At 42.5% G+C, this 237,324-nt stretch overlaps 2 protein-coding genes across 9 annotated transcripts; one reads left to right on the top strand and one right to left on the bottom strand.

The window, feature by feature from the left end:
* Positions 1-2,794: 2,794 nt before the first annotated feature.
* LOC131583622 (5-hydroxytryptamine receptor 2A-like) lies at positions 2,795-173,012 on the bottom strand. 8 transcript variants are annotated; one of them, XM_058847946.1, is made up of 8 exons: positions 120,934-121,198; positions 113,262-113,678; positions 78,371-79,013; positions 50,857-51,057; positions 38,525-39,330; positions 33,561-33,666; positions 32,403-32,574; positions 2,795-2,914 (listed from the first exon to the last, which is right to left on the bottom strand). In XM_058847946.1, exons 3-6 carry the CDS (start codon positions 78,753-78,755, stop codon positions 33,652-33,654), a joined length of 1,407 nt encoding a protein of 468 aa, XP_058703929.1. In that variant the 5' UTR covers positions 78,756-79,013; positions 113,262-113,678; positions 120,934-121,198; the 3' UTR covers positions 2,795-2,914; positions 32,403-32,574; positions 33,561-33,651. The 8 variants fall into 8 exon arrangements, with proteins under 8 accessions (XP_058703929.1, XP_058703928.1, XP_058703927.1 ...); XM_058847945.1 differs by lacking the exon at positions 2,795-2,914 and adding an exon at positions 26,736-28,581 and having other exon boundaries at positions 30,582-32,574; XM_058847944.1 differs by lacking the exon at positions 2,795-2,914 and having other exon boundaries at positions 29,041-32,574.
* IL13RA2 (interleukin 13 receptor subunit alpha 2) lies at positions 14,191-26,092 on the top strand. The gene is given in 10 exon segments (XM_058847949.1): positions 14,191-14,340; positions 17,090-17,244; positions 19,277-19,430; positions 19,951-20,071; positions 21,836-22,020; positions 22,956-23,113; positions 23,923-24,010; positions 24,013-24,066; positions 24,696-24,798; positions 25,722-26,092. Coding segments are annotated over 10 exon segments (1,140 nt in total). The 5' UTR covers positions 14,191-14,261; the 3' UTR covers positions 25,765-26,092.
* Positions 173,013-237,324: the final 64,312 nt, after the last annotated feature.

The following is a 237,324-nucleotide window of genomic DNA, read 5'->3' as shown; positions in this document are numbered from 1 at the left end:
ACTAGTACTGAATTCAGTTCCAAATAATGTTTATGTGAAAGCTCTTCTCCTCCACAAAGCACTGGGTGATGTGTCTAGCTTGCACTTTTCACTGTGCACTGAAATAGTAAGTGCATTCTGTTCCTTCTCCAGTAAGGACAGTGATCATTCTGTTCTTTCTCCAGTAAGGACAGTGATCATTTTGTAATTTTTGGCTCAAGCAATGTAAACTTCTATTTCCCAGGAATATTAGTTTAAATGACGGCTATTTTTTTTTTTTTTGTCTTGTGAAATGACAGGGAGTTCCCAAAGTTTTCTTCCTCCTGTATATGCAAACAGGATTACAAAAGAGAGGTAGCAGATAGACCCCCCCAGTGAATGAACCAGGATTTATTGCTCAGTGTACTGCCCTTCTGTGAGCAGTGCCATGCTGCTCTGATCACCAGGTTTTGTGTATTTCCTGTATATGGCATCATTGAGCCTTTTTTGAGTATTTGGGAACTTTGAAATTCCCATTCCCAATTTTTAATTTTGCTACTGGCTTAGAAACAGCTTTTAGACTGACATCAGAATGTGTGCTCTTTTTGATAACTTACGGAACATTTCATTCAAAGTGCTTTCATTGCAAATTCAGGAGTTGTGTTTGATGCATAAATTGAAGTGACACATTCTTCCAGGATTTATGTGCCCCCAAACTGGGGTACTTTTTTTTTTTTTTTTTTTTTGGCTAAATTATTTGGCTTTTCAGGTATCAACAAATTGCAAGAAGTTCTGTTTTGACTAAAAACAAACTCAGAATTGCTATAATGTGCTCAGAAAACAGAGCAGATCTTAGCACTTGTGTTCCCACAGGTACAGATGGGGAAAGAAACCTCACCACCATCTGGCTTTTCTCACTTGGACTTTCACATAAACCAAGAAAGCCTAATGCACAGAAGGGTAAATTTTGTTTCTGTAAATACAAATTTTTAAAACTATATTTATTACTGTCTTTTTAAAAAACCACAATAAATTCATGTCTAAATTGACGGTTTACTCAACAATGATAAAAACATGAGGTATTTTTCACTTTCTGACAGATTTCATCTGCTTGACAACGTTGCAACTTGAATTAATCCTGTGTTCCTTGTGAGTGCAGGTTGTGCTCTGCCTGCAGACAGTGAAGCCCCTTTATTTTGGCCAGAGAACTGCTCCTGAGAATACTCTGATCTCCGGCACTGCAGAGCATTCTGCTGTTTGCCACTTTTACAGCTTGTTTATACAAATAAAGACTCGATGCCACTGAAGCTGTTACCCATCCAAGCTCACAAACATGAAAAATCCATGTGGAGTTAAAAATGCACATCTGGCTGGTGCTCAGGGCTGCCTACAGGTGTTTCAGCTCTGTGTTAGCTTCCAGCAGTGTCAGAGCCTTGGCAGCCCTCCACCCCTCACCAAATCAGGTCAGCTCCACGCCTGCCTCCCCTCCAGGGCTAAAACCCGTTCTGCTTCCACTTGAAACCACTGCCCACCTGTTGGTGTGTTTGACCCAGCTCTGCCAGGAGGGTGGATTGGACAATCTCCTGCAGTCCCTTCCAGCCTCGGCTCTGACCTGCAGTGTCCTGCCCTGCTTGCAGGCTCTGGGCTCCCCAGGATGGTGCCTCGGGCAGTCCTTGTTGGCCAGCTGGCTTCAGACAGCTGAAGGTGCCCATTTGTGACAAATCCCACGATTTTTTTAGGAAATTGGCTGGGGAGCACACAGGTACTCATGTCAGCTGGCAGAACAGAGGGTGGGATATTTCTTCATAAGCAAGAGCATCACATGCTCTGATATGTTCAAAATGAACAGCTGGATTGACATGAAATGTATCTCAATTGCTGGTTAATTTGTCAGGCATGCTGTGATTCTGATGGATCAAAGGAGGAATCCAAAGGCAATTTTACCCTGCCCCACGCTATGCTCTTTAGTTGGGCTCAGTCTGGAGTTCATGCACTGTGATGCCATGAAAAGCACCCACAAGAAGTGCTGCTGCAGATCAGAAATGTTTTAGACAATGTAGGAGACAAACTGCAAGTCAAAATAAGGCATTTGAAATCAGGTTGTCAAAAGTGATTAAGGCTGGAGAGTTTATTTGCTTGCCTCCCACTCAGCAGGAAGGAGACAGAAGTGATTAACTTGTGTTCTGTTGACCAGTCCTTCTCACAGGGACAAATTTCTGACCTTTGATGAATATTTTCTGTTCCAGACATTCACAGAAATAAAACCTACAAGTATAGGAATATTTGTTTTATGCTTGATACCCCCAAACTGGGAAATAAGAAACCAGTGAGGGACAGATGCTGTGGGCTGGAAGACAAGCCGAGGCTGTGGCCCCTTAGCTTCAACTGGAGCAATGTCCCTTTTGTTCTGGGCAGTGCCCTCTCCCTTGTCCTCTCATCTCCACACTCTCACAGCCAGCACAGGATCCCCAGTGCTCACCCTGTGCCCAGGGCAGGGCAGGGTGGGCACCAGGCTGAGCTGGCAGCTCTTGCCCCACAGAGAGCAGGTCCAGCTCTCTTCTGCTTCCTGCAATCCCAGCCTTTGGAATTAAAGGTGGTGCCCTGGAGCAGCAAAGCTCTTACCACTTCAGTGGCTGAATGTCTGTGGAGACCTTTCCTCCTTATCCTTTTCCTGACATTATATGAGTTTATTTAAATATATTTTGGGTTGTAATGAGCCACATTATTTATTTTGGGCTGAGCCAATGCATGGAGCAAGGGAATTCAGACCTTCAGGAGCTTAGTGTGCAGTAGGACTTCTCAAAGAAAGCATCACAGGGTGCCTCTGTTCCCATGGCATCTTCCCAGGGGCTTTCAGCCCAGACAGGTGGTGTAGGACCTGGAGATGCTTCAGAAGAAGGCAACTCTTCAAGTTCCAAGGGTAGTCGCTGGATTTAAAAAGCCACTGCTCAGTCACCTTGTGGGGAATTAAGGAGAACACAATTTTAGAAGAGTGCAGATTGCTGCACCCACAGGGTTAAGGAATGTCTTTCACAAAGTAGGCAAACTACTGAGATCCTTTCATTAAAATAAATATTTTTCTTTTCCCTACTAAGACAAATCTTCCCCCATCAACTAAAATCCATCTTGTAAGTGGCAGTTGATGAATACATTGATGAAGGATTTATTGGTATATTTCTTAAAATCTGTGAAAATATTTTTTCCTTTTGTAAATCTTTTGAGTCATATTACTCAAATCCACAAAGTCACCTCTAATGCAATGCAAGCCCCAAGAACAGAGCATCCACCAGTGAAAGTCAGAAAAGGGAACAACTAGAAAATAACAGGATGATCTTTGGGCTTAATTCTGCACCCCCACAAGAGCCTGTGCCCATGGGGTCTCTGTATTTCTCAAGCATTACATTACATCACATTACATCAGATATGAAGTGTTAGCCAATATTTTTGTTTGCAAAAGCAGTCTTTAAACTGTTTGAGTCCTGCCTTCAAGCTGAAACTGGAGCTCTCATTCTTTCTTACCAGCAGCTGATCTGCAATTAAACCATCCCAGCTTGGGTTTGTTTTGTAAGTGCTGATTCACAGCAGAAATGTAAATCCTTAGATCCCTTTAACCCCAGATAAGGTGCAGTTGTTAGTGCAAATGCTGCTTGATGAATTTCTCCAAAAGGAAAACCCAACACAGCCTCTATTGAAATGGATCCTCAGGACACTTCCATGGGAATGGTCCTCTCAGGGCTCTGACTCTGGAAATTTGTAGAGGTTTGAACAGTGTTAACTTCAGGTCTGGCCACATTGACCCAAGCCTTTATCAGTACTATAAATCATTGGTAAATAATCTAGCAAAAACATCTGGCCCCAACATCCCAGGGACAGCTTTGGGCAGAGCTGGTGTCTCCCACTACCCCAGGGCAGGGACAGCTCATCTTTCCAAGCTGGGATTAGCCAGACCCCTCTGGAGGATCTGGGGGTCCCACCCTCGCCCCCCTGCAGAGCACAGGCCTGCAGCAGCTGCTGGACAGGGGCATCCTGCCTGCAGAGCCTTGCAGAGGGCAGAGCTGCACAGCAGCTCATCCATACCCCTGGATTGCAGCTCCTCTGCTCCCCTTTTCACTGCTGCCTGACGTGTGCATGCTCCTGGGCTGCACAGGGATTTCAGTGCTACCAGAACAGCCTGGTCTACCCTTTTCCCCTCATCGTATTTCCAGCTGCAGAACAAACCTATGGAAGAGCATCCACAAACCTGGTGAAATCAAACCTGTTCCCAATGTCACTGGCCAGTTGGTGCTGGGAAGACCCAGCTGTGCCTTGGAGAGCACAAGTCCTGTGAGCACATCCTTCAGCACAATGGTTTATAGCTGGAGAGCCAGCATCCTCCTCAGGATGGGAAGTCTGAGCTGTCAGTGAATCAGCTGGATCCCACCAGCATCACATCCTGCCTGAAAGTGCTCGAGGCAGCTTTTTCCATCTGCTGAGTTGCTGTCTGAAAGCTGCAGTCATCTGGTCGTGACCATGATCAAAGCATATCTCACGTGAAATAACAATGGAGCCAGGCTTTTCTTTTGGGAAGGAGCCCCATCCAATTTGAAAGAATCCAGTGAAAGCCATGAACAAAATTTCTGATTGGATAAAAAGTGTTTTGCTTTCTGACACTTGTACTTTTTTTGGGGGGGGTTTCCCCCATAAATGATGGGGAAATGTCCAGCTGCCATCTGCCTGCAGACACCTGTGCCCAGCTGAGCTGCTGCTGTGAGTCCAGGCAGAGCTGCAGCACCACATGGCAGGAGATGGGAGCTGGGAGAGCCGTGAGCTCTGAGACCAGCCAGGATTGCCAAGGTTTTCCCACCTGCAGGACACAGAGCCCCCAGCCAGAGCCCAGACCCCGACTGCAGGAGCCCCTCCCTGCTGGGGTCTCCTGTGGCACTGTCCCACAGCCAGGCAGGGCTCTCAGGCCACACCAGCCCAGGGTTCCCAATGAAATGCAGCCTGTGGTGATGGGAGGTCCCTCACACACGGTGGAGGGGCTGTGTGCTCCTGCCCACCCTCCCTGCCAGGGGATGTGCAGCTGGACAGCTGCAGCACTCCGTGCCTGCCCTATTTCTTCACGAGCATCCTACACACAGAACACTTCCAGGCTGCCTGCTCAGATTCAGCTGATCAAAGCTCACTCTCTAGAGTGAGAGGAGAGGTTTTTTTTCATTTCACTCTTCCAACTTCCTTTTTTTTTAAGACCTAATAAGTATTTTGTCTTAACACATTACCTGGCTTCAAGGAAAACCCCAAAGTGTGCTGGTAAGTTATAATTACTTTATATTATGATTTTATTTTGTGTCTGTGCATGTGTTTGTAACTCTCCATAGCTGTTCAGGTGTAGTGCAGAATATGGATTTATGCATACCATAATTTCTATATAAATTTGAAAGAGTTTTCCAGCACCTCTTTATTGTTAAGTGGCACTGAAAATGTTCTTATGTTCTTGAAATAACTTTGGTTGCATCTGCTCAAAGTGCAGGGTGATGTTAAAATTGCAGATTTTCAGATAGTTATGTATGTAAGTGTGTGTTTACACCATTGTTGCACCCATATGTGTTTCATCCCTTTCAAGCCACATTCTGGCTGCTCTGAAATTCTTCCGGTGATCATTCCTTAAGTACCTGCCCACATTTTTGATTTTATGGGAAGATTTAAACAGCTTTTCATATAATTAACAGCCTTTAGGCTTGTCCTAATCCAGCACCGGCTTGCTGATAAGATCTGTCAGCAGATACCATGGAAGGGCTGTCTGTCCCGGCCAAGCAGTTATTCTGGGCTAACTCTTCTCTCCTGGGGGAGGTGTCAAAGATCTGCCTCTGAAAAGAACAATCCATTCAACATTTTTGGACTGTCTTTTATTTTTTTTTAATAATTTCCTGTCAGTTTGTTCACTGTCAGGCCAATCTGTGCTTGTAGCATTTCACGAAGCAGCTTTCAACACCAGTAAGTTGCTGATGTGAGCAATAAAGGCTTGGGCTGCTGTTTGCCTTGGTGATCCCTGGATCAGGGACAGAGAAGGCACAGGAGAGCAGCCCAGCCCTGCTGCCCCCTCAGACTCCAGAAAAACCTCCTGCCCCCAAGGAAAAAGCTGTTTTATATGCCCAGGGTTGTAGCTCAGGGCTCTAGGACCAGTCTGTGAGGATGACCTGGACCTTGCCCTTTCTCCTGCATGTGCCTGCTCAGGCACTGACCCTGTGCCCATCCCTCTGGGGGCTGCCACATCCTGCTCTTGGCAGGATTAGACTCTGGCTGCAAGGTGCTCCCGGGTTCCCTGGCTGACCACCTCTCCCAGCCATCCTCCCCGGGGTGCCTGGCTGTCCTGGCAGCCCTGTGGATGTCCTTTTTCAGCAGTGACTGTGGGGTGACGGCTGCTCCACCCTGGCAGATCCTGCCCTGCCCAGCAGCGCTCCAGCCCCACTGGAGACAAAGGCAGGAAACAAAACTGAAGAGATTGGGCATTGCCAGTTCCCCTGGCAGCCCAGGGCAGGGCATTCAACTGTACAGAATATCTGTATTTTTCACTTATTAGTCTCATTGCACAGTGTTTGCACCAGAACACCTCTGCTAACATCTCTGTAAACTCTCTGGTGCAAGGAGTTTAAAGGAGAAGGAAAGGGATATTTATTTTTCTTATCCCAAGGGCTTGGAGGCTTGTGGAGGACAAATCAGTTTTAAAAGACAAGGCAGAGAAGAAGAAACCAGGAGATAATTCTCACTTTAAGGTGGCCTGGATGGAGCATTGGCTCTCTTTGCTGCCTGTGCCAGAGCCACCAGAGGCAGCTGATCCCTGCCTGTCAGGGTCCCTGCTTTGCCCATCATGTTGCCTTCCCCATCCACACTCCCAGGACCAGCCTGCAGAGTGCTGCCAGCCTTCTTTTCATAGTTACCGGGACAGCATTTCATGTGAAATGTTTCTGCCTTAATAACTACTCTCAACCTGTTTTTTTGTATGTCTGTTTAATTCTGGAGCAACCTGAAAATCAGATTGGAAGTTCTTACCACTGGGGATAATTACTTTTACCACAAAAGTAATTACTTTTGGAGGCAAATGCTGCTGGGATCAAATTGGTACAAGGGAGGGCAGATGGCCAGTGGAGATGGTGGCTGCCTGGCAGCAGGATGTGCTGGAAGGAGGCTGGGCTGAGACCTGGGTGTTCATCACAGGAAAAAGGCTGAGCGTGGCCCTGGCAGGACAGAGGTGTCAGCACCTCCAGGATTTAGCACTGAAGGAGATGGAACACCTGGCTGCCATCGGTCCCCTCACTCTGGTGACAAAACTGCTCTCATGGAAAGGCTCCTGGCACGGTGCCACTCTGGTTTCCAGCAGCAGGAGGGCAGCCAGCCTGGGAGCTCGCTCTGCCCATGGCTGTGGCTGCACCTCAGACTGCTTCAGGAGTGCACCACCATTAACACTTTTGCCTTTCCAGGTAAACTCAGTCTTGAGGCTGGGCTCAAAGCCATGTGGTGGGAAGATTTTAGTCTTTCCTAAGGCAGCCTTGGGCCAGGTGAGGGACCACTGTATTCACCTGCCCCCTCAGCAGGCTGGTGGATTTGGTGGGAGGAAGAGAATGGAGAGTGTTTTCTAGCTCTTAATGAACACCCACAAGGTCAGAGCCTGGTGCCCAGGAGGCTGTGGCTGGCTCCTGCCCAGCCTGCAGGACAGGGAGGGGGAGATGGTGTGGGTGAGAATGATTTATCTTTGGATCTCTTCAATTTATGTGCTCCAGAGTGCCTCAGTCCATTGGATACAAGGTGTTATCTCTTGCCTGAAGGGCAGAAAGTGCTCCTGGAGCAGCTTTGGGCTTTCCTGCGTGGGGTCAGCAGCCACCCCACACTGGGCAGCTCAGATCTGAGTCTGCAGGTAGGGTGGAACAGGAGCAACAGGGAAATGGTCTCTTTCTCAGGACAGGGACACACAGATCTTCCCTGTACACTCCATTTCCCCTGGCAGGACCCATTGCAGCCAGTGCTGATGGTGCTGGGACCAGCCAGGTCTGCCAAGAGCAGCCACGTGGCAGAGCTCTGTCTGCAGGAATAGAACAGTGGCTCTTTCCCCCCACTCCTTCTGGGAGCTGTGGCAGAGCATTCCTGTTCTGGAGATAATTTATACCTTCTTTTACATCTCCCTCTGGGTGTATCCATGGCCTGTTGCAGTTGTTGCTCTGCCAGCTTTGTGTCTTCAGTTCTTTCTGTAATGCCTTGCTGCATTTAATGGCAGAATTTGGGCCCTGGAATTCCGGGCTGTGCTCCTATTCCCCTTCCAGCATCTCCCCAGCCTGCCCTGCACAGCCCCAGCTCCTGGAGCCCTTTTTTTCCAGCAGGCTGATTCCCAGGCACTGCTGTGCACTTTGGTCAGTGCTGTCTAATTCCTCAGCCTGCTTTGTAATTATTTTCTACAAAAGTTTTACATGTTCTGCTGTTCCAGGGCAGAGTCACTGAGTTCTTTATTAAACCTGACACTGTGCCATGACAAGAACTACATTATTCTCATGGTCTCTGCTAAACCTAAGCCCAGCTGCATCAGAGGGAGAGGCAGAGCAAGTCCTTGTGTGGGCAAAGGGTAGGTGCAGGCTGCAGAAGAAATTGCCCCAGGAGCCAAAGATGACTCAGTGTGAAGACAGGAGCCAGCAGGTTGTGGATACTTGGGTCAGGGTGTGCTCCCAAGGCAGCAGACACAGCACATAGAAGCCATTTCATCAGGAATTGCAGGAAAGTGATGATGGATTTGTGTAAGGGGTGCCTCATAGGCAGTGGAGAGGCTGCCACAGAGTCATCTGAAAGGCAGAGGGGGTCTGTGACATTTGACTTTGGGCTGGATGGGTCTTTCTGGAACTGAAAGCACTGATTACAGAAAGCAAAGATTTCAGAGGAGCCAGCTCCATGCCCCTGCCTCTGCTCAGGTGATCCAGGCACATTCAAACAGCTGCTGTCCCTTCACAAGATGTCATCTAAGTCAGGATAGTAGCCATCAGCAAAGAAATATGGAAAACTGAGCTCTCCACTCACCAGAAAAATAAATATTGACACAGGGCATTGCTAGAGAGTCTGGATTCCTTCCATCATTTCCTGAAATCCCATAACAGCCATAAGTGTTTAATTTATGAATGCAAAGAAGGGATTTCTTTTCTTGCAACATTCTGTCTTGCCAATGCCCTGTGCTCCTTTTGCTAGCACTTGTCCTTGTGGTGATGTCCCCTCTCCAGTGCAATCCATAACCCTGTGCTGGAGGCCACGGGTCTGCTTGGAATTACCGAGTCCTTCATCCCGGCGCCTCGGAAAGAGCTTGTTTAATGCAAGTTCTGTAAAAGAGACTGATTTCCCTGAAACATGAGGCAGTTAAGAGGCTTTTATAAATCATCCATTTTCCATGCCACTGGCAATTTCAAAACTATCCTTCTGGATTAAATGAAACATGCTATTTTATACCAAATGGTCTGTTCATAGCTGGAGCCTTTCAGTTCTTATTTTGGTGATTAGGAAGCTGCTTCTAAACACAGAGGTTGCAAAGTTGAAAGCTTTTATTTTTGTTGGAAGATATCGCATCCCAATATTTTAACCAAGGTTTACAATGGATTGCTTGACAGAACCAATTTAGCACAAATGGCATGAATATATCAAATATATTTCAACCCAAAAGGATTTGGCCCATTTTTTATATTTAGCTCCATTAATGATCTTTGCCAACTGCTTTGCCATTTGCAGTGAAGTATTTCAGCAATGATGCTGCTGTTCCTTTATTTCCTCAGAAGCAGATTTTTACAGAAGGGCTTTTTAATTTCTGCATGCAGCTGCATATCTGTCATAGTCCAGGAACCCAGCTCAGGGGATTCTCATCTCTTTGAAATCTCTTATTCAGCATGGTGGCCCCTTTACAAGCTTGCATTCCCTCAGCTTTAGTGCTTTCATTGATCTTGCCCCCACAGAGCCGCTGTGGGGCTCGGGGAGCTGAGCAGGCCGTGGGAGGAGGAGGAAGTTCCTGAGCACACAGTGACTCCAGGAGTGACAAATCCCAAAAAATCTCATTCATCAGCAAACCCCACGAGTCAACTTCCAAATGCTGTTGCAGCAGGGAAGGCAGACAATGAAAGGGGGAACAATCCTGTGGCTTTTCTCGCTGCTGGGCTCAGGGGAGCTTTGCTGCTGACACCAGGGGCCTCCAAGGAGGGGTGGGCACAGGGACACAGGAGGGGCTGAGCCCAGCCAGCAGTGATGCAACTGGGCTTGACTCACTGCACAGAGCTTTGGCAGGGCTTGCTGGTGAGCCAGAGCTGGTCTGCTTTTGTTGATGTCTCCTGCCATGAGCTTGTCGTCACCTTATGATGGATTTTTTTATTTATTTTTTTTTTTTTTTGCAACTTAATCCCATTTACAGAACAGTTAATAATATGCAAATCACCTGCCTGTCCCTGCCCTGACCTCGGGGCCCTGAGGCTCTGTTCCAGCACACATGGCAGGGATTGTCCCTGCCTGTCCCACAGCTTGCTGGGACACTGCTCACAGCCACAGTCAGTGAGGTTGGGACCAGCCAAGCTCTGAGCCTGTGCAGAGCTCTGCTCTGGACCTCTGATGTCTCTCCCACCCATGGGCAGTTCCTCCCCTCAGCTTTGCTGGAATGGGCATGGATCCTCTCCAGCGTGCCCTCAGCTGGAGGATGCACCAGCACTGGCAGGAACAGAGCAGGGAGAGCAGGTGCCAGCACAGTGACACAAGGAGAGGAAGGGAAAAGCACCTGGAGTTCCTAGAGAGGACATGGCCAGAGCAGCTGGACCAGGGCACTGCTCAGCACAGAGCTGCACTCTCTGCTCCTTCCCGGGTGCTCCAGTGCTGCTGGATGTGTGCAGGATGTGCATTGTTGCAAATCCCAGCTATGCATATTTTCCAACCTAATTTTCTCAGGAATTGACCCAGTTCTAGAATTTGGAAACTGGCATTCTTCACTGTACTGGCAAATGTTTCTTATTTGTTTCAAACAATGTGTTCAGTGTGACCTTTTCTGCTTAAATAGCTTACACAATGGGAATATGTGAATGCTAAATTCTAATCTTGCATAACTCTGAAAGTAGGGCCATACATACCAGCAGTAAGGGACTTTTTTCCCCATCCTTTGCAGGAAGTAGGAAGGAAAAGTCAGCAGTGTGTAATTTCAGTGAAGGGACAGCCCACCCATGAGCCCCTTACCCCCAGAATTCACAGGGCTCTCAAGGTGACAGCGTTAGCACCACACATTTCTGCATGTCTGCCCACACGCACATGGAGAAACAGAGAAGACTCCTGGCAGCTGGGAAGGGGCCTGATTCTGCCTTTGCTGCTCCAAAGCATTCCCATTGGCAACAACTGAGAAGTGGTAACACATTCCTTCAGGCCTTAAATCATAGAGTGACACCCTAAGTCTCGTACAGGTGCTTGGAGGACACTTCCTAACAAGAAACCCTCCTTCAGTTCCTGGTGCCATTTCTCATGCCCTTTGTATGCCTGAACTCTTTCTCAATATGCCTAAATTTGGCCATGGGAAGAGTCAGCCTGAGCCACAGCCCGATGCTTGTCAGGGCATGAGCAGCACAGCCCTGCTCTTCCCGAAACATCCCCTTGTCCCTCCTGGAGGGGCTCTCTGCAGCCAGGCTCCTTCAGCTCACATGAGGCATCACGGCCATCAGTGACTCCTGCAGGACTGGCTGTGACCTTGGATGATCCTCAGCAGATCAGCAGGAGCCATCAGATGCTTTTTCAGCACGGTGTATTTGGGGACAGATTTCTCACCTGGGGTAAGCCAGGTGTGGTTGAAGCACCAGCCCCTTGCAGAATTCTCCAGGCTGGGGCAAGGGTTAGGGTTTGCAGGAAAAGAGGGATGAAGTGAAAGGTGAAGTTTTTACTCTTGAAAGCAAGGCTGTACAGAGTTCGTGGCTGAATGCCTGGCCACAGCAGAGGGGCAAGGAGAGGAATAATTCACTGTATTTCCTGCAGAGCCCCATGAGCCAGGACAGGCTGGACTTGTCCCAGAGGCAGCAGCGTGGGGGAAGGCTGTGCAGTGGGTCACACTGGGGGTGTGACACACACACACTGGGACACCCCACTGGAGCCACATGGGCTGAGACCCTGCGTGGAGCTGTGGGGCTGTGGGGCTGCCAGCTGCTGGGGACAGCTGAGCATCACCACCTCCAGCACACAACCTGCACTAATTTTGCCATTTAGTTTTCATCTTAATGAATCACTTCAATATTTCAAACACGCCTTTGACTCACTTGAACACATAACAGCAACAATTAACACCAGCACCTCATAAATCCCAGCAATGTTCCCTCTGGTGCTTAGTAAAGCCACTGACTGTGTGGCCAATGCAATGCAACATCTGATCCCTGGGGAGAACAGAGAGGAGTCTTCAAAAACACCACAAGATTTCTGTGAAATGCAAAGCTTTGAGCAATGAAGCTGCTGCCCCACACTCCAGAGATAGATGGGCTCCCACGCATTTAGAGCTCCAGGTAAGAGCACTTTGATGGTTTTAAACCTCTCTATGGAAGCATTTGTTTATTTTTACTTGCCTTGTGAAATCATATGACTATATTCAAATAACTGTACTGGAAATGGAAAGAAGCTTTCTGCACTAACATGCACACGCAGTCCTTGAATGCTGCTGCTCACCAGCTCTGAGTTAGAGCTGCTGCTTCTCCCACTCTGTAAAGCAGCTCTTCTTGTCACTGCATCCTCAGAACTTTCTGAAACAGACTCACTGCCTACAGCCAGGTTTGTACTGACACTAGTTTTATCCTGGTTTTGATAAGTTAAAGAAGTAATTCCCATGATTTCTTCTGCCTACACATTCTCGCTTCACAATGAAACAGAAAGATTACTGCTAGTGCTGTAATAATAATACTTATATAATAACTATACTTATGCGATGGATTTATGTGATGTAATAGTTACAATTATGGGATGGGCTGGGGGGATTTGTTATTAATTTAAATTGAAGATTTGCTGTTAAAATCATTGTGTATTTTTAGTTGCTGCTATGTGTGGCCAGCTCGAATTTCTGGTTTATTTTAAACACATACAGATACCCTGGCCAGCAGCACCTGCCTCCTCCTCTGGCTCCCCTGAGCCACTTCTTGCAGTGATGGAGGGTTTTTGTTGGCTCCAGTCCTCAGATTCCTAAAGATCCCTCTGATTTCAAGTTCTGTCGCTTAGCAGAGCCCCAGTTTCACATTGCTGCATGGTAGCTGTGGATGCTGAGGAGGAAGCAGCTGTGCCAGGGTCTGACCTGGGATTTCACCTGCTTGAGCCAGGCTTGTGTGGGTTGAGTGTGGGTTAAGTGTGTGGGTATAAAGTGAGTTCATTTTCTGAGTAGATCTCAGTGATAAATTGCATGCTCACATTGAGGTTGCCAAGTTCTCACTCAAGTGGAGCTCAAGCTCAAGCCTCAAGGTTTCAGGAAAATTAATGTCTATATCTATACCTACTTATATAGCTTGATCTGTATCTATATCTAATCTATATCTCTCTCTTAATCCTCCAGCTCTATCTAATCTATACCCACACCTGTATCTATATGAAGAGAATTAAAACCCTGTCAGAATCCACGTGCTTGCTGGCATAGGGAAGCTTGCCGAGCTGGGCTGTCTGTAGGCAGTAATTTGTACCCACCTTTAGCATGAAATCTGAAGGAAGGAGCAGCACCCTCCCTGGAAACTGCTTCTCTCCCTCTCAGTCCCCATCTTCCCTCCAGCAGATTTGCACAGGAATAGAAATTTGTCCCCTTCAAATATTGCCATGACAACTAAGAAGGATTCTCACAAGCATTCCTGCCATTCCTACCAAGGCCTGAAACAGCAAAGGCAAAAGGTGGGGATAGTTGTATAAGATGTGTCTCTTTATTGGATAAGGCAAGGCTCAGGCATTCTGTTTTCATTCTTTTTAAATGAAAAATATCATTGGTCCAAGGCACTTCCTGTGGCAGGGCTTGAATCACTTCCACAGAAGACGTGAGACAGCGGGCTGGTGATTGGAGTACTGACACACTTCTGGAGAGTGTACTCAGCTGGCCAGAAACTATTTCAAATGAAGTTGCACTTGGCCATCACCAAAAGTCTGAAAGAGAAGTCCTCTGGGAAATGATTAATCAGCCCTGGTAAACAAGTAAAGCCAGGCTTATTGTCAGTGCTGAGGCTGCCGAGGGAATAGCAGGGCCCCAGGGCCGTGCTGAGCTTTGGACTGTGCTGTGTCTCCTCAGCCCCTCACACCCGTGCCGCAGGACCGCTCTCCTCACCAGCCCTGACCTCATGGCTCCCTGGAGGCTGCCCCTGCTCGCCATGGCTCTGCTGTGGGGCTGGCTCCTGGCCCCCTGCTCCCACACCACAGGTAAAGCCCAGCGTGCTCTCGTGTCGCTGCTTCGTGTTCACTTGGGCCCTTTGGGGGTTTGTCCTTCAGCCAGAGCTTTTCTTCTCTGTGTGTGCATTGCTGTGTGAGTGGCTGGTTTATAAACCTGCAAACCATTGTCTAAAGATGTGATGTGTTTAGTGGCTGTTTTTCTGAGTGAATTTGAAAGGAGAGGAGACTGCCTTTGGTGCACAGCAAATATATTTGTTTGATAGAGAGTTATCAAATATAAACACTGCTCATAAATGCTTCTGAGCATGGTCCCAGACAGACAGACTGTGCTAGGGGTAAGAAACACAAGGCTTATTTGTACTTGGAGAGTAATGCTTCTAAGAGAATACTGCTGTGCAAGCTATCATTCATGGCAGTGGCACTTCAAGCACCCTTTGCTTCAAGCCCTCGAGCACCTCTTTGCTGCACTGCACCTGCTCCTTTGGCACCTGGCACTTTGCACCCAGAGAGATGGTGAGCAGCTCTGGCCCGCCCTGATGGAAGCAGAGCATGGTGCAGAGGTGAGAACCTGCCCAGGGTTCTCAGCTGAGGTGAGACTGCCTGTCCTGCCAGCCAGCACACACAGAAAGCTGCTGGCAAAGCCCCTGCTGGTGCTGCTGCCTTTGAAACGGGCTCCGAAAAACCAAAAGTGCCACCTCCACCCCTCTGAGCAGCACAGGGGAGTGCAGACATAGAGGGGGGACATAAGGGGGGACACCTGGCTGCCTGCTGGTTTTCCACTGGCAAAGTGGAAAGTTGCAAAGCCCACCTGCTGCAGAGGGCATGGGGTGGACAGAGGGGGTGGTGGCAGCTGGGGACAAGCAGGGTTTGTCACCAAAGCAGTGATGGTGGTGGCAGCGTGCCTGGGAGCCAGGAGGGGTGGCTGTGAGGGCTGTGGCTGTCTCACAGCCAGCTCAGCATTACCTGACTCACCACCACAAACATCAGGGGCAGAAGCTGTTAGTTTGGCTTTTTCCAAGAAACATCCAGGAGCAGCTTCCTTCAAGGCTGCATGATGAAATAAAGTGAAATTTCCAGTCCTGTATGTTCTGTTTCTAGTTCTGTGTGAGTGATGTGAGTGAGACTGGGAATGTATTATTCTGAAAATCAGAAACTGCAAGAGGCAGTGCTGGCATTTCAAAAACAATCAAATCCTAGAATGAAAGCGACATCCCAAAGAGAAGTTTTTCTCTTCCCTCTGAAATCCAGTCAAAATTTATTTTGCAAGAATTGCTGTTTACAATTACAACTGTTTTAAAAAATATTGCTGTTTTGCTCAAGCTCACAATGTAAATAAATTTCAGAGCATTCTCCTATCCAGTCAGAAATTCCAGTTCTGACCAATCTAATCCTCTCTTGACAGCTGATCATGACAAAGGCTAGCAACTTTTTCTTCCTTGTTTGCACTTCTGTGAGGCTCAGCATTTATACACTGAGGAGGAGCCTCCCAAGCACTTGGTTCAGTATCATCCTAAATACATGTCCTAGTTCACCATCTACTGCAGTAAAAAATCTCCCATGGAGCTTCATGTATTGGCAAAAGTGGGATTTTCAAACTGATGCCTGGAGTGTGTTTTATTTGGGAAAATTTCTGTAGAAAAAACAAATCCCCCAGCAATGTACCCTGCAAACTTTCCAGGGAGCACATTAAATCTGTATTTATGTCACCATCTTCCACTGAAAAATATCCTATGGTTTGCTTTCACAATGGATTTATTAAAAGAATAAAAGAAAAAAATGCTGTAAATCATGATGAAGACATGAAAAAAGTGTTAGAGAAGCCAGTGATCTGGAGGCCAGATTCAAAGGGAGAATGGTGGTAATTCTGGACTGACACTGCCAGGACATGGGCTCCAAATTCCTGTGAAATAAAGTATATCGTGCAATGAGTATGTAGAAACCAAATGGATAATCTCACTTCTAGACAGTGTAAAAAAATAACCTTAGATGTTGGCAAAAACTGGCTTTGTTTCAGCTAATAAAACTGAGCAGCCAAACAGTTTTTTCATGTGAATGACAAATCCATATAGAGCTGGACCTTTAGGACATGTCTTAGTATGGAATTCATCCATACTTTCTTATTTATTGACATATATCAGCACCTTAAAATACCTTTATAAAAGCCAGATCAACTGTAAAGGCACATTTTTGTATAGCTGATGGATGTCTAAAATAAGAATTATTCTGATTCTCTGCTTTTTGCCTTTTTGTTTTGCCCTGTTTTGTTTTATTTTTTTTTCCTAAATACTTCTAACATGAAAGGAATATTTAAAGCAATATTTGTGATGTGTGTCTGTTATGGTAAAGGAATATAAATCCTCCTGACAGCTTTGATCTGTCATCCTGTGTAGGTGTTTGTGCTGAACACAATGTTTGCAGAGGTAAGCGTCCTGAAAGTTGGTAAATATCAGGGGGTGAAGGTGAGCAAACATAGGACATGAAAGGTCATTCCAAGATAGCAGTTTTGCTTAAAACATCTTGGAAAAGAGTGTCAGAAAGTGGCATTCTGTGTGCCTTTTCAATGATCCTTGAGTGCTTTCTCTGAGCACCAGCAAAAGCTGTTTTTGGGGGTGGGCAGGAGCAGAGCTCGTGTGTGTTTGTTGAGAGCAAGGCATTAAAGCATGAAACACTTCACATCCAGCAGCTGCATTTCAACAAATCATATGGACAAGTTTCATCGCTGCTTTGGTTTGTTTCCTTCACTCTGACACTGTTTTACCCTCTGCTTTGTTTTTTAAAGTGGTCGCTCCCCCACGAGACCTGCGGATCTCTGACCCCGGACTCCTGGGCTCTCTCGATGTCGAGTGGAAGCCTCCGCCCCACGAGCAAACCTTCAACGAGTGCACAGTAAAATACAAGTTTGAATATCGCAACACTGGAGATAGAGACTGGAAGGTAGGGCAAAGCATGAATTAATCCTCCCAAACCAGAGCTATTGCTCTGCCTTTACTTCCTGCACAGATTTATGTTTGCAGTTCAAGGAGGAGTGGAACCGAAGCCATTCCAGTTTTCCATTAAAAACCAGACTGTTTCAGTGGTTTGAACTGGAATGTGTTCTGAAATGTAACAGCAGCAGCAGCCAGGGAAGGGGTTCATTCTGTCACAGGGCTTTTGCTTTTGGGTGTTTGCTGCCCAAAATAATTCAACAACATTCCTCATTGTAAAAGAAAAAAAAATTACATTTTTCTAAAGCATCTTTAAGGGGCCTGAACTGAAACAAGAGATCCTTAGGGATGCAGAGTGGTAAACAAATAAAAGTTAAATTTCATTAATTATCCTAACACTCTAAAATTCCCTCTGTCCAGAATTGTGTTCCTGATTACCATTTGCTTCTCTCTTTTAGATATGGTTGACTCTAACTTGGGTCTTTGATAAAATTGTCAGTCATCTCTCACTGATGTGTAGCAGGGTGGTAGCAGGCACAGCACAGGAAGGGTTGTTGGAATGTATTTTGTGCATGCTTAGAAGATGAAAGCTGCTGCAGGGTTAGGAAGGTAAATGGAGTGGGGAGAGGAGAAACACAGCAGTGGGAGCTGTTTGGTTGGCACAAAGTACTGAGGAACACATGAAAAATATGCTGAGGATGTCCCTCAACAACCAAAAATACAGATTAAAATCCTGAAAGAAAAAGGGATTTTTTTGCACATTCCTAAGGCAGGAGAGCTAGAGGGATTGCCAGCTCAAGAGAGCAGGAGCAGAGAGGAGCAATCAGTCAGGCTGGCAGTGCTGTGCAGCCCAGCTCACCTGCTGCACATACAAAGCTGGGGCTGCCAGGCTGTGCTCAGCCCCCACAGAAATGAGGTTCAGCCCAGCCATCCCATAGGAGCCTGCAGAGGGGGAAAACCCAGTTTCAGCTACAGATTGTGATTGCAAGGGCAAAGGGAACATCTTGGACCTGATGTTGGTCATGACACACCTCACAATCTCAGTTGTGCAGATTCCTCCAGGATGATTTTAACTGCAATTTCAAAGAAAAACATAAGCAGTTTCAAAAACCACACCAGAATTCCTGAAATCACGAGTAACAAAAGTTTTTCATATGAGGCAGATGTACAGACTAGAGCAAAATCACCTCTGACATCTTGCCAAAATCCTGACCTCAGTTAAGGTCATGAAGAACAGTCAGGCTGAGGAGAATCCTTTGGACATCAGCAGAAGCAAACATCATTGATATCTGTTAGAAATAGCTGGCTCAACACAGCTCTGTCACCTGGGGAGTGCTGAGGCCAGCCTGACTGTGGGCTGTGCCATTGCTGCTCCCACTGCACCACACGGATGCATTTTATGGCACAGATGCATTTTATGGCACATTACCTCTGTCCTACATGGGCTAACACAGCACTGTCTCATCATTTGTTGTAAACTTTGTCAACTTCATTTTCCTTGCATAAAGTGAAGGGGAGTAAGTCTGAGGAAAAAAAAAATAAATAAAAACCTTTGAAGGGGGTGCTCAGAAAGTCCCCCCAAAGGCCAAGGTGCACAGCAGTGGGTGAGACCACGCTGCAGTGCCTGGATGCTGGTCCACCCTTTCAGGGGGTGCTTGTGCTTCCCACAGCAACCAGCCTTACAAGACTCATTGTTCCATTTCTGATTATTTAAAAAAATGCCTTTTATGTGGATTTGTGGTGGAATCCTCCTCAGGTCATCCTCAGAGCTCCTTGCTGCTGGGGCTCCCGTTAATCAGCCTGCTGTGCCTTGTCCTTGCTGTGTCCTGTGGGGTGAAGGGACTCACAGCCAGCAAGGCTGGGCACAGAAGGTGTAAATTAATGCTGGAGGAGCACTGGGCAAGTGAAGCAGGACAGAAATATAAAGAGACAATAGAGCACACCAACGAGACTATTTGCAGCTGGAGCGAGAGCAAGGGTAACTAATTCTGCAGCCCACTTAGTGACAGAAGAGGTGCTTAAAAAGTCTGTCTTTCAACCAGGTTATTTTTACTAGGAAGCTAAAATTCAGAGTTGGATTTGACCTCAGCAGGACTGCTGAAGTGAGGCTGCAGACACTGCTCAAAGGAGGGTGTACAGATGATGTGGAGGTGCAGAGTGACTGGATCTATGCAACCTTTCAGATCCCACCACAAGGTCAGGAGCAGTCTGGGGTACCTGGTGCAGTTCTGTGCTTTGCATGAGCCTGTTGCATGAAGCAGTGCTGGCTTGGGGGTTCCTGGTTGGATAAGTTATTGCAGGGCTTGCTGATGTTTAAGACACTGGAGCAGCTCTGCCATCAAAGGCTGTGGTTGGGGTTGCTGGATAACTGGGGCTTGTGTCCCTCTGCCCATGTCCAAGCTCTGCTCAGCTGCCCTGCCAAGAGCTCCACTGCTGAATGAAAAGGTCAGTTAAGCATCTTTCTGCTCTAGGATGGACTGGCTTTTATGAGAAAAAGAGCACTTGGCAGAAAAACTAATAATGCTGACTGGCTGTCTTTTCTTTTCTTTTCCTTTCTTTTTCATTTCTTTTTCCTTTCTTTTCCCTTTCTTTTCCTTTCTTTTCATTTTCTATCTTTCAATTGCAGCACATGGCTATTCAGAGGCATAAATCTGTATTTTTGCTGCGTCTTACTGGTGCACTGTTAAATAGTGGTTATTTCCTTCTCATTTGACAGGAAAACTTGAATCAGAGGTCCAGAATTTCCACTGCATCTATCATGACTGGGAATACCTGAAGTGCACCTGGGAGCCAGGTCTCCTCACACCTCATGGTGTACATTATGGGCTGTATTATTGGTATGTAACAGCAAAATAGGAAAACATCCAGGCAGCAATCAAGTGAACCAGTCAGAGTACAAAAATGCCACAGTAAATATGCTTTTATAGCTGGCAATGCTATTGTCCAATTCACCCAGAATGAGCCAAAATAATATCCCAAGCAACACATGGCTTCTAGCAAGAAAACACCTAATGCTTTCTTACTTTCTTAAAAATCAGGCCCATGCTGATCTTTGCCAGGAAATGTCTTCTCACTTCCTCCCTTCTCTTTACTCATCCCCAGGAGATGTTCTCTGCATGTTGTCTGCCATAAAGACGGGTTTGTTTTTATTTTCTTTCTGAACACATCTGGATAGTTCTGGCTGCACATTTCCTATGATCACAGTGCATATATCTCAACTGGACAGGATTTAGCATGAGGCTACCAAGCTCAGTGAACCCTAGACACAGAATGGAGCTTCTCAGCAACTCAGAGTTTTAGTGTTCAAATATATTTTCATAGCCTCAGCACATCTCATACAAGCAAACATTCTGCCACAAGGTAATAATAATACATATTTTTCACCTGTTTCTTTTAAACTGGTGCCTAAATTCTGTTTTTCAGGATAAACATAGCTAGAATTAGTGGTTTGGGACAAATTAAATAAAATATTTGTGCTTCAGCTGCCATGATGTTATGGAAAGGATGACTTAGACTGGGTTTTGTGCCACTGGGCTGTGTGGAGAAAAGCATAGCCACATTTTAAAGAGGTTCCATGTAGTTTTTGGAAATAGTCTTCAAAGAGAAACACCAGCTCAAAATCATTTTGCTAAGTGCAAAGATCTGCTTGAAGGAAACCATGGAAATGCATGATTCATGCCAAAATAGAAAACAAACACCAAAAAAAAAATCCAACCTTGATTTAATTGCCTGCAATAAAACCAGGCGTTTGGATCTGGGTCCCATTTTATCACAAGATTGGGTGGACACCACAGCATCCTTTGATCCCTGTGAGCAAATTTTTATAGTACTAGAACATGAAGTTTTTCCCCCAAACATAATGTGCTGTGTAGGGAGACTTTTATTAGGTCTGGAGCACAGGGGCCAAATTCAGCCGTGCCTTGAGGGCACAAAGCAGCAGAAGCCTTAAAAGGTAGCATGAAACACCAGTCAGTATTTCCCCCAAGCTCAGCTTTGGGGAGTGGCCCCCAAAGGCAGAAGGGACAGGGTTAGGGTTGCACATTAAGAGCAAACAGCAAACCCCTTCCTAGCTCCCATCCTGCGTTTCCATGTGCCCATGGAGAGCCATGGGAACTACCTGCAGTCAGCCAGAGCAGCTCAGCAGCACTCAGTACATCCATGGCACATGTCACCTGCCTAAAAACTGCCTAAAAACACTTTGTTTTGGTTTGGGAGGGGACCTTTCTGCAACTCCAGTCTCCATGGCTGATGGTGCAGGAAGGGCCCTGGGGAGCAGGACTGTCCCCATGAGTAGAGACCAGACCTTTCCCCAGCTCCAGTCACACAGTGGCACCTCTTGTGCTCCAGGAATGGGCTTGGGGAGAGCCTGGAATGGCCTTAAAACCAACCTGAGAAGCTGTCTGTACGTGTTAATTGTTTTTTTTTATCTTCTCCACACTTTTTCCATAGCAGGAGTCCAGGTGACTGATCCACAGCACTGTACTTTGGACAAAGGCTGGGATATGGGCGATACTTGAGCCTTCAGTCCAATCTTATAAAAAATGTCCTGCTGAGTAGTGATTTTCTTTGGTTACTTTTTCTGTTTCCCTTCCCACCGCTAGGTATGAGGGGCTGGAGCACGCGGTGCAGTGCGATCACTACATCCAGGAGCACGGCGTAAACGTGGGCTGCGTGCTGCAAAACCTCAGCCAGGCAGAATACCAGGATCTGAACGTTTGTGTCAATGGTTCAGCAGCAGCCACCCTGCTACGGCCACTCTACACCACCCTTCGTCTTCACAACCTCGGTAATGATGGCAGGGAAGCAACAGGGGACCCTGGTGGCCACCACACGCCCCAGGCCCACGTCCTGCACAGGGGTCTCAATTAAATGCCTTTCCCCTGGGAAGGGGCTGTGGAATGTGCCAAGCAGGATTTCAGTTTCCAGCAGTGTTTGCAGGCAAGCAACAGCACCCAGCACAACCCTGGAGGGTCAGGGGGTGCTGCTGGACAACCTGGGACATAAATGGCCTGCTGGGCATGTGGCAGAGCAGCTATGGGGTTTTTTGGCTCTAGCAGCATAGACCACAGAGATTTCTTCATTTACTCCTGCTGGAATTGAAACTGCTTGCACTCCTTGCAACTCAGGAGAGATCTCTGGGCTTTGCTGTTCAAACCAAGCCTGAGGTCTGGGGTGAGCTGAGTGCGAGGTGTGATGGGGTCTGTCAGAGCAGAGATGGAGTTCAAGCCCATTAGAGATGGGGAAAGGGAGTAAAAAGCATGGCATGATGTGTAAACATTACATGCACTCGGTGTTTATTACGGGCACTCACCGTGCTGGTGCATTTGCCTACGAGCCAGGACAAATAGCCCACTTGTCCAGCTAAGCCACTGGGCTAATGAGCAGGATTTCTGAATTCAATTAGTGCTGTCATGTGCTTCCTGTGCGGCTCTGAGCATCGGCCATGAAGCAGGGCCTTTTGTGGGCTGCAGGATTGTGGGTTAGCAGAGCTGGGGGTGTCACTGCAGCGCTCAACCCAGCCCAGGGCAAGGACCCGCCGTGGTGCCAGGGCAGAATGAACATCCCACCCTGCGGGCTCGCTGACATCTCGCTCCTCCATCGCGGCTGGACGCCAGGCTCGGGGGAAAAAGGGACGGGGCTGACCGAGAGCAGCTGAAGCCTTTCCACCAGGAGCTGTCCGAGCGCACCTCCTGAGCTTCTCTCTTTGTTCTCCCCTCGCAGCAAAGCCCTCAGCCCCGGAGCAGCTGGTGGTGTCCGTGTCGGCAGCCGAGGAGCTCCTGGTGGCCTGGAGCCCCCCGGGCGGGCGGATGCCGCCGCACTGCCTCGAGTACGAGGTGCAGGTGGCAGAAGATGCGGGGGAAGCCGCGGCCGCCTGGGCGGTAGGGACAGCACCCGGGGAGGGTCGGGGAGGGTCGGGAAGGGTCGGGAAGGGTCGGGAAGGGTCGGGGAAGGGTCGGGAAGGGTCGGGAGCCCTGGCCGGGGGCACAGGCTGCAGCAGGGCTGGGATCCCCGGGCACGGGCCCGCCGCTGGACGGCGCGGAGCGGCTGCGGCTCCTCCTTAACCCCCCTGACCTCCAGCCGCAGCTCCCTGCTCTGGCAGGACAGAGCCCAGCAGTAGCCTCCAGGAGAGCATTTCTTCAGATCTCCTGCCTGTTATGGCAGAAAACTGCCATCGAGGAAATTTAAGGGTCGCTGTGTTTGTTTCCCCTGAATAGGGTGGCATAACTTGAACCAATGGAACTATAATTCTAATCTTTCAAAGGAGTGGCCTGGGTCAAAACATATCTTTTATGTGTGGTGTTTTTTTCCTAGTATATTATCCAGGTGCAGTTTGGAGGCAAAAAAACCAAAAAGGACTAATTAATCATAGGGGACATCTCTTTTTTAATTGCCATGTTCCACTCATGAGTTTTCTTAGGTAATTAAAAGAAAGATTCCAGAAATTAACAGGCATAAACTGCAACATACATGATGACACCTCCAGAAGGTATTTTCAGTAGATTTGTCTTCATAGACATGTTATTTGCATTAGCTTGTACAAAACTATTGTGAAATCATTTAAAACTGCCAAAGATAATCCAAAGGTTTACAGAGCCTGGACAGTGGCAGCAACATCAGGCTACACCAAACAGATCCTGTTGGTGGCACGTAATTCCTTGATATTTCTTCTTTCTGTTCTGTTTCTCAGTTTGTGTCGACTCAAATGGAAACTGCTTTAACAATTTCCAGAGCAAATCAAAGCCACGTTTCATGTGTTCGTGTCAGGGGCAGAACAAACATTTTTGTGCTGACCAAGGCTTTTGGAGTGAATGGACGCAGGATTGTTTCTCTGGTATGGAACTCAAAGAAAATGGTGTTTCTTTTATAACCTTTCTAAAACCTGTTTGGGTGCAAGTGCTGCCCTGTGTTTGGCTGCCCTGGGGATCTGCTGGTGTCCAGCACTGGAGGTGGCTGCTGGCTTCATTCACCTTCAACCTGCTCCAGCACAGCTGTTCCTGCAGCTTTGCATCTCCAGTGCACTTAGCAGGCGAGCCCCAAAATATTCCTGCTTCTGCAGCAGCACCTTTCCCTGCTGCACGGGAACAGCTGGCACGGAGCAGTGACTGCTGAGCAAGAGAGGGCACGGGGTACTTGCAGTGTCTCCACAGGGCATCCTCCTGGCTCTCCTGCACCACAGATGAGCTCCTTTGAGCCCTGCAGGCTCTCCTGGGCTGTCCTGGTGTGCACTGGCTCTGCTGCAAGGTGCAGAAGGCAGGGGAGAGGCACATGCCTGTATGTGCTGGAGATGTAATACCCTGGAGGATGATGTGACCCCACCCAGTAACATATACCTGTAACAAATAAACAAATAAAAACATGTAGGGTAATGTGGACAAGATGAGTTTGCATCTGAGCCCAAGCTTTGTAGGTGGTAATTTAATCTGTCCTAACATTCTCGTTTCCTGCCATTTATCTTCGCAGTGTCCACAAAAGAGGACAAGAAGCTATTTATCCTCATTCCAGTCATCCTGACTTTGTCAGTTAGCCTCATAATATTTATGTTGATTGGCCAGTACAAGAAAAGGTAAGCACCAAGGTAGCCTGTCCAAGCAATGTGCTTTTTTGTTGATGTCTATAACTATTTATAACTACAGTTGTAACTGAAACATCTCATTAGATGTCCAAGGGCCAAATATTAATAGGTGCTTTAAGATTGGACACCAAACAATAGTTCATTTTCAGTAAACAACCTTCCTGAGTGTGTCTGTTTCTGATATGAAATACCCCTACAGCAACCCATGAACTCACTGCAGAGACTCAAATACTGCTCATAAGAGCTCAGACTGCTTCTGTTAAATGCAGCAGTTACTTGCATGCACAGCAGCATAAATAAAGCTATTACCATGCCCCAAACCACTTGAGAGCACAGATTTGTCCTAGCTGTGTTAAAGCAGCGCCATTTTAATGGGATAAATCCTCATTCCTTTGGCACTCACATCCCAGCTGTTTACATTCATGTCAGTGATGGCACGAGGGGAAAGCAGATGAGTGGATGAATTTGTCTGGTTTTAGTGATGATAATTTCTTCAGGTGTAAGGGGTCACTTGGAGAGAACTGATCCCCCACAACTGACACCTGCTTTCTTTTCCTGATGGCTACGTAGCATAAGCAAGCAGGAAGCTTTTCTAACATGCTTTTTAAGGCATCACTCATGAGGGAGAACTGGCTCTAGAAATACCCTGGTGTGGTCCCCAGAGATGAGCTGACACCTGTTTGGCAGTCGAATGCACGGAGTCCCAAACACACACTCCTTCATCTTTGCTTTTCACCCACCTTCCAAATGTTTTGATTTGTGAAATTCGAACAAAACATAGATGCTAGTAGAGAAATCTGTGGAAAGCAAATGCTTCCTGCATTGCTACTGAGATGTGGCAATGTCTGACAGGGATGCTGGAGCATGTCCTCAGCCCTCTCGTCGCTGGGAGTAACAGTCTGTGTCCCTTTCAGATCCCCAGCAGGAAAGCCATTGCATGCATCTGTGGGATGCTAACTCTGCCTGTGCCTGCTGCACTGCTTGTGTTTGGTGGCTGCTCATGGAACACCATCCCAAACACAGCCAAGGAGCCCTGAGCTTACTGCAGCCCAGATGGGCCTTCCCTGCCTGCTGCCACTTGTGGAGGCAGGTGCTGCAATCCCAGTCCTCAACGGGCTTAGGAAAACTGGAGGGGCTTAAACTGACTGCAGGAAAACCAGAAGAGATCCAAACTGACTCTGAAGCAAGGTGTTTCTGGTAACAGGACAAGGGAGAAAAAAGAGGCAGTGGAAACTTTCATGAATAAAGATAACCACGTTGTTCTGTGAGCTTGTTTGGTTTTTTTTCTTTTGTAAGGACTCCAGGAATCTGTCAGCAGGACACACACAGTGAAGGGCAGCACCTCACACACAGTGTGTGTGCATGCAAACACTTCTATCCAGCCCCTGTGCCCCACCTTGCTCTCACCAAATCCCCCCTGATCCCAAATGCTCAGCCTGCTGAGAGCATCTAAATGCTGAACAGGAGCTACCTGAGCTATCTATTTCATCAGCTGATATGTCTTACCTGTTGAAAAGCTCAGGTGGAGAAGCCTTGAGAGAAACTTTTGCTATAAAGAGGCCTGACCACAGCGACTGCAAAGGACAGATGATTCAGAGGGGAAGTGAGGGTCACTCCAGCAAATGTGACATGGGAATTTCTCTAGGAAGTAGACATTGGCACCAGAATTCAACCTGATGTTCCTCAACACCATGTGTAGTCAAGTGAGGAAATTGCTGACTAATTTTTTAGGAATCATTCTTTATGATGATGATAGAAAAAAAATTTAAAAGTGTCACTGGCTGAGTTATTCTTTGCCAAGCCCATTCTGGGTTCTTTAGCTTGAAGAACTAACCAAGGAAAACACAGGGGTTTAGTGTGGTTTCATTTCATCACAACAATCCTGAAAATGAGTTTTCTTGAAGGAGTATTTATTCAAAGTGGGAATTTCTAATGAACACTGGAAGCTCAGAGAGAAAATCTAGTTTGTGTCAATCAGCTATGTAAAGAGCCATACTAATCCAATCAGAAATAATGCAGCAAGTGCTGTCTCACACATCCAACTGCAAAATTGTTCAATCACTATCAGCTGCTTCCACTGCTAAATGGGCAACAGCCCAATGTCATTTGGGGAGGAACCTAAGAAAGAAAGAACCAGGAAAAAAATGGTCAATGCACAGAATGAAGCAGAAAAGAAGTTTCATGGTTGTTGTAATTCTGCTGAGATGCAGCCACTGCCTCTACTGTCTCCTGGGTAGCCACCATGGGATGGCTTTACTTTGAAAAATACCCGTGAGCATGCACTGGGCATGGATTTTCAGGCCTCTGATGTTCTGCCAGACTCTCCAACAGTTAAAATGTCTACTAAAAACACGGGAGTGCATTGTGAATGTCCCCAAGAGAAAAAGTAGGGCAGGCTGTTGTACCTCCACAGCTAGAACTCACCCCGAAAAAGATCAGAGCTATTTCAGTAACCACAAAATATAAAAGTTAGGCTGAAGCCTGCCTAGAAACCTGCCTAGTAACAGAGTGATAAATTAAGTACATCTACTTATGGTATCTGTACACTGCAGCTTTACAGGAGCATTTAGGTGAGGAAAGCTGGGCTTGGCCCCTGTGCAGGGCTCCCTGCTCCCCAAACTCCTCCCTGCACAGGGTCCTCAGTGCAGCAGCAGCAGAACACCTGCTTTCTCACAGTATCACATCTGAAGCATTTGCAAAATTCAGCCCTAATAGATGGCCACTCGCCTTCCTAACATCCTGAACCTCACTAGAATTTCCCTAGGTTTTTTTTTATCCCATGTTTTTAGAATTACATCAATGTATTTCTTTCACACAGTAGTCTCATTAGAGTGTTTTAATTCATTTTCTGTAGTCCATAATTAATATTTTTAGTAAAGCACTTTTAAAATCCCTCCTCTGCTCTTATTGTTCCCAGCTCATGTCTGGGTTCCACGTATTTTTACCAACTAAGCTCCACATGTTTGGTGAGACATGTCTTTGTCTTTGCATACCCATGAGTTTAGAGCCTTCTTTCTGTCTTTCACTGATAAAGTCTTAGAGCCATTTGTTGAAGAATAAATCAAACTTTTCCTACACAGCTTTTTTTCTCTCTAGAGAATGTCAATACTTGTCACACATACAAAAGCATGATCCAGTGCATGCTGCAGGGAAATGCAAAATCCATTTAGTCTGTCATATTCTAACTGCTTTTGGGAAGCAGCAAAACAGGGAAGATGAGAGCCAAGGTCCCTGAACTCAAAAATCACCCTTCTTCTCTCATTGAGGTATATTTTCAAGCTGCCAGCAAGAGAATAATTTGAAAAACATATCCATCCTCATATTTTTTAAATTTTTCTGAGTGGCCTCTCAGTACAAGTGCTTCAACCACTATAACTTGCCAGTGGCTGCAAGACACAAAGCAAGGCTGGCATCTTGGAACATAGGAATTTCCACCTGAATATGAGGAGGAACTTCACTGCGAGGGAGAGCGAGCACTGGAACAGGCTGTCCAGAGATGTTGTGGAGTCTCCTCTGGAGATATTCAAAGGCTGTCTGGACACAATCCTGACTAAAGCGCCCTTGGGGACCCTGCTTGAGAGGGGTTTGAACAGGATGAGCTCCAGTGCTCCCTTCCAGACTTAGCCACTCTGTGATCCCTCAGGAACTCTTTACTCCTCGTGCTCTTGAGGAAATGAAAAGGTGGGTGTTGTATCTCACCAGCTGAGGCATCTCTGCTGAAATTTTCCATCTTGTGCAGGCGCTAGAAATCCCACGGCCACTGGGTGTCAGCATCTGTGCTTGGATGCAGAGGACGTGGAAAGCAGGTGCAGCATCGGTGCCGCCAGAATTTGGTATTTAGTGTATGAAAATTAAATAGAGGGGATAATATCTCTGTCACATTAAGAAAGAGAAGTCTTGTTCTTTCTGTACTGTGAAGCAGAGACGTGTCACAGCTTTGCTCCATCATCATCTCTGGTGAGACTGAGGAGTAACATCACCTTGTGCCTCTTGGCACCATGACCACGGCCCAGTGCTGCTACACTGCCCAGAGCTGTCTCCCCCAGGGCATGTGCCAGCCAAAACCAGCCCCTGCCACTGCCCTCCCCCACGAGCAGCCACAGGAAGATCCCATCAGCCCTGACTGGAGGTTTGACTGTGCCCTGCTGTGTCCCTGCCTCGCTCTGGCACCAGATCCTGCACGCTGGGCCCCCGTGGATCTCAGCACCCATCCCCCAGGCAGTGCCCAGCTCTTGGAAGGACAGCACAGCCCTTCTGGCTGCAGCTTCTAGATGTCAAGGCTTTGGGTCTGCAGTAGCTAATGATATAATCCGAAATCCAAAGAGCTTCACAGGCCATGGCAGGTCTGCAGCTCACTGCCTTGTGTGGCACTTGCGCATTTGAGAGCATTGTCAAGCTCTTTATTTCTGTGTAGAAGCTAAATTTTCTCAGGAGGGTCTCTGGTTTTCACAGCTTCAAGGCAAGCAAATACAGCTGATGCATGTGCTTGACAGAACAATTTGAGGCAACATATTGTGGCTGAGCTGTCTGAACAGCTGAAATGGCTCTGCAAACTGTCTGTGTCAAGATACCCTTCCCAGAGTACAGAGAGATAAAACAACCAGCTGAAAAATGACAGACACCACAAGGCTTAGCCCAAAATCGAGGATTCATGTCCCTGCCATCCTGGGCTGCTTGCCTCCTATGTGGATCTGCATCCAGACACAACACAGGACTGCTACATTCAGGAAATTAAATGCCATTTCAGCAAGTCTCACAACATCAGACACATTAAAAAAAAAAAAAAAAAAAAAGGGAAAGTAATTTAAAAATACTAAACATGGCTTTAATATTTCCTTTCTCGATGGGTCTGCCCAGGAAACAATGTTAGTGTTTAAGTGGGTCTCAGTCCAGGGAGAACTGAGTGTGGGTGCTTCCTTGAGCTGGGAGGCTGGGTGAGCACCTGGCAGTGCTGCTGTGGTCCCCATGGTGCAGGCACTCATCTCAGACACCTGGACAGCCTGCACAGCACCTCTGACTTCTCTGAGATGTCAAATGAGGTTGCATTGCCCAGCCTTTGATGGGAAGTGCGAAAGGTTCCTGCAGCAGCAGTGAGGGGATTTGTGCCATGGCCATCAGCGATCATCCACAAGTGATGAGTTTTGTTTCCTGCCTGGGAAGCTGTGAATGGAGGTGACAAAGGCATGAACCTTTGGTGTGCTTGGATGTCCCACCTCGCCAAAGCACCAGCAACCCGCAGGAGTTATTTTCATTTGGGAAAAAAAAGTACTTAATATCATGGGGTTTTTTTACAAACCAAGGGACACCTTCCTTTGATGTTATCTAGATATCATAGTGAATTAAAAACAAAGGGTGGCAGAATACCCTTCACTGGAATTCATGCAGTAATGGAGAAAACATGCATAGCAAACAAGCATGCAGAGCCTGATCTTCCTGGGCATTAGAACCTCCCTGCAAGGCTGCTCCTGGCCATGCCACCCACCCGACATGGGTGGGTCACCCAGGCACGGGTACCTGTAACACAAGAAACAGCAAACAGATGCCAACAGTGTGTTAAACCACCCAGAGCAACAGCTGTCCTGAGGAGACACAAACTTCAGCAGCACACACAGATGTAAAGCTGCTCTAAATTTTAACAAATGCAGGCATTGGTCTAACATGTAGGTGAGAGTAACATGACATGGCTACAGAAAATTTACACAGAAGGAAACAGAGACAGAAGACACAGGATCCCATCCTGTCTCTAGGTACCCAAACATCCTTTGGATACTCACAGGTCTGACTACAGAGCCAGGGCTGCCCTGGGAGCTTGAGAGAATCACTGTTCCACCAAGAGGTCCCCACCTGATGCATGAGACCCAGAGGCTCTTGCCTTTTATCTGATGATGTTCCAGCTCTTAACTGTTGAAATGGAAATACATCCCAACCTTCAGGGCTCTCATATTGATCTTGGCTGGTAGCTGCCCAGAACTTTGTGCCCATGATGCCAATTTCTTTAGAAACCCTCACACTGAGAAGACAATAACCTTGTTGCCTGCAAGGTTCAGTAAAGTTCACTTTTAACAACAGAGAGCTTAAAAGGCCAACAGCACAATTTACTTAACTGAAGAAAAAGCATGAAGTTCCTGGCTGCAGCAATGAAGAGAAGTGTTTTTAAAAAAGTCAGGCAGTGCAAGCACAAAGCAGGCTCAGCCCTGAAAACTTCTCACCAGCGTTTGCTCAACCACACCAGCTGAAGGCAGCCCAAAAGGACATTACCTCAATGTTGTTGCTCTCCTGAGCAGACAATCTCCAGTAACAGTGAATGGCAGTGAAAATGCTGTTGTATAACACAAAGGACTCTTACGTGCCTGCATGCAGCCAGGCTTGTGCTAGCCAGGCTGGCTGATTCTGGATGCTCCTGAGAACGCAAGTGAAATATTGCTTCATAGAATTTGGGGCTGGCTCAGGGCTGGGAACACGCAGCCTTTGCCATGCCTTGACTTCATGTTATCCTGCGTGTGGGAGATGCACTGACTTGGCATGGCCTCTCCTGCCTTCCTCCAAAATTGTAGCATTTTTCATGGCTTTGCTAGGACTTGGAAGGACCGTAGCCCAAAAATAGTGTTCTCTCTTCGGGATGTTTGTTCCTCCCACACTTTGGGACGTGTCTCTGGGGTGGTGCTGCTGTACAGATGGCTGGCTTGGTGCCTGAGCTCTGCCAAACCAGAGGCTGAGGACAAATGGGCCGACCTGGGCCCTCCTGCTGCACCTATGGGATAGATTCCTGTGTGAAGGCAAGAGCTGAGCCCTCAATAAGCATTTCAGTTGCTGTTACCGCTGCCTCATCAGGAAGTGCAGTCCCAGACCTTGAAGACCCCAACTGTTAGAAACCTGCTTTAATTCCTACATTATTTCCACCTTTTCTGTATATCTGTTCCCTCCTCTAGCTTAAATAGCTCCTCTCTCTCCTTAGTCAGAACAAGCACTCCCTGATATACTGATGGGGAGTTTTGCCACCCATTTTTGTCTGCTAGGTGGAAAAAGCCAAGGTTTCTGCTCTCTTCTCATAAAGGGCCCTGCCTGGCCATGTGTCCCCACATCATGCTGCCACCAGGGCTGTTGCTCAGGCCAAACACACAGTCCCATCCATTCTCTAAAACAAAAGTGTCAGCTGCCTACATACCATCAGGGAATCATGTTCATTTACCCTCAGGGAGCAAAGATCTGCCAAAGGAAATCCCCCAGTTCTGAGCATGGTCTGCTGCATCCCTGTATGGCTGTGCTGCACAGGCAGTAATTCATCCCTGCACTTTGCTAAATGCTATCATGGGACAGCAGATCCGAGCACTTTCCTCTTCAGGTCACCTAGAGAAGGTACAAGAGAGAGCAAATGCTCACTTAAGGGTTATCCTGTCTGTGCTCCAGCCTTGTGGCTGTGCTGGAAAAAGAAAAGGTGGGGAGTCCCCTCTTAGCTGAGGGGCCAGACCTTGCCATGGGTGAGTCACTGTGACCTGTGGATCTTCTCTGGAGACATTGTGGGACATGAACTCCTGGTGCCTGTAGGAGAGGGGCCCCCAACAGAGCTGAGATCTCTGCTGGGCTGTTGCACTTACCTGTTGCTTTGAGCAGTGTCATGATCTTTGGGAAGCACAGGCTCCACAGGAGATGCACTGAAATCTTCCTCCCCAAATGTCACAGAAGATCTGTTCTAGCTGTCAGTCAGGAAAAAGATTAAAATCTTCAGTGTCTTTGATGAGCATCCATCACTGACACCCACCTGTCCTTCTGCAAGAGGAGACATCAACATCAGGAGCACACACAGATGGGAAGCTGCTCTAAATTTTAACAAATGTAACCAGGCAGTTACATTTGTAACAAGAACTAGTTTACAGATTTTTTTTGTGTGTGTATCAGAAATTTAAATCACTCAAAATGCCACAATTAGATCCTATTAAAAATATACATTAGATAATCCAACTGTATTTTAATTAAACATTAAATTATCCAATTCAAGCACAGGAAAATTCAGAACAGTGGATTTAACATGCCCCTGTGTGGTTCTGCATGATTCATTTTTCAAGTCACCTAAGTGTTGGTACCCACTGGAGTCACAAAGCAGCTACCATTGTCCCAGGAAACTGCTGGGAAAATTGCATTTATCTGCTAGGAGATCCTTTGGTTTTTGAGAAAGCAGAACATAAGACAACATTAATGAGATGTAATACAGAAGAAGGATTGCTCCAGAGTCTCAATTTTCCACAATAATGTCACCCATTGCCTGCTGTGAGCACTCGAAAATTCTCTTGTCACCACCCCAGAGCCACCAGAGTTATGTGGCCTTTGTCACCACTGGAACTTGCCAGGGCACTTGCCAGGCCCCTCCACAGACCCTTGGAGCTGTGGCCCAGCAGGACAGACTCGTGCAAACTTTTCTGGGGTTGGAAAGGGTGGAGTGAACCCCACTGGGCAGTGAGCTGGGACACACTGCTGGGTCCTGGGACAGGAATCCTCGTGGAGGGACCATGTGGGAGATCTGCCCGGAGCAGAAACCCTGCTGCTGCCACGCTCCCTCCACATGTACCCACACACCCTCCTGCTGACACCAAACCTGGGATTTAGGACAGTCTTATGCAAATTTTTACAGTGTGTAAAATGAGTGTATAGCTCATGCACTTGACTGTTCATTAAAGATGTTCTGGTGTGCTTCTTTAATCAGCAAGTGTGTCTTGTTGCATTGTTTGTCTGTCTTGTAGAGATCTAAAATCCCTCACCTGAAGCCTCTCCATCTCCATGTTTTGGGATTGAAGCATCCCTGCACAGCTGAGAGGGAATGGCACATCACATGGATGTTTTCTGACACCTTCAGAGCACAGGCTCCTGTGTGTGTAAAAGCAAACAAGCAGAAGACCTGAGACTTACAGAAAAATGGGGGAGAGACAAAACAGATAATAACAAGTTCACAGTTTAAACTGAAAAAAATAAAAGCTTTTTTTTTTCTTGCTATGCACCCCCACAAACTACATTATCACTGGAACAGCCCCCATCTAACAATCACACCAGCAGGTATATTTGATGTTCCCATCACAGGTTTCCTCCCCAGATTTTCAGCTACTCCCATTCTTTTGAGGGAAGAATAAAGTGTGATGACATCTGTGGCTCTCTGGGGTCTCTGGGATGTGTGTGTTCATGTGCACAGATGTGTGTACACATCTGTCTATCTCTGTCCTTCTGCTTTGCCTGCACAAGGCTTGGTGCTCTTTTGTGTGCCTTTTCCTAGGAAAAAGCCTCTGATGCCTTTTCTGCCCTGAAATGGAAAAAAAGCCAAGTGCAGTTCTTGGCACATAGCTCTCCTAATGATACTGTGACACAGGGAGGAAAGCCATCCAAGAGACATCTGCTCCTTTATCACATGATGGGCTCTGCTTTTGGAATGCACAATTTGTCTGCCACAGTATCAGACACCCTTCAGTAGCTCAAAGTTAAATGGTATTTCTGAAGGGCTGATTGCAGTTTGCTTTTCTTCCTTAAAAGACGTTTCTTCTTTGGAATTTGTGTCTCTCCAGGGCCCTCATGGCTCCAATGCCTTGGATGCTGACTGGGAAGGGCACCAGGCACCCTCCACACCAGTGATGAAACTTTTCACAGGGCTCTCCAGAAGAAAGGCTCTAAGGATTGACACGAGTGTCTCTGCAGAGAAAACAGCAAGAACCACACTGTTCACAGTGCTTACTCACACATCACCTAACATTTACATCTTTAAATTATCACTCAGATGAAAACTATTGCAGACTCGCAGTTACTCAGACATTAAAGAGCCGTGCTGAGGTGGGATGCCTTAAGACTCCTCAGCATTGGCTCTGAACCGTGTCACCTCCCAAATGCCACAGCCTCTGGGTAGCTGCTCTTATCTTCAGCAAGCACAGGATGGGAGGAGCTGACCTTCTCCTCAAGCACAGACTGTGAGGCACACACAGGTCCCCAAAGCCACCACAGCTGATCCCCAGACCTGGCTGTGTGGGGCAGCGTGGAACAGATGCTCAGGTCTAGAAACCAGGCTGCCCAGCCACAGGGGTTTGTGCCTGAACACCGGAGCCAGCCTTGCTGCTGACCCCGGGCAGGGAAGACTGCAAGCCCCTACAGCTCAGGAAGCCAATTCTGACCCGGGCTGCCCCCAGGAGCAGATTGCCCCGTTCCAGTCAAAGGGGGTGGTCTGTTTGCTGGGGCAGAGCCTCTGCGTGTGTGCTGTCCCATGGGCAGCCTGTCTGCACAGCTCCATCTGGTTTGGGAAACAAAGCAGCCAGCACATCTCAGCCTCCAACCATTTCCAAGGAATTCTCTTCTTCAGTCCAAATCAAAGCAAAACACTACCACAAACACTATTTGTAAGACAAAACCATACCTGAGCTGGGATTTGAGGACTCACACCAAGCTTCCAGCAGGTGTTCCCACAAGCCAGCCCCAGGCAGGGCTTCTGGAGGCACCACCACAGTTAATGGTTACATCTCAGGAGAAGCAAAGGAGCTGTGGGGACAACCTGACTTTGGTTAAGCTTCAGAGAACTAAATCAGTTCTTCAAACTCACATAGTTTAAAAAATGTAAATTTTAGCAGTTGTTCCTGGAGGGAGAGATTTGAAGAGGAAGAATAGTCTATCACTGCTTTCACATTTCACAGTCTTGGGGTTGGGAGTGCTGGGACATCTGCTGACACTGATTCCTGGGATTAAGCAGCTGTGGGCCATGCTTCAAGGATAGGTCCTTATCCTCGCTTTTTGCTATTGGTTTGGTTTTTTGGTCAGGACATATTTTAACTGGGGACAGATGAAAGAAAGAGAGGGCATGTTCACTTATTTATTTTTGGATAAACCATGAAAAAAAAATAATGAAGAATGACTAAATCAACAAACTTTCTTTAATAAATTAATAGCAGCATCACAAAACCCTGATGTGAATGACCCAAAGAAAGTTGGGTACGTGACAGTATTTAACCATTCAGAGAAATGTTCTCCCCTGCTGGCTGGGAGGAACACAGGTGCTGTAAGGCAGTCCCCTTGGCTCTTCATCCAAACAAGAGATGGACATCAGAACGGGTCCAGCTGAGGTTGGCATATTTACAGTTCTGGTGCTGAATTTTTTTAAAAATGCTTATAAAAATTCTGAAAATTCTCTGTTCAATTCTCATTATTTACATCCAAATATAGCAGGTTCCCTTTCTGCCCACACAACAGAACCGGCAAGGGTGAGACGTGAAGGCTCCTATGCGAAGACAATGCCTGTGTGAGCACTCACACTGAGCTCCAGGATGCTGTGGAAAATGAGCTGTTCACACAACTTACACATGTGCTAGAAGCTACTGTAACTCAACTTATTGCTAAATGCTTTCAAAGTCTGTGGTTGGTTCTTAAAGATATATATGTGTGTGTGTATATATATACACACACACATACACGTGTCTGGAAGAGATGTGCTATAAATTCACCCAAAGGGGAAAAAAAATTAAAACACATTGTGATTTTTCTGATTTTTCTGTACTGTTTGAAATAAAATCTGACTCAGGTTAAAGGGCAGTCACTGAAGGTGCAAGTTTGTGTCTCTGGACAGAGGTTTTCCTACAGATTACCTGACCTTTTTTGAGAGGCAAGTGGATTCCCAAGCATTCAGGCCTGTGGTGGTATCTGCAGGCTGGCACATGGAGCAGCTCTGCTGCCTTCTGCAAGCAGTGAGCTGCACTCTGCACTGGGATGCCTCATCTGCCTGCAGGAAAGGAGTATGGATTTATCCCAGGAGGGGATGAAGGAGAAAAGATCTTCAACTTCAGTGCACCAGTCTGGGATCAACCCAGCAGCAGATACAACCCAAATGTTGTGTTTTAGTATTGGCCTCAGCAAGGTTGTAGCTGCACACAGCCAGTGCAACCTCAAGCACTGGCAGAATTTTCCAGTTCTTCTACAAGTTAATTTTAATGGAATAAACACAACAAGCTGAGAGTACAAGCAATTCATGTAAATAAAATGCGATTTATCCATGCCCAGTGTAAGCTTCTCTGTTCTGACAATTATCTTAGCCAGAGGCTGTCAGTGATGCTAAATGCATCCATGTTAGATGGGCACTGCAGCATCTGTGTAGTAGTTAATGAAGATATAAAAACCTTATGGGTGATATCTGGCATCAGACAATACTCCACATAAGGAAATCTGCATGAGAGGCATCACCCCAGAGGCACAGTGCCAGAAAGACACAGTGCCTTGGAGGGTTTGTGTACACAGGAATGCAGAGGAAAATTAATTCAAATTATACATGGTGTGTATTAAAAGCAGATTACTTAAAATGCATTCAATCCCAATGTGGATGCTTTCATTAGAGATGTTAGTGGTGTTAATATGATATACTCTAATTTACTTTGGGAGTAAAATGGAATAAATCAAATTTAAAAGTTACTCCAGATTCATATTCCTCGCAGACTAGCTCCAGGCCTGCTTCCCTGCTGTCCTTGGTCACCATTTGCTTCAGAACCATGTCACCAGCAAATGATTCCAATGCTCTGTTCAGCTCTGCCCACCCCCTCCTGAGACAGGAGCAGGGCTTACACCTCTCTCCAGCGTTCTGCAGGGAGGCACATCCTGCTCCTCACAGCTCGACCCTGGCCAGCACCACACACACACAGAGAACCTTCTGCTCTGTGCCCACAGCAGTGCTCTACCACCAGCACCGTGCTGGAGAATAAAAGCAAATGCTAAACCAGCTAAAGAATAACAACATGTGAGGAGTGAGAAGAGCAGAGATTTGGGCTCTTCCATGGCCAGAGAGCTCTCCTTCAGGAGCCCAAGGCCCCTGATCCTCCAGCAATCTGTGGAGGCAGTGCTGGCCACACTGAGCACAGCCTGCTCCATCCCAGAGCTGATGGTTACCTGCAACACCAAGGGAGGGCTTTTAATAAATCCTAGGCCTTCCATTTATTGAATGTTTGAAATAGATAACTGGGGATCGCTCTGTTTCTCATGCTTCTCCAAGTCTGAAAGTGATCCCAGCCAGGACTGCACAACCACATTCCCTGCCTTTCTTAGGGGAGCCAGAGCCTCTTGAGGAATGGAAAGAAAACAGCAGGATTGGAGAGGGAGCCAGAACCTAACAAAGGTCCCTTGAAGTGCAAGATTGACCCAGAAACCACTACACATAACAGGACATGTCTGGCCAGGTGCCTGCACGGCCACTACGCTGTTTTGATATCTCTCTGCCAGGTTTCTGTAAAGTCTTTACACGGCACAAATAGGGGTGAGGATTTAAAGTATATATTTACTGTCAACTTGAAAAAGAAAGTTATACTGACCAAGTCTAATAGCATGTATTTGATATATAACTATTAACGTGCCATTCTGGACTCCAGCAAATTCCACCTGAGATAAATAATCAGCATTTTTGTTCATGCACTGGAAGAAGAATTCAAACATTTTGTCCATGACATATGCAAAGTAACTAATAGTTCTGATCTAGTATTAACAGTAAATATAGAACCTTAAACTTCACTGCAGTATATTAATATATATTATTTTAAGTACTGGACTGGAAAGACAACTCTTTTTTCTCTTTAAAAAAAAAACAAAGCTTTGTTCAGAATGCAATATTTACATTGTCCTTTGACCGACGCTTACATTTTTACACAATATATTTTGGCTACAGATACACCGTAGCAAAGGTCTGTGAGAGTCACTTTTACACACAGCTCACTCGTTCACTTACAACATTACAGCTGTTTATGGAGAGCTCTGAAGTCCCTGGTTGCATCTCAAGGCCCTCCTCAGCTTCGTCTAGTTCCATGCTATTGAAGTCATTGCCATTTCGATAACTAGTTAAAGTCAGGTCTTTCCCATATAAAGCTGTTGAAGCCACATTCAGACACTGATTCTGCTGCAGTGCTGATTTTTTACCGGGCTTGTATTGGCAGCGGATGTAATTGGAGAAAGCCCTGCGGTAGGTTTTGTTGAAGAGGGTGTACACCAGGGGATTGACGCCGGAGCACACGTACCCCACCCAAACAAACACGTCAAGGAGTTCACTCAGCAGGTCTTTATCGCAGGCTTCCTTGCAAAGGACAGACATGACATTCGTGATGAAAAACGGGCACCACATGATGAGGAACAAAAAGAAGACGATGCCCAGGACCTTGGAGGCTCTTCGCTCGTTGTTGATGGACTGCATCGTTCCTTTCCGGAAAAGCACGGCCTCCTTATTTACAGGGGAGTTCAAGTGGGATGCCCCCTCGTGATTGTGAAGCATTGAGATGTTCTCTGTGTTGTTTTCCTTCTTGAGGCAGTTCACGCTGCTCCTCCTCTGCTTGGGCACCTCTCCACACATGAACACCGTGGCCTGTCTCTGCAGCACCTGGACAGTCAGGCAGTACGTGATCACCATGATGATGAGAGGGATGAAGAAAGCCATGAAGGATCCAATGAGGATGAAGTTCTCGTCGTTAAGGACGCAGGTCCCATTTACAAACACCCGGGAGTCATCCTGCAAACCAATGACCGGAATAGGCATAGATATCCCTGGAAAAATGAAACCAGAAAGGAAACTGTTACCTGGACAGACGGGGCTCCAAAGAGGCAGCAGAGATGATGCAGGTCCTGCATGCATTCAGCCCGCTGCCTAAAGCTATTTGGAAGAGAAGTTGCTGCTTCCAGGTGAAAGGGAAAACATTCAACAACATTCCTGGGAGCACAGCTCCAGGGTATGACATCCTCCTCCAGGAACAGCACCAGCTTCACTGTACTCCACAGCTGACTCAGTGAATGCAGCCTAACTCCTATTTTTCTAGCATTAATTGGAATTTGTGGGTGTGGGAAAGGCAGCCACCACTCTGCTGTGTTCCAGCTGACCACTCCATTCCTGCCAGTTTGGGGTGAGGTTTGAAATCACTGACATAGGGTAGAAAGGAGCAAATCTAGAAGAGAATTTTTTTTTAATTATGAAAGCATTACAGCCACGAAGATTCAACAGCAAGATTCTTACAGTAATTAAAATAACCCTGACAGAAAAATAGCCACTTTTGCCACGGCATCAAAGACATGTGGAAGCAAAGTTCTGGATCTCAGGGCTGTTGTAGACAATCTCAGTGCAAACAGAAACTGGTGTCTGCAAGATGTCACTCAAATATTTTTCACATGTACCGAGATCCAAACTTCATCCCTTGATCTGTGAAGCTCAGTCCCACACCTGGACGGACCCAAAACCTTCCAGAAGCAATGACATATTGGAATTTTGGACATACTGGACATTTTGGAATACTACAACCTGTGTGTACAGGAAAACACGTGGTGGGCCAGATCTAGTTAGAGCATCATGGGTTCATCTTGTCCCATCTTGTGTCTTTGGCAACTACCACAAGTTAAGGGCCATGGTACAAAATGGGGCAGCTGTAAGTATTATACCTTAGAAAATTTGAAAGCAAGAATTTGCATCCAGATCTTGTTTTTAAAACAACCTTTGAGAGATTTATCTTCATGATAAATCTTACAAATCCTTGATCTCATTTCTAACTCCACAATATTCAGTGGCATTCAGTTCCTCAACCTATCTGTTTTCATCTGAATGAAGTGTTTCTTACTTATTTAAATCTGCTGCCTGATAATTTCCTTTGACTCCTCTCAGTTCATCTACTATGAGAAATAGTGAATAATCACTATCTGGTCACCTTTCCCACCTTCTTAGTGATTTTATAGACCAGTTATCATCTCTCCTGTCTGATATCTCTTTTGGAGCTATAGAATACCATTCTGTTCACTCTCATCACGCCAAACTCATTCTATGCCTTTGATTATCTTTTTTTATTTAAGTTCCTTTCCTGCCCTTTTAAATAAATAAAAAACCCCTGCACATCTGAGCAGCTAGAGAGCAACAGAATTAATTCTCTGGCTGTCACAGAGCACCACACCTCAGACACATCTGTGGCTGGCCATGCTCTCCTTGAGCTCCTCCACTCAAGAAATAACCAACACTGAGACCACTGTTGTGTCTGAATTGCTTTTTTGGAGTTGCTGTGAACATCACAGGTAATAAAGCTAATCCTGTGGGACTCTGAATTCCTAAAACAGGAAGAATTACATGTTAAAGAGATTAACCAGGGCATTTTTTCCACTCCAGCTAAGCGTTTTGTAGGATTCTGGGAAATTCATCTGCAATTTGTCATCACCAGAAAATTACCATTTGGCAGTAATCATGTGACAGAATTTCTTCTGAAAATTAATGATTATAAGTGCCTTCTGTGACTGTAGCATGTATTTTCTTAGCTCAAGTACTAGCTCCAGGATTTTCTTTTCTTTCCCTCTACATGCCAATGCTCATCAGTTCACCTTTGGCAAGGCAGCTGCCTCCTTTCTGATATGTTACCTTTTATCTTGCTGTGCCAATTTCCTGCCACCACAATAACCTTCACCCCGTAAATCCATCATTAAAGACATCATCCTAATGCCTTGGCTCCATTAAACCACAGACATTTGGGAAATGGTGCAAGTTAGACTGAGCACTCTTTACATGAAGAAATCTGAATTAGGTCAATGGCATTACACTGGGATTATATTTGCATGTATAATTTTATGCTTTAGTGCCCTCTATAGCACCTGCCCTTTGAAATAAAACTCCAAAATGAATGAAAGTTCATTCATGAAGTAGTCGTCATTTAAGTTGGTGTTACTGCTTTAGCCAGGGGAAATGAGATGAGGTTTCAGGATATCTTCACATATAAACTGACATTTATGTGACACACATAAAGTACATTTGGGAAGAATAACCTAGTTCTGGGATATGATGGATATACAAATCAAGAGCACTGATGGCAGCCTAAAACTCTGCATGAGCATGAGATAGCTCAGCATTAATGACAGGGAATGAGCATTACAGCATTACAGCTGCTGTAATGGAAAAGTGTCCTCACCTCTCACATAACAAAGTGAGATTTCAAACTGAGAATGCACAGAAGAAAGAGACCACTAAGTTTTTATTTGCACTTTCTTCCAGTCTGGGAAAAGCCCATCATTAACAGCAGTAGAAAGAAAGATGCCCTCAGATAAGCTGGCAACAGGCTTTGATTCAGCTGTCAGCTGGCTTCAGCACTGCTCAGGGGGCGGCACTCCCCTCATCTCAAATGCCTTCTTTCACCTCACACCTCTCCTTTGAAACTCCTTCTTTAATATATGATTTATCACCAATCCACTGCACAATTGAGTCTGGAAGGGAACTAACTCTGTGCATATCTTGGGCAACAGGGACTGACTCGCAGTGAGAAGTGTGAAAGGTCTCAGACACCTCAGAGGGGCTTCCTTCATGGGGGATTCCTGCAAAATCGCTGCTGCCACAATCCCAAATGCACTAATACCTGCTTGCAGACACAGCTCACAGCCTGGCCCTTGTTTCAGCAGGGGTGCCTTGATCACCCCTAGGCATTCCCAAGGCTCCTGGATATGGATTCTTACAGATACATATATTATTGGCTTTTCGCAAATATTAAAATGAATATTATATGTATAAGGTTAGAAAAATTTTCTGTATTAATGTAGTTTCTTCTATTTCTGTTATTGATGAAACTTAGAAATAGTAGTATAATATATATATATATATGTTAGGCTGTAACATGGTATTAAAATAAAAACTATTTCAGTTTATATAACCCAGAGACTGAAAAGATAGTCAGAAACCCCCTGCATTCTTAGATTATTTTATCCAGATGCAGTCAGTGGTGACCAGTGCTCCAAGGGAAGAATTTATTGAACCTCTGTTATCAGGGAGTGTGAGACTCAATGGAGCCAAGAAGATTGATCTATTGGGGAGGGGGCGAGTTGAAGCTAAACAAAGGAACATCTAAAACTTAAGAGGAATGTTTGAATCAAGTATGAGAATTTATGGATATGTGATAGGGTTCTGTTTTTAAGGGACAATCCTTTGTTAGTAAGGTGTGCTCTCTTGGCTGAATGCTGAGGCACCCGGCCATATTTGTACATTTTGCTTTATTTCTATCTCCTAATTGTCTTTCTATTAAACCTTTTAAATTTTATATAAAAAAATGTGAACCTCGTTTCTCACAGGATGAACATGGATGCCTGCCTGACGAGTTCTGCTGTTTGAACAAGTACAGAGAAGGCATTCAGCTCCACTTGACTCAAGCAATCCACAGCACTAAGAATGCAGTTTTAACTGTCCATAATTTAAAGAACTGAGGTCAGTTGGTCAGAGAATACCAAACTCCCCACAGCAGTGCAAGGAGGGTGAGTGTCAGATCAGGCAAGAGGCTCTGAAGCTGACTGCTGTCCACAGCCTTTTGTCAGGGCAGCTCCCTGAGCCCCAGAGCAGAGCATTTCCTGAGCTTCTCCCTGACATACTCTTCATCAATAAACATCAGGCTGACTTAGTGAGCTGAAGTCTCCAGCCCCAGAGACATTTTCCAGTTGTGTCAAACAACCCTTTCTTACTAAGGTGGCAGCAAATTCCCCAAAAGAGGCCATGCCGCTCCAAGAACCTGCCAGGTTAAAGTGTTGCATATCAGGTTAAAGTGTTGCATATCACAGTGCTCTTCAGTCTTCTTGTCTGAAGTCCTCTTGGTTGAGGTCTGAGCAGTCCCTGGCACAGCTGGTTTTGCCCCAGCAAGAAAAGACAACCAGCCACTACCAGCAGTAAGCCATGAACCAGGTCCCTGCGAGACTCAACACTGGGAGCTCTGTGCACCCCTCTGCCAGGCAGCAGCTTGAGCAGGACATCCCTTTACACCACAGCAGAGTAGGTGAATGTGATTTTTTTCCTCCTCTACCCTCCTTTAGCTTCTGTTTGACAGAGCAGCAGGAAGCCACAGAGAGACAGATGCTCTGGATTACAAGTCCAAATACAAGTGTTGTCCTAAGTGCTGCCTGTCAGCTTTAAAGATGTCCCTAAGTCAGTAGAAATGTTCACCAAATGGGGCTGAGATGATGCTGTGGACACAGAGTAACAGATGCTCTTCACAGATTCCAAATTAATAAAACAAAACTCAAATGACTACAAATACAGATTTATAAAATATTTACTAGAGAAAAAATTGGCTAAAAAGTCCAAAGTGACATTCACGGATACTTAGACTTAAATGAAAAATTTATTAAAAATATATATTTAAAATACATTGTAAAATATATTTTTTGTGTTTAATACCTTGCTTTCTTCAGTGAAAGCTCAGGAGACTGACAGAGATTACAGAGATTACTGAATAGCTGTGTCTTATGGTTATTTCCACTAAAAAAGGGAGTAATTTACACTCTTCTATGAGAGCACATTTTCTCCAAGGACAACTACCTAACTAAAGAAAACAGAGGCTTGTTTATGGGTTTACTCTGTCTTTCCATGTGTGGAATTCTCAGGGCTGAATACAAAAGGGGTCACATTTTGCTGTAGCTACATGAGCTTGGGAAGGCCAGGGACCACCTCTCCTGGTGTCAGCACTGAATTCAAAGTCTGCTGTGTCCATGGGAAGAGCTCTGCTGCTGCAGGTGGCTTTGGACCTCACTGCTGCTCTCCTGACATTTACAGACAATTGAAAAGAAAAAAGCAAAGAGGAAGCTGTGTGGCTGCCACAAATACACCACTGTAAAAACTGCTGAATACTACCTGTTCAAATCCATATATTTAACCCCATATTTAAACAAACATAAACAGAAATAAACCTCAAATTTAAACTAAAACAAATAATTTTGTTTCTTAACTGAAATGTCTTACAAAATTCCTGCACATTTCTCTAATTCAGACAGTGAGAAGCAAACCCCAACAGCTAGCAGTCTCCTGACTGGCAGTGTGCAAGAAAAGGCACTGGGTTCAGAAACCAAAGTTCTTCAGAGGAAAATTGAAGAATGTTGGCTTCTGAAGTGTTCAAAATGACTAAAATTCCATATTATCCCCATATTTCAGCAGACTAACTGCAGTGCCTTTTATGTACTAATATTGCAACAATGCCCCTTTGGGGCTGGATTAGGTCTAGTTTTATCTGACCATTCCAATAAAACAACTGTGCCAGCCTTGTATTGGTTTAAAGCCAAAGACAAAAGGGGGCTGAACTTTGAAGGATCTCCCTGCCCGCAGCAAGCACAACTGCAAACAGATGAAAGCCATTACTGAGTGTGCCTGGATGAGCTGCTGACCTTTACTCAAACCTTGGGAGAGCACTGAGCAACGTGAGCCCAGATGGAAAAATAGCAAACAACAGTATAAGACAGAAGAAATAAATTATTTTCCCACACACCCTTCTATTTTGCTGAATTACTTCTGTTGGTCTGCCCAGTGTTTCCAGCTGTGTGTTTGGAGGAGGGTGATGGGGCTCCTGCTCACACCATAGCTGCTGCAGGGCTGGGCTTCCCCAAGCTCCACTGACGCTCAGGAGCAGAACCTCAGACACAGCACCAGCATCTCCCTTGCCCATGGGAACAGATCTGGTGGGATGGTCAGTCTAATTTCTGTCCAAATTCTTCACAAACTGTCACCATCTGCTGCTGTCCCACGCAAAATCTTTCACTGACATCTAATGACAAGATCAAACAAACCCAAGCTCCCTGAAATCACCTGAAATCTCAAGGTTGTTTCCTTGCTCCAAATTCAGCTCGTTATCAGCCAATATGTTCTTCCTCACCTTGATAACTCTTGATACTGTGCTAGGGAGATCAATCACCCTCTTGGGAATCATGGAACAAACACTCAATCAAAAAAATGTCTTTAAATAAAATATTCTTGTAGACAACTCAAGTGGAAAACGGGCAGATGACACCTTAGTGTTTTGCTCTAGGTCATAAAGAAAATGTTTCTGTCTCACCCACGACCAGCAAGCAGGTCTGGAAAGGTTTTATGAGCAGAAGTCAGCTCTACTGCTCCACCAGAGGCAACCTGCAACCCAGCTTGCAATGCTAATGCCACCTCTGCACTCTGGTGAGGCAAACAAAAGTTATCAGATCACCACCACCACAGCACCTCTGCCCATAGGCCAATCAGCTAAAACTCCCATGCTCACAAGAGAAGAATTTTAGTCAAACAGACACTGTCAAACATTCAGTGTCAAATATAAAAAGGAAAAAAAAAAAAAAAAGATAATTAAAAAAATACATGAATATAGTAAATTTTAAATCTCCCAAATCTGGAGAGATATTACTTCCCTTGGGCTTAATTAGTATGCAACCATTTTTCTCAGCAATATATGTTGTTACTGTCCCTCTGCCAAGGCAGTGCTGGTAGTCAGCAATCTGTATGCTTTTCCAGGAGATGGAGGGTGCCTGTCTAACCTTTGCTTAGCCAGTAATAGTTGTTTTAGCACTGCTTCCTTGTGCCCAAGGGATGAGCCACAGAGCCAGCCTGCTTAGTGGGAAAGGCTTGAGCAAAATCCCAGGAACACATTTTGACCTTCAATGTGCTGTCTTCTTCATTAGCAGTGTTTTTGCCCTTTTTCCCATGAAACGTGCCCAGTTTTGTGTGCTAACCTGAAGCCTGCAAAGAAATTCCTGGGGTTTTGGTCTTACCCCAAAGCATAATCTCCCAGGAGCAGCTACAGCCCAGCACAGAACTAAGGGTGCCAGGAGAAAATGCATCTCACATGAGCCATGGGAATGCCTTGCTGAGAAAGGCCCTGACCCCAGAGACACATTGATGAGCAGAAGTGCAAACCAGAACCCTAAATGTGCTCTGAAACTGTGACCTGAGGGAAACTGGGAATGAGAGCTATTCCAGGCCCCCTTTGTCTCCATGCACAACCTGCCCTCAGCATATCCCCCTGCCCCAGGAGACCACAATTGTTTCTGTATCACTGGTGCCACTCCAGGCACGTTCCTCACACTGAGGATTATCTCCAGGCACAGAGGGGAAGACAGAGCTGGTACCTGGAGGCTCTTGAAGGACATTATGAGAACAGCTCACATGCATGAGGCTGCTCAGCCCCTGTGAGAGACAAACAGGGCAAAACCAAAAAGCTGTTGGATGTAAGCTCACTTAGTCTGAGATGAGTGTTTATGGATCCTCGCAGCACACATTTATACTTTTCATACTCTTTCATATTTCTATAAATAGATCTCCTCAACAAAACAATGAAGTACTATGAAAGTTAAATGGGGATTTAAATTTCATTTTAAAACTTGAATGGTTTATTGTATACACAAACCTCAGGTACCGATCTGAAATCAAAATGATAATATCATTAGTGAGTCAGAGAAAGAATGAAAATGTTTTCAAACACACACACACACACACACACAGAGCTTGTGGCATCTGCCTATGGCACTGACACACAGAGCAAAATTTAAAGGATGGCCTTATCTCAGTCACCTATGAACTAAATTTAATTTACACTGCTTCTAAGGATGTAAAACTGTGAGCTGGAAAATTGGTAGCATGTGTAATTTCAGCACTCTATAGCAAATGACCAAACCTTGAACACTCCAGGAAGCAGAGGAAAAGCCCTTCCAGGCATATATCTGGGTCACAAGGAACTTCAGAATCAAAAATGTTTCAGTTATTTCCACATCAGAAGCAATGTGTGTGTACCTCCACATCAATGAACTGCTTTCATTCCGATTTTCAAAGGGATATTTTGTTTATTTTAGTATCACCCAGTTAACACTTTCTCCTGTATGACCCAGTGTGCACCCAGGGTTTGACTGGTTCCTTAGCACTCACTGCCAGAGTGGCACAAGGCCACCTTCCTCACAGCAGGGCACAGGGAGCTGTCAGATGGTCAAGCCCCCAAACTGCTGGTGAAAACTTTGAAACAACACAAAGTAGGAAATCTTGAAACAATACCAAGATTCTGCCAGCAGGCTCACACCTAAAATTGATTTTCATTTTCAATTAAGAGGATATTTCTGTTGCCTGTGTTTTTATTTCCAGCCTCAGCACAGTGCTATCTATCACAAAACTAATCTTTACAAGCCCAGCCCTTCACAGCAGCCACTTTTTCTCTAGCTGAAGACAAAAGTCTTGCTCAAGTTGTGTTTGCTAAAGCAAAGGACAGATGTCTATGATGTACTTTAATTTGGAACAAAGAGGACTTTGGAAAAGACCTGTTCACAAAGAAATTGTCAAGACAGGAGGACTTTGTTTTATGTTCCCCTACTTTAAAATCTAATCATAAGTTTAGGCTTGTGCAACTTGACAAATTTGTAGCTCAATGAGCAAAGAACCTCTTTTATATTTTGCTATCAGCATTAACATTTCAGACAAATGCAATGCAAAAGCTATTGAATTAAGATAAATTACATGCTTTTTCTTCTTATTTTGAATTCTAATTCAGAAACTGAATTCAGGATTCTTTGCATGGAATGCATTTAGAAGTCTCTTCATCTGAAGCAAGATTTAGGAAATGCAAGCTGACTAGCCTGCACTTAAGTGCTGCTCTGAATTTGATACTTAGTCACAAACAGAAATACACAAATTCTTTCATGATAAACACCAAATTGAGGATGAACTCATTTAACCTATTTCATCCCTTTGAAATTAGCATAGGGTTTCACCAGGCCTTTCCAAGTGACAGGTAAGGTGGTTAAGAGCCAGAAAACAGCAACAATACACTTTGAGTGAGTTCTCTTTCATTCCATGCTCGGTTTATTCCGGTGTCTGCCACATTTCTTAATTCATTTATGAAGTACAAATAGTTATGCTAAAATGAGCTAGACACATATCAAGAGTACTTTTCTTTCTCCATTAATGCAGCCTACTGCAGAAAGCCTGAGTAAAAGGGTAAGCCCTATCACATGCACTGGGGAGGGTGGAAATCCAACAGCATTTCAGTGCCCTAAACAGCCTCTCTGGGGAGTATTGATCCTGCCTGTATCTTCAAAAAAAATATATGCAAGCAAAGACTCTTCTGGGCCATCAGTAGCTGCATCAAAGAGAACAAACAGAACATAAACAAAGCCCAGATGTGCTGCACACCATCCCAGCTGTGATCCTGACACAGGAGGGGACGCAGGTACAGCTGCACCCCGTGTCCCTTCCAGCCCAGGGAGGGAAGTGCTGCCCAGGACAGTCCCCCAAAGCGCTGTGCACTGCAGACATCCCACAGAGCAACTGCTCACAGCTTCTTCCTAAAGACTTTGGGATGCTGGGGAACAGCTGCAGCATCCACTGCTTTATGGAGGGCTGACAAACCACGTGCCTGGTGGAAATGTGCCATTACATCTCCTTTTAAGTCTGTCTTTCAAGGTTCATTATTTCAGCTGTTTCATATTGTAAGTGCAGAGTGGTTAAACATCTCCTGAGGCAGCTGGGTAGGGGTGAGGTGTTTGCACTGTACAGCAGCACAGAGTCATCTCACCTGTTCTGCCTTGGGTACCTCTCTCCTTGGGGAGAGAGGTCACAATGTGCTTATTTTCCGTCATCATGAGCCCAATCCTCACCAAACAGCTCCATGAAGAGACAGGCCTGTGTCTTTACATCTGTTTGGTCAGGTACCAGATATTCTCACCAGTCTGCTGAATCAGTGAACCATGCATGAAGTACTTACTTTATCCCTTGGACCCAGAGTCCAAACCACAGCTTGATCCTCAAGGCACTAGTGCAGGCAGCCACCTTCAGCACTAGCCAAAATTTCTAAGGATATGTCTGCAACATCTAAGGCAGCACAGGCAGAGATCTGCTAGTTAGCTCCAAAACTGGAAGCAGAACAGTTTTATTGCTCAGGTTTTGCAATGTGATTTATAGATCTCAGCTGGGGGGCGAGGAGGGTGCTGTCTGTCCATTCTCCATCCGCATTCCAGTACAATGTGGAGCACAAATTCTGTGCTGATTCTGAGCTGCCTCTGCAAATCGAGCCCACATGAACTTGTCCTCATGTGACTGCTTATGTACTGAATTCAGTAGCTTTCTTTCCCATGTCAAATAGAGACCATAGAGAGTTCAAAATAATAGTAATAATAATTTTTAAAAATCTTAAATTAATTGATTAAACCAAATCAAATTTCACTGTTTTATTCACTATTTTTCACTATTACCTAGGAGGAATGTAGCAGGCCTGTGACACATGAAAATTTGCTTTAATAGATATGCTTATTATGCTCACGAGGAGAGAAAGTATATTTCCCCTAATTTATCTTTTTTTTTTTTTTCCCATAGCCTTTTCCCAAGGCAAGCATTTTCAAAATCAGTCCCTGTAGCACCAAGACATCCAGAATCATATTCCACTTCTGAAGCAGGCAAAAACTCAAGAGAAATTCAAATACCTGGAACACGCTTTTCCTTGCAGTACAGCACTGAAAGCAAAAACCACTTCATAAAATATAAATTAAATGTTAAAGCCCTGTAAGACTGCATTTTAATCAAGCATAAAAGGCAATACAACAGATGGAAATGATCATACAATTCTGCCCCTGCCTCAAATGTCTCTTAAAAAAAAAAAAGCACATTTACAGAATTCTACAAAAGAAAATCTTTTTCTTCACATAATTCTCAGTATTACAGAGTCATCTTGCTATCATTTTGTGCTTTCTTTTTGTTTACTGCTGCTTTGTATATTGCGTTTTATCAAAGTAATACAAATGTGTTTTCTGCTATGCCTACTCCTCATTTACTATGACTTCAAACTTGCTAGCTCAGTACTAGCAGCAATCCAGCTGTGGCAGAGAGCGGTTCAGGCTATAAAACCTGAGCAGGAGCAGTAAATACCTGGCTGATAGCCTTCAACTCTGTGCTGCTGCACTTAACCCATTACCAGGACTCGAGAGAGTTTAACTGCAGTGCCCGCAGTGCAGCTTTGTGCTGGCCCAGCTCTGCTAATGCTGTTCTCTGCTTTGTTTGCACAGCAGTTTTACAGCACCACTTGTCCGTGTCACTGTTGTTATCGGCTATTGATAGGGACACGGCAGCAGTGCTCCGGTGTGGAGAGGGCTGGTGCTCTGAAAAATGACTGCTCACTCTGCTCTGCCACCAGCTGCAAGGAAAGGCTTCCATTTCCAGTTATTCTGCTCAGGCATGCAGGCCAGGTAAATTAATTTGAGTATCCTCTTAAAAAAAAAAAACCTATCCTAAATGAAAATTGGAGTAACACTATTATTCATTCAGACACAGTCAAGACCGTGAGCCACGTTGCTTACCTATGGATATGGTCCAAACTGCAGCAATTTTCATAATGGCCTTGGTGCGGGAATTGAAGCGGCTGTGCTCAATGGGATTGCGAATTGCTACGTACCGATCAAGAGAGATGGCACAGAGATGCATGATAGATGCAGTTGAAAAGAGTACATCTAGGGAAATCCATATAGGGCACAACTGTTTAGGCAAAGGCCAAGCATAATCTGAAACATAGAGAGAAAAGAAATGAAAGGAAAAAAAGGAAAGGAAATAATTTGGGAAGGTAGGCCATCATTTCTGAGAAACCATTGGGATATTTTAGCTCTGTGACACCAGTAAGGGCATATGCATGAGGAGCGGAGAAGAAACCTCTCATGGGACTTCTCTGCAGGCAGTTCCTGGCTCTGGACACTCCCTGAACCCCAGAGCCAGTTCCCACACTCCTGGATTCCGTGACCAGTAACTAAAGGGCAGTGCCCGCAAGTGACCATTTTAGCAGTTTCCCACTCTTAACCTTTCTTCCATATTTTTACAAAATCAAATATTACATTCCTTTATAACTTGCTCATAGCATTTTTTTCACAGATTGCAAAGCACTTTGTGGCATTAACTTCAGATCCTTTCTAAAACTCCCTTGACATGTCCGTCTCAGTTTCTGTCTGCTGAGGAGAAAGGCAGCAGACAGTTTTTGTGCACAGTCTAACACATAGCTAAATGACACTACCTCACCTTTTCTCCCCAGGCAGTGTGCCTTGATATCAAAGGAATACTTGCCTCCTTACAGAGCTGCTGGGACTGAGTGGCTGAAATTCAAAAACTGTTTTGAAGGTAGACAGAGTGGGATGTTATTCTTCGCAGGAACTATGTTAGCAAACAGAACAGACTCGATAGCCACATCTGACAGCAGCTGGCACGCAGCTCATTTGGGTGCCTGCACTTATTAAACTGTTTACTCAGTGGTGAAGCACAGCTTGAGAATAAAAGTGACCCCGAAAAATCCTCAAGGGTCTTTATTGATATTAAAATGATATTTAAATCAAAGCTCAGAGAAAATTGATTTGTGAATAATACCCCCACATCAGTGTTCAGAATGGATTGTGTGAGATCAGTAACACATCCTGCCAAGCTCTGGGCTTCTTATTAAAACAAGAGTATCTATAGCAGCTGAAAACATGAGAAACTTCATAATAGTTGAATAATGAGATATTCTTGTGTCTTTATTCAGAATATTTAGTGGATATCTAAAGCAATCTTGAAGTTTACCCCAAGGATCAGAATCATCACTGCAGAATCAATGTTATATTAAGAATTGTGCAGCTCCATCCCACTGATCTTAAATGGAAAGGATGAAACATTAGTCTCAGAAATCATAGTTTGAAACAAATTACCCAGACAAGAGAGACCCAGGATACCTTCATGCAGAAACCTGAGGTTAACTGAACCAGAGTAAATTATTATGAAATGTCCCAGAGAAGCCCAGGAACCTTTCACAAAGAGCACAGTGGAACGAAATGGACGCATTAGTTCATTTTACCAGTGTGAAACAAGCAGATGAAGTGCTAAGTACTCACCAAAACCCACACAGCCAGACCTCAGCTCTGGGGAGATAAGCCACTCATTTCAGGGAGTTTGCATCACGGCTATTAAATGGACTGTGAGTGGACTGAAATCCACAGCAGCAAGCATTTAAGAGATCCCTGTCAAAGGGAACTAAGTAAAGCACTTTGTGGCTGGAGCATCTTTACTTTAAAAGGCAGTTCTGCTGTACAAATGAATAGAACTTAATTAAATATGACTCAGCCCCTTTATAACACTACGATCAAATTCTCTGCCTCCTGCTCACCTTCACACTCTGCAGTAGCTGAGGACATCGTTGCCATCAACCTGCAACTGAGCTCAGGTTGGAGCTAAGCACACTTTGGATTTGCTGGGTGTTTAACGGTGCCTCAGTGAATGCTCTGGGGAAGACCAGGACAGAAATCCTACAAGTGGTAGCTGTGCTCCCTGTACAGCCCCAGGCTTTCACTGCCTGCCCACACTAAAACACATTCAGCACACTTTATGCCTCACTACTCTGAGTTGCCAGAGCCAGCTTTGTGCTGCTGAACCATGAGCACAAAGGCCCTGAGTGTGCCCTGATGGAGGAAGCGGTCCCTGGGAGCTTGTGCAGCTCCATCACCACTGTGCAGCAGCCTCTGTAGAGGGGAACAGTGACATTGACGGCTGCTCCCCACATCAGGCAGGTGGCCAGGAAACCTCCAGTGTCTCCAGAAAAAGACAGCTGGCCTCCAGGCTTCCTGTGCGTGGGAGCCTCTCCAGACTGATCATGGTGCTGCAGTGGGCACAGTCTGATGCCTGACATTTGCTAGACCTGGAAGAGGTTTCTACAGCAACCACCTTTTCAGCATTGTTGAATGACGAATAACCTCTCCCACTTCTTCCTTCAAACTATCCAAACACTTCCAGTGACTGATTCCCCCTGGAACAACTTCTGCCATTGGAGTGAACTAGTACAGCATCAGAACCAAAAACCTACCAGCAGAAAAACGTGTGAGGACAGGAGACATCACCTGCTGTCAGCCCTGGCACTGCAGGAACCACAGACACCAACACATCCGAGCCATGCTGCCCAGAACTACTGCCCAGACAAACTGGCAGGATGGTTTTGAAGATAAAGGTGGGATGAGAGTTCTCCTAATGCCAAATCCTGTTAGTCTCTCCTGTCCCAGGGCACTCCGTTACGCTTCTAGCTGAACAGCCAATTGTAAAAGTAGACATTTTACTTTCTCAGGAAGTTTCCTAAAATGATCTGCAATAACAAAATGTCACTCTGGAAATTTGTAGAATGGCAGCTTGTACACATCACTGTAGCTCAATAGGAAGGACATAATATATGTTCTATCTCAAAATGTAATTATTTTTAAGTAAGCATGGTGTGTGCCTTTGAAAAACACCTACACAGCCTACAGAGCCAGTAATTTGTAAAAAAAGAAAAACAGCTTTATTCTAATTCTGTTTTGAATAAATGTACAAAACATAGGAAATGTGCCCTGTGACTGTGCCAAGATGCAAACAAGAATTAAAAAAAAGAATCTGTTAACGATGTTATACCTTTAAAACAATTTTATCCTCAGAAACACTCTAATTACAGAGGGTAATATTTCTCTAACTTGTTCTTTTTTCTCTTATTTCATTTACAAAGAATAGCAATTACCCTATATTTAGAAGAACAGATGACTGAGTGAAATGAATTCTTGGACCCCAGCACCTCTAAGATGTAGTAATTGCATTTCCAATGGAAAACATTCATCTCAGTCCAAATTTGGCTCCAAGAATGAAACAGTGCTAAATACCTGCATAAGCAAAAGAACACATTTTTTGTACAAAACACTGATTTTTGTACCTTGGATTAATCTGAGCCCTTAGAATCATATATTTAATACACTGGCAGGTAGACCAGATAGGAGAGTGCTGAAGGGAATTAAATGAATGTAGCAGATCAGAACAAAAGTTGATATTTCTTTACCCAGCATGTATTCAAACCACAGATTTTTTCTGCCTCCAGATATTTTGTGGGTGGTAGAAGTTTACACTGGCCAAATTCACAGAGAAAAGTATTGCAGTGATATTACTCTGAGATCAAAGTTAGCTTCTGGCTCTGGTCAGAATAAAACCAGGATGTAAAAAATTCTTACAGGAAGGAAACTTCTGCAGAATATTGCTTCAGCCTCTAGGACTGAATAGCATCTCATGGCATCAGTGGTTGATGTGGTTCCTCACAGGACACATGGGACAAACACTCATATTTAACCAGGAGTCATGGTCCCCAGGTGGGATTTCATCTCCTGCCCCAGGAAGAAAAAGCAAACCACAATTCCTGTGTGTCACTGAAACAGCTGAGATGAGCACAAACTGTTGGCAGAAAAATAAAGAAACTCAAAGGCATTTTGGCAAAGTCACAGACCATCTCTGTGTGTAGTTACTTTGCTGTCAGATAAGAGCTCCTTACATTTTTTCTGTTTTCCATCAAGAAAGATGGTAGCTATGAAACTGAGTCACTTTTGTCAGAGGCTTTTATGCATATGGGTAAAAAAAAGTTTTGTTTAGCATGGTTATGGGCATTGTACTGTTCAGTGCATGAGAGTCAGGATTACCAGCTCCAGTAGAAGGAGGTGACTGAATAATCCAAACCACAGCAAATGGAAGCAAAATTAATTATGTCAAATGGTAAAAGAGAATTACTCCAGATCGGAGGAGAATGGTTGTACAGAAAAAAAAAATTAAAATGTCTGTTTCTTGTACGTATTCAGTACTTCTACAATGCAATCTGCTCAGGATATCTCCTGGGAAAATCTAGTATAACACCTAGGAAAAATCTGGAATAACAGCAACAAAATACCTGTTTCCACAACAATAAAGTGAAGAATTATGTAAAATTCATCTCTGTATCTTCAAGACTCTTTCATGAGAACTCTCAACAATCTGCATCAATAATTTCTTTTCCAGCCATGAATAGGAATTTGGAAAAAGTTTCAGCACACATTGTTGTGTTTAGCCAGTGCCTTGTATCTATTGGGTTGAATAAAAGGATAAAAACTATCCTTCAAAATGACACAGGAAGAAAAAAGGTATATTTTGTCTCATTATGACATTTGACATATATATATACATCTGTGCACACTATATATATTATTTATATAAAAGAAACAGCTAACAGGTGCAAAATAAGTACTAAAGATGCTTATGTGTTCAAAAGCCTCTTTTAACATTGTTCATTGGGTTGGCTAAAAACTAAAATACATGTAATATTTCTCATTTTAGGCTTCTGATATTTACAATTAACTTTTAAATACTTTAATGAATTGAATGGAAAAAAGGCAGGAGTTTTAATAAATCCCAGCACAAAGCACAATTTCCCAGCAGTTAAAAGGGCCACACCATGTGTGTTTGAAGCACCTTTTGATCACCCTGTAGCTGGCACAGATCTGGTTCTGGCCATACACTGACCCACTGCTCTGACTCTTGGAAAGGTCAGTGGAACAGATCCAGGAGACACCTCAGATAATTCCCTGGGAATTCCAAAATCAGCAGTGCCCTATGCCATGACAGTGCTCTCTTGGGTTTCCTTGCTGTGACCTTGCTGTGACAATAGAGACAGCAACCCAGAACATCCCCCAAACCTGTCACCTCCTGATGGGTTCTGCAGCTTTTGAACGTTCTTTCACACATTCCAGGGAAACCCACTGTTGTGGTTTGTAGAACAAAGCCTACACTTTCCCACTGCTTTTTACCCCCACTGCACCATTGATGCAACTGAAGAATTTTGTACAAACCAGACTTTCCAGTGTTCACTTTAAAGTTTCATAGCTGCCACAGGCTTTACAAAAATAGAAAGCAATTACATACAGTTTTAACATTATTGCATTGCATTATTCCCAAGGGAAGGAAAGAGTTTAAATTATTCTCTTCTCTCTCTCTTATCTAGGAAGTAAAGCATTTCTAAGTCTGAAATACCACATCAGGAAGTGTAAAGCTACGTTATCTCTTTTCTGCTAGTTTGTTTTCCTCAGATTTACATAGACAAATGACTCAGAGACATCCATATCATTCTGAGAGTCACACACCCGAGGGTGCTGAAAATCTCCATCGTGCCCAAGAAGCACAGAACATCTTGCTTGATTCCCCACAGTCATCAGTGTTTACCAGCATGTCCACAGAGGGGCTCAGGGACATGCAGCCTCCTGGCTAAAGAAACAGCTCAAGGGCTGCACTGCCAATCCTTTTGATTTTATCATCAATAGAGTGGAATTTAATGTTTTTCCAATATACTGAACTCCTGGGCACCAAGTTACATGAGAAATTATGTTTACCTTTAAGTTTCTAGTCTGCATTTTTCTAGAGGAAGAAAAGGCTATCTGGATCCCTTAAATAGCACACGTTCTACCACAGCCAAGCACACAATCTACACACAAAGGATGATGGTGACTTTCAGGAGAAGGACTGTGTTCTTCAGTGCTGCAAGTTCAAAAAGGCTTCAGTGTCCCAACAGGTGCTGAGCAGAGGATGGGCTCTCAGGTGATGTGATGGCCAAGGGAATGAAGGAGACCACCAAGCAAGAAAAGCAGGTGATCCTGTGTCCAGGCACAGCACTGGAGAGATCGCTGCTGGCACCCTACTCTTGACTTGAACATCTGTGAGTAGAAGGCACTGCTTTGCCATAGTGCAACACCACACAAAGGATTTATTTGGATCTGTGCCACTGATCACATCCAGCTGGGCTGTGACACTGTTCCTGAGCTTCAGTTTTCCTCTGAGCTGTTTGTTTTTCCACTCCTGGAGCTGTCAGCATGGCAGAAGCAGCCCCCAGGCAGGCAGCAGCAGGAAATGGGCACGGAGCAGAGTGGTCTCCTTTGGAAACCCCCCACCACTGAGGGAAACTCCAGAGGAGCTGAATGTGCCTCCAAAGATATTTTGTTTCTTGTCTGACAAGTTACAGTGATTAATTGATGTGACTGTATTCTATTGCAAATTAAACAATTGCACTCACTATGCTGTTATGAGAATTTTAACTGTTAGATTTTCCTTTCTATCCAGTACTGAAATGACTTGCAGTCTTGACAGGACATGTAAGAAAGAGGGAAAATTAAAGCTAGAACAGATATAATTATCTGAGCTAGGGAAAGGTTGCTTGAATACCATTTAAGTAATATTTTAAATGCAAGGAACCAGCTTTCCATATACTATACTTAAAACAACCCTGTTAATAAAATGAGATGTTTGCTAAGAAGCAAATCTAGTGAATGTTGTTTTCATCCCAATGCCAGCATCTCTTCTCTTTTGGAAATATAAAATTATTCTGGTATGATTTGTCATTCCATAAATCCATGTATTATATTGATTTTTTCATTTATTGGTGGAGACTAAAATTATGTTTGAAGCCAGAGGAAACATTTCTAGGCTCAATGTTGTTCTCTGTTTAGTTTAAGCATCTGTAGTGGCATCTGGAATTTTTGCATTGAGTGATACGGACAGTTAACAGACCAATGGTACAATAAATTGAATTGTTTCAGCAAGTTCATATAAAGGGTTCCTTCCAGCATTTTAACTCCAAGAGAGTTATGATCTCTTTGCACACTTCTGAGCTACATGATCTTCATAAAAATTTATCTAAATGAAACTACTGTTTAATAAAATATTCATAGGAGGAAACATTTTCTATTTGCTGATGTTCTGTATGTCAGCACAGCATCAGGACAGCGTCGTCTCCTTCAATTTCCTTCATGCAGGTCACACATCAGCCTTCACCTGTTATTTAAACACCTAAAAAAGCAACAGTTGAAAGAACACCACACTGGAAAGTAAGTCCACAAGCAAACAAGGACCTCACACAAATACCTTTTAAACATGAGAATAAAAGTATTTTCAAATAATCTGTCTCATAACAAAGTGCACAAACACATGTCAGTAACAGGTGTTTTTTCCCCAGTTTTGATGAAATTGAGAAAGATCCATTATCACAAGAAATAGCTGCCAAAGCCTGCAGATCATTTGAGGAAACTAAGGCTCAGAACTGAAAATGATGTGGCATTATTCAATTACAGCTGACTGCTGAGGAGTTACCTTAGCTGCAACAGAGAAGCCATCTGCTTGAGCTCAGAGTTCCTAATACTAAATCAAGTTTAGACTGCCTTGATCCTAGGACTGGCTCTAGGGCTAGTGAGAGGACACAAAACCATAAAGAGGATTTTTTTTCTGGGTATTTGGTTTTCCTTCAGCATAACTCAGTGGCAATTCAGATGTCTGTGCTATGCTGACAGCTGCCTGGGAGCCTACATGAGATTAATCCTCTTTCTCAGCTCGGGCTCCCTCCTGACAATGCAGCTGGACAAATTGGCCTCCAAATTGTGATAAAATACCTGATATCAGTAAGAGATAAAATATTCTTTGGATATAAAGGGTTCCTTATTCAGAGAACACAGATCTGTCATCTTTAACTAGCCAACATTTTTATTAAATCTTCCAGGAAGATGACAAATTTGATAATAATTTGCATACTCACTGTAAACTATGTTCTGCAAACCAGCAGCGTTGGCTTTGAGCACACAGATGAGATGTTTGGTCTGCTATGCCTGGCATGTCCACTCAGTATTTTTTCCCTGTCTTGGGATATGCTGTGAGCATGATGTGAGATCTGCTGTTTGAAAAGTGTCAGTGCTTTTGCCTCCCTCTTGCTGCATGCTGCTTGATGTGCCCAGGATGTGATCCTTGTTTTGGCCCCTATTTAGTGCAGCCCTGCACCTGTCCTGTGCCAAAGCAGAGTGTAACCCACACTCAAGAGCTTTGGGGAATTTAGGGATATTGAAGGAGTTCAGTGAATCAGCTTTCCCATTAGGGACAGTGGGTTAATGCTCTGGCTGCACTTCATGCCAGTGCAAGGCATGGTTTGTTGTCTGACAAGATCAAAAGCCAGTACAAGCAGTTGGTGATACTGATACTGGCAAGAAACCACTTCAACCAAAGGAAAGAAGCCATATTTTGGTCATGCTTAGAGATAACAATTTTCATTCTTGATATTTCTCAGGATCTGCAAAGTACATTCCCTGTTTATCTTCCTTCAAAGCGATGGGCACCTCTGATTCTACATGATTATACAGGTAGGAATGCCAGTCTGAGAGTGCTCCACAGCAGCCACTACCAACAGCAATTATTTGGGGGTTGCTAAGAAGTGTAGAAATTCTGGTGCTCATCCTTAGTGCCATGTACTGTCCTGCTGCCACTGCACACCTGAGGTGCACACCTCTCACTTGCAAAGCATTTCTGTGCCCAGACCTCTCCTGACTGGGAACAGACACTTTCCAGTACAGCAGAAACATCAGGCTGGAGCTCAGCACACTGGAAACAGCACCTTCAGGGACTCTCTCGAGGGAATAATTTGCTAATGAACACTGCTCCATGTGCAGGAATTCCAAGGAAGTGTGTGAGCACGTGAACAAGTGTCACTTCTCTAGGAGTTTGTTGATCACTGTGTACCAACTCAGCATATAAATCTGTGCATGTGCAACCTGCCCCAATTAAAAGGCAGCACAATGAAGGATCATGGTCATTCCCTGAAACAGGAGTGGAGGACAATTCATCCTGTATGTAAACAAGAGACAGGAACTCTAACAGCAATCTAGAAAATGCATGTATTTCTAATCAGTTCTGTACTCTATAATTTGCTGAGCCATGCAAGTATGCAAAACACTCCCAGTTTGCACCCAGAAATGCACAGTTATCCACTAGGATTGTTGATGTGTGGTGTGACCTAGACAAAAACTTAGGGATTTTGCTGATAAACTGTCTTTTAACTGGAGAATAAGACGTAGAAATGAGAGAAAGGAAACAAGTGCCGCTAAAATAGACCAAGTTACTTAACTACTTGATCTCTCCTCAAATCTTGAACAATATTTGAAAAATATTTCAGTAGCCTTTATCTTCCAGCACAATGTTTCAAAGTGTGAAGTTAACATCAGTTACCTAGCAGTCCTCCACTTCTCCATTTTCCCATAATTCTAAGATGTTTGCTCATTTTGCCCACCATGGAAACCCTGGAGGCTTCTTTCACAGGCCTGGAAAATAATTTTCCACAAGGAGACTAGGTCTGAAAGCTTTATTGGCTGATAAGCCTGCCAGGGAGCTCATTTCTCTCAGCAGCACAGGAGACTTTCCTAGACAACCCAGACACCCACAGGACATGGGTGTGTGAGCAGAGAGCCCCTGCTGCAACCCGCCCCACTTCTGTGCTAGCAAAGAAGTACCAACATTAAAGGCTCGTGTTTAATCCAACACCTTGGTGGGGAGTGTGGACAGAATCATGGTCTGGGGATGTCTCTGCATCAAGCCTTGGAGGGAAGAAGGCCTGAAGCCTTCACCTTGGCGTGCTGCAGTACTTCCCTTTGCACCTGTCAAGGTCTGCAGGGTAACTCTGTCTTCAGCCCAGGAGCAGCCGGTGCTACAGATGAGAGAGGGCTCAGCTCCTGGCCCTCCTGTAGGATTCTCCATTCAGACTAGATGGGAATCAACCTCCCACCTAGATATGATGCTCAGAGAAGGCTCAGGGGGCTGTCCCATGCCCCCTTCTGTGAACAGGACAGGTCAAAGCAACCCTGGGAAAGCAGGGCTCTGGGAAGGCTGTCTGTGAATGAAGCTGCAGTGTCTATTTTGACCAGAACAGGGCTCCTGCAACACTGCTCATCCTGTGCCCTCCCAGAAGAGCTGTTACAGCCCACCCAGCCTAATGAAACATGATTTCAAATCATCACTTTACTCCAAGCAATAGATTTGTCATTTAATGTCACAATCCAACTCATAAAACCACATAATATGATGTTAAGGATTTCCATTATTATAAGCATTTTGTGCACAACTTGTTACTAAATAAAAGTGCTGTCTTAGGTTGCAATGCAAGATGTAACCAAAAGTATGTATTCTATTACCATCTGTTCAAACCAGGTGGGGCAGTGTTCTTTATCTCTTCCACCACCCATCCTCCCTCCAGAGGAATATCCTCTGTTAATGGGCCATTGAGTCTCACTGCATGACTGATAAAATGACATCATCCCATTGGGAGATGCTCCACCCAGGGGGAGGAGCCAAGCATTCCTACCTGGATATAATCTGAGGTTTGGATCACCACAGTCAGGCATTCTCCACTGGATTTCCAAAGGAAAGCCTGGACCCAACTACACCACTGGACCTTCAGAAGAAAACTACCTTCTACAGGATCACTGCTTCAACAGAACCACGTCTGGCACTCCAAGAGGACTGCAGCCACCACTTAATCAGACTGCTGCCAGCACCCTGACCAACAGTGTCAGCTTATATTCCAATTCAGTGTTTTGGGGGTTTTTTTGTACTACTACATTTTTATTTTAATTTTCCTAACAAAGAACTGTTATTCCTATTCCCATATGCTTACCTAAGAGCCTCTTAATTTCAAAATTATTATAATTCAGAGCGGGGAGGTAGTTTACATTTTTCCATTTCAAGAAAAGTTTCCGCCTTCCTTAGCAAACACCTGTCTTTTCAAACCAAGACTGCTTGCTTCTCTGAGTCCACAATAAAAGATTTGAACCTGGAGTGTGATTTAACCTGAGGTTATGGTGTTTTCCTACTGCAGTGTTTACAGCCTATAAAATGCCCAATTGTTGTCAAACTGTTGGATGAGGACACACAAGAATCAACTCAGCACAGCTTTTCTTACAGATCCAGAGGTTTAGAAACACTTCAGACTAAGCTAACACATGTACCTCCATCCTCACATCCTGAAATTCAGGTGACATTCTTCAGCCAAAGAAAAAGCAGACGGACAGCAACGCTAGTCCTGACTTTCTGTCTCTCTCTGACAAATGATGCAAATACTCAGTTTTGAATCCTGAGAAGATCTGTGTTGAAAACTGCAGTTCAGGACAAGCAATCCCATTTCCCATAACAACGTTTTGGCATATGGATCCTATTCCTAGTGGGTAACCTCAGAGAAAGTGAAACTTAACATGTGACCACCCTCTAGGTACAGTTGTACTCCTTTGAGTTGTGCAGAAATCGTAGGCCTATTGTAAGTTCCATTAACATGAAGTAGAAGTTTAATTTAACACGGATAAATGAAGCGTGGGCGTACTGATATATTAGAAAGAATACTATTACCCAGAAAATTATAGTGGTCTCATGAGGTGGTAAAGGAAACTAAAGAAATTATATTTAGTTAAGTTATACCATTGGGGGTTTTGATAGGCTTGTTTTTGCTTTGTAATCAAGTGCAACATTATTTTATTATCATGGTTATACTATTATTACAGTGTAATCTTGCACTTGATTACAAATCAAACCCAGTGATAACTACAACAATAAAATAATGTGTTAACATAATAATCCAGCAAAACATAATAAAATAGGTACTGTTTATCAGGCACAGCATCTCCAGCCAGTCACGGGTGGAGATTGTCTGCTCTCACTGGCGTGGCCTCACCTCAGGTGCTGGGGAGAGTTTTGGGTGCCACAAGAAGAGGAGACAGAGGACAGACCTCACTGAGGTCTGCAGCTTCCTCATGAGGGGAGGAGGAGGGGCAGACACTGAGCTCTTCTCTGGTGACTGATGTTGGTCACTCCTTACACAGGAACGTTTGTCATCATTTGCCCCTAAAATGAGCACCAGTTTGATGGTGCTCACACAACTGACACCAGCATCAGTCCCTTGGTACCTAAAATCTTCCCCTGACTGATGGTGGGCTCAGAAGATTAACACCAAAGATGGCAGCAGGCATCAGCAGTTTACTAAAGCCTTCTGCCCTTTCTCTGTTGCAATCCCAGGAGCAGCACCAGGCAATAGACTCCTTCCTCTCACAGCACGACCTGCTAGCTCTAACAACAGCACCTCTCTCCTCCTAACTCTTTACACCTTTTCTCTCACATGCACAACACCTGCGTGCCCTTTTACTCTTTTGTGGTTGGTCAATACACATCAGCATTCCATGCTTCTGCCCCTTCAGTGCTGCTCACCTGCCTCGTACAGCTGCAACTTCTCAGGGACAAGACTGCCTGCAGCACTCTCTCTATTCTATTACAATCCATTCTCCCACAGGATCCAAGGAAATGGCCTGAAGCTGAGTCAGGGCAGGATTAGGTTGGATATCAGGAAAAAATTCTTCACCCAGGGGGTGGTTGGGCACTGGAAGGGGCTGCCCAGGGAAGTAAACACAGCCCCAAGCGTGAGAGAGCTCAAGGAGTGGTTGGACAATGCTCTCAGGGATGTGGAGGGATTTTTGGCCTTTCCCATGCAAAGCCAGGAGTTGGACTCAATCATCCTTGAGGGTCCTTTCCAACTCATGGGATATTCTATGGCTCTAAAATTCTAATTGTTTAAATTTTCACAAACGCGAATGAATAATATGAGTGGTGTAGTATTATTAGCTACTCCCAAGGTACAAGAGGCACCAATCCCAAGATTAACCAGAAAATCTTTGAAAAATCATTATGGAAAGTAGATAAAGTTAGGTGAAAAAAAGTATATTTAAAGGACTTCATCTTGAAAGTTGTTTTTCTTGTATTCATGCTTGTCAACATCAACTTGCTGTGTTCTGTCAATCAATTAACCTTGTTCTGCTGCTGTGTATCTTGAATGGACACAACAAGCTAGATCTGAACAAGAAAGTAGACTCACTGCTCTTGGCTTCTCCTGTGTTAAAATGCAATCTCCCTTTCTGTTAATTTCAGATTGACTGATCAGAAGAAATCAACGAAAGTCCAACCAGCAAATTCAAAATTTTACCCAACAAATCCAAAATTTAAATAGTGGAGCGAGAAGTAATTCCAATTCAGAACAAATGCACAGACAGAAGGGCAGAGCTGTGCTGCCTCCCAGAACCAGCCATCAATATTCATGGGTGTCAGACACGCATTTACAGTCTCCTGCATCCCAGTGGGTGCCAAATAGGTACGGTAAAAGCCTGTCATACAATTTCCATATCTCAGCAACACCAAGACCTTTCCATACAGCTGCTGCCTCTGATTGAGGATGGAAATAGACATTTATAAAAACAAGAAAAACACCCAAATCTTACCAAAAATAAACACGCTGCAAAACAAATTATACATCAGAAGATGGAGAGGAATTGGTCAGAATAACAACTGCTCTGTCCCGATAACTCCAGCCCTGCTGGAGAACTGAGGCTCCCACCAATATGTCAACAGGAATGGAAATCAAACCACCCAAAAAAACAACCATGAATCAACAGAGCCTTATCAACCATCCTGCCTTGCCCATCAAATCTAACACCTAAGAGCTGATAGAGGAACACTTCATGTTTGTATATTACTCATTGAACTTTCTAGTCCTGAACCTTTTTCATCTAGGAAGGAAGACAGCATCCTGGATGAGAGATTCACTCACTGCACCCACTGCTGTCACTGTGCTTATCAGACTGCCTGCAGGAATAGCAAACTTTTCCAACAAGAAAACTTGTTACAACCAGAAAACACAGAGACTGGAAAAATGGAATATATCTTTGAGACTAATGCATGAAAAACAAATTCTGATGTAGCATGTATTTTTAATCAGAGGCTAGGCTCCATGACAGGCTCATGCACAAATCCCCCTCATGCCCCTCATCTTTAATGACAATTTTGGCAGAATAACCAGTAAGGATCCATTTGGTTCCTCTTGTAAATCGTCCATTCAGGAAAAGATTGTATTTTGTCAATGAGGCAGTGTGCAAAATAGTGCAAGGCAGAACAATTGGCACGTGGCCCCTCTTCCATCTATGTAATTTTCATTTAATTTCCATGCTAGAAGATGAATCACAGAGAGCCTGTTTTCCAGCATGTGCTGATAAAACACAAAGTAGGAACTTATTGCTACTCTTACTGCTAGCTCTCAGGGAAGTGAACTAACTTATGAGGGTATTTTAATGAATAATAGACAACTCTAGAACCAGAATTTCAAGGAATATGTCATGTGAATTGGATAGAGACAGTAAAATCATAATTTGCCGAGTAGAATTTAATGATATCAATTCAACTGATGGATGGGAAAGGAAGTAGAATGAAAAAGTTGAGTTAATTCTGAGTTAATTGACCCAATCCTGGAAATATGCATAATTTAAACTAATGTATTACACTGGGATATTTGTCTTATAACATATTCAAGGGATTTTTAGAGATTTCACCTCACTTCTATATATTTCTTTTCATGTTGTGTAAGGCAGCTGTCTATAGATGTATTGGCCTGTCTAATGGCAGTGATTTTCCCCACATTTTTGAGCACAAAGGCTGAGCTGGCCCACCACATCCATCTCTTCTAAAAGTGCAGCAGTCTATTGATCAGGTCTTGGCATTTCACCAGCATTCAGATTGAGCCCTTAAGGAAAGAAATTATGATATTATTGTATTGATCACATAAAGTTACCATACACTAAAAAGAAATCATCTTTTCACACAGTGCTCCCCATAATATAATACAGTAAAAGCACCAGATATGTTAGGATGTACACAAATATATCAAACAGCAAAATGCTGATGAGGCATCCATCTACATCCAGCAACAAATTTCCTGAGTGATGAAACAGCCTCAAGTTGTGCCATGGGACATTTAGATTGGATATCACATAAAATTTTTTCACTGAAAGGGTGGTCAAGCATTGCAAAAGGCTGCTCAGGGAAGTGATGGAGTCACTGCCCCTGTCAGAGGTCAGAAGATATGAGGATGTGGTGCTCATGGTTTAGTGGTGCCCCTGATAGTATCAGGTTTATGGTTTGATTTGGTGATCCCAGAGGTCTTTCCCAACCTGAATGATTCTGTGAACATAGAACACAGACTGAACAAGGATGAAAGAGATTTTCAATGTTGAGTCCAGACAGAGAACAGAAATACAGCTGACCAGCCTTGGAGTTCTGGGCTTTCCCTTGAGTTCTCTGCTATCTGCAGCCAGGAAAATGAAGCCATGTGTTAATCTTTACAGCAGACTGCAAGAAGACCATTCCTGGAAATCGTGGCTGCTCCTTGACAAGTGCAGAGAAACACATTCTACTGACTATTTCCTCAGCCCAATTTCACTCTCCTGAGGTTAAAAAGAGAGAGCAAGTTCTCAGAATGAGATAATATGTCCCAGATATTTGGTGCATAGAAGTGTTGCTAGATTTAGCTGCAGGCACCTTCTAGGAAGGAAAACAAGGAGTTTGTGGGTAAGAGAAAAGAGAAGTAAAAGCAGTAACTGATATGGGGTGTTCAGGGTGGACAGAGTGGCTGAAGCCATTGAGATGCATACCTCTATCACAGCTCACCCACAATCACAGCAGTGTCTTAAAATACAGGTCACAAATATGATGCTTCTAAGTGGAGAATATTTTATTTCTCACTTAACTAAGGTTGGGGTAAAGATTAAGAGGAGTTGCTGCTGTTTCAGGTGCAGGCAGCTCCCTTGCTCACTGGGACACCAGGCTCTGGTGTGGCTGAGAGGCAGTGAACATTTTAACTGGGTCTTTCTCCAGATGAGGAACAGACAAGTGAATCTGTATGCACAATGATACAGACTAAAATTAACTCAGTCTTGGTAAAATGTTTGCAATTTTAGTTAAATCCTTTCTCTTGACTTTAAAATTTTAAGACTGGGGATGAAACACACGCAAGGAGGGCTCTGGGTGTGTCTCACACGGCTCCAGTTCTTGGAGCTGGTTCTGTTCTTCCTCTCAGATGAGGCTAAATTTGTCTGTGGGAAACACATAACCTGTCTTCATTTTTTTTGGTATCTCCATGATCTGCCTGGTGCCTTTATAAAGCACCAAATTTACTGCTTGAAGAGTTTATCATCATAGGGTCTTTCTTTTTATACATAACAATTCAGGTTTTCTCATTATCTTGTATCAATTTCTGGTTTGTTACAAAGCATGCGAGTTTATATTTCTTTTCAACTAAACTCATAAAAGTTAATTACAATGAGGCAATGCACTTACAAAACTACCACTGGATCTAACAGGCTATTGTCATAAAAAGTAAATAAAGATTCATGAATTTTAAAGCACATTTAGCTTCACTGATCTAGAAGCAAATTGTGCATGAGAAGACTGCACTGACGGCATTAAATCTGCTGCTGTATTTAAATTGACATCACTAAAACAGAGATCTATACAACAGAAATGTAACTATGTACACTCCAGATTTTGGGGGCTTTACCCTCCTGTGAGTTTTAAAACCTGTTGCATCCTCCAAAAATTTTGAGCAAAAGGATGAAATAAAAACTGTAATTGGATCTAAAACTTTATTTGCATTAAATAACATTTAAATGAGAGCCATTCAAAATTATTCTAATGAGTCATTCTTGCACATAAAAGATTTATTTTGGTTGGGCAATTCTCAATTTCACCAAGCAGGCAAGACAGACCCATCCAATTTAATGTCTAAAATATGAAAAATAGTTCCCTGATTGGATGCAACATACAAGCTGTGGGTAAACTGGAAAAATATAAGGCCATATGTTCAACTAGAATAATAGGATTTAGTCCACTGAAATCATCTAAAGTATTTTAACATTTCCCTTCACCTCTCACAAACGGGCAGGGTAAAAGTGGACTCTGCCAGTTTCTTCTCCACGTTTGTAGAAGCAGCATCCAAGGAAACATCCTGGTATGCCTGGGTGATAGTTTATGTGACTTGTGCTTACCTAGAACTGCTTCCATGGTGTGTTTTGGGGTGACACCACATGTCCAGTTGAGCTGTGGAGCTGGGAGTGCTGAAAAAATCTTGTCCCCACTTACCAAGAGTGGGGTTTTGTTACCTAAGCTGCTCTCATTGCCACTCAGCTTCTGGCTTTGCTTCAGACCCCAGCCTCTCACAGTGTAGAGATGACGGGTCCAGCTGACCCACTGATGACCTCTTGAGCCCTGGCAGAGCTGCAAGAGGGGAAATTCTGGTAACAGGTCTCACTGGATAAATGAGAAAAGGGAAAGCAGCCCAGTTCACCAGCTTTTGAAGGAAAGTTTCAGACTGCATTTATCTCTTAGAAAGCACAAAGGTCAATGGAGGCTCTGTTTTTTCACACTAGTGTTAGGATTTTCTATTTAAAAAATGATTCTTGCAGGGGAAGTTAAGGGTTTTGACTCTATAGTAAGTTGTTCAGAGATTCATCCTGCCTTTCTGTTGCTACATACTGAAACACACATATTTTGTCCTCATCATCCCAAAAGAAGGCAGCTGGAAGGAAAGAGAGTCTGGAAAATGGAAGATATGTTTGCAGCAGCTCAGTGTCTTAATGATACTTGGTAGCAAACAACAGGACACAAGAAGTCAGAAAGTTCTTCTGAATCCTGAATTCCTGTGGGATCAGGAAACTCCCCTTGTGATCTTTGTGATTTCACTTTGTTATTTGAATTATGTAGATCAGCACAATATTTTTCTAAGGCAAATTTGCTTCTTTTATCTTTTAAATATTTTTGGTTTTTAATCAAAACCAATGAAATGACCAAAGAACCCTCAACAGTCTCAGCCAACCCAGAAGAGAGGAGTTCACTCCTTTCACAGCAGGAAAAGCAAAACATGAGTGCCTTAGGGAGAGCCAGCCTCACCAAGCCAATGCAGAGGCAATCACAAGGAGCTTTTCATGCCAAACCACACTAAGCAAATGGATGCCCACAGAAACACACTTTAGAATCAGGCCCTGCACAGACCAGGAGCACATTTCAGCACTGAGCTGAATGTTCCACACTGTGCAACTCTGGGTCACCTTACCTAGACAAATGCCAGCTCATTTCTCTTACCTGTATGTTCCGTAAAGCTCTAACAGGAGACTGGCTCCTGCTTTGGATGATGGTGCTGAAACCTAATGAAACCTAATGAACACCAACAGCATGAAAGGAGCTGCATTGCAGTGGCAGAAGAGATTTCCTCAGACTTAGAGGAGAGCAGCAAAACATCTCAGATCCTTCTAGATGAAGGATGCTGCTGCAGTCATGCCAAGAGCTGCAGTCATGACCAGGCAGGAAGAGAGTAGAGGTTGGAGGAGACAGAAAATTGCTCTGGCATAAGTCCTAGCCTCTCTGCATGTCCTGTCAATGTTCCCACTGACTTTAGCATAGTCAGAATCTCCTCTCATGGATTTTGTAGGAAGCCATTCCCCAGGTCCCCTATGCTTACAGTTATTTACCTGTAGCGTACTGCGACTGACCAAAACAGGAGCAATCGTCTAGAAAATAAATTCTAAGGTGCTCTGTAGCATTCCCAGTTTTCATTTTTCCATATTTAGGGAGGGAAAAAATGGAAGTACTGGACGTGTCACTTTAAATCTCTGAAATAAGGTCTCATGCTTCCATGCAGGTTAGAATAACTGGTTTTGTTCAGGCCTCTCTGCAAGAACCTCTGTGTAAAAACCTGTCAGATCCCTGGGGCAATGAGTCTCTGCAGTATCCCTTGGCAAGCTGTGAAAATCTGGGCTACAAGCACATTTCCGTGGAAAATGCCAGGATTAGCTCCCAGCCTGGCAATGCTGCCACATGCCAAGGCTGTGGCTCTCACACACCTGACCTGCCCAGTGCCAGGCTGGACTGCTGGCACAGATCCCCCATTCCCTGCTCTGGAGGGCACACCAGGAGCTTTGGGATCCTCTGCACCTCTCTGGAGGGGTGTTATTTATCTAAATCTAACACAATCTGACTCAAAGGGTGTGCAATCTGTACATTTTGTTGCAGCCAACAGAGAGCAGCCATTCAGCTTTCTCCATGACCAGCCCTCACAATGGAAGCTACCAGAATCAGAGGCTGCTGGAAGAATTTGTGCTTTGCTCATCTGTGCTGGACTGAGCAGCCTGAGCTCCATGGGCAGCAGCCTCATTCCTGGCAGATCACAGGCTAAAAGCCCCATTAACCCACAGCAGGCAAAGGAGCTGGTTGCTTAACAGCAAGGGGTTTGGAGGAGTAAAAAAAGTGTGTTTACAAATGTGGAATGTTTATTGTTCTCTCATGTTCTCTCCTAATGCTGGCGGATTGACAAGATCCTCTTGTCAACAGGAACAAACACAGAGAGGACAGTAAAGAATATCTCTGCCTATTCCAAGAAGCCAGCCAAAGTCAGAGCTGGATGATATACAGGTGGCACAGGGTGAAGAAATAACAAGAAAGAGGCAGGTGGTAAAAAAATTAAATAGCAACTGTTCTGCCTTTTTATCTGACAGCAGAATTTGGTCTTCAGAGTCCTATAAACTAATGCTCCAAAATGTGGATAATAGCTGAGCTCAGATGAGTCACAAAGACCTGGCACAAAACTGCCAGGCCCTACCCACAGCAGTAAGCAAGGTGCCATTGAAACTCTCTCTGAAGCTGGCATTGATTTATTCTGGTGAAAATTATCTTTGCACCACAAACCCTCTGCTGTATCATCCAGAGCCCAGCAGCAGAGGAAGCAAGATCAGAGACCTAAGGCAAGGGGTCCTCTGCTTTCCTCCTGGAAATAAGAAAAGGTTTGCCATGTGCAAATGACCCTGAGCAATGGGCAAGAAGTTGCAGGGAACAGCTCCTGTGTGAGATGGGGCACCCTGGGGGCCCAGGCAGAGCTGCTGGCATCGCTGTCAGATGGACACACTGAACCCTTTCCTTGGAGGAAAAGGCTGTGCTGACCACAGAAAGCAGCTGCTGCTCCCCACAGGCTCCAGAGAGCTGCCCAGCTCATGGCACACACCAGCAAACTGAAGGCTGGATCTCGCAGCTTCATGGCCCTGGAGTGGATTCTGCTGTTTGGGCATGCTGGATAGAATTTGAGCTTCCCAGCAGTGTTACAGGGTTGGAAATTCATTTTCATTCAGCACTAGAATAAATGTGAAAGTTGCCAGATTTTTGCAAGAAGGCAGTTATATTAAAAAATACATATTTTCAACACAGAAATTCTAGTTTATGGCTTAAAATATAGTCAGATACACCCTGGTGATTATTGTGCTACTGGCTAAATTTTTATTTTTTTTGCAACAGATCACCATACAGCTGGCAGAATGGGGACTTGGGCTCCATATGCTGCAAAGTACTTCACCAGCAATGAGAATAACCCCATCCCTCTTCCAGCTTCCCAGGAGAAGTGCTGCAGACATGGAGACACTTCCACAGTCTCAATCGAAAGTGCAATTAGACAAAAGGACTCTGAACAGCTTCATTTGCCATGACATGCTCCTCGGGATGCCTCCAGAGCAGCAGCTAGAGACAGACCCTTATTGTCCCACAAGACATCAAGAGGTGCGTGGCAAAGCAGAGCCTGGGCTCCCACGAGCTGCAGCAGAGCAGCTACAGGGGAGAGGGGCTGCACTGAGGAAAGCAGCAGCTTCCAGAGCATCTAATGAAGAATAACAGCACCCATTTCCAGAAGGAAAGTGCAGAGCAGAGCTCCTTGTGGAACGTGACCTTCCTGTCCATGACTGGGCAGGACAGCACAAACCAAAGCTTTGCTGAGAGGCCAGGAGGGACTCGTGCACTTTTATGGCCAGCTCTTAACCCCAGGGCTGCCCCAGAAAACACACAGCAGTGCAGGGAAGGATTCCAAAATATCCAGAGGCCAGGGGGTAATTGCAGCTGGCTGCACCCAGGAATTGTAGCCCCAAACACTTGCTCTGACTTTGGCCCCTACACCCTGGTCTGGCTCAGGGTTTGGGGTGGCTGTGCTCTCACATGGGGAGAAGGAAAGACTCAAACCACACTGCCAGACAAACCTGGGGCCTTGCTGTCCCTTCTGGTGGGGCACAGGGCTCTGAGGATGCAGTTCAGGTGACACTTGGGGTGAACTGCCTGCTCCTCTCAGATATGTATGCTGGCTGTCACATCCTGCTTGCCATGATAATACTGCAAATTTACCAGCACAGAGGCCGGCTAAGGGAAAGACAGACTTGTCCTGAGGGAGAGAAAAGAGCATCCATACCATCCATACAGAAGACTTATGCCAGGTCCCCACAGAATTTCTTAGGAGGAATTTACAATGAAAGCCAAGGTTTTACTAAAATCTGAATTTTTGTGGGGCTGGTTCTTATTACATTAAAAGTGACAAGATTTTTAAATCTGTCTGTACAGGTACAGCATAAGGAGGAAAAAAAGCTCAGTTACCAATAAGTACATGGCCATATGCCCAAAGAAGTGATGGCAGGTCAAGTGCTGAACACTGTTATAATTTAATCTACCAGAAGACAGGCAGATCTAACACCTGCAGGTGTTAGAAATGAGGAAAAACTGCTTTCCAGAAGATCCAAGTACACTCTGTAGCTCTTCTTGCTCCACTCAAATTTAGGTTGAGACATTGTTCTAAAGACAAATACAAATCCATTTAATATTTTAACACTATTAAAATACACCTCCAAATTGACAATAGTCTGTTTGCAGACAGCAGAGACTTCCCTGACTTGCTTTCCTGAATTTATACAATTTATTTATGGACTGCCCCATTGCTTTCAAGTCTTGTAACCAAAATCCATTCCCAAAAGGAGGAATTCAGCAGAAAGCAAGACAAGATGTAAGCCTGACCAGAGGGATTTTTACTGTCCTCTTCCCAGAGCAGAACCTCACCATCAGTGCTTGTTTCACACAGCACAGCTGCAGCTCATCATGGAGGAGGTGGGGACAACCCTTCTCCTGTTTTATGGGCTGCTCAGTTTTGGATCTTTCTCTTAGTCAGTCTGGTGAGGACTAAAACTCCAGCAGGGATTAGAAAGGTGTGTATGAGGAAGCCACTTCAGTTAAATGAACATTCCCAGACAAGAGGAACAATCGGTGCAAGTGTTACTGGTGACGTTTTACTTCACTGAAAATAAAAACTGCTTTAAGCACCGTGGGGTACCTGTGCCGACATAAACAGCTTAACTGTACCCATGGTTTTACACCATTTCTGCTTCCTCTTCATTCCTGGTCAACCCTCAACTCACCATCAGGGCTAAGAATCTGGTTTTCGGGTTTTTCGCATAACTACTATAAAACCACAACATGCCTCTAGAAGAGTACCTAGCAGATTTTTCTACGAAATTAATTGAGATAAAAGGAAAGACATGGAAAGGAATAGAAAACATTCATGTTAATTAGCTAATTTCATAGGAAGCACTTATCTCAATGGAGAGTATTGCACTAGAGTCATAGACAGCCTGCCCCTTGAGAAAGTCCTGGGGATGGGGCAGCTGCATGGATGAACAAGTGAAATTTCATCAGTTAGGAAAACAAACAAACATATATAAAGTCCAATGACTGTATCTATCTCATATTGGTGCCATTCTGCAAACATCAAATTTTACTTCTCATCTTTTATAACAGAAGCATATAAAAATCTTGAGGAGATTTTCAGACAAGATGTCACTAAAAACACACATCAAAATAATGAGAAAGAAAAACAAAAGGCTACAATAAGTTAAATTGCTCTGACAATTTTTAAAAGCAATTCTGCCTTAATAAGACTAGTGAGAAGATGACTTTAAACTACCATGGAGAAACGTGGTCTTTCCTTCAAAGTGCTTTGTACTCCTCAGATAATGACACTTTCCTCACTCATCTGGCTTCCAGTCTTTGTTGTTCACCATTAAAAGTCTAACAAAAAAAATTAAAATAAACTAGATAAAAAAACCCCAGACATAAAGGATGGATAATCCCAGACAAAATCAAAAATGAAATCAAGAGGAAATTTGTGGAGCAAATCCAGCTTTCAATATGACAATTAAAAGCTCTGACTCAAATGTTTTTGAAGAGGGTGATGCAAATATAGGTTTAATAGATTTAATCACTGCTGAGAAAGGGTGTGGAGCATCAGTCCCTCCTCTTGACAGATATCATCACCCTCTCCAGTCCTGAGCTCTTGTGCTGATTCCAGCTCTTCAGCCTTTGACTCTCACTTGACCAGAAGCCATCAGTTTTCCAACACTGCAAGCCAAAGCTGTGTAGGTTCCTAATGCTGTTTCCAAACGTGATCCAGCAGAGAATCATCATAGGGTGGCACATTTTCAGCGGCTTTGAAAAATCCTGCAAGTGAACATTTAGCTGCCTCAAGCTATTTTACAACCAGGGACCTATATTCAATGAGATACAGAGTGTATATATTTAGTATTCCCCCCCTCCTCTCACTCTAAGCACAATTTAAACCTTGGGTAGCAGAAAAGCTGTTCTATGGATTTAGGCACATCATACAGAGCTTTCTTTCCCAACAGCAACACAGATATGCCACAACTTAATCCCGTTTGTCACATCAGGTAAAGAGGCAGTTGTTCATGTGGAGAAAATTCAGTAACAGGACACTCAATATCTCAACTAAAGTTTCCTATGTATCTAATAATCTGGAAAGAGGGTGAATAATGATGTAATAGGTTTTCAGATTTCACAGAATTATTTGGGTTAGCTGAGATTACAAGAAAGCTTAGGGACTTGGAAAGAAAAATGCTGCTGGGTGAGCATGCAGTATAGCAGCCCATGGATCCTACCAATGGCAAAAGATAAACTAACACTTCCTGTTGGATATAAATTTCACTGCACACACCCCAGGTACAAGGTGTCATTGGAGAGAAAAAAAATAATCCCATCTCTGAATTTATGACACAGTGGAAGCAGTGTAGGAGTTTTCATTCACTCACACGCTAGCAGAAGAATAGATTGTAGTGGTTACTTAGCACAAACAGAAACATTGCACATTTAAAACTAACAGGAATAAATAATAATTTCTGAAAGTAATGCAGCTGTCAGCTGGAACTTGGTGTAGTCAAGAGACATTTAAACCCATGACTTGATACAGTCTTTAAAATGCCTGATCATTTCTAGGTACCTGAATGTCACATCGACGTGCTGAACTGCACTGCTTCCCCCCTCTGCAGGGAAACCAGCACCAAAGTCTGCCCAAGTGCTCAGCACATCTCTGTCACCACACCATAATGATGGTAATTATCAATAGTAACAATAATGTGGGTGTAAATCTGCTCTGGCAGCTGGGGCTGATGAATGCTGTGTCCAACACCAGCCCCTGGAAGCTGCATCAGCCCCCAGCATCACAAAGGGAAGAGGGAGTCTGCGCTGGGAGTCACAGAGGGGTCTGCTGGCTGCTTCTGGGCCACACTCTGGCAACTTATTGGCAGCTGTGAACCTCCTGCAAGAACCAAAAAAGCTTAATATCCTCAGCAACATCCACTCAGATCAGCTGATGAGACTCTCTTGCATTCCTTCACCAGCCTCTCTTTCTTGCTCATAACACAGGACACGATGCAAACCCACTGCTGCTTGTCCTTAAAGTGCTCAGAGGTGAGGAGACAACCCCACCCAGTGTCTGAAGCTCCATCATGTGTAAGATACCTGGTGCCCTATCAGTATTTTTATAGAAATACCAGTATTCTTAATTAATCAGGCATGTCTCCATTGAGATGAAATGCTGTGTACATTTCCCATTTATTCTCCCCAATACATGCTTATTAATTAGCATACTAATTTGCTTAGTTCTTTAGGAACTGCATGCCAGGAAAAATGTTCGCAGTTGTCAAATGCAGCTCATCGATTACTGTAAGACACTTACAGACTAATTGATAAATATATCCAAGCCCTGATTAATTGGTGGAAAATCCATCATGCTGCATCTCGCTGTCCCTTCCCTTATAATAAGACTCTTGAATTAACTTACAACTTGATTTTTCCTTCTTTTAATTAAAAAACACACCGAAAACCAGAACTATTTGTGGAGGGTGTGTATTCAATTTTCTGGTTATGCTCAAAGTGAAATCTACTTAATTTACCTTATTAGCCCAAAAGTAAGGAAATGAGCCTGCTCTGAAATGAGTTACTCTGTCAACTAGAATTTATCTTTGGGGCTGAGAGAGCTGATGTGGAAACTTGAAAGTAATTTCTTTATTCTTCTATTTGTTATATGTATTTTTTAAGGTTCCTTTCTGATTACACAAATTAAAAGTGACTTGTACAAATCTGGAAGAGATGTGCTGCATACACTCCTCAGCACAGCACGTGGCAGCCTTTGAAACAGCCCAGTGGAAGATTATGTAGACTGTATGGCATGAACAAGGTAAAGTATACAGACTGTAAATGACTGAACATTCACAGTGATGTTTCCAAGCAGTAACACTCTCTCTGCTCAGTCCATGGCCACGCACCCTGGTTATCTCATAAGCATTCTGCTGATGTAAGAACATTTTCCCCCTCCTTACTTCCACAATTTCTATCTTAAATAATATTAAAAAATATATTTCACTGGGGTCCTACTCAGATCAAGCCACAAGTTCCTCTGGGGCTCATTTTTCCCCAAATGGAACTTTTCCTCCTTCCTCCCTCACAAAGACTGAAGGCAACATGCCTGCTTTGGTCCAGCACCCAGCACTGCCCCAGCAGCTTCATTTCTCAAAGTTTTTCAACAAATCTTCCATGCCTGTCCTGAAATTACAATTTTTGCCAAAAAATCTATGTAGTACTGTTTTTCTGTGGGGAAATGTTTCAACAGCCAGTACTGGTTTTCTGGCAAAAAAGGGGGATAATTACAATGCCTCTTCAAATCAGTGATATTTCCTTGCTGTGAAAAGGGTGGCATGCTTTACACCTTTAAACTACCTTAAGTAATCATTTTCTAGGCAGAACAGAAAATCCATTTCTATTAGTTTCCAAAGACCTTGAAAGTATGAATGTAGGAAGACCACTTCCATAAATTCACCTTTTTAGAGTCACTGGCTAACACAGAATTTATGCAAGTGGAGGTCTGTCACATAATTCAGTATTTATACGCTCCCTTTCAAGCTCCAGGGAGCTGGAGTAAAATGCTAAAAATAAAATACACATGTTGTAATACACACAAGATTTAGAGATGGAACTATTCTGACAGTTCAAAATAAAAGATTTTTTGTGCATAAGATCTCCATAGCTAGGCCTGTACCTAAATCACATATTGATTTAACTCACTGTGGACAAGTTATATAAGCTTTGGAATGATGTATGCTTGATCAATGTGCTTTAGAAATTAATCTCTGCCAGACTTACTTACTCATTTAGGCAGGTGAAGAAGTCAGATAAATATCCCTATGTTTTACTTTATAGGACAGTAAACCAATTTCTAATCAAATTTGTAAGTAAACAGCATTATTTGTTTCCAAGAAATATTGATATTAAAATACCATTCTAGGAAAATCTGAAAAGAGACTTCGAAATTAACAAGTTTTGTCTTTGAAATACACAGATTATAAAATTGATACCTGAGTATACAAACATGATGATCAGAGATACAGAGGAGAACAAAATACCCCTTTGAAATATCCAGGGATGGAGACTCCTAGTACCATACTGAACAAAGGGATTTGGAGTCTCAGCTAGATGAAAGTTAGATGTATTTGATATTTTACTTCTTTGAAGTGCTAACAGTGATTCCACACTTGAATACAGGAGAGATACCCCACTCCATTGCAAACACACTGACCCTAATACGGGGAGAAATAAATATTTACACCTGTACAGGCAGGCCTCTGGGTGCTTTAAAACAGAGCATATTCTCAGGTTAGAGGTAGGGAAACTGAGGGATAGAAAGGCAAAATAACCCCCTGGAAGGCACAAGCTGAGTTACAAATGCCAGGAGGGAAGGTTTTTATCTACTAGTGTAAACCTGCTTTCTGATCCTCATTTGTGCTCAAATCCCACTGATGGCAGCAGTGGCAGCTCCAGGACAGATCCCGACCTGGCTTAGAGCTGGGTAGGTCATGAGCAATGAACTCTCTCCTCAGCTTTTCTGGGAGCTTTTGTGTCCTAGCTCAGTTTTGGGGCAATCCAACCAAAAGGTAAAAAGCTGACTTGCTGTCTCAGATCCTCTTGGTGGCCTCAGCAATCAGAAGCCCCCAGCCTGACGTTATCCACAGGTCATTCCTGGCAGCAGGGACACAAGCTCTGCTCCCAGCAGAGAACAAACCTCAGCACAGACACATGACCAAGGACACACGGACACTCCCCAAGCTACCAGCACAGGGAAAATTGGACATAACAGGTTGCTGCAGCGTCGGGGGACTCCCTGAAAAAGCAAATATTCAAACTAGGAGGGAAGGCACTTACCGTACAGGATTGCAATGAGCGACACGGGCATGACCAGGATACCCACCAGCATGTCTGCTACTGCCAGCGACATCAGGAAGAAGTTTGTGGCATTCTGCAACTTCTTTTCCAAGGACACAGCCATAATTACCAGTATGTTCCCCCCAATGGTCAGCAGGATGACAACCAAGATCAGGAGGGCTGGCCAATTCTTCTCCCTCACGGACATCCGAGAGACTTCGCCCTTCTCAGAGGTGTTGAGAGGATCAGATGTAGGCAAACTCTGGTTCAGAGTCAAATTGCTGCTTAAGGACCAAGCCATCAGACCACCGTGCAAACTAAAATCCAGTGTAACAGACACTGTTGTTAAGCTGAGTAATATTCCAGTGCTACTTAAAGTGCTCATTGTCTGGGGCTGGTTTCTCTGTCTTTTAACCGTGCCTCAGAGACGATCCCTTTTCCAAATTCCAGGTCCAAGGCAGATGCCCAACATCACAAAACCTGAGCCAGAAAATCATTTGATCTTCCATAGTGAAGCAGACCTTACAGAAGTTAGCGTGGAGCTCTTCTAGTGTCCTTAGGTGTGGTAGATGACGACCATTGACCACCAACCTCAAGGGAAAGGAGACTTTGCAATCTCCAGCTGGTTTCCAAGCTCACCATTCTGAAAAGTAAAGGAGAAGAATATTCTTCACTGAAACCACAGTATACACAACACCTTCTTTACTCCCCATGCAACTGACATCCTTATTCTTCCCCTTCCTGCTGGCTAGGACATTCTCCAGACTGCAAGTAATTTATCTGAGGAGTACAGACTATGCCTACAATCATGGGGGAGAGAGGCATCGGCATGCTCTGCCTGGTTAAAAGCTGATTATCACTAATTAAATGTTTTGTGAAACCTGCAAAAGCAAGTCTGAAGAACAAAATATGTTTCAATTGATATCCACTTCACAGATACTCTGATGCTGTGTAAAATAGTAATTGCAAAAAATTCCAACCAATCCAGACAGCGCAGCCAAGCACAGGGTAATCCATCACCTTAAATGGAAGGGTTTGGATATATTTTACATATTCTGAGTTAAAGTGAAGGTGATGTAAAAACCCTCAGATCTTAATCATTAACTTTCCTACAATAATAAATGTTGTAGTTTGGTTTCTCTTGGGAAATGAATGGTGGCTAAGAAGCAGTATCTATTAGGCAATGTTGTATGATCCTCCTGGACAAGACAGACAACAAAGAGTTAAGAGGGAAAAAAAGGACAAACTTTCATCAAAGCTGAGCACTTATTTCTGCTTTTCATCTGTTTTTGTTCCACTGCTTCCTGCTGGCCATGAGCACACAGCCAGGTCAGTGAGCCCAATCCCAGCAGTCTGCTCAGTACCACTGTTCCAACACCCTCGTCCCACACACACTGGGGGGACAGATTTCCTCACAGCATCTCACATGATTTGTGCTACTTCATAAAGTAGCTGACAGTGAGGGCAAGAGTGATTACAACCCCTGAGTGTCCATGTAACACAGGCCAGAGAACATCATGCTGCTGCTTCTGAACTCCTTCAGCCTCATGCTTTCAGCTAATTTGGTACATTAAATGTACTCTTGACTTCAGGCACATGCCTGCACCCACTGAAGCTAAGGGCATGTATTCCCAGTCCTTGGGAACTCAATAATTTTGACTGCCAATCCTGTACAACTGGTGAAAACCAGCAGCTTTGCTTTGCACTTCCACTGAGCTGGAGTTAAGCTCCTAACAACCATCTCAGCACAGGGCTGAAAGCACAGGAGGAAAGCACCTGGTGGAGCAGTGGTATGGAAGTGGAACAGCATGTAGAATAAAATCAATAGCAGGTAACTTCTTTTAAGCATATCCTCAACTTTTTGTGCAGCCCACAGGAAAAGAGCTGTTCTATCATTGTTAAATAAACATCAAAATAAAAGCCAGATTTTAGCTGTTGAATGCACTGTGGCACACATCTGACACAGCAATTTGTTGTGGTCCAGGTATCAAAAGCTAGATGTAACTAATGAGATTACATTAGATTTCATTTAAATAGGAAGTGCTCAGAGTTCCTATAATAAAATGTTTAACATTAATGAAGGTTTTGGAACCTTGATAATGGGCTTTGTGCACAAAAATATTTCTTAAATGAACAGTTTCTACAATGAACCCAGATTTGCCTCTGCATTGTAGTTAATTACTCCCAGAGGGTCTGTAAACCTCATATTTAGGAAGAAGTTTTGTGCGATGGGCACAGAAAATAATTTTGCAGCTGCACATGCAGATGAATGAACAAGTGGTCACTGGACCATTTATTTTTTTCCAACTTAACTGGTCTCAATAATAAAAAAAAAAAGTCTCTAGAAAGTTTCTAAATACTTCAGAATATTTTTCCAAAACACAGCTTTTAAATCAAAGTAATGTTTCCAAATGACGATTTTCCCAAATCACCTTTCTACAGTGAAGGAGATGCTGGGCAGCCAAAGGATCACAGACAGGACACGACTTAACTCTAGGTCATAAAAACAAACAACCAACCCCCAAACAAAACCACACCACAAAAAAACAACTCCAAGATAAGACTTCTGAATTAAAAGTGTTTATTTTTATAACTGCTCAGGTCTGTATACTGAAATGGTGAGTAGAGTCATTCTCTCTTGCATTTCGCATATTCAGTTTGAAAAATCATGTGGGAATTTGACTAAAGGAATGCTCAAGACTGGGCTCCACCTTCAGAATTAACTGTTCTATTCCTTTGTTAATACTCTTATTATTTTACACAGATCCTGGCTTGAAGTCATCTATTTTCCTTTTTACTGCATCCCTCAGTCTCCTCAAGGTAAAACTTTATGACTAATTCCTTCAGCTACAGTCTTCTAAGCACACCACTGTACCAGAAAAATAATTCACAATTTATTCATGGATTCTGCATTTATTTAAGAACCATCTCCATAATTTTAAATTGAAACATGGGCCCATCACGTATTTTTTTTTTTTCCCAGTAGCTAACATCAAAGTGCATATACTGAATTTTGTGGTCAATCATCAATTCCAGTTCAATCTACTACTGACAGACCTTAAAATGATAATTTAAACATTCAGCAAAACCAAGTTCTTTTCTATGCCACTCCTACTTTTTAAAAAAGTAAAATAATTATTTCTTTTGGCACATTCTTTCCCTTCAGTCTTTAAGTCCAGTTTAAAATAAACTGAAGGTAGAAAAACATTTTTGTCTATCAAGAAACATATGAATTATTTAAAGCAGAGGTTGGCATGCTGGAGTTTTTGGATATTCCAGAAGGCTAAGTTGGAGGGATACAGAAGCTACAATGGTTAATAATAAGCCAGCACAGGGGGGGCTCACGTGTTTGGGACTATTTACCACCATTACATTTGCTAAAAGGAAAAAAAAAACCCAAACCTTTCTGGGAATAAACACAATTATTTTTTTCCTTTGAATTAAATGCATTCATCTTTAGTTGTTTTATCCTTCAAAGCTCAGAGCACTTTTTCCTGGAGAGAGACAGCTGCCTGCTGAGAACTTGAGATGCTCCCTGGCCCCCAGCCAGGATCGTGCCCCTCCTGGGCAGACTGCAGAGCTCCTGAGCTCTCCTGAATCTTTGAGTGAACCTCTGCGACTCACACCCTGCTTGTTAACAATGTGCATTAGAAATTGGGTAAGAAATCAAGGATTGTCAGTTTAGCCCAAAAAAAGAACCTGAGTTTCAGGCAGACTGAGGATAATACATTAATTCATGGTGAGTCGTGCTGTAAAAATCCCCAGAAGTACTTAATGATCAAAAGTGATGACTTTCAGCAATTCCCTCCCCACAAGAAAAACAAGAAACATCCAATGGCATCATGAGCACAGAGGCCACATGCAAGAGAGGTTTTTCTCCTCCCAAACTATTGGGAGTGTCCAGTTCCCCGAGTCACATTCACATCTCCCCAGTAACCAGATGAAAGCCAACAAGCTGCTAAAGAACAAACATTTTTAGATAAAAAGTTTTTCCTTCAGCCTTGATTTTGATGGTAGACCTACATCAGGGAAAAAATAAATCTGAAGTCAACTAAACTGAACTGCAATACTGCAATTTTTGACAGGAAAACAGTTGCAGATAGTTCACAACTATCTGAGCCAGATAGTCAGATGACATAAATTTTTATAGCTCCATGAAGGCCTTTACAAAATGGCAAATAATTTAAAATTATATAATAGAATACACAATTTATGCTCAAGAAGGCAGATTTAAGGCTTCATTCTTCACTCTAACCCTGCATTTCTTGCTATTTGCATATTTATTTTTTTTTTTAATCCATTGCCAATTTAATTTTCACTTTTTTTGGAACAGAAGGTTGCTTTAAAATACAGATTTTCATGGCAAACTTGCAAAGGCCACTTTCATTTTAGTGATTCAATAAAGTCATATTTTTATATTAAGAGAATTCTGTATTTTGGGCAGTTGGAACTCATTTTTTCCTTTTTGTAGCAGCACTAGGAAACATCCTTATTTCTGTACAGTTCTATTTTTAAACAGCGAGTGAGAATGCTGCAAGTCCAATGGAGATGACCAATGTGGGAGGAAGCACATTAAACACTGGGTTTGGTTCAACCCAGACAAAAAGCTTGGAACAGGGATGTATTTGCTGCCCACATCTACCTGCTGGCACTTAGAGAAGAAACAGGGAGACTCCTCCAAAAGCTGGGCAGCAAAACAAGAAACAATTGTGACAGTGACAGATCTAAGGAAATAACGTATGAAGTAAGAAAAAAAATAGATTCATCTCAGTGCATGCGGTCAGACAAGTGGGACACAGAGACTGTGGGATCTCCATCCTTGCAGAAGCTCAAAACACAGCTGAGATCTACCCCCAAACACCCCACCTAACCTGGAAGTTAGTTCTTCCTTGAGCACCTTGAGGTTAGACTAGAGACCTTCAAAAAGTCCCTTTCAGTTTAAATTATTCTATAATTGGATCAGAATTGCACTTCTGAGCAAAGCTGCCCAGTATGGGGATGCTTTTGAGGGATACAATCCTGTGCTTGTCCCTATTGCTCAAACTCAGGATTAGACCAGCACATCCTCTCCCCTTTGATTTTCCCAAGGACAGAAATAAAAGTGTGTGGCCAGGTGGGAACACAGAGCTGTGAGGACCCCAGTGTGCCTGCTGTGGGATCCAGGGCTCTATAGGAACACAGAGCTGTGTGGAGTGTGCCTGCTGTGGGATCCAGGGCTCTATAGGAACACAGAGCTGTGAGGAGTGTGTCTGCTGTGGGATCCAGGGCTCTATAGGAACACAGAGCTGTGAGGAGTGTGCCTGCTGTGGGATCCAGGGCTCTATAGGAACACAGAGCTGTGAGGAGTGTGCCTGCTGTGGGATCCAGGGCTCTATAGGAACACAGAGCTGTGGAGTGTGCCTGCTGTGGGATCCAGGGCTCTATAGGAACACAGAGCTGTGAGGAGTGTGCCTGCTGTGGGATCCAGGGCTCTATAGGAACACACAGAGCTGTGGAGTGTGCCTGCTGTGGGATCCAGGGCTCTATAGGAACACACAGAGCTGTGAGGAGTGTGTCTGCTGTGGGATCCATGGCCCTACAGGGAACACACAGCTGTGAGGAGTGTGCCTGCTGTGGGATCCAGGGCTCTATAGGAACACAGAGCTGTGAGGAGTGTGCCTGCTGTGGGATCCAGGGCTCTATAGGAACACAGAGCTGTGGAGTGTGCCTGCTGTGGGATCCAGGGCTCTATAGGAACACAGAGCTGTGAGGAGTGTGCCTGCTGTGGGATCCAGGGCTCTATAGGAACACAGAGCTGTGAGGAGTGTGCCTGCTGTGGGATCCAGGGTGCTATAGGAACACACAGCTGTGAGGAGTGTGCCTGCTGTGGGATCCAGGGCTCTATAGGAACACAGAGCTGTGAGGAGTGTGCCTGCTGTGGGATCCAGGGCTCTATAGGAACACAGAGCTGTGAGGAGTGTGCCTGCTGTGGGATCCAGGGCTCTATAGGAACACACACAGCTGTGGAGTGTGTCTGCTGTGGGATCCAGGGCTCTATAGGGAACACAGAGCTGTGAGGAGTGTGCCTGCTGTGGGATCCAGGGCTCTATAGGAACACACAGAGCTGTGAGGAGTGTGCCTGCTGTGGGATCCAGGGCTCTATAGGAACACACAGAGCTGTGGAGTGTGCCTGCTGTGGGATCCAGGGCTCTATAGGAACACACAGAGCTGTGGAGTGTGCCTGCTGTGGGATCCAGGGCTCTATAGGAACACAGAGCTGTGGAGTGTGCCTGCTGTGGGATCCAGGGCTCTATAGGAACACAGAGCTGTGGAGTGTGCCTGCTGTGGGATCCAGGGCTCTATAGGAACACAGAGCTGTGGAGTGTGCCTGCTGTGGGATCCAGGGCTCTATAGGAACACACAGCTGTGAGGAGTGTGCCTGCTGTGGGATCCAGGGCTCTATAGGAACACACAGCTGTGAGGAGTGTGCCTGCTGTGGGATCCAGGGCTCTATAGGAACACACAGAGCTGTGGAGTGTGCCTGCTGTGGGATCCAGGGCTCTATAGGAACACAGAGCCGTGGAGTGTGTCTGCTGTGGGATCCAGGGCTCTATAGGAACACACAGCTGTGAGGAGTGTGCCTGCTGTGGGATCCAGGGCTCTATAGGGAACACAGAGCTGTGAGGAGTGTGCCTGCTGTGGGATCCAGGGCTCTATAGGAACACACACAGCTGTGAGGAGTGTGTCTGCTGTGGGATCCAGGGCTCTATAGGAACACACACAGCTGTGAGGAGTGTGTCTGCTGTGGGATCCAGGGCTCTATAGGAACACACACAGCTGTGAGGAGTGTGCCTGCTGTGGGACCCAGGGCTCTATAGGAACACAGAGCTGTGAGGAGTGTGCCTGCTGTGGGATCCAGGGCTCTATAGGAACACAGAGCTGTGAGGAGTGTGCCTGCTGTGGGATCCAGGGCTCTATAGGAACACAGAGCTGTGTGGAGTGTGCCTGCTGTGGGATCCAGGGCTCTATAGGGACACAGAGCTGTGGAGTGTGCCTGCTGTGGGATCCAGGGCTCTATAGGAACACAGAGCTGTGAGGAGTGTGCCTGCTGTGGGATCCAGGGCTCTATAGGAACAGAGCTGTGAGGAGTGTGCCTGCTGTGGGATCCAGGGCTCTATAGGAACACACAGAGCTGTGAGGAGTGTGCCTGCTGTGGGATCCAGGGCCCTACAGCTGCACCAGCTCGTGCCCATCACACCCAGTGCCCGTCCCTCACCTTGGGACACCTGCTGAGCTCACACGTGTCTGAGGATCCTACAGTTCAAGCGCACTCCGAAATGTGGCAATTTTGGAAAGCCCCAGCTCGTTTCAGTCACTTGGCAGCATCAGGAAATCTTCTTGTCTTTCGAAAGCGGTGCCTCCACTGCCAACACAGAGACAGCGTTTCCACAGTCACTGCAGTGGGGAAAGGAGTGAAAACCCAATGGTCATTCTGTAGATACCCACTGCAAAGTTAACTGAAGTTGCAATCCAGAGAAGCAGTTATGCCTAATTTTCACTGTTTTCCTGAGCTACTCTTGAACTTGGGAATATATTATTAGCACTTTGTTTAGAGATTTTCTTTCCAAGGAAGAATTTGATATTTCGTCTTCTGTTTTGCAAGAAATTCTGGAATTTTTCCCAACAGGTATTGGAGATAAATCAGTGTAAAAAACACTTAATAAAACCTTAGGGAAACCTCCCCAAACACAGCTTTTCACCAGTATTTTTTAATTCTGACACAGAAAATACCTATTTAATTACTTGCAAACTAAAAAAAAGAGTATTTCATTTTTTCACAGCAAGGGGAAAATGGATTTTCTCAGATACGAGCTCAAGCCATGATATTTTGTAGGGTCATAATAATGAATCACTACCATTCTGTCCAAAAGCAAATAGCATCAATTTCCCTCTCTGTATCTTCCCTCATACTGAGTCAGAAAGGCATTAATTTCTTTTCCAGACATTTCAAGGCAATACAAACACACAGAAAGATCTTAATCTACCTTCTGGCAGTAAGACCAGCATTCTTTTTATTTCCCCTTTGTGGAAGAGCACCTGGGAACCTCACAAGAAGATGTAGATACTGTGCCACTCCCTGCAATGATAAACTTGCTCTCTTGGCTCAGACATGCAGAAATACTACAACAGAATAAATCTGAATCTCATCACACACTGTCCTAACTTCTTGGAATGATTATACCCTCGTTGTTCATATTTTCTATGAGTAGATATAATTCCACCCTGCCTCTCTGGTTTTTTGTTCCTTTTTTTTTTTAAATACTCATGTCCCCAGTGGCTGAAATGCAAAGCACATATTAAGTCTCTGCAGTTAGTGCATTTGTCATGGCAATCCTGACCCTGATTTCCTATTACTTCAATAAATCACATTATTAATGAATCTGGATCATGCAAAGTCCTATTAAATGCAATCAAACCTGTGTTCCTGGACTGGTAGCAGCACTACTTCTACAGCTGTGCTCCTGAAAGTTCTACCGAGCTTGACCAGCCCCATAGTCTAAATTGGCTATAACCTGAATTTATCTTTATTTATTTATTTATATAGGGACATTTATCTTGTGCCAAACTTTTATACCCTTAACACCACAGTACTGTGGGATTTTCTCCCTGGCACATGGAGGTTTGAGAGTCCACAGGATTCCCAAAGCAGCTCCTGTGGTTGTAAGGACCTGGCTTCTGCCTCTGGTGCAGTGATATTCCCAGTCCCTTTTTAATTCATCTGCACTATGTGGTAAACAGCAAGAGTGATACTGGTGGAAAAATCTTGTGTGGTAGCTTTTTTACACTCAGCTTTTCATGGTTCCTGTAGTAAGCTACTGTTAAATTTTTTATTACTCTTTCTAAACTTTCTTTCTCTTAACAAAACCAATTTTTCTTCTTCTCTCAAATGTTTTGTATGGCAGTTCTTTTTTTATATCAATAAAGTCTGCAAGTGAGCACTTACCCAAAATTAAACATTATGAACCAAAGCAACGAAAACACTTGCTTAGCTTTCTTTAACTAACTTCTGCAAGTTTTAAGGCCAGACCTATTTAAAAGCCAGAAGACTCCACAATTTTCAGCAGTTTTTGATGTACAATGCTCTATCTCACGTGTGGTTGAACAACTCTACAGCTGTAAGTGCAACCACAGCAAAACACACCTAAATACGTACACACCTCTAAATAAAAAATAAACATCAAGTGATTTATATTCAATTCATGTTTTAAGGGAAATATCACAGCCAGTGTCAATGAGGCTGGCACACTTTGATGGCTGTGCCCAGTTTGCAGCAGTAACAGAGCAGCAGTCAGCGTGGACAGGAGAAGGTGAGCACTGAGCAGCTGTGAGTCAGAGCCTGAGCGCACCCAGAGCACGCACAGCCCTGCTTGGGGGAGCGCTGGTGACTCACTCATTACTTAATAAGTCAAACTTCTTAATCAAGCAAGAAATCCCGTGATGTTTGTCTCAGAGCTTTCTCTTCATTCCAGCTCTCTGTGCCTTCTGAAATCACGCCATGGGATCCCTCATCTTGCAGAGAAGACACAGATTTCTGACGCAGTGACATGGTGCTCACCCTGCCCCTCATCCCATTTCCAGGGGAAAATCTCCCCTTTCCTGCCCGGGCAGTCTGAGCCCCGGTGCCCTTGCACAGCCCGGTACATCACCAGCACATGGCTGCTCAAACTGGGGCTCACACGGCTGAAACGGCTTCTCCCCTAAATCTGTTCTCCCTGTCAGCACCCCAGCCTGCAGAACTCTCTAATTCAAGGAGATATTATTCAGTAGAGGTCTCCTCCCTGCTGTGGTGGTGCACTCAATACAGGTTACAGAGCGCCTCTCCTGTTGTCATTGCTGTCTGAATGTCTTTAAAAAGAATAAATTGCAGCATCAAATAAACCAAGGAAAAGGAAAACAAAGCTCAAAGCAGAATAAAAAGTGTGCCTAATGAACTGACAAATTGCTCAGGGCTCTTACTGTAATAGCTTAATTAAATATATGTTTTCACATACCTGTGCAGTGTCAGAGAAAGTATTATTGAAAAATTCATAAGTTAATTGACTTTATCTTATGCATAGCAACAGTTGATATAATAATTACATAGAAAATGTAGCTACTCATAAGGGGGTTTTCCTTTTAATTTCCTTTTCTTTTATTTTTTCCTGTTGGAAAACTGACCCATATGGACCCAAAAGGGGATGGCTGACAGTATATATTAAAAAAGCCAAGACTTTTCTGATGCAAGTGTATTATAACTGGATATTTTGATAAATATGTACTAAGGGAAACTATAATGATAAAAGTAGGTGAAAAATAAAACTCTTAAAACTGGTATTAAAAAACAGGAAAAGGACAAAGAAGATAAGACTGAAACAGTTAAAGCAACTGGTCTGTGTGATGCCTTCATTTAAAGATAGAAAATGATCCACACAATTATAAACGTCTTAGTTTGACCTTAACCAGGCAAAAATTCAGAACAGATTTAAAAGGAAAATTTGAGACACAAAAATGCGTGGAAAGTGCTGTGAAAGGCAGCATGAGTTTCCCAGATGTACATTCTAAGTCTTGACTTTGTGTCTTGGGATTTTGTTCATCTGTTCTGTAACACCTCATACTTCAGGAAAATAAAAATAAAAACTAAAAAAAAAGGCAGTGTCTCTAACTCACACTTCATTAAACCATTTGATATGGTGTCACCAGGGAAGTTATTATGTAAACTCTAGAGAACAAGATGAATAGAGCAATTGTGAAGCTGCCACGGTATTGGCTGCAAAGGAGATGAAAATGGATTAGACTGAAAAAACAAACCCTGGTCTGGAAGTAAGGTGTCTGTAGAGGCTGGCAAGGTTTGATCTTGATAGTAAATTAGGGGGGTTTTGTTTTTTTGTTTGTTTTTAAATGTTGCCTAACCAAAACATTTACTTTGGGAATTAAATATATTGATAATTCAAGACCAAGACTCAGCACCCACATCAGTAAAGGCTGGAATGTAACACAGGAAAATCGGAACGACTGAGGACTGAACAAATCAAATAATAATGAATTATGATAGCACAAGGCATGAATAACTAAAAGAATTTGGCTGTAAACGATGAGTTTATCAGTCGGAAACAAAGATAATTACTTCAGCATCTGAGCCATATGTAGGCACAAGTGGGACATGAAAGAGACAAATATAATCTTAGCTATAGATATAGCAAACAAGGGATTTCTGTATGCTCCATCACTCCCAAAGCAAACAAATACCTGCCCCCACCCCCATCACACACTGACTGTTTCATGCCATAAGAGGCCACTTTAATCTGGATGCCTTATCCCAGATAAACTCTGCATTGTGATGCTGCTCCCAGACCAAGCTAGGGGACACATCTGAGCTCTTACACTATAGTAAGTCACAAGTATTTTCAATTAAATGACAACGCCCAGGGGGCCAGACAGAGCTCAGTATAGTCAGTCTTGATTTGCACTAGAAAACAGGCCAATTGTGGTGAAACATCTCTTCAATATGATTAGAAGCAGGCTCTTTATTTAGGGAAATAATTTAATTTTCAAAGCATTTGACAATTTTAATAGACATCATCTATGAATAAGTCAGGGTGCGTAATATGCCTGGAGCAGGAAGAAAAAGGCTCATTAACTTTGAGAGAATAGACAGATGGGCAATGTTGGGGTAGTGCTCTGACAGCTCCCACATTATGTAAGCAGAGGAGTGAGGAGTCGGACGCCGTGCGCATGTGTGCAGGAGTCATTTCCATGGGAGCAAATTGCACTGACACAAACTGTCATCTGACATCAATATATGAGTCAGGGAAAATGAAACGAAGGAGACAAAACATAATGGAAAATACTTCATTTTCCAGCACGACATGAAAGGCAAAGGAGGTCTGTAACAGCTGATGTAATTTGGATTAACCTGTTTCTCCTTCTGAGCGTACACAATGGAATAAGGATTTTGTACAATCCGGATTCTGTCCCAGTTGAGGTGTGCTGAACCTGCAGAAGAGGGAGAAGTCCTGAGGTGCTGAAGAGCAGGCAGGTGCTTGGTTGCATTTAACAAAATGGTTAGAACCACTGAGAAGAACATGGAAGTAGGAGAGAAGCTGTAGACAAAATCAGCAACATAACGGAGAAGGCTGAAGGCTAACAAAGAAATGTAAAAGACAACTTCTCATCTCAGTGACAGTCCAAGAAGAAAAACTTGCATTTAGAAATTCAAACAGGATCCAAAGCAGACACTTCCTTTTTAAAATGAGTATTCCTACATTTACCTAAAATGTGGGTGAAATCTCTCCGGTGTATCAGCAGTGCTTTCCAGACAGGCTGTGGGTGCTGCTGTGAGTGCTCACAGACCCAAAGGGAGCTGTGCCCATGTAAGCAGAGGTGTCAGGGGAGCAGGTTCTCCTTCCAGGGGTCACACCAGCATGGGTATATCAAAGGAAGGGCACCAAATGCACTTTTATTCAACCCTACTGAGGAAAAATAATGAAACTATCATAGCAATTTATGTATGAATCAGGTAGTGTCTGCATTTTAATGGCTGAAACAAAGACAGCTGAACTCTAATGGTGTCAATTTTTTCTTGCAAGTGATTACTAAATTGCTTCCACTTTGTCAGCAACGTAATATCTCCGTGAACAGCTCAGAGTTAAGGAAGTGACAAACCACCAATTGTCAAGAGGAGAAAAACAACACACATCCACATCCACTGAAAGTATGTTTGAAAGAGAAACACTTCTGTTCCTCTGGTAACTACAAGTCTTCACATGAGGGAAATACTCCATCAGAAACAGCAGGGCAAGTCCATCATTCCTGGCTTCTGATCTCCAACACCTTCAGTATCGCCACAATAATTTGGGTGCTGGCACCGTTGATTATAAGTGAATGAGAGTTTTGCTCTGTCCAGTGAGTCCAGAAAAAGTGTGTTTGGAGGCAACATTTGAAGTCTTTGAGGAAAGAGTGTGTCCCTTTCTTGACAAAGTTCAAACAGTGGAACAGTTTGAGACAGAAATTGCTTTAGTTCATAAGTGCAACAACAGCACACAGCAAGCACTGCACAGAGAGACATCAAATGAGATTGGGGAGCCAAGGAATCAGTAACAAAGAAATCTCTCTGGACACTGAGCCAACCAACCTCTGTGGTCAGTGTGGGGATGAGGATAGCACCACCACAGCCAGCCTGTGTCTGGGGGCCAGCTCGGTCAGCGCTGAGCTGCCTCAAGGGGAGTTTGGGATTCCAGATGCACACGCACCTTGTGACAAAAGGACACAACTTCTCTACAGGTTGGACTGATTAATTAATTATGCTGACCTAGTAGCAAACAGGAAAGCCAAGAAGCAAAATCCCAAAAAACTCTGCTTCCTCTATTGCTACCATGGTTTTTTTGCTCATTTCCTGCACATTAAAGGGAGGTCTTGTCCCCAGTATCAGCCAGCTTGGAACAGTTGCAGAAATAGGGCCTGGGTATATTTGTGCAACAACACAAACACCTCTCGACTTCTGTGACAGTAAATTGTAGCTTAAATTTGCATTTTCCAAAACTGCTACCAATATAAACAATACAAATGATCATGGGAATATCTAAAGATAAGTAACAATATTTTAAGCAACTTTACACCAGGCAGTATAACCATTACAAACATGCTTTGATAAATGGCAGTAGTCTAAAATTGAAATAATTATGTTACTTCCATTAATTAACAGGCAAGAAAATACTTACCTGTGCAGGTGACCTAACAAATATCATCATGTAATTTAAAAATTACACTGGCAGTGGTTTTCTCTCACACACATCTGACTCTCAGAGAAGATTTGGGTATAAAGAGCAAAAAAGTAGCCAGCACATTTTTCAGATCCCAGTTTTATCAAGCTAAAGCAGTCCAAATAGAAGTAGTAACTACTCGGTGAGGTTGGAACCAGCTTCATCCACATGGGTCAATAGGAGCATGTCCCAACTTGTTGATGTTGGGAATCAGTTTGTGGGGCTGAAATTGTGCCCTTCATTCAAGGGGACACGACACAACACCCTGCCACCACCTCTCCTTGCTGTCTCCTTTGCAACTTAGAGGAAGAATTACTGGACCATCATGTGGCTGATGTGTGAGGTTTTGAACTCATGCCTGTAGCTTACAGGGCCTTTAGTGAACTGTCTCAGGAACTCCCAGAAGAAAAAACAAGTTCACTTCTTTAACATGTGCCCCTTCCTTAAAGATTAAGAAGGTGGGACCATAGCACAGAGCTACATGAACATCTGACCCTTACTGCAGGAAAACTCCTGCGTGGAGTGTGACACAAGCCAGGTTTCCAGTTGCAGAACTAAAGTTTCCATGAGTTTGCCCTAGGCAGAATGCTCTGCTCCAAATTATAACAGACGTTCTTAATGTTCTTAAAAGTAGTATCTTACTCAAGCACTTTATTCTGCAAGTCTGAGCTGAGAGGAAACCAAGGAGGTCAGAACAGATACTGGCACAAAACAGGATGATGTTCTGTGATGGGAAACCGCTTTGGGCAAGAACATCAAGTGGTAGATAGCATAAACTGCTGGTGCTGATGTGCTACTGAACAACACTTCACAAGAGCTTCAAAGAAATCAAGATCTGGTAAAACAGACACCTGTACATTATCCCAGAGCACTACCAAAACCTGGGAACACCCATCATTGTAAAAGAAAGGAGGACTGGATGAGGGCACACATGGCGAGACTCAGAGGTGACCTTATCACCCTCTACAACTCCCTGAAAGGTGGTTGTGGTCAGGTGGGGTTTGGTCTCTTTATCCAGGCAGCAGCTGACAGAACCAGAGGACACAGCCTCAAGCTGCACCAAGGGAAATACAGGTTGGATATTAGGAAAATGTTTTACAGAAAGGGTGATGAAGTATTGGAATCATCTGCCCGGGGAGGTGGTGGAGTCACCATCCCTGGATGTGTTTAAAAACAGGCTGGATGTGGCACTCATTGCCATGGTTTAGTTGAGGTGTTAGGGCTGGGTTGGACTCGATCATCTTGAATGTCTCTTCCAACCCACTGGTTCTGTGATTCTATGTTCACCAAAGTAGGGAGCACCACCCAAGCTGTTAAAAACCTCAGGGATGGATCAGGCAGCCAGCAGTCATTAAACAAAGAGGGTGAAAATATCAGTTTGCAGCTTCTGAGCAAAACTGACATTTCAAACCTAGCTGCAGTCTCAGTGTTTTTCTGTGGCTGTGAGAGCTGCTACAATTGAAGATGTTAGAAACCAAACACCTCTGAAACACCGGAGAAGGTCACCTATGTACAGCTGAAGCAAACCAGTTTGTATCAATCAAAAATAAGCATGGGACACAAGAGGATCCTGTTTGAGCTGATGGCCAGCACAAATTAAGACACATTACCTTAAAACTCTTTCATTATTGCCAAATTGTGAGACTTTACATTTGCTGAAGACCAAGGTATGGTGCAAATATTATTACCCTTGCATACACTGACCTAAGGCACAGAAAATTCACCAAATTCAGGGACCTGAGCCCCACTAAACCTGCAAACAGCCCTGTCCTGGGCTGAGAAGATGTCTGAAAGTAAAGAAACATTAACTTAATCCTGCTTTCACTTCCCAAGCAAAGCTGTGTGGGAGGACAGACACTGTTCAAGCACAGAACCAAGGATGAAAGCCAAAAAAATCAACTACCAAAACCTAGAGATTGTAACTTCATTGAGGATTCATAAGGCATAACAATGCCAAACAAAAGTTTTTCTCTTTAATGCTTCTATAGCATTAAACTCATTTAGAAAACTGAAGTAGATTATACTTTGTGCTTTCCAGATAAAGCACTATTGTAGTCATTTGGATGCAGAAGGGCTTTATTCTGCCAAAAATATCATCCTCGTGTTGCAGAGCAGAAGCCCTGAAACACAAAAGCCAGCTCTGAATGAGAGCCCACGGTTCATTCAGAGCCTGGGGCTGCACTCCCCACCCAGAGCCTGCCCGGGCTCCAGCAGCAGCACAGAGAGATCTGATGTGGAGGACGGGACAAAGCGCCCTGCGACAGCTCGGGGACAGGGTCACTTCTCCCCCAGCTCCAGAAGAGCTGAGAGGCTTCACAGCAACACCTATCAGTGCAGCTGGGAGGGCAGGCTAGAAAAAGCTGGAAAAACAAGGCTTAGTTCTTGAGAACTAGAGCTATTTTGGTGGCCTGCTTGTTAAAATAATACACTTCTTTAAAAACATAGGAATAAAGACCAAGGAAAAGCAAGAGCTTACATCAAAGCCAAATGCTCCATTCTGCTTGCTCCCAGAAGAAAACCAGAGATTACCCCTCACAGATCTGAGTCTTAACATATAAGAGGAAAAACACAGAATAAGCTTTTTCTACAGGAATGACTAAAATACAGGACAAGGCTGAATTTCAATCATAAATTTATTTTTAAAAGATTATAAGGAATTCTTGTAAACAACTTAAAATACTTCTTGCTCCCACTTGCTACTATTTAATACCAAATGAATTCTTTTTACTTCCTTTCTTTTAAGCTGCAGAACAGCTATGAGAAGTAACAGCAGTGTGAGTTATTCCATCACTGCTTTCATATTACTTTGGGAAAAATGTAACTCTTCCAATACTGCAAACTGCCATAGGTTTTCCGTGCAAGTCTTTTAGTGTCTTGTCTTGTGTCTTGGGTTTTTAAATTCCAGTCCTTTGAGACAGAATGTCTCAGGGCTGCAGACAAAACAAGAAAAACATACCTCCTAAAGGCTTCAGAAACAGAAAGCAAAAGTATATATAAAAGCAGGGTGTGTTATCTTCAGAATTTTCTGATCTTGGGCACTTGACTCGTGTTTCTGAAAGTTATCTTAAGGCCAGTGACTTTGCACTCAACAACTTCAATGAGAGATTTTTTAAAAGCTCCACCTCCAGAACACTTTTTTTTATTATTTTTAATATTTACAGAGCATAACAGAAACCTTATATGAGCCGAAGTCCATAGAGCCTGAGTACAAGGCTCCTAAAAGGGGAATGTGTTTGACTTTCACCAGCCTTTTTCCCACAGATGTTGTGTCAGCAGTCAGCTGAACAGGTTTCCTTACTAGTGAGATCACCTCAGATTAGAAGCATTTTGGAGAATAAATTAATCTCTGCTATCAGCATCACAACAGAAATTAAAAAAGCTAAAATAAAAATTAGAAACACAATGAAAAAAAGGCAACCCCCCCAGTCCTAACCTGTACTTTAGGACCACCAGTGCTGCACTGACAAATAACAGAGCTGCCTTATTTTATCCCAACTGGGAACTCCCTGATCACACCTTACCAGAGGTGAATTAATTGCAGGATTGTTTTTCTGACATTCTTTGGGAATGAATTGAAAATAGGAAGCCCTCAATGATACAAATTGTACACAAAATGAGCAAAGCTATCATCCTATTCTGGACAAGACAAGACAACAACAAGGACTTGAAAGAATTTAAGAAATATTTTCTTAGATAAATATTATTTAGAAAATCTCTTTATCAATATAGGCAAAAAGAAGCACATTTGCTGTGGTACACCTCACACAGAGCCATCAAAAGCAAAGCCATACATACCCCTGTGTGCCTGGTGTGCTGATTTTTATTAGCTTTAGCGTGATTTTTGAGTAACAGCTGTGCACTTAACCATCTTCCTCTCCTCCTGCCATGGTTCAACATACCTCACTTCAGAGCTGATACAGTGAGAGCAACAAACCGTCAGGGAATTCCTGAATTCCTCCATTCCTACTGCCAGGATGTCCATTATTTCATGAGCTGTTTTGTTGGTTTGTGTTTTTGCCCTTTGGTGCTTTTGAGGTTTTTCACAGAATACCAAGCTCTGCACTGTTTTTTGTGATCTAAGAACAGAGCCTGCCTGCCCTACCAGAACACTTTGCCATGTCATACTAAGATTTCTTCCCAATTTATCACCATCCAGCTCAGGCTGGAAGGTAGTAAGTTTTCTGTACATATATGTAAATATATTTGCACCAATACATATATATAATCTATGCATGATTTTGATCTAAATACACTAGTCATTAATAAATAACTCAGTAAAAATTTATTTTTCTAAAAAATATCTAAAGGGCAAAAGGAAAGCAAACAAACAAAAGGAATGAGAATAAGAATAGACTTCTGGGTTTGGGGCATTTTTCTTATCACAATCTCTGCCTCAAATCCCTGCTATCTGTGTAAGGACCTTTCCACCTGGAAGAGGGTTTGGGAAGAATTCAATGCTGAGCACCATTTTCCTTTAAAAAACTAACTTCCACCCTTCCTTTTCCCAGTGACAGCTGTATCCCGGGGTAACACTAGGTTCTTTCCAAAACAAATGTGGCACAGATGCTATAATTTATCTTCACAGCTCATAGCTTAGAGTTACAGACAGAAAATACAGTTAACAAGGGAATATTTCCACTGTGTGTTCCTGCATGCTGGAAAAGTTTCCTCAGTTGCAGAGAGGATGCTGAAAATTGCCTGAAAAGGTTGGAGCAGCACTACCAAGTGACTAAACCCATATTATGTTTCTTTACACAGTTTGGAGGGCTATACCTAATTTTGGTGAGTTATCTAGCTTCTGCAGCCAGAAGAGTTTCTTTTTGCCCTAGGCAGAGGAAAAGGCTTCTGCAAGTGTGAATAAACCAACAGAGAGTTGCAGGAAGGTTTGGCTGGGCTTTTCTAAGAAATTACCTCATAAAATCCCTGCAGTATCTGTCCCAGGTTCAGAAGATTTCATAAAACAAGAGTCAGAAAAGGAGCAGCTCTTGCACATAACTTTCCTCTGGGCCCTGGCACAGGCTGTGTTTTAGGGGTGCCAGCACCACTCCAGCATCTCACTCACAGATTTGCTCACCACATTTGCTTGCAAATGCTAAGATGTAAGGAAGGAAATAATTATTACTGTGGCTGCTTGGGAATAGTTCCACAAATTTCTTTCCAGTTGAGATTTCTAGTTTACATAAGCCTTCAAACATTTTTACACATTCTGAGATTTAACTAAAGGAAAAAAAAAAAAGACGGACTCCTGAAAAACAGCTGTGGGCTAGAAGAGCTCTCTCCATCTAGCACTGGTTGAGTTATTAGGCAAGCAGTGAAAGAGAGAGACACCATGTTACTCCCAGGATCCAACAGCTTCTTCTAGCACACTAAGATAAAAATGTGTGAACATCAACCACATGGAACACAAATTCTTTGTTTTTCTTTCCCTAATGAACTCTGCAAAGAATGCAACATAATTATGCCTCCAAAAGAAACTACTATGCTATCAGAGATACTAAAAAAGCTCTGTTCTTTGGCTGGCACCCATTTCTGTAAATGCTGTCACAACAGACTCCAAACTGTCACTTCAGCAACTGCCCCTCACGGGAAAAACATATTTCTTCTAATTAGGCAAAATTCTAACTCCGCATCTGAAGAGTATAATTTGATATTTTCTCTAGAAACTCATTAACCACTTGAGTTCAATTATTAACATTTGCATTAATAACTCACTGAATTAAGTACCCATTGTGTGAGTGCAGCTCCTGCTTTGGCAGGATGATGCTCTGAGGACATTCCACTGTGGGGGTGGTGTGGGCCATGTCCACCTAGGAAACTCCTCTGCCTGTTGCAGAGAGGTATTTGCTGCCTCTGGGTCTGCCATCAGCTCACTGCATGGCTTTGGGCAGATTATCCTCTTTTCCTTTCCTTTCTATGTCTCTTTAAGACAGTCAAGCCATGAGCAGGGACTTCTCCCCGTTCTCTCCCTGCACTCTCTACAGGATTAATAAAGTGCCCAATACTAGGACACCAAGGTAATAATTGCAATAATAACTTCTGGCAAGGGTGGAAGGCATCAATACTTAGCTCCTGATGCTGGGTCTGGTAACATGAAGCTCCCAATATGAGAAAAAATAAATAAAAATTTCATGCCTAGGTAGTGTTTAATGCCATAGTTATTCATGCTGGGGCTCCCGCAGAGCCCAGAGCAGCAAGGAACCTGCTGAAAGCCCTAGGGGTTCTGAGATAAACCCAAACTACACTGATTCCTTGATGGAAACCTTTCATAGTAATAGGAACCCATGATTTATTCAGTAAGAAACAGGTTTTCAAGCAGTGTTGTAAACACTGAACATGCAGACACACATGCTTGCACCTGGCCTCAGTTATAAAATGAGATGACTTCCAAATCCAGGGCACAGTGGGGTGATGCACAGTACAGCCTTTCAAATGCAGAAATGTGCCTTCAGGAAGCTCTGTCCTCACAAAAGCTCCACAATCTGAATTTAAAAGGGGAAGGGAGGGGAAGGGGAAGGGGAAAGGGAAAGGGATGGGAAATACAATATGTACACACACACACACACACAAACAACTAACTTCTGCTTTTGGTTTAAATCAGGTGGGTATATACATTCAACACTTTCCTCAAAAGTAAAAGTTCCACAGGTCTTTGTTACTTCCCACAACATTTATGGGTGAGTACCTCCATGTTAAGGATTTTCTGAATCCTTTAAAATTTTCCAGCTGCTATTTGCTACAGTGTTTTGGATATGCAGTAATGTGTGAACCTCAAGAAGCTGAAAGGCTCCGTTACGAGCTCTCTGCTATTTGGATACTAACTTGGACATTTTTTCATCACAGCAAAGGAATATAACAAGTCACTTTTTGCTATGAGATTTGACACACTTAAGTAGCCTTAAAAAAAAGCAACAATCAGTGCTATAAAGGAGCTAGCTGAAAAAATAAACCTTTCCAAATTCCCAGTGCTATAAGGTATTTTCAGATGAATAAAGGCATAAACTTACGCAAGAGCTTCTACATAAACGGTAATTTCAGTCTGCATGAGACTCTGGTACTTTTGTTATTTCTGCAGTTGGTAAATTCAGGCGTAACAATTTCTGAAGTCCTTTGGCTTTTACAAACAGGTATGATTGACAGCCTCTAAATGCTCTGCTTTTCATAACAACCATGATTGACAGCTCTTTGGTGCATAGCCCAATCAGTCTAACAATGTTATTGTTCTCTAATAATTACCTGATAATTTTTTTTCCTCAATGTGTTGCTGTTAGTTATGGCTTAACTAAGAGTCCTCTGAACTTCCCAAAAGTTTATTTAACTTGCACAGATTTGGGGCTGCCTTTCTGGGACGTTCATTCTGTGGTGGCACTGGGATTACACACATTGGTTCCCAAGGTGCACAGGCTGTCACTCTGCCTGTAAGCGATGCTTTCCCTGGCAAACAGAACATATCAGAGCCCCAAAAATGAGACAATCCATGTGTCATTTTGGCATATATCACTCGCAAAGTTTTTGTACAAAGAGAAATGTTTCTTAACTTAATAGTCCCTGGAGCATAAAGAATGCAGCTCACAGTTTGCATGCATCCAGGGCCAGAACCTCGCGTGGGATGCGTGCCTAGAGCTGAGCTCCGTTCAGAACAGTTTACTACCTCCAAGCTGCTCAAGATGGCAGCTTGTTTAACCTCTGCTGAAAGCAATAATTGAGATTTTTCTGCTTCAGAGAGATCATCCTCAAGAACACTCAGCCAGGGAAACTGACTTGTGTGAATCACATGAAGAAAATCACGACCTGGTAGGGTCCCTTTTCTGGTATCTACAAAATAAATTTCTGAAATCGGAAAGTGTGGTTTTTTCATCTCTCTCTTGATTTTCAGATAGGATGGGAGCAGGAAGGAAGCAGCAAAATGAAAATCCACATTGCTTCAGATTTGTGAAACTTTGTGAATATTTTTTTTCTTGAGTATGTTGAAAAACATGAGAGAGGACACCTACATTGCAAGAAGGGCAAAAGAAAGATTTCTTTCAGAGGACTATTGAAAGTATATTATGAGCTATTTAGTTACTCTTAAAAGGTCCAATAAAAAAAAGAAAAGCCTTAATGAGGGAAGCATGCCCAGTCTGGATTTTTCCAAACATTTCCAGTTCATCAACGAGGGTACTGAAAAAGTAAGTAGGTACCAGGAGAGAGTCGGGACTTTGCTTTTCAAAACCACAACTGTGGGACCTGAGCACAGCTTTGTGTTGGGCCACCTTTTCAAGAACTAGTCTGAAGTCTGGCCTCTGCTCCAAGCTGCACTGTGCATCACCAAACAGCCTGTAGACCCAGGGCATGGATGTGTGTGTAATGCTGTCATATAGAAGGTTTGTGCATATTTACTGCAAATGGAAGCAAGTACAAAATGCATAGACTGTAGAGCCAAATGGGTTAGTTCTGCTCATAAACATTTGCTCACAGAGATTCAGGGGCTACACTGGGGCCAACTGAATGGTTAGACGATTACTATTTGTTAATATACTTCTCAGTACTTCTGAATTTTACTCACTTATTTATAGAACTGGCCATTTCCGTAATGTATTAGCCACGACCACGATCTCTAATTATCTACAGAGCTCGTTTCTTTACTGAGTATTTTTCCCACCCTGTAAACATACTGGGAATTTTCTTAAGGTTGGGTTTGGGTTGACAAATCATGCAGAGAACAATAGTAGGTGATGAATCATTGCAATGACAGCACTGTCTCACTACAGGCTGAGGAAACTACTCATTGCATACTAGATACAAAGCAGAGGACAAAAAACTCAGCCATCTGTAGCTTGTGCCAAGATCATGAGCAAGAGCTAAAAACAGCTTCCCACAGATCTTAAGTCAATGGTATCTCTGACACCTTTTTTCAAGAACTTTCAGGATGCGTTACTGAGTTCTCACCTCAACACCCTGCAATGCCTCACCTCCAGCTTGGGCTCAGAGTGCTTTCATCTCAGCTTGTCCAAAGTCTGTTTTGGCACCTAAAGCTCAGTTCTTCCACATGCACACAAATGCTGCTTGCTTACCAAAACACAGGTCAGAGAACAGAATAATCACTGTGCAGATAAAACCTTTTAGGGGCACAGAGAGTGGGAAGGACCCATGTGAAATACCTGGGGACTTACCCCACTGCCAGGAAGAAGAATAAAGTTTCCAAACAGAGGAGAGCAACATCCTTCTCTGCTGTTTAAGGCATAGCAATGTGTGGGAGAGAGGCACTGTAAGAACAGCAGAGGTGCAGGTTTGCGGGGGGTCTCTTGCAGATCCAACATTTAAAAAAATTATTATAGCAATGGGATTTCTTCTAGTGTTTCATATAAGATTCTCAGACATTTTTGTAGCACAAAGTGACCCCTGCAAGGCAGACAATGTATGGATCCTGTCATTCCTGCACTTCACAGATCAAGCTGTAGTGGGTTGGCCCTGGCAGGATGACAGACACTCTCCAGAGCCTCTCTACCTCTCCCCTCTGCAGCTGGAAAGGGGCGAGAAAATATCACAAAGGGGTCATGAGTTAATGACCGAGAGAGCTCTTAGCCTTGAGGTAATTTTGCTGCGCAGAAGAGTGAGATGAAGGAAGTACTTCATACATTTTCAGGATTAAAAATGAGCATCAGAAGCCACATCACCAGCCAATCCCTCACAGACAACCAGCTGCCCACAAACCAGCTGAGGAAAACCCTGCATGTGGAAGAAGTGTGGCAGCATCTAACAACATCTAACAACAGCTCACACCAAGCAGCCACACAACCACAGTGCGTGTTGTGCTTGAGATACCAAACTAACAGAAATTAACGCTGCTATGAAGTTTCTTCCCTGCAGTGGGTGGGACGAGCTTTTCCTTCAGTTTTTGCTGTCTTTCAATTCATTTGCCTCATCTTGCTCTCACCACTTCTACGATGCAATCCCCAAAATCCCAGATGAAAATCCAGAGTATAATCAATACATTTATTTTTTCTGATTCAATACAAGTTACTGATTCATCTACATTCAGTCAATATGTTCATGGTCCTCAGAGCAGTCTTGACACCCACTTTCATTTTGTAATAATGGAAATGTTTCCTTAGCACAGTTTCACTGCAGGAAAAACTTGAATACTTTCAGCTAATGCCATCTTACATCTTGAATAAATTACTTCTACCCTCTCTAATTATTACTTACCAGCAGATAAACTTCCAGCATCCTCTTCCCATTCATATTTTCTTACATTCACAAACTAAAACCAGATGCTAATGAATCAGCATTTATCTGATTTCCAATTTCACTAATTATTTATGAGATCAGCTAAATCAGTTTCATTTAGAATTATAGACTTAGTTACTCGAGGCAGAATTTTCTCACAATTAAGAACTTTAAGCTGCCTAAAAGTAAATAATACAATAAAACTTAATCTTTGTTCAAGGTCCAAATATATTATTAATTAATGATCTTAAACTGGCAATAACATACTTAATTCTAGAGGTATCCTTTTAATCCAAAATTAATTAAGAAAGAATGAAAAAATAAAAAGTCATTATTGATTATAAAAGACCCTGAAAAATTGCATTTTTACATTCCAGAGATAACACTGAAACCAGCCTGGTCTTGTATCATCAAAAATGGTATGAAATATGAACATATTAAACCTTTCAACAAATTAGACGAAATTAAAGTGCTGAAAGATGCACAGACCTTCAACTGCCAGAGGTTAACTCCAGAGATGGGAATTCACGGCTCTGGCATTGGAGCCCAGCAGGTGACACTGCACCAGGTGTCATGCCAGCTCCAGGAAGGGCTCTGCCCCACTGCTGACTACACTTTATTAATTATGTTCTGAGAATGGAATGTTAAAACTTTTTAAAGTTTTTTTTTTTGTATCATTAAAAGTAAATTATCTTCTGCTCTGACAAACAATAACCTCTGCTGCCCACAGGTGCAGTGCCAGCCTTCACCCAGCGGGGAGTGTTTCCCCGAGGGGCTCCTGCTGCATTCATCACCTGCCTTACCTTTTTCTCTTTCCCACACACAGACTAAAGGCAGACCAAATAACCTGAAACCACATCTTTGAGGTAACATCTTCCTTGAAGCACCCCTGAGTCAGGGGGTTCTGGGGGGAGAGATGAGGAGTGAAGCTCCTCAGCGTGAGCAGGAGCTGCTGGTTCCAGAGTCCCCAGCCCTGCTCTGCATCACTCACACCCCACCATCATTCCTTTCCCAGGCAAAAATCACACCACTTGCACTTCACAGATTAGCACTTGACTGTTCAATCCATATTTCTCTGCTTCAGTTCACTAAGGAAAGCCAAGTACTTAGGGTTTTTCACTCACCCTAAATCCTGTCATTATTGACAACAAAACCATATTGCTGAGGGGTTTTTTTTGGTTTTTTGTGGACTGTTTCTCTAGCTTGAGGATTTTGGCTAGATAATTTTTCAGCAAAGTGAAAGAGAATGGAGCAATGATATTACTTTTGTCCCATTTCCAGGCAGAGTGGCAGAGAGCCAGTTCTCAGAATTTTTCTCAGAAGCCAATTGATTCATGTTTGTCTCAAGTCCCAGAATCCTTGTGAGAAGCTGTCAGAGGGCAGCCAAAATTGTTTCACCTACAGATAAAAGGCTGCTCTCTTTCAATCATATGCAAAACCAGGAAAGTGCCACAGAGCAAACAGCTTTGCCCAAAATCCAGATTGCACTCAGAAGTTCACCAGCCATTAGTCACTGCTGTAAATCAACAGGACCAATCAGCTCAGCTCCACCTCTTAATGACACTGATGGATTTTCACCAGCCCCAGGACTGATCCAACAGGGCCAGGGCAACTCCGGGGAGCTGCACAGTGGGTGCAGGGTCATGGGAAAGAAGCCTCCCCACAAAATCCTCAGCCAGTCTTGCTTTAAGCCAGGCTTGAAGGTGTCCTGTGACTAACAGAGCCAACTTTCTACTTTCATACTTGGCCAGTGGCAGGAGCCGTGCAAGCTGTCAAAAGGGATGGGAAAGAAAGAGTAAAATGGAGAACACTACAACCTGGGTTTCTTTTGGCTTTTTTTTTTTTTTTAATCTTAGAAATAAGCTTTTGTTAGATACAGAGAGAAATGGGACTTCATTTTAGATATGCTCTTTCTTTAGGTGAACTAATTCACCTGACTATATTTCAGGTATCTTTATAACACCAATATATGTGTGTATTCACAGAAAAACTTTTAAAGAAAGCCTAACAGGTAATTTAGCAGGATTCCTTCATTACAAGTTCTTACACAGCTTCTCTATTATCTCAGGCTCTCAAACAGCTTTTCAGACACCCAGTATTGGTACAACATGTATACATACTTATGTTCCATTTACAAGCAGACAAATCGAGACCTGATACCTTGGAAATAAAATCTGGGAGAAGCAATAGTGCAGACACAATACCCCCAGCTGGGTTCAGTCCTGGATTCTCACTCCAGAGAGCCAGGGATGTGCTCAGGTTTACTCAGAAACTAGAGGTTTTCAAGCTTTTAGCTCAGCCACGAGAGCAAAGCATCCCCTTCTATCACACTGGAAGTCTTTGATAACCACTTTGCTTGTCAGACTTGAAGCAGTAACAGAAAGACAGAGGGAGATGGAAAAATGAGGACAGTCATGACTATTTCACAGAACTTTCATGCTTTGGTGCTGTTCCATCAGACACCTGACGGAAAACATCATTTTGGACATGTTTTGGATTGGCTATTCATCATGCCAGAAATTCGGCACTTTGGAATGAGCTGTATCAGCTCACTACCCCAGGGCTTCTCTTTTTTTCCTTTTTTTTGGTGTTTATTTTATTGTTTTTTCTCAGCTGGGAAATATCCCAGCTAAGTAATGAGTTGAAATAGTCACTAATGGATTCAGTGAAGGTAAAAACTAATGCAAGAGAAGTGCTGGGAGCATAGAGCCATGAGTGAAGGCATAGTGGGGAAACCTGAACAGGATCCTTCCTTTTAAAAGCAGCTAAATGCTCAGCAGTTAAATGAGCAGAGGAGCACAACCCATCTTATTCAACTACAATGTAACTTGGACATCATTGCTGTCCTGTGCAATACTCTGCAGCTGCCTGGCATAGTCTAAGCTAGATGTCTGAATTTCAGCATTCAGTGTGAATGTCTGAAAACAGTCTGCTCATGGACCATTTCTGTTGTGAATTTAAAGCAATTGTAATGTCTGAGACAGTTTCTTCAATATCCATAACTGAATTCAAATTAAAAGCAACAACCAAGAGACATGAGCCGAAGTATCGCTGCCTGAGGCAGAAGAATTGATGTATTAACTGAAGGATAAGATGGAACACATTGTACCTCAGGAAATGCATTTGCTCCAAAACACATTAAGACTGTCAACAATTTGGCTTGGATGTTCACAGCATGGTACACCAAAAAAAAAAAAAAAATCATTATTGTGCCATAGTATGCAATAAAACCAGGCTTCAACACAGACAGTAAGGCTCTAGAGAGAAAAAGTACATGACCAGCAAATCAAAGAAAAAGGGTTCCCAGGTTGGAATCATAAGGGATTAAATTTTGTAGTTTATTTGATGTGAAAAGTTCCAATTAGATCCCAAGATTTCTTCTGGCATGTGAAAGCACTGTTTAATCCTGCTGCCCATAATCTGTTACCACTGCTCTTAATTTCTGCATCTCCTCTGCACACACACAGGTGTGGATCAGTGCTGGCCTCCTGCACACCCTGTCCCTGGCAGGGAGTCCTCCCCAGCAGAGGCAGAACTGCCTGCAGAGCTCCACTGGAACTGGACAAGGAACAGAACTTGGGTGTGGAAAAGAGTTCTGCTGTAAAGGCAGTCCTGTGCTTTAGCAATCAAAATAAATCTTATACTACAAACTGGGACTTGGCTATGTCTTTTCATTAACCAAAACATCTACAGTAAACAATTATTTAGTGTTTCAGGCTTGCTTCTTCTACTTAAACCAATGCTAAAGAAAGAAAAATCAAGGCCTAGACAAAAATGCAGTGCATTTTCTATGCAGGAGAATAAAATCCGTTGCTTGGTCACAAAATGACAGGCTGGCTGGTGTTGGAAGGGACCTCTGGAGATCATCAGGTCCAACCCCTCTGCTCAGGCTGGTTCACACAGAGCAGGGTGCACATCCAGGCAGGTTTGAATCTCTCAAGAGATTCCACCATCTCTTGGGCAGCCTGCTCCAGTGCTCTGTCATGCTCACAGTACAGAACTTTTCCCTTCTGTTCTGATGGATCTTCCTCTGTTTCAGTTCATGCCCATTGCCCTTGTCCTGCCCGTGGGCACCACTGAAAGGAGCCTGATTTGGTTTTTGTATATAGAGCCTGATGAACTCAAGGGAAAGTGGATGGCTGCTACTGAGGGGTAGAGCTCACCACAGATGAGAACAAAAACAACTTTGGATATTTAAATGACATTGTTTTGCTACTGTATCTAACCTATTATGTTTAAAAAAATCACCAAGAGTGGTTGATAGGTTTTCTTTTTACCTGCAGCAGATAAAGGGGTAAGTGGAGTGTTTTTTGTAGACATTTTAAAGAAACTAAAAAAACTTGCTGAAGCCAAACCAAATCAGAGCCTTCAACTATAAAAATTATTTCCTCCCCTCCTTCAAGCCTTCAAATGGTCTGTTAAGAAGAAAAGGTGCAAATTCTCAGTCTAAAAGTATCAAATAGTGCTTGGGACCACGAGCTGAAGTTCATGCTACACTGGAAATTTGCTGTGCCCTGTGAAACCACTGAGTCTGTTCTCTCCATGGTTTGACTCCCTCACTGTGAGCTGGAAGCAGAACAATCTGGTGGGTGTGATGTTTTTCACTTCTCTACAGTTCCACTCCTTGAAAGCTTATCTTCCCTTATCTTCCCTTCTACTTACTCCTTTAGTGACCTTGGAAATTAGAGATAGAGATCACATAAGCAGAATCCTGAAAGGATTATTGCTTTTATTATCTTACTATTGGGAAGCTGATTAAAAGCACATATCCTTTCAGACACTACCCTGTCCATTAGCACTTTCAGCTCTCTTAAAAAGGTCACTGGGCAGGATATTAAATACAGCCTTAAGTACTGAGAACTCTACTTCCAGTACAGGTGTTGTCATGGCAAATGTTGGAGGAAGTTGTCTGTCCCTAACCCAGGAGTCCTATCTTAATTCCTACTACAACAATGGCAACAAGGATTTTGATAAGAAAACCTCACTGGCCTGATAGTGAGACAAAGAATTGTGGTGGGTGATGGATAGTTACATAAGTACTGCTATTTTATCTGCACAATTTCAGCCAAATCTCTGGTCTGTGATGGTCTCTGGGCCACTGACGAGGCTCAGTGACAATATGCTTGACCTGGTTTGGGGCCAGCAGCACTTCTCTGCTGAGTGGCAATACAAAGCCAAAATCACTGTGTGAAAATCACTGCAGATTTCACCTCATACTTTCACAGCGCCAACCCAAGGACATTTTACAAGGTCTGAAGATAGGGCCTTTACTGCTTTCCCATTATAACAGCAAGCTGCTTTCTCTTGAAGCTATCAGCTGTTTCGGCATCGAGTAGGATCTCCTAATGTCTCCTCCTACCACGTAGAGTGGCAAGGCATGAACCCTGAAGACACTCAAGTCAGAGAGTCTCTTAAACCCAGGAAGAGGTTAGACAGGGAGAATATGTTCCCAGCCTCTCCAGGCTGTTCAAAGTGCCAGTTATAAAACCAGTGTATTTAAGAATAGATTGCAGCAGTCATCTCCATAAGCACCTAAGTCCTTTTGTGTGTCACACATCTTCTTTAATACAGTAGTTTTTATTCCATACCTGGTTTGAGCAGCAACGAATCTGCTGCAACACCAAGGTGCTGTGGTGTTTAATTGAGGAAGAGAGCAGATTGCCAAGTGGACAGAAATAACTCTCAGGAGCAGAAGCTTTTTCTTTTTTGGATGACATTAATACATTGCTGCTTTTACGGAAGAATCCCCCACAAGTTTACAGAGCACTGTGAGTCAGCCTCATCCCTCAGAATAAATGCGGGCGAGGGTCGGCTGTTCTGCTGCTGGGATCGGCCCAAGGAAGGGAAGGAGTCCTGCTTGCTGACAGCTGTTATGCAATGCAGAGAGCCCATCTTCCTGCAGTCATTTGTGGGTGTCAGGAGAAGCTAAGAATAAACCAGGAAAAGCCTCTGGAAAGGTCTGCTGAGCAGTGAGCTGAAAGAAACATCTCTCAAGGTTCAGCGAGCATACCCTGGCTTCAGCTTAAAACACAGCCCCAGGTGACCTCTGGGTGAGGTGATCACAGGTGATAATCACACACTGCACTTAAAGTTACTGATTTACCGGCCCATGAAGTGTTAAAACCAGCACAGAAAAGTAGACATTAAAAAAAATACTTACATCCCTGTCCATATGGGATACATTAGAGGTGCTAAGCTTAAGAAAAGAGGTAGGTGCCCCCTCCTGCTCACTAAAGAGAGTTGTGAAGCTAATTGCAGCATTTAAATTCCTGCTTACCCACAAGCCAGATAAATTAGAATTTTTTTATTTTTTTAACAGCTTGTCTCAAACAAGCTACAATAATATGCATCTCCAGCAGAGAAAGCAGGTCAGCACTGACTGCCATTCAGAAGGAGAGATGGTCAGTTAAAAGAAAGAAGCCAATTAAGAGGAAATTGGGCACTCCTAGTCAGGAAGATACTAGGGAGAAAAGAAAGGAGTGAGGAATGACTGTCTGAGAACATCCAGTCTCCCCAGCAGAGGCTGGGGAAAATAGTGTTGTGGATGAAATACATTTCAAGTCCTTGCCTGCAAACTGAGGAAGCATGCTATGATCAGACCATAGAAATCAAAATTAAAATCAAAATCCAAACAACAACACTGTGTTTATGTCAGTTTTTAGCTTCTTGTTTTCCTTGTTAACAAGATCAAGAAATTTCTTTGCCAGAGAAAGCTCTATAATTCTGTAAACTTAGAAAAGGTTGTCAAAGACAAGATTACTGATTAACTCCCAATTAATGCTGAAGCTTTAATCTAGCAGCTTTAGTCTAGCAGCTAAATTAATACTTATACTGTACATGCAGAATTCAAAACCAACTGGCATCTCCCTTGAGACATACAAAGCAAGCTTGGGGTCTTCAGAATAAGCATAATAGTCCTGGGTTTGGTCCCATGCACTCTAAGCACGATGAAATTGCAGCCATATAAAACCAGAAAGAACAAGGTTAGAAGGAAACCCAAATAATAAAAGGTCATGTCACATGAAAAGCTGACCTTCACTTTGTTGCAACTGAATTTTTGCAAAATGAAAAAAATTGCAATCCCTTTCAAAAGAAAATGTAAGATGTAACCTAACCTACATCCACTTCCAAATCAAAGGTCCAAAATGTTAAACGTACCTTTTTATATAGCCCAAAAAACCTGAATATACTGGCTCTATTGAAATGTCTAATACCAGCTAGAATCAAGAACAGGAGAAGATAAATTTGGATGAAAAGTCTCTTTTGGAATGTACCAGACAAAGCTTCTTGCAATATCATAAAAATATACAGAGAAGAAACTTTTAATTTAATCAGCATTAAAGAGCTTAAATTAATTCCACAGGGGAAACAAATAAACAAGCACATCTCTGCTGAGCATAAAAAGCAACCATCTTTGTAATGGAGCACAAGGACTCACACTTTTCTCTCTTTTTCAGAAATAAAGCTCTGTAAACCCTGGGCATTCAATCTGAACCTTTCTGATGCTCTGAATGACTTGGTCAAATAACAGCAAAGTCACTGCCCAGCATTGCTCAGACAAGGCACACAACCTGCTTAGACTTGGCTTCAGAGCAAACCAGGAACGGGACATGGGGCTGTTTGGAATTTGAGGAAATTACCTTTTTATTTTAAATGACAAAAATTATCATCCTACATCTGTATTCAAATCCACAAATGGTTCCTAATAGAATAACATCTTGATTAAGTCATCAAACAAAACACTCTGGCGCTGGTAGCAGCAAGGCACCAGCTGTTTCTGAGAGCAACTGTGCGTCAAGCGCAAAAGCTGACAAGTTTTGAGTTAACATCCAGCTACCTGACCAGTTGTCCTTTTCAGCAGCAAGAGGACAGGGGCACAGCTCACTTGGTCAGAGCCTGGTGCTAATAACACCAAGGTCAGGGTTTGATCCCTGTATGGCTGTTCACTGAAGGGCTGGACTCAATGATCCTTGAGGGTCCCTTCCAGCTTGTTACATTCTGTGGTTCAAATGTGCAGTCAGCAGGAATGTTCCCACCCAAAGTGCACAGAAGGAAAGGAACCTCTGCCTTCCAATTAATTATTTAAATTACTTGATGCAACCCTTATGTTCACAATCTGCAGCTACACTGAGAAACATAAGCAATCCAAAACCTCCAAGGACCTTAATCATTACAGAATATGCAGGGGGAACTTGTTGACAACCGCAGCAGTAATTTAAATCTGCTGGCACTTTTGGAAACAGATAGCTCTGTATAAAATCCAGCTGGAGCTGGCTTCCCCTCCTCTTGGTCTCTGAACACTGACAGCAGGACATCCCCACCTCCACCCACCAGGTGATCAGCAGGGCAGGCAGTGAATCCTGTTGATGATCACGTGGAGCACACGGGTGTTTTCTCTCCTGAGAAAAGCACAAAACAATTCTTCTGCAGCTGTCACTGAGAAATGCTTCCCCCAGAAACAGCTTGTGTGGTTCTTCACAGTGTTTTTACTGCTGGACAGCAACCATGGATTTTTTGTGGAAATAGTTATCCTCTCCAAAAGTACAATTTTTCACTGTTAAAATCCATAAGCAGTAACGGGTTGGTGATGTTAAAGCTTTTCTGTCTCCCCACCAGAAAGTTATTTTATCATTAATTTATGGTCAAATCACAAAAAATCATTCCCACCCATCAGAGGAGGATGTGCTGCAGCAGTCTGAGCATGCACAAGTCTCCAATCACCAGAGAGACATCCCTGGAGTCCTGACCTTGTGTGCAGATCTCGTCCTTCTGCTGAAGTGCTGCTCAAAACATCCTTCAAGATCCATAACTACTGACTTTATAGCATGCAAACTTCAAAACACTTTTCTGAATTTCAAGGGACAAGGATTGTACAACAATCAAGACGATGAAACACACGACCATACGAAGGAAATAAAACATTTTGCTATATTTTTTTAGTTTAAGTGTACAGAGCTTTTATGAAGCTAGTGAAAATCTTCAATATGAGCCTTTAGGGCACATCAATTTAGAATTATTTTCTTTCTGCTCCCTCCTCACTAACATTGCTCAAAAACAATGGTGAAAATAGTTGCCAGCAATGTAATTGAGCCTGTGAAAGGCACCAAAAAGGCTTCTGTGCCTCAAGGCACATCACTTCTGCTCCTCATTTTATTTTTCCATGTATTTAATTGAACTCGGCATTAACCTTTACCACGTGAAACCAAGATGGCAAAACAGTAGATTTGATCTGTGTGCTGAGTCTGGACTGCCTTGTTGTGAACTGCTGGAGGAAGTGGTGCCTGGAGATTCCCTGGGTTTGAAATGGGAGAGCCCATGTTACCTGTCCTTCTGCTCCCACTTGGTGGGAAGTTTTGCCCCTCATCTTTTCCATGTATCAGCCCACAGCAAAAAAATCAGGATAGAAAACCTCTGCAGAAATTTTCCCTAAATGACATGTAACTGTTGATAGGGAGCAGTGAGTATCTCACTAGCACAGGTATAGGAACCTGATCTTTTACCCTAATGCTTATGCTTTCAAAATATTATAAACCATGGGCAATCAAAACAAAAGCAAAACTAAAAACCATACAGCCAAAACCTTGCATTAACATTACATCTACAGACCCATCTCCACTTTATTTTATGCTGTATTTCACCCCAAGCTTTATGTTTGCCAGAAAGATTTTCCAAAATGGAAAGCAGTATCTTTTTGTTTGGCTGATATCCAGCACTGCAGGACATCCTTCCTGGTTGAAAGGTGCAGAAACAACACTACTAAATGTGTTCAGGACCACGAGTATCTTCTCATTTGCAAAGAGAATAAGGAAAAATTCTAACGTAATGGCCTGAAGTCTGAGATAAAAGTTCTAAGACTTACCACACATATCTAATTAGCAGAACATAGTGTACAAGGGAGTGATAATGTACTGTGTTTGGGTGAGAATGCCCCGAATTGGCACACCTGGAGGGCAGGGCAGGAGACCAGCGCCATCCCACTGGCACTGGTGAGCTCCCAGAGACACCTGAAGCCTGGGGTGTGCTGTAGATGGGCAGGCAGGGGGTGCAGGCAAACACACCCTTAACTGGCCCCTTCTTCCCCTCTGTACAAGAGAGCAGAGACCAGGGACCTTCTCTGCTCCTGAGGGAGGATGGACAGAGCTGGGAAGGCAGCACTGTCTTCTGAACTTCCCAATGGTTTCACCTGTATTGGTCAGCAGCTCAATGTCCAGCTCTGCATCATCAGTCTCAAATTACAGAGCATTTCTGATGCACAGGATTATTAAAGTTAGTGCAAAACAAACTCAGTCCTGAAGATGCAGACAAGAAGAAATTCTGGCAATAATGGAAGGACATAATCAGTATTATTGTCATAAAATGTCTGTAGTTACTACACTGGCAATTTTTCCATATGGGTTGGCTTAAGAGGCTGTGCTCTTGCACTGATTACTAAATTATTTTCTTTACAAAGATCTAAGTGGCTCTGTTTTCCAGATGGATAGCCTGAAGCCACTTGGTTCAGAGCTTTATCTTGGACAGTAAAGAAATGAGACAGATGAACACTGAAGTATTCTGTACAAACCCAGCAGTGGCTTGGCTGATGAGAACACTTTGTGTAAAATACCACTGAATTTAAAATAAAGACAGAGGTGAATTGAGGCTAGTTAAAAGTTAGAAGTCAGAAGCACATTTTGATAAAACATTCTAAACCAAATAAAACTTCCTGAAGAGAATTTTGGCTTCACCACATCTCACTTCATCTGGGAGAGCTGCCTTGCCAGGCAAATTAAGAACTGGCCCTTTCCCAACCCAGCCACTGCCAGAGCTCTGGAGTGCCCTGTCCCCCTTGCCTGCCCCCAAGGAGCAGCAGCTTCTTTATTTGAGCATGCAGTTATCCATTTGCCCAGCACTTGCTGAGCAACACTTACTTTTTTCTTGACAGAGAGCACCTGTGCTCAGGGAGGGGAGCTCTCTGCAGCCACTTGCACATCTGGTGGGTGGTGATGCAGCGCTGCAGGCAGGGGCTGGCGCAGGGAGAGGCCGTGGGCGAGCGGGGCGAGGATCTCACGCAGAACCACAGAGATGTGGGTTTCCACCAGCCTCTGCCGTCATGGAGCAGGATCTGGGCAGCACAGCAGGAAACAGGGAAGTTCAGCCCCTCTGGCAGCTGCTCCAGGGAGATGTGAGGCGTGTGTGCGGTGATGAGCTGGGCAGGTTTGCTGTGGCTGCGGCTCAGGGCCCCCCTAGCAGGAATTCAGAATTCTTCTCAAAGCGCTCCGAACCTGTGGATGGCACTGGGCTGAACTGCTCGCTGGGGAGGAGGCTCAAACATGCCAGGGAGACCTCTGGGGAAGAGAGATGGAGAGAGAGAGGTGAATGAAAAACAATGTTTATCCTTGAAATGTAAATGTCTGTGGCTTTTCTAGAGTATGTTTCAAACGACCCAATTAAATTAGTCCATTAGACAAAATCCTATTAATTGGACAGCTTGGTCAGCTGTGGCTTACTCAGAATTTGTTCTGGTTTTAGTATTTTATCATTAAACATAGTTCAGAGTAATTCAAACCTCACAACACCAAGGAAAAATTGCCCATAATTAGCATCTTCAAGTGCAAGCAGCTTTCATCACATGAACACAAGCAGGAGAGCTCATACCACTCCACTCCACTTATTTAGTCTGATTTATCACCAAATTTCCTCTCTGGCTTCCACTGATGCAAACTTGCACTGCTTTGAATGGTTCCTCTGCAAACACAACAAACCAGCTCCATATAGGAAGGTTTAATCTGTCACCAGAGCTTTTCAGCAATCAGATCCCTAAGCATTAGCTTTGTTAATTAAAGTAGCACATCTGAAAAATTAGCAGAAGGGAATACATTGGCATATTTCTGTGCAACAGGGAGAATTTATACCTTCAGCAGTCACCAGTGGACTGAAAAAAGACAGTAGAGCATAACACATGATGTTGCAACACCCCTGGGCTAAAAAGGCAAGTAATATGAGTCATTTAAAAATGAGAAGCATTCTAAAGGTCATTAAAAAAGCTACTAAACCTTATAAAATCAAATAAATACATTAATCAATTCAATCCTCTATGAAACATTCTAATTGAATTTTGCTGTAGTAGTGTCACATGGCTGTGGAAACTGCCCTTCAATAATCCAACCAAAAATTGGCATGTTCCCATCCCCCTGATTAGTGAAATATCAGAAGGAGATAAAAAACAAGGTGGAGGGATTCAGGAAAAATAAATACTAGTATTTAAATTTCATCATGTTCTTCTCATTCATGAGTCTCAAACTCATTTATCCAAGACAGTGGATGGCATCCTTCTGCAAGAGTAAATTGTGGCCATGAACCACTACTTATATCATGGAACATCACAGGCAAGGGGAGTCATCCAGCATGGGAGCCCAGGACAGGGAAAAGCCTGACACTTTGAGGAGCTGAACAGCTCTTGCTCCAAAACATCTCTACTGCAAGAAAACAAAATGGCAAAACTCCCCAGTTCAACCTCCACCCTCACACAGACCCCAGAGCCCGGAGCAGCACCAGGGAAGCCTCCACGCAGAGGCTGTGCAGGAATCCAAGAAAGTCAAAATCTCTTCCCAGGAGTGTCCTGTGATGTCTAGCACAGCACAGAAGTGCTAAATGAGAGGGGGAAGGAGCAGGAAAAGCAGCAGCAGAACAAGGAAGGCCATGAGCAGATGTGTGTTGGCTGCAGCAGTGTCTGCCCCACCAAACCTGCCCCAAAGCAGGGCCAGCAGAGGAACAAGAACTCAGGGGAGGCACTGACATCTGTAGGCATGGAAAACGGGAAAATTACTGATGTAACCCATCTCAGGTCACCCACAGACCTACTGCCATATCAATATACCAAATATCAGCCTGTCAGTGCTCTTCAAAGGGGAGAGGAAGGCCAGCAGGAGGCACAGAAGATTTGCACAATGTGTTCCTGTATAAGGGGATCCTGTGATGGGCCATCTAATGCAGGTTTGTGGCTTTGCATCACTGTCTGTTTTCAAGTACCACAAAATTTCTGTCTTTAAAAAGTCCCTTTTACAACAGAAGTGACTCTGAACTGGTAACTCCTTTACCAGGCCACCCAGTGTGATGTAATTTATACTGCATACAGAGGACAAACCCCAGTGAAGACTTTGCCATGCTACAGTGTGAGGCCCAAGGCACTCATCTGGGTGACCCTCCCAGCATGTGACAGCTGCTGAGATGAGCCTATGAGCAGAGGACAGACTGCAGCAGCTGCTCTGAGGCTTGAAGGAGTGAGAAACCCCCAGCCTTATGCACTGCACAATGCCTCCTCCTTTATCTTTTGTAAAATGACCTCTCAGGAAAGCAATTTCCAAAGTGACTAGTGTTGCTGGTGACACACAGCTAGGGGAAAGAGAGAATTTACAGTGATTAGAATAGATCAGATTTATGGACTAACAGGACAGGCGATGCGTGAAGCAGGGAATGAAATGTAATGAGGCCAAGAAAATATTAAACACATGCTCTATTCCAACCTAAACAGCAGTGTACAATTAGACAGGAAACACAAACTAAAACAATTCACATAATGTTTCATAGCAGTATAAAGAGAAAGCAGAAAAGCTCTTGCAGCTCTTACAGGCTTGACAATACAGAGAACAAACCAGGGGAAGTAAGGCTAGCTGAAACATCCGTATGAAATGCACAAAGTGCCTGTCAATCTCAGGAGCATTTTTTGCCCCACTGAAAAATGTGAGACACTACCAAACAGACTTCCAGAAGGTACAAACTCAGTCCTGAAAGATTTAGTAGTAGATACCATGTTATTTAGGCAACAGGAGCATATCTGCAAAATTAAACCTACAAGTTATATTAAGTCATCCTAAAGCTTGCAGGATCTGATGGCCTTTAGGCATGTGACAGATAAATGCAACAGAGCTTTCTCATTTCATTTTCTCAAAATGAAAGGGTATAGCAGGGAATAAAACTGGCCTAGAGGAGAGCAAGAGTGAGAAGCCAAGAGTTTGAACTGTTCCTTGAAAAAGCCTTGGTGGTTTGGTAGTGGGGCTGAGCCATACTGGAGAAAATGCTGGGCCAAAGGATGTTCTGGGTTACTAAATACCGCTGGGGGAACATTTTAATGCAAATAACTTATTTATAGCCAGGGATACCCTTAAAACTGTGAAAATTTTCTTTGTGCAAGGTTTATATTTCTACTCTGAAAACATTTACATACATGCTTAACTTTATATGTGTCGACTAGTTAAATCAACTGGGATAATTATGGGCTTCAATTTAATATGTCTAGCATTATAAAAAACAAGGGGATTAGCAGGTTGGTATGTCTTTATCTGGTATTTTTAATATGGTATTTTTTTATGGTATATTGATATTTTTATATGGTATATCTTTGGTTCTCTGTATTTTTTGCAGTTGTACTTGGGGCAACAGGAAGAACTGCAACTCTCAGAAAGCTAAGAGAAAATGTAAGATTTTAAAATACTACCAGATGCAACTAAATTTTTCTTTCCTGGAGACCATTTATTTCTAAAGGCCCTCTGTACATACTTTATTAAAGTATTTCCTCAATCATAGTAACTTCTTAGCTGTATTCCTGAGTAGCTTCTTGATTGGGCTCAGAAGTAAAATTATCATTCAGATATTAGCAGTTTTGCTGTTCAAAGTCTAATCTATTTTGAAAGCTTAAACAAAGTCAATAAATATTTAAATTAAATATAATCTGCTCTTGCTTGGTGATTTTAATTAAGAATTAAGTTGCTGTTCCCTTGAAAAGTGTGTTTAAAGCCAGTGCAATAGGAGAATAATGTTAGGGCATTTAAGACTGTACCATTATTAATATATTTTTCAGTATATTGCAGGCTGAGTTTAGCACTGTAGTCGATGCTGCTACACAACTTCTTAGAATTATCTTCCAAAAAAAATACAAAAAATTTGAAAGCTTAACTCAATTTTGCTGTGACTGAGGCACAGAAAAGTGTTTTACTCAATTTCCACCCCCCCCATTTTTATTTCTATTTTGAGTTCAGTTCCTTCATGATTCCCTCCCTGAGCCCACTGGGTGTGACAAAGGAGTCTCATGGAGATTTATATGGCTTTAGGAAGAGAAGTCACCTGTGCTGGCTTTGCACAATTCTTTTCAAACAAGAGTGCTACAATCCTACTTAAGACAAAGGCTTATTCCTTGCATGAGGGTCACAAAATCTGAATCCCATCCATGGGCTCCTCTCAACTAAATAAATCCAAGAGCAAAGGGTGTCCCAGAGCACGTCCCCAGCACAGGGAACCTGCACGAGTTACAAATCTCACAGTCAGCCACAAGTTTTTTCTCTTGTAGTCCACAAACAAGTAAAAAAAATTCTTTTTGTTCCAATCTCTGAAAATATGCCTGCATAGACTATTGTTGCATTTTTATCACAACAGAGACACTGTATTGGACAAATTTTTCTTTGGTTTAAGGGACAGAGTCAGAGGTGGGGGAAGAGGCTGTGTCTGCCCCTTAGCCCAGAACTGGGAAGCAACAAATTGAACTCAAAAAACCAAAAATAAATAAATAAAAAACCCAAAAATACACACAAAAAAATCCACCCAAACAAAAAACCACGAACAAACAAACAGAACAAAAAACCAGAAGAAGATAAATATTTAAACCCAGTTTCAGTAATTCTGAATGTTACTAACTAAAGCAAAAGAAAACTGGTATTTTGCAGAGAACAACTTTTCCTTTGAACAGCTTTGTGGCATGTAAAAAGACAACAAGAAGATAGCTCTTTATCTCTGGAAGCCTGATTTAAAAAATCTCTAATTCAGAACCACCAGCCACTTTCTGATCTAGAAATAAACAGCCCCCCACAAAACCCCAACTCAGCACCCCACAGAAGAGCAATACCCACAGACACAAGACAGCAGAAGATTAACTCTCTTTTTGATCTCTTGATGAGAAAGAGCACAGTTTTGGTACAAAAATGCATTTTCTCCAGTGGACGCCAAACAACTCAGAGTACCACTGTCCAAGAGAGGATTTTCAAAACTGCCATCCAACTTTAATCTGTTCTACCAATTCAGCTGGTGACATCCAAAGCCCCAAGGCATGGGCCCATTGCTCTTTCCCTGCTAAAGATTCAGCATAGACAATATAGGATATTTAAGTATTTTAGAACAGTCTTAGGAAAGAAAATTAAAGACAGCAAAGCACAGCCAGAAAAAGCCAGCAGTAATATTTTCCACCATAGCAGAATTTTCATTTCATGGAAGTTTGGCACTGGGTGCATAGAAGTAGGGTCTCTGCCAGCAAGGTAGGGTACAGCAAACACATTAAACCCACAGCAATTCATGGCTTCAGATTTGCCCTTTGTCATTCTCTTTTTTCCTGCAGTCCTTTGCACAGAGAATGAGATATATGTCAGCATCACCTTTCGTTTGTCCCTCAGACACCTCTCTTCTGGCTTAATTTCCAATTAGCATTCCTGTTTTATATCCAGTATATCACTCATAATAATTTTAGTGCAGTCAAACAGTTCCTCCCCAAATGAGAGGAAGGTTAATGACACTTCCTGTTATTGTCACTATATGCTTTGCATAAGATAGGGAGGGAGACAACCTCTCCTGTAATGCCTCAGAGCAGAAGATGTCTCTTCTTCATCACTGACCTTCAGCTGGACTGCCCATGTGTTTCAAAGCCAGGAGGTGCTTTCTGCCCTGACATTTTGTACCCTGAGGCCAACAGAGAAGGGACCCAAGAATCCTAAGCCTAGATCCTTGTCTGTAACAGAGCAAAAACCGTGCCTTGAAAATGAAGCCAAAAGCACCAGTGACAAAGGTGTTTGCCTTGGTGCACTGCTGGGAGTGTCCCCTCCCTTCTAGAGCAGACACTCAGCTCATGAGCCACACACCAGCCCAGCCCTGGCACTGGGGTGGGCACAGGGACAGGGTCCTGCTGCTCTGCAGCCAGGAAGAGTGACAGCAGTCACAAAACATCACAAAACAATGTATGTGGAACCCAAATTATGTATTCAAAGAGCAGAAAACATTACAGGGAACACAATGCAAACAAGAGGGATGATCTAAATAGGAGCTTGACCTAGAAGCCACTGACTGCAGCCAAAATATTTCCATTTAAGTAACTTGTTAATTCTATTGTATAATTCCTGTTACCTGTTAATCTTTCCCCGAAGAAAAAACACCTAATTCTGATTGCCTGGTAACAGTTACTGCTGGTTGTGGCATTACAGTAACTTCAATATTTTTATGCTAATAACACACCATGTTAGCAAACACACTTTTTCCTATGTTTTTATATTTCTTGTTGTTTAGATAATTAATTTTACCTCCAACTTATGTCAAACTGCTTTTGAATCAAAGTTGGAATTCAATTCACAATGCAGAAAAGAAGTATTTTAATAGGTGCAGTGGCTACAAAAGAAACCATTGAGTTTGCATTTAAAAAAGAGCACATGAAGAAAATTATATACATAATTAGTGACTTGAGGCAATTGTGCCTAATCATATTATGATCAAAAGATCAGAAAAGACCTCACCTCATCCTTACCTAAGAAAAGATTGATGATAGGTGCTGTTTTTATGAACTACAGTGGTTTGCAATTAAGCATAATTCATGTGTTTAGGCAGAGAATTCCCTGGGTTGTAGCTTTCTTTACATGTTAATAGGAAACGTCTTAGGTTTAAATATTTGGTTTATGTGAACTTAAGATATTATGACGGGTTTAAATCTTAATATAGAAATTTTGCAATCTGTTTTTAATTCTGAAGGGGTATATTTCAAACATTTCTATTTCAAATAGACAAACAAGGTTTAAGTTAAGAAGACAAAACCAACCCAAATAAAACCACCAAGAAGTCTCCTCTCCTCCCCCAGGACTTCACATTCCCTGGAGATGGAACTGATTTGAAGGATGCCATCAACAAGAAAGAGCAGCTTCAAAACTTAATTCTCATCAGAAGCAAAGCAGATGGGACAGGAAGTGTAGTCCAGCACCCCCACGTAATCAGTTCACAGGAGCAAAAGGGTCTCATCCAAAATAGGAGAGAGTGCCTGGGCTGAGCAGAATGTCAGGTACATCATCTCAGCTCATCACAAGGCTCCAACACCCACTCCTTCAGTCTCTGTTTTTCACTGGACCCCACTGATCCCCTTGCCAAAGTGGGAAAACTCTGTGCGTGCTGTTTGTGATGGTGACTTTGTCACGTCAGTTTTACTCAGCATCACAAACAGAAGCCATGCTGGTCGCAAGAGGGTCCAGATGCTCACCAAGATCCATCCCCACACCAGGCTGTCTTTCCACCCAGGAAAGCACAGCCCCTGCTCAGGGCTGAGCTGGCCAAACACCCCACACAGCCTCTGGCAGCTCCTCCTGTGCCAGCTCAGCCCAGACCCTGTGAGAAATCTGCTCTGAGGCCCCCGTTCCTCAGTGCCCATGGGGCACGCAGCTGCCGTTCTGCAAAGTCTAGCTTAAGCTCTGGCTTTAGTTCAAACAGGAATCAATTCAGGGAAGCCCTCAAAGCTCCCTTTTGCCTTTAGGAACACTTACAGCACAAATCGCTGCGTTTTGTCTTGGCGCCAGGCTTTGTACTTACTTTGTGTTATCATGAACGGCTGCCAAAAGGGAAGGGAGAGGAACTGGGGTCCATTAGCCAGCCTTTAGTTTTTCATGATCTTCCCAGAAGTCGCTGCCCATGCTGTTCTGATGCATCTGTGCAGTTCTCATCCAAGTCACTGACAGCCCACGCTGCAGCCCTGGGGTATCTACAGCTTTTCATCCTGGGTGACAGCACCACAGGCAGCAAAAAGAGAGCTGATCCTCCAGAAAGTATCACTGGGAAGAATGAATTCTGTGTCAGCTCGCTGTCTCCACAGAATGACATGCACTGGCCAAGCTGCAGACATCATGTAAGGTACTAATTCTGGACATATGCAAAAGGAAGGAAGTGGCATTTCTATCAGCAGGAAACATTTGGGTTGAAGTTGGGACAAGTGTTTAGGAATGACAGGGTGCTTACCCAAGAGGTCATAGCGAGTTAATTTTGTCACCTAAAATTTAATAAGGTGTTCCTACCAAAAGGGGTGTGTTTTTTTCTCTCCCTTCAGGGGGGTCTCACCAAAATAATCTGCTTAGTGCTCACAAGGAGGTGAAGAAACACACACCAGGGCCTCTGTTACAGCCACTGCCTTCACAAAATGCCCATTTAATGTTTAATGGCTCCGAGGTTACACTTTGCACTGTCAGCTTTAAGACCTAGCCTACCTAGGATGGGAAAAATGCAGCTTATTTATATTAGTTATTTGTCTTTCAAAAAAGACTCATGGAATGTTCTTTAAGAACACTGAGCAATAATAATAATATCTGAGTCACTGGGCTGGCTTGGTTTTAGACATCAAGGGGTTCTCTATGGATTTTCCCATTTATTAGTATTTTAAATTTTTTTAGATTAGAACATTATTTTTATAACTGTAGTTGAGAAATAAATATCTTAAGTGGGTTTTTTCCCTTATAATGCAGGGTTACAAAGTGATTTACAGTGAAAATTATGAAGACTTAGTATTTGAGTTTCCTCTGGAACATACTGTTCCTGCAAGGTCAGTAGCATTGAACAGTATTTAAAACTCATGGAAATACATGTCTTGTGGAGCAGCCAAAATGCTGCAGTCCCTAATGACCTGTGCCACAGGACTAAGAACCAAATACTGCAACTGCCAGCAAAGTTTTGATCATCAATTTGGGAATTAAAAACCCTCCTAAACTGATCATAGCCAAGATTTGCAGGGGCAGCACAAAGGGCACCTCTTTCCCTGACATGAGTCATTGCTTTCTATATCATTTGCTTTCTATGTTTTAAGACTCCCCAAAAACTTTTGCATTAATTGCATTAATGCAAGTAAGTGATAAATGCAATTAAAAAAAATAATAAAATCACAGGACACATTTACTTTTCCCAATCACTTTCTAATGAATAATTTGACGTGCAGACAGGGTCCACGCTGCAGAAGGGGCCCCTCAAAGGCAGGCTTTGAACAGCCACAACCCAGCACTTTCGAAAGTGATCACACCAGTCCCCATGCCTACATTCAGTCAAAGATACCACATTTATTTAAAGGTTTGCACCATTTCAGAAGGCTGCACAATGTCTCACAGATAAGCAGTACTGCAGAGGAAACAAAGGCAGGGAAAGGGCAGGCACAGGGGACAAGGACTGACTCCACAAGACATCCATCATGGCATAACAAGCACTGAATTCTTGGCAGGTTTATCACTGCAAAAAAGGAATTAAGAGCAGCCTGAAGAGCCACAGCACATGGGAGCTGCCTAATGCTTGAATTTCACATCTGGATTTACTGATGTTGTAAATATCCACGTCACGAGTCTCACCACAAAACTCATATCCTGCAGTCAAACAGCCAAATGAAAATTTAAATTTTTGTAATATTGTGGGCAGGAGGAGGGGATTATTTCCCACGGCTGAGAATCAATAACTAAAATATTGTGATGCTAAATGAATAAAATTTACAGAAGTAGTTAAAAGAATCATGAAATCCCTCAATGTAAAGGTGCTGAGTAAAGTTTTTTTGAGTGTGTGCCAAGACTGCACTGCTCAGAAAACAGATGAACTCTTTAGAAAAGATCTATCATAACTCTTCTGAAAATAATTTTTATTTCAATTCGCTTGACAAACTTCCCAGTAGGGACAGTTGGGAATCACATATCCAATGCCACACTGTGGAGCTGTATACCTAATGCCTGATCCAAATACCTAATGGACATCAATTATTATATAAGATGAATTAAATATGAAGATTATTTATTTCCATAGCACATTTTAAGTATGTGCTTGGATGTGATGAAAATTTTATTGTTTGTACTTGGGAAATAAAAGGGGCAGGATGCCTAGTGTTAAAATGAATTTTCTAATTGAACTTTAATGAGCCTTGTCAAACCTCTTGATGCAGCTTTCTCACTTCTAAAGATCACTTGTTCCTTATCTAAAGAATGAGCCTGCATTAGCATTTAAAGGCAGCAGGGCTGTGCATGTTGAGCCTTAGCTTTAACCTGAGGCAAAATATTTTTCTTTTACAAACTAGCCAAATGGAATTAGGTAATGGAATTATTTTACATTATTTTAGATAATGTATGTAATTTATTTGCATGGTTTCATTTATGAGGAAAAGCACTAAGGAAAAAGAAGAAATAGAAAAAACCCAACCAGCCCAAACTCTGCTAGTTGTTGGCAGATTAAAAGCAACAGCAAATTCCACATTTCAGGAGTAAGTTTTCCCTGAAGTTTCCCCTGAAAAACAAGAAAATTGTTTTGTCTTTTCAAAAAGAGATCACATTTTGACCACTTGGCTGTGACCAAGGTCACAGCAAATGCCTTAGAACCAACAGTACATTTATGCTGTTCACACTGCTGGGAAACTGTTAGCCAGTTTTGTAAATTTTATTTAAATGCAAACTACTATAGCAAAGAAATATTTGGTGTGATTCAAGTAGAAAACAGTTCCAGAGAAAAGTGAAGCCACAGAGGGCAGTGTGGCTGCGCTCCTCTGGATCTCTCTGGGCTGCAGCAGATCCCTAAACACCACAGAGGGGCTCCCAAAATAGACCTAATTTTTAACCATAAAACACACATAACTTCCTAGTTTCACAGACCTCTTGGAAACATTTTCTTTCTCTTCATGTCAACATTTTCCTCTTATACACAGCTCTTCCTTTTGTCTCAAGGAGGCTTTTATAGCCACTGTGTCTGGTATTGGAGATCTGAAATGCCAGACCAGCTACAAAGGACAATGAATTATTCCTGTCAGTCCATATCCCAGACTCAGGAACTCAGATTGCTGCCACTGTCAGTAGTGCTAAAATTCATTAATATAGTTTATGAGTAACCCTTGGTTCAATTTAATTACCTTACACCAAACGAACTAGCAAAAACCATGGCTTCAGTCCAGAAAACAGAGTATTATCCATCAAAGTATAAGAGCACTCCTAATCTGAGGTTGGGCAGCCACTTACTCTCATGCCTTTGTGGTATCAAAGGCTTCTGTCATTGAAAAGACATTTTCAATTATGATGTATTCCTATTCTTTTATAGAAAGGCACCCCAAAGAAATATAAAATCGTCATTTAATTACATCCCTACCCTTACAAGCCCATTGCTGCTTTGTAAGACTAAAAATTTTCTAGATGTTAAATAGGAATACCATTCCAAAGGAAAAATAATGTCAAGGATAAAACTTTGTTCCTGAAGAAAACTAGAACTTCACTTAGTATTTTAAAGACTTCATTAACAAAACCCTCTGTGGGTATCTACAAATGTTAAATTAAGATCAAGACCTTAAACAGTTTGTCAAACAGATGAGCACATCAAAGCATTTCAAAAAGGAAGAACCTGAGACTTGAAAAGCTGTCAAGAGAGCAGAAGTGAGAAGAAATAAAGGCTAATGAAGTAACTGCAATGCCTGAAGAAATGTCTGGAATAGGTTTTTCCTCTGCATTATCATTTTAGAGCGCTAAAAATGAGGCTGAATTCATTTTATGAGGCTGAATTCACTTCATCACATTCAATATTTTATTACATAGAGATGCATATTTCTGTAAAGACCCATTCCCCCCTTTCTTAATCTCTTTATAACTGAAAGATCTCTTTGCTGTTATTTTGAAGTAATTTATCACATTGGGAAATAGAGGAGCAAATATTGCATCCATTCCTGTACAGCTGCTGGAAGGTGCTGTAGTCCTGGTGCAATCCCTGGGCCAGAGATAAGGGAGAAATAGTCCATTTACTGTGGGTAATTCAGTGTAATTTATATAGAAAAAAGTCTTCAGAGATCCAGAACAGATAAATCAAACTTTTCTTCCTCTATGACCTAAGGCACAAGGAAACCCACAACAGCCTCATGGAGCAACATCTTCAGGCTTGAGGCTTTAACTTGGGGGAAAAAGCACCTGCTATGGAGCTCAGCATGATACAACTCTGTATGTGCACCTCTCATCCCCAGCAAAGGTTGGTGTATGAAAAAGTCCATTTATTGTCTATCTGCTGTTGTTAGTAAAGAATTTTTTGTTAGAAGGAAGCCAAGTCAACAACTGATCCAACTCTAAAACTGCTGAGCTGTGCAGTCATCTTTGTATTGCCTCTGTGAGCTCATAAACAAATGGGTATAAGAGGTTAAACTACTTCTTTTAAGTTTTCAAAATAATATTTTTTTTGTACACATCATGATTTTTAAAGAAAGTCCATTTTTATCTTGTGTAACACACACTTAGTCTGCAGTCTGCATGCTAATTATTTCAGAGCCACAAGGCTTGCATCCCACATGGAAAGAGCTAAATCTCTGTGAGCATTGGGATTAATCTTTCTGACTTGGAAAAAATCTATTTTCAATCCCGTATCCTTGTATTCATTGCTGTGTTGTCCCCCAGCACAACCTGAATTTTAAGTGTACTTGCTGTGAGACTACTGGAAGATGATGTTTCAGTTGCCTATTTTATTGAGTGTAACGCTTCCCAAAATATGATGCCTTTTGATGGATGATTATTTGAAAACCCTACTTGTAAGATAAAAGCTAAGTCAACAAAACAATGCATTTTATTTGGCACATACCATTTGGGAACTGGAGATGCCTCTGAAAGTGCTCGTTTGTAGAGACACATCTTGATAACTGCAGCAGGGGAATGGCCATGGTCACACCTTGGGCTCCTTTCAGCACAGGGGCTGCAAACCCCCAGGGCCAGCCAGGAAACCTCCTGCAGCTCAGGGACCCTTGGCCACATTTCCTGCTCTACAGGCTCTGGGTCATCACCACAATTTCCTTGCTGGATTTACCAGCCTGTGGCCCCAGGAAGGAAAGTCCCTGGACCCCAGAAGACAAATTTTCATAGCCCAAATCCAGTTCTTCCGGCAAGTCTCACCCTCATGAGGATCTGATTATGTGGTGCTCACTTTTTCAGTTCATTTGATATGGGAAAAGAAATACCGTGCAGGATGAAGACGATTCCTTCACCTGAATTTCTGAATTCACCAAAGGGAATTCATCCATGGAGTCATGCACAGCAGCTGCACAGTCCCTTCCCCACTGCCATCTCCCACCACACGGTTTTCACAGACACCCACACCTGTTCTCAGGGGCATATTGATAGATGAGATACCCCTGACATCATCTTCCCTTCAGAGGAGCACAGGCAAGGCTCACAATTACCATAAAATGTATTTTTTATCTTAATGCTTAGCAAAGCATAAAGCAAATACACACTATCAGAAGCAAAAATACAACCACAGAGCAGTGTTGATGCCTCTTGGAAATTATGTGATAAGCTGCCTGCAAGCTCATTATAACCCAGCTTCCAAAATAAATTAGAAATTTTCAAAGGCAGAAAAGATGAATAATCAAGGAAATTTTAAAATGTCATTTACTGAGGAAATAGCATTATAAAACAATCTTTGCTGCGAACTGACTTTAGACACAGAATTTATTAACCACTGATAAATGTCAATCATGATTTCCCTCCCCAAACAAAGAAAATACCTTTGTGTTCACCCTATGCCCCTTAGCTGGCTCACTAATGCTCTGCTTGATGCAAGGGATAAAAAGAATAATGGGATTCAAAATACAGTATTGTTTCTAAACCTTAACAAAAGGAAAGTCACTGAGTGCAAACCCGAGTAATTACTTGTACTTGGAAGAAAATTACTCAGGCAGTTCCTCAGTTTAAAGCACTTGGAGAAAAAAAGTTAGGTTAGGACTTGTTTTTTATAATTGAGCTGGTTTTGAGTGCATGACTAAATAAATAACTTCTTCAAACAAGAAAACAGGATCCATGCTGTATGCATGCAGCTACCAAATCATTGCTTTCAACTGTATTTTACTGTATTTTTGTGAATATTTCAATTTTTATTTTAAAATTATATCTTTCACTAGATGTACCAGAAAGCTTTTCAGTTACTAGTTTGCAGAGGTTCATTGAGGTTAATGATATCAAAGAAATCTCTCTCTCAGTACCCTGAGGAAAAAAAATTTCTTAGTAAGAAGCCCCAGACTGCAGTAAGTAAATTATTTGTTTAAAATTACACTATATTGCCATTGGTGAGAAACAGTAGGTGAGTAAAACTTCTTGAGAAAAGACACAGGAATGTCACCTTGTCTTTTCATTGAAGTTGGAATTCTATCAATACACATATTGAATATTGCCTTTGGGGCCAAGTCTCCATGACTGAGTAATAGCTGTGATCACTTCCCACAGGAGTAAATTGTGTTCTTGGTCTGATTATCCCCACCTCAGGAAAGGACAACACCAACATAGCACAGATTTGAGCTGGACCGAGGTTTCCTGGCTGCAGGTCACAGTGTCTGTGACATTTAACTGGTTTCCAGGTATTTCTCCATGACTGACTTGCCTAGAGGATCAGCAGGTTTATTTGCAAAAAATACCAGCTGCACATGGGGGCATTCTGGAGCCAGCACCATCTGCAGGGGCTCAGCATTTCTTTACACACACAACTTCTGATAATGACACGTCTCCCTTGCTGCCAGGCACTGCCAGAGCCACAGCTGGGAGGTGTTTGGTGTTACTTCACAAGCAAGGGCCATCTCCAGCTGGTTTCATAGGAGAAAATTCTCTCATTTTTCCCTTTCAGCCTTTCTGCTTTACTCCACTGGTCATTTTTCTCTTTTCCCAGCCTCACCCAGCAGGATGAATCAGACACCCTACTGGATGCATCATAAAATGTCACAAAGGCACCCCAAAATCTTTGAGCTCACTGTTTGCCTATGTCAGGAAAACCTCAGCTACCCCAGAGCCACTAAAACAGCTCTGACCCTAAAAACCCCTTGGATGCCACTGCAGGGCTCATGCTTGATGCCCTCTGGCCCCTGAGGGAATCCCAGCTGACCTCTTTGGCTTGAGGGTGGGTTCAAACTGGAGACATGTAAGAATTGCCAACCAGTTTGGGATCAAAGAGCCCCAAAAACTGTTCATAGCATAAACAGCCACTGCAGAGAGGCTGAGTGATAGCACCCACATATTTATAGTTTAAGGAAGAAATAGATCTTCCCTGCAAAGCAGAGCCAGGAGGAATTCTGCAGAACATATCAAGCTCCAGTGATGGAGATGGGTCAGGCACAGATGAAGTAACTGATAAAGCAAATAGCTGCAAAATTGATGTGAGGGTCCCATACACCCACATATGAAACATCACCCTGCAAATGAAGCAGTTTATTATCTCCCAGAATGCTCAAGGAAGTCAAAATGCATGCAAATGTGATTTATTTTAAACCACAACAACCAGAGGAGCTCTCACAGAAGGGAAAATAATCATGGTTTTAAGCAAATCTACTCCTTTATTTGTGCTATTTTCAGGACCCCATGTGTGCACGGTGAAAAATTAAATAATTTCCAAAGTCATTTTGCATGGCATTATATGTAAACCAGGGCAGTTCAGACTCCTTAACAAAATCTGCTCTTTAGTGCTCTGCATTACCTTTTGTCTCTGCTATGAATTTGACAGGCTGGCACATGAATGTCCCTCTTAATCTTAGATTTTGTTGTATTTCTACCTACTTATTGCTATTTGTCCTACTACTACAGTTTCTCTCACCAGCACGCTGCCAACTACACACCTACACTCAACAGCTCCCAAAACAAAGGACTTCTGAGTTACAGGTGAGGAGGGAAAATGTCTTTTTGAAATTAGAGTCTCTCTCTGAAGTCTCTGCAAGTTATTCTGTTGATTTCTATGGAACCAAAGCAAACATCAGAACCTGAGATGTTACTGTTCTTGGAGAGATAACAGTGGTCTATTTCTGTTATCTATTTATTCATACTCTTCAAAATTAAGGGCTGTGCTTTAACACAGGTACGTTGCCATTAGGAAGCCTGTGTTATGAATGACTTCATATTTACATTTTCTCAGGCCTGGTACGTAGAAATCAGTCACTAGCTATTCCTCCTCAGTGCATTTGTTATATTCTGAATTCACACTGGTTGATAGTACTCTAGCTTCTACATAAACAGGCAGTTTTTAAATTTCTACTGGCGTAACATAAGGCATACCAAAATTTTTTGCAACACCTACCTCAGGGCTGGGTTCCAGTGCACCAGGGTGGTGAGACCAAGAGCACTGCATGTGAACAGTGCTCCCAGAGCATCCTGCTGGCACTTCTGCACTGCCCTGGAGAGCACAGACCCCTCACAGCTGCCTGCACTGAAGTCTGAAGCTGTTTTCAACAGTCAATACTGCTGTATTATAGAGCATAAAACAAATACATAATAGCAAATCCTAGACACAAACCAAATGATTTTTCAGCTGACCACCCATACTATCAAATTGATTTTCAATGTATCTGGAGCTCAGGAAGGAGTGCATCAGCTGTGGATTTACATGAGAAAAGGGCAAGAGTGTTTCATCCACTCATCAGCACTGCCCAGGGAGAAGATCAGCTTCCATTTCCTTCTGTCCAGGCCCTTCCTCCTCATTCAGATCATGGCCTGTGCCAAAAGACCCTTTGAACCCAATACAGAGTCCTACAAGTTTCAGTCTTCTAAAACTTCTGTATAACTCTTCCCTGGGTTCTCCTGCAAAGGGATCTGAACCAGCCAACATTAACAGATCTGCATTCTCAAAATCCTCTGCAAGCAATGGAAATTTACTTCAGAGTCACAGGGGAGGAAACAACAGCCCAGAAAAAAAATTAAATATCCAGCTCAGTACTGCACTATGCCAACCTCAGAGACAGGGACACAATCCAGACCACAGGGACAAACTGCAAAGGAGATGCAGCTTCAGCTAAACCAAGGTACCACACAACATTACAAAGACAGGGTCTGTACATAATGGAATTACCACAGTGATCCACTGTGGAAAGTCCTGCATGAGTCCAACTGTTAGAGGTTCACCAACCCCCATTCAAGCTGGGTGCCACATTGTCAGGTGACTTTGGATTATCAGGTCTACAAGAACTTATGTTATAGGGTATTACAAGAAAGTTTATCAGATCTGCAATGCTTCCATTAACCAAAAAGCTCACAGATATATTCTTTAATAACAGTTGCTGGGACGCAGAGCTCCAGAAAGTTACAACTCTTTGGACAAAATGCAGTGCAGGTTACAAAGGGAAATTCTCCAAGCCCTTCAAAACCTCTCAAAACCTCTACAAATGTAATGATGCACCCTTATAAGGGTAATAGTAAAGATGCTTTTCTGTTAGGAGAATGTCCCAAACTCTTATTTAAAAATGTATGTTTATAAAAATACATGTCTACTCTAAGGAAAATATTAAAAATAAATTTTGTTTTGATGATTAGAAAAAGAGGAAAAAAGAAGACCCAGGTTTCCCTATTACTTGCGCTTGTGAAAGGCCTTTTTGGTGTCCAAGTGTGTAATCTAAAACCTGTTATTCTTCTTCACATCTACCCGATCTTTGAGTGCCTGCTTCACTCTTCAGGGGAAAAAACTTGATTAAAGAATTATTTTCTACCCAGAAGGAAAATGAAAAAGGCCAGTGCCAGGACTAGAAAGGGGGAAATAGAAGTCCTTATCTCTAGGCTATAACCTCACTAGTCTTGGTTTGTTCCCATGGCAGTGGGAGCCATCAGTATATCCTCTTCCAGCCATGCAATTCAATGAACCCTTTGTGCCCTACACAGGCTTTCATCAGGTCAGTGGCTCAAGTGCACAACCCTGAGTGTGATAGATTGGCATTTAAGAAAACAAAGAGAAACACCTAAAGAAGTTAAAACCGCTGGAGGCTGATGAGAGTTTTTCTCCCGGCCAACTATTGGCCATTTCTAAGAATTGACAGCAGTTTTAACCATTGAAAAGTGAGATCAACCTGTGAACACCACCTTAAGACCTAACCCTGGGAATTTCTTTGTCTCTTTGTTTCCTGGCTGTGAAAGGTAACAGAGCTCCAGGCCTCCCGTTCCCTGCCCAGCCCATGCGGCCCGGGCAGGGGCTGGGCTGGGCCCAGCGGCTCCCGGCCGGGAGATGGGGCCTGCGGGGCTTGCCCCGGGCTCTGGCCGGGCCAGGCCGGTCCCTGGCTCAGCTGCAGTTTTTGCTGTGACTGAATTCACCAGAGACTGACGAGTAAAGAAAGGAAAAAGCTCTTGACCTGTGGCGGGCTGAGACAGTGACCACACTCTCCAGAGCAGCCATGAAGAATCTTCCATCACAGACAGCTCCAGCTGCTGCTCCGGCAGAGATCACAGAATCATCTACAAAGCCTGGGCAAGATTTTAACCTTTTCATTACCCAGATGAGACTTGCAGATTAATCCTTTTTTCCAGAGAAAGAAAAAGAGAGTAATCAACATGTAAAGAGACTTTATAAACTATTAGAGACAGTAAAGAAAAGAATTAAGCTTCAGAAGAGGTAGAGAATAAGGAGATGCTTTAATACGCTGAAATATTTTTCTGTTAAGTTATGGAGATGGACAATAGTGTCCTGAAAAAACTCCTTTAATTCATGACAGAGTATATTGGGAGGAATGGAGTGTTCAAAGTGTGGATTTTGAGCAAAAGGTGGAGTAATTGTGATACAGTGAGGTGCTGGAAACAGAGTGAAGTAAAGTAATAGTTGAAGATTTGGGGCCGTTGTAGAGGTAAAGAGAAAACTTCTGTTTCCAGGTGAGCTCACAGAGACAGATGAAGAGAACTTTGCCTTTGAATAACTCATCCTTAAAAATGACATCCCTAGACTCATTGACCCATACACACCTCAGAGTGATGTGAAATGGGAGGAGTGAACTCTGATGACAGGATTTCCGGGCAGCTGGCATCAGAAAAATAGAAAACTATAACAGAAATAGTTTTCTTGTGAGAAACTCCATAGATTAGCAGAAGAAGACTTCTGTTTCTCTACAGAGACTGATGAAAAGATTCTAGCAGGAATTGGGGACTGTTTAAACACCAAAGTTCCAAAGTCTGTTGTCTCTATGTTGTCATGTAAACAAAATAATGGTTGGGTAGTGGGGGAAAAAAGGGTTTTCTGGAAGTTTTATTTTAGTTTTCTTAGTCTTGTAGTTTTGTTAATAAACTTTCTTTATTCCTTTTAAATTTTAAGCCTGTTTTGCTCTTGTTCTAATCCACATCTCACAGCAAGAAATAAGTAAGTTTTCTAGTATTTTTTTTTTAGTTACTGCTTTAAAACCACAACACTGAGGCAGTAAAATGACTCTTAATTGTGCAGCTTCCCATATTAATATGCTACTTAATAATCAAATCCCACCCATGCTATTTTGATGTTTGTGTAAAATCACATTCTGTGACTTCCACAATTAGGGACGGGAAGGTTCCTTAATTAGATAATGTAAAAATGAAAACATGAAGGATGAGATCCTCTAGCCTGGCCATAATCTAAAATTCAAATGATTAGGCCTTGAGAAAGCTCAGCTTTAGTCATGCCCTGCTTGCAGCAGGGGGCTGTACCAGGTATCTCCAGAGATCCTGTCTGGTGTGAGCTTCTTCATGAGTGTTTATGGCTCCAAGAGCTTGGACTTTATTGATCCTGGGTTTAAATCCAAGTATGCTCTAAACTTGCTTGGGATAGAGTTTCCCACTCCAGGCAGCAAAGCAGAGCTTTCCTACCTCTAATCCATGCAGAGAGCCTTCATCTCCTCACTGCAAAGCCAGCTCTTGTGCCAGCCCAGTCTGACTACACTACCTGCTTCCCACCCTACAGCTCAGAAGCTGGAGAGTCAGGGTGACCACCTATCCCAAGTTTATGAATCATCAGAGTTTTGAGTGAGAAGTGCCTGGCAGCTGCCATTTCCCACCAACTCCATCACCAGATCAAAAAAAAGAAAAAAAAATTACATCACTTCAAATGTTTTTTTTTTTCCCAAAATTGTAAAGAGAGTAAATGACAAAATATTATCGACACAGAATAGCAACAAAAAAATTCCTCCTCCAGTGCTAAAGCAACTAGCTCATAGCCCTCTTTCTCTGTGGGTAACTGAAAACTGCAGCTACTGAGGTAGAACAGGATTTCTTTGTGAAGGTGCCAATGCTCTCAGCTCAGGTGTGGAACAGGCTGGCTTAGCAGGGCTCCCTCCTCCCCCGTGGCTGGCACTGCAGTACGTGCCCTGGGCCAGCACACAAAAAGCCTGCCTGCCCTCCTGCGCATATATTTATATATTGCTGGCTGATTACCACAGCCTCTCCTTCAAATCACCTGTTTCTGCTGCAGCCTGCCAAAGACAACAGGTAAAATCTATGTAGCATGTACAAAATATTAAATGTATGATCATCTCATTAGATTCTTCATTAATATTTTGCCAGAAGTGTGACACAAATCTAGATGATGATCTGGTGAAGCTGACAGGTGAAGACTCTGTGTGGCAGCACCTCCCTTTCCCAGCCTTGGCTCTGCACATTCCTCCTGGGAACCCTTCCCAAATGCACTGAAGCCACAGCAGCCCAACATCCTGCAGCCCACCAGGGCTGAGCATTGGCAGCTCTGTGAATGCCTGAGTTTGGCCTGCAGGGAAGGGAAAAGACATTTAGAGTTACATTTAAAAACCAGCAACACCACCAGAGGATAAGGGCTCATATACCATTACCACAGCTCAGGTGATCTGTAAAAATTATCATGAACCTGAAACCTTATCTATTTACATTGCAGTGATGATACCCATCTGTCCAAAATCCCCTGGAATCAGTGCAAACTCTCTCTGCATTCAGTGCCTTATGTTTCCTGCTACAGCCACATTATTTACTTTGATTAATGATCACTTTGTGTACTATTAGCTGAGCAAGCAAAGAGTAATGCTGAGCATCTGAAATAAGACCAGGGAGATATTAAAGCCCTATAGCACAATCAAATGGCCTTGCAGCTCTCTGCCCTCTCCTTTCCAGATCCTTTTTAACCAGCTGAGAACTACAGGATTTATTTCCTAAAAACTGTCCAAAAGATCCCATCTTACTATTGAAATAAAAATATTTAGAGCTCTACTGGGTTGTTATGAATAGCCTTCTCTAGCTTTTCAATTTCTCTCAGGCTAGCAAGCTAGCAGCACTGGAGCAGTTAGCCAAAATGAACATTTAGTTTACTGAACAGAGTACCCTAGATAAATTGTCATCTATTGCTTGGGGAGTCTCAAAAGTAAATGGGGGAGTAAATGGTCCCATGCTACCAAGAAATAGCCTAAAATAAAACCAAACCCACAAAAAACAAACAAAACAAACAACAACAACAAAAACCAACAACAAAAATGAAAAAGCCACTCCCAATAAAGGGAGTAGGAAATTCTAGCACTACCTACATATATTTAGTTTAATTCACAGGTACAATGGTTTGGTCTGATGATTTGTGAAACCTTCATGGCCAGTGCCCCATGGTCCCTCCAATAATAATTCCTCTCAGTGAAGATTCTCAATGATCTTGTTGTCCCCTCTTAGCTGATTTAAATACCATATATGGTGATTATTCCCTTCTTCTTCCCCAATACAAAAACTACCAGGAAGCATCTTTCTGTAGAAGAGTCTTCCTCAGAAAGTTTGTTAGCAAAAAGAAAAAAAACCAAAAAGTATTTAAGAATATGTGTCCCCAAAATCAGCAGATGAGATAAAAGCAATGGATATTTATGAAACATGACAGAGAGAACAGCAATCAGGCTTTCCTTTCTGGAGGAAAAAATAATCATGCAATGAAAGCTTTGCCTTTAGTCAGAACCAGGAGTGGACTTGCAGCAGTCCTTGGTCACAGTCTGGGCTTTTCTCATGGTGTGGAGCTTTAGGCAAATTCCCAACTACTTCTTACTAAAGCATTTACAGACAAAAGGGGTTAACTGCCCTTTTGCTACCAAGGGAAGGAGAGGTCTAGTAGGGTTCAAGCTTTTTCAACCTCTATCAAGAAAAACTGCCAACATCATGCTGCAGATCACAAACAGCTTCCTGGCTCCTGCTATTGGCACTGTATGAAGTGCTGAGAAAAAACAAAACAAACAAAACAAAATAAAGCAAACAACTCAAACACGTGAACAAATCTATTTGCAGAAGTTTTATCAGTTCTCTGAAACCCAGGAACTTGGCTTCAAGTGTGCTTCAAGAGTGATCTGAGCTCTATCATTCACCACAGGGGTGGGTTTCATAGAGCAGATCTCCAGCATCTCTCCCTGCCACCTTTCTGCTCCCTTTTCCCTGCAATTTCAGAGCTCTGCAGACACAGTCCCAGGGCAGAGAGAGCCAAGAGTTGTCCAGAGACTAATGTAGAACCCACCTGCATTGCATGCACCACTCTACTGCTACAGAGACAAGGTGTTCATAACCATTTCCCACTCTCAATCATTTGATGCAGTTTCAGGAGCCTGAAAGGTCGGGGTCACAAGCAAGTGCTTTCCAAAGCCTCCTTTGAGAGGAAAACACAGAGGCTGCAGCTTTGATTTATAGCTACTTTGAATCAGTTCTAAAAGTCTCTCTATAAAAAACCCAACAATTTTGTATATCAGAGATGGATCTCAGCTTTTAAGATATCAGGATGATTTGAAGGACTACCAAAATGCAGAGGCTACAGACATGTACTTTGTTCAGAATTGCTAAACCTGGCTCACAGTTTGGACAAAAATAACCCTATTTTAAAAACTGCCAGAATATATGGATCAGAAATCTTTCAGTTTTTAGAAACCTAGAATTTTGTTAAGGTGAAGAACTCTCAATGTTCTATTTTAAGATTCAAGAAAAGCAAGCTCTGGAATTCTTCATAAATATCATCCTTTGATTCACAAGGGAAGTATTCTCCTTTTATTCCCTTGTAATTCAGAAATAGGAAGGCATTTAGAATATTTTCCTCCAAAATAGCATTCCCCTGGTTATCTAGATCAGAGGTCTGCCTACAAAAGTGATAATGAAACTGCAGAACTATTTCAGTAGAAGCTTGGCTCCAATAAATTACGTGACTACTTTAAATAGATGTTATGCATCAAACTAAAGTTCTCAATCTTATTTTAGCATAACACCATATTCCAAGCATATTTTATCTTCTACTTATATATTAAACTTGCAGTTTAAATCAATATATAGAGGAAAACTATTGCAGGACTTAGTTATTTCTTTTACATAGCAAAATGCAGAAGATTAAGTTCCTAGAAAGCAAAATGCTTATAAGAAAGCTAAGAACAGGGGACATTTTGCTAATTTATTTTGAACCTGGGTTTGATCTTTTTTGCTTTTTTTCTTTTTTGAGTGCCCTCACGTGTAGATTGTTCTAGGTGCTCTTCCCACCCTGAGACAAAACTGTGGCCCCTGGGAAGGGGATGGGTGCTGGTTTCTCCAGTTCCTCACCTTGCAAACTTGAGCAGATTTCAACAGGAGGTATTGCTAGTTCTCCTTCTCTTCCAAGAACATATTACAAGAAATTCTAGATACAAGGAGCAAATCCTCATGCACGAGATCAAATGTGAACAACTGCCTTTAAACCACACTGAAAACTGTCTGAAAGGTTAGAGTGACAGGGCAGCTCAGGCTATGAAAGTCTGTGAGCAAACCACGATTCAGACATGAACAGGGCAGAGCTGAACAATTTCCAACTGCAAAAACAGAGAATACAAAGCCAAAAAACATTCAATGAAATGAGAAAAAGAGTGTTTCTCAGTGAGCTTCACAAATCAGCATGCACCAGGGAGGTGATATTCACATCCAGAGCATATGGGGGTGGTGGAGGGGGGTGGCTTTGTTCTGAGAATTGTCATATTTCTTCTGGCAGTGCTCACACCACACTCAGAGCTTTGATGCTTCCATTTGCCATAAAGGCTTCAGCACTGCTTTCCTTCCTCACAGAACAGCCCTATGAAACCTGCTAGCACCTTCCCTCCACCTCTTTTACACCACATACATTCATGGTCTGTGCATGCTTCTCAAAACTTCATGGAAACATGCTAAAAACAATAACTTAAGGCGTGCATTGAGGACTTTAAAAAATAATTTATTCAAAGCTAAACACCAGAGAAAATCTAAGGTCACAGAGGTTTAAGTAGCAATTAGCAATGAATATTTTGTTACTGAATACAGGGGATTTTTTTTCTGCTTGCAAAATGCGTAGGAGTAAAAAAGTGTCATATTCCGCATTACTTACTAATTTCTACACAAAATATTTGATGGAATGGTATTTTCAAACCTCAGGTGAAAATATGCAGCATACAAAGTTTTTAGGCATGCATTCCTGTCATGATTTTGTTACCAATGAAATGCAATCCAAATCAGCACAATACAGGATTTCTTCCCAACTATAATTAAATATATATATTGAATTCACATTCACAAAATATGAATATTGGAAATTAAGTTGATTTTACAAAAATGTGCCTGCTACAAAAAATACATACCTCTAGGCAGTGAATTTTAACACAGTTTTTCCTTTAATATTCCAAAAGAAATGGCAGTACTTTAGACATGTATTGTCAATATACATATCAAAAGCCTGTGCTTGCTGAGTGCTTGAGAGTAATAGTTTTCAAAACAGACAGATTATAATTACCAGACTGCTGATTTGCTTCATCTAGCAAAAGTCGGTGGGAAAAGACACTGTTGTGCTTCCAGGGTTTCCCCCTGGAGAACATGGACAGTTCAGTTTTGTTCAGCTGCTGGAGGCTCTGGCAGGGCTCCCCCACTGACTTTGGATGGGGAAACACAGGCACCCCTTTCCCACGGCTTCTGGACAGGCAGCAGCCAAGGAAATCCTGCTGGGTACGAATGGGAATGGCCAGACTTTACCCAGGTTATGGTGTCTGAGGGTGGGGTCCAGACAATCACTGCCCTTAAAACTGCCCAGGGAAGAGACAGCTGGACAAGAGCTCCTCATGGCATCAGACAGCTTGTGCTCAACACATCCCATCCTCCCTCTGCTGACATCCTCCAAACTGACAAACTCAGTGGATACAACTTACTCAAGGTCTGAGAACTGGGGTTCCTTAAACAAGTTTTCTAAGCAATTCCAAATCAAGGAAGTTTTTAAAAAACAGGGCTCAATCAGATTCAGACCAAAACCCAAGAAAAAGAAAGAAATCAGACAGGGGAACAAGTGAAACCCCTCAAAACCAAAACCCAAACCAAAAAAACACAACCCACAATCCTGCTATTTGGCTTACTTCATGTTTATGCTTAAATTTAGTATCTAAGAAATTCATACTCGACCCACATTTAAATGATGCCAGTATTTTTAAGAGATCTTCTTTGCATAATCAGTAATGTTCAGTTGTTTGAAAGGCACTTGGAGCTCAAAATGCATTTTTGCATTTTGAAGTAAACATACTTAGTTTATTTAGTTTATTTATTTATTTAATTTATAAAATTAGTAAACATACTAAATTTATTTAGCTTTACACACAGCACTGGGCCTCTCCCCAGATATAAGAGCATGTGAATAGCCAGGAATTCCTGTTCTCTGTCACTGCCCTGTGAGCTCCCACAGCAGGAGAACACATCCCCTTGACAAGAGCTGTCATTCTGAGCTGACCTGGAAATGACCCACATGATTCTTTATGGCTACAAGAAAACAAACATTCTGAACACATAAACCCAGAACTGCCCTTCTCTCCAAGTGAGCACTCAAAGTAGAGGAATTGCATGGGCTCTGGCTCAGAGCTCTGCTCCAGGATGCTGACCTTCACTTACACTGGCAAAACTAAAACCATGACATCATTATCTATGTTATGTATATGTGTAAAGGTTCACTGAAAAAATATTTTCAAGCTTTTAAATAGCGCTATAACTATCATACTTTCCATAAAGTTTCAGAAAAAGTCATCAGAGCCTTTTTGTTCTCTGACACCATGGAATGCAATTTCTCCTCCTAAAACATCAATTTGCTTTTGCTTTGTCCCTTGTCATAGTGCTGGTCATAAAGAAACCCCTGAGAATCAGCTCAGAGAAACTCTCCAGAATACATTTATTTTGTCACCAAAGGAGGTAAATAAACCCAATGAAACAATAACAAAAAACACAAAAAAAAAAAGACTTTCACTCTTTTCCAAGCAGTAAGTGAATCAGAACTTCATACCTTCAAAGTTTTATAATTTGCCCAGGGCACTTTTGACTCCCCATGTCCCAGTGCTGTGGCATGGATGGCACACGTGGACCTGATCATGGAAGGCATCCTGCTGCAGACTGCCCATACTGGAGAATTAAACACTTCAGTTTTCTCCATCCAGATCTCTAGAAATGTCTTCACTAGTTCTAGCTAGCTTTACCCTCACATCTTGGCTGTTGTAAACACTTTAATTTGATGTGATCTGACATTACTTTGTGCTTTGTTCTGCTCTGACTTGCTACAAAGGATTTAGAAGGGTGTCTGATAAAGCATTAATATATTTATCTGTTGTTATGCAAAGAGAAACAGCAAACTTCCTTTTTCATGCACTGGAATTAAAGTCAACGTGTTCATAAGAATATGTTAACATAGTAAAATCTCTGATGAATAATTCAGGCTCTTAGGAGTGAAACACTGAAGGAGACAGTTTCAGATGACTGTGTTGACAGGCTCTGATGTCCAATATGTTCAGTGCAATAGAGAATGAGCTGGAAAGCCCATGAATGTAATTTTTCTAGTTCATTTACTTCTCAGTAATAATAAAGGGCATCATGCTTTCATTTAAATTCCATACTGGAGAGACTGGAACACTCATGCTAGAAATGAAAAGTGCATCACAATGACGTCAATACCCAGATGCAGGAATGAGTCAGTTGTGTGCTTCTAACTGAGACAGCATTGAGAGGAGTTGAGAAAAAATATCCCAATATGACCACAATATTTACAATATGAAGTCACATGTGAGTTAATACCACATGTGAGTTTTCTCCTCTGCTGGCAAGTTCAGGTTGGTATGAGATGTTTTCTCTAATGCCTTTAAGGTACATGCTGGGCTCTGGCCAGGCTGCCCATCCATCTGTAAACACCAGTAAATAACTCCTGAATTTGTTTACATGCAGCCTTTTATCCCTCCCAGGCTAAGATTTCATGAAGTCAAAACAGCTCGCCTGGATCTCAGAGATTTGAAGTGTTGGCCCACTAACTGATTTTGCAAACAGAGACCAAGGCAAATGCATTACAAACATGAACAACAAAGCATTCAAGTTAAGCTTTTTTGTGCCAAACAAACCATTAAAAGTTTTCCTCCCTCCCACAAGATGCTCAGTAGTCAAGCTCATGGAATCACAAGCATCATTTTAAATAATTTATAATTTATATAATCACTCACAGGTCTATTGAGCACAATTAACCTCCACTGCTAAATCTCTCAGAAAAAAAACAACAAAACACCAAACCTTTCACTATTGCACTTCTAATTAGTAAATAGCAGATTTCTCTAATTGCTAGAGAAACAAAGCTCACCTGTCACAGCAACAACCCTGCGGGTCAGCAGCACAAGGGAAAACAGGCAGCACAACAGCACTGCACAGACCTGAAAGAGCTGCTTTCACAAAGTGGACACATCACACATCCCTTTATCACCTGCCTCAAAGCTGTTCCTTAGGTGGAGACATCTCAGAAGCTGCTGAAAGCTCAGGCCTGTCAGCTCCCTTGCTTTTTCCAAGTTTCCTGGCCTTTCCTTGCAACACACAAGCAAAGCAAAGCAGAGCTATAAAACAAGGGGTGTTTGATGTCCAACTACCTCCAGTGCCCATCAGTGGCTGCCCAGACAGAATAAACCTGCTCTCTCTGCAGATCCACTCAGAGATTTCCACTGGGCTGCCTGGACTCAAGGATCATGAGGAACTTTAATGGGATGGTGTTACCCATCATAGCAAATAACCCTTTTTAAGGAGAAAATCAAGCTCCTTGTCACCTTCTTAACCCTGTGAATGTCTGCCAGTCAACCCTCACTCATTCTGGTACCTTCTGACACATGGGAGCCTCTTCCTGTGTACAACCTCAGACGTTGGGCCAGGGCTGGCTGGTAACACCAGAGCTGGTTTGCAAAGTTCCAGCTCTCCTTTGACTCCAAGTCAAATGCATACAGAAAATGTGTCACAAATCCCAAAGCACAGACCAGTACTTTATAGACTGGTGCAAGATGGAAGTCCCTACAGACTGGATTTTTAAAGGCATTTTGTCAATCAATGCAATATTAAGAGGTAGATATTTGCACCTGAAAGTCCTGGAAGGATCTGAAGGTCTGGCAACTGTCTACATCAGTGCCCCATGAGAAGTATTTTTAACTTTTCCTCTCATGCATAGAGCTGTCTTTCCAACATTGTAAAATTAAACTGCATCACAGCTGTAGGATAAAACTAATTAATGTTTTGACCATAAAGCCATAACTCTGACAAAGATATAAGATTTAAAATTACCTTTTGTATGATTTCAACAGGAACTTATTATCAAAATGTCAGGTGCAATCAATAACATTACCTTTTGGTAAATCCCAGTGTCCATGATTTATTTGCACTAATGTTCCATAATTACAACTAATACAAAGTGACTCATCAAATTCACATTCTGACTCTAGATCATCACAGATAACAAATCTATACACAGCTTCTACCCTGTTGGCTATTTAACATATTTTTAAAAGCAGTTCCATGATCCTTAAACAAGCCAGTGAATCATCGTCCTTCATGTAGATTCTTATTTGGTTTTTTGTACATATATATATATATGTATATATACATTCTCACAGAAAACTGACCAATGCTTTCTGTCTGCCCATTAAAATGTTTTACAAACTTGAAAACTTCACATCAGGTGAAACGCTTGAATATTTGACAAGTGACAGAAAATAAGCCAGCTTCTACTTCCTTTCAGCTCATGTAGTTTATTTTATTGGATTACAGTTATTAGGAGCTGGGGGAGGAAAGTGGGCAGGAGAAGGGGGATTAGGTTTCGTTGTTCAGCCGACAATGTAACTTACTCATGTTGGCACGTACTGCAATGCCTATTTTCACTCAGCCCATCGCTCCACTCTCCCCAAGATGTGCCTGCACCCACACACCACTTGTGCACCGTACAAATCACACTCCTTATGTAATGGTTTTGGATTGGGTGCCCAGGCTGGTGCCAGAGCGTGTGGAAAGGGGAGCAGGCTTGCAGAAAGGAAGCAGCTGGAGGCTGAGACACGGGGCAGGAGGAGCAGGTTGGGAGGCTCCCAGCTGGGGCACTGCTCATGGCTCTGGAGGTCCTCAACAAAAGCAAAGATGAAAAGAATCAGCATGGCCAACACAACCTCGAGAGCACAGATCAAAACCAGCCAGTCTGGTAGGCAAGGATTTACAGCATGAAAGTCTCTTTCACATCATTCAAAATGGCCAGTGAAGTTTTTCAATCTTTTTATTTTTTTCTCCTTTTTTTAAATCCCTCTGTGGCAATACTGTACCATGACATCAGTAATATATTGCTGTACTTCTATGCTTTGGAACCACTGACTTTTGCTCCCCACACATCAAAATAAAGTTTAAAATTAAAAGGAAGCTCTCCTTTTTCCTATAATTTAAAAGCTTTAATTATAAAGCAGATATTTCAAACTTCAGTCAGTCACATGTCTTGCTCCCTTATATTATCTAAAAAAGGATCAGTTTAGAAGAGAAATGGAAACTGAAGTCAAACCAGTCAAATGAGGGGCTTTGGCAAAACTATATACTGCTATTTGCCCATGTGAAAATCCTAATAGTAAGTTAAAATTAGGTCAACAAATCATTTTACATGATGAAACTATGTTCTTGAGTAATGTATATATTTCATATAACCACTTAAACTTTATTTTCCCTTTCTTGTACATTGATCAGCAAACACAATTACATCTCTCTTTAGAAATTTTCATCAATTGCATTCTAGAGATTTTAAGGAGTTCATACACAAACTACAAAATGTTAAAATTATTTGTATTTGTCCTGAAGCATTACTGATATAAGAAATAGGGGGGAAGGGAAAACTTATATAGCAGTATAGAAAAATACAGAAATATGATAACCACCAAACTTAGATATCTTATAAAAGGACAGAAAGCAGTGTAACTGAAAAAACTTGGGACCTCAAAGGCTGTAGGATGATTGTTATCCTTGTTCCTTTGCCCTGCTGCTTGCTCAGCAGCTCAACACCAACTTCTCTGTACAAGTCCATTACATGGCTTCTAAAGGATTTGTAAAGACCAGATGAGACACACAATCGTTTTGTCCACAATTACTTTGCAAATTACTGCCAACCAGATTCAGCACTGAATACATTTCATAGGAAGGTCAGTTAAACATGCTAAAATATTACTATTAAATGATATATTAATTTAGATGACAAGTACAACAGACAAGCTTTCAAGATTCCCCACAAGGAAACCAGCAGGCTTTGCTGTGCTATCTAGGGAGACAAATACATACAAATAGCTAATAATAGTAAAGCAAAGTCATTGACTAATTCAAAAGATATAGTGGTTTTCCTTCCTACAGAGATTAAAATTATACAACAAAAATAAGATACTAACAGGCTAATTCCATCATCATCATTATTATTAGCTTGTAGAGTTTATGCAAATGTTAACAAGGGTTGTCAAGACAGTTCGATGATAAAGCATATGCAGCAGACAGATTGGTTCAGTTTAGCATCTGAATTTACATTTTAGCTAAACAGAACAGTTTAAATATGAATTTAATTTGAATTAAAATTATTTTCATAAACCGACCTTGTTCCCTATAGATCTACACAGTTATTTTAGCAGATTTCTTTCTAAGAAGACACAAGATGGGTGGTAGGAAAGTGAGTAAGCCTGGCGAAGTAAACCTTTCTCTGCATGCTCTGTTTTTCCCAGGGCCATGGACAGACTGTGAGCATGGCAGGACTCTAGAAACAACCTACACCCCAGTGGGGGCCAGTAGACTACAAAGATATATGATTTTCTTAGATCTTTACTTAATCTCAATAACTATAAATTGAAACAATGTCTGGATTTTTTCAGCCCTGTGGAGCAGTGCCAACATCCTCTAGGTCTTTTTTTCTATTTCTGCAGAAATCACAATATCTTCTATAAAGTCTAGACACAAATTTTCACAATGTAAGCTCTAATTACACACCAATATTATTGTTTCCAGAACAGACATCTGTTGTCGACAAAGCAACACTGTGCATCTGGAACAATTTAATGTATTATTTGAATAGGATTTTAGTTTTAGATAAATACAAACTTAAGTTCAATTCAACAGATACAAACTTAAGTCCAGTGCTAGGGATATAGAAAATCTGTCTGCATCAGGCAAACAGAAATGCTGAAATGTTTTGTCATTTCATTAGAACTCCCTTGGAATAATATTGGTTTTCCCTCCATACACAAATCACACTGTAGAATAAGATAGGAAGGTAGGCTGTGAAAACGACAAAATATTACCTCAACATGAAATCAATGACTTCAGCACTGATGATTATGATGACATGGAAAGACATCATCCAGTCAGCCAGAAGAAAAGATGGATTGGAAGAGAAATAACCAACTAACTGTGGCAATACTCAAAATGGAAACACACCAAAAAATGCAACGTATTTTCATGGCTCCTTAGGAAATCAACAGATATCTGCTCAAGTTGTGCTTCAGGACCTGTAATATCCATTGGCACATTCCCAAAGGGCTCCTCTGCAGCAGCACAATGCTACAGTCATGTGCAATTGCTACTGCATTGAAGTTTCTTTTTTCCATAAGGTGACTACAGCTGTTTTCCTAGCATTCATTGCAAGGCTTCATAGTGTGAATGACATCACAGTATTAAATCTTTTTTCTTACTCTAACTGCATAAAGGAATAAAATTGGAATTATGCATGCTGGCACACACACACACTCTGCATCTACAGGTCATAAAAGCAACAAATCCAGTAAATTGCCGTCACCGTTTTGCCAAGCAAAAATGAAACACATCATCACCTCCATAAAAAACAAACCTACTATGTCTTGAAAGTCAGTGCTGTATTTATATAAAAAGTGATCTAAGTATTAATCTTCACAGACAGCATGAACTTGAGAAAAAGAATTATGAATTTCAATTCTTATGCTACTGAAACTTAGCAGTAGTTTAAAAGTATTCTGTAGGTTTGCTGAATGTTTGTACACCATACATTGCAAAAGAAGTGTTGTATTACAGCTCATTACTGTATCCTGAGCTCAAACTGTACCTTTCACATTGTTGCCCCACTCCAAATATTAATTTGTTTGGCTGGCTTTTTAGCAACAACAGGAGGAAGGAAAAAAGTGCAAATAAACAAGAAATGTCCTACTGTGCATTTCAGAGGGAAGAAGGAAAAAGTGATCTTAAACAAGAATTGGGACCTGTTGGAAAGCAAAGATTATTCATACATGCATGTCCAGTGGAGAGCTGGGACCATATCGTGGGCATGGAGATCCAGACAAGCAGTGAGAATTGAATTGAACTGAAAATAGCAGCAGAGAAATCAAAATCAGTGGGTAGGTGGGGGAGAAAAAATACCAAACAAGAGAACAATCCACAGAGAGCACACAGGATAAGAGGAAAGACTGAGAAAACATAATTTAGAAGGGAACCAGAAGCACAGAGAAACCCTTCTTAGGCTAAGGAAGGCCATGCATAAGACTCCCCTGGCACTGAAGTTTGGTTATGGTTTCATGAAGACACCTACACTGATTTCAGAATGTAAAATTCAGATGGGAAAGAACAATGCAGTTGGGAAAAAAAAAACAAAAAACCAAACACCAAATCACCAAACTCAAGGTGATGATCTGGAAAAAGCATATCCTAAATGGTCTGCTCTCACCACTCAGCCAGGACAGTTCAGTTTGGTGACTACAAATGCACAGACATTGTAAGACAAGAAGAGAGATTCTGAATTTGAGCTTTGCTTTCCTCCAGAATGCAAAGATTTCCTATGACGACAGATGCTTGCTAAGATTATTGTTTTTGTAGCTGCACTAATCTTCTCTGAGATTTGCATTCACATTATTATTTGTGGAAGAAAGAAGAATGACATCTTTAAGAACAGAAAAACAAAACAAATTCAGGGAATTTATTATCATGGTCTATTAACATAGACAGATAGCTCAAGAGCAAAGCAAGAAGAAGGCCTAAGGGAGGCACTTCACCACTTGAATTTTCAGGCTCAGTTTCCATTTGCAGGAGTTTGTTTGGAAAAGCTTTTTGGAAAAAAAAATTAGAAAGAAACAGAAAGGAAGATTTGCTCATTAGCAATTCCTGCTGAAGCTGCATAAACCATAGATTTATAATGGCAATGTTTTCTGCTTCCACGGATATGACAAATATATAGCTTGTAATTACAAAAATGAGATATAACTAATGACACAGTTGAGTTTTAGATAATGAGATGGTGTCTTGGAAAGCATAATTACAGGATCAAGGGTGAATTAGAGGCCATTTCAGTGCCATTGCTTTTCTAATGGCTCCCAGATTTCCATTCATTGATATAATAAAAACATTTGAGTTAAGACCCAGTAAAAATTCAAGTTGAGCTTTCTTCACATTTCTGAAAATCCTTCTCCATAGGCCTGACTAAAGAACAAGGCTGCAGTGTCAGTAAAAGAAGTGGGGTGTAGCAGAACGTGCAATGCCTGCCAAGGTGGAGAAATGGCAGAGCAAAACCAAGGGAGTACAAGGGGGTGAGATCTGCAACACAGATCTCCCACCCCTAATTTTAGATTTTGGAACTACCAAAATCTGCCTCATTTTCCAGCCCCACTGTGGTGGGAGCAGGGCTGAAATCATGCCATATTCAACAGTTAAAATAACCTTAGTGGTACAAGTCCAAACTGCCCGTTAATCAGCTGCTGAAAAACAACAGCAGTGAAGGCCAACCGTTTTTGAAAACTTGTGGTAAGTCTGAATTATGACAGTAAAGAGAAATGACTGCAAAACAGAAATTGAGATTACAAAGCATCTTTATGGCTGTCTCTATGAACTCAAAACTCTCAGTGACGTTTTGGTTTGGGGGAAGTCTGTCAGGACCACTTTGCACTCTGCATTGCACCATTCCTACAAAGGCAGGTCTATTATTTTTCATAAGTAAAATTTATTTTTCCTCTTGGCTGATGGGATGACTGCATATTGCAATTTATCTTCATCTGTAGAAGCACCTCCTGGTACTGCTTCATGACGTGTCCTTTAAATGACGGTACTTTCCACTCTTCCATTATCTCTTTCAGTGCACATCAGTGCTGCTCCACAGGGCTCTCATCCTGCTGTTCCTATTCAGGCAGGACTCCAGCAATGCCTCAAGGATTCCCATACGAGCACACTCACTGCACACAGGAGACATTTTATTCCTTTATTATTGAAAAACTAAGAGGGAAACAGTCTTCCCTTTCCCACTTTAGTGCATTGCATTCAAAAGCCACAAATATAATTAAGTGTTGGCTTCAAAGGCCTTCCTCTTAGTTCCAGTCTCTCTCCCACTGTTCCCCTTGTACGGTGGAAGATTATTTTATTAATTTTCTATCTCAAGGACATTTTTTACAACAAGGAACTGGGCTAAATAACCACTTAAGTGAACTAGAGAGCCTGCTTATAAACTTAAACTGTCCAGGGCAAAGGCTCTCTGTGCCTGATGGCAAAGTACTGAGCAAGGGTGACCGTGCTGGGGAAATGGATCTGAAAACAAACCTGGGCTTCAGACAGAAGGAACCAGTTCCCCAGGACATGAGGCAGAACAAGCCAGGACTGCTGTAAAGGGCAGCCAGTGTTTTTCAGGTGTGTGAATAACAGTACGTGGAGCTACTAATGATACCAAATTAGCTATTTCCTCTTGGAGCACCCAGCCTGGCTTATTGCCAGTTTATTCCTTTTTTGTCATTTTGCATTCTGCTTTCTCTCTCTCTCCTTCTTACACAGACTCACTGTAACTCATAAACTGGCTAAAGACAAATGGGACAAGTTTCAGGAACTACAGCTTTAATGCTTGTGCCAAGTTCTCTTCCCCAAGTTCCTCTTTATTGTTGGAACAAATAGTTTCCAAATAGTCAAATGGTTTTGGTTTTCTAAACATTCAATAAAAGTTTAATTAACTCATGAAAGGGGACAGAGGTGGGAGAATTATGAAATGGAAACACTTTCTGTTAAGCACAGCTTCTGTTTGAAGAGCCTTATAAAAACAGTCACTTCCTAGGATCAAGATTTCTGCAGAACAGCTCCTTTGTGACCCATTGAGAAAGCACAAATCTAGAAAATACATTATAGTCATTTTACATGTGGTTCATTTCCCTGAATTTTCAAGCATAAATGAATCCATAAGGGGCAAAAAGTAACCAACCCCACTAAAAAAGTCTAGAACTACTTTGGACAGATTATTTTCTGTATTACTGACATTTGCAGAAATTTTTGAAACAGCACAGAATGTATGCTGGAGGGAAAGGAAGGAATAAGCTGTTTGCATTTTCCCTGCAGTTTGTCAGTTTTATCACTTTGACCACACCATATTCTAAAGCAGTATCAGCATCATCAGCAACTTTTGCAGTACATCTGATTTTTTGCAGGAGGCCTTTTGAACTTATGGAAAAGTATCCACTGGTAACTGTACAGTCCCAATTATGACTCACTGACACTCCTAGAGATGTATTTTTTTGACATCAACAACAGTGATATTGTACCTATAAAATAGATTAATGGCTGGATATGCTGATTAACATCCCAGTGTGAGTCCTTACACAAAAATAAGAGGTGCAGAGGAGCTGGAACATCTACAAAGCCAGAGCCAACAGTGTTTTGCTCATTCATATTTAACACATTCAACCCATTCCAGGTGTCCCCTTACACCATGTATTCATTTAGTAGTCTAACAATGCATCTTTTACTGCACAGTATTTTTTTCCCACATTTAGTCAATATAGCTGTAACTATCACTTTGAGTTCTTGCCATCCCTGATGCTAAACATGTCCTTTAACTCTTGTTTTCCATTGTGTCTGTTGAGAGAAGCATCTCACAGAGTAGTCACTTAATCCCAGTGTTCAGGCTTTCCTCTGGCCTCACCATCCACTCAGTTGATGTGTGATTTAATTTCTTGTCTCAGTCTTTATTTCCTAGAAATCTCAAGCATCTTCCATCCAGCTCCCTATTCTCTAAAGATTATTGTTTTGGCTATTCTGGGAGCAGATCCCACCACAGACTCCATATGCTAACCTTGAGTATTCGTGAGATACATATGTATATAATAAACACATTTATATATAAAAATACATTGTATGTACATATTTACTAAGATATACATATAACACATACATGTATATATTAACCTGCCTATTTCCACAAATGTGCCTACAGTTCTCCAACAATTACGCCCAAGAATTCTGAAGTACCAACCTTGGAAGGGGTCTCTGAGACATCAGTCTCAGAAACATGTGACAGCACACAACTTGATGGATCACTTAGGGGAGAAAATGATTCCTTTTGTCTGAAATTATGGACTTTGCCTCTTCATCAAGAAAAAAAAGCCACTGTAGAACAATGAGTAGTCACATCAATCAGGAAAGTCAGTTTCCCTGCAAAGACTTGCATGTTTAAATAACAGAGACTTTTCAATATCAGACATATGCAAACAGGAACTGAAAGAACACTGAAAGAACACTGAAGGCTGTTGAAGAATTCTCCACAGTTGAATGACACCAGCCACAAGTGCTACAAGAGAGAAAGATGAATAAAAAGGGGCACTTCTGTATTTTAAAGTGAAGTCAGCTGGCACACAGCACATCACAAGATCAGTGTGTTTGGAAATCTGAAAGGCCAAGCCTGGAAATCACAAAGAGCACTGCAGAGCAGACATGCCTGTGAGTCAGGGGAAAGATAAACAGCTGCCTGTGTGCATTTGGGGAACTCCATAGTGAGGGATACGTGTTCTAGGGGGCCAGGAGAATAGGTGTCTCCCTAAGAGGTGTCAGCACAGTCAGAGCACAAGGGAAAGGCAGATACCATAGCACAAAGAGTCCTCTGAGACTTGCAACCTACAGCAACAGAGCTCCCAAAGTCCCTTTCCGAAGGGGTTACCAAAGGTCTCAACTTCATTTGGATTTGAGGAAAAATAGTTCCCATGTTTGGGAAGTGCAGAGGATGGGAGCACAGATTCAGACACAGCTGCTTGATGTGTCCACAGAGGGAAGGGGCACAACTGGGCTACATCTTCTGTCATGAGTAATCCCCCAATCCTGCCACAAAGGAAGAGGACAGTGGAGATTCTTAAGATATTTTGCCAGTTAGAGATGGGGAGCACATCACACACAACCTGGTGGCAGCTGTGTTCCATACCCTGATAACCAGCTCTTGCTCTGACTTCCAAGGATGAAGACCATAGCAACAAGGAAGAACATCTTTAAAAATAGGAGTGGAAACCTCCAGCACAACAAACAGGGAATCATTTCTTTAAACACATTGCATTTGTTACAGCCTAAACATGCCAGAGGCACAACAAACCTCTCCCCAGCTGGAATCAGATGAGCCCCAGGGATGTCTCTGCCAGGAGCAGAAATCCAGCGTAGAGGTGCTGGGCAAATTCCAGCAGTGTGCAGGTACCAGAATGGCAGAGGACAGAGAAGAGGCAAGAGCAGGTAAATAAGGTAGATAAGTTGATCAAGTGCTTAGATCCAAGAATCAAGCCCAAATTTCCTCCGGTTTAATGAAAGATTATTAAAATATGACTCCTGAATATCCCTTCCAGCAAATACACTTTATTAATAACAGTATTCTGAGAGCCACCCTCAATACAGAGAGCTGAGCTGTGGGGAATGGAGACCTGGAGGAGGCTTCATCACCTGTAATTCCCTGCTCCCAGGCCTTCGTTTTCTCCTTGTTAAACACAACTAGGGCAAAACTCAGTTCTGTTACTGTCCACAGGAATTAAAGGCAACTGAAAAACATAAAGGGTAGGGAAAGAAATTTTAAAAAAAGGTGCATTTGCAGAATAATTTAAACCTGGTGTCTACCACAAAAAACTGAGCAAATATACACAAATCATCAGCAAACATGATGCTCTCTAACTCTGTATCTTTCTTCATGCACTCACGCTGTAAATTTTTCTTCCCAGGTATGTGACAATTGGGGAAAGCTCAGCCCAAAAGAGGACTCATCATAAACACTCAGAACAATAGCTGGGGCCCCAGTGCATGGCTTATGAGAACCACCAATGGGAGTAAAAACACAGGCAAAACCAACCTCTCCAGTATCGCATTATCAGCCACTGAACTGCTGCCCCAGCAGAGGCATCAGCGACAGCAGGTGGCTGCCATCACTTTGCTTTGAGCTGAGAACTAACACCCTGCCAGGAATTCTCCAGAGAGCTGACTTCAATGGCTTGAATTAAAACAATAAAACAGCCTAACCACCTATGACTAAAGCCAAGCACTGTGACCAATCCTGCTGGCCCCAGAGGACTCCTCACCCATTTCTCCCGTCTGAGCACAGTTGATTCCTGACCAGAAAACTGGGAATAAATACATTTGCACACCTCTCTGCAGGAAAGAGAGGAGCTGAGGAGAAATCTGTATGCTCCAATGCATCCCAAAGTGCAGGCACTGCAGATGGCAGTCATGGAAAACAGAGGTTAAATAATGTCCCACGTTCTCCTGTGCACTGGACTCCTGTTCCAGCCCTCGGCTCAACCCAGCTGTGCCAACACAGCTCTCACAAGAGCCACACTGCAAATCGGGTATGGTCCACCCTGCAAATAACTTCCAATTTCCTAACCCCAGCAAAACTTCAACTTTAACCCTTCAGCAGCACTAACAGGATAAAGACACCTCTCATTTGAGGAATCAACACACCATGGCTCTTGGGGGCAGCTTATCCAAGGATTTATATGAAGTCTGAACTTACTGGGAGATCATTGGTTATTTTTCATTCAAATACTTTTAATTTCTTTTTAATTTTAATACAGATATTTTAAAATTTGTTCAGTGTTTGACTTAAAACAAAATATAAGTTTGGAAACCCAATGAGCCCATGCTACAAAATCCATTTTCAGCTGTGCTGCTCTGCTAGAATTGCCAAGGTCCCTTCTTCTGTCACATACCGAGACTATTCATTCCCCACACAATCATTCATTTTCCACTTTGATTTTATTATACTCAGATATGATGCAACCGGTATTTAACAATGCATTACCATTTTCAAGGGCAAATATTTTTCTGTAATCCCAGCTATGTCATTATTCTCTTTCTATTACACATACTTTAAATGTCAAAATCCATCTCCTAGAACTAATCAAATATAAAATAAACCTAGCAGGAGAAAGTGAGATTGAAAGGGGTATTCCAGATGAAATAAAACCTTACATGTCCTTTTCTAAAAAGAGACCTTGCCTATTATTTAATTATTTTTTTCAGGTTTTGAAAAGATATCCCAGGGACAACATTTGGAAGACCAGATTTGTGCCTGTCACAGCTCTGTTGAAATTATCCCCGGTATGGGGCAGTACATGCTACAAGCCTAAACACTGAAGAAAAATTAACCTATGTCTTTTAAATGAGATGGGGAAGAAATACATTGTCACCATCTCTGATATTAGCTTTTCAGTCCAAACAGGCCGTCAGGAAAAGTAAAAGCACAAAGAAAATGTTAATGCAATGAATAACTATTTTATGAAAATAGAAGTGTCAACATCACATGTTTAAGCTGGAGAGTTACATTTCCATAAATTCCTTTCCTTATGCAGCTTGCCAGAAGTGCTTTACTCTCCCAGTGGTGTTTTACTGGTGGGATAGTTGGAGGCCTGTCACTAGGGTTGTACTGATCTTACATAATGCACAAATAATTTGGTATCTTTAAATGCGGCTTTTAAATTTCATCTGATGCTGCAATACACAACTAATTTTGCATTTGTAGAACAAAAATCTTTTGGGGGGTTGGTTTTGGTTTGTTTTCCTAACAAGAACACCTAAAGTAAAGCTTCTCTTCATGTTGATATAATTATCTTTAAAGTGCTCAGTGATTTAAATTGCTTTTTCTGTTTGGAAGTTTCAAAACTGTAAACAAGTTCAATACATAACTGTAATTTTCCAGGATTTTAATCAGCTCAGAAAACATTTCCCATTGGGGCACAGCTCAGTTTCTGACAAAAGTGGACCAACACCACAGTTCCTTTCCTGGCTTAGCACAGACAGTGTCTGGACTGGATAAAATGAGCAATCTCCTCTGGGATTCCAAAATTTCCATGCAATTCAACACAGTGAAATGTTCATCTCTTTTCAGGATCTAGCTCCTTCAGTAAGTATGGAAACATGTCGAGTCTTAAGATATCTGGATACTTCTAGGCTACATCTGGAATCTTTCTTCCACTCCCAACTTGATCTGCTCATTTACATTTCCAATGAGACCCTGTGCATTAGTCTCCAAAAGCTGAATAACATCAGCTAGCATTCTTCTATTTGATATTAATATCAATTTACCTCTTCCTTGATTCCGATAAGAAATTTGCTATATACTTATCAGGATATTCATACTTGAAACCTATTTTGAACAAAAAATTCACTGACAAAAAGCAGGTTTATTTTTGTAGGACATCACTGATAAGACTACAGCTGTCTTGTTTGCAAAATGGCATTTTGTCCTGTATTCAGTACCAAGTTTAACACTGACTTGCTTTTCTGGAGCAGCAGTGGTGTCATCTTTGGGTGCTCTCACACAGATGGGCAAGAAAGTGATACCCTCTGTAGTGTTAAACCTACAGCAGCTCTGTAAATATCCGTTCCTCATCTTAACATGCAGATGGAGATGAGTTGAAAGAGCTGCCAGTGACTTCAAGTGGCTGTTTCCCTTTCCCCTGTTCTGAGACAGGATAAAAAGCATATATTATCTGCATTTACTATAAATCATCCAACTGGGCTTTAACCCACAGTGAATTCATCAGTGAAGCACTATTCATGACTTCCACAAGCAACCAGCTCTAATGTTTCACAGTCTCTGTAGTTTCAGAGTATTTCCTAAGTCAAAATTAATTATTCACTTCTCTTATTTTTTGCAACAGCTAGATAATAATTCAAGAAATTTTTCTTCACAAAAAACCTTTATATATTGCAAAGTCACAGGAGCCCTTTTATAAAGGGTTTTTTTTAAAACCCACAGTTCACTCAGCCTGTCCTCACCAGTTACACATTCTGTCTCTCTTTCTTCCCGCCCTTTGAAAACTTCTATTTGTCTGCAGATTCCCAGAAGATGAAGCATGCAATGTACCCCTTTAGGATAACACCCAAACCTTTGCCATCACCACTCCAAACTTTTTAGTGGCAACATGAGGCAGTTTATTTATTTATATCTGCATACCATTTACAATGGCAATGGACCTAAAAAAGAAAGAGGGTTTTCACTCTGTGAAGTCTCTGCTTAGGGGAGCCCCATGCTGGGCAGTCGATACTTTTGCCATTGGCAGATTCCCCACTGTGAGTTCCTGCTGCATTTACAGCTCCTTTTAATGCACACAAAATTTTCATGGCACTCCAAGCCTTGTGTGCTACAATAGAGATCTTTATAGATGTTCCCCTAAGGTGCACTGAATCCAATTACATCACTGCACCTTCTTCCTCAATAAATTTTAAGATACAGATTTGTAAGACCATCTACAGTACCACAAAAGAAATTTATACATATATATTTCAGAGCTCTGTTAAAAGTAGGCTTCCTCTTCAACCTGCACACACTAACCCCAAATGCCCATTTGCCACAGTTGTTTCCAAAGACACACACACACATTCCTCAACTGAACAAAGTCAAGGAATTTTAGGCAAAAATAAAAAGGTGTTGCAAATTTCACATTTCTTAAACACAGCCTCAGTAGATGAAGATGACAAACAGCTTTATTTGATTTCCCAGGAAAAGGTGTTTTCATGGTATAAAATCCTAGCACCAAATACACAGAGGTCCAGTGAAACAATTGTTCCATTTTCACATAATATAAAGCTTCATAATATTTCACATAATATAAAGCTTCATTTGATGGTTTACACACAAAATTTACACACACAGTTGCCATAGTATCCAAAGGAATGGGAAGCAGTGGTAAAAAGCAAACATTCCTAGGATAGAGAAGGATGATCCTGTGTCACTTTAAAACCAGTTGGAGTTATTTTTCAGCTACAAAACCAAGCAACTTCAGGGAAAAAAAATTAAAATTGACATGTTAAACAAATTAATGGCAGCAGTTTGCATACTTGGGAATATTTCTTTTTATCTGAGGTTTCAAAAAGTGAGTTTTGTGAAGCTCTTCTCTATGGAAAGATAATATTTTTTAAACAAGAAAATTAGGCAGGATCACCTGGCTTTCACACCAGGAATTCCACCATCTGGAATTGAACAACGCATTGAGTATTTCTCAGATTATATTTGGCAGTTAAAAAATATACACAGATCACACCACCCATACATGTACAGCAAAATCACACCTGAAAACTTGCCAGGGACAAAGCAGAAGCAAAGGACAAGACAAAGGAAGAAGGCAGCCAACAAGGACTAAAAAATAAGCAAGCTGAACATCCTGACAGTCTGGGCTACCTGTCCTTAGTCGACACTAAGGTAACTTCTACTTCTAATCATCTTCTCCCTTTTAAACCTGTACTTAAAACATGTACATCTTTTGACACCTTCAGAAAAAATACTGACTTTTCAGTGGAAACTGTACTGCCCTCCAAGTCAGCTCTGTTTTCAGCCAGCTCTCGTCCAAGCACACCTCCTGGGTTTAGAAAAGGCCAAATTTCTGCAGAGCAGTTTTGGAGCTTCTCAGGGACCCAGCACTGCCCATGCTGCAGAGATTTAGGTCCCCTCATTGCTCACCAAGGGTGCAATGCATGCTCAGAGTTATCAGTGCAAGAGAGAAAATTATAGAGAAATTGATGAGACTTGTTGATGAACATAAATTAAAGAAAAGGCCCTTAATCTGCCAACTGTGTCTCTTAGAACAAGGCAAAGTAAAAGGTGGCACGTCAAAAAATATAATTACTTACCTTCCAGCTGAAATAAATTATAAGCTCTTAAGCTTAGCTGCCAGAGCTGACATCTGAGGCCTGTGGAGCAGGAAGTAAATGAAAAGTAGCTGCTCTGCTAGCTAGATAGTTCTTAAATCTCACCCCATTCTTTTCTACCCTTCTTAAAGTTACAAAAGGGACTAGAGGGTCTTCTTGAAAATTGTAACAACATAAAGGACAAGGAGCCCAGCAAGAAGAGTGTTGTGACACAAATTCTGCATCTCTTTTGGACCTATTTTTCCTTCAGCTGAAGCATATGATTAATAATTTTGGGAGATGGCTGGATGGAAATGCTCTTCCTTCACTGCAGCACTGAGTCAGCACCCAGAGATCACAGTAAACTCAATTACACACTGACCAAGGGCAGCTCGTCAGCCTCAACCTCATCCATGGGCAGGGGGCAGGGATAAGCCACTTTTCATTCAGACCTGTAAAAAAAACTCCTAGAAGGAGCTTTACCTACCAAATTGAGCAAATAAGCAAAGGATAATTATTGTACCTGGGCCTCAGCAGCAAGCAAGAATAAACAGCCCAGTGGGGCTCATGGATTTCTGGTGGCTGAGGAAGTTTAGCCAGCACTAAACACACGTGGTCATCATGTATTTCCTGGCAATGAAAACACCAATTTCTTGTTTCACCGAGCCGTGCTTTGAATTACCATTTGCACCTTAATTTCTGCAAATTCCTTGATGTGTCAGCTATTTCCCATTGGGACTGAGAAACAGAAAAGAAGAAATCAAGTGGTGTTGAGATGCAAAAATGAAATGGTTGAAGAACTGACATAAACCTGGGGAAATTAATTACAAAAGTGTCATCAAAAATGTCATTGAGAATAGAGTCACACACTCTTTTGCTATAGAAGGGCTAATACTGAATCAAGATAAGAAGGAGAAAGCAACTTTCAACATTTCACATGAGGTGGAAGCTAATCAAAATGCAGCCATGAAGATGGTATTTCTTTCAAATCAGTTTCCCTTCAGCTTGTCAAAATGGTGATAATTTTAAACAGATTGTACTTTGCAGTTTGAGTTCCACCAGGTTTTGTTTTTTCTTTGGTGCTCTTTACTTAAGTGTAGGTATTAGATTAGGCATCATAACCATCCTTCTCCTCTTAAAACTTATTTTTACAAGACATTAGAGATATTAACAAAAACTTTTGACAAGCCTAAAATTAGTGTCCATAGCAAAACTTTTAAAAAAAGAGTATGAGTGAATATTTCAACATTTATTATATACAAACATAAATTAGATTCATCATGATGCCTGGGCTTGGAACCACAAGGTCACAGACCCCTTTCTCTTCCACATGCGCTGAGTTAAAGGCATCAGTGTTCATTAACTGCTGAGTAAAACTTCAAGGAGCTGTTTCGAAAGAAAGCAAACCAGGCTTGCCTTTTCAAAGGAAAAACTGGGGTTCTGAGCTCCATCTCACACCAGACCACCAAAGACAGAAGCTCAGCATCTATCTGAACTCCTGAAGGGGAGCCCCATGGGACTGAGAACAAAACAGAAAATAATGAAAAAGTCAGGGAATATGCGCTGTTTGTGTAACCTGTGAAGAGTGGGAGTATAAGAGTCATGTTCTGAGAAACCAAGCCTTGTCTTAGAGTAAATCCAATTTTTGTTTTAAATTCTCTTCATTGGAGCAGAGTTAGTGTACTATATCAGATGATAACTTCTCCAGGAATCAGGTATGTGAAATAAAGGACAGGTGAAACTTTGTACCTGTCCTGTGCTCAGCCAGCTCAGACTGAAGCTCCAGGTTATGCTCACAAGCACCCACATCCTGCTGCTAAAAGAGGACTCGAGGGAATGGCCTGAAGCTGTGGCAGGGGATGTTTAGGTTGGATACGAGGAGCAGGTTCTGCCCCCAGAGGGTGGCTGGGCACTGAACAGGCTCCCCAGGGCAGTGGTCACAGCAGCAGCCTGACAAAACTCAAGAATTTAGACAATGCTCCAAGATACACATGGTGGAATTCCTGGGGCTGTCCTGTGCAAGGCCAGCAGTTGGACTTTGATCATCCCTATGGATTCCTTCCAGCTCAGGATATGATATTCTATTCTACTCTACTCTATTCTCTTCTAACAGCAGAGTATTCAAAGTATGTACCTTGAAAAGGAGGATAATAATACAGGGTTGCCACTCATTAGCAGCCGTCTCTGAGGGCATAAAAGGAATAAAAAGCAATGACCTATGGAGAGGAGAGACAGATATTATCAGAGGTGCCACCAAATGGTCTGACTGACAGGAAGGTGACTTCCAGAGCAAGTTCAGGTCCATCTTTAGGACCAAAAGAGATTACAGCTGAGTCTGAACACCCATAAAAATGACTCGTTGCTATGGCTATAAAAAGGAAAGAGCTCGCTTTCCTCAAAAGCATACTTGAACAAGAGGACAAGCTACCATGATTACAAGCAATACAGAAATACAAAGGTTTAGATTTTAAAAATGGTTTTCAGTGTCTAAATCAGACACCTTTCTCCAGCTCACACTGCTCCAGTAAAATCAGTAATTTTGGGCTCCTCTGAAGAGGAGTAACAGGAGAGCTACAACATTCATTTTAGGACAGAACTCATCATCTCTTGTCTACCATTCTTCATTAGCTAATTTCAAAGTTTACAAAAAAAGGTCCACATCAACAAGATACCAATGGTTTGGAGAAAGAAGGGACTTGTCTGTCACGAGGATATAAAACACGGGGAATTTCAAGAATACAGGTCTGCCTACTTTAGTAATTTTTTACTTGCGTGTGCCTGGCAAATCTGATTTTTAGTTTTAGTGCACAAATGTCCTTTGTCTCTTCTGGGATTTTGCTTTCAGCTGCAATCCTTAATTTCATGAGATGATTGTAGAGGTATACATGGATAAGAAGTTATCATAGTAATTTCCAAATATTCCAAGCTGTTTGCATGAGGAGAAAATCAAGCCACAGAAGCTTTTCACACAGAGCAAAGCTGCAGCAGTTTAGTGCTTATGTACAGCCACAGGTATCTATGGTAACAGCAAATTCTATCACATCGCCACAGTACTCACACTTGTTCCTTCCTTGCCTTTTATGTGATACACTGGCTGGGACTGAAGAGTCCCACGAGAGCATCCAGTCAACACCTCTCCCAAATGACAATCAAAATGGAGTATCCTATCATGCAGCATGTTTTCCAGAGCTCAGTATTGAGGCAGGGAACACCTGCCCTTACACCTTCTGAAAGGATTTCCAAATGTTAGAATGCCTTCTGGTGAGTAACTCCTTTTTTATTGACTCTTTTTCAACATATAGTTTTTACCTCCTCTAACCTGACTTTTCCTCTCTGTTGAAGGTATTTCCCTTGGCTCTGCCTTTATCTGTGCATACACCCACACTTACCAACACCAGAAATGCCTCTGTCTCAGAGTAATCACAACTCCTCTTAACCCCCATATCTCCCTTCAGTACTTTCCTGATGCTGAATGAAATTGCTATTCCAGATCCTTGCTATCACACAGCTGTGGTTTCTGCTTCTTCCTTCCAGGACTCTGCACTGACACATTATTATAGTTGTCATTTCTGCTGCTTCATCATGTCACACAGTCATGCCTATTTGTCAGTCCTTTATTACCCTTACATCTCCCAGAGCTTTACTAGCCTTCCCCCTCTCAGCTCTGATTTATTTATCTTGGATTACAAGCCCTAAATTCATTAGCTTGTCCTTTCATGGATTGAATCTCAAAGGAGTTCTTTTGGCTGCACTTGGAATGTCTCTAGATACCTTTGAATTTTTTTTCCTTGGCATTTAGAGAGTCATCTAATTTACTACAATCTGCCACTTTTGATACAGCACTGTTTGTTCACTCTTTTAGATCAAGGGACATACCAGCATCAGGGAAAAAAAAAATAAATTCTTGGAACTCCCTTCAAATCACCTTACAAGTGAACAGAACATCCTCTTTTCCACATAGATCAAGTTGCTGAAGCATTTTATGGATATTAAACTAGAGGAGGCCACAGCCAGTGCTAGCAACAGGTATGCTCACAGACTCCACAGCAGCTGTCCAGAAATCCTCCCAGAGAATTCAGACATATGATTTTGCATTTAATTGCCCTGATCCAGAAGATGAGTAACAGAAAAACAGAGTAAAAAAAGTGTAAGCTCGGGGCTGAAAACAACTCTGTATTGAATACATTTCAATTTCAGTTATCAAAGCAAGGTCCTGTAAGTCACAAGATGGTATTTTCTTATATATTCAGGAGCAGAAATAAGCCATTAACTCTGTACATATTAATGATGTTTAGAAGGCCTTAGGAATAATCGAGGAATTCTCCAGGGCTTGCCATTTAACCACTTATGAGTTACTGCAGTGGGACACACACCCCACGAGATGGTGTTCCACGTGCAGTAGCTCTTACGTGCTGTGCATTTTGAAATGACTCTCCAGGAGATGGGAAAAAGCATGTCTTTTCAGAGATAACTGAAAAAATTCCAAGATGAAAATATCTTGCAACTCTAAACAATATCTAAATTAAAACCAAAGCCAAGAAACCGTCCAAGATAACTGACAGAACAGAACACTTCTTTCTGAGTATTAGAATGACAAGATAATAAATTATTTTCAGTGATAGACCAAGGCAAGAGCAAACACACACAAAAATCATAAAATAATCTAAGAAAACTGACAGCGGCTCAAAAATACCTAAAAAATATTAACTGTTCACCTGGTCAGAATGGGGATTAACAGATTATGAAACTGCATCTGAATGTTGCTAAACTGCAAGTGCAGATCCCCCAAACTACTCCAGAAACCACCAGATTTGTGCAAACTAAATGTGAAAGAATTTTTATGTTCTCTCCTCAAAACTGGAGAAGAGACTAAAAACAAAATCTCACAACTGGTGACAAACCAGGCAAGAGCTAAACACCTCGGTCAGCAGACAAGGTGTCCGGAATAGAAGAGTGCATGGTTCACCTTCCATCTTTTACAAGAACAACTGCCAAAAAGCCATTTTCCCCAGATTTTCTAAAAAATATTTTGGATTTTAGTTCTACTGAATAGTAAACTATTCTTTTAATCATAATCACAAATGACAGGCACTACATAGTGCTAGTGTTTACTTCATTTCTCCTCATTACTGGCCATCTTAAAATCATTACCCTTCCCTCAGTATTATTTACACAGCTCATTATTTCCCCACCAATCAGAGCAGAGTCACAATTCTTCAAAAGCTTGTTTAACTAATAGGTGAAAATGTTGTTTACTGACTCATTGTACCAAGCTTGGCAGACTGTAAACCAGAGCAGGCACAGGTCTCAGCCTATTTTGCCTAAGCGTGCTTGACACCGACAATAAGGAGCAAAATAGCATTTCAATAAAAATAGATATGAAAATCCAACTGCCATGGCTTTCATGAGTTTGGAGAGTCCAAGCTGTCAAGTGGCAGTAGGGTGTAAGGCAATAAACATCTAGAAAAATCAAGCTTCTACCTACCCAGTTCATTTGCTGCTCAAGTACTTCCACTGCAGCACACTGCATAAGTGGGACATTAAGTCAGGGAAAAAAAGACATGACAAAGAGCAGGCAGAAGAGCAGCAAAGAGAACAAGTTGTTATTTCACTACAGATTTTTTTATTCAGCTTTTCTTCCAAGGAAGTCTAAAAGTAACATTTGTCTCTGTAAAGTCACACTGCTGTTCTGTGAAGATATTCTGAAAACCCTGCAGTGTCCTGGAATCTGGCAAAAACAATACAAAAAAACCAAACCAAACCAAAGTCCTCACCAACAGTTTGGAAATACCGCCTTGCTCTCATTGTGTGTTCAGCAATGTTCTCTTCCACACATTCAACCTAGCCCATATGATCTGTGTCTTCAAAAATTTCATAAAATTCAGGATTAGATGGTTCTATAATAAATTGTGGGTACCAGCCATTTCCAGGGATCACAGCCTGATCTGTCATTTCTGGAATGGCATGTACCACCTCCATGAACAGCTGATAGAGAGATAGATAGATAGATAGATAGATAGATAGATAGATAGATAGATAGATAGATAGATATACAAATGATAGATAGATAGATATAAATACTAAATATATATAGATATAGATATATAGATATAGATATAGATATAGATATAGATATAGATGATATAGATATAGATATAGATATAGATATAGATATAGATATAGATATAGATATAGATATAGATATAGATATAGATATAGATATAGATATAGATATAGATATAGATATAGATATAGATATAGATATAGATATAGATATAGATATAGATATAGATATAGATATAGATATGTAAAGTAGCTAGGATAAGACTTCCTTACATCCTGGAGGAAACACAGTGACAATGTTTCTTCACTCAGTTTTAGCCAAACATTTGAAACCCTTGGCTGGGACTTTAAATGAATGTACCCCTTCTGAAAGTGAAGTGCAGAGAGGCAGGGGTGAAGCTGCACACAAACACCCAGGCACAGCCTTTGGCTGATAAGTTGTCAAGTACCTGCCCAATGCTGGCAAATTGGTGGAAGCAGCTTGGAGAGCTGCAAGGGTTTCAGTCCTGGAGTTTAAAAGCATATGTAAAGCCACAAGATTGCATATTCTGCACTTCAGATCAGCCAGAAAAGCAAATAGAATCTTCTTATGCACTCTCAACACCTCATTTACTCAACAACGTGAACTCTGAACTCAACCCTAAACACTGCATGTAGTGCACAGGCATTAAATGCTAAAGAGAGCACATAGCACACTCTGGAAAATCTGTGGTCTTCTAAATTAACATATGACATGGCAAGCCATTTATTGAACCATTTGAAAACTTGGTTGAAAGCATACAGACATGGTGGAAAATTCCTACACAGCTTGCCATCCAAAAGCACGCTCCCTTCTATGATTTCTGATAACCTAATGTGCCTGGCAACAGATCATTCCCAGGCAGAACACTCACACACCATATTTATTGTGCCCAGAAACACAAGAAATCATTTTCAGTCATGGGGAGCATTTAATTCCAGGGTCATTTCAGGGTCAAGAAGGAATATCTGGAGAATGACCAACCTGGCTAAGAGACAGGATTGAAAAAGAACATAATTTTCTCTCTATCTAAGGAAGACACAAATCAGAACAGAAATTTTCCAACGTGGCAAGATGATCTAGTTCTTAGATGTCAAAATTAATTAGTCAAATTAAAAGCCTTTTAGTCCTGCTAAGGGCTAACCTGTGAATGGAAAGCATTTGGCTGAAGGTAGGAGTACCTCAAATAAAGTGAGTGGAGTCTTGAATATCCAGGAGATCAGGTCTATCCTTAAGGAATTCTCCAGGGATAGATTTAAAGGGAACACTGGATACATACTGGCATAATAAATACACACTTGTATAAGGGTGGTAAAATATACCTCACATATTTAAATGAAAATATATATGCATATTGATGGATGTATGTATATTTTTAAAATCCACAAAAGTTTTTGCTTGGATATTTTAGTTCAATATCAATTTCAATATCATCCTTTACCTATAGTGGAGCCAAAACACAAAACATTTAAACCAAGTGGTGTTTAACCATTCAGCTCTTACATTCCCCCAGTGGCAGCAGTATATAACAGATTTTTGCGATTACACACTTAATAAATCATATTTTATATCAGTGCTACATTGCAAACCCTCATTGGATTTATTGATTTGTTCTTTTTTCCTTAGGTCAAGTTAAAACTTTCTTGTGCAGATGAATATAGATTCAGAGCTAAAAAATGACTTGAAGCACATTCAATTTGAGGTTTCTTTCTCCATACTGAGTTGTAGGTTATGCTACCTCATGGCAAAAATTGAGAGGCCAAAATCCATCTTAGATAATTAAAAAAATTCAACTGTGAAATGAAACTATCAGCATGCCACCTTTTAACTAACAAGATTAGAGCTACAAAAGCTGTGAGCTTATACAGGTCTCACCAGTGTAAGTCCCTGTGGAACTGAAAGCTTTATAAAGGATTTCAATACAAACCCACAATATTTGAGCATGCCTGAAATACACAGAAGCAAGTTATTTTATTTTATTGAGGCATCATAGCAGGAGACACCACCAGACGGTCCAATATGAGGAAAAACAAAGACTTGTGGGAACAAGGATTTTAAAGGCTGTCATTGCATCTGCAGCACACTCCTGTAACCTCATTTTGTGCCCTTACTCTTGCTCAGTGGGTTCAGTGATACAGTGAAATAAAATGCACAAAACAGGGTTTTTCCATACCCCACTTGGGCCAAACGGAATCTGCTCAGCTCTTGTACACAAAAAGCATTATGGAAATAAGCGCTGAATCACTTTTTCAATTACCACTGGTGCCCTAGCCAGGTTTCTCATCTTACTCATGAGACTCCTTCTGCACAAGGGCTCACTGGATCCATCTCAAAATTCTGAAAATTGCATTTTCATCTTTGATTTAAAAAAGTAAACTCAAATCCTTCAGTCCTGTGGATACATTAGAAGATTTCCATTTCTAAAAATCTTTAGCTTGCAAAGCACCTATTTAATGATAGAGATTCTGGAGCTCCTGCAGAGTCTGAACTAAGTAGAGAAGGGTGCTACTCGGAGTGTAACAAGAGGCTGTGGGCCCTTGGCTTGCTTGGTCCAGAAGGAAGAACGAGTCCTGACGGGATATGAGCTCACTGCACTTGCAACACTTCCAGCGAGAGGAGATCAAATGCCAAAAAGTTGTAATTTGGGCGTAGTTCAACGCATGCAGCCCTCAGCACTCACTCCTGTGGTGGACTGGGATAAACAGTCCCAGTGTAATCCTAATGGGCCAGAATTTCCTCTCTGGGACCCCACTGCACTGATAGTTCTCAAAACTATCTCTGGTGCTCTGAGGTTTAATGCACAGATGTGAGAAGCCCCCTAATACAAACCCTTGAGGCAGAAAGTAGTGGAGCTAAAAGATCAGCACCTAGAAATGACTACTGAAGGAAAACCAAAACTGGGATCACACAGAAAATCTTTACCATCTCCTAGAAAATCCCTGTTACAAAGGGCTTGTAGCTCTCCACACTGCCCTTCCAGCCCTTCCTGTAGAAGGGCAGTAGAGTTGCTTACTCCCAGTCAAGGGGCACCTTCCTGGCTGGCCAGCACTGCTGAGGGATGGGCAGGGCTCAGAGAGCTCTTCCAGCAGTGGATCCCATCCAGCCCCACCCAAGCGGTGCAGTAGATCACTGACCCCTCAGACCATGGGGGATCCATTCTGCTCCCCATCTCGGGTGCTGGACACCCACAGGACAACTAATAAAGACTGAGGCAAAGAGGGTATTAAGTACCTCAGCCTTTTCCTCATCCTTTGCCACTTTTCCTCTTGCATCCAGTAAAGATGGAGATTGCCCACAGCCCTCATTTTGTCACTGATGTAATTACAGAAACAGGTTCTAGTTGGGTTTTGGCCCTTCTAATTTTCTCCCTTCATGAACTCATTACTCAGTGCAGTCCCCTGATTTGCACACCTCTTCCTCCAAAAGTCATAAATTCTCTTTTTATCCTGAGTTCCACGGTTTTGCTGCTCCACAGTGGCTCTCGCGCCCTCCTTTTGCTGCCCATGCTGTGTGCACTGGGGCAGGTGCACTTCAGTTGGGCTGCACATCCTGCCACCTTTTGGGGGAAGAAGACATAAGCCCTTTGTGACCATTCTCAGGTGGATCTGTGGGATTTAAGACAACAGTAACCTCTGCACTTTTGCTGCCACATGGATCTGCACCCCCTACCTCCAGAAAGAGCAGACCAAATAACCTTGCTAGCACATTATTCCTCAGTGTTGCTGTGCCCAGCACCATCTCCACCCATCCTCTGGCAAGCCTGGAACATTATGGCAGGAAGCAAAAAAACCCACTGAATCAAGGGGAAAGCAGGGCCTCCCTCATGCAGTCACACTCATTACAAATGCCCATAAAAAATATGATTTTCCAAGCAAGCAGCAACTCTTCTCCAGAAGAATTTGAAACACAACATCTCTTATAACACAGAGAAACAATTACCGTGGTTAATTAAACAATCCATAATAAAAAAATTACATGTTCTGACATGCACAAGGAAAGAGTGAGCGCTCAATACCACATCTGGTGATAAAGAATAAACAGTTTGCATGTTCTGTAATTTTCGTCTTGGAATTCAGAGCAGTCGATGAACACACTTTGGGGCAAAAGTAACTGGTTACCTTCAAAGGGAAAGCAGGAAAGCAAAGTGCTGAAGTCTGCTTGCCCAGTCAAGCACCAGCAGCAAAAATACCACACACAAGTGGAAGCTGCCCTGAAAATTAGAAGTTTAGTTTTGCTGAAGAAAAAAAAAGTATCCTCAATAATTTAGATGCTGTCTGATACACATGAACTTTAATTCTAGGTTGCTAAGTCAAAGCTATTAAAAAACAGGGCTTCTTGAAGCTATTTAGTGACTTACATGGTTCTAATTTCAGCCCAAGCTGGCAAGGTGAACTGGGGGAAAAAAGCAAAGAAAATATCCATGCATCCATGTGATATTATTTTTGCTAAATAAAAATTAGTTCCCACACATCAAGTCAGATTCTGAAGTGCCACACTCATTTTTTGCTCCTAGCAACTGTCACATAGATCTGGTCCAGACACAGAGCAGTATTTTTGTAAGCATTTCTACAAAAATACTCTTTTGTCTGTTCTAGTTCAGAATTGCATTAATATGAAGAAAAATAAGATTTCTCAGAGACATCCACCTATGAAAATGTGAAATTTCATTGAAAACATGCCAGTGATGGCAAATTTTGTACAGCTTCACTCAGCTCCAATAATTGGGTACTAACAAGAATATTTGCTTTTCTTTCTTAAGAAGATTTCATGTCTTCAAAAGTGACTGAAGACCCAAGGTCTTGAGCACAACCCTTTCCAGGCCCTGTCCTATACAAGCAGCTCAGTAGGACATACTTTTGCACCCTTTACATTTATATCCCCCAGCCTTTACTTTTACCATGTATAATATTCTGAAATCACACTTCTAATCAGACATTTCCCAATTCCCCTCATTCTCCAGCCCACCCCCTCAAACAATCCAAAATAGAAAGATTGGGAGAGGAAGAAATGAAGCCAAAAGCAAACCTTCTCAGACACAAATTTTGGCTGTAGTTCTTACCATCCTCAAAGGCCACAGCCACCCAAGGATGGCACAACAGCTCTGGGGCTCCTTTCTCTGTGCACACCCATCAACCCTCAGCAGCATCAGGAATCTTTGGCCAGCAGGTCAAAGAAGAGGCCAGGAAAAAAAGAGTAAATCATGCGTCTAAAGCAGAAGCATAATCTCATCCTCAGACATGAGATGATGATATGAAGTGCCCAGCTTCACCTTAATAGTATGAATCACACATTTGGCCCTCAGACAAAGTTCTTGTCTTTCTTTGCTGTTCAATGTGAAAACACTTCCACTGAGAAATCTGCACAGCAAGGTCGTGCTTCTCTGAAATCTTTCACATGTTCCAAGTAAACACTGAGACACTCTACTGAGCTAAGACACATAACCTTTGTGAGGGAAATAATGCAGCACAGCTAAGAGACTTAGAAATTCCTGATGTTTCTCCCCAGATGGAACAGTAAGAAGAAGATTTCTTGGACCAACTCAATATCACAACAGAGTCATGTGAACCAGGCCAATACTAGTTCTGGAGCTTTACATTAACACTAAACTGCCCTAAAAGCAGATGGTGTTCCAAAAAAGCTGGAAATGTCATGATCTGTGAACTTATATAATAAGTGGGTTAAAAGAACACATGGCCAAGTCTTTCCACAATCAGTGATGGTGGGAGAATAAATTAGCAGTGACATTTCAAAGGTCACGCTTAAATGACTCGAGAGCCTTCACTCCATTTACAAAAATGACATTAGCAAAGAGACACAGGAATCAGAACCACCTGCAGTAAGAAAACCACGGATGTGACACATTTTGGCAGCCCCAGATGAGCTTTAAGAGGGCAAATGTCGGGTAACAGCAGCACCATAGTGACAGAGTGCAATGGGAGCTGCTCGATCCCCTGGGCTGGTGTTATTGCCTGAGCACAGTGGATTGATTATCTTCACACAGTGAAATGTGACTCTGCTACCCTGTTCAAGACATGCACAAGTCTAATGTAGGCTTAATTTGCCACAGACATACTTCTATCTCTATCCTGTGAAAATGTTCTCTCATGCTGTCAGTGCTAGGACCTGGCAACACAATCTCTTCCCATGAACAAATCAGGCTGTGATGAGCTAAATAAATTCCAACCAAAATGCAGGACACATGCCTGTGTGAAAGCCTTTTCTCAAAGGCTAAGAATGGGTATCTGGAATGGAAAGCAAGTTGGGAACACAGGAAGGGAGAGAAAAGAGAGAGAAATAGGGAGCGATAGCATTTCACTGTAGGAGATGCAACAGAGAAGGGACTGAATGAGCCTACACCACACGCTGAACGTGCTACAGCTCCACAGCAAATACCAAAATATGTGACAGACACAAAGGATACAGCATGTTCCCCTCAACTGCATGGTATTTTGGTGGCAGTCAAAAAAAGAATAAAAATTAAAAACTCACTTCTTCCATAGACTAGACTTGTAATAAAAGTCAGGTCCTTAGGTTTGTCAGAGTTCAGTGTTGGCACCCCTGAGCCATGGCAGTGCTCTCCAGAGAAACAGGGAGCACATTACCAGCCTGCCATCATTGTGCTGGCTCTTCCATGGCTGCCTTTTCCCAGCACACAGCACTGGAGAGCTGCACACTGAACTGGCAGTGCTGGTTATGAATGGTGAGGAGGGATGCCTGGTCAGGAGCTGCCTGCAGCCACACAGCTGGACAAACTGGCCTCAGGACAGACCCTATGCACAGCCAACAAACCAGCCCTGCAACAGCCCCTGAGAAGACCTTCATATTCCCAAAAAACAGCTCTTGCCTCTAAAATACGTTTAGAGATGGCAAACTCACCACCTCTCCAAGGGCTGGAATTCCCTTAGATGAGGGTTTTTTGGTGGTTTCTAACTCCTGGCCACCCTGATAGTTTCATTCGGAGAACCAGGTTGATTTCCAGATTACCAAAAGGAGATAGAAGTGGGGTTGGAACTTCCATCAGTCCCTGTTCCCAAGGAGGTCTCTAGAGGCTTTTCCTACACTAACCCTGGGGAAATCCACATGGACAGGGCTGCTGGACAGACTGGCCTTACCCTGAACAGCTATTACATTGTTCCTCTCTCCCAAAATACCTGCTGGAATTTAAGCATAATTCTCTTGGCTCTTTGTAATCCTAGCTTGCATCTACAGATGTCAATATATTCCCTCCTACCCTCTTCTCCCCAGAATGATGCATATGCACAAGCCCTTACTCTTTTTTCCTCCCTCAAATTTCCACCTCTTTCCTTCTATCAAAGTACTTCTGGTCTTCTCACCACCTCCAGCACAGAACAGCACTACATTTTTAGCATGCAGTATTTAACCTCACTATTTGTGCCTTTCTTTTTGTTTGGTCTATTACATCTAGGGAGAAAACATTTCCATTAATGGACATGGTGGCAATTCAGAGTCAGAAAATGTTAGATTTTGCAGCTACCTCAGTTGGAGCCTTCTGACCACAATCCCACAGACAGCTTCGCTCAAGAGTAGTCCAAGCACTGCTTTGGCTCAGGCCAGGCCAGACCTGGCCACAGGGCAGCTGCTGCAGAAATCCCAGGCACTCCCAGAGCCTCGCCAGGGGAGGAACAAGCAGTCACAGAAGAGAGGCAAAACCAACAGTGGCTGCCAGGATTTCAGCCTCCCTGAGCTTCAGGAGGCTGCTGGACAGGCAGATAAATATCTTCCTTTAACACCTCCTCACTCACAGCTCCAAAGCTTTATGGAGAGCACAGGGCACTACACTGGTTGTGAGCAGCCCTTCTAAGGCAGTATTCCTATACCCTGTGGGCATTCTTCCCTTGCAGAGGCTGGCAGTGCCTGTCAGCAGGAGACTGGACAGCATTCTCCAGGAGCACAGGAGGGAGGGAAAGGTGAGGAGTGCTGAGCTTGACCTGTCCCCTCTGCACTCTGCCCATGCACACACCCATGACAGGCAGGGAGGCAAACAGAGAAATGGCCTGGGAGGGATAATGACAGAGCACATCCACACTCCAGTCACTGTTGGGATGCTCAACAGCAAAGGAAAACAAGAATAATCTATATTCAAGACATATGTTTCCTCATATCTATAAATTCTGTAGCAAATCTGACATAGAAGAACCAAACCAATTGAGCAGTTCAGCAAATATTGTGCAGATGTCTCAAAACCACCCCCAACCATTTATACTAGCAGTTAATACTGCTTTACTCTTGTGTTTTCTGCACACGTTTTCACACAGACCTTGAGTGCTGTGTTTCCAGCAATATGCACTGATTTTAGAATCTTCTGCATATGGAAAGTACCAAGATAATGGGCACTTTTGAAATATGTCAAAGGAATGAGGTAAGATGCTGACTGGTTAGTGCAATCCTTGAAAATTCAAGTATTCATTCAAAGCCATAGATGAAATTACTAGATAATACAATTATTGCATTAAGATAAAAACATTAAATATTATATTTATTTAGGGCAGAAGCTCCAAGAACACCAGAGTTGTTGGACAAAGTATCAATTACAAGCGGTTACAGTCCTTGCAGGGCATTTCCTCTCCTCTCCATTTTCTGCTATAAACTGTTAGAACATATTTGCTGCCCATTGCCACACACAGAAACGATGGTCCCATCGTGCTGCCAGTGTCCAGACAAACAGGTGAGCTGCTGGGGATGCACAGGCAGGCCAGGTCCAGCACTTGCCGCTCATTTCTCAAGTTAACAGCAATGTTCTCACTCTTTCTAATGAAGGCAGGACTGGAAATTACTGTGTCATCTTCAAAATTTGAAAAGTGCCTGACTGAAGTTCAATTATGATAAACTCTGCTCTAATCCTGTTAAAGTTTTGATATGAACTTTAAAGGAGAAGGAGTTAAATTCTTACTTACCACACTACTGAACATCTGGTTAAAGGCAGCTCCTCATTCAGTTATTTTAATTTTTATCTTGCAAATAAAAATCATTCTCCATGCATATTCTAATCACACAAGTTCTGAATTCCCTGGACAGGGTATGGACAGCAGCAGCAAGGGAAATTTAAACAAGAAAATAATTTTCACAGCGGCTGTGAGAAGTCGGAATAGCTGTACCATGATGAAAACGTGTTGGAATGAATTCATTGCCATCTGTCTTTATTTTGCTAACCAGCTCAATCAGACACCACAAATATACTCAAACATGAGAAAAATATTTAAATTATTTGTGTTCTGTCCTTTTTCAACATGTAACTTTCGGTGTCAGTGTTTTTGTCAGTTTGAATGCTCATCAATAGCAGTGAATTCATTTGTGCACAGCCTTTGGGAGTATACCTATGCAACTTCAAATCCACGTTATCAGCATAATGCAAAAAAGCCCACAGAGAAAGTTAGAATATTACAATTTTAAAGTTGTTCAAGGAAGCATGACAAACAAAATACAAAAGAAACTTTGTTCCTCATTGTCAGAGTAATTAAAAAGCCCTACAGCTTTTCTAATTGATGGATAGGGAAAAGCTCAAAACAAAAACGTCTTGTAGCTCTACCACAACATTTCTCATGCAAAGCATAATCCTATAGAGTCAGAAGGAAATTATGGAGAAAGGGTACAAGAGAGGAAAGAAAATGGACTGTAAGAAAAATATAGAAAATAATGACAAACTATCTGAAAACATTTAACAAGAATGAAACAAATTAAGAGAGCTCTGCCCCCACAGTGCTGCAGGAATGTGCCCTGGAAGCCACCTTCTCCCTGAACCCTGTCCCTCAGCATTCACAGGCAGCCCAGTCTCTCCTAATCCACAAGGGCAGGAAAGGGGCCAGCAAGGACTGCTTTGAGGAGAGACCACATTGCCCAGAGACACTCCTGGGGAGATGAGAATTTCTAGACAAGGTCAGCCTCAGCAGCTGCCCAGAGACAGCTCATTTCTTTCCGCCCTTCATACTGAAAGGCGGCCTCAACCCTTCCAGCCTGCAGTCCAAGGAGGCAGAACCAGAGCCAGGGCCATTCCCCTGTGCACATCCTGGCCACATCCTGGACCTGCAGGTGTTCCATTTGCTGCAGACAGAACTCAGCAGCAGAGCGTGGCTTTGCAGCACCTGAGGTAGGAGTTATTGCTCAGGAAGTGGTACAGAATGAAGGTTTACAGCACACGGGTGGACTCGATGATCTGAAGGCAGTTTTCCACTCTAAATGCTTCTAAGATTCTCTATCTACTCCAGAGCTTGGCTCTGCCAAAAAAGAGGCCCAGCATTATAAAGGTGAAACGAATCCCCTCCTCCCAGCACACCATCACACCACCCCACTGCTCTTCTCTCAAACCAACAGGGCAGGGACCAGCACCACACAAGCATCAAACTCTTCTTACACACACCCACCTTCCTCTGCTCAGTGCTCCCGATCCAGCTGATCTCCAGCAAGAGAAAACTATTAGAAGGATGCAGAATGAAGGACTCCCAACACCAGTGCACGCTCACAAACCAGTCAGGTTTAAGCAGCCCCTGTTGCAGAGGGTGTGCTGGCAGCAGCAGAGCAGCCAGGGCACAGGCAGAAAGTGAGACCCTGCTGCTGCAGCTGAGCTGTGCCTGCCCCAGCAGCTGCCCAGGAGCCAGGGCACAGGGCAGCACGTCTCACTCCCTGGCAGAAGTGATTTATGCAGAAAAAGGTGCTTGGTAGCTCAGATTCCTGCTCCACGTCCAGTTTTAGGCAAGGGGACTAGAATATGTGGAAGGCAGGGATTTGCAGTGCTGTTCTTTGCTGGTTATTTAGGGCAACAGGCAAAGTTTCAAGTTCTCTCTGTATTACAGGCTTCAGTCCCCATCACTCATTCCCCTCCACCAGTCCTGCACATGTGAAAGGCTCCTGCTCCCAAAAACAAGAGTCGAGCAAGGCTGTTGACAGCAAGAAACAAATTTCATACTGTACCCAGTAGAGCTGCAAGTGTGTTAGCAGCGGAAAAATCAGCACTTCACTGAGGTTCAAGACTTCTACAGTGGAAACACATAAAGGAACACTCTGCTGAATCTTTACATTTCTCTTTTTTTAGCCTTTTTTTCCCCGAGTTTGTATTTTTCCACCACATGCAGACAATACTAAATTTGGAATTTCTCAGCTGTGCACAGCAGTAAAAACATGCAGTCCTTTAATGCTGCCTCTTATGAAATCTCTCTTTCTGGCACAGCATCTTTCTTGCTAGAACAGACTAGAGATACAGAGAATTCCTCAGTGCAACCTAGAGACTAAATTTATTTTATGTAAATAAACATTTTGAAATAACTTGGACTAGCAGCTGGTGCTGCCATCAGGCACCCCAGAGTATAACCACCACTGCCAGGCTGAACACGAGCAGCCAAACCCCAGCACAGAGCAAGAGAAAGAGGAGCCAAGGGAGTCAGGACCTCAGCACCTGCCTGGGACACCAGCAACACTGGACAGAGAGCAGAGAGCTTCCCTAAATCATATGGAGAAGAATGTCAGCGTTGCTTCTGACACCCCAAAAAACGAAGCACAAGCCACATGGGGCCACTTGGAGGAGAACAAAGATCACAAATATGCCATTACTGAAAGGAAAGATCAAAAGATCGTCATGAAAAGGAACCGGGAAAGCAAACCAAGGAAGGAGAAAAAGAAAAAACCATCAAAAAAACCCATACCTAACCCAGAAAGGAATATCAGAAAGAGCTTTCTTCACTGAAAACTCACTGTAAGCTCAGAGGCTGATAAATGGACATTTGGGAGGTAATTTGTTTCCATCCCTTTTGCAGTTTAGCACTGATGCTCTGAACGATTCCATTCACTGCTTCAGATGCAAAGCTCATTTGCCATCAGAGGACCAAACAGCACGGACTGTCAGGTGAAAGATGTTTGAGTCTGTGAAGTTGAGCACAGTCTAGGTGGAGGAGATTCTGAATAATGCAGTTTGAGAATCATCCAGGTCCATAATTTTTCATCTAAATCCTCCATCAGGGAATAAGTCTTTCAGCATCCTTTCCTTCACAGAAAACTCATTTAATTCCAAACAGGGGAGACAAAATGAAACATCTCCCATTTGAAGAAACCAAAGGTCAAAGAAAGTTTCAATCTTTGGATTAAAAATAATAATAGGTAACTCTAGCCTCTCAATTGATTTAATTATAAAGAGGTAATTAAAATGTGCTCTACTCAAAGAGTGACAAAGAAGGCTTGCAAATGGAATACCCAGACAACTGCATGCCTGAAAGCTGAGCACATGGCATGAATAATGGGATGGCTGAGAGCTGTTCCAGTTTGCCATTTTTCTTTGTCCAGATAGGAGTTTGATGGAAACTACAAATGCAGAGAGGATATTTGATAAGGGAGTATTCATTATGAAAAGATGGCTTAAGATGCAGATGTTGAAGACGGGAATATGCCTCAATCCTCTTACAGAGGTGATTCCCACAGCCCTTGTGCCCTGAACAGTCTGTCACAAACTCTTTTTGCTGTTAGAATATTTCTAGATTAGCTCTAAAAAAAAAGAGTTTTCCTGAAATGTGAAAAAACCCCAGAATGCCCACAAAGCATGTGAGAGGCAGGCTGCTGCAGATAGCTTATGGTGTACATAGATGAGAGGCAAACACAAGCAGAAGTTATCTGCAATAAAATATTCAGTAACCAGGCCATTATCAGGCACTTTCATCATGATAACAGCCTCCCAACTGAGACTGGGGTATTAATATTGGTAGGTTGATACCTTCCTCTAATAACTTTGGCCTAAAAACATAAGCAGCTTTTACATTTTTAATTACGACTGGATTTTATTCTGAGGCTATAATCCTTTTCCAGCAATTGGATTAATGAAAATACTGATTTATAGGGAGGAATGAAAAATAATCCAGTGAGAGCAAAACTACCCTGGCAGAGGAGAGTCCCAGCCCTCAAGGAGTCCTTCCCTACAGTGGGACACAGGGCGAGGTCAGAGGAGCTCCATCAGCTCCCACCAGCCACAACCAACACCTGCAGGATTGAGCTTTGGGGGGTTACATCCCAGCTCCTCTTGGAAAAATACCTGGAAGCAAAGCACAGCTTTCATGGTACTCTCTGCACTGGGTACACTTTTATTTTAAACATCAGAAATTAATTTTCATCATCTCATGTCAGGTCTTTATTTGTATTCATGTAGGCTCAGGACAGGCAATGAGATGAGGATGCTGAGATGATACTCCCACAGTGCAGCTCCCCCAAGAGAGCTGTTTGTTGGCACATCCTCAGTGTCTCTGAAAATGTGTCCCATGCCACCACACAGCCCTCCTTTTAAAATTTTATCTCAGCAGAGTGAAAAGAGCACAGCAGTTCCTGTTCTGTAGCCCTTCAGCTCCTGAGAGCAGATTTTGGCCCACTACAGATTCAGGCTTGTCATGGAGTTACTTTACCTTTAAGAAAGTTAAAGTTGCTGGGGACTGCCTGGAGTCTTTTCTCCTGGCCAATTATCGGTCATTGCTGAGAATTGACAGCAGTTTTAGCCATTGAAAAGTGGGATCAACTTGTGAACCCCACCTTAAAGTGTACAACCAGAAGTCTGTGGTTCTCTTTGTTTTCTGGCTGTGAAAGGTAACAGAGCTTCGCCCTCTCGCTCTCTGCCCGGCCACGTGTGGCCGGGCGGGGGCCGGGCTGGGCCTGCCGTTCTCCCGGCCGGGAGATGGGGCCTGCGGGGGCTTGCCCCAAGCCAAGCCGGGCCAGGCCGGTTCCTGGCTTGGCTGCAGGTTTTGCTGTGATGGAATTCACCAGAAAACTGCTGAGTAAAGAAGGAGAGGGGCTCTGGGCCTGCAGCAAGCAGAGACGGTGACCACGCTCTCCAGAGCAGCTATGAGGAACTTTCCATTGCAGACAGCTCCAGCTCCTGTTCAGCAGAGATCACCGAACCATCTACAAAAGCCTGAGCAGGATTTTAACTCTTTCTTATCCAGATGAGACTTGCAGATTAATCTTTTTATCCAGAGAGAAAAGGAGAGTGATCAACATGAAAAGAGACTTTATAAACTACTAGTGGCAAGAAAGAAAAGAAGCTTCAAGGAAGGTAGAGAATTAAGGAGATGCTTTAATTAAGCTGAAATATCTTTATGTTAAAACTATGGGGATGGACAATGAAGTCATGAAAAGAACTCCTTTAATTCATGATAGAGTATGGGGAGGAATAGAGTGTTCAAAGTGTAAATTTGAGTAAAAAGTAGAGTAATTATGATATAGTGAAGTGCTGAGAGATTTGAAGCCTTGAGAGGCAATGAGAAAACTGTTTTCTAGTGAAGCTCACAGAAACAGATGAAGAATACTTTTTGCCTTTGAATAACTTACCCTTAAAAATGCTATCCCTAAACATCATGACCCATAACACATTTCAGAGTGATGTGGAATGGGAGGGGTGGGCTCTGATAACAGCAGCTCTGGGCAGCTGATATCAGAGAAACGGAAAACTATAACAAAAATAGTTTTCTTGTGAGAAACTCCATAAATTAACAGAAAGGAACTTCTGTTTCTCTACAGAGACTGGTGAAAAGACTGTAGAAGGAATTGGGACTGTTTAAACCATCAAAGTTCTAAAGTTTCTGTCTCTATTGTCATGTGAGCAAAAGAATAGTGAGCAGTAAGAAATGAAAAGGTTTTTCTGGAAGTTTATTCTGGTGTTCTTATTATTGTAGTTTGTCAATAAACTTTCTTTATTCCTTTTAAAAATTTTATGCCTGGTTTGCTCTTGTTTTAATCCATATCTCACAGCAAGAAAAAAGTAATTCTTTTTCCCCCTTTTTTGTTAATTACTGGTTTAAAACCATGACAAGGCTTTATCCAGTTGAGAATGGACTTTCATTTTTTGCAGCCTCCACAAGTAATTTTAGGTGCAATATTATTCCCTGCAATAATTTTTCACTTTTAAATATCTAATTCCTTGTATTTTAGCACTTACTAGGGATAACTGCTATTCACACAAATGTTGTTTGTCTAAATCACCTAGAGAAAACACCACACCATTCAAAAGTGTTAATTCATGGCAGAGAAAACATGGAACATGGCTGTGTTTGCTAATGTAGATGAGTGAGTAAAACTGCTAGAAAAAAAGAACATTAAAAAACTTCTCATGGAATAACATTGTAAAAATACAAAAAATACAGGATACAAATGACAGGGTTTGGGGATTTTTTTTATTTTAAACAAATCAGAAGATTTGCTTTGGCTTTGCTTTGCTCTTTTGGTTTTTAAAAGAAACTAACCAAACAAAAATAAAAACAAAACAACGAATAACGACAACAAAAAAGCCCAAACTTAAATGTTGATTCAAGATTTGCACATTTTCTTGTTAGAAGAAACAGGTTTTTTCCCAAACTCTCGGTGAGAGTACAAAGCACAGAATGTGCAAAAAAATGAAACACCACAAAAAAACACCAATAGAATACACGTACCCAAAGTGAATCACCTTGCTATTAGGAGCCAAAATTAGATCCCTGCTATTATTTAAGTCCTGCAAAAAGATTTCTTTTGTGGAGATCTGGAAAACTGTAATGACCCTGTAAGATCTAATGCCTTATTTTCCTGTGTCTGCAACACAATTTTTGGACCCCATGTCATACACAAGAACAGCATACATGCACACCAAGTAAGCTTTAAAATCCTATGACAAAAAAAAAAAACAAAAAAACAAATTAAAAATTAAAAACAAATGAAATCCAGACCATAACCAGGCCCACAGCATGTCTTGCAGGTATTTTTTCTATTCTCAGGCGGCCATTGAGCTCCATTATGTCCACATTGCATGCGCTGTGTATGTGGCAAATACACACAGCATGTACAATGAGGACACCATAAAGCCAGGGTGGAGAGGTCACGAGTTGCTTCAGAGAGGAAAATCAGCCTCTGGTGGCCCAAGCCCTGCAGCAGTGCTGGGAAAAGTTCTCTGCTGGAAAAAGAGGTGATGCAGCCAACTGGAATGCCCAAGAGTCAATTGTAGAAAGGAAGAAACTACTTCAGAGCTAGTGAGTTAAAGAAAAGGGAGTACATCAAAAGGCACTGTAAGAAGAAAGTGTACGGGAAATAATCTAAGTTTAATTGCAATTATCAATATTTCAGTGTAATGGCACTGCAGTGTTCCTGGAAGCCAACAGATTTATCAGTGCTTTAGCAGAAGTTCCAGAAACAGCTGCATTTGCACTTTTCTTTTTCAGCACTTGTACTATACCTGGATCTTTAAAAAACACATTATTAACAACTGCTAGGAACACTGTAAAATAGGAAAAAAAATTCCTCATTCCCTCAACCATAAGTATTTTGAAAGCTTTTGAAAAGCAGCACTAAAAGTATACTTTCAGAACTCTGAGCTTCAGGCAAATAAGTTCATAACAAATAAAACTTTATTAAAGCCCACAGATTTTTTTTATGGATATTGCAACTAGGTATTTATAAAATCACAGCAGAAAAGATGGTCTGGAGACGTATTAGCAATCTCTGACAAAAGATCAAACTACAACAAATACATTATTAAAGTCTAAAATAAGAAAGATCAGGAAAAATAAGATTAAAAGTAAAGCAATACCACAGCACATTTCCTTCTTCCATCTCTCACTTTGTCACTGACAACACAAGAAAGATGAGGTTTTTCCACATGCCCTGAGAGCTCACAGAATTATTCTTTGTGGCAATAGGGTAATAGCAGGGTGTTTTCCAAATGAAAGTATCCCAATAAATATTTTCCACAAATTTCTTCCCATTAACACACCATAGGAAGTGTTCTTTTTTTATCCTAATGGAGAGTTATTTCATACAGAAAGCAATATAGAATTCTTGACCTCACAATATTTTCAAACCCGGCCTCAGTACTCTCCTCAAATATTAGGTGGAAACCAAATAATTCATTGGAGTCTTTGCTAACATTACATTCTTGCTATTTTCTTGCCCTTCAAAAAACTGCTTTTGCATAAAATGTTTTGTTTCATCTGTCACTATGTAGAAATAAATAAATATAAGCATCTTTGTTTCACAAAAAGGGAACGTAAGGTAGAGAATTGAGGTTTTTTTTACCATTCTTCACAACCTTTTAAAATATTCTTCAAGACAGCTTTAAGCATAGTCAGCAGCCTAAATATATGTTCACATATCTGACTTGCCATACAGTACCACAGCACAGCTATTCTCATACTCTTCAGTATAAAATAAACTGTTTCTCTCAGTCAAGCCTGACTCTTGAGAATCAAGGATATCCCTTTACCTGAAACAAGGTCAAAACCTCATGAGAGAAGGCAGAACCTTGGGTGTTAAGCAAACACAATTTTTTCAATATTTGGTTTAATTCAGGTTTTCTAATAACTGGGAGATTTCTAACTCATTGCACTCCTATGTTGCTATGGCAGCATAAGATATATAGCAATTCCTATGAATGCAGTCAGTTTCCAAAATGCAATTCTTCTTTCCAGGTATTAATTCATAGAATGATAAATACAGTCTGATTAAAATTCTTCCTTTCACACCAAACACAGTTTCCTGTTCTTGACCTAAAGAAACTGCTTGGCCATTGTCAAAATAAAGTTCACTGGAGTTTCAACCAATCTCAAACATACTGTGAGCTCAGCAAAACTGCTCCCTTCGCTGATATCCTTCACCAGCTCAGTGAACCGTGCTTGTTCCTGGCTCAGAGGCTGGGGGTGCAGAAAATGGAAAACCCAAACAGAGCCTCCTTTGAGCAGCTCCTGATCCTTACAGTCACCTGCCTGGTCAGCACTGTGAGAGAACCAGAGGAACACTCAGCACTGCACAGCTCTTACACCAGGGAGCACCTGTCCTTCAGAGCACCAAAGTCCCACACACACGTGCCAGCCTGTAGGAAATAGTACCCAATTGTTTATATTGCATCACTTAAGTAGGTGAAATATACACTCTTAAAATTTAAAAAACCATACGTTGCTATCAACATCATCTATTTCTGTTTCCACTTCAGAAAAGCACTCAGATGCTTATGATGAACAGTGGTTGCAATCTCTGCAAGTCAGTAAAGTACAGAAGATGATTGAAAGAGCACAGAAAGGTTTGCTAGAAGTAGAGAACTGACACCCTGCTTTGTGCACCAGGGAGGTGGATCCTTCTTTCGCCCACAAACCTCTCTTTCATTAATTCAAAAATTCTGAACTGAATCTTCATAAAATGTGAAAAAATCGTGTTATTTTTTTACCAGACCTCTTGGCAGAAAAAGATTTAAATTTATATCAAGTGTAGGCATATGTAATTACCCAAGTATATTTTCTGTATCAAGCTTATAATAGGTGCTATTGAATATCCATTACATTTGAATGAACAAATGCAACCACTGAATGCCAGAAGTACATTCAGAATATTTAAAATTTCATATAGTGAAGCCACTGATGATTTTTTGAAATACTGAATTATGAATCCTTAAACACTGCTGGCTCAGAGAGCAGAAAATTATGATCAACTATATGGGTTACAAGCTAATTTCAAAGGTAATTTGAAAACTTTTCATATGTTTCCATAAACTTCCAGAAGGACAGAAAGGAGAACAATCAAAGTCTTCAATATATATTAATCCATCATGTTTCCATATACAGTATTCACTTCTCAGTTATATAATGCCTGTGCACATTCATGTTCTAATTTTATAAAAGAGGCAGGTCTTATTATAAAGCATATTTATCTACAGGGCAGATTAACCATTTGATTACTCTCAGACCTGTTCATCAATCACACAGGATCAGACTGACAGCAGCATTTGGCACTGACACAATTTCCTTCTCTGGACAGCTTCAGCAACGGTACAGGGACACTGACCAGACTTTCAACAGAATAAGAGAAATCCTGGAAGCTTTCCAGCCCTCTGCCTGTCAACACATGTTATGTGTCCAGAGACTTCCCAGCCCAAAACTGGAGGTGAGGCACGTTGGCAGGGTCCTGTGTTCAGACTCCAAACAGCAAGGAGTGCTTGTACCCAGGGCAACTGGAGAGGGCTCCTCAGGCTGCAGACAGGTCCAAAGTGCTATCTCAGATCCACACCTCAACAATGAGCTGAAAGTCAAAGCTCCAGCAGCCCTAAAAAGGTGGTGGTGTGAGGGTTCAGAAAGCCAGGAAAAGACTGAGCTTCCACTGTGGTGAAAGAGGAGATGCAGGGAGAAAGATGATAAAGGGTGCTGCCATCACAGCTGGGGATGGCCACTGTGAGGCAGATGCTGGAGTACAGCATTTAGAAATCCACCAAGAGCTGGTCACTTTGATGCTCTGCCTAGTGCAGCAATGACAGTGACATGGGCTCCCCAGGGCTTTCCAAACCCTCCCTTACCACTGGCCATGCCAGACCCAGCACCTCCACCAGAGCTGGTCATGTGTCCCCAAAAGACTTCTGGATTATAGCACGTGCCTTCAGAGTGGTCCATCTGCCCAAAGCTGGTCATACTTCCTGAGCTGAAGCATTATTTTAGGAGAAGTAGAATGATTCATGAAAACTGGAAAACTAACATAAAACTCATTTTTCTTCAAAGGCATGAATCCAAACTCTGATAGTTAATGTTTCCAAGCACCACTTGAAGTCAGCTCAAATTTTACTAATTAATGAGCAGCAATACTCCTTACCCTTTAAAGCATGCTGGTGACAGAAATCCCCAAATCCAAAGCTCTGAGAAGGAGGTCATGCCCAGCCTGTCACTCACTCCAATGGACACGCTTCATCTCCAAAGCTTAGGGGAGCATCTTTTTCCTCTTTGAAATAGTGCAAGACTTACTTGGAGGGCATCTTTGGATGGCATCTGCTTTGAGACAGAGTGCAAGCCAGCTGTCCTCATAAAAGATGGGTTTTAGCATGTCCTGAAGCTGCACTGTGGCCTTCCACCTCACAGGGCTCCATCCCTCACCTGGGAGTGGGGATAAGAGCACACCTGCACTCTCTTCTCCTTCCACCTTCTGCAGCTCTCTTACCTGCTCATACTCCTGCCAAGTTTCCCTGCTCTCCAGGAGATGGGATGGCTCAGAGTAGCCCAACATTTATGTTTTATGAAAGCATGTCATTTCACACAGAAAATAGTGTCATATTAAAAAGAAAGAAAACTGTTTATTCTAAGATCAGTCTAATTTTATTTCTGCAAACAAACATTAAAAAAACAAGGACTGGGAATGCTAAAACCATTCTCATTTCTGCAGTGGAATTTGAACAGACTACTATGAGTAAACAGGATTTCAGATAACTTTTTTTCCCCCCTTAACTCCTGTGTTATCAAGCCCTGTTAGAAACTCTACAGAAGCCAAGTCCCTAACAATTTTTGTCTTCTTGCTGGGATTTCATCAGACCAAAATCAAAGTAGCCTTTGGATAAATAATTTATCATACTACAAAGCATCTGTTTGAGTCCACTTTTAAAAATAAATAAGTATTTAAAACACTCAAATACCAGGCCTATCCAGTCTCCAACATTTCTATTACCATTATAAAGCCTCGCAAAATCACCAAGCAAATACAAGCTGCCACTCCTTCCAATAACAGCATGTTCTTCACACCCTGATTTCATTTTCTTCAACCACATTTCTGAATCTAAAATAAAACCAAGAACTTCTTGCAAAAAGTGACTACAAACAGGCCCACAATAAAACATTTCTCCCATCTTCACAACCATGCACAAGGACAGAACCAGAACATGCTCAGCCCCTCTCTGAATTTGTCTTGTCAGAGGTTACTCCTTTCAAAAAATATAAATGTGACAACTTCTGCACAGCTTGTGGACCACAGGTGTTCATGAGGCAAGCAAAAAGGTCCAGGATATACAACACTCTCCATTTTTAGCAGGGGAGAAAAAGTTTTAACAGATCAGAGCAGAAAAAGCAAAGTCTCTCCTCTTCAAGTAGAACACCTATGTGCCACCAGGTGGAGGACAGTCAGATATTAAATAGGTGAAGCAAAACAGAAGAAAGCCTAAAAGAAAGCTTTGTATGTACAATTACCACTCTTTCAGAAAACACTTTCCAGAACATGACTGTTCTGACAACCAGCTACTACCAAGGTGTGCTACATTTTAAAAGTAACTATCTGAGCATCTGGGGGCAGGAGATCTGCTGGATGAGAGATGACGGCTGGAGATTTAGCAGAAGAGATACTGGAAGCATTGGAGAAGTGCACAATCTTTAAAAGAATTTTTTCCTGCACAGCAGGAGAGCTCAAGGATGTTGTTTCACTGAACAATATAAAATGACAGTAAGCAATGCACGGAGAAGTCCATCAAAAATTAACTTCTTCAGAGCACAAAGCACCACTGAGAGATGAAGGCTCAAATATTCACTGCCTTTTCCCAAACATCACAAGGGCTGGGGCGAGAGTCAAAAAACCTCCTGCAAAACTGGCCAAGTTTGGTCTTCTCATTCTGCCTCCTCATTGCCAGTGTGTATCTGCCTCCACACTGCAGCCAGAGCAATGTGGAACTGGGACACATACGTAATTATCCAAGTATATTTTCTGTATCAAGCTTATAATATGGAGGAGGAAAAAAAATAATAATAATAATGGATGGAGGAGTGTCTTGCTTTGAAAAGAGGGATGTCTGCTAGGGAAGGCAAGAGCCTCCCTTGGAGTGGAAAATGTAAACCCCTTCCCTCCGAATTATTACAATTTTGAAATTAAGGGGCTCTCAAGAGGGTAGGAATAACAGGTCTTTACCAGTATGTACAATAAAGCAAACAAGCAGCAGTAACTGCAGCACTCACACCAACAGCAGCAGGCCCAGCGAGCCTTCCCCCGGCGCAGCTCCGGGCACGGCCGGCAGGGGCGCTGCTGCTCCCGGCCCAGCGCGGCCTGAGGGAGCACGCGGTAATGGCGGCCGGGCCCACACGGGAAGGGATGGCAGGGAGGCTTTGCTTCACAAACCCCCTGGGGCAGCCGGTCCCGGTGTCCCGGTAGAATTGTGAGGGGCAGGAATGAGCAGAAATCCCGGGGGCGGTGCACGAGAGGTATCAGAAGCTCCGTCCCGCGGGAGGTCCCGGCAGGGCAGGGGCGCAGCAAAGAAAGGCGGCTCCCGGCTGGGTCACGGCGGTGACAGCGGATTCCTTTCCCCAAGCCGCAGGTCCTTCTCCGAAGGGCGGAGAGAGAGAAAACAGCTGCCCCCAGCCCCAAAACTCGCCGTATCTTTCCCCTCAGAGAGAAAATCCCTGAGAAAAAGAAGTGTAGCCAGATGCTACACGGTCGGGAGAGCCGACCTTGACCATTTATTTTTTTCTTAAGTACCCATAGGTAGTCAGAAGTTAGTTTCCTAGCAACTTACGGGAAAAAAAAAAACTTAAGTAAAAAAGAAAGAAACCCAACCCCCAACAAGGAGGAAGAGGTGGAACACGTCAAGGAAGAAGGGATGGATGGGCTGCCGGGGCCTTTGGCTGAAGTGAATGCATCCCTTGTGATGCAGCCGCAGCTTTGCCTGCAGCACAGGTGCAGCTTGAGAGCCTGACATTTGATAGATGCCAGCTCCAATGCAACACAGCACTCTTTGGATGCCTGAAACACAGCTCAGCATCTCACTTTGAGGCTGGCAGGGAAGCCAAGCTCTGAAAGGAAGGTCATCATTTTGATGGCTAGAGCAGATATTGATTAAACACTGCAACCATCTTAGAGATGGTCATAAATACAACAGCTGCTTCACAAATACACCTTCGGCAAAATGCTAGCCACGCTTAGACCTAACAGTTCAGTATTTATAGGCACCCCACACTATACACTCTCTAGCAGCAATAAAGCACCTGAAATGCTCAATACTTGATTTAATGCTTCCTGAAGAAGAAAACTGCTTTGCATAATCTTCTGTAAACTACATTTTATAAAATCTCTTTATAAACCCATATTTTCTCAGATTACACCATGTTTGGTAAGATGTATCTTTCGATGCTTTTTAATTCCATTAAATTGCAAACAACAGTGAGATAATGGGAAAGCCAAGGAAATTCAGCGGTGATGTACTATTCTAATTAATTAGAAATATCTCCAAGTCATCATTGTGGAATAAACTATTTTAAATATGCAAGGTTTGCAAGTTTCAGCCATTTGTGTAAAGCTATCAAAGACTTTCTTGCTATAAAGCTTTAATTCCCATTTCAGAAAACTTGGAAGCTAACCTACTTTTTTCGTTATTAGGTCAGGAAACACACCATACAAATTATCCTGGATGAATGTGCCAGTATTTCCATATTAATAGGTTGCATCCACAATGTGTAACATCATCCATTGGATAATAAGAAGCTTTGTTATTATTTTTCAATGCACTGGGCAGATACATACACCTAGTAGCCCTATTGAAATGGTAATTAATTATACTTTAATAGAATAAACCAAGATGTTGCCTCTGAGCTACAATACATATGAGTTAGGTTACATGGTACTGAAGTACTTTGAAGAAATCCTTTTCTCACAGTTTAACTACTCATAAAACCATCTAGACATCAGGTGGTGCTCCTGGAGATCAGGGTGAAGACTGGGGAGTAGGGAAGGAAAGGATGAGTACATTTTATCTTCAGCACTTGCTGTTCTGCTTCAGTTGCATGGTAGAATCTGAATCAGTCTCCTCACCACCAGCAGGTTAAACCCACCTCGAGTTCAGCTCAGCAGTGGCAGCATCCAGAAGGGATTTCCTGCAGAGTGGCACTGCCACTGCAGTGGTAGCAGCAGTGAGGAACTCTTGGTGAGTGCACACAAGAGGGAAGATATGTCCCCCGAGGCTAGAAATGAAGAGAGACATGGGATTACAAGGCTAGGTTCATCAGGAGCCCTGCCCCATGGGCAGATGCCCCAGTGAGCCCAGCAGCTCTTGGCTGAACACCGAGAGCCTCCATATGCCAGCAGGAGAGATTGTCTTGGTGACTGCAGGGTCCCCCTGCTCCTGCTGAGCTCTCCATGCAGAGGGAGGCTCGGGCCCAAAATCCCTGTCTCCCACAGAGCCAGCAGCTTTGGCAACCTTTTGTCACACTTGGAGGGACTCACCAGGATCAGTCAATCCCAGACTCCCTCCAGAGTTGCCAGTGCAGGCTCTCCCTCCTCTGCAGTGCCAGTACAACACACTGCACAACTGTCCCATCACCATTTACAGCTGCCACCCCTGTGGGTGCAGTGAGAGGCAGCTGTCACCATCAATGCCACCAGAGCCCTTCCACATCACCCGCTGGATCTCTCCAGGAGCCCTGTGGGTATCGTCCACATTAGGAAGGAATTACTTGGCACACTGGCTTATACAGACACAGGAAAAAGAAACACAGAGTTGTTCAAAACAAGATAACTGTGAGTTACTAATTGCATTCTTCATGGGTGCTGGTACAACCATCTTTACTGACAACACAACAACACAAAGTATTAGAGTGATGCTTTTATAATTCCAGAGAAAAAGTGGAATACTGTATCACAGTACTAATCAAACTAGATGTCTTTAAAATCAGTCAAATCTAAGAGCATAGAATTTCCCTCCATTATAGTATTAGTATAAGTTTTTGCCTTTCTCTCTACTACTGCATTATAATTTTCTCAAAAATTATTTCTAAGTCACAGCTTCCAATTCAAACATTCTCCAAATTTATTTTACCATGTAAGTTAACTGGAAAAATGTACTTTGTGAAATAACTTCATTCCTGTATGGTTCTGTGGTTTCCCTAGTGGTTGCACAATGTGCAAACATATTTTAGGACAAAACAAAGCACACTTAAGCAGAGTAAGCCCAAAAGAGCCACCAAATGCAATTACATCACATACAGTATCCAGTAAATTCAAAGTATTTTGCAGATGGGATATCCCTACTAAACAGGGATGGTCATTCCATCCAAAGACACAGAGCACATTATCTCATAAATGCTCTTTTTGGAAATGCAAACATTTGCTCTGCAGATTGGGAAGGACAGAAAGGAAAGGGACATTTCCAGGATTACCAAGGAATTGCTGCTAGGCTTGTTATGCACGAGAACTCTCAATGAAGATTTCAAATCAAAGAGGTTATCTGGGGCATAAGAGGCTTTCAGATATTCACTGGAGAGCAATTCATCCCAACATCTTTGAAGTAAATCACCATTCAGTTTGGAAAATTAGAAGTACATCAACATGATATGAGAGCTGAAAGCAGCAGATGAACTCATAATAGGTTAATAGAGAATGAATGTAAATCAATAATTTAGAGTCACACTGGAAATGGTTAGCTGGGAATAGGGGCTCTTCCAGCTACTGCAATGTCCCTTTTGATATAAATAGTGTCAACTGGTACACAGATGGCTCCACACTGGGTACATTTTCACAAAACAAATTATGCAGTTTGTACATCATTGTTTGGAATGTTAACTAACAAGGTAGAACAAAGGTCTATAATTTAAATGATCTTTTAATTTCACAATTTTTTTCTTTTCTGATTTTGCCCACCAGAGAATTATCAAGCAATCCACAAACTGTCACTTGTCTACACTACTGGAAACATGAAACAGTTTCAGTCAGCTCTGTCTGTGGAGAAATACATTCCCATTGTAAGCAAAATAAACTTATCAAAGACTTACTCGCTTACTGACCACAAATAAAAACCAGAACTACGTGGAGATGGTCTTGAAAGTCATCACACTAAAAAGCTGTACAAAATAAAGGGTCTTTTTGAAACTGCAGTGGCAAGCATTCTTTACAGAAGATGTCAGGTGAAAGCACCAGGGGCTAATAATGCATCCCTGATACTGGAGTATGCCTTATTTACCTTACAAAGTATCCTCAATATGGGTATAGTGCTCAAAATACCACACCAAAGTTAATCCTGTACTTTACAGGGAGACAGCTGATAAATCAGATTAGCAAACCAAACGGGAGGAGATGGAGGCACAGAGTGAGACAGAGATGAAGCTGAGCAAACAGCATTTCTGAACCTGTTCCCAGAGCTCATCTGCCGGGAGGCGCGGGGAAAGCGGCCATCCACAGGAGCAGCACACACCTCACACACAGCCGGGTTTTCATCCTCTCTTATGTTCATACCTCCTCTGGAGCCTACCCACCTTCAGTGCCGCCCGTGCCCATGGCCAGGCAGGTGGGGACAGCGTGCCGGTGTCACCTGCCCAGCATCCGCCAGCCCCTGCAGCCGCGCTGGAGGCACTGAAATGTCAAGGTGAGGATCGCTCACTTGGAAATCAGCAGCACGTGATTATGTTAAACTGCAGCCCTGTGTGTACCTGCAGTACCAAAAATACAATCCTTTACCATGCCAATCAAAGCAGTATTTATAGTGGCTGTAAGAAAGCAGCACACCTAAGGTGGATTGAGGTGATAACCCCGCTCTACCAGCGATGGGGTGTTTTAGTACAGAGCCTGGTGCTGTGAGCACACTCCATGGCAGCCTGATGGACTGCCCTTTCCACTCAGAAGACAGGCCAGGAGGAGAATTAAAAATAGACAGATAAATAAATATCACACATCAGCCCAAAAATCCTAGTATTAAAATTCTATACAGCAGGGAAAAAGTAAGATTTTTTTGTATCAGTGTACACCTACTGCTCCTGGTTGTTCTGATGGCAAGTGGACGGCTCTGTCCAAGGAAAAAACTGTAAATAACAAATCTTACTATCATTTCCAGCCTGCCAAAGGGAAGCACAATATGTCATAATCTGAAAGCTAGATGACTCTGCAGCCTTTCTGGTCCATCTAATGAGGGTATACGGGATGGCAGCACCAGCTTTAGTCTTAGAGGGAGCACATCTGCTAAAAGCATGAAGCTCAACTTCATTTATATTTATTAAGTTTGTTTCTTAGCAATATACCAAAAATGGATGACTGAAAATACCTGGTGTGTTTTAAAACTGCAGAAATACCCCGCTTTAAAGAGGTCTTTCTATAACATAGAAGACTTCCCAAGGAGCTGGACTATCACTATTTTAACTCTCCCAGCTTCACACTCCATGCCATGGGGTATGAAAGCACTGACCAACTACACTGCATTAATACTTATTGTACAATAAAGCTGTGAAAGCCAGCATATGGCTGTTATTTATTACTAATAAGAAAATTCAATTAAAAAAACATCACAAATAACAGGAAATAACCAGACTGCAGGCAGACCAAGTTAGACCATTCCTTAACAGCACGTCGGCAAAGGGGATTATTCAAACCCTAGGGTACTGTCATGGGGTGACTTTACGTTTAAGGTGGTTTTGGGAGCTAAGGAAGTTGAAGTTGCTGGTGACTGATGGGAGTCTTTTCTCCTGACCAATTATCAGTCATTACTGGGAATTGACAGCAGTTTTGACCATTGAAAAGAGGGATCAACTTGTGAACCCTACCTTAAGATGTAAAGTCAGAGCACTCTTGTCTCTCTTTGTTTCCTGGCTGTGAAAGGTAACAGAGCTCCAGGCCTCCCGTTCCCTGCCCAGCCCATGCGGCCCGGGCAGGGGCTGGGCTGGGCCCAGCGGCTCCCGGCCGGGAGATGGGGCCTGCGGGGCTTGCCCCGGGCTCTGGCCGGGCCAGGCCGGTCCCTGGCTCAGCTGCAGTTTTTGCTGTGACTGAATTCACCAGAGACTGACGAGTAAAGAAAGGAAAAAGCTCTTGACCTGCGGCGGGCTGAGACAGCGACCACACTCTCCAGAGCAGCCATAAAGAATCTTCCATCACAGACAGCTCCAGCTGCTGCTCTGGCAGAGATCACAGAACCATCTACAAAGCCTGGGCAAGATTTTAACCTTTTCATTACCCAGATGAGACTTGCAGATTAATCTTTTTTTATCCAGAGAAAGAAAAAGAGAGTAATCAACATGTAAAGCGACTTTATAAAACTATCAGAGACAGTAAAGAAAAGAATTAAGTTTCAGAAAAGGTAGAGAATAAGGAGATGCTTTATGAGCTGAAATACCTTTCTGTTGAGGCTATGGAAATGGACAATAAGGTCTTGAAAAAACTCCTTTAATTCATGACAGGGTATATAGGGAGGAATAGAGTGTTCAAAGTGTAAATTTTGAGTAAAAAGTAGAGTGATTGTGATGCAGTGAGGTGCTGGAACAGGGTGAAGTGAAAATTTGAGGCCTTGGGGGGCAGTGAGAAAACTGTTTTCTAGTGGAGCTCACAGAGACAGATGAAGAAGACTTTTGCCTTTGAATAACTCATCCTTAAAATGACATCCCTAAACTCATGGCCCATAACACACCTCAGAGTGATGTGAAATGGGAGGAGTGAGCTCTGATGACAGCATTTTCTGGGCAGCTGGCATCAGGGAAATAGAAAACTATAACAGAAATAGTTTTCTTGTGAGAAACTCCATAAATTAACAGAAAGAGACTTCTGTTTCTCTACAGAGACTGGTGAAAAGACTCTAGCAGGAATTGGGACTGTTTTAAACACCAAAGTTCCAAAGTTTTTGTCTCTATGTTGTCATGTGAACAAAAGAATAATGGGTAGTAGGGGATAAAAAGGGTTTTCTGGAAGTTTATTCTGGTGTTCTTATTCTTGTAGTTTGTTAATAAACTTTCTTTATTCCTTTTAAGTTTTAAGCCTGTTTTGCTCTTGTTCTAATCCATATCTCACAGCAAAAAAATAAGTAATTTTTTTAGTTACTGGTTTAAAACCACGACAGGTACCCAGGAAAGCTTTCCACAGCAGAGTCTTCCCTGACCACTCAGAAGTCCGTATTGCCTCTGAAGATGTGCATAAAAGATTCAGTGGCAGATCATTGTGTGCTGTTTTGAAAATATTCAACAGCATTTATAATTTTATATATATATATATATACTATGTATACATCAGTATATTCATTTCTTGCCATTTTTTTTTTTAATATTGCTCAACATTATCTAAACAAATGCCAGAGGTTGTTGCTACTCAAGAACTCTCAGGATCACTGCAGCCTCAGACCATCAGCAGAGTTTGTAAATGCATTGAAACAAATGCTGGTACAACAAGACAAATGGGAAAGGATGAGGAATATTGTGACAGAAACCCATGCATTGCAGCACGTGCCTGTGATCACAAACAGCCCCTTACAGATGCCCTTATGAGAACAGATATGCTTGAAACCAGAGTGGCCTCCACTGGTCACCACGCATCACTGGGCATGTCCAGAAAAACCCTGAAGCACTCTGACACTCAGCAATCAATTGCTGACCTTATAAAAATATTTTCCAAGTAAAAGGTGCATTTATTCCTTTTCATTTTAGGTGTAGAAATGAAAGTCATGAAGGAAAGTGATGTGGAGAGGCTTCATTATAATCAGTGTATAAAAGTGACACTGCATACTGATAATATCATCCTTCACTCCGAAGTTTTCTCTCACAGTGGAACTTAAAAGCTAATGCATGATAAGGAAAGCCACGATAAAAAAACAAAGTTTAAATCTGTGAAGATTCTTTGAAATATTTATGAAACAGGGCGTTTTAAATCTAGCTATTCAGGCTCATTGTTCTATTATAAAATATTGCCCACAATGTTTTTGTTCTGCTTCCCTTTTGAACAGCAGAAAAGACTGATATTCTTAAAGAGAGGTGCGAGGTACTATTTTAACACCAACCTATAGTGCTTGCTCTTTCTGCTACTTGCAGAAAAAAAGAGTGATCACAAGGCAGTTCTCTCCCAGTTACTGAAAGTAGTTGAATTTGAGTTTTGTAAAAAAAATAAATAAATAAAAATGTAGATATAGAGAGAGCACCACCAATATAAGATGAGTGGTTCTTTCCCCAGATCACAAACCATCCAGGCTAGAATTTCCCTGGCATTTTACATTGGACAAAGTAATTTTTTGCAGTCACAGAGTAATGTTTTGAACATTTCAAATCTGAAGCTGAATATATTACTGCTTTGAGAAATTTCATTTAATCCCCTCATTACTTCAGAATAATGCTTCCTATTCACTCTCTGGAGAAGTTTGGCTGTCAAAAAGAATAATGATTTCCAGTTTTTCACTAGAAAAGACCAATATTGCTGCAAAATATGTCTGTATGGATTTTGAGTGGTTACACTCGTACTGCATTACAAAACAGAGGATGGGTAAAAAACCAGAAGTCAAAGAAAACCAAAATTGGCTCAGGAAGTGCAGCAACAGCCCCGTGTCCCTAACACAGCATGGACAAGAACACGTAGGGTACAGCCCTGACCTCGCCACGAGTTTGCAAAGGCAGCAGGGCATGGCCTGGATTTGGGATCTCCAGAGCTTTGGGAAGGAAGCCAAGGTAGCTCCTGCTTGCTCCTTCAGTTGAACCACCCGGGCACACCAAGGTAGCTCCCACCCCCACTCCCCTCTTGCTGTTCTCTGCCTTTCTGCTTGTTTGTCCCCAGGCAACAGCTCTGTTCAGCTGGGTTTTAAAAAATGTTTAGTAACATTTTCCCAAAGACACAAACTGATGGAACATACTGATCTCCTGCCTTCTCCAACAGCTTTCATCCTTCTACAATCTGTCCCGGTTTAGTGGCCAGAGCTTTTATCATCCCCGTTTTCCAGATGGGAAACGAGTTACCAGGTGACTCAGCTTCTTGTTCAAGGTCATGCACATAGGTTTTCACCAAAAAAGGAAGGCTGTCCAGGCATCCAGAGCTCTCTGCATCTGGTGTCTTCAAGGGAAGGGCTAATTCCCAGATTACTGGACATCCTCTGACACACCGGGACTAAAGGCTTTGCAGATGTGTCCTGTGCTTTTTGTGCATTCAGCAAGTTAAGTGTGACCAAATGTAGAAAAGCCAGTGTTAAAATCTCTGCAATTCTGCTGCCTTTTTTTAAACATCTGAGCTTTTAGAATATCTGAATTTTATTGAAACTTAAGTGATCAAACTTTTTTTTTTCTGTTAAAGCCTCAATGGGATTTCATTCCATATTCAAAGATTTGAAGTTACTCTAGAATTCATTGTGAATTGTAGAAAGTATAGAAGTAATTGTGTTAAAGGCAAAAGCAGCAGACCCTTTCTGTCTTAACCTGTATATCAGTGTATTTAAAAATAAATCATAACTGTGATTCACACTTAAGAAGGATTTTGTAGGCCAGTGAACACTTCCTTGATGCCTGCAGGCACTCAAAAATAAAAAAAGAAGAAAATGGTGTAACCAGAAAATTCTAGCTGCTCACCTCATAGTCTGGAAATTTAACCTGAAAAATTAAGATTCAATGATTATCCCTTTTTCCAGTGCTTTCTCACATATACTTAGTTCAACTAAAGCCCAGGACAAGAGGTGAAAAGATAAATATTATCACAAGTGTCTGTGGTTGGCATCTATAGCAGTGGCAGAACAATTTCTGAGACCAGGAAAACATATTGTGGCACTGCTGTCTTCCACCCACCTGCTGGGACACTGAGAAGCAACAAATCACCTTTCTCTGTTTTGTCTGAATTTAAAAAAAAAGAAGAAGCCCTAATATAAAAGCATTGTCTATAAAAATGTATTCAATATCAAATATTCAATATCAAATATCAATATCAAATGGGGAAAATATCTTCCTAAAAAAGGACAGCAGGTCTGCCACAGGACCTGGTGCTTTACTGACAGTGAGAAACCGCACAGAGGCACTCCCCTGGCCCATCCTCTGGGACACACATGGAACTGGAAGCAGGATAAAGGCAGGCAGAGCCTCTCCAGAGGAAACAGGGCTGCATCCCTCATTTGCTTGCAAATTATTCTGGAAAGTTTCCCAGACTACAGTTCTGCTCCTCTAGTTTGCAGGCCCATGTATAAGAATGGAAAGGAAATCTGAATTGCTGGCACTGAGGTTTGTGGGAGCCCTCTTTGTTATTGTGTTGTATCAGGCCCCAGTTGGGCATTTTTTTTCTTCCAGTTGTCTCGTACTGCTCAATGTGAAACAGAATCTACAAAACTCCCATGTCCTGCTGCAAGATTATGAGATTCAAAGCAGTGGAGTTTCTTCCTGAAAAGCTAATTCGTTTACCACCAGTTAGTTTAGCACCATCATTTTTCTCTTGCTAAAAATAAATAAATAATGATGGAACAAGCAAATGAAAAAAAAAAAAAAAAAATCCATCAACCCAAAAGAAACCAAGAAACATTTAAGAGGTTACATTTATCTTTCCAGCTGGCAATAAAGACAAGCACTTCTGACAGTCAGTTTTTTAAAGCCCTGGAGTGGATAATTGCAACATAAAGCTCACCACAACTGCTGTGTTTTAACACTTCTTGAAGCACTTGTGTTGCTTCAGGGTTCAGTGAAAGGAGCTTCCCCACATCCCAGACATTTTAAAATTGCGAGGGAAGGTAAATACATCCCTTCACACTTCTCAGAAAAGCTACATTAACTGTTTATTTATCTGGCTCAAATCCTGTGGAAAAAAAAATAAAAAATTAGTTTTTGTTAATCCCTTTTGCTCTGAGAGAGATTGTGGTCAACCAAAACTGATCCTTGAAAACAGCCAGGAACAGTACTTGGCATCACACACTCCAGCTTCTTCCAGGAGGCATCTTTCCTCCTGCTGAATCTCAGACCAATTGGAAAATTAAAACATTTCAGCAGCAGATAAAACCACTAGCAGCAAGACCCAGGAAAAGTGCAGGTAGTGAACAGGAAATCCCACTGGTGTGTGCTGTCTCCTCAGGTCATCTTCTTGCAGTGAGCACATCCAGGCTCCCAGCTCTGCCAGGGCCAGAGCCATCCCAGGGGACAGAGAGGCAGCGAGGGGAAGGCAGCGAGAGAGGACAGGGATGGCAGCAGCTCAGCTCAACCCAGAAATGCCACTGCTCTAATGGATCCAGAGAGGGAGGGCAGCAACCCTCAGGAAGCAAAAATGCAAGGGCAAGACTTGGAAATGTACTTTAAAAATTAAATAAATGAAAAGATAATAATTTTATAAAAAATGTAAAGGAAGAAAAAGAACAAAAATATCCCAACAGCAATTCAAAGTTCTTTGCAATTAAATAAAAGGGGTCTGGTTTTTGTGGGATTTTTTTTGCTTTTAACATTTATGTAGCACATGTAAGCTCACAATTGGTCTTTGATTTTCTTTTTATATCTACTTATTTCAAGCACTAGACCTCAGGTCTGGAAACCATCAGCTGCAGGCTGGTGGCTCTTTGAAATTCCAGCGGGCCAATAGCAAGCCACTGAAATTTTTCATCTGGTACATTGTTACAGGTTGATTTGAGAAGTTCTCTCAGCACATGACTCCTCCTCTGACAGCAGTGCTTGCTTGGAATGGTCACACCAAGTGTCAGGCACGTCCTTTCCTGGCACCTTCATCATCTGCAGCCAGAACAAGAAGCACCAGGAGATGCTCTGAGGGTGAGCGAGGTGTCTGCCCCTCGCTCCAGGTCTAAATACAACTCTGCCAGGTAGGAAGAAGTGAAGCTGAAGGAGAAATGCTGCCATAGTTTGGCAAAAAATAGTGTTACAAGGGAAAATGGTTTGCAGTGCTCTTGTTTCTTTCAACAGAACAAAGTATTGTATGTATAAAACCCCCAAACACATTTCATTTAAACACTGGGCAATAGCTCAACAAAATGCTGAAGTCCCACAGAGGAGGGCAAATTTATACAAGTATCTAAATCACCAGGACTTTCCCAGACATTCACATTAAGCTAAAATCTAATGTTAAACACAATTTAAAAATAAAAAAAAAAACAAACCACCAAACACAAAAACCCCAACCAGAAATCTGGTAAGCGGGTGAGGGGTAATTCATAAAGACAACTACTAATTTTTCCTATGATTCATTCAATGAGTAACCCCCACAGCTGCTGTTCTCCAAGCAGCAAGGAAAAGTTGATTAGGGTACAAAATAGCTGCATGATTAAAGTTTTTTAACTCTGTGGGATCTACAAGCACAGAAGTCTGGAGCAAGGAAGGTCCATCACTAAACCCTCATGGCAGGTCAGGGGGTTTCTGCAGCAGATTCTGGTGGAGCTGCTCCCTGTTGTGCTACAGGAGCAGCAGCTCCCACCACCAAAACTTCTTGCCCAGGGCTTGCTGCAGAAGATGACAATTTACTTTTGTGTATTTTCCTGTTCCCCTGCTGTGCTGCCACATCAATGCTCACATAAATTCCTCACCTGAGAAGGGACTGAAACTTTTAACTACTAGAATAGTATAGAATAGAATGTTTTTCTAATCTTAGCACTATTCCAATTCATTAAGCCCTAAACTTTCTGAATACACTGTGGGACATAGATTTTGCTTGTTTAGGGTGCATGGTCTCAAAAAGTAATGGTCACAGAGATGGAAAAAAAAAATGAAAAGATGGTTTTGGAACAGAAAACCATTTACAGAGGAGCCCAGTGCAGAGCTGGACTCACCCAGAAGAGAGCTATTTCAGAATCGCTCATAGGGTGTCTGCCCAATGCTGGAGCAGGAGCAGAAACTACAATTATCATTACTAACCCACGTTAGACACCCAAAACCTCTCCCTCCCCCAGCCCTCAACATTAAACTCTAAGAGATATTCAAGGATGCACACACACAATAAAATAAAATGCACAACTCAAAAAACCTTTTTAGTGCTCCATTATCTTGGCTGCTGGATATTTCGCTGCAATTCTCTTCTTCCTAAATTGCCTGTTGTTAACAGCTCCTCACGCACAAAGCACTCTGAACCAGAGGGTGTCCTTGGCAGTTTTTCAGCATTACCCCTCTCACACACCGGTGGCATTTCCAGCACGACTGCAGCTGGTTTGAGTGGACCAAAACTCGCAGTCAATACAAGTTACCTGACAATCACACCCCAACATTTACACCCTTAGTAACAAGCTGCACGCTGACCTGCTAGCAGGACGGGTTGTTGCTGGGATGGGAGAACATCTAGACACAAGCTGCATTCTAGGCAGCAGCTTAAGCATCCCACAGAAGATGCAGTCTGATGAAAGCAGGAAGGAAATAATTGTTGGGGCTTTTTTAAGCTGAAACAACAATAATCTTCTAGCATTTTTCCAAGAGAGCCTCCTATGTGCCTGCATGATGAGGGAGACAGACAAGTGAGAGGCACAAAGCTGTTCAGACATAGACACAGCAAAGCCTGCAGTACAGAAGCCAGCCCTTACCATGATTTGAAATCAGAACATGGAAGAGGGGACCAGAGATCCTGCTCTGCCTTGGCCTGCAGGCAAGGGGAGGGTAGTGGGAGTGACAAGGAATGGTGAAAAAGCTGAGCCTACAACATAGCACAGATCAAAAACTGGTGCCTGAGATCCTATTAAATATATATAAACACAGCCTGTGCCACAGGTATGGCCCCTGCACCACTTTGAGTGGCACACAGGGAGACACTCCTGGGAGAAAACAGCAGCAGCTCTCCCGTGGCAGAGATCACAGTGTCACAACAACACTTCACCCCATCCATCCTCTGGAGAGCTACAACTGTCACATCCAGGCTCGTTTTGTGGCAAGTTTTTAGAATCTAAAAATGACTCAAAGTTTTCCTGTATCTTTTTTAAAGGATATGGTAAAGTCATTCCACCTTTTAAGCTGCAGTTCAAAGTGGATGGAAGGATTCCACCCCAAGCAAGTGGGCTGCTGGGGAGACATCTCCAACAGCTGAGCAGGGATAGGAGAGAAAAGAAGTAGCCACCAAAATTCAAGGGGAGAAAGAGCTACCTGGGTGAGGAAAAGAGCTTCCCAGAAGGGTGGGAGAGCCATGCAAGAGGTGACTGTGAGTCATCCCAGCCAGAACAGAACAGAAATTACCAAGACACCCTGCTCAGAGCTGCAAACCACCTGCCCTGTGCTGAGTGGGCACAGTGGGAATGCCTGGTGGTGGTTCCCTTTCCTGCTCCTCTGCTCCCTGCATGCCTGCAAGGCAGTAACTATTGAGCTCACAACTGCAGAAACAAACAGGGAGAGGTAGAAACATCATTTTTCTCACCTTCTGTCTGTGCTGTGACAGAACATTAGTGCTTTTACTGAACAATTTACCAGTATCAGTAGTGGAAGGGAAGAAGCAAGTCTGAGTGGAAGAACTGAAAATAGAGCCAGCTGGAAAAAAAGATTTCCACAAAGCTAATTTTTAGCCAAAGCTCTCTTTTCTTCCTCCATATACATCTCTGTAGGAGATTTCTAATCGTAATTACTCTAATGAATTAGTCCATGGGAGAAAAGGCAAACATACACTTCAATACTTGGCCAGTTCTAGCTGATACACTCTCCAGAAGAACAATATTTAGCATTTTACACAAATGGCTTACATCCAGTGACTAATTAATCTTCTTTACACAGAGGCATGTGATTTTTTTTTTTCTTAATGTTAAAAAAACCCAAAAAGTGCACCATCTCATGCTGATCTGCAATTACAAAGCATTCATTTATTTAGCAGAGAACAGGAGAGATCTGATGCTGCAGGTCTGCTCCAGCTCCATGCTTCCTATGAAGACAGTATTCCCTGAAAACCAGGGCACCGTGGCTAACCACTGCCAGCCCCCCAAAGGGGCAGATATTCCACAAGAAATTAGCTCCCTTAAAACCATTCAGAGAAATTGGTTTCCTAGCCTTGTTAGGGATGATGTTGCTTACTCCCCCACAAGGCCCAGATTAAATTCAAGCACCATCTATCACGGTGATTTTTCAGCCAAGCATTGATATGTTTTATAGTCACACTGCCACAAAATACTGCTGCTTTCCTATCAGGAGGAGCCCAACTCCATCCCTGAGGCAGAATATTCTCTGAGGGCTCATACAGCTGTGTCTCCAAGAAGCTCTGTACACAGACTGCTCCAAACAGCCAGGAGAGCTTTGAGAGGCTCTTGCCCATTGCTTGGGCATACTAAAATTGATCTTTTCCTGACAGCAGAACTGTGTGGAGCAAGCAGAAAGGATAGATTTAGATGCCATTTCCAGGGCAATAACCAGCTCCAGGACCACAGAGTGGGTCATCCCAAGGGTTGGTCCATCATTAAATATCACACACACCCCACTTTTGGCTCTCCACAGCAACCAAGCTGACCCACTCTGTTTCTTACACCCAGACCAGTGTTCCAGGAGGGTCATCAGAGGTGGGTTACAAAACCAGAAAAAGACAGCAGCTCTGGGCTATGTGTTGATGTGCTCCTGAGCTGAGGTGTCAAGAAACCTGCAGGGGATCACACACAACTCTGATATGGCAGTGAAATGATCTTTCTTCCAGTGGTCTGAGAACATGTTTTGGGGGTTTACATTTCTGATGCAGTAATTGTTCAAATATAAAAGCCCAGACCATATGGCACTTTCTAGAACACAATTCACTTTCTGTGCAAAGCTGCTATGAATTTAGGTAAATTTTCATGAATATGTAAAAAGGTAATTTTCAAAGATTCACAGACTCATTTCATACAAAATATTCTTCTTAGCCACACCAGGCATTGACCATCAGGCAATGACTCACATCCTGCACACTCAGGTTGACATGAATTGCTTTCAGCTCTCCCATATGCAAAGTGAATCAGCATAAAACTTGTCAAATTGCACGAAACTCTAATGCAAGTCACACTCAGAGTTACAACCTTGGACAGTGAATATTAGATCTGTTCCTTCCTTGGTAAAATATTGTTATCATCATAAGTTTATTATGCAAACATTTAACATCTTCGCAAAATTTCCCTGAGGTTGCAAACTGAACAGGTACAACATATTTCAAGTATTAATGTGTTAAATATCTCAAGATCTTCATTATAAAACCATAATGGTGCACATAATGCACTATAAACCATCATCCAACAGAGAGACAGCATCTCTCCAGAGGAGATGTGAGTGCAAGGGCACAAGGAGAGCTATCACAAGACAGCACCACATCTCTCTGTGTGAGCAAGGCCAGCTGTGAGGGGAGGGAAGAAGTGCAACAGATACGCTGGGATCCAGGCAGGGGGGCTGAGAGAGAATTAGGATACCTCTGACACACTCTCTGAGCCTGGGCCAGGTGTGGACAGAGCAGCAGGAATGCTGAAGGTGAAAAGTAAAAGAGGATGAGGAGTGAAAATTTGGCCATAAATAAATAAAAATCACAGCACTCTTTGAGGAAATCACAGCATATTTGAGGAGCCCAACTCACTGCTGTCCTTGAGCAAGATCCGTAAGAGATGAAGGAATTCAGCATGAGAGGTGAGCACAGAGGCAGAAGGGGCATCAAGGAACAATGACAGAGACAGAAGAGATGAAGAGCAGGCCAGCTGTCAGTAAATCAGATTACAGCCAGCACAAATCCTGCCACAGGACAAGCAGAAGTCTCGGTGTGTCTGAAGAAGCAGGAGGATTCCAGGAATGTCTCTTTTCTGAGGACTGCAGCCTGGCAGAGGTGTGGGCAGGAGGCAGGAGAGCTGCCCTGGCCACAGGGACAGGGGATGGCTGCTGGGGTCAGAGGGCTCATGGAGAGGAGACACAGAACAGAGACACCTACAGAAGCTGCAGATGGGAATAAAACTCTGTAGGAATAAAAGTGGAAGGTAAACCACCAAATGGACAAAAAACAAACAAGGAAAAAAATAAGACAAAGGAACAAAATGAAACAAAAACCAAACAAATAAAACCCAACCAAATGAAAATACTGAAAAACAGTCTATAAAATTATAGGGCCACTGCCAAAACTCACTGAGGATTATTGTACTCAAAATTCTGAGTCTGTTAAAGCTACATTGTTTAAAGTTGGTTTGCAAATATATTACAAAAAGTTGCACACAGTTACTGACTGAGGACAACTTATATTTTCAAATGATTGTTTGAGCACACAATTACTTCAATTATTTCACTTTGCAGTTTTCCAAAAACTACAAACCTTATAGTCCCAAACTGTGAAATTAAGACACAGAACACTGATACCCTCAGAAGTAAGGCCCCATGTACACAGAGGAGAGGGACAGTTTAAGAAGTACAGTCAGAAAAGTATCTGTAATGATGGTGAGGATTATTCTGGGACCTCCTGAAAGTGAGAGAAATTAGAACCATGGCTCCAGATGGAAGAGGAAGCTACAGCTCTGATGTTAGAGGGAGGAAAGCACACCATACCCAAATCTGTACCACTGAGAGAGTCAATATTAGCTGGAGTCATCCAACAGTCTGACCAAGAGGAAACCCTTTCTTTGTTCATGAACTGGAAAGATCTTCTCTCATGCACAAAACAGTTTTGGCTTTTTTAGGAGAAGTAGAGAGTCCTGTTCCAATTGATCTGCCTTTCTGCCTGTTCTACTAAAGAAATGCAACACCTTTTGCCAGCAGATAAAGAGGTCACCATCTGAAGTTGACCTGCATTCTTGGACTGCTTTAATTCAGACAAGACCAATGTATTTTATATTTTTTGAGCATCTTACTGAAGCCAGAATCAAAGAGGAGACTACAGACAGGCACATATTTGGCTTCACTCACAACTTTTCATCAGCAGATTTCAGTGTTGATCAAGATGATTTCATTCAAAGCAGTCCCTCAGCTGGCCCAGACTGATAAACTGCCCCCATATACAGGATTCCTAAATCATAGAAACATTTGACAGGGCTTCAAAGTCATTTCTTATGCTGTTCTAGAAAGTTTGAATTAATTTCTTCCTCCACTGCATAAGGAGAAGTACTAATTCTTATAACAGATCCAAAGAACTATCACAGGATGAATCACCTAATGAATTACTCAAGTATGTGATTCTCTCACTTTCTGCTGCAGCTCCCTACATGCTGTTCTATTTCTTTCCCCTTGTGGCTTATGCAGTACAGTAAGCCAAAGCACGAGTCTTTCCATTCCAAAACAACATAGAAACCTCAGACAAACACTGCACTTCATCCTGGAGATGCTTCCACAGCAGACTGTGCCCTGTAGTAACCTCTAGGATACCGCTGAAACACTCCTACATAAAGTTAAGCCAATCCTAACCGTGTAAAGTTCAGCCAATCATACAGAGCTGCATTATGAAGTTTTGTGGTCATAGCCCACACAGTTCAAACATGACACACTTGCAGGCAGCCAGGCAAATCCAGCTGAAATCCAGGAAGGAAACCTGTTTCAGTGGAAGCTCTGAAACAAGTGGCCATATTCACTGCCTGCCCCTGGTTTACACCTGCAGGTTTAACTAAAATTGTGTCACTGTATCCACCCTCAGCTGTGCACATTCAGCAGCATCTTCTCATTCAACACAGAAATAAAAGTGGGTTCCCTTGTACAAAAGGAATGCAATCACCAAGCAGCACCAGCAGACTCTTAGCTCCTTCCACAAACCAGCATAAAAATCAGTGAAATAACTTCACTGGGCTTCAAGAAATATTTACTCTGAGTCCCCATGGAGTTGTGTTCCCCCAGAGGTTCTACAGCTCAATTTTTCCTGCAACCACATAGACTGATGTAGATATTTATACTCCAACTACAACATATGATGCAAAATTAAATGACTACTCTCAAGGAGTATTAACAAAACAATGAAATTGATGTCATGAGGTTATATGGCTTAAAAGGGGTATCTGCTTAAAACTGCAATACAAGAAAAAGACTCAAATTCCTGTTGGAGCTCCAGAATTGCATCCAGGACTGACTGCCACCACTGTGATAAACAGGAATCTCAGCAGCAGCAGGGCTGCTGTTAGCAATGTGGACACAGAAAGGGCAGCCAATAATCCAGTTTCTCTGGTGGTACAGGGCTGTCCTCTCCCACCTGAAGCCATGGCCCAGCACTGCCTCGACAGCTTGGCACCACATCTCCCACCAGAGATTATATTCCTCTCCAGGCATTTGAGGTGTTTATATGAATAGCCCTTAAACTGTCCCAGCAAAAATGAGCCTGCTCAGCTCTGATCATTTCCTTTTCATTAACTGAGCTCACTCAGTGCTTCTTTACCCATTCCAACACAAGCTGCTCAGACAGGAGGTCAGTGCAGGCAGCCCTTGTCACCTGTCAAAGCTGTCGATGCAGAGGCCGCACCCCTGATGTGGCATTGGCACGTCTCATAACACAGAACTTTACAATTAACAACATTTCAGACTTTTTTAAATAGAGCAAGACTTATTACTATGAATTAATTAATTTGTTCTTATATCTCCACTATGCCAAGCTTGTTGCATATCTCCAGACCTCTGTAAGCATTCACAGGCCTCAGTTATCCTCTGCAAACCATGGGAAGCAGCACTGCTGTCTGTGGTCTTTGTCTAGATGTTCTGCTGTTAATCAACCTTCCCCTTCTGTCACAAAAGGGTTTGTTAACCACAGTACACACTTATTTTGTTTTCTTCTGTAGGGCTGCATCCAGACACCTTGGACAGTTTTCTAGTTTTGCTTCAGTTTTTCTTCTGACAGATTCTTTACCTCAAAACTGACAGCCTTTCCCCGAGGTGCGGTACACAGCCATGCCTCTACACTTCTAAGTGGATTTCTCTCCACCCTGAGTTTTACAGATGCAGCACCACAGCTCTTTGCCACAGCACCTCCTTTCTTTAGCCCACACCTCAGCTCAGACAAACCAAAAAGGGAGGCAGGATATGTGCAGGTGCCACCCATGCAAGGGACCAATCCACAGGAAACTTCTTATGCATCTTTCCACTCTTCCCCACCCCTCCCACCCCCATATTTACTCTTCTTGATAGATTCTCAGGAAACTTTTCACCCTGCATGATTTAATCCTCTTTGGGCTTTGCCCTAAAGCCCAGTAACTCCCACTGTCTGCAGAAGTAAACAGGAAATTAACCTCTCCCTATCACATGAAAACCAGCCAAAATTGGTATAGCTATCTATAATAAATGGGCAAAGTGTTAATATGTTTGCCTATAAGAGTATTTTACATTCAGAACTATAAAAGAGGCATTATTATTATTATTATTATTATTATTATTATTATTATTATTTCGTCAAATAACTGTAATTATATTGTCCTGTTTCACCAGGCAATAGTACCAGTGCCTGGCAAAAGGCCACTGGCATACATATTATAAAAGGTAGAAAGAATAATGTTGAGTGTGCAGCAAGGAGAGGACAGGACAGGCTGTGGGAATTACCAGCATTTCAGCAAACAGGGAAATGCTGGAAGATGCAGAGTCAATAACCTCAAGGGCATCAGCTGAGCACAATAACTATCAGAAATACACCTGAATGAAATGATACAGAACAATTGATGGAAGATAATGAAGTGAAAATATGCTTCAGTAAACAATGGCTGACCTTAAAGAGATCAAAAAGCTCAACCCACAGTAAGGAAATAGATCTTTTGAAGGAGAGGTGTTAGCCCTCAGACAGTTACATTAAGAGCACAGTCTTTCACAGAGAATTTGTTTCACAGGCTTATTCTAATTTAGAAGGAAGCAGAACTGATGCTGCTGCTGCACACTCTGGCTGCAGTGTGCCACCCCACGAGCCCAGTGACACTCAGGGTCCTCACAGCACGATAAGGCTGTGAAACCACAGCCTGCAGGAGCAGGGGATGGAGACAGAGAAACAGAGTTTCTGCACGGAGCAGAATTCAGGATGGTGTCATTCCTACACACATCTCTTCAACCCAGGTAATCCTGGGTTACACATCAAAATGGAAGACCTCAAAGACCAGAGTGACAGACATAAAAACAGTTGCAGAGAAGAAATTATTAACAGAGATATGTCAGTCTAGTCTTCTTTTCTCCATTCCTAATCCAAACCTTGTACCACAAAAATCCCAGATAAATCAGTAGGCCAAAAGGCAATTATTCCCCATGTTAAAACTGTGCAGGCACAGGCAGAGAGATAACACCCCGACTGATTTACATCCTGAGCAGGTGATTGCTACTCTGCACTACACTAACCTGTGCATTGCATCCTCTTTCAGTCAACTCCCACCTCAAAACATCTTTCCAAACCCCTTGGACAGGGGGAAAACCTCATCCCTTACCTGGTGACATGCTGCACGCGGGAGCAGGGACAGACACGGCGGAGCTTTCTGAGCACAAGAGCCAGCCCACTCATTCTCTTGTGCTCACAAATTCTCTTCTTATCTGGCCTCACTCACAGATAAAACTAAGCCACTACATAGAGACAAATCCTAAATATTGACAGCTCGTAAAAGGCTTAGTACTGAGCACTGCTATGAAGTATTATTTCATGGAATAATTTGCTTTCCAGAGCAAGCTGCGTTTCACTACCAGGGGAGAAGCTATCAGAGATTCAGAGAAAGCTTCTGAATCACAGCTGGGGAGGCAGGCACTGCACAGGGCACTGGGTACAAACACTGCTGGCAAGTGCCAGGCATCTGCCAAACACCTAAGAAAAATTATGTACACCTGTACAGGAAAGTATAAAGCCAACAGCATTCTCAAAACACTCAGCATTATGCACCAAGTGTGTGAGGTTCATTCTGAGCTTTAGGAGTAAGCTAAAACCAAGCAAGCCCCCCATGGGAAAAAAAAGTTACTTTTGATTTTGAACAGCTTGTCAATTCAGTTTGCTGCTTGTGTGAGCACGCAGGATGGAATAGAGCACAGACACAAGTGAAAACTTAAGAATATCAAGATTTTATTTCAGCATCAGAGAAGACTTAAAGCCTGCATCTGACTTTACAGACACTCCTTGATTTACTGTCATCAAATTCTCAGCAATATTTTATGATTTAGCCTTTTTTTACCAAATACTAACACCTAATTTCCAGAAACATCCTTTGCAAAATGGATTTTACTAAACTGATTATTTAATATGTCAACTTTCTTCTTTTAATGATACTAAATATTTACTGCCTTCACATTTCATGGAAAGCCCAGACCATTCTTGCCTGCCTCACTGATTGACATTCCCTTCCCAGCAGCTCATCACATCCTCAGGCACATCTGAATAGCCTTCTGTGTCCAGAGGGAGGGGATATTTAGCAGCAACAGATACTTTTGGAGCCATGTGTTTCAGAAATTTCCCACCAATTTGACAAATAAATTATAAAGTACCTCCCTAGTTTCAGCAAAGTACTTCTGATTTGCATTTCTGTGGATAAAAATAGTATTCAGGGGAAAAGTCCAAGACAGGCCCTGCTTCATTCAATTGCCTGTTTATTCCTAGTGTTATGAGTCACTAATAAAAAGCTTATGGGACAGCCAGCATCACTGGCCTTTTCTTAAAAATCCTCCTGGAAACAGAGGTGGTACCACAAGCATTTGAATCCTGATCTTCCCTGCTCACATCAATTCTAGACAGAAAAAAATTCCAAACACCAGAGGCTGGACCAGGCTCACTCAATGCGGTGGTCTGGGAAGGTTTCCTGGGGCAGCTCTGGTGCCAGGTTTCCATTCTGCTGCTCAGCCCAGTTTCATGCTCAGCTTGTTCTCATCTGCACAGGCTGTTCATCTCATTTTTGACACTTTCATGACAGAAATTATAGCAATAAAAACACAAAAGCAGCAAGGAACCTACAGACACTAAGCCATAAATGTCTAGGCTTGTCCTTCTTGTGCTGTGAAATGAGAGAACAGACACAGGAATGAAGAGCCACCAATTTAAAACTGGACATGAAAACCACTGGAACTTTGTACCAAACACAAGAGGTTAAGACTGAAACAGGAATTAAAAGAGGATGGGGCACTGGTATCACCTGACAAGAACATTTAGGTTTCAGTACAATGAACAAGACTCTCCAGTGACTGCAAGCCCTTAATTCCTTGCAGAGGACCATTATCTCAGCCTCAGGCCTGTTTTATCCTTCCCTGCAGGAAGATTCTTGCTGCTCCCCTTGAAGCAAAGGTCCCTGAGACTAAGCAGGACCAGGCTCAGTCCAGTCAGAGATCTGAAGCAGCTCAGCAGCTCCCATGCCCCAAAAGTGGCCCCCCTCTGTCCCAGAGCACTCATGTCAAGCCTTGGTCCCCAACTGGGATTACACACAATCCTCTGACTCAGAAAACCCTTCGCTGCTGCTATTCCTGGCTTCTGTGAGTGCCCCCTGCTGAATACTTGCAGGCTCCCTTGGCTTCCCCTCGGGGGGCTGTGGGATGCTCCCAGGCTGCCGGGGCTGCGGGTGTCCCCAGGGCACTGCAGTGCCCCTGCTCACACATCCACTGCTCTGCATCCACCCATCATCCTCTGCACTCTCCAGCTGGGAACAGGAGGGAAACAAAGGCAGCAAGTGGGAAAAATGACTGAAACAATCCCCTCAGACAAGGGACCCTCATTTCTCTGATTCTGATCTCTATGAAGTAGCTGTGCATGTAGTGGCAAGATCTGGCTTCCCAAACCAAACCAAACCAAACCAAACCAAACCAAACCAAACCAAACCACAGCAGCAGCAAAAGCTGCATGTGTTCAGGAACTTTTTACTTGGTCATTTTCTCCAGTGGGACCCTAGGGAATTTTGACTTCTCCAGTTCCTGGAGAAGCTATCCTGCATCTCATCTCCCAGTCTGTGCCCGATCTACCTGCCAGTCCCTTGACCACAGTGTGTCAGTCCCTTCTTCTGCCACTGCTCACCTTTACCTGGGTTGTTCTCTAAAGAGTCCCAGCTGACATTTCTTGGGCCACTGCAGTGGCACAACTGCCAGGCATCACTACCCATTGTGGCTGTACAAGGCACAAACAGCTATTTTAAAAATATCTGGTCTATTCAAGCCAATGCTTTTCCACATGCAGATCCCTTCTGAAGCTCAGATTTATCACCACTAGTGTCCTGATGCACAGCATAGCCTTGCTGCAGCTATTCTTTCACTGCCTTTTAAAACTGAAACCAGTAAAATTAATTTCATTGGATTTGCAAGGTATGTAAGGCACACTTTATTTTATCTTAATCTGCAATTTTCTGATTGTTCCCTCATCAAAAGAACAAAGCTACCACAGTGGCTGTTAGTTTAGAATACATTTGTCTTTATTAAAAAAAAAAAAAAAAAAAGGCCTAAAATAAGCTGAGACTGTAACAAAATGTAGTGGATGCTGGCTTACCCTTTGAAGGGACTGAAGCATTTTTGTCAGCTGCCTGAGTTCATGAAAAAAGCTCAAAGGTGGCTGCAGGAGGTTGTGAATGGAAAGCTCTCCCTCTCCCCAGGGCTCACTGAATAGTTTAAAAACTGATCTTAAAACAGTAAAGGAATGCTTTTCTATACTTTAAAAAAGTATCCTCATCACTACCCTCTTTTTTGTATGAAAAAAAAATAAAATCAAGAAACAGTTCTGAAATGCTTGCTATCTGTTCTGTAGCTAGACAGGACTGATGGCCCAGCTCATTGCAGGGCAGTTGGACAGAATGATCTTTAAAGGTCCCTTTTAACCTAAACTATTCTATGATTCCCTGTTCTGCATTTCTGTTAAAGCAGCGTTTCCCTCTTTCTGGAGTACTTCAGAAAAAGAATGCAGAGAAAATGAAGTCAAGTCACCTGTGTTTTTGGCTTCATTGCCCAAAACCAAACTGTTTCGCTTACATCCAAATCAGACAAGAGAGAAAATTTGAAACTAACCCAGAATTAGGTCCTTGGCATTCAGACTGTGAACAGAGGCAGAACTGGATTGTTTGCAAAGAAAAACTTTGAGGCTAACAACACCAGACAGCCGTCATGAGCTTACTTGGATACACAGTGCACATCAGGGCAGCCTGTTTGGGTGTTCCTGAATTTTGGTGACCCAAGTCTAGCTAAAACTGTAGCATGAGGTTGTACATTCCACCCTAAGGAAAGTCAGATAGATTTCAACCTGTAAGTGCCATTTTGTTTCGGGGCTCATGGCTTTCCAGGGACTTGGCAAGAGACAGCAGTTACACAGTGTAACATCCTCAGAGGTGTTGCTCTAGCGAGGTGAGACCCTTTAGAAAAGTGACATGAGCATTACCAAGGTCTAAAGGGAATGAGATGTTACAAAGCCCTTCAAAGGTTTTATGTTTTGGGCCTTCTGCACCAGCCCTGACCTCTTCCTCCAACCGAGTCAGATCACAAGGCAGTACTTCCATAAGAAAGGAAATGTAACAACAATTAGCTATTATGCTCATATCAGGAACTTTTGGCTTTTAACAGCTCTGTTTCTGGAGGACTCCAGCTTGCTCTTTGTAGGTGGTGCACAGATAACTGTGATTTCCTCGAGCTACAGGCACAGCCAGGTCAAAGCTCTGTGTGGCAGATTCCTCTGAGCCGGACCTCAGCAGCATGGAAAACACTGGCCTTTCACTCTGCTGTGGATTTAGAGTATCCCAGCACGTAATCTCTGAACCAATGAGCCCTGTCTGCTCAAGTCCTGGGGCACATGGTGTTAGAAATCCAGCCAAAAAAAGCTGAGTTTCCCCGTAGGGAAGGAACATACCCAGTCTTGAGACAACCACCAAGTCCTTCAGGCATCTCAGTTGTTTAGCATTTTTCTCATTCTCCTTGTTAAAATACTGCCTTAAAAATATCTGGTGTGTCTGGAAGCGAGGAGCATAATCTTAATCCTTCCCTCCATCATTAATTCATTCAATTATGTCTTCCCCTGGTTCTCAATAAACGTTTTGCCCTGGTACCTCAATGTCAATTGTGCTATTAGTACAGCAGCTGGGAACCAGGGCCCCTCAGCAGCATTAACTCCATGTCTGAGTGCAGGGAAAGGAAAAAAGGCAGCCCCTGCTGCAGGGTTAAAACCAGAGCCAACAGCAGGTGGGAAGACAGAGGAAAGAGATAATAAAAATAAAGACATGCATAATTCTTCTCCAATCAGAAACAGCAATCACAGCTCACCACCTGCTCTTAATGCTCTTTTTCAGTGGACCAAGTCATCAGAGCAGTTTGCAGATAAACATAATTAGTTGTTTAGTTTAGGCATCCGTAGAGATTACAGGGCTGTAGAGATTACTGTGCAAAGAGAGCAGAACACACACGTGTGGACACAGCAGTCATGCAGTGGATGCTGAATGTTTTAAGGGGGTTGCAGAAAGGAATTAGAATATATAAGAGACGGAAAAAATGGAGAAAATTAATCAAAGAAGAATAGAGGGATGAATGTTGGGCAAGCTACAGGGGTTTATCTCTTCCCATTCCAGGAAAAGCCATTCAATGGAAATGATTAAATCATCTCTCTAATCAGAAAAGGAAAAAACCCACTGACATGCAGATATGCCTTTTATGCAGCAGGAGAAAGACCAAAAGGTCTTTTCTCATCTCCAGTTTTAATGACAAATACAAATTACATAGATTATTTAGCACCTGAACATTTGTGCTGTAAGAAGCATGAGCACAATCCCAACAGATAAATTGAAATCCTGTGAGAGAATCAAGTGGAACTGGCCAGGTGTCCCTGTGCACAAAGCCATGGCCCTCCCTTGTATATCCTCTGCTTGAGAGCAAACCTGCCTCCTCCTTTTAAGCCATCGAGTTTTTATTTCCATTTTTCCTGTTTAGGACAGGGACCCATGTTGCTAAGGTAGCTTTTTTAAGAGATCAAAACATAGAAAGATGCTTTTTTGAACTCAATAGGTTTTCCAGAAACATTCCTTTTACTTTCACTGGAAAACAACCGTCACATCAACCTTGATTTGTTCATTCACAAACATTGCTAAGCTATTATTCATATGCTGGGAAATATTTTGCTAGATGGCAAGTCTGTCAAACAACAATAATAATTCTTCTTTGCAACAGCTAGGACACATGAAGCATAATCCCAAATAAAAAATGTTTGTAGGGTTTTCTGTCCTGCTCTTGTCAATCACAACATACCAGACTGGCTAGCACTTTGACTTGTTTTTGTTTTCCTTTGAATGTTTTCACTCTTTTAAGCCTGTTTTCACAGATACAATTGACATTGTTTTGAGTTCACCTCCTTATATTTTACTTATGATTTTGCAGAAATGTCTCAAACATAACTGCAGGTTGCTTCTGGCATTCAAACCACTCCTCTGGTTTGCAACAGATTCAGTGCATAATATTGCCTTGGCCATAATCTAACTTCTTAGTGGCATTTTTTCTTCAAATAACTGTGGATGTTTTTATCTCTTCCTTCTTCAAACCTATCACCTCCGAGGTAACAGGGATGAGCTCAGGCCAGGGTGGGACATCATTCCATATGTGGCTGGGAGATACAAAGTGAAGGTCAGGACCAGGATTTGTCTTGCCCTTTTCCACTCCTTGCTGTACCCTGCCCCATGCACTTTACTGAGAAGCTATCCCAGGGGCTTCTGCCCCTCTGCAGAAGTTGTGCCACACCCTCTCTGTCTATCTCATCACTCAGCACTTGAACACAGTCATACAGGACACAGATATGCTCCCACCATGAAGAGAAACATTTCCTCCCCTTGCTGCACACAGATCTGGCACACACATAGTCCCCAGCCATGCATGTGCTGCTGAGTGAGCTCAAAGACATGGCATTATTAAAGGGTGAGCAGCTTTTGTTTGAGCTCATCTAGAATTAATCAAGATGTAGGCACCACTTGTATACAAACCCCCTTTTCCTGAAGCCATCTGCACAATGACATTAAGAATGGCAAGTGAGCTACTGACAAACCATCTGATTTGCATTTGTGGTTCCAGCAGACAAGAAACTGTTGGGCTACAAGTGAGATCCAGAACTGCTTTTTCTCTCTAGTGTCAGCTCAAGTGAAAAACATACCAACAAGATCCAGTGAGGAAGTACTGGAGATCTATGCAAGAAAAAAGAAACTAGACCTGAATGCTGAAGTAATTGAGATACACAAATGCTTTACAGAACACATTCCAGTCATCCATAAGTGCTTAAATTGTGTATGAGGGCAGAGCTTAAAAGGGAAGGGAGTGTGGAGGGGAAGAGCAAATACAAATTGATTAATTTGTGATGGCATACACCAACAAAACCATGGAGTATCACCAGTGCAGCCCTGATTTCTGCCAGCCAGCACTCCCAGGATTTTCTGCCCCAGCAGACTGCTGGCACTTCCCTCTCCCACCCAGGTCTCTGGAAAGGTGATGTGTAGCAGAGTGCAATGCCTTCATGTGCTGGGAAGCAAAGTGACTGCTGATATTTCATTTTAAGTGGCTCATCTAAATTCTATAAGATCCTGGTTCCAGAATCACCATATATAGCTGCCTTCATTGCAGATTTCAACTTTCCTGTTAGGGCAATATCAAACTGCACTGCCCTAATGAAAAGACAAGACCACTGAGATTGTTACCCAAATAAGCCTTTCTCTCTATAACATTTAAATGTTCTGTTTGTACAAGACAGGATGCACTCCTTTTCATTATTTCTTTTATCAAGTATCAATCATACAGTTATTTGGGAGTGTTTAATCCATATGGTTACTGTGCATAAAAATTCAAATTGTAAGTAGTGCTGTGAGTTTGGTTCATGCTATGTGTCTTTTAACATTATATTTATATCCATGTCTGCACATCCTCCTTTATATAATATCACTGGTGCCTAGTGGAGACCAATCCGTTCATAGACATGCAGATATTCCACTCAGTAATATCTAATATTTTAACTTGTCTGCTATGGTGTGTAACCATACAGGTACAAATTAGGATTTATGTTTTTTCACGCCTTTGCAGCTGTGCTTTATCCCACATTACAGTAGTAGGTGACACAGCCTACAAGAGACAGTCATTAATTAAAGAAGATCACTCCCTGCCGCTTCAGGCACACACAACTTGTCTGCTTTTGTGCAGTCACTGGAACTCTTGGAGCCCAGCCCTGCTCTCATTACATTTGAAGTTACAGCAACAGTGACTCTGTACCTGTCAATGGAATCACATCACCACGTGAGCAGAATCTGCCTTTGACCACATACACACAAACACCACTGCGATCATTTTCTTTTAAATATGTAAAATATAGATGGTTTATACTTTAAAGCTAACTACAGCTGGCATCAGGCCACTTTTGAGCTTCATTTCAGCACTGCAGCACCCATATTTGGCACAGACAGGACTTTTCAAATGTAAAAAAAAACAAACACGCAGCAATCTTATACATGTTCAGGGTCACATTTCTAGGGCACTGCAATGTTTTGCTGCTTTACAGTCACAATAACTTAAGTTAGTCCAGCCTTAGGAAAATGTTAACATTGGATGAATGAGCCCCTTGGGAGTTTTTATCTGTTTGCCCAAAATATGCTGCAGGTCGTGTGAGCCTGCATGGCTCCTCCTGCCTCAAAGAGGAAATATTTCCTGGGAATTTCTCAGGAGCAGAGCTGGCAGCTTGCTGCCATTGCAGAGAGAGGCCGTGAAGGGTGAGCAATGGGAGCACTGTGCTGGATTAATCCTCACCATTGTCAGCCCACTCCACACACTGATCACTGGCTTTGGTGGGGGCTTCCCACAAAGGTGGTCAGGCTTTTAAAGTGTGATTATGGGCTCAGGAGTGTTGAGATGAAAAACGAAGGGACCACCTTGCTTTGAGATGATTTATTGCTCAGGTAGCCAGATAAGATGTCAGTCTGAAGGTGTGAGATTTAGAGGAGCAACAAGTTGGCCATAGCTCAAGGTAGTCACAGGTTTCTTCTTCACACGCCAATATATAACATTTTGGTCCAATAGACAGTTGATACAAAACTTGTTTTCACTCATTAACCCATCACCTTTGCTGAAGTTTGCTGCACTGTGTCTGTCTCTTAGCCACTAAGCTGACAGGTCATGTACTCATACACACACCTTTATTACAGCTTCTAGATCCCTAGCTTACTCTATAACTCACACTATTACAGCTCAAACATCAAACTATTTTACTTAATATAATTTCTTACCTACTCTAGGCATATTCTTACTTATAACTATAGGAACATACATTTATAATTTCTCTACACAATGTCTCTGTACCTTCATCATTACATTAACCCAACCTCTTTCTAAGGCTGCAGATTGAACCCTTCAGCATCTGTGGAAATTTCTGTTTTTCTATTTCCCACACTGGAGATGCAGAGAGTTTGCTCTAATGAGTGCCCCACTCCCTCAGCAGCACAAGCAGCTGCAGGAGCAGGGGCCATCCAGGCAGAGATGCTGCCATCACACTTTGGGAAATATTCCGAGATGCCTGGCATGATCCATAAGAATGCTTTGATGTGCACAGCACTGTCCAAAATGTTGGGGCAGCCCAGTGAGTGAGGAGGCAGCACAAAACCTCTGTAGCTGCACATGGAGGAGCCCTTTGGAGTGCACAGGGAGAGGCAGAGGAGAGTGTGGACACTCAGAACTGGCCACAGGATGAGCTGGAGGATGCACATGGGCATATCCAGGAGACTTTTTCTGAGCAGCATACAATTCAGAGCCCCCGTCCCTCTGTCTGGGAAGTTGCACAGGACTAACCTCTCCCACCTAATAAAATAAAATAAGCAGTGTAGGATGGGATAAACCAGCTGTCCAGATAATTACAGTGGCAGGGGAGAGCACAAACAGCAAAAGAAATGAGTCAGAGGGTCCGATTCAGGGTCTGAGAAGAGTTTTGATTCCTTCTGTTTAAAAAAAAAAAACACATCATGATACTTGTGGGTTGATTGGTTGGTTAGTTGGTTGGTTGGTGTTTTTTGGTTTGTGGCATTTTCTAAGATACCTTTCAAGCTGAAAAATTTACAGCTCTGATGCTTCCTGTGGGCACTGAAATGACTCCACAATATGGTGAAACAATGAGGCTCCCAGCACAGGGAGAACAAGCAGATCTCAAGGCCAGGAAGAAGAAGTCCCTTGGTATGCTTATGAGCACAAGAAGGTTATCCCAATGTCACTGATTAGTCAGATGCATTTTTGCCATTTCAGACACTAAGGGAGATCAGACTCAGATACAAATCATCCAGTGTCAGAAAACTGCCAAAAAAAAAAACCTTGGCAAATGCTGAACTCTCTGTGCTATGTGCAAACTGGCAGACACTCCAGGTTTCTGCCAACTCATATAATTTCTCTTTTAAAAATAAAAAAAAAATAAATTTCTTGGCCTAATTTTTCCACCTTTTAAGACAAGAAATCTGCTAGATGTTATCTTTCTCTCAGAGAGCTTGGTGGCATAGGGCAGACAGAGATAACCTGAAGCAGATGCATTTTTTTTGCTGTTTTTCTCCCTCCAGAACCTATTCCTTGTTCATATTCCCAAGGTACAGACTGCTCCAGAGTGTGGAGATTTGGGGCACAAGATCAGCCATGAGTTGAGATGTGCATCTCCTCAGAAAACTGAAGGTCTACACGACGAATGATTCACAGCTGTCCTCACCATCGCCTACTCTCTGTCTTCAGAGAAATGAAATCTTGCCTTGGCAAAAAAGAAAAGCAACTGCATTTCTACCTCCTCTCTCAATATTTTTAAACTTTTCTTTCATTCCTGTTGGAAATCAGATGTTTTAAGAATAGGCTTAAAAACAAGGTTAAAAAAAGAGCATGCAAATACATTTGCACATCATGAGCAATTGCTGAGGTACTTCCATGGCTTTTTTTTTGTTTATTCCCATATAACATGCTGAAAAAAGTTTTTAAAATTAAAAGCAATGAAGTCTCACTGAGGTATTTCATGTTTTTTTCCATTAGGGGATAAAAACACAAATGAAAGAATTTTGTCAGTATTCAGAAAAATGCAGTATCTCTGGAAACTTTGGACACAGTAGCAGCTGGAACCATTGGAGGTTCCATGAGAGGAGCTCAGCAGAGCCCCTCAGTTGCTCAGAGAAAACTGGCTGGTGCTCCCCGTGCCATCAGCCTTTAAATGGAAGGAGACAAGCAGGAAAGAAAGGCTTAGAAAAGGAGCAAGTGGAAAAAAACATCTGTCTACTCCACCATTTTCTAATTTCTCCAACAGTCCTGACTGATGCTCAATCAGAAATAGGCTTCTAACTGAAGATAATTCTTCTATCCCCCAAAAGACAAAAAACACCTGAATTGTGTCAGTCTGAATACCAGAAACACCAAGGACTGCAACACCAGCAACAGCTTCACTCAGAAGAGGAGAAGTTACTCCCACTCCAATGGAATTGTGTTTACCCCAGGTGCCCTGTGGGTGAGAGATCACAGCTCTGCACATTGTGACTCCACAAAGTGAAGGGGCAAAGCTTCCTCACACATTTCAGCACCTTGAAGCTTTTAGGGCACTTATTTTGCTGCACAATTGAATCAGTAAATGGGATAAATGGGTAAAATTCCCTAGAGTGATGGTGGTTTTTTCGCTTCTTGTAAATTATGCTTTAAATATCGCTACTTATTCAAGGACTCCCTTTAACCAAGGAGAAACTAAAATACATAACCAAACACTCATCCAAGAACATTTAAAGTGTCATAGGAAATGCTGTTACATTGCCATAATTAGTCATAATCATGAACTCCCACATTCATCATGTTTCTCAGTATGTTTCTATACTACCACAGCACCTCCAAGTCACCAACATGTACTAGGGCTCCAGCTCTAAGCACTTTGTAAACACAAGCCACAGTGACTGTCCTTGCTCCCAGTTTACAGTTCACTAATCACAAGCTCCTTTCTGGCAGGCTTTATCCCCTGGCACAGCTCCTCAAGCCAGGCATTTCTGACTCTGACCCCAGAACAAGGTGTCATCACTTACTCAGACTCTCATCCTCACCATCCACCTCGCCTTGGGGTAAGAGGGAATTCTGCAGCCTGACGCAGGAGGTTCCTTGAAAATTCATTGGTCAAGTAGCTCACCATTTTCACTGCAAAAGGATTACTCTGCAGTTGCAACTGTGTTTGAGGGCACTTCCAGCAGATACTTGTCATAATTTCTGCATTTATTTCTGTGGGAGATACACTTTAAGAAGGCACCCATTTTTAATACAAGTATTTAAATAAACAAAAAAATTATCTGGAGGCAAGTTTTACAGGCAGGAAATTAAATCGTTTAACAGCACTGAAAACAGGACTTGAAATACAAATATTCTGCAATTTGTGTCTTTTCCCTGTTACTGGAACCAGTAAAGCCTCAGAACCTCAGATGAAACCCACAATTGAATTTCTGGCCTCTTTTTGGGTTTTCCTATACCCAGAAACTAGAGTTACATTATCAGAAGATGCTAAATTCCTCAAGCCCTAAAATGCAAGTCTGTAAAGCCATTCATGGCTGACCACTCTGTAAATAATTTCACAAGTGCCTGTTTCTTATTTAGATTCTATATGGTGTACATTTTAGCATTTGGCTGCATTATACAGATGAGAAGTGAAAGGAAATATGTGCTGGTAGACAGAACAAATCAAGCTCAGCTGGATTTGATGATTTGATCTGCCATTCATTTGCCGCAAAAGTAGCTGATGCTATCTGTATTAGTTTTGCACAATAAAGTACTTACACTTATTTTCTTAGTTTACACTATCCCATTAGAATGATGAAAAAATAGGGGCCTGATGTGGCAAATAACTTCAATAAAAGCCGTTGATACTACAGCATAGCATGGTATGGCAAGATTTGCAGTGTCATTTATTTAATGGCCTAAGACATAACTCCTCCTTCTAAAAAGTTCTCCACCATAGAAGGAGACAGCGAATCCACAACACAGCTTGTCTCAGTTCTGCTGAGATGTATTTCCTGCACCTCCTTCTTGTCATCAGCATTTCTGCACACCCCTACCTGTGAGGGAAGCTGTTGTAGGATGTGAGGGCAGGCTCTTGCTCATAAGGAGCCATCTACATAATTGGTAGGGTCAGATTAATTTACAATATCACAGAATCTCTGTGCTGCAAAGTTTCTTAACACCTCAGGAGTGTCCAGAGCTGCTCTGCACACGGGATAGACCTCACACACCTTCCCACCACAGCAAGGCTACAGCTTCACTCTCCAGTCACCTCAGCCACCCTGCATCTCTGGGAAAGGCCATTCAGCTTTTTCTCCTGGCTGCCTGTTCCTAGCAGCAGGGACACTTAATGGTTCAGTGTTATTACCACAGGTGTTTGTTTTCAGTATTTCTGCTGCCGTGATTCATAGACATGCACACACACACCGCTCCTCTCAGAAGGGTAATTTCTTTGGTGGAGCACTCCCACAGAGCAGGGAGCTCCTCAGATCTCACCCACAGGCAATCAGCAGCTTTCCCCTCACAACACTATCTTACTGCTGGTGCAGGTAGCTTTGGCAGTCCAGCTGGTTAATTTTTCCTTCAGGTATAGCAGTATTGAAATTAAACTAAAGCAAGGAAAACCAGCAAAAGACAAAAAAAAACCCAAAAATAAAAAGAGCACCAAAGAACTCCAAAATACTGGACACCCACCAAAATAAAATATGATCTTTTGTTTTAATTAAATGTTTTTTTGTTTTTAAGTTGTGCTAGTATTTGGGGTGACCACGTCTATTCAAATAAGAGATGAATAGCAACCACATGTTACATTCACTTGTCAAGGAATCTGTACTGAGAATGAAGCATTTGCTTTGTTTTCCATGGCATTCTGATGCTCCAATCACCAGAAATAAGACAGGAGCCCATGAGAGGTGTAGCTGGAATTTAAAGGCAATGCAGAGGGAAATTTCAACTGACCACATTACTCACTTTACCAGTCCCTCAGACTAACAGGAACATTTCTAGAACATCCCCCAGAAAACAGTAGGATCACAACAGCCACCCCCAGCCACACAGATGTGGTTTGGAGCAGTTTTCATCAGAATTACTATATTATATTTCAGCAGAATATTTTATGTAATATAATAGGTGCAGAGAAGTTCTGTCCCTTCAAATGATCTCTCGTTTTCATTCGCAGCCCTTCACTCTGCCAAATCCAGTTTTCAGTGGTGTGGACCATCAAGACAAATCTCTTGCTAATGTATAGGTTTGACATTTTCAGATTTATTCAGACATATTACCCATAAAAGGGCTCTAACACAATAAAGGACATAATCAGAGTTGTCTGTTCCCAGGATGTTTGGCACTTCATAACTCAGATGCATTTAACTCCTCAATAACTCTTGTACATTTGGATAATTTGCTGTGGTAATGCATAATCTTGCCTAGAGAATTCATACCTTAAGAAATTTAATAAATTCAATAGAAACCTGCATAGCTCACAGTTAGTAGCCATCACTCCATTTTAAAAGCCTGTCCCAGAGTGTCAGCACCACATGATCTCGTTGTCTTTCTGTGAGGCAGTGATGATCAGACAGCATTGTACTCCAGGTTTCACCAAACCAGAGATGGACGTGGTGGCTCATCTGATTACCTCCCATTGTTTCCAGGCCACTCCAGGCCAGAGACAGCAGAGATGACTTCAGGCTGACAGCTCAAGGTAAAAGGCACATTCCAACTCTCCCCACACCAGCCAGAGAAGGAGGCCAGAGGCAGACAGAGAAAGAAATCAAATGCTGGCTCACCTCTACACACTAATCTGGGCCAAAACAGGAAGGGAAAGAAATACCTGTCAGGGCTACATCCTCTGTGAATACAGGACTTCAGTTTTCCAGGTAATCTCCTCAGCACCACTCTCCAGGGGTGCAATCAACCATCTCTGGAAGTGTTCCAGAATGTGTGGATGAAGACATGGGTTAGTGGTGGACATGGATGTGCTACCCCAACAGTGGGAAATGATGATCTTAGAGGTCTTTTCCAACCTTAAGGATTCTGTAAGGATTCTATGAATTCCTGATCCAGCAGCAAGGCATCAGGGCAGTCTCTGCCTGTGCAGACAGATTTCACCTCCAAATGAGCCCCACCATGCAGTGGGCATGGAGCACTACAGCATGGGGCACCCAGCTGCTTAACAGAGCTTAATATCCACTGCTTTAAACAGCAAAACCTGCTCCCTGCAGAGACATTCTGGAGTCTTTGAGCCGAGGGATATGTTATATGAAAAATTCAGTGGGTCAGGAACCCACAAAGGTCCAAAGTGCACCAAAGTCCCCACCAAATATCTTCCTCTGCTGATCAAAATCCAGCTTGCTACTTCATAATTCAAGTTCCTGCCTGCTGTTAAAATAAATAAATAGCTAAAAGTAGAAACCCTCAGAACCACAGAGTCACAGCATGGCTTGGGTTGGCAGGGACCTTAAAAATCATCTTGTTCCCACTTCCCTGCTGTGGGCAGGGATGCATTCTGGTAGACCAGATTTCTCCAAGCCCATCCAACCTGGCCTTGAACACTTCCAGAGGTGGCGCATCCACATTTTCTTTTATCAGCCTGTCCCTGTGCTCACCATCCTCACAGTGAGGAGTTTTTTCCACTAATATCTGATCTAGACCTGCACTCTTTCAGTCTAAAACCATCCTCCCTTGTCCTGCAGTGGCATGCCCTTCTCAAAAGATCCTCTCCCGTTCTCTCAGAACCCGTTAGGCACTGAAGGGGCTCTGAGGTCTCCCTGGAGCCTTCCCTTCTCCAGGCTGAGCAGTCCCAACTCTCTCAGCCTGTCCTCACAGGAGAGGGGCTCCAGCTCCCTTGAGCAGCTTCATGGGCTGCTCTGGACTCATTCCACAGAACATCTGCTCACAGGGGCCAGCTGCTTCCAGCCAGAGCTGCAGCTGCCCAGCTGTGAAGCTCCTCAGCAGCTTTTGCCCTTAGAAAGATCACTGTGTCCCTGACATCCTGCGCAGGAATGCTAAACTCCTCCTGAATTTCAGACAATCAGTCTAAAAGTTTCATTCTGAAAAGAACACGATTCTGCAAAGAGAGCCAAAATTTCAGGTCTCATCAGTGCTTTAATTACACTGGGTTATTTGCCTTGTTTGCAGCTTTACCAGTATGAGATAATTACACTTACAGGAAAGCAACACTTAGAGTTGGAAACACTATCAAGAACAGCATCTATAATATCAAAATCCACCTAAAGAATGCTATTTTATTTAATTTCTCCTCTATTAAACACTTCTGCAAGAAAATTCCAGTGCAGACAGCATGGGACCTTCCTCTCTGAGAATTTCCCAGGACAGTGGTGACCCAGTTCCTCCCATCAGTGACAGACTGGGTGGCAACCTGAGGCCATCAGTGCTGGCCAAGGAACTGTGCAGAGAGAGCCCTTGGCTCCTGCCCCACCTCTCACAGAAAGAAAACTGCAGCAGGGGCTCATTGCTGTGAGGACCTAAATGCTGATGTGGAGAACTGGTGAAAAACCTCCATATTATCCTTGCAGAACCATACAAATATTATAAACTCCACACTCTCCTAGCAAAGCCAGTGGGAAAAGCACCTGGATCTCCAAAAACAGGACTAAAAGAGTTCCTTATATCTAAGACAATTCACACCTTTTCAAAAAATACAGGGCTAGACAAACTAATCTATTGTAGACTTATTTCATGAACCACTTGTTCATTTATTATGAAATAGATATAAAAGAGTCTTCCTTAGAAAAGAATTTCCTTTATGGTGTTTTTGATAAATTATTAACCTTCTGAAGAGCTCTCGAAGCATTCATTGATCACTAAGCTCTTTTTTTGTACTTCCTCAAGTATTCACCTCTTTTCTTACTGTGATAGATGTAAGTGATGATGTTTTTAGGGTCAGCAGGCACACCAATAACTCATTTATAAGTATACTTCACTCATTCTTCTACATCTTAGCACAGAAAAGTATAGGCTTTTGTTTTCTTTAGGTATTAAAGATTACATATGTAAACAGCAACAAAGCTCGAAGTAGAAGTCACTGAGCATGGTGTAATTATATATGTAGACAGCATCAAAGCTAACAGTAGAAATCACTGAGCACGAGGCCATCTGCTGCAATGAATTTTCACAGCATCAGAGGAGGTAAAATGTTGCTTTGTCATAAATTTGCATGAATTTTCTTACAGCAAAACCTTATGTTTCTGTCCAGCATCTCCTTACAGAAGAAGAATCCCTATTCATCTCACATGCCAGTCAAATGATATTTCTCAAGGGAAGCTGAATACTCAGAGTCTGCTACAAGATCTCGTGCAATACAACAAAATAGGGTAAGAAATGCAGAATAAGACTACATCAATGGGAAGATAGCTAAGAAGAATATAATTAAGCAGGCTAGAATTTAGCAAGAGTACTAAAATTAGCACATTACTATCAGGGTTTAAATCATAGCTTGATTAACACCATCAGAGAATACCACAAAAGCTGTAATAACTACCCCGTGCTGGGGTCTCAGGTTTTGATGCCTTCCAGAAGAACCAGCCCTAGCCCCAGTGTGACACCACTGTGCCAGGGAGGCTTTTGCTGCTTCCCCCAAACCTTGGGTTCAGTGCAGGCACCAGCTCCTCCAGGCTGAGCCATGAGCTCCATCCCCCTCCAGCCTTCCCCAAAGCCTCGTTTTTCACTGCAAGCCTGCAGCCAGGATGTGCCAGGTCTCTGCAAGAGGACTCATTTTCCTGCTGGGTGTCACACAGCACACTGAAACAACTGTGTCATACAGGGAGAGCTAATGGGTGTCAACTACTGTGACAGACAACACAAGACTGACCTAATATGTGCATTAATACAGGACCTGTTCATTAATAAAACAGGTAGCTTAGATTCATTGCTCCTGCAGCATATTCCAATCTCAAATATAATTTCATTCCACTGTTTTAAGTGCAATAGCTAAAGACATTCAAAAATCAAATCTGAAAAACTTATTTTTGATTCTCTAGCAACAGGCTGTTCTCTTCATAGTAAACATCTCACAAGAAAATTACTTACCTCATTTTTTTCTTGAGACTTCGATGCAGAGAATTGCTTTCTGACTTGAATTTTGCATGACAAGTTTCACAACTATTTGAATTTATAAGGCCAAACAAACAACTGCTGAAAACAGTGATTTAAACACCGGCCTTATGAAATAGATGATGTGCTTAGATTAGTTCTCCAGAAGTTTTAAGACAGAATGCATTGAGTTTAAAATGTCTTAAAGAGTGACATCTGGACAAATATCTGCATTTCTGGAAGGTGATACAGTTGGTTTGTTCTCACTGGCTCAAACACATTAAGAATTTAGTTTCCTATTACCCAAAACTGTCATTTCTAATTTGCGGCAAAAAACCCCAATAATTGCAACTAATTAGCAGCAATGAGAGTCTCAGCAGGTGCAAGCCTTACTCAGTGCTTGTCTCCAGCTTCCCATCACATCCTTTTCCCCAGAGGGGAGCTCCCCACAGTGCCCAGGAGGAGCAGAGCTCTGGGCCCAGTCCCTACATGCTGGTGGCAACAGCATCTGCTCAAAATATCAAAATTACAAATCAAAATCACAATCCAGGTAACTCTGTTGTGAAAAATATCCAAGATTCAATAACACACTCGTGCTTGATACTCTCTGAGTTTCCTATTCGAGCTCTGGAGACATGAGCAGCAATCCTCTGAGATGCCAGATGCTGTGGAGCAGCACTCAAGTTCCTTCCCCTCAGAACTACTCTGTATTTCCTAATTCCTAATTCAAGAGGCTTTTCTCTTCCAGGTCCAAGAGTAGAGAGGTTTCCTCACTATTTACAGCAAAATGCCACATGCAAAATGCTGCAAGTTTATTTGCTACTACTCAGTTGTTGTATGAAGTATGACATTTAAACACCTTTTTCTTCTATGGGAAGCACAAAGGACAAAGCATTGCTTGACTGGCATAAAAGGAATTTCCTGGGAAGGAGGAATTTCTCCTGAGCTTCCAGTGCTGTACGCAGGAGGAGGAAATGTGAGCAATCCCCTGAGCCAGGGCTGGATATTAACCACTCTTCCTCCCTAAAAGGTGAAGAGTCCTTAACACAAAGCAAGTGGGGATTGTATGATTCAGGGGAGGCAAGTTTGATTCTGGCATTTACTTATTAGAGGCAGCTAATGAAAAAAGAAAAAAAGATGCTACAGAAGTTTGAGAAGACATCCAGAAGGCCGGTTTACAAATCCCTGTTTTCAACCTGGGAAGCACCGTGCCCAATAACACACAACAAACAGAGCCCAGCAATGGGGAGCACGTAACACTCTGAGCTTGGATTGTAGACTGCCTCAACACAATCTGCATTTCATCTGTGCCTCAGTCAGCGAGCACCTGGAAAATGGATGCAACAAAAAGCAAGCTGCAGATTTACACCAGGTCAGCTGCACCTTGCAGCAGCTGAGCCCTGAGAGCATTCGAGGAGCAGCACCCTGCACATTCGTGTGCTGCATTCCCTGCACATCCATATGCTGCATTCCCTGCACATCTGTGTCCTGCATTCCCTACACATCTGTATGCTGCATCCCCTGCACATCCCTGTGCTGCATCCCCTGCACATCCCTGTGCTGCATCCCCTGCACATCCCTGTGCTGCATCCCCTGCACATCCCTGTGCTGCATCCCCTGCACATCCGTGTCCTGCATCCCCTGCACATCCCTGTGCTGCATCCCCTGCACATCCCTGTGCTGCATTCCCTGCACATCCCTGTGCTGCATTCCCTGCACATCCCTGTGCTGCATCCCCTGCACATCCCTGTGCTGCATCCCCTGCACATCCCTGTGCTGCATCCCCTGCACATCCGTGTCCTGCATCCCCTGCACTCTGCCCAGTGTGGTGTCCAGCAGTGACAGTAAAAGCAGGTATCCATTGGGTTTCATACCCACTACATTCATAGCTCAGGCTTTTGGCAAAGCAAGCAAGTCTGAGAATCAATGTAAAAACCTCAGCTGAGCTCAGTAATCAATAAAGTGGAAATCTCAGCCTTTTGCTCCTGGGATGATATTTACTTGATTTTTAAAATTATTTTTGTTAATAAGTGTGTTTAATTGTTAAACAAGCATTGCAGCTACTGCACTTTGCAAGCTTTATGCATCAGTTTTGTGGACTTGTATTCATGTTTATCTGGGTAAATAAAGCTGAAATTTAGTCAGGATCACAAGACAGGTTCTGATGAACAATCATCATTCTTATCAAATGTAAATTGCACAGAGAGTGGTTGACTCAAGAAAGGCATTGTAACTAATTACTATGATCACTGTTATTTTAAAATTAATTTTGACAAGATCCATTATTGGTAAGCACCATTAATTTGTTCTATTCTCCTGACTGTTCTTATGGGACACTGAAATTACATATGTCATAAAAATTGTTCATTTTAAAGCATTATTAAAACTTAATACAATGACAGTAAAATTATCCATACTATAGAATGTGTTCATTGTTATTAAAAACTGGTAAATTGCTAAATAAATAACAGGCTCAGTGAAAAGGAAAGCAAATTTGTACTGCATAGGAGCTGATCTACTTGTTACTTCCCCTAGAAAACTGAAATGAGGGATACAATATATTAAAGTTACATATTTTTGCAGGTACATAGAAGCTCATATTGAAAATTTCTATTTTGTGTTAATATTTTCTCCAGAAGTTCCATAAACAGACAATGATCTTGTGATGAGGCATAACAACCTATCTGGGGGGATATCTGGACTATTTTCATGTATCTTCCTTAGAATAAACCACACTGGGAATTCTCCTGGTTGCAGATGATGAATCAGAGCTGGATTATTTGCCTGCCCCTGGGAATGCTGGCTGTGCATTCTCATTTGTACATGCACAGAGTGCAAATGAACACATTTGCACCACTCCTTTGTTCCCATATAAACCTCAGGATCAGGCACAGCTCAGCCATCTCCCTAAACTAAGGAAAGGCAATTGCCTGTTGACAAAGCATTCAGAGGTGAACAATTCTACCAAATACAAGCAATGCTCAGGGAGTACTTCTCACAGCGTTCAAGGCATGAGAATATTCAAGAGCTACTGTAGAACTTCATCCAGGTATCTGTAGGGGATATTATTTAAAGGATAAGCAAGGGTCCTGTGACAGAAAATGTGCATTATTCACATAAACTAGCACTAAACTAGGAGGGGTGGAATGTTTTGAGTTTGTGTGGTCAGATTTTGGTAGCAGGAGGAGACCATAGATTTGGCTTCTCTGAAAAGCTGCCAGAAGCTTCCCCCATGTCCAGCAGAGCCAACACCAGCCCGCTCCAACAGACCAAGACTGTGGCCATCAGCATCACTAGAGAGGAGGAGGTGGGGAAATGGGAATGAAGCGGAGTCCGTGAGGAAAGGAGGGGTTGTGGGGGCAGGTGTTGTAACATTTGGTTTTATTTCTCCTTACCCTGGTCTGATTTGATTGGTAATAAACTAAACTCATCTCTCCAAGTTGAGTGTTTGCACATGACAGCAACTGCTAAATGATTTCCCTGTCCTTACCTCAACCCGCAAGCCTTTTTGTTTTATTTTCTCTCCCCTGTGCATGAGGAGAGAAATGACAGAGCAGCTTTGGTGGGCTCCTGACCCCAGCCAGAGCCAATCACTCTGATCCCAATACAAAAACCATAATGGTATCGGATCTTTGCTGGTAGGAAAGGAGGAAAACAGGTTTTATGGAAATATATCAACTATATATCAATATTATATATATATATATATGTATCTCAACACGAAGCAGTACATGCCCAAGCTCATAACATCAGTCTCTCAATAGTTGTTTAGTTTTTTGGCAATTGTCCCTTTTATTTGCATTTAACCAGGTCTTCCACAAGGCTGCCACATCAATACAGGATTTAGGTCCCTCTAAAGAATTCCTTTGCCTTCACAAAGAAGATGCTGCACTAATAGATTTTCCCATCTTTCATTTTATTTTTAATAACCTGTGGAGAGGAGCCTTGGGTATACTGCAGGAAGCACTGGGGCTATTTATTCCACTAGATAAACTGATTCCTAATGATCCAGCATCAAATAAACTACAGGAACACTCACACTTCTCCAGACACTGACACATTACCTTGTTTCTTTCTCAACAGAGCTGTAAGGCTGCTCTAGAGCTACTATGACTGTGAAGATGAGTGAGTTGATTTTACATGAGGATGCTACAGGCAGACTTGGTTGCTATAACCTGTTAGGATGAAGTTACTGATGCTACCACATCTATGCATAGCATCTATTTCAGTAAATAATCTCAAATTGCAGTGAGGAAAGCCTTTTATGCAGAATTACCATGTCCCTCATTGTTCTTTGCAGAGTGGAGATCCCACCTACACTGGCAGCACCAGACAGGCTGCTCTTACCTGGGGTCTGAAGCTTGATTTTGCACAGTCACCACCTAAATACATCAGAAACATCAAAAGGAAACTTAGCAGCAAATAAAGGAACAATAGAGATTGAGGATATCTAATGAGCTCTAACCTCAGAGCTTTGAGGTCTAGATGGAAGTGGAAATGCCAGAAGGTTTAAGGAAAAACAAAAAGTACAAACTCCTGTGCTAACATTATCCCTCAAAAATGGAGTAACGAGGAGAAATTGAAAGTGAGCACTTTCTATATTTCTCTGAGGAAGTCCTAAGAGATTTTATAAAACTTGTTTTCAGCCAAAATAAAGACATTTTCAGCTCTCAAAGAATATCTGATTAACATATTTCAGCTGTTTTATTTTCCAGATGAACACAATAAGCAAAGACAAGAAAAAAATCAGTTTAATTAAATATGAAACAGTTATTGCTGAGCAATCTGAAATTAAAATAATTTGTCTAGTAAACAAGATGCACCACAACTAAACAAAATGCTAATAAGTTATAGGTCATGTCAATATACCCCTCATTATCAAACAAAAAAACCCTCAAACTTAATAGTTATTTAAAAGTTATTGTACCACTTCAAAGATATCATCAGCTCCTCAGCTAATATTTTTTGCTGTGCATAGGTATATGCCTCAGCATCACTTTAACTTGACAGAATTTCCCCAAAATGTAGATTTCTTACAAGCAAAGCCAAACACTTTTGTAGCAGACTAGAAAAAAATACATAAACAATAAAAATCAGTATTTGATAAACAGTTAACTTTATTCTCCAAGTTCTTTTTGCAGAATGAGATAGAGATTCCTCAGCATACCACAGAAAGTGACGCATTTTAAACAAAGAAAAGATAAAGCATTTCAAGAATTTATGACCTCACAAAAGGTGGCTTACTGTTTTATTTTTCACCTAAAAAATAGCACTCCAATGATCAGGCTGTATTCAGTGCAGTGCTGGATGCAGTTGCTTATATTCATTGCATTTTTCAATGTATTACAATGCTGGGAGGAGAAAGGAGGAATGAAATACAATTTAAAATAGATAGTAGACATTCCAAGCTGGGTTGTTTTTTTTTCCTTTTATTAATGTACTAATTTATATTAATATCAAGAAGAGGAAACTCCTCACCAAGGAATTTAATAAGAAGGTAATGATCTGAAAAATAATAGAGTGAAATACATACAGATTCTGTACTGTACTTTCTGATGGTTGGGGTGCCACCAGTCGTGGAGCAAAAACTATTCAAAACACTGCAACCCCAGATTATCAGGGATTTTCATTATTTCAGTCAGATCGATCTCAGGTGAGCCATGACTGCCAGAACATCCACATGAAGCAGAAAGAGTCAGCAGTGTGGCACAGTGCAGCTACTAAGGCAAAAGCAAAAGGTGTCCCCAGTGTGATGAGGGCAGGACCCTGCCTGTGGCTGCAGGAAAACTGAAGCTACCTGCTCATATTCTAAACCACACTGGCAGCTCCTTTTACTGTGCATGGGGAGCAAGTATGGCCCAAAGACTGGCAGGCCACTTACACATTATCTGAACAAAGAAAAGGGAAGGATGGAAAGGGGATACCAATAAAATTCAGGTCCCATAACCATTGCAAAGACTTTCTATTATACATCCTGCATACTGGAATCTGTTTCTTTCAATTTTCCACACACAGATTCTAATTATGGAGCAAAAGTGCAAGGACTATCTGAACAAAACAAATCCTGGCAGAAGAATACACAGAGAATGGCACACAGTTATTCCACAGATATTTAAGGAGGGAAAACATTTAACATGATCTGTGGAGAATGAAACCCTTGAGTTACATAAATGAACTGGATTCAGCAGTCTCTTACTCCTCAGTCTTGAGTTTACCATGTTTGGAGTCTGATGCTCAGTCTGAAATCTGATGGTTGGAGCCACCGTGGGGCAAAGGCAGGGCTGTGCTCCATTCCCCAGCCCCTGGCTGCTCCCAGGCTCATCTTTCCCATGCCCAGCTGGTCCTGCAGCTACACAGATTTGTTGGTTATCCACAACCGGAAATGTAGATTTGGCACAGACCTGCTTTTCCACACATGCTGTAGAAGGAAGAACCCTGCCCCATTCTTCCATGTGCCTGTGTTCATTTCCTCATTTCCATTTTTTGGCCCAAGCTGACCTCATTTCGTTGTTGGGCAGTCCGAGCCTGGCTCAGCACATTGACAAGTACATGGATTTAAACATGCACCTCCAGCCTGGTGGAACTCCCTCCACACAAACCTGATAACCAGTTGCTGAAACCAACTCCAAATTCTCTTAATGCTGTTTGCAAATACAGGGCTTCCTGCCTCAAGGGCAGAACACCTCCAATTCTCCAAGAAACCATACAAACAGAGAGAGTGGACCCTTCTTAGCCTTATAAACTGTTTGCTAAATGTTAATTTTACCCTGGTGGTATTAATCCTATGCATCTGCAAGCTTTTGTAATGCTGCTGCTACCAATTCAGAGCAACTTTCATGGGAAATTAACACATTTTTCACAATAGCTTGTACAAATTTGAGCTAGCATTTGAAGTGGATATTATGAATGCATCAGTTCTACTAGGGTTCAAGGCTTATATCCTTTTATAGTTTAACCTAAGATAAGAGAATGAACTTCATACAAGAATATGCCAGTATTTATTATACACTATTTTTTAAAAGGTTTAAATAATTTATCAAGGCTTCTTCCCTAAAGAGGTATGTAATTTCATTTTCAAACTGGTCATCACAAAGAATCCAAACACACATTTTCACAGACATTATCAAAGCATTCTGCAACACAGAAATATCCTGCAGGAGGATCTATAAATGTTTGTCTTCTGTAAGTATGGGAAAATAAGGGATTTTGGTGCTGGAGGCATGGCCATATTCTTAGGCATATAAACATTTTTGTGCTGAAAAGATTAGGGCTTAAATGGAAACAGCAACAGATGAACTGCACTGATACATATTGGATGTGATTATTTCCCTTCTTAAAAACATAACTCCAACTAAAAATCAGTTCCAGTGTAGATTAATTATAATTTGATTTTTAATGGAGAAATGAATACCAGAGTGGAGTAAACTTCATACTTAGAGCTCAACTCCTCCGTTCCCAGCCCTGGCAGCGCACGGGGCCAGGCAGCACTTCAGTGCCCAGCACTGGCACACCAGATAAATATAGCCATCAGTGGGAGAAGTCCTAGCAAGTTTTACCACTCTGTCATGAAGATGACTTCTATTATGGGTTTTTAGCTGTGTTTTTTATTGCTCTAGCAGTTATAAAATATTGGCTTATACAGGCTTATGTCCACAGCATTCAGAGAAGTTATTTTGGAGCCCTGGTTGTACCAAATTAGTTAAGGGACTGACGGGTGAAGCATATTTTATAAATCAGTATAACTTTGTTGTGGCAGCTGCATTACCCCTAATTAGGGGACAACTTCATATTGCAAAGCTATCTAAAGTGATAGCACAAAAAGAACAGTTATCTTGGAGATGACAATAAAAATAGATTTAGAACAGTTACAAATACAGTGCCTTTCATTGATAACAAATACCATGGGCCTCAAAAATGAGAGGTTAGCTTTTATTGTCCTCAGGGAATATTTAAGCCAAGCACATGTGATCCACACAGCCCAAAAGTTTCAAAATGAGCAGGGCAGGTGCAGGATCAAATGTTTGCACACCAACAACAGGACTCCACTGACAGCTACAAATGTTTACTCTGTGCTTCTTCCTCTGAAGCATGCGAAGCTTTAGTGTATTGTGGAGCAGCTGTCTCTCTCACACACACAGAGCACAGAAGAATTCCACTTCAAGATGAACAAGGATTACAGGATTTGGCTTTTCCTCTTTTTTTTAAAGTTGTTTTTATTATAGAACAGAAAATCTATATGTTTCTTTGCGGCTGATGCTGGATGTACAGATGTGTACCAGAATTATTACTACTGGGGTTCAGTGTTCTGCAGCAGATTGGATTTCTTTATATAAATGAAATTAAAAAGGAGTGGATAATATGCACAAAGAAGGATTGCAACTTAATCCCCATACTAAGATGCCTGGGTGTTTTATACCATTTACAACAAACCTTGGAGATGCAAAACTTGTATGCAGTCTTTTATGTTGAAAGTGTCCTGGTTTCCACAAGTAACCAAATGGATTGAGGAACTGGTTGCTTTGAAACCAGCAAATCATGATTTTATTAAAATTATTTAAGGAGAACTTCAAATATATCTCTACAGACATTTCATCCACCTCCGCCATGAATGAAAAATATGATAATGCATTACTGCCTGTATAATTCAGCATCATCTGCTTGCTTTGCTTCTTCCCACTGACAGCCAAAAACCACAGATATCTGAGTAACAGCAAGGCTGTGGAAGGGACAAACCTTTATTTGAACCTCTCAGTTGTATACTTAAATATCACCCGCTCCCAGTCAAGCCCAGGAGAATTCAAGATGCTTATCAAACCTACTCTCCAGGAATTAATTTCCATGTATCTCCTTCTGGAACCACCTAATGCCAAGCTAGCAGCAGTCTTTTCAATGATCCTCCACCACCTTCCCACTCCATCCTACTCTGCTCACAGTCTGGAGGACAAGACAAGCCACCTTGGCAACGCTGGCACCAAAACTTGACTTCCCTTGGCTTTCACCACACCCTGACAATATGTTCAGGGTCACAGATTTTAAAATTATGACGCCTACACTGAGAGTGTGATCTTTGGTTGGTTTTGGTGGTCCAGGGCCACATCTACACCCTCATACCTCAGCCCACAGCTCTGAGTCTGCAAAGCCAACAGCAGCTCAATTCCTGGGGAGAAGAGGGTGTGTTTAGCCACCTGTGTCACCTCCCAGCCTGCTCAATCCACATGACAAATATTGATGAAGCACTCTTTTCACCAAAAGGAGGGGCTTGCTGCCAAGAGATGGAGAACATAAAGCAGAAACCCAGAATACCACTAATACAGGTTGCAATGACTGCATTGAAAAAGACCCAAAGATATACGCAAATAAATCAGGCTTCTGAATAGGACCTGAGAGATGAGCAAGCAGGACAGGCATCTGCAAAGGAAGGATAAAAGTCAGCCTCAGGGAGAGCATGGGAAAGCCTCCAAACAGCTTCCTGGCAGGTCCTGCCTCTCCTGGGAGGAACACTAGCCAGGAGCAGCTGATTCCAGCAAACCTGACAGGGAAGCAGAGAAGAAAATTGTGTGCGTTGTGAGATATTTCTTTTTTCCAAAAAACGACCTGGATCCCTCAACTTAGTGACTTCTGAAACAGAAGCTGAGGAAGTCACATCCTAAAGGGGCAGCTTTCAGTGTGTGTTTAAAAGGCAAATGATCTTACAGACGAGGGGCCATTAACTCCTAAACGTTTTTTATCTGCTGCAGAGATGTTCCCCTAGGCTATGAAGAGAAATGCAAAAGCACTGGGGCTCAGAAACAAATGCCCGCCTGTAATTTACTGTCTATCAAGATTATCAGCTCACTTTTTATTCTTTTGTCAATAGAAACTCAGAGTGAGGCCACATCCACAGAACATTCATACCTACTTGGTTTTCACTGCACTTCACACTTATTCTTACCTAACATTGAGCAAGACAAATGAAAATTTTCATAAGACTTTTAAGTACATAGTAAGTCCAGTAAGTCTAATAATTAATAAGTCAATTAAGTGCAAGCATCTCATATGTTTGGCAACATTATGATGACAAACTGACAGCCTTGCCCCTCAGAAGAGCATTTGGCAATAGCTTTGCCCTCCTGCTGCATGGTGGGGTGAGAAAATCTTTAGGGGCTCCAGCTCAGAGTCACAGGCCAGGCCAAAAATGCAGTGATTCAATATCTGCCTCACCATTTACTATGCACAATTCTCCCAGTTCCCCAGACATGTATTTCATAAAGAGTAAACTAGTTTTAATAAAAACTCAGCATCATTACTACTTTGAGCAGAAAATTCACCCATTTTTAGAGTTGCTAGCTTAAAATTAACACCTTCCCAAAGAAACCAGCTAATTCCAAGGAAAGCAGCAAACACAAAAGTCAGCAGCAAATTCAAAACTCAGTTTTGTCATATTTTCCATGCAGAAATAGCTATTTTGTCAATGTCATGAGAATTTGACATTGATGAGTGAGATTTTGACAGGACACATTTCATGCGATTTTTGCCTTTAAAAAGCACTTTTTTCCCTTAGTTATAAATAGACTCAAAACTTTGGAAATCATTTCCGTTATTCCACATCCTTGGCAAGTTGTTGCCAGTGAGTGCAGCAGCACCAGGAGGCAGTGCCCAGCTCCCAGGGTGGCCACCACACCCCCTGTGCCCCAGCCATGCTGGCAGGGACAGCCAGAAATTCAGCTGTTCACAAGGAGCTGGGGTTTATGTTGTTTAAGGACAAAACAAAAAAACAAGTAGCAGTATTAGACATTGATTATCCAGCAATTAAGTCCCACAACAGCAGGTGATTTGTTCAAATCGATATAAGGAATCATTTGAGAGATTATCAGGTAAAGCAAGACAGTAATGGTTTGGGAAATCACATTTTTCTTCACTTTGCAAGGACTTGAGGTTAAGGCCCAGACTGTACTGCCTAGAACAGCCCTCTTCAGATGTAATTAATTTGTATTTATAGGAAATGGCCATTTGAACACTGACTCTCATACCCTTCCAAAAAAATTAGAAACCCCCAAGTCAACAGTGTTGCACCCAATATGATGATAATAATGCCACACATAATAGATTTGTCACCTGAAAAGCTTCTCTTTCTAAGGAAAAGGCTTTCAAAAACAGTGGTGTCCTATATCTTTAAGTATTATCATTCATAATCAAGAAGCTCTTCCTTCCTCAATTGCAAAATACACTGCCTGAAGTTAAAGCACACTCAGCACAGCAAATTTCACCCCAAAGTGACAGCTCCAATTGCTGTATTTTTTACTTCCAGGAACAAGGCAAACTATATCAGTGACTGAGGGCAGGAAGACTTATTTTTTAAGAGTAGAAATTCACTCTGTCTTACAGTCCCTTGGACAAAACAGCAGGCACAGAACAGCAGCTGCACAAAGTCTGCAGGCTAAGAAATGCCCCATACTTTGGTAAAAACAAAACATGAAGGACAAATAAAAGCTGTGGACTCAGTAAGAACAGAACATACAATGGAAGGATATTGCACAAACCCTCACACTGCTCTCTCCTGCAGCAAAGACTTCACACAGATGCTTTGGTTATACGATGTGTGCAAAAATTTCAGCAAAAGAACAATATACACATTAGCACTAAACTAAATAAATGTTTGCATAGTGTGTGCAATACAGATGACCCTAGAGATTAAGCACCATACATCCCTTCAGAGGCACCCCAAATCAAAGGGATTTCTGAAGTGGAGCTGAAATTTGCTAGGAGTCACATATTATCAATTCTAGGCACACAAACATTACCTTCCCAGAAGGCTGTGCAAAGTAAAAAAAGAAATTTTGTGAAGGAAAAAGCCACCGAAATTCTGTACTTTAGATGCTTCAAATGTTAAGTTATAAAAATCTTGAAAAAGTCAGATTTCAAACACAACCTGATAAATGGCAGTTGATATTTGCAGAAGCTACCATTACCTCCCAAAATCTTAGGAAAAAAAACAGCTCTCAGGATTTTAGCACATTAGGAGCAAGCAAGCATTAGAAAGAACTCTTCAGCATCAAAACAATTCCCAAGCAACACAATCCCTGAAGTTCACCTGCAACAAATACTTGAAAAAGAACAGCATGAGTGACAACCACTGCGAAACAAACATAAGGAACAAACCTTGGTCAAGGAAAGAGCAGGTTTTATCCAAACACAGTGAAAAGTTTAGGGGTGGAAACTGGAAAGGGAAACAGCCAAACACCCTTGACAGAAGTGCAGTAAGTTCTGCTCACTGGTTCCTTCACTCCCACAGCTTGGGTGCTCTCATAACCCCTGGCTCTGCTTCAGATTTACATTGTGTGGTGGGCAGCTTCATCAGCACCATCACCTGCTAACATTTAATTCTGCTTGTCATATTCTCTCAAGTGCACAGACTCCCTTAATCCCATTTACCTTTATTTCTTGCACCTGCTTCATTCTCTGGAAGCATCTCTGGGGCATTTTCTCTGCAAGGACCGGTGTAGCTGATTGCACGTTGTGTTTTTGTCATCTGATGAGCTGCTTTGCTTCTTCATTCCTTCTCATTTCTGGCTTGTTGGGTTCTTTTTTCCCAGCAGGAGGGGGCACATTAAGCCAGTTTAGTTAAATTTATATTATTCTTACTCTTATAATACTCATATGCTGCACTTCAAGAGCCATTACTATTGTTAAAAGCACTGGTCTTCAATATTAATATCATCAGCCACACCAGGGCATCCCAAGGCTATTTATTAAGGCAAATGAAACATTTTAAAGCAGACCAAGCAGGGTAGAACAGTGTTATTATTATTTTCCAGAAGTACAATTCTGTTTGGCATTAAAATGTCATCAATTTGGATTTTGTGACGCTGCTGAACTGACCCACATCCTTTGCTTGTGTTGAAGCTTAAGATTTTTAGTGAATTTCACATCTCCAAGGCAAGTCTGCCTTGTGAGTATTGCATTTCAAAAATCAAAATCACTCTGCTGTCCAAAGCATGTCATTTATAAGCAGTTAAGGAAGATGCAGGACACAAACTGATGCTACATGGTCATGGGTAGAAATCTGTCTGTGAGGAGCTGGGATGAGACCCTTACATGGGTGGTGCTTTCAGCTGAGGATGGTATTGACAGAGCTCAGAAATGGAGAATGCTTCTCAAAGGACATTGATGTACAGGACATTTATTCAGTTTCACCTTAGTAAATGCTATATAAGAAAACCCCAAAGTAGCTGTAATCTCAAAACTGTGATCTTAGTGTAAAATCCTATTTGCAACACACAGTGAACTGAAACTCTGATAGCAGTTGTTTAAAGGAGAGTAAAATCTGGGAAAAAGAAACCCTCTCTGTTATTTTATACCTATTAAATCTGGGAGCAACATCTAAGATAGCTAGAACTGAGAGCTGCAAATGGAAAAAAATCATCAATTCTTCCTTTCTTCACTTACTTAATATGTACATTTCAAAGGGTTTCTTTAAAGACAGTTTCATTACTTGCCCAGAATATTTAGCCACAGATTTTGCACTTGGGATAAAACATTCATAAGCATCAGTGAGATAATTTTATATATAGTTAAAAACATTACATCTAAAAGCTTCTCCAGCAAAAATATATGCTAAGAAATATCAGTTTAAAGTTATTAACAAAAACAATAAATCAGACCAGCAAAGAAAAAGAATTATTTCTCTAAATCATTGGATCCTGGAGAAACCTGGCTGTGGAGTCTGGATCCCTATGGAAGTTATCACTTAACAGTGTGATGAGCCCTCTGCAATCAACGAGTCCAAACATAAATCCAACATTGCCAAGCCACCACTGACCCACACCCTCAGGTGCCATATCTAAGGACTTCCAGGGACAGTGACTCTACTGATGCCTTCAGTTTTGGCCTTCGTACTTTTCCCTAGGTATGTAGTTTTGAGCTTCATATTCAGTGTCAGTGAGCTCTCTTCACAGAGTAGTAGACAAAAAAATTCCTTTTCCAGCTTGGTACCAAGAACAATCGTTACAAGTTTCAGGCCCAAAAGCAGAAGCAGCGCTGGGCTGAAGAGAGAAAACACAAAGGATGGGACTTCATACCCTGAAGCAGTGACTGGACAATTAACCCCGATATGCAAATGGACCAAAACTATAAAAATGTGAGACCTTGTGACCACACATCCATTTTGTGACCATTTTTAGGTCCATTTTGGGGTAGCCCTGGTGTGTCCCAGGCTCTTGTAGCACCCAAGGTGTGTCCTTTAAGGCCTTTCAATAAATCCCTGCTCTGTTCTTAACTCTGTCCAGCCTCTGCTCTAGGTCAGCCTTCTCAAAGCATCACTACCACTTCCCCAGACAGACTTTTCAAATGCTTGAAAACTCTTTCTGTGAAGAGATTTTTTTTTCCTAATATTCAATCTAAAACTTTGGAAGGATTTTCTCCAAAGCTCCCTCATATCAATGACTGCCAAGTGCTTAGGTTTTAAGGCCAAGAGTAGAGTGTCTAAATATTTAATGAGGTCTTACACATAGTATAACCCAGAAACCTTTAATCAGAGTCTCCTGCAGCTATCCTGGAAGTCAGTAATGTGCTGACCTTCAAAATGGGTACATTCCTAAGGACTTCTAGTGATGAAAGACCCACACTGTTCTTATGTAGGATTTTTTTCGGGGGTTACACTTCTTCCTACATGTATTAGCTTAATTTTAGTTCCCATCCACTGATTTATATAGTTCCACTTTTGCCTATTAGTTTAAAAAGCCTCCTGCAACCATAAATCTTCTGCCACAGTGTTTATACAGTTCTGATAAGTATCCTCTTATTTTAACTAGACCGAGCCTCTCGTTAAAAATGAATGTTTTACAGACACCCAGTC

This window comes from Poecile atricapillus, chromosome 12, assembly GCF_030490865.1.
Source record: "Poecile atricapillus isolate bPoeAtr1 chromosome 12, bPoeAtr1.hap1, whole genome shotgun sequence".
Classification (NCBI taxonomy): Eukaryota; Metazoa; Chordata; class Aves; order Passeriformes; family Paridae; genus Poecile; species Poecile atricapillus.
Note: the sequence above shows the minus strand (reverse complement) of the source record. Positions and strands in the feature narration are given on the sequence as shown.

What these genes read in the sequence shown, in the direction of transcription:
- LOC131583622 (XM_058847942.1), bottom strand. Translation starts at nt 78,755, where the DNA reads ATGAGCACTTTAAGTAGCACTGGAATATTACTCAGCTTAACAACAGTG. An exon ending in GCTCATTGCAATCCTGTACG is followed by an intron (nt 51,058 to 78,370) that starts GTAAGTGCCTTC and finishes TCTATGTTTCAG; the next exon opens with ATTATGCTTGGCCTTTGCCT. An exon ending in AGTTTGGACCATATCCATAG is followed by an intron (nt 39,331 to 50,856) that starts GTAAGCAACGTG and finishes TCATTTTTCCAG; the next exon opens with GGATATCTATGCCTATTCCG.